Source organism: Phyllobates terribilis, unplaced genomic scaffold (genome assembly GCF_046119375.1).
Source record: "Phyllobates terribilis strain yellow unplaced genomic scaffold, ASM4611937v1 Scaffold_1__5_contigs__length_1240528914, whole genome shotgun sequence".
NCBI classification, from domain to species: domain Eukaryota; kingdom Metazoa; phylum Chordata; class Amphibia; order Anura; family Dendrobatidae; genus Phyllobates; species Phyllobates terribilis.
The window spans coordinates 175,366,499-175,654,856 of NW_027362761.1; the positions used below are offsets into that span (position 1 = coordinate 175,366,499).

Sequence of the window (288,358 nt, forward strand, 5' to 3'; positions counted from 1 at the left end):
GGCAAGTTTTCAGTACCGCGGAAAAAAGTGGAATAAAACGCGATCAAAAAGACGGATGTAAATAAAAATGGTACCACTGAAAACATCATCTTGTCCTGCAAAAATCAAGCCACCATACAGCTTATTTAAAAAGTTAAAGCGCTCAGAATAAAGTGATGCAAAGATAATTATTTTTTCTATAAAAGTTTTATTATGTAAAAGCGCAAAAACATAAAAAAATTACATAAATTTGGTATCGTTGTAAATGTACTGACACACAGAATAAAGCTGCCTTATCAATTTTACCACACAAGTAACAACAACAACAACAAAAAAATCCTGAATTGTTGGTTTTTGTTCACTCTGCCTCCCAAAAATCAGAATAGAAGGCTATCAAAAAACGTAATGTGCCCGAAAATGGTACCAATAAAAACGTCAACTCGTCCCGCAAAAAACAAGCCGTCACATGACTCTGTCGGCCAAAATATGGAAAAATTATAGCTCTCTAAATATGGCAATGCAAACATTAGTTTTTGCAAAAAAAAAGCGTCTTTTAGTGTGTGACAGCTGTCAGTCATAAAAACTCTATATGAATCTGGCATCGCTGTAATCGCACCGACCCGAAGAATAAAGTCGCCTAATCACTTTTATACCGCACGAGGAACGGCGTAAAAAATAAATAAAACCAATTCTCCACCTGCTGCTGATTTGTTTATTCTGCCTCTCAAAGATTGCTCGGCTCACATTTATCCTGCGCTCTGCGCTGAGCGCTTACACTGGGGTTTCCGTGTAAATCTCTGAAATAAGTGATTCAGACGGGAACCCCTTACGGAAGATTCCCTGGAATGAGGCAGATGGAGGCACTGTGGACACCGTCTGACCTATGATTTGGTGGTGTCCATCTTTTTAGGCGTAAATAAAAGCGCGGTCAGCCACAGTTTTGTGCACCTCTGAAAAGGATAACGCTGAACAGAGGCCATACGGAGTCCAGAGTATCTCTGCTGTCTCATCTCATTATAGTGAATAGGTCACTCAGGGGTTTCATTTGAATCACGTCATTCGGAGATTTAGATGGAAACCCCAAAGTAAGTGCTCAGCGTAGAGCGCCAGATAAATGTGATATAAAATTTAATGTAAAATGTTCCCAATAAAAGCTTCACTCACATAAAAGCCCCCACTCAGGTCTGTCATGTGTTAATGGAAATATAGAGGGCTTCCACGTTATGGGTAGTACAAAGGCTCTGGAAAAGCTAAATGGATCCTCGCACCCCCAAAAGAAATTCTGCAAATTCTGCACTCCCAAATCCAAATCCCCCCTCCCTTCTGAGCACCGCAGTGTGTCTAAACCACATTTAGTGTCCACATGTTTGGCAGGGGTATAATTTCCAAAATGGGGTCACTTGAGGGGGGATTCAGGTCTTCTAGCATTTAGGGTATCTGTATATGGAGTCCGCAAACTATTCTAGGAAAATATGCGCTCCAGGAGGCAAATAGCGCTCCGTCCCTCACGAGTGCCGCGGTATGGCTAAGCAGTACTGTACAGCCACATATGAGGTATTGCCACATTCAGAAGAAATTATGGGACAAATTTTGGTGCTATTTTTATCTATTATCGCAGTGTGAAAATGTAAAATCTGGGGCTAAAACAATTTTTTTGTGGGAAAAATGTAATTATTTTTCCTCACTGCCCAATGGTATAAATTTCTGTGACACACCCTTGGTGTCAGTATGATCACTGCACCCATAGATGAATTTATTGAGAGGTGTAGTTCATAAAATGGGTCATTTATGGGAGAATCTGCTGTTCTGGCACCTCAGAGGATCTCCTAGTGGGTCATGGCACCCTCAAACCATAACAGTAAATTCTGTACTATAATATGGTGCTCCTCCCTTTCTGACCTTTGCACTGTGCCTCAAAAGTAGTTGCAATTACATGTAGGGTATTGGCTTACTTAGGAGAAATTGCACAACAAAATGAGATCTCAATTTTCTCCTGTTACCCTTGTGAAAATAAAAAATTTGGGGCTAAAAGAAAATGTTTATGATTTTTGTATTTTCATGGCTCTACGTTATAAACTTCTGTGAATCACCTGGGGGTTCAAAGTGCTCACCACACATCTAGATAAGCTCATTGAGGGGTCTAGTTTCCAAAATGGGGTCACTTGTGGGGGGTTTCCACTGTTTAGGCACATCAGGGCCTCTCCAAATGCGACATGGCGTCCACTCTAAATTCAAGCAAATTTTGAATTCAAAATGTCAAATGGCGCTCCTTCCCTTCCGAGCCCTGCTGTGCGCCAAAACAGTGGTTTTCCGCCACATATAGTTTATCAGCGTGCTCAGGAGAAATTGCACAACAACTTTTGGGGTCCATTTTCTCCTGTTACCCTTGTGAAAATGAAAAAAAATTGGGGCTAAAAGAAAATTTTTGTGATTTTTTTTTTTTCACATCTCTATGTTATAAACTTATGTGAAACACCTGGGGGTTCAAAGTGCACATCACACATCTAGATAAGTTCATTAAGGGGTCTAGTTTCCAAAATGGGGTCACTTGTGGGGGGGTTTCCATTGTTTAGGCACATCAGGGGCTCCCCAAATGCGACATGGCATCCACTAATTATTCCAGCAAATTTTTAATTCAAAAAGTCAAATGGCGCTCCGAGCCCTGCCATGCGCCTAAACAGTGGTTTTCCGCCACATATTGGGTATCAGCGTGCTCAGGAGAAATTGCACAATACATTTTGGAGTCCATTTTTATCTGTTACCCTTGTGAAAATAAAAAAAAAATAGTCTAAATTTAATTTTTTGTGAAAAAAAAAATGTTAATTTTTTTCTTCCTCGTTGCCTCAGTTCCTGTGAAGCACATGAAAGGTTAATAAACTTCTTGAATGTGGTTTTGAGCACCTTGAGGGGTGTTGTTTTTAGAATGGTGTCACTTTTGGGTATTTTCTGTCATATAGACACCTCAAAGTCACTTCAAATGTGATGTGGTCCCTAAAAAAAATGGTTTTGTACATTTTGTTGGAAAAATGAGAAATCGCTGGTCAACTTTTAACCCTTATAGCTCCCTAACAAAAAAAAAATTTTGGTTCCAAAATTGTGTTGATGTAAAGTAGACATGTGGGAAATGTTACTTATTAACTATTTTGTGGGAAATGTTTCTGTTTATTTTACAAGTAAACACAAGTCATATCAAAGAAATGTTACCACTATCATGAAGTACAATATGTCAGGAAAAAACAGTCTCATAATCAGCGGGATCCGTTGAAGCGTTTCAGAGTTATTACCTCATAAAGTGACAATAGTCAGAATTGAAAAAATTGGCCCGATCATGGCTCGGTCCTTAAGGGGTTAAGTCACTGTGCACTAAATTTAGTGTTAGTAGGGTAAAGGAAAAAAATAGATATCTCTTTCTCCTATTATAAATAATCATATAGATCAGAGCTAATTTTTTTCACATTGTATGAGAGATGTGTGGTGAATATTCCTGACCAGATGTGTAGGGGCTTAGAACCCCCTTTCACCTGCACCTCGCCTCCACTACTGTGTGCACGCCTATTCTCCTTAACCTCATTTCTAATCTGGGACAAATCCACTGGGGTTAGATTGAGACACGTTCTCATGGGATCAGGCTATTTTCCTTCCTTTACAGAACTTGGTGGCTCTTGTCCAGGTAGACGTCTATCCTGACTGGCATATTTCCATCTCACGTCATCTATAAATTCTCACATATCTCTGACATGAATTCACACCATTTGAAACCTTAATCACTCAAGTAATTGCTTGTGCTAAACTTCTGTCTTGTATATATTGTACTTTTTCTGCCTGTGTGAGTTGCCCAATCATAACTAGCCAACAGCACAGCAGATAAAGCACACTACTAGTGTTGAGTGAACATGCTCATTTAACCCATTAATTGAACATGCTCGGGTGTTCGCCGAGTATTTTCGGCGTGCTCGGCATCTATGTTTGATCCTTCCGCGGCTGCATGTGTCATGGTTGTTAGACAGCTGCGACACATGCAGGGATTGCCTAACAAACTGGGGATAGTGCCACAGGATTGGAGGATAGCTGATATGGTACCGATATTTAAGAAAGGTAAGACGCTGGATCCAGGTAACTACCGCCTGGTAAGTCTGACATCAGTAGTGTGCAAAGTTTTTGAGGGCATCATAAGAGAAGACCTGCAGAGTTATATCACAGACAATAATATAATAAATGATAATCAGCACGGATTCATGAAAAATAGGTCGTGTCTAACCAACATATTGGGGTTCTATGAAGAGGTAAGTGCAAATCTGGATGTTGGTAATGCGGCTGATGTGATTTATCTGGACTTTGCAAAAGCATTTGATACTGTACCACATAACAGCCTTATACTGAAGCTACAGAAGCAAGGACTTGGGGGTACTATAGGCAGATGGGTAAGGAATTGGTTAAATGATAGGAAGCAAAGAGTCATCATAAATGGTACATTCTCTAAATGGGACATAGTCAGCAGTGGGGTGCCCCATTGATCTGTGGTAGGACCGATTCTTTTTAACCTCTTTATTAATGACGATGGGGATGGGATTGAAAGTAAAGTGTCAGTTTTTGCTGACGATACCAAACTATGTAGGATATTAAAATCTGATCTTGACATTACGATATTGCAGAACGATCTGGATAAGATGTCTGAATGGGCAAACACTTGGCAGATGATGTTTAATGTAGAGTAATGCACATAGGACGGAGTAATCCTATTGCTGCATATACACTGCTCAAAAAAAATAAAGGGAACACTCAAATAACACATCCTAGATCTGAATGAATGAAATATTCTCGTTGAATGTGCTGACAACAAAATCACACAAAAATCATCAATGGAAATCAAATGTATTAACCAATGGAGGCCTGGATTTGGAGTCACCCCCAAAATTAAAGTGGAAAAACACACTAGAGGCTGATTTAACTTTGATGTAATGTCCTTAAAAGAAGTCAAAATGAGGCTCAGTATTGTGTGTGGCCTCCACGTGCCTATAGACCTCCCTACAACACCTGGGCATGCTCCTGATGAGGTTGCGGATGGTCTCCTGTGGGATCTCCTCCCAGACCTGGACTAAAGCATCCGCCAACTCCTGGATAGTCTGTGGTGCAACGTGACATTGGTGGATGGAGCAAGACATGATGTCCCAGATGTGCTCAATCGGATTCAGGTCTGTGGAATGGGCGGGCCAGTCCATAGCATCAATACCTTCATCTTGCAGGAACTGCTGACACACTCCAGCCACATGAGGTCTGGCATTGTCTTGCATTAGGAGGAACCCAGGGCCAACCGCACCAGCATATGGTCTCACAAGGGGTCTGAGGATCTCATCTCGGTACCTAATGGCAGTCAGGCTACCTCTGGTGAGCACATGGAGGGCTGTGCGGCCCTCCAAAGAAATGCCACCCCACACCATTACTGACCCACTGTGAAACCGGTCATGCTGAAGGATGTTGCAGGCAGCAGATTGCTCTACATGGCGTCTCTAGACTCTGTCACGTCACATTTGCTTAGTGTGAACCTGCTTTCATCTGTGAAGAGCACAGGGCGCCAGTGGTGACTTTGCCAATCATGGTGTTCTGTGGCAAATGCCAAGCATCCTGCACGGTGTTTGGCTGTGCGCACAACCCCCATCTGTGGACGTCGGGCCCTCATACCACCCTCATGGAGTAAATTTCTAACTGTTTGTGCAGACACATGCACATTTGTGGCCAGCTGGAGGTCATTTTGCAGGGCTCTGGCAGTGCTCCTCCTGTTCCTCCTTGCACAAAGGCGGAGGTAGCAGTCCTGCTGCTGGGTTGTTGCCCATCTACGGCCCCCTCCACGTCTCCTGGTGTTCTGTCCTGTCTCCTGGTAGCGTCTCCAGCGTCTGGACACTACGCTGACAGACACAGCAAACCTTCTTGCCACAGCTCGCATTGATGTGCCATCCTGGATGAGCTGCACTACCTGAGCAACTTCTGTGGGTTGTAGAGTCCGTCTCATGTTACCATGAGTGTGAAAGCACAAACAACATTCAAAAGTGACCAAAACATCAGCCAGAAAGCATTGGTACTGAGATGTGATCTGTGGTCCCCACCTGCAGAACCACTTTTTTATTGAGGGTGTCACAACTACATGTGAAATTGATTGTCAATCAGTGTTGCTTCCTAAGTGGACAGTTTGATTTCACAGAAGTTTGATTTACTTGGAGTTATATTCTGTTGTTTAAGTGTTCCCTTTATTTTTTTGAGCAGTGTACATTAAATGGGAGTATACTCGGGACTACAGAACAGAAGAAGGACTTGGGTATTCTGCTTACAAGTAAGCTAATCAGCAGTACTCAATGTCAACCAACAGCCACAAAAGCAAATAAGATTTTAGGATGTATAAAAAGATAAATAAAATCTCGTGATCCCAACGTTTTGTTAACCCTTGATAAATCACTGGTAACATTTTAAAAAAGATATTCAGAAGTCCGAGTCAGTTCTAAGGCAGGCAACTAGATTACGTGTGAAAGAAAGGTGATTCCGACACCTAAACAGCAAAGGGTTCTTCAGGTTGTGTGCCCACGATGCGTTTTTAAAGCGTTTCCGCAGCGGCAAAAACGCTGCAGAAACACTTAAAAAACGCATGGTAGAAGGCCTGCCATGGTCCCCAATGATAATCCGCATGTGTTGTGCACATGCTGCAAAAATTTCCGCTGCGGATTATCATTGCGGAAAAAAAATGCAGCACTACCAATTATTTTGCGGAAGTGCTGCTCTCCGCCATTGACTTGCATTGAAACGCATGAATTACGCATCACTGCGTATGTATCTATGTAGATGCGCATTCCACGGGTTTCAATGTGCGGATGGTACCCGGGTGTGGAGGACAGTAGACTCTCCTCCGGACATGGGTACCATAGAAACTGCGCTTGTCCTCCCTTGCCGGCAGATAGCGGTGGACTGAAAGACCTGCGCTGACGTCACAGTCATGTGACGGGTCACGCGACGCTGACGTCAGCCGGTCCTTCAGTGTACCGCGAGCTGCAGACAAGGGAGAACAGAGCGAAGCAAGACTGCGGGGGCCATCGCAAGGTAAGTATAGATTTATTTTTTTATTTTAAACCATTCTTTCGGTCACACTATATAAATCCATGCCGTTTGCATGGATTTATATAGTGTGACCAAGTTGACAAGCACTTTCCAAGTGATGCTAAAATTGCTAGGAAAGCGCTTGTCAACCCGCATGCGGAAATGCATGTGAAGAACGCTTCACATCCGCATATCCCTGGCAGGAAAAAAGCATGTACAATCCGCATGTACAATCCGCATGCGTTTTTTCTGCCAGAGAGATGCAGAAACGCTCAGGAAAAATCTGGAGAATTTCTGCATCGGTGGCACATAGCCTTACAGTCAGAGCAGTCGGACTGTGGAATGCCCTACCACAAGAGGTAGTGATGGCAGACACTATAACAGCTTTCAAAAAAGGGCTGGATGATTTCCTCGATACAGGTAACATTGTGGATTACAGTTAAATTAGACAAAATGTTACACCTATAGCAGTACATTTGATCCAGGGTTCTAGGACTGATCGCCTTTTCTCAGGGCCAAAAAGGAATTTTTCCCTGTGATGCAAATTGGCTGAATGTGTCCTGGGGTTTTTGCCTTCTTCTGGATCAACAGCTTTAGGTATAGGGATTTTATTAATACCATTATTAGAATCATAAGAGTAATACAAAAATTATAACTAATTAAAAAAATGTGTTCATTTGTAATTGTAATAGTGCAGTAATAATGAAAATCGTAATACATTTGTGAGGCCTAGTCCCAGTAAGTTAGTGTAGTGTTAATGTAGGGGGTACAATTGGGGAAGAAATGTTGAACTTGATGGACCTAGGTCTTTATTCAACCTACATTACTATGTTACTATGTATTATAACAAGGGATGGAAGGCCTGTCATATGATGAGAGGCTGAAAAAGTTGGGTTTGATTAGCTTAGAAAAAAGACGCATCAGAGGAGATCTCATTTCCATGTACCAAGTACTGGCACATGACTTATTCCTTCGAAAGACAATAATAAGGACCAGGTGGCACTCATTACGGGTGGAAGAAAGTGATTCCAGCAGCTAAATAGGAACGTTTCTTTACAGTTAGAGCAGTCGGACTGTGGAATGCCCTACCACAAGAGGTAGTGATGGCAGACACTATAACAGCTTTCAGAAAAGGGCTGGATGATTTCCTCGATACACATGACATTGTGGGTTATAGTTAAATTAGTGACAACATGTACAATTGGTGGAGGAAGGTTGAACTTGATTGACCTAGGTCTATTTTCAACCTATGTAACTATGTTGTTCTTTTCTTTGAGGGTTGTTGCCTGTTTATTATTGGTCAGCATCCTACAAGAAGCGCATACCCACAGTGAAAACTGTCTGATAACACCCATTTGGACTTAAAAAAAAAAGTCAACTTATTAGGTGGTAAATACTTTGCATTGCGAAGATATTAGGCAATCAGAGGCGGAATTAACCCCTTCCCAACTGGGCGATTTTCCATTTTTGAGTTTTATTTTTTTCCTACTGCTACTCAAAGAGCCATAATCTTTTTATTTTGCGGTCAACATAGCCTTGTAAGGGCTTGTTTTTTTGCGGGACTAGTTGTTTTTTTGAATGACACCATCCATTTTACCATGTGATGTACTGGAAAAAAATTCTAAGTGCGGCGAAGAAATCGCAATGCTGAAATTCTTTTTTTATTTTTTTTATTTACAGCATTCATTTTTATAGTAAAAATGACCTGGCAATATGCAAACTTTAATCTGGCTTTTTTATGTTTCTTTTGGAATAATGGTTTCTTCCTGGCAGAGTGGCCTTTCAGCCCATGTTGATACAGTACTTGTTTCACTGTGGATATTGACACAATCTTACCACCTTCCGCCATCATCTTCACAAGGTCTTTTGCTTTTGTCCTTGGGTTGATATGCACATGTCGGACCAAAGCACGTGATCTCTGGGACACAGAACCTGTCTCCTTCCTGAGCGGTATGATGGCTGGACATTCCCATCTTGTTTGTACTTGCATATAATTGTTTGTACAGATGAACAAGGCACCTTCAGGTATCTTGAAATTGTACCAAAAGATGAGCCAGACTTGCACAATTCTCTCCCTGATATCTTGGCTGATTTCTTTAGACTTTCCCATGATGCTACACAAAAAAGCAGTGTGTTTCAGGTTTGCATTAAAATACATCCACAGGTGTGTCTCTAATTAACTCATCTGTTGCCAAAAAAGAAGCTTCCAAACACATGACATCATCATATGAGCAATCCAGAATTGTTTAAAGGCATAGTAATCTTAGTGTATGTAAACTTTTGACTTAAAACATTCTCTCTCATTATTCTGGCATTTGGCAAATATTAAATATTATGGTAATCCTAAATTACCTAAAACGGGAAAGGTTTATTCTGATTTCATGTCAGATATTGAGAAAAACATGCATATGTATATTTTTATATAGTGTATGTAAACTTCTATTTTCAACTGTATGTGCATTTTTTAACAATTTTTAATGAGGGAAAAGGGTGTGATTTGAACTTTTTTTTAAAAAAATTTTAAAACATTTTTTTCACTTTCACTGTATTCGTTAATCCCCTTAGGAGATTTGAAGCTACGATCGTCTGATTGCTTCTGCTCTATACAGAATGCAACAGCATTGCTGTATGTAGCAGGAATCAAGATTTGCTATGAACGCCTGCAACGGGCTGGTTTTTAGAGGAGTACCGTCATGACAGGCATAGAGTTCTTCAGCAATACCCTGGCTGTCATTGGAACCCATCAGCACCATGCGATCATGTCACGGGCGCGTCGAACAGAGCGTAGAATGATGCACCTCCCTTCTTCCACGTGTTAAATGCTGCTTTCAGAGATTGACAGTAGCATTTAACATGATAACAGCCACGAGCTCTGCTCCGCTCCACTCGCGGCTGTTAGATGCAGATGATAGCTGAATACTTCAGCCATCATCAGCCGGGAGGGATGCAAGTTTGGTGTGCGAGTGTGTCACCCAGGCCTGGATGCCACAAGTGTAATTAAAGCTGTGTCTGAGAGCAAGGGGGAGGTTCTCTGGTCAGGGGAACATTAGCATGCAATGCCTCCTGTCTCAGGCCAGTAGGGGGAGCAGGCTGCCCCTATAAAAGCTGGTACTGGGGACAGGGTTAGAGAGAACTGGATTGCCTGTCTCAGCTTTGAGACGTATCCCAGAGTGGAGCAGGGACAGACAGTTGATTGCACCTAAGAGGAAGTGTGGCAAGAGGAGAGCCACAAGCCAGAGACAAGAGGCGAAGAGAGCCTGTCTTGGCAGAGAAAGACTTAGCTTTACCAGACTTTGGTGTCTGAGGCTGGAAGGATTCCACATCCTCCAGCAGAGAACCAGTCCGCAAGGGACTGTACATTCCTTGGCCTAAGAAGCCTGGAGGCCCTGCCACAACCGAAGGGACCAGTAAAGCCGTACAAGGCTGGGAGCAGAAAGGAACCCACGTCGCAGGCCATACAGGCGAGAAAACACGGAAAGCTCGGAAACGTGGGCTGTTACCCTATAAGAAGGAGATAGCCAGAAGGAGCGCAGAAAGCACGGTAGGCCTACACCCTCACCCTGACCAGGGCCAATTTCCCCTTTGCTCTCAGACATCCAGGTCCCCTCCTAGCTGGGACTGTTTGTGGGTCAGTTTACCTGTTTAGTAAAGACCCTGGACTGCAACCTGTTGTCTGTGTGCTCCTTGCTCCTCCAGCACTACCATCACTCCCACCATCCACTATACTGCCCTGGGGCCGCACTCTTCCCGTGGGGAGTCACACTACCATAGCTGCACACCTCATCAGCCCCAGCGGTCTGCATGCAGCGGCGGTTCCTAATAACCGCAATCCACGGGTGGCGTAGTCGGACATAATCAATATAACCGACTACCACTGGCCTGACCACCCTGAGCCACGGAACCGGGTTGCCACTACTACTCCCATCGTTTCCCTAATTGCCCGGATCCGAGTGCCCCACGGCCCAGGGGGCGAGTCAGCTTTGGCGTAGTCGGCAGGATTTCGTGCCCGCAACCACCGGGTACTGCGTGCCTGAAAAAGACTTTTGTAACTTACCTGTGGAGTCGTTTCCCGCCATCCGGAGCCGATTCCCGCCATCAGACGCCATCTTGGACCTTTTCCCGCCGTCCTCTGCCGTCTTCCCGCCATCTGCAGTTGTTTCCCGCCATCGGACGCCATCTTCAGGACGCCGCGCGGGAAGAAGAGGGGCGTGGATGTCAAAACCGCGCGAGATCCGAAGCTCCGCCCCACGCACCGACGCTGCGCAAGGTCCTGGAAGGGAGAGAGAGCGACGCTGACGTCATCAGGACGCGACGCCAGGTCCTCGTCCATAGCAGCAGCAGCGGAGCCGCGGCCTACAGAAGAGGATCGTCTGAAGGTAGGCCACGGTCCACTAGGGGGGTAGAAAGATGTCGGACACAGAGGCGCCCACTACCACTAACGCAGCTGCAGCAGCGGTGATGCCCTTTTCCTTGCCCTACATCCCTGGAGCGGCCTGGCTGCCCAAATACTCAGGGGAGCCCCATGCCCTAACTGACTTCAAGGAAAGACTGTATAGTTTGTTCCAAGTTTACCCCCTGACAGAGGAACAGAAGGTCAGCATATTGACAGGGCAGTTAACTGGCGCAGCCCAAAGGGAGGCAAAATCATGGCCCATTGAGGAGAAAGGGACTGTGAAGGGTATTCTGGCCCGGCTGCGGGGTACCTTTGATACACGTACCTCCGCTGAAATTAAAATGAGGTTCTATGGATGTAAGCAGCGGGCACAGGACAGCATCAGAGACTATGCCCTAAATCTGCAGGAAGCCTTGAGGGCTATTCAACAAACTGACCCTGGCAGTGTGCAGGAAACCGATAAGCTGCTAACAGAACAATTCATAGAGGGTCTGCTGTCCAGCGCCCACAGGGCCCAGCTGCGCCTCATGTTCTTCCAGAACCCCGACCTGACCTTTGCCCAATTTAAGGACAGGGCCATAAGGGTGCTCCGTGAATCTGCAACCAGTGGCACTATAAACCCCCGGCGCCCTGCTATCACCTACCACCAGGAGGCGGCGCCCTCCTCTATGGACTCCGTGGAGGCTGATGCACAGGCCCTGAACCAAGCCCCGTCGAAAGGCCTGCACCACCAAGTCCAGGAGCTGACCAGGAGCGTCGCGGCGTTGACCAGGACCGTCCAGGCGTTGCAAGTGGACCCGTCGAGACCCATCAAGCTGGCTTCAAGTCCGGAGGATGTCCCGTGGCGTCGACAGAGGAGGATCCCGTCGTTCCGAGGGAGGCCCACAGACCGCTACGCAGAGGATGGACAGCCCATTTGCCGTCGATGCAACCAGCCCGGACACATTTCCAGGTACTGTAATTTAAACGGGTCCAACCTGGGGCAGAGGGCCGACCCCCAGGCATAAGATCACCAGGCCCTTATAATTGGCGTGATAAGTACGTTGGGGGGCGCCCGGTTTTACCCGTGGTGCTGGACGGTATCCCCATGAGCGCCTTGCTGGATACTGGGTCGCAAGTAACCACAATCCCTTATGTACTTTTTAAGCAGTATTGGACTGATGCTGATATCACACGGTATCCAGACAGTAACTTGAGCATCATCGCCAGTAATGGCTTACCCGTGCCGCAGATGGGGTTCAAGGAGATGACCATTAAAATTGGTAAAGTTGAACTGCCGGCACAGGGAGTGATTATTGTGGACATTGACCGTCATGAAAGTCACCCTAAAATAACTGTGGGTACTAACATCATTGAAAATTGTCTTTCAGAAGTAATTGTAATTCTACAACAGGTGGCGGTGAATGCTAGTTCCAGCCAAAAGAGAGTCCTCAACAAGGAGATAAAAGCCCTTATGAGACGGCAGCAGGTAGAACTGTCTGGTGGTGAGATCGGTAGCGTAAGACTCAGTGATCCATTCCCCATTTCCATGCCTCCCAAAAGTGAAATGATGATCTGGTGTCGGACTGCAATCGGGTTGAGAGGTAGAGACTACCAAGCCATGGTAGAACCCGTGTACTCAGACAGCAGGCCCACCATTTTGACAGCCCGGGGGGTGGTTGATGTCCGTCATGGGAGGGTGCCCGTCCGCATCCTCAACATTGGGGAGAGGGAGGTACACTTACCCAGGTACGCTACACTCGCCAAACTGTTTGTCGTCGAACACAAAGCTATCAGGGCTGTGGAACCCTTGCCTCCATCTCCTCAGGCGGAGGGTAATGGCTCCCAGAAACAAAAGGAGGACTGGTGCCAGAAACTCCACGTGGGTGCTGATTCCACTCCCCTGCACCAAAAACAAGGAGTCTACCGGGTGGTACGGGAGTACGAGAGAGTCTTTAGTAAGCACCCGCTAGACTTCGGCAGAGTAAAAGGGATAGAACACCACATCCCCACAGGGAGCCATCCACCAATAAAAGAGAGGCACAGACCTGTACCCCCTGCACATTATCAGAACGCCAAGGGTATGCTAAGGGAGATGAAAGAAGCTGGGGTCATTAGAGACAGCTGTAGCCCCTGGGCAGCCCCCTTGGTTCTGGTCAAAAAGAAAGACGGCACCATGAGAATGTGCGTGGACTACAGACAAATCAACCGTATCACTCACAAAGACGCATATCCGCTGCCTAGAATAGAAGAGTCTTTAGCCGCACTAAAATCTGCTAACTTCTTTTCTACTTTGGACCTTACTAGCGGGTACTGGCAGGTTCCTGTGGCAGAGGCTGACAAGGAGAGGACCGCCTTCACCACCCCGATGGGACTGAGCGAATTCAACTGTATGCCTTTCGGGCTCTGCAACGCACCAGGGACCTTCCAGCGGCTGATGGAATGCTGTCTAGGGCACCGAAACTTCGAGACGGTCCTCCTTTACCTGGACGACGTGATCGTCTATTCGAAGACCTACGAGGACCATCTCAAGCACCTGGCCGAGGTGTTCGAAGCCCTGGCAGGCTATGGCCTGAAGGTGAAACCATCGAAGTGCCACTTGCTGAAACCAAAGGTCCAGTACCTAGGGCACGTGGTAAGCGCGGAAGGAGTGGCCCCCGACCCTGACAAGGTCACGGCAATCAAGAGCTGGCCAAGCCCCTCGAACATCAAAGAGGTGAGACAGTTTCTCGGGTTGGTAGGCTACTACCGAAGGTTCATCCCCGGGTTCACCAAGATGGCAGCTCCTATGCAGGACCTCCTGATCGGACAGTCCAAGTCCAGAAGTCAAAAGCCACCCTTCAAGTGGGATAAACCGGAAGAGGAGTCCTTCCGCCAGCTAAAGTTGGCCCTCACTGGGGATGAGATCCTGGCCTACCCTGATTACGGCCAGCCTTTCATTCTCCACACAGATGCCAGTAATGTGGGACTGGGAGCCGTACTGTCCCAAAACCAACAGGACAGAGAACGGGTGATCGCATACGCCAGTCGGAAGCTGAGGCCCACCGAGAGGAACCCGGAGAATTACAGCTCCTTCAAGCTAGAATTCTTGGCGGTGGTGTGGGCCGTGACGGAACGCTTCAACCATTACCTGGCCTCCGCAAAGTTCACCGTGTACACGGACAACAACCCGTTGACACACCTGGACAATGCAAGACTGGGTGCCCTGGAACAGCGGTGGATGGCCCGTCTCTCCAACTATGACTTCGTGATCAAGTACCGGGCAGGCAAAACCAACGCCAACGCGGACGCCCTATCAAGGATGCCTCACTTACCTGAAGGTGACGAAGACCCAGAAGAGCTGGAGGAGGTAGAACTCCCTGCGTTTCACCGGTATGGAGCCACTCAACACTCTCACCGCGTGAAGGAGGAGGATCTAACAACTGTGATGATGAATCCCCTACCTCACCACAGCTGGGCCGAGACCCAAGATAGTGACCCTGCAGTCCGCCTGGTGAAAGATCTGCTGACCCAGGAAGACGCCCGCCTAGATCCAGATGCCCCAGAGGAAGCCAAGCAGCTATGGAAGGAGAAGAGCAAGCTGTTCCTCTACGAAGGCAAGTTGTGCAGAAGGATTGTCAACCACCGGACGCACGAGCTGACCTGGCAAGTCGTGGTCCCAAGGCGGGATGCAGCTATGGTCCTGGGGGCTTACCATGACAGAGCGGGACACTTCGGTTGGAAGAAACTGGAGTTCCTACTAAGAGGAAGGTTCTTTTGGGTCGGCATGAGAGGAGCAGTAGAAAAATGGTGCAGAGACTGTGGCCCTTGTCACCTGAGGAGGAAGGACCGTGCCAGCCAGAAGACACCCTTGAGGCCCATCGTCACCACGCAGCCTCTTGAGCTGGTAGCTCTGGACCATGTCAAATTGGCTCCCAGCCGGTCAGGATACATCTATGCCCTGACAATCGTGGACCACTATTCCCGTTTTCTAGTGGTGGTCCCGGTAAAGGACTTGACAGCCCAAACAGCGGCCCGAGCCTTCCAGCAATACTTCTGCCGTCCACACGGGTATCCGGAACAGGTCCTGACAGACCAGGGTCCAGCGTTTGAAGCTGAAATCTTCCAGGAGTTCTGCAACCTCTATGGCTGTAAGAAGATTCGGACAACACCTTACCACCCCCAAACCAACGGGATGTGTGAGAAGATGAACAATATAGTCATTGATCTCCTGAAGACGTTGCCCCTGGAGGAACGCAGCCTGTGGCCAGAAAAACTGCCGGACCTGGTAGACATGTACAACAATATCCCGGTGAACGCTACAAACTGCACCCCGGCTTACCTGATGCGAGCTAGACCAGGTAAGCTGCCCGTAGACCTGGAGATGGGAGTCCTAATACCTGAGGACACCTCCCCGGATGCGGACTGGGATACCGAAAGGCAACTGCAGTACAAGAAGGTACAGGAGAGTGTGGAGAAGAGCCTGGCCCAGGTGAGAGAGAAGCAAGAAAGACTCTTCAATCAACACGCCCCTGCTAGTCCCCTAGAACCTGGTGAGCAAGTCCTAAAGCGAAAAAGAAGGCTACATAAGTTGGACGACCAGTGGGAAAGGGAACCCTACACCGTACTGCAGTCTGACTACGACAACCCAAAGGTGTGCGTAATCACCAAGGACGGAGGAGAAACCACTAGTGTCGTCTCCAGAGACCACCTCAAAAGATGCCCCGAGCAACTCCGTAGTGCAGAAGAGGATCAGAGTGACCTTGAACCCACAGAGGACAAGGAAGAAATGATCAGCACCGTTCTCGGAGAGTTCCCTCAGTCCTGGACTCGCATAAATGATGCCATAGTGGTACCTGTCCTGCAACCGGCACAGCAACAACCAACACCAGAGCCGGAAGGTGAGCAAGCGATTTCAGAGGCAGAAGAGCCTGTACCAGCAGCCCAGGAGAGTCAACCCTCTGCTGACAGTGAGCCTGCCATGCCTGCGGTAAGGCAAAGAACCCGCAGACAGCTGCCTGCCCTACCTGTACACCCAGCTGGTAGCTGTACCCCTAACGCTAGTGGGGAAAGCCAGGTTGGTCCACCACCAGACAGTGGGCTACGTAGGTCAACCAGGAGCACAAAGGGACAGATACCCGCTCGCTGGAGAATATAGGGTGCACTAAATTGTAAATAACCCTATTGCCAAATGTTAAAATGTTTGCCAAAGTTACCTGCATGTTTATTAATAGTGTGTTTCAGTTTCTTGCAGCTACCGTAAGGACTCACAGGTTATGGACTTTTTATAACCGGGACCTTGTATGGACTGCGTTCGGAGCTTAACCCAGGAATGAACTAAGACTGTGAAGGACTTGGGGTAGGACAGACCCCCACCTGGTTAAGGCTCCCCGTTGTTTTGGTGATATGGACACCCGGTCACAGGCCACACTGTGACCTTAAGAACTCAATTTGTGCGTCGTCTGTCTATTAATGTTTTATTGTTGTGCATATTGTCTTTGTTTATTGTTTAGATCCGGAGTACTAAATTTCAGTAGGGGGGAATGTGTCACCCAGGCCTGGATGCCACAAGTGTAATTAAAGCTGTGTCTGAGAGCAAGGGGGAGGTTCTCTGGTCAGGGGAACATTAGCATGCAATGCCTCCTGTCTCAGGCCAGTAGGGGGAGCAGGCTGCCCCTATAAAAGCTGGTACTGGGGACAGGGTTAGAGAGAACTGGATTGCCTGTCTCAGCTTTGAGACGTGTCCCAGAGTGGAGCAGGGACAGACAGTTGATTGCACCTAAGAGGAAGTGTGGCAAGAGGAGAGCCACAAGCCAGAGACAAGAGGCGAAGAGAGCCTGTCTTGGCAGAGAAAGACTTAGCTTTACCAGACTTTGGTGTCTGAGGCTGGAAGGATTCCACATCCCCCAGCAGAGAACCAGTCCGCAAGGGACTGTACATTCCTTGGCCTAAGAAGCCTGGAGGCCCTGCCACAACCGAAGGGACCAGTAAAGCCGTACAAGGCTGGGAGCAGAAAGGAACCCACGTCGCAGGCCATACAGGCGAGAAAACACGGAAAGCTCGGAAACGTGGGCTGTTACCCTATAAGAAGGAGATAGCCAGAAGGAGCGCAGAAAGCACGGTAGGCCTACACCCTCACCCTGACCAGGGCCAATTTCCCCTTTGCTCTCAGACATCCAGGTCCCCTCCTAGCTGGGACTGTTTGTGGGTCAGTTTACCTGTTTAGTAAAGACCCTGGACTGCAACCTGTTGTCTGTGTGCTCCTTGCTCCTCCAGCACTACCATCACTCCCACCATCCACTATACTGCCCTGGGGCCGCACTCTTCCCGTGGGGAGTCACACTACCATAGCTGCACACCTCATCAGCCCCAGCGGTCTGCATGCAGCGGCGGTTCCTAATAACCGCAATCCACGGGTGGCGTAGTCGGACATAATCAATATAACGGACTACCACTGGCCTGACCACCCTGAGCCACGGAACCGGGTTGCCACTACTACTCCCATCGTTTCCCTAATTGCCCGGATCCGAGTGCCCCACGGCCCAGGGGGCGAGTCACGAGCTCTCAGAAAAGTCAGGGAGCTGACATAGGGCATACCAGTATGTCCTATGTCAGAAAGCAGTAAAAAAAATATTTGTCTCTGAAGTCACTGTTGCATTGTGAGTCCATGTCAATATGAAAAAATTAGTGAAGGATCTCCTTTAACCCTTAACATCCTGTGACAATTTTTTTTGTCACAGATCACATATGGGGTGTTGCCAACTGTATTTCACAGTCAGCATGTTCATCTAATAGCAGCAACAAGAGCTACCACCAGTCTCTGTTGTTTAACCATTTCAATGTTGCTGTGCTGGCAATCAGTGATGACTGAAAGCAAGCAGCTGCAGGAAGAATAAAACTTAATTTTCTCCTTGTAGACGTAATATTTCCTATTATATAAGGTTAAAATGAAGAAAGCGCCAGATGATACAGAAAATTCAACGGTTAAAGAAACATAGTAACTACATGTCTAAAACCAAAAATATATACAGTTATATGAAAAAGTTTGGGCACCCCTATTAATCTTAAGCTTAATGTTTTATAAAAATTGGTGTTTTTGCAACAGCTATTTCAGTTTGATATATGTAATAACTGTTGGACACAGTAATGTTTCTGCCTTGAAATGAGGTTTATTGTACTAACAGAAATTTGCAATCTGCATTCAAACAAAATTTGACAGGTGCATAAGTATGGGCACCTCACCAGAAAAGTGACATTAATATTTAGTAGATCCTCCTTTTGCAAAAATAACAGCCTCTAGTCGCTTCCTGTAGCTTTTAATGATTTCCTGGATCCTGGATGAAGGTATTTTTGACCATTCCTCTTTACAAAACAATTCCAGTTCAGTTAAGTTTGATGGTCGCCGAGCATGGACAGCCCTCTTCAAATGATCCCACAGATGTTCAATGATATTCAGGTCTGGGGACTGGGATGGCCATTCCAGAACATTGTAATTGTTCCTCTGCATGAATGCCTGAGTAGATTTGGAGCGGTGTTTTGGATCATTGTCTTGCTGAACGATCCATGCCCTGTGTAACTTCAACTTTATCACTGATTCTTGAACATTATTGTCAAGAATCTGCTGATACTGAGTGGAATCCATGCGTCCCTCAGCTTTAACAAGATTCCCGATGCCGGCATTGGCCACACAGCCCCAAAGCATGATGGAACCTCCACCAAATTTTACTGTGGGTAGCAAGTGTTTTTCTCGGAATGCTGTGTTTTTTTGCCGCCATGCATAACGTCTTTTTGTATGACCAAACAACTCAATCTTGGTTTCATCAGTCCACAGGACCTTCTTCCAAAAAGAAATTGGCTTCTCCAAATGTGCTTTTGCATACCTCAGCCGACTCTGTTTGTGGCGTGCTTGCAGAAACGGCTTCTTTCGCATCACTCTCCCATACAGCTTCTCCTTGTGCAAAGTGCGTTGTATAGTTGACCGATGCACAGTGACACCATCTGCAGCAAGTTGATGCTGCAGCTCTCTGGAGGTGGTCTGAGGATTGTCCTTGACTGATCTCACCATTCTTCTTCTCTGCCTTTCTGATGTTTTTCTTGGCCTGCCACTTCTGGCCTTAACAAGAACTGTCCCTGTGTTCTTCCATTTCCTTACTATGTTCCTCACAGTGGAAACTGACAGGTTAAATCTCTGAGACAGCTTTTTGTATCCTTCCCCTGAACAACTATGTTGAATAATCTTTGTTTTCAGATCATTTGACAGTTGTTTTGAGGAGCCCATGATGCCACTCTTCAGAGAAGATTCAAACAGGAGAACAACTTGCAAGTGGCCACTTTAAGTAGCTTTTCTCATGATTGCATACACCTGGCTATGAAGTTCAAAGCTCAATGAGGTTACAAAACCAAAAAAAGTGCTTTAGTAAGTCAGTAAAAAGTAGGTAGGAGTATTTAAAACAAGAAAATGATAAGGGTGCCCATACTTATGCACCTGTCAAATTTTGTTTGAATGCAGATTGCACATTTTCTGTTAGTACAATAAACCTCATTTCAAGGCAGAAACATTACTGTGTCCAACAGTTATTACATATATCAAACTGAAATAGCTGTTGCAAAAACAACAATTTTAAGAAAACATTAAGCTTAAGATTAATAGGGGTGCCCAAACTTTTTCATATAACTGTATCAAGGCACCTTTGAATAACTTGATCTTGGTGGGGAACCGGACACTCTTTCAGTGCTAGATATACAAATAGGTATTGTACAGAGCTTAATAAATGTGTCTCTCTAAAGTTCAGCAGTTGCAGGTTGTCTCATCTTCCTTTCTATCCACTGTTGAGAGAAACATTCTTCCATTGTCTCATCACAGTACCCCAGCTTCGAACAAATCTTTTAAAAACTTGATTTTGCTGAAGAAATGGACATTCTATTAGAGGTGAATGAATATAGGTACTGTACAGAGCTTTCTAAATATCTCGCACTACAGTCCATATTTTGAGTTCTGCGTCACTATTCTTTTCATCCATTGATCGGTGCATTCTTCCCATATCTCATCAATGGACACCACTTATCTTCTTTCCACCAAAAGGTACTATTCTGACTTACATTGTATGAAATAATTAGAGTGCAACATGAATGCGAATCAAAGAGATTAGCCATCTCACCGATTGTCAATCGTGTAAATATTCTGAACCATCAGGCTGCTTAAAATCAATTTACCAACATGTATGTTAGTCTTCAAGGCATGAACACATGATGTTAAAAAATCCAGCCTCCTCCAACCCCTTCAGCTGGCCATTCCATCTCCAAAATTTGTGCAATTTTTCACACTAATATTTCCTATTATATAAGGTTAAAAAGAAGAAAGCGCCTGATGATAATGAAAATTCAACGATTGAAAAAACATAGTAACTATATGTCTAAAACTAAAAGTAAAGATGAAGGCACCTTTGGAGAACTTGGTCTTGGTGGGCAACCGGACACTCTTTCAGTGCTAGATATACAAATAGGTATTGTGCAGAACTTAATAAATGTGTCTCTCTAATGTCCAACAGTTGCAGATTGTGTCATCTTCCTTTTTATCCACTGGTGAGAGAGACATTCTTCCATAGTTTCATCAAAGTACCCCAGCTTCGAACAAATCTTTTAAAAACTTGATCTTGCTGAAGAAATGGACATTTTATTAGAGGTGAATGGATATAGGTAGTGTATAGAGCTTTCTAAATATCTCGCACTACAGTCCAAATTTTAACCTCTTTGTCACTATTATTTTCATCCATTGATCGGTGCGTTCTTCCCATATCTCAACAATGGACGCCACTTATCTTTTTTCCACCAAAACGTACTATTCTGACTCACATTGTATGAAAGAATTAGGGTACAACATGAAAATGAATCAAAGACATTAGCCATCTCACCGATTGACAGGCATGTAAATATTTTGAACCATCAGGCTGCTTAAAATTAACTTAACAACATGTATGTTTGTCTTCAAGGCATGAACACATGGTGTTAAAAAATCCAGCCTCCTCCAACCCATTCAGATGGCCATTCCATCTCCATATTTTGTGCAATTTTTCACACCAATATTTCCTATTATATAAGGTTAAAAAGAAGAAAGAACCTGATGATACAGAAAATTCAACGGATGAAGAAACATAGTAATTACATGTCTAAAACCAATAATATATATCAAAGCACCTTTGGATAACTTGATCATGGTGGGGAACCGGACACTCTTTCAGTGCTAGATATACAAATATGTATTGTGCAGAACTTAATAAATTTGTCTCTCTAAAGTCCAACAGTTGCAGGTTGTGTCATCTTCCTTTTTACCCACTGGTGAGAGACACATTCTTCCATTGTCTCATCAAAGTACCTCAGCTTCGAACAAATCTTTTAAAAGCTTGATCTTGCTGAAGAAATGGACATTCTGTGAGAGGTGATTGGATATAGGTAGTGTACAGAGCTTTCTAAATATCTCACACTACAGACCCAATTTTGAGTTCTGCATCACTATTCTTTTCATCCATTGATCAGTGTGTTCTTCCCATATCTCATCAAAGGACACCACTTATCTTCTTTCCACCAAAAGGTACTATTCTGACTCACATTGCATGAAAGAATTAGGATACAACATGAATACGAATCAAAGAGATTAGCCATCTCACCGATTGACAAGTGTGTAAATATTCTGAACCATAAGGCTGCTTAAAATTAATTTAACAACATGTATGTTAGTCTTCAAAGCATGAACACATGATGTTAAAAAATCTAGCCTCCTCCAACCCCTTTAGCTGGCCACTCTATCTCCAAAATTTGTGCAATTTTTCACACCAATATTTCCTCTTATATAAGGTTAAAAAAAGGAAAAAACCTGATGATAAAGAAAATTGAACGGTTGAAGATGTAGCGTCGGCGTCCCTGCCTCCTGTTAGGCAGGGACGCTGTTCCCCTCACCTCTCCGCTCCGTGCCCGGCGTCCTCCTCCCGCTCTGCTGGCAGCGCGCGCTGCTTTCCGGCCACTGTGCTTAGGGCACTCGCGCGCGCTCCCCCTCTCTTAAAGGGGCCGCGCGCGCCATCCTAAGGAGTCCCCGGCCAATGGCCGGAGGACCTCACCATATATAAGGCACATCCTCCAAAATGGAGGTGCCCGAGCAATGTTGTTGCAAAGCCTTTCAACTCTGCTTCAGCCCTCAGGTCCCGTTACCAGTTACCTGCCAGTCACCTGCCAGATTCCTGCCTGTTACTTATCTATCTGCGGTCCGACAGTCTGCCTACCAGCCCGGTCAGTCAGTCTATGGATCAGTCTGCCCGCTCACCTGGGAGCGCTCACCTGCTACCTGCCTGTTAGCCTACCTGGAGGCTCCGCCATCACGTGCTGTGACCTCCTGCCTGTCAAGAGACTCTTGCCCGCTCACCTGGGAGCGCTCACCTGCTACCTGCCTGTTAGCCTACCTGGAGGCTCCGCCATCACATGCTGTGACCTCCTGCCTGTCCAGAGACTCTTGCCCGCTCACCTGGGAGCGCTCACCTGCTACCTGCCTGTTAGCCTACCTGGAGGCTCTGCCGTCACCTGCCGTGACGCCTGCCTGTCCAGAGACTCTTGCCCGCTCACCTGGGAGCGCTCACCTGCTACCTGCCTGCTAGCCTACCTGGAGGCTCTGCCGTCACGTGCCGTGACCACCTGCCTGTCCAGAGACTCTTGCCCGCTCACCTGGGAGCGCTCCTCTGCTACCTGCCTGCTAGCCTACCTGGAGCCGTCACTTGCTGTGACCACCGGCCTGTCCAGAGACTCTTGCCCGCTCACCTGGGAGCATCCACCTGTTACCTGCCTGCTAGCCTACCTGGAGGCTCTGCCGTCACTTGCCGTGACCACCCGCCTGTCAAGAGACTGTCCCCGTCACTTGCCGTGACCTCCTGCCCTTCTACCCAGAGACTGTCCCCGTCACTTGCCGTGACCTCCTGCCCTTCTACCCAGAGACTGTCCCCGTCACCTGCCGTGTCCTCCTGCCCTTCTATCCAGAGACTGTCCCCGTCACTAGCCGTGACTACCTGCCCTCCTTCCCTGGGAGCCACCCGCTTCCTTACAAGGACTGCCCCCTTGTATAGTTGCTCAGAGGTTCCACCTCCCAGACCCGTTACAGTTTGCTCGGGCCATGGAACCCGGTGGCACCCAAGCTCCCTCGCTCTCGGACCTATGTCATGAACTGTCCCGTCAGAGGTCCCAACAGGAGTCCATCCTGAGTCATCTGCGGAATGTCAACTCTCGCCTGGACACTCTGACTGCTCCACCAGCAACCACCGCTAGTGTCATGACTCGCAGCCCGGCAGCGCCGCTGCCCACCAATACCATGGCATCCTGCCCCGGACCCCGGCTTTCTGCACCTCCTCGCTTCGGAGGCGACCCCGCTCAAGCTCGGGGCTTCATAAACCAGTGCACCCTGCACTTAGAACTCCTGTCCCACCACTTTATCTCCGACCGGGCCAAAGTAGCCTTCATCATGTCCCATCTCACGGGGAGGCACTGGCTTGGCTAAATCCTCTATGGGAGAGAGGAGACCCCCTGGTGTCCAACCTGCTAGCCTTTCTCATGGCTTTCCGGAAAGTCTTCGACGAACCCGGACGGAAGACCTCATCCGCATCATCTCTGCTACGCCTCCATCAAGGAAATCTCACCGTGGGCCAATATGCCATACGGTTCCGTACCCTTGCTTCGGAGCTGGCCTGGGATAACAACGCCCTGGTGTCTGTCTTTTGGGAGGGTCTGTCCGGCCGTATTAAAGATGAACTCGCCGGTCGGGACATACCTACCACTCTCGACGACTTAATAACTCTTGCCACCCGGATTGACATCCGGTTCCAGGAACGCGCCAAAGAGGTCACCCGTGAGAGGAGGTTTCCACGTCTAGCCCCTACCTTTCAGAAACCTGTCACTTCTCCCGCTAATCCCCAGGCGCACTCACTCGAGCCTATGCAGGTCGACCAGACCAAGATGGTCAAGACCCGTCAAGAGTTACGCCGAGCCGAGGGGAGCTGCTTCTACTGTGGCAGTAAGGAGCACCGGATCCGTTCCTGCCCGGAGAGGTCGGGAAACGCCTGTGTCTAGGATCGCTCAGAGAGGTCGTCCTAGACAAGAGTAAACCCTCTCCATCTCTGTTGCTGTCGGTCTCTATCATCTGCGGGGAGAACCGTTATTTTGAACTAGCCCAACTTGACTCTGGAGCTGCCGGAAATCTCATTTCTCAGTCCCTGGTAGAGAAATACCGCATTCCCACCAAACCTCTGGCTGTACCCTTATCTGTCACTGCTGTGGATGGGGACCTCTTACCACATCCCATCCAACTCATCACCGAATCCATAACCCTGCAGGTGGGAATGCTGCACTCTGAGAGCATCTTCTTTCATGTTCTGCCTGGACTCTCTCACGCCCTCTTGCTAGGCCTACCTTGGCTTCAGAAACATGCACCCGTGCTTGATTGGCAGACCGGAGAAGTCCTCGCTGGGGACAGGACTGCCATAAGACTTGTTTAGTTCCCGTCCATCCTGTCCGTCCTTCTCCTACCCCAGCCAATCTACCTGGTCTTCCGGTTCCCTATTGGTCTTATGCGGACGTCTTTAATAAAAAGGAGGCAGAGACATTACCCCCTCATAGACCATACGACTGCCCAATCGACCTGATGCCCGGCGCTACTCCTCCCCGTGGGCGTATTTACCCTTTGTCCACTGCTGAGACCCGGTCCATGTCTGAATATATTGAGGAGAATCTGGCCCGGGGATTTATCCGGAAATCGACCTCCCCGGCGGGAGCAGGCTTCTTCTTCGTCAAAAAGAAGGACGGCTCACTCCGTCCCTGTATAGACTATAGAGGCCTTAACCAGATCACGGTGAAGAATAAATACCCCCTTCCGCTCATTCCGGAATTATTTGACCGTCTGAGGGGGGCTAGAATCTTCACCAAGCTGGACCTCCGTGGGGCGTATAACCTTGTCCGTATCCGTCAGGGGGATGAATGGAAGACGGCATTCAACACCCGGGACGGCCACTATGAATATCTGGTAATGCCCTTCGGTCTCTGTAACGCTCCCGCCGTCTTTCAAGAGTTGGTCAATGACATCTTCCGGGACCTTCTCTACTCCTGCGTAGTGGTGTACCTGGACGACATCTTGGTCTTCTCTCCGGATCTTCTCACTCACCGGAGGGATGTTCGTCAGGTCCTGCTCAGGCTCAGGCAGAACCACCTCTACGCTAAATATGAGAAATGCCTCTTTGAGCAGACCTCGCTTCCGTTCTTGGGCTACATAATCTCTCAGACCAGCCTACGAATGGATCCTGAGAAACTGTCTGCCATCCAGAAGTGGCCCCAACCAGAGGGGTTGAAGGCTATTCAGCGGTTCCTGGGCTTCGCCAACTACTACCGCCTCTTCATACCGCACTTCTCTTCCCGGACTGCCCCAATCTCTGCGCTCACCCGTAAGGGCACTAATCCCAGAGAATGGCCGCCCGAAGCAGAGGAAGCCTTTCTTTCCTTAAAACAGGCTTTCTCTTCCGGCCCGGTGCTGCATCGTCCGGACGGCAACAAACAATTCTTCCTGGAAGTGGACGCCTCCTCCTCTGGAGCCGGAGCGGTACTTACCCAAAAGTTGTCTTCCGGAAGAATGGTAACTTGCGGCTTCTTCTCCAAACTCTTCTCCCCTTCTGAGCGCAATTATTCTATAGGAGACCGAGAGTTATTGGCCATTAAGCTGGCACTGGAGGAGTGACGTTACCTGCTCGAGGGGGCTCTTCACCCGGTAATTATTTACACGGACCACAAGAACTTGGCTTACCTCCAGAGCGCCCAGAGACTTAACCCGCGCCAAGCCCGGTGGTCCTTGTTTTTTGCCCGCTTTGATTTCGTTCTTCATTTTCGCCCGGCAGACAAAAACATCAAAGCTGACGCCTTGTCCCGATCCTTCCTGGTGTCTGATCTAGAGGAGGAGCCTAAGCACATCATTGATCCCGCCAGAGTAATGCAGGTGGCCCCCGTGAATCTAAATCGTCTCCCTCCCAGTAAGACGTTCGTAACAGTACCTGATCGGAAGAAGATCCTACACTGGGGTCACTCGTCTAAGCTAGCTGGCCACGCCGGTCAGAAAAAGACCCTCCAGCTTATTACTCGGCATTACTGGTGGCCTACCCTGCACAAGGACGTAATAGACTTTGTTTCAGCCTGTGTGCCCTGCGCCCGCAACAAGGTTCCGAGACATCTGCCAGCCGGACGCCTCCTTCCTCTTCCAGTACCTGCTGCCCCGTGGCAGCATATAGCTATGGACTTTATAACGGATCTCCCTGTCTCTGCCGGTTGTACGGTCATTTGGGTGGTCGCTGACCGCTTTTCCAAGATGGCTCACTTCATTCCCCTGCCGGGCCTCCCGTCTGCACCCGAGCTGGCTAAAGACTTTATCCGCCACATCTTCCGTCTCCATGGCCTGCCCCTCCACATCGTGTCGGATCGTGGGGTTCAGTTCACCTCACGCTTCTGGAGAGCCACATGTAAGCTGCTGGACGTCACCCTGGACTTCTCCGCTTACCACCCACAGTCCAATGGTCAAGTGGAGCGGATCAATCAGATCCTGACCAGTTACCTCCGGCACTTCGTTAATGCCCACCATTCGGACTGGGTGGATCTCCTACCATGGGCCGAGTTCTCTTACAATAATCACGAGAGCGAATCTTCCTCCAAATCCCCGTTTTTTGTAGTCTTCGGTCAGCATCCTCGGATCCCATTTCCCGTCTCCACCTCGGTGGACAATCCGGCTGCGGAATCTCTCGTTAGCGAATTCTCCTCCATTTGGGAGAGTACCCGATCCGCACTCCTTCAGTCGTCCGAGTGGATGAAAAAACACGATGACAAAAAACGCCTGGATCCTCCACAATTCCGTCCTGGAGATAAAGTCTGCCTCTCGTCCAAGTATGTCCGGCTCAAGATTCCTTCCTACAAGTTAGGGCCTCGGTTCATCGGCCCACTGGAAGTTATCAAACAAATCAACCCAGTGGCCTATAAATTGAAACTCCCGGCCAACTTGCGGATCCCTAACTCCTTCCATGTATCTCTCCTCAAACCCGTGGTACTTAACTCTTTTTCCAAGTCTACAGGTACGCCTCCTGCTCCGGTTTCCGCTGAAAACGAGTTTGAGGTAGAGAACATTCTGGCCACCAAAAGGGTAAGAGGAAAGACCTTTTTTTTAGTGGATTGGAAGGGGTTTGGTCCTGAGGAGAGAACTTGGGAGCCCCGGGAGAACATCCATGCCCCTCTCATCCTTGATAAATTTCTGTCTGGCCTAAAAAAGCGGGGGCCTAAAGGGGGGGTACTGTAGCGTCGGCGTCCCTGCCTCCTGCTAGGCAGGGACGCTGTTCCCCTCACCTCTCCGCTTCGTGCCCGGCGTCCTCCCGCTCTGCTGGCAGCGCGCGCTGCTTCCCGGCCACTGTGCTTAGGGCGCGCGCGCTCCCCCTCTCTTAAAGGGGCCGCGCGCGCCGTCCTAAGGAGTCCCCGGCCAATGGCCGGAGGACCTCACCATATATAAGGCACCTCCTCCAAAATGGAGGTGCCCGAGCAATGTTGTTGCAAAGCCTTTCAACTCTGCTTCAGCCCTCAGGTCCCGTTACCAGTTACCTGCCAGTTACCTGCCAGTCACCTGCCAGATTCCTGCCTGTTACATATCTATCTGCAGTCCGACAGTCTGCCTACCAGCCCGGTCAGTCTGTCTATGGATCAGTCTGCCCGCTCACCTGGGAGTGCTCACCTGCTACCTGCCTGTTAGCCTACCTGGAGGCTCCGCCGTCACGTGCTGTGACCTCCTGCCTGTCCAGAGACTCTTGCCCGCTCACCTGGGAGCGCTCACCTGCTACCTGCCTGTTAGCCTACCTGGAGGCTCTGCCGTCACCTGCCGTGACCACCTGCCTGTCCAGAGACTCTCGCCCGCTCACCTGGGAGCGCTCACCTGCTACCTGCCTGCTAGCCTACCTGGAGGCTCTGCCGTCATGTGCCGTGACCACCTGCCTGTCCAGAGACTCTTGCCCGCTCACCTGGGAGCGCTCCTCTGCTACCTGCCTGCTAGCCTACCTGGAGCCGTCACTTGCTGTGACCACCGGCCTGTCCAGAGACTCTTGCCCGCTCACCTGGGAGCGTCCACCTGTTACCTGCCTGCAAGCCTACCTGGAGGCTCTGCCATCACTTGCCGTGACCACCCGCCTGTCAAGAGACTGTCCCCGTCACTTGCCGTGACCTCCTGCCCTTCTACCCAGAGACTGTCCCCGTCACTTGCCGTGACCTCCTGCCCTTCTACCCAGAGACTGTCCCCGTCACCTGCCGTGTCCTCCTGCCCTTCTACCCAGAGACTGTCCCCGTCACTAGCCGTGACTACCTGCCCGCCTTCCCTGGGAGCCACCCGCTTCCTTACAAGGACTGCCCCCTTGTATAGTTGCTCAGAGGTTCCACCTCCCAGACCCGTTACAGAAGAAACATAGTAATTACATGTCTAAAACCAATAATATATATCAAGGCACCTTTGGAGAACATGATGTTGGTGGAGAACCTGACACTCTTTCAGTGCTAGTTATATAAATAGGTGTTGTACAGAACTTAATAAATGTGTCTCTCCAAAGTCCAACAGTTGCAGGTTGTGTCATCTTCCTTTTTTATACACTGGTGAGAGAGACATTCTTCCATTGTCTCATCAAATTACCCCAGCTTCGAACAAATCTTTTAAAAACTTGATCTTGCTGAAGAAATGGACATTCTATGAGAGGTGAATGGATATAGGTACTGTACAGAGCTTTCTAAATATTTCACACTACAGACCAAATTTTGAGATCTGCGTCACTATTCTTTTCATCCATTGATCAGTGCGTTCTTCCCATATCTCATCAAAGGACAGCCCTTATCTTCTTTCCCCCAAAAGGTACTATTCTGACTCACATTGTATGAAAGAATTAGGGTACAACATGAATACGAATCAAAGAGATTAGCCATCTCACCGATTGTCAATTGTGTAAATATTCTGAACCATCAGGCTGCTTAAAATTAATTTAACAACATGTATGTTAGTCTACAAGGCATGAACACATGATGTTAAAAAATCCAGCCTCCTCCAACCCCTTCAGCTGGCCATTCCATCTCCAAAATTTGTGCAATTTTTCACTCCGATATTTCGTATTATATAAGGTTAAAAAGTAGAAAGCGCCTGATGATACAGAAAATTCAACGGTTGAAGAAATATAGTAACTACATGTCTAAAACCAATAATATAAATCAAGGCACCTTTGGAGAACTTGATTTTGGTGGAGAACCTGACACTCTTTCAGTGCTAGATATATAAATAGGTTTTTTGTGCAGAACTTAATAAATTTGTCTCTCCAAAGTCCAACAGTTGCAGGTTGTGTCATCTTCCTTTTTATCCACTGGTGAGAGAGACATTCTTCCATTGTCTCATCAAAGTACCCCAGCTTCAAACAGATCTTTTAAAAACTTGATCTTGCTGAAGAAATGGGCATTCTATTAGAGGTGAATGGATATCGATAGTGTACAGAGCTTTCTAAATATCTCGCAATACAGTCCAAATTTTGAGCTCTGCGTCACTATTCTTTTCATCTATTGATCGGTGCGTTCTTCCCATATCTCATCAATGGACACCACTTATCTTCTTTCCACCTAAAGGTACTATTCTGACCTATAGTGTGTGAACGAGTTAGGGTACAACATGTATACGAATCAAAGAGATTAGCCATCTCACCGATTGACAAGTGTGTAAATATTCTGAACCATCAGACTGCTTAAAATTAATTTACCAACATGTATGTTAGTCTTCAAGGTATAAACACATGGTGTTAAAAAGTCCAGCCTCCTCCAACCCCTTCAGCTGATTATTCTGTAGCACCCTGAGGATTCGGCTGCTACAGGGGTATTGCACCTCAAGCCAGAGGTGTGATATTCCACTCCCGGGTAAGGATGGAGTGTGGAACTGAGCTCAGTAGGCTGCATACACTACATACATCCCATTTCCGGGGGACAGATCGACGGTACTCCCACCAGTTTATGTGCAGGTACGATAGTGTCTGTCCCTGGCTGGAGTGGGAGGGGGGTGGAACATCCCAGTAGTGTAGGGGCAGATAGGGGGAGCAGTCTGGGTAATGCTAGGAGCTCATTGGGTGCTGGTCACCTGAGCTCACACATAGAGGGAGTATATAAGGTGGGAACCATCTTAGATCAGGGTCAGACAGGCAGACAGCTACTAGTCAGCCTGTTGTAGAGGGTCAAGCAGTCCTGGAAGAAGAGAGAGAGGAGTCAGAAGGACCCAGAGGGGAAGAAGAGGGAACCCCAAGAACCCAAATACAAGCAACAGGGTGAAGGGTTGGCACAAGGGTACCGGATCCCAAGCTGGTGGAGGGCACTAATCCTCAGCCAGAGACCGGAGGTTGTGGGCAGGATCTGCCACGACCCCCCACTATATCCACCAGGAAGGCAGACCAAGTATAGGGTCAGGGAACCCAGAGGAGGTGTACCCACCAAGAGACTCGAGGGAGCCGGACATAGGTGGATCCCTGGTGGGGAAGGCCAGAGAAAAGGAACGTCAGAGAGGGAGCTCAGGATCACGCTCCAGAATTACCTGGGGGTTGGCCGAGTCCAGGACCTGGTGGACGCAGCACGGCTCGGGCGGTCACTCAAGGCCGGAGTGACCAGAACAACAGCAGTAAGTAAACACCTTGAACTGCACAGCCCGACTCTGAGTCTTAATACCACCCTCACTGCACCACCACAACCACCACCCTCTACAACTGACCCCCTGAGGCTATACCCCTCCCGTTGGGGGTTATACTATCAGAAGCTGCACACACACCATCAGCCTCAGCGGACCCTGCTGCAGCGGCGGCCGTATTGACCGCAAATCAACGGGTGGCGTAGTCGACACTAAAGAACATCCAGCAACATCTGTAGGACTGCCACTCACTGAGCTTGACACCCTGGGCACGGACCGGGTCACCGCCACTCGGAGACTACAACCCCCATCTGATCCGGCTCCGGGTATTCCCCAAACAACACTGGCCCAGGGGGCGCGTCAATTCCATCTCCAAAATTTTTGCAATTTTTCACACCAATATTTCCTATTATATAAGGTTAAAAAGAAGAAAAAGCCAGATGATACAGAAAATTTAACGGATAAAGAAACATAGTAATTACATGAATAAAAGCAATAATATATATCAAGGCACCTTTGGAGAACTTGATCTTGGTGGGGAACCGGACACTCTTTCAGTGCTAGATATACAAATAGGTGTTGTGCAGAACTTAATAAATGTGTCTCTCTAACGTCCAACAGTTGCAGGTTGTGTCATCTTTAATTTTATCCACTGTTGAGAGAAACATTCTTCCATTGTCTCATCAAAGTACCCCAGCTTCGGATAAATCTCTTAAAAACTTTTTCTTGCTGAAGTAATGGACATTCTATTAGAGGTGAATGGATATAGGTAGTGTACAGAACTTTCTAAATATCTCGCAATACAGTCCAAATTTTGATCTCTACGTCACTATTCTTTTCATCCATTAATCGGTGCGTTCTTCCCATATCTCATCAATGGATACCACTTATCTTCATTCCCCCAAAAGGTACTATTCTGACTCACATTGTATGAAATTAGAGTACAACATGAATACGAATCAAAGAGATTAGCCATCTCACTGATTGACAAGCGTGTAAATATTCTGAACCATCAGGCTGCTTAAAATTAATTTAACACCATGTGTGTTAGTATTGAAGGCATGAACACATGGTGTTAAAAAATCCAGCCTCCTCCAAACTCTTTAGCTGGCCATTCCATCTCCAAAATTTGTGCAATTTTTCACACCAATATTTCCTATTATAAGGCTATGTGCCCACGATGCAGATATGCTCCGGATTTTTCCTGAGCGTTTCTGCATCTCCCTGATTAAAAAAACGCATGCGGATTGTACATGCGGATTGTACATGCGGACTGTACATGCGGACTGTACATGCGGATTGTACATGCGGACTGTACATGCGGATTGTACATGCGGATTGTACATGCGGACTGTACATGCGGATTGTACATGCGGATTGTACATGCGTTTTCCTGCCAGGGACTTGCGGATGTGAAGCGTTCTTCACATGCATTTCCGCATGCGGGTTGTCAAGCGCTTTCCAAGCGATTTTAGCATTACTTGGAAAGTGCTTGACAACTTGGTCACACTATATAAATCCATGCAAACGGCATGGATTTATATATTGTGACCAAGTTATAGTAAAAGAATGGACGCCAGTGGTCGTGTGACCCGTCACATGACTAAATGACGTCATGGAAGCTCCTTTTAGACCATCGCGAGCCGCCGGGAAGCCAGGATGCATCGCTATGAAGACCGAGGGCCATCAGAAGGTGAGTATAATGTATTTTTTTTATTTCCAATTCCTTCTTTTTTTACAGGTACTATGGTACCCGGGTCTGGAGGAGAGTCTCCTCTCCTCCAGACCCGGGTACCATCCGCACATTGAAACGCTTAATATCCGCATGTGCACATGTAGTCATGCGAACATTAAGCGATTCAATGAAAATCAATGGCGCAAAAACGCCGCGATTACGCAAAATAATTGGTAGTGCTGCGGATTTTTCTGCAATGATAATCCGCAGCGGAAATTGCCGCAGCATGTGCACAGCACATGTGGATTATCATTGGGGAACATGGCAGGCCTTTTACCAAACATTTTCTAAGCACTTCTGCAGCAGAATTGCCGCTGCGGAAACGCTTAAAAAGCGCATAGTGGGCACACAGCCTATAAGGTTAAAAAAAAGAGCCTGATGATACAGAAAATTCAACAGTTGAAGAAACATAGTAATTACATGTCTAAAACCAAAACTAAATATCAAGGCACCTTTGAGAACTTTATCTTGGTGGGGAACCGGACACTCTTTCAGTTCTAGACATACAAATAGGTATTGTGCAGAACTTAATAAACGTGTCTCTCCAAAGTCCAACAGTTGCAGGTTGTGTCATCTTCCTTTTTATCCATTGGTGAGAGAGACATTCTTCCATTGTCTCATCACAGTACCCCAGCTTCCAGCAAATCTTTTAAAAACTTGATCTTGCTGAAGAAATGGACATTCTTTTAAAGGTGAATGGATATAGGTACTGTACAGAGCTTTCTAAATATCTCGCAATACAGTCCAAATTTTGAGTTCTGCATCACTATCACCAAAAGGTACTATTCTAAACTCACATTGTATGAAATCCTTAGGGTACAACATGAATATGAATCAAAGAGATTAGCCATCTCACCGATTGACAAGCGTGTAAATATTCTGAACCATCAGGCTTTTAAAAAATTTAACATGTATATTAGTCTTCAGTACAGAGGGTTCAGATGGTACAGGAAATCCAGTGGCTCAGAAAACATAAGTACATTTTTCATGTAAAAATTTTTTTGTCATCTACATCTTGTGAAATATGTATTGAACATGTCACTAATATTCTAAGTAAATTTCTAAAGGTGCTATTGACATGAAATTCTCACCAGAAGTCGGGAACAATCCATCCAATCCACACAGGCAAAGAAATCAATGTGTACAGTGACGTCAGTGATGTTTAGGTTCAGGGTTCACGTGACATAACAATCTCACGTGAGCCCCGGAAGCGCGAGTGCCATGATCTCTGGAGCAGTGCCGGCAGGGAGGTAAATATAGGTGTTTTAATGAAGCCAAACATGATGAATGAGAAGGGGTTGTCCAAATTATACCATACATTATTCTTAATACACACCTTTTTGCTGCAGAACCTCATAATACATACCTCAGCTGCTGCAGAACTTCATAAAACACAACTAGGCACAACATATACACATAAATGTATGCATTGATGCTCACAAGTATGCAGTTATATATACACGTATACATACATATGTATACACCTCTATATATATCAAATATACTGTACAAACATACACAAGCATTTGTGTGTATGCATCTACAGTATATTTTCTATATATAGAGAGACATATGTGTGTATATCTATAGATGGATATTTCGGAATGAAAGCATAAATTATACGTACATACACATACATGTACTCACACTAATAAACATCCTTACATACACATATATACCTATATAGATATACTTACAAATATACATACATACACATACATTTATATATTCATGTACTCACACAAATATATATATATATACCCACACAGACACATGGATCTCTATACGCACCTAGAAATAGAGATTTCTAAAACCATCTAAATGTAACTTAATTGTTGCCCAAAGCAACCAATCGCTGCACTGCTGTCATTTTGTATAGAATTAACGTTGTACTTAGTGCTGATTAGTTGCTATGGGCCACAGTTTCCCCATGGTATTATAGTTACATGTCACCTTTACTCATTTGAGTCCTTCCTTCCGAAGTTACATGGTAACTTAAAGCATGGTGTCAGGAAGCTGCTATAATTCACAGTGGCCACAAGATGGAGCCTCTGTATAAATAGACGATCTCTGGACCTCGAATTACTAGGCAGTTTCCCATTACATCTGCTGCTTCTCCAGTCGCTCTGGGTAATGGCTCCTCCTCCCTGGGTCAGGACCTCTCGCTTGCGCCTCCTCCGCGGTGTGGCTGCTAACTTGCCCAGTTTCGGATCATATCGGTAAGGAGTCTGTTGTGACGTCAGCGAGTGGTATTGTGACGTCAGCAGGTGGGAAAGGGACGGGGCTTATGGACGTTCTGCGTGTACTGTGCTAATACTGCTGCTGTGCAGTGGAGGGTTCCAATGTATGGGCTGCAGAAATAATGGGCATAATCCTCTGTAAGCATCAGTCACTGTATATACTGATCATCAGTCACTGTATATAGTGTTCATCAGTCACTGTATAAACTGCTCATCAGTCACTGTATATAGTACTCATCAGTCACTGTATATACTGATCATCAGTCACTGTATATAGTGCTCATCAGTCACTGTATATACTGATCATCAGTCACTGTATATAGTACTCATCAGTCACTGTATAAACTGCTCATCAGTCACTGTATATAGTACTCATCAGTCACTGTATATACTGATCATCAGTCACTGTATATAGTACTCATCAGTCACTGTATATAGTACTCATCAGTCACTGTATATAGTACTCATCAGTCACTGTATATACTGCTCATCAGTCACTGTATAAACTGCTTATCAGTCACTGTATATAGTGTTCATCAGTCACTGTATAAACTGCTCATCAGTCACTGTATATAGTACTCATCAGTCACTGTATATAGTGCTCATCAGTCACTATAAACTGCTCATCAGTCACTGTATATAGTACTCATCAGTCAATGTATATACTGCTCATCAGTCACTGTATATAGTACTCATCAGTCACTATAAACTGCTCATCAGTCACTGTATATAGTGCTCATCAGTCACTATAAACTGCTCATCAGTCACTGTATATAGTGCTCATCAGTCACTGTATATAGTGCTCATCAGTCACTGTATATAGTACTCATCAGTCACTATAAACTGCTCATCAGTCACTGTATATAGTGCTCATCAGTCACTGTATATAGTGCTCATCAGTCACTGTATATAGTGCTCATCCGTCACTGTATATAGTACTCATCAGTCACTGTATAAACTGCTCATCAGTCACTGTATATAGTACTCATCAGTCACTGTATATAGTGCTCATCAGTCACTATAAACTGCTCATCAGTCACTGTATATAGTACTCATCAGTCAATGTATATAGTGCTCATCAGTCACTGTATATAGTACTCATCAGTCACTATAAACTGCTCATCAGTCACTGTATATAGTGCTCATCAGTCACTGTATATAGTGCTCATCAGTCACTGTATATAGTACTCATCAGTCACTATAAACTGCTCATCAGTCACTGTATATAGTGCTCATCAGTCACTGTATATAGTACTCATCAGTCACTATAAACTGCTCATCAGTCACTGTATATAGTGCTCATCAGTCACTGTATATAGTACTCATCAGTCACTGTATATAGTACTCATCAGTCACTATAAACTGCTCATCAGTCACTGTATATAGTGCTCATCAGTCACTGTATATACTGCTCATCAGTCACTATAAACTGCTCATCAGTCACTGTATATAGTGCTCATCAGTCACTGTATATAGTGCTCATCAGTCACTGTATATAGTACTCATCAGTCACTATAAACTGCTCATCAGTCACTGTATATAGTGCTCATCAGTCACTGTATATAGTGCTCATCAGTCACTGTATATAGTGCTCATCCGTCACTGTATATAGTACTCATCAGTCACTGTATAAACTGCTCATCAGTCACTGTATATAGTACTCATCAGTCACTGTATATAGTGCTCATCAGTCACTATAAACTGCTCATCAGTCACTGTATATAGTACTCATCAGTCAATGTATATAGTGCTCATCAGTCACTGTATATAGTACTCATCAGTCACTGTATAAACTGCTCATCAGTCACTGTATATAGTACTCATCAGTCACTGTATATAGTGCTCATCAGTCACTATAAACTGCTCATCAGTCACTGTATATAGTACTCATCAGTCAATGTATATAGTACTCATCAGTCACTATAAACTGCTCATCAGTCACTGTATATAGTGCTCATCAGTCACTGTATATAGTGCTCATCAGTCACTGTATATAGTACTCATCAGTCACTATAAACTGCTCATCAGTCACTGTATATAGTGCTCATCAGTCACTGTATATAGTACTCATCAGTCACTATAAACTGCTCATCAGTCACTGTATATAGTGCTCATCAGTCACTGTATATAGTGCTCATCAGTCACTGTATATAGTACTCATCAGTCACTATAAACTGCTCATCAGTCACTGTATATAGTGTTCATCAGTCACTGTATAAACTGCTCATCAGTCACTGTATATAGTACTCATCAGTCACTGTATATACTGATCATCAGTCACTGTATATAGTACTCATCAGTCACTGTATATAGTACTCATCAGTCACTGTATAAACTGATCATCAGTCACTGTATATAGTACTCATCAGTCACTGTATATAGTGCTCATCAGTCACTGTATAAACTGCTCATCAGTCACTGTATATACTGATCATCAGTCACTGTATATAGTGTTCATCAGTCACTGTATATACTGTTCATCAGTCACTGTATATAGTGCTCATCAGTCACTGTATATACTGCTCATCAGTCACTGTATATAGTGCTCATCAGTCACTGTATATACTGATCATCAGTCACTGTATATAGTACTCATCAGTCACTGTATATAGTGCTCATCAGTCACTGTATAAACTGCTCATCAGTCACTGTATAAACTGCTCATCAGTCACTGTATATACTGCTCATCAGTCACTGTATATAGTACTCATCAGTCACTGTATAAACTGATCATCAGTCACTGTATATAGTACTCATCAGTCACTGTATATAGTGCTCATCAGTCACTGTATAAACTGCTCATCAGTCACTGTATATACTGATCATCAGTCACTGTATATAGTGTTCATCAGTCACTGTATATACTGCTCATCAGTCACTGTATATAGTGCTCATCAGTCACTGTATATACTGCTCATCAGTCACTGTATATAGTGCTCATCAGTCTCTGTATATACTGATCATCAGTCACTGTATATAGTACTCATCAGTCACTGTATATAGTGCTCATCAGTCACTGTATAAACTGCTCATCAGTCACTGTATATACTGCTCATCAGTCACTGTATATACTGCTCATCAGTCACTGTATATAGTACTCATCAGTCACTGTATAAACTGATCATCAGTCACTGTATATAGTACTCATCAGTCACTGTATATAGTGCTCATCAGTCACTGTATAAACTGCTCATCAGTCACTGTATATACTGATCATCAGTCACTGTATATAGTGTTCATCAGTCACTGTATATACTGCTCATCAGTCACTGTATATAGTACTCATCAGTCACTGTATATACTGATCATCAGTCACTGTATATAGTACTCATCAGTCACTGTATATAGTGCTCATCAGTCACTGTATAAACTGCTCATCAGTCACTGTATATACTGCTCATCAGTCACTGTATAAACTGCTCATCAGTCACTGTATATAGTTCTCATCAGTCACTGTATATAGTACTCATCAGTCACTGTATATACTGCTCATCAGTCACTGTATATAGTACTCATCAGTCACTGTATATAGTGCTCATCAGTCACTGTATAAACTGCTCATCAGTCACTGTATATACTGCTCATCAGTCACTGTATACACTGCTCATCAGTCACTGTATATAGTACTCATCAGTCACTGTATAAACTGCTCATCAGTCACTGTATATACTGCTCATCAGTCACTGTATATAGTACTCATCAGTCACTGTATATAGTGCTCATCAGTCACTGTATAAACTGCTCATCAGTCACTGTATATAGTACTCATCAGTCACTGTTTATAGTGTTCATCAGTCACTGTATATAGTGCTCATCCATCACTGTATATACTGATCATCAGTCACTGTATATACTGCTCATCCATCACTGTATATACTGATCATCAGTCACTGTATATACTGCTCATCAGTCACTGTATAAACTGCTCATCAGTCACTGTATAAACTGATCATCAGTCACTGTATATAGTGCTCATCAGTCACTGTATATAATACTCATCAGTCACTGCATATTCTGCTCATCAGTCACTGTATATACTGCTCATCAGTCACTGTATATAGTGCTCATCAGTCACTGTATATACTGCTCATCAGTCACTGTATATAGTACTCATCAGTCACAGTATATAGTGCTCATCAGTCACTGTTTATAGTACTCATCAGTCACTGTATATACTGCTCATCAGTCACAGTATATAGTGCTCATCAGTCACTGTATATAGTACTCATCAGTCACTGTATATACTGCTCATCAGTCACTGTTTATAGTACTCATCAGTCACTGTATATACTGCTCATCAGTCACAGTATATAGTGCTCATCAGTCACTGTATATAGTACTCATCAGTCACTGTATATACTGCTCATCAGTCACTGTATATAGTGCTCATCAGTCACTGTATAAACTGCTCATCAGTCACTGTATATAGTGCTCATCAGTCACTGTATAAACTGTTCATCAGTCACTGTATATACTGATCATCAGTCACTGTATAAACTGCTCATCAGTCACTGTATATACTGCTCCTCAGTCACTGTATATAGTGCTCATCAGTCACTGTATATAGTACTCATCAGTCACTGTATATACTGCTCCTCAGTCACTGTATATTGTGCTCATCAGTCACTGTATATACTGCTCCTCAGTCACTGTATATAGTGCTCATCAGTCACTGTATAAACTGCTCATCAGTCACTGTATATAGTGCTCATCAGTCACTGTATATACTGCTCCTCAGTCACTGTATATACTGCTCATCAGTCACTGTATATAGTGCTCATCAGTCACTGTATAAACTGCTCATCAGTCACTGTATATAGTGCTCATCAGTCACTGTATATAGTGCTCCTCAGTCACTGTATATAGTGCTCATCAGTCACTGTATATAGTGCTCATCAGTCACTGTATATAGTACTCATCCATCACTGTATATAGCGCCCATCAGTCACTGTATATAGTGCTCATCAGTCACTGTATATAGTGCTCATCAGTCACTGTATATAGTGCTCATCAGTCTCTGTATATAGCGCCCATCAGTCACTGTATATAGTGCTCATCAGTCACTGTATATACTGCTCATCAGTCACTGTGTATAGTGCTCATCAGTCACTGTATATAGTGCTCATCCGTCACTGTATATAGTGCTCCTCAGACACTGTATATACTGCTCATCAGTCACTGTATATAGTGCTCATCAGTCACTGTATATAGTACTCATCAGTCACTGTATATAGTGCTCATCAGTCACTGTATATAGTACTCATCCATCACTGTATATAGTGCTCATCAGTCACTGTATATAGTACTCATCAGTCACTGTATATAGTGCTCATCAGTCACTGTATATAGTGCTCATCCGTCACTGTATATAGTGCTCCTCAGTCACTGTATATACTGCTCATCAGTCACTGTGTATAGTGCTCATCAGTCACTGTATATAGTGCTCATCAGTCACTGTATATACTGCTCATCAGTCACAATATACTGATCATCAGTCACTGTATATAGTGCTCATCAGTCACTGTATATAGTGCTCCTCAGTCACTGTATATACTGCTCCTCAGTCACTGTATATAGTGCTCATCAGTCACTGTATATACTTCTCATCAGTCACTGTGTATAGTGCTCATCAGTCACTGTATATAGTGCTCATCAGTCACTGTATATAGCGCTCATCAGTCACTGTATATAGTGCTCCTCAGTCACTGTATATAGTGCTCCTCAGTCACTGTATATAGTGCTCATCAGTCACTGTATATAGTGCTCATCCGTCACTGTATATACTGCTCCTCAGTCACTATATACTGCTCATCAGTCACTGTATATACTGCTCATCAGTCACTGTACATAGTGCTCATCAGTCACTGTATATAGTGCTCATCAGTCACTGTATATACTGATCATCAGTCACTGTATATAGTGCTCATCAGTCACTGTATATAGTGCTCCTCAGTCACTATATACTGCTCATCAGTCACTGTATATAGTGCTCATCAGTCACTGTATATACTGATCATCAGTCACTGTGTATAGTGCTCATCAGTCACTGTATAGTGCTCATCAGTCACTGTATATAGTGCTCATCAGTCACTGTATATACTGCTCATCAGTCACTGTATATACTGATCATCAGTCACTGTATATAGTGCTCATCAGTCACTGTATATACTGATCATCAGTCACTGTATATACTGCTCATCAGTCACTGTATATACTTCTCATCAGTCACTGTATATAGTGCTCATCAGTCACTGTATATAGTGCTCCTCAGTCACTGTATATACTGCTCATCAGTCACTGTATATACTGCTCATCAATCACTGTATATACTGCTCATCAGTCACTGTATATAGTGCTCATCAGTCACTGTATATAGTGCTCATCAGTCAGTGTATATAGTGCTCATTAGTCACTGTATATAGTGCTCCTCAGTCACTGTATATAGTGCTCATCAGTCACTGTATATACTGCTCCTCAGTCACTGTATATAGTGCTCATCAGTCACTGTATATAGTGCTCATCAGTCACTGTATATACTGCTCCTCAGTCACTGTATATTGTGCTCATCAGTCACTGTATATACTGCTCCTCAGTCACTGTATATAGTGCTCATCAGTCACTGTATATACTGCTCATCAGTCACTGTATATAGTGTTTACTTGTGTTATCTTTGTCTAGTATGTGTTATCTTTGTCTAATATTTAAATTTGTGTTGTGATCTGAAATATTTAAGTGTGACAAACATGCAAATGAATAAGAAATCAGGAAGGGGGCAAACACTTTTTCACTGTATATTAACCAACCTGGACCCACCCTGGTATATATGTGTTATGATCTGCAACATGTACTAAGGAAAGATAGGGGAAAGCTGTCCCTACAGTAAGACTAAGTTGAATCCCAACGATGTAGCGGGCAACCTGTTCCTAGTGACCAGACCCGCCTTAGTCCTCGACTAGTCTGAACGAAGACCTATAGAATTAAGGAAAGGGTCCCTAAAACAACTAAGGACTGGAACAAAAATGGGACACCTCCAAAACAGAGAAGTTGTTGCAGAACGCAAAAAGGCAAACTGACAAAAATGTACTAGAGGTCCCAGAGGACCAAGCGAACTTGACAGAGAAAGGCACCGAAGCACCAGCCTAGAGAAACAGTCAAACACTGAAGTCCAGCACAGCCATAAGGGCGGAGCTGGAATATAAAGGCAGATGGTCACGTGACTGCAAAACACCAGATGGAAAAAACAAACAGGAGGGTTCTAACAGTATCCCCTCTTTTATGAGGATCCTCCGGATCCTCCAGGCCCGGGCCTCTCCGGAAACCTCCTGTGAAAAGCTTTAACAAGCCTAGGAGCAGAGACATCATCCGTCCTTACCCAGGAGTTGTCTTCGGGACCGAAACCCTTCCAGGAGACAAGATACTGTAATCTCCCTCTATGCCATCTAGAATTCAAGATACAAGAAATTTCATATTCGCCGTCTTCCACCACAGGAGGAACTGTGACAGTGGCGTCCCTATCAGATACATCAGCCATTTTCAACAAGGAAATATGAAACACAGGATTAATCTTCCAGGAAGTAGGGACATCCAACCTAACAGCAGACGGGTTAACAACCTGAAGCACTTTAAATGGAACCACAAACGTAGGACCCAGTTTTTTAGAGGGAATCCTCAACCGCAGGTTCTTTGAGGACAACCAAACCATGTCACCCACAGTAAACAAAACCTCCTTACGTTTCCTGTCAAAATACTTCTTGGACTTCTTGTTAGCCTTTTGAAGGTTGTAACGTACATTAGTCCAATCTCTCTCCAAATCACCTGAAAAATTCTCCTCCTCCAGCACCGCCGACCCCAATTTGGAGAACGAACCAAAAGACGGATGTCTCCCAGTACAACAAAAAAAAGGAGAACACCCAGCAGAGGATGATGTATGATTGTTAAGAGCAAATTCTGTGAGAGGCAGAAACTCAGACCACACCTCTTGATTGTCCGCCACAAAACAACGTAAAAACTGTTCAACATCCTGGTTCTTTCTTTCAGTCTGTCCATTAGAATCAGGATGATACCGAGACGAAAATGACAAATGGACTCCCAACCTGTCACAAAAAGCACGCCAAAAGCGAGCCACAAACTGAGGTCCTCTGTCAAACAATATTCATGGGAACGCCATGAAGCTTGACAATCTCCTTAACAAACGCCTTATTAAGTGTCTTGGCGCAGGGCACCTTAATGAATGGAACCAAATGACACATCTTACTAAAACGGTCCACGACAACCCAGATGACAGTAAAACCCTCGGACACAGGAAGATCAGTAATAAAATCCATTGTGAGATGCGTCCAAGGCGCACTAGGAACCTTCAGAGGGCAAAGCAACCCCGCAGCAGGAGTATGTGAAGCCTTTGACCTAGCACACACAGTACACTGACGCACCCACTTGATGACTTCCTTCTACCATCCAGGCCACCAAAAACTGCGACTGATAAGTCTCTTAGTCTCCGAAATTCCTGGATGACCTGCCAACCGAGACTCATGACACGCCACAAACAAATCTCTCCTAAAGGCTCTAGGCACGAACAACCTCCCATGGGGAGTGTTAGATGGAGCATCATCTTGAGCTTTCAGAATCCCATTCTCCAAAACGGAGTCCAAAGCCGCCACCACAACTCCTTTCTGTAAAATGCTCTCCTCCTCCTCGGCACCGACCGTAGGAGAGAAGCTGCGAGATAAAGCATCGGCTTTAACATTCTTAGTACCAGGGATATAGGTAACAAAAAAATGAAACCGAGAAAAAAAGTGCCCACCTAGCTTGACGGGCATTCAAGCGCTTGGCAGCATCCAGATAGATCAAATTCTTATGATCTGTGAAAATCTGAATAGGAAATCTAGCGCTTTCCAAAAAATGACGCCAATGTTCAAACGCAAGTTTAATAGCCAGCAACTCCCGATTTCCAACATCATAATTCAGTTTTGTTTCCGAAATTTTTTTCGAAAAGAAGGCACAAGGATGTACTCCACCCTTGTTCTCCTGAGACAATACTGTTCTGACCCCCACAGATGAAGCATCGACCTCGACCAAAAAAGGCTTGGTCTCATCAGGCTGCATAAGGATAGGGGCAGAACTGAACCTCTCTTTGAGATACTCAAACACTTCAATGGCCTCAGTAGTCCACTGGGCCGTATTCGCACCTTTCCTGGTGAGATTGGTTAGAGGTTTAACAATTACAGAAAAATTCTTAATGAATTTCCTGTAATAATTGGCAAAACTCAAAAATCTCTGTATAGATTTCAAACCAATAGGCCTAGGCCATTCCTGCACAGCCTGAACTTTCACAGGGTCCATCTCAAAGCCCTCACTGGAGACAATGTAGCCCAAAAAACAAATTTTCTGCACAGCGAACTCATATTTCTCCAGTTTAGCAAAGAGTGAATTATCACTCAATAACTGCAAAACTTCACGTACACTCTGCCAATGGGACTCCAGATCTGGTGAATAAATCAAAATGTCATCCAAGTACACAACCACATTCTTACCAATCAAAGGTCTCAGGATGTCATTAATAAGGTTCTGAAAAAATGCAGGTGCATTGGTAAGGCCAAAAGACATCACCAGATTCTCAAAATGACCTACCGGAGTGTTAAAAGCAGTTTTCCATTCATCACCCTCCTTCACTCGTAACAAATTGTATGCCCCCCGGAGATCAATTTTGGAGAACCACTTGGCCCCCACTAACTGGTTAAACAAGTCAGGAATTAATGGCAATGGGTAGGAATTGCGTACGGTTATCTTATTAATTTCACGAAAATCCAGACATGGACATAAGCCGCCGTCCTTTTTTTTAACAAAGAAAAATCCAACTGCCACAGGCGACTTAGAAGGTCTAATGTGACCAGCAGCCAGGCTAGTCTGTATGTACTCCTCCAAGGCCTTTCTTTCAGGGATAGTCAGATTAAACAAGCGACTCTTGGTAAGAGTAGCTCCCGGAACAAACTCAATGGCGCAATCATAATCCCTATGAGGAAGTAAAACTTGCGACTCCTCCTCCGAAAAAACCCTCCAAAAATCTTGAATAGGTACAGGTAATTCCCCTTTTTCCACAGCCGCAATGCGACAATTACAACATTTATCATAGCACTTCGAACTCCAAGATGTAATCACATTAGTAGACCAGTCCAATAAAGGATTGTGCAGTTTTAACCAAGGCAATCCTAGAACAACTGGAGAGGATAAATTATCTAAAACAACCAAGTCCAAAATTTCTTGGTGAACTCCATTGATAGTGAGGGGAAATGCAGCAGTCTTGTGAGTAATACATTTCAAAGGAGTGTTATTAATAGTGTTGAGCCACCCCCGTAGTGTTCGAGTTCGGTTCGGTTCGTCGAACACCCGTATGTTCGCCGAACTGTTCGTCGAACTGTTCGTCGAACACCTTCGAACACCGTTAAAACCAATGGCAGGCAAGCAAAAACACATAGAAACACATAGAAAACACATAGAAAACACTTCAAAGGTGTCCAAAAGCTGACAAACTGCTCAGAAGACACAACTAACACATGGAAAAGTGACAAGTACATATAATCATGCGAAAAGAAAAGAGGTGGAGGAGTAAAATGAGTGGGAGACACAGATATATGCATGTAATGCCCTTCTAAAATCAAGAAAGGCTGGAGTAAAAATCTAAAATCAGCCTACCAACACCCAGACGTCATGACAAGAAAATTAAAAAAAGAAATATCTTTAGGTAGAATGGCGGTTCCATTCAGAACATTTTCCTTACTAGACGTAGTGGTATCCCCTTTGTGAGTTGTGCCAAAAACGGAACCCAATACATTCGGACTAATCCACCATTTGTCATATCCAAGGGGCAGGTCAGTAAACGACAACATCGACGCGGAACCAAGTACAGTAGTATATACTGTACATCCTTTGACAAGGCAATCAGGCGGATCAAGAAGTTGGGAAGGGTCACCCTAATGGCCAAAACAGACATTGATGCGGCATTCCGGTTACTTACTACCTGTGCCTCCGAATAGTGTCCACCTATTGGGCTGCTTCTGGGAAGGAGCATACTATATAGATTGCTGTTTGCCCATGGGGTGCTCCAGATCCTGCTCACTATTTGAGGTGTTTAGTTGCTTCCTCGAATGGGTTGTAATAGACGTTTCTAAGGGGGCACATATTATCCATTACCTCGACAACTTCTTATGCCTGGGCCCAAAAGATTCGCCACAGTGTGAATACACGCGGTAGTCCACCTGTGAGAAGGAGAGAGCTGGAGGGAGAGGGGACACCACAGAGCCGAGGGGTTAGATGGAGAACGGAAGAAGGAAAGAGGGCGAGGGAGGTAAGGGAGTACAGTGGAAGGCCGACCTGAGCTCCCCCACGTTCCTGCTGGGCGGGGAACAGCCCTGGGAAGAAAAGCTGCTTGAGCATCCCTTTGAGGTTACGGGCGCGAGCGTGCAGAGGGACTACTCTGGAGTGCGAAGCCGACACAGTCAGTCCGTTCCTGCCCGTGCGACCTCCGTGTCGCCGGGTTTGTGCCAGAGCCGCGGTGGACCCTGACCGCCAGCCCCCCCTCTCCCAATACTGGTGCCTGTCCGCTGGTGGGTCGAGCCCCCCCGCGGTGGGGGGGAGTAACATCTGCAGAAGAAAGACCATCTTCCAGCCAAACTTAGATGTCTACTTCTTTTCATGGACAATGTGATACGATCCCTTTCTTACGGACACGTCCATCGCTACAAATTCCAGATGAGGCACAAAAACAGCAGGTGCTTCAACGGATATCAAGTGCTCCTTCAAGTGGGCTCTCCTCCACCTCAACTTCAACATCACAAATACTTCAGTCCTCAGAGGTGTCACCCCAATCACACTTGCTTCCTCACAGCTCCCAAGTCTCCAGCTGCCCGTCTGAGTATGGGGTAACACAGATGGTTGAGTCTGCACAGCTGTTTACTCATACTATAGCCTGGGAAATGGAGGTCTGCTCCATAGCTTCTGTTAATCCAGAGGAGGAAATGATCTGCACTGATGCCCAGAATCTTTATGAGTCGGATCCAGGACCAGATGAAGAAGGTTCTGAGCATAATGTAGACCCTCGTTCCCAAACTGTAACTCCTGTTGGTGGAGACAATGATGAAGACGATGATGAGACTCAAATACCTGATTGGAGCGACAACTTGACTTTTCGGTCAGGGCAGGAAGAGGTTGGCTCTGAGGACGACGGGTGTGAGAACACACAGGGTGATGATGACGAGGTTGGAGATCCCACTTACTGTAAACCCACAGTCAGCCAGTTGATGAGGTCAGCAGAGGAGGTGGAGGAGGATGTGACTAGCCCAGGGGATGGGGATGACTCGGTACCCAGGCCTTTGCCTGGCCTTTGGGATGTCGCGGTGGTCGGCTCCCGGGCCCGTACCCTGGGGTCACTCTTTAAAAGGGTGGATAATTGCTAATTTTATAAGAGTTTGTGACGCCACCTGTGGTATCTGGTGAGAAGCACCAGCGCTGCAGCAGTCCATTGAGGCCGGTGATAAGGCAGCTCGATGGTATAGCTCCCCACAGGTGGAGCTAGGCCTCAGGGCAGCGTATGCAGGGGGAATGCAGGACAGGCGAGACCCAGCTGGGTCAGAGCAAGAACGGGAACGGACACGATAGTCACTTCAGTACCTTTTACTGGTGGAAATTCAGGCACATCCCGGAGCACTGTAGGGTGAAGGGTGCATATCAGGATCCTCCCCAATGAGCGGGTGTAGGGCCTCCTGTTTCTTGCCTCAGCGTAGTAAGTTTCTGACCTGCCTGGAGCTAGGCCTAACTTTGTCTCTGTCCTGCGCAGGCTGACCTTGTGGTAGGGCCTTGTCTTGGAGTTCACGCTCCCAGTATGCGGGTCCTAAGCGTCTCCTGGCTCTGTTACGTATCAGTACCTTAGCGATCCTGGGACTTGTAGTTCTCCAGGGATTCCGGTTATGCCTTACTGGGTCATAGAGATCCCGGTAAGCTCGGATCCGGTGTCTGGTAAATGCTTCGGGGTGAGCTGGTTAAGCTCCTCTGCCCCCTATGTACTAACTCTCCACTCGCCTTTGGCCTACTTGGGCCCTCACTACGCTATATACACTAACGGCAGCTTGCCGTGCTTCACCGATCTTATGGCACCGGCACACCTTAAGCTCTAACTGGACTCCCTGAATCTAGCTAGCAGGAGCCTCGTGCTCCACTGCTGAACTATTAACTGAGTTCTCTAGACTAGACTGAGCTCCACTGCAGACTGACCTCTCTTAGGCTTCTCTACTGCAGGAACTCTTCAGAGGAACTGAACTGCCTAGCTCCACGTTCCCTATTTATATCCCTAACGGGCTCCCTCTGCTGGTCTGAGGTGGAAGGTGGAGATGTGTGAATGTTTATGAGGGCCTCTTGTGGAGGATTCCATCAATGCACTCTTCTAGGATCTGTGATACCAAGCGCAGCTGGGCGTCACAGATGCTATTGACGACGAGGTTAGGTTGCGCCTTCCTGGACAGAGACGGATACTGGAAGCACGTCAACAACTGCATCCTCAACCACAACTCTGCGTCTGACCACAAGTCGTGGTGGCTCTTCAGGTCGCATGGGCTCTAAGCCTTGCATAGCCTGGGCATTTTTTCAGATCGATAAGGATGACCCAACTCGTGTTATCTGTAATATTTGTCACCAAAAGCTAAGTAGAGGCCAAAAAATCCATAGTTTGAGTACTTCATGCATGAACCGTCACATGGATATGAAGCATAAGTTGCAGTGGGAAGCTCACTGTGCTACAATGCGGCCTAGCGGGCCGGGCCAACCACCGTCTGCCCCATCTTGTGCATCCGTGGCCTCTTCATCCTCTGTGACTGGGGGGACAGCAGTCACACATATTTTTGGACGCAGACCTGCCACCTCTTTACCCGCAACAGCCAGTGTGATTGGCAGGTCATCATTTCATTTGGAAGTGGAAACACCAGCTGGTGTTGAGTTCTCTCCGACATCGAGAGCACCACCTTTGGATCAAGGCAACCTAACTTTTCCGCCTGCATCTTCCTCACAGACCGGCAGTTTGCCGGGGACACCCTACTCAACCCCGTCTAAGCACAACAGCCAGCCCTCGGTCCGTCAGATGTGGACAAGTAAAAGACAATTTCCTCCTAGCCATGACAAAGCTAAGAGGTTGAATTTCACCATCTGCAAGCTGTTGGCTACAGAAATGCTGCCTTTCTGCCTGGTGAACACAGAGGATTTTCGAGACCTTATGTCCGTCGCAGTGCCCCAGTACCAGATGCCCAGTCGGCACTACTTCTCAAAGAAAGGTGTGCCTGCGCTACACCAGCATGTCGCACACAACATCACCGCTTCTTTGAGAAACTCTGTGTGTGACAGGGTGCATTTCACCACAGACACTTGGACGAGTAGGCATGGACAGGGGCGTTACATGTCGCTGACTGGGCACTGGGTAACTATGGTGACAGCAGGACAAGGGGCTGCTGTCCAAGTCTTGTCGTCCCCACGAGTTGTGCGTCAATCCTCTTTATCTAGAAGTTCCTCCACTGCTTCTGCCTCCTCAACCTCCTCTCGGTCCTCCACCTGCACCCAAAGCCTGTCTGGTAATGCCACCCGCTTTCTAACTGCGCAGAAGGAATCCTGCACACCTCCTTTCTATGCTGGCAGCAGGGCTCAACGGCATCAGGCGGTGTTTACTTTGAAATGTCTGGGAAATGTGAGTCACACAGCTGAGGAGTTGTGGTCAGCTCTGGAGACCCAGTTTCATGAATGGTTGTCTCCACTGGACCTGCAACCAGGGAAGGCCATGTGCGACAATGCTGCAAACCTGGGTGCGACCCTTCACCGGGGCAATGTCACACACGTGCCTTGTATGGCTCACGTGTTGAACCTGGTTGTCCAGCAATTTTTAGCCCACTATCCCGGACTAGATTGCCTTCTGGAGAGGGTACTGTTGCTGTGTGCTCACTTCCGCCGTTCGCATCCCACAGCTCAATGACTTACATCTCTACAGAAGTCTTTGGGCCTGCCAGTTCACCGGCTGAAATGCGATGTGCCGACACGGTGGAATTCAACTCTGCACATGTTGCAGCGACTGTGGCTGCACCGACAAGCCCTGGTGCAATACGTTCTGACGTATAGCCTGGGCCAACGAGATCCAGAGGTGGGGCAAATCACTCTGCAGGAGTGGTCTCAGATCAGGGACCTATGAAGTTGACGCGCCTCCTGGGCCGTGGGGTACCCGGAGCCGGGCCGGTAGACGCTGGGGGTTGTAGTCACTGTGGCGGTGACCCGGTCCGTGACCCAGAGCGGTCAATCCAAGGGTAATTTGTATATATGGGTTTTATAATGTCCGACTACGCCACCTGTGGAGTGCGGCCAAAGGGGCCGCCACTGCGGAACAGTCCTCTGAAGCTGGTGGTTTTGCAGCAATGGTATTATTACTCCCCACAGGAAGAGTGTAGCTTCAGGGCAGTGTGGGTGGATGATGGTGGTTGTAGTGCAGGGAGTCAGTAATGAACACAGAGTCCGTGTGATGCAGTCCCAAGATCTTTGCTCACAGATGTTGCAGTCCAGATTACAGGTACCAGAGCAATCTCCCCCGTCGTGCTGTGCGTACTCAGTGAGGGTATCAGTCCACCCCCAGATAGCTCCGGAGTACTTAGCAGGACCCCCTTCTGTGTGTCCTTTCTCTGGCCTTCTCCCTGCACCTCACACCCAGTGACACTTCTGTCCGGTATCCTCGGGCCTTGGCGGGCGACGTGTGTTCCGTCCCCTGGGTCCTATGTGGCTACCTTCTTAGTGAGACTGGTGTGGACTTTGGCCTGCAGTACATGAAATGCTGCAGCCTCTGGTTTCTAGTTGAGCCTTGCTGTTTCTCCGCTAGTTGAGGGACCGGTTCCTCTTATCTGGCCTGACCCCTCTACCTCCTGGTAGCAGCGGGCTTACGGGTGGCCTTCTGCACGGCCCGTACCCCTAGGGTCCCTTCGGTTCCTGGAGCCTTCCTGCTCCCACTCCTCTCTTCTCTCCTTCAGTCCTGGGCCTCCCAGGCTAGGCCCGCCTCCGAAGCAGAGCTCATGCAGAGCCTCTGCTCCTGTCACTTCTCCTCCTCTGACTGGCTTGCTCTTTCTAAGATGGCTTCCTATTTATACTCTCCCTGTCATGTGCTCCCCTAAGCTGCTTTCTCCACCCACACCCACTACATAGGACCCTCCCGCCATCTAGGGACCTGGGACTGTGCTCTCCCTTAGGAGCAATCTCGCCCTACCCCCACTATGGGTATGTGTTGGATGCAGGTGTTAGGGTCCCGAGCCATACTCCATCCTTACCTGAGGGTGAGATACCACACCTCTGGGTGACATGCAGTACCTCTGTGGCGACTGAACCTTCAGGGGCGCCACACACCCTTCTGCACAGTTTTGAAATGGCGACAAAGATGTTTAGTGCTGATGATGCCATTATCAGCATGACTATTCCGGTGATTTACATGCTGGAGCACACGTTAAACAGAATTCAGAGTCAGGTGGTGGGACAAGAGGAGGTGGAGGAAGTAGAGGAGGAGTCGTATGCGGAAGGGATAACATCTCCAAGGTCCAGACGGTCGGCAGCACCAAGGCGGCAGGCATGGGAGGGTGGGGGAGAGGGATTAACCAGGGCGCATGGTAGCAGCCAAACTGTTGAGGAAGGTGCAGGAGCTGAGGAAGAAGTGGAGGACGAACTGGCGATGGGCATGTAAGACTCATCAGATGAGGGAGACCTTGATCACATTTCTGTTGTGTGAGGTTGGGGGAGAGGGCAGAGGAAGGAAGCATGATTCTTACCTCGCTACCAACACAACAAGGACTTGGTCCTCCTGGATGCGCAAGACACATGAGTGCCTTCTTGCTGCACTACCTGCAACATGACCCTTGGATTGTCAGAATTCAAAGTAATCCCGACTACTGGGTTGGCACACTCTTTGATCCCCGGTACAAAAGTAAATTTGCCGAAATAATTCCTGCCATAGAAAGGGATTCACGCATGCAGGAGTATCAGCAGAGGCTGTTGCAGAATCTTAGATGTGCTTTTCCACAAAACACCAGTGGTGCATTTAGTGAATCTCACAGTTCTAACTTGCAAACCGTGGGACTGTCGAGTCTTCATCACTCAAACCGTAACAGTAACACAGTATCTGCTGGTAACAGCAATTTTGTGGAATCGTTTCACCACTTTTTTAGACCATCCTTTGCAAGGCCACAGGAGACAAGAAGTCTGACACATAATCAACGCCTAGAGAGGATGGTATAGGAGTATCTCCAAGTGAACATCGAAGCCATGACTGTGTCACTGGACCCTTGCTCATTTTGGGATTCCAATCTGGAAAAATGTCCTGAGCTCGCCACTCACGCCTTGGAGATCTTGTCATGCCCTGCAGCCAGCGTTCTCTCTGAATGTGTATTCAGCGCTGCTGGTGGTGTGCTGACAGATAAGCGCACGCGGCTGTCCACTGAGAATGTAGACAGACTCACGTTCATAAAGATGAACAAATCATGGATCCGCAAGGACTTTTCTACCCCTGTGTCATCCTGGGGAGACTAAAAGCTTGAGGATTTGGTAAAATCACCTCACCAACCATTTTAAGCAACTCTGGGGCAATTGATCCCACTTAAGTGGTGTCTGTGCCACAATTTTTGGAAAAAATGGAGACTCTTTTTGGAGTCCCCTTGCTGTGTTTTACGTGACGTTGGCATCGTCAATTCCAGGTGGGTTGGGTCGCTTCCCCCCCTTTTAACTGTAAGAAACTACATACACTATGGCTTGGGGTAACACAGATGGTTGAGTCTGAAGAGCTGTTTACTCAGAGGTCTGCTCCAAAGCTTCAGTGTCTGCTAGTCAGCGTAGAATTTTTAACTGCATCTAGCCTAGGCAATACTTTGGGCGTAGTAGCCCAGCTGCAAAGCAAGCTGCACCGCCTGTGTATCTAATATGAATTTTTAAATGCATCTAGCCTAGGCAGACTGTGGGGACCCCCAACCAAACCCAGACGCTCAGCCCCCCTACCGCCCCCCTTTCCTTGACAATACAATAATGTAACTCTTACAACTGGATGGGTGAGGATCGGTCACAGCTTTATTAACTCTTTATACTCATTCCATTAGAAAGGCATTTTATTTCTAAAATAATTCAGCTTGTTGCAGCATGCCCTGGGTCTCCACACCGGCTGTTAGAACTCTCCTGTTAGGTTTTTACTATTTTGCTGGTCACATGACCTTTTTGCCTGTTTAATCCTGCTCCGCCCTTCTGGCCATGCTGGACTTCATTGTAATTTCTACTCTTAAGCTAGCCAGGTGCTTTGTAACCTTTCTCAGTCAGTTTAGCTAGGTCTTTTGACCTTTATGTTCTATGTTGTGTGTTTGTCTTTTTACTGCTACAATTTCTGCTAGAAGGTGTCCATCTTTCTCCCAGTCCCTAGTTCTTGTAGGGATCCCTCCCTCACATCTATAGGTCTTCGTTCAGACTAGCTGAGGACTTTAGCGGGTCTGATCGCAGGATCAGGTTCCCCGTTACATCGTAGGGATCTAGCTTAGTTCTATTGTAGGGACAGATCTCCTGTCTTTCCTTAGTTTTTGTAGCCTATCATAACAGTAAGTCCAGCCCAAAAATATCTCTAAGGAAAGACCTCCAGTTTCCATCATGGTGTCGGTTCAGGATTTGGCTCAACGCCTGCAGGGACTCTCTCTGGAGATGGCCGAGCTCCAACAACATGTGAGTAGCTGTTCTGGAGCGCATTTTGTGGAGCCAAAGGTACGATTGCCTGATTTATTTTTTGGTGAACAACAAGATTTTTTTTCCTTTAAAAATGCTTGTTTATTGTATTTTCGTTTGAGACCCAGATCCTCTGGTGATGAATGTCACTTTTGCGCAAAGAACCTCAGGGATGGGCCTTTTCTCTCCAATCTAGTGATCCGTGCTTTAGATCAGGGGATAGTTTTTTTTCTGCTTTGGGGTTGTTGTATGATGATCCTGATCGTGTCTCATCAGCTGAGACGGAATTGAGACTTTTGAGACAGGGATCAGGTAATGTGGAAAATTATTGTACTCACTTCCGTCAGTGGTCTGCTCAGGTGGGGTGGAACGATTCAGCTCTGAAAAGTTTGTTTCTTGCTGGGCTAGGTGAAAGGGTTAAGGATCTGCTTATTGCTTATCCTACTCCTGGAAACTTGCAGGAGGCAATGCAATTAGCTATACGGGTGGACAGGAGACTGCGTGCAAGGGTTAATGAGAGTAAATCCTTTGCCATGTCAGCTCCTAGTCTTGAGAGGGTCTGTACTGACATTGGAGAGCCGATGGAGATTGGGGCGATGTCACCCCGCTCTCAGGAAAAAGACCGCAGGTTTTCTGAAGGTTTGTGCTTTTATTGCGGAAAATCTGACCATTTCATTAAGAACTGTGTGCTTCGTATGAACAAAGAAAAAAAAAAAGGTCAGTTACGCCCGTATAGCCTGTTTAAACACTAAGGGGGTATTTCTTTCTGCTACTACTGCAGCTCAGGAAGAATTAATTGAATTTCGGGTATTTGTGGATTGTGGTTCTACTCTGAATGTGATTGATGGGGGATTCTTGGAAAAACTTAAATTAAAACCCAAACCTTTGTCATCCCCTATTGCCGTGGTTTCTGTCTATGGCTCTCCCTTGAAATGTGTTACTCACAAGGTTTATGAATTTCCCCTCACTATTAATGGTATTCACCAAGAAAATTTGGATTTGGTAGTATTAAATAATTTGCCTTCTCCAGTAATTTTGGGGTTACCCTGGTTAAAATTGCACAATCCTGTACTGGATTAGTGTACTAATGAAATTAAGTCCTGGAGCCCTAAGTGTTATGACAAGTGTTGTAACGGGCGCATTGCTGCTGTGGATAAAGGGGAATTACCTGTACCTATTCAGGATTTTTGGAAAGTTTTTTCTGAGGAGGAGTCACAAACTTTGCCTCCCCATAGAGACTATGATTGTACCATTGAATTTGTTCCTGCAGCGACTCTTCCTAAAAGTCGTTTATTTAATCTTACTATTCCTGAGAGAAAGGCTTTGGAGGAATACATACAGACGAGCTTGGCCGCCGGTCATATCAGACCCTCTAAGTCACCTGTGGCTGTTGGATTATTTTTTGTTAAAAAAAGGGACGGCGGTTTACGTCCTTGTCTGGACTTTCGCGAGATTAATAAAATTACTGTACGTAATCCCTACCCACTGCCATTGATTCCTGATTTGTTTAACCAGTTAGTGGGGGCCAAGTGGTTCTCTAAAATTGATCTCCGGGGGGCATACAATTTGTTGCGCATGAAGGAGGGTGATGAATGGAAGACTGCTTTTAACACTCCTGTGGGTCATTTTGAGAATCTGGTTATGCCTTTTGGTCTTACCAATGCACCAGCATTTTTTCTGAATCTTATTAATGACATCCTTAGACCTTTGATTGGTAAGAATGTGGTTGTGTATTTGGATGACATTTTGATTTATTCACCAGATCTTGAGTCCCATTGGCAGAGCGTACGTGAGGTATTACAGTTATTAATTAACAATTCGCTTTTTGCTAAGCTAGAGAAATGTGAGTTCGCTGTACAGAGAATTAGTTTTTTGGGCTACATTATCTCCAGCGAGGGCTTTGAGATGGACCCGGTGAAAGTTCAAACTGTGCAGGAATGGCCTAGGCCTATTGGTTTGAAATCGATACAGAGGTTTTTGGGTTTCGCCAATTATTACAGAAAATTCCTTAAAAAATTTTCTATTATTGTTAAACCACTGACCGATCTCACCAGGAAAGGTGCTAATACGGTTCAGTGGACTACTGAGGCCATTGAAGCGTTTGTGTTTCTAAAGGAAAGGTTCAGCTCTGCCCCCATCCTTATGCAGCCTGATGTGACTAAGCCGTTTTTGGTTGAGGTTGATGCTTCTTCTGTGGGGGTCGGTGCGATGTTGTCTCAGGAAAACAAGGATGGAGTACATCCCTGTGCCTTTTATTCCAAAATTTTTTCTGAGACTGAACTTAATTCCGATATTGGTAATCGGGAATTGCTGGCTATTAAACTCGCATTTGAACACTGGCGTCATCTCTTGGAAGGTGCTGAATTTCCCATTCAGGTTTTCACTGATCATAAAAATCTGATCTATCTTGATGCTGCCAAGCGCTTGAATGCCCGTCAGGCTAGGTGGGCTCTTTTTTTTTCGCGGTTTAATTTTTCCGTTACTTACATCCCGGGTACCAAGAATGTTAAAGCTGATGCGTTGTCTCGCAGCTTTTCTCCCATGGTCGGTGCTGAGGAGGAGGAGAGCATTTTACAAGAAGGTGTTGTGATTGCTGCATTGGACTCCGTTTTGGAAGATGAGATTCTTAAAGCACAGGAGAATGCCCCATCTAACACTCCCCATGGGAGGTTGTTTGTGCCTATTGTAGGGACAGATCTCCTGTCTTTCCTTAGTGCTTGTAGCCTATCATAACACCGGCAAGTTGGCCAACAAGTGTAACTCTCCAACATGTCCTTTCTATTTCCAAGCCACGGAGGATCCTGCGTACTCGTATGCAGGACTCTGACCCCCATCCATCACTCTTAACGCTTGTTCCACTCCGTCCTGGAGTCCTGACAGGAATATGTCCAGTCCAATATCCATTAAGTGAACACCGTCGGGCCGTATGAGGCCTGCTTTATCTCCTTCCAGTTGTCGGTGTTGTATCACTACACCGCCTCTGTCTCTTCTAAATTTTGCCATCCGAATATTTATTACCCGCCTTGTCCGTTCGATGGCCGTGATGTCTCGCGCACCTTGCCATACCGCTATCGGCACAATCTCTGACCATACTATAGTTAGTTTTGTGAAAAATTCTCTGAAGCGTTCAGTGTCTAGTTTCATTATTGCCCTTAGTTATGCGCTCTTGTGATGACCTAGGTCGTTTCCCCCGGCCTGTATAACTAAGATGACCGGACCTCTTGCCTCTCTCCCTACCTTGATTACCTCCATTAGTACCTGTGGCCATAGCAGGCCTCTAATACCTCTCCAGTTGAAATATGTGTTATGAAACTCTAATTTCCTCCCACCTGGGCGGACTTTCGCCCTTTTTTCTGCCCAATATATATACGAGTGGCCTATCACCCACACTGTTGGCTTAGCGTCACCTGTAAAAGAAACAAACCACGTTAGGATAACAAGTCCTGTCTTATGTATCTCGCCAAACACGTGGATCGCCATCTCCCTACTGTAGCATCGGTGTCTCTGCCCCTTGCTAGGCAGAGACGCCGTCCCTCTCACCTTCCCGCTCCTGGCGCGGCGTCCTCCAGCGATTCTCTCCCCGCTGCTGCCGGCGCGCGCTCCTTCCCCGGCACTGTGCTTAGGGCGCGTGCGCTCTCCCCCTGTTAAAGGGACCGCACGGCCGTCCTAAGGAGTCCCCGGCCAATTGCCGGAGGACCTCCCATATATAAGGCACCTCCTCCAAAATGGAGGTGCCCGAGCAAAGTTGTTGCACAGTTTCTTATTTCTGCTTCAGCCCTCAGGTCCCGCTGCTAGGCTGACTCCTCGTCCTGGCTGCCAGCCTGTTTTCTGCCCGTTACCTGCCGAGCCTGCCAGCCTACTCTCCTGGAGCGCTCACCTGTTACCTGCCTGTTACCTGCCTTGGCTGTCAGTCCGCTCACCTGGGAGCACCCGCCTGTTACTTGCTGTGTCCATCAGCCCGCTCACCTGGGAGCGCCCACCCTTTACCTGCCTGTTACCTGCCTTGGCTGTCAGTCCGCTCACCTGGGAGCGCCCGCCTGTTACCTGCTGTGTCCGTCAGCCCGCTCACCTGGGAGCACCCACCTGTTACCTGCTTGTTACCTGCCTTGTCTGTCTGCCGCTCACCTGGGAGCACCCGCCTGTTTCCTGCCAGCCTGCCTGGAGACTCTGCCGTCACTTGCTGTGACCACCTGCCTGGTAAACCTAGAGACTACTACTCGCTCTGCTGTCACGTACCGTGACCACCTGTCAGCTAACCAGAGACTTCTGCCTGCTTGCCGTGTCCATCCGTTATACCGGTCAGTTCCAGCTATCTGACCCGTGGGAGCCACCTGCTCTCTTGCAAGGTCGTCCCCAGAGTAGCACCTGGTCCCTCTGCCCGGATCCTCCCTGGTCACGGAGTCATTAGCCGCCGTCCGACCAGGCTCGGTTCGGGTTGATACTTAGTCACGCCCCTCTGGGTCCCTCCTTGCACCTCGGCACAGAGGTTCCAGCACTCGGACCCGTAACAGTTTGCTCGGGCCATGGAACCCGGTGGCACCCAAGCTCCCTCGCTCTCTGACCTATTCCATGAAGTCTCCCATCAGAGATCCCGACAGGAATCCATCCTGAACCACCTGCGTAATGTCAACTCCCGCCTGGACACACTGACTGCTCCACCAGGACCTGCCTCCAGTTGCACGACTCACGCCTCGGCAGCGCCGCTGCCCATCAATACCATGGTACCCGGTCCTGGTCTCCGGCTCTCTGCACCGCCTCGTTTTGGTGAAGACCCCGCCTTGGCTCGAGGTTTCATTAACCAGTGCACCCTGCACTTTGAACTCTTGGCACATCATTTTACCTCCGACCGGGCCAAAGTGGCCTTCATCATGTCCCATCTCACTAGGGAAGCACTGGCTTGGCTTAATCCCCTGTGGGAAAGAGGGGATCCCCTGGTATCCAACTTGTCAGCTTTACTCACTGCTTTCCGGAAAGTCTTCGATGAACCAGGACGAAAGACCTCATCAGCCTCCTCTCTGCTACGTCTCCGCCAAGGGAGTCTCACCATGGGCCAATATGCCATACGGTTCCGTACCCTTGCTTCTGAGCTTGCCTGGGATAACGAGGCTCTGGTGTCCATGTTCTGGGAGGGCCTTTCCGGTCGGATTAAAGACGAACTTGCCGGTCGGGACATTCCAACCACCCTGGATGACTTGGTGACACTAGCTACCCGGATTGACATTCGGTTCCAGGAACGTACCAAAGAGACCACCCGTGAGAGGAGGTTTCCCCGCCTTGCTCCTACTTTCCAGAGACCTGTCTCTTCATCTGTCACTCCCCGGGCGCACTCACCCGAGCCCATGTAGATCGACCAGACTAAGATGGTCAAATCTCGCCAAGAGTCACGCCGAGCCGAGGGGAGCTGTTTCTATTGTGGCAGTAAGGAGCACCTGATTCGTTCCTGTCCGGAGAGACCGGGAAACTCCGGTGTCTAGGACCGCTCGGAGAGGTCGTCCTAGACAAAAGTAAGCCCTCTCCATCCCTGACTCTGTCTGTCTCTATCTCCTGGGGAGAGAACCGTCACTTTGTACTCGCTCAGCTAGATTCTGGAGCTGCTGGAAATCTCATTTCCCAGTCCCTAGTAGAGAAATACCGCATTCCCACCAAACCTCTGGCTGAACCTTTGTCTGTCGCTTCCGTGGATGGAAGACTCCTACTGGTGACCATCCTGCTCGTCACGGAACCCATAACCCTGCAGGTGGGAATGCTGCACTCTGAAAGGATCTTCTTCCATGTGCTACCCGGACTCTCTCACTCCCTACTGCTAGGCCTACCTTGGCTCCAGACGCATGAACCTGTGTTGAACTGGCAATCCGGTGAAGTACTCCTGTGGGGCCCGGAATGCCATAGGACCTGCCTGGTTCCAGTTTGCCCGGTTCGTCCACTACCCACTACAGCTAATTTACCCCATCTTCTGGCTCCTTACTGGCCCTATGCAGACGTCTTCGGTAAAAAGGAGGCAGAGACATTACCACGTCATAGGCCATATGATTGCCCGATCGACTTGGTACCTGGCGCCACTCCACCCCATGGGCGTATTTATCCGTTGTCTGCAGCCGAGACCCGGGCCATGTCAGAGTACATAGAGGAGAATCTGGCTAGAGGGTTCATCCGGAAGTCTACCTCCCCGGCAGGAGCCGGATTCTTCTTTGTCAAAAAAAAGGATGGCTCGCTACGCCCCTGTATTGACTATAGAGGACTCAATCAGATCACCGTAAAAAATAAATCCCCCCTGCCACTCATCTCCGAGTTGTTTGATCACCGTAAAGGCGCCAGGATCTTTTCCAAGCTGGATCTACGTGGAGCGTATAACCTGGTCGGTATCCGTCAAGGAGACGAGTGGAAAATGGCACTTAATACCCGGGACGAACACTATGAGTACCGTGTGATGCCCTTCGGCCTCTGCAATGCTCCCGCCGTCTTCCAAGAACTGGTCAGCGACATCTTCCATGACCTTCTTTACTCCTGCGTGGTGGTATACCTGGACGATATCTTGGTCTTCTCTCCGGATCTTCCCACACACCGGAGGGATGTTCGTCAGGTCCTGCTTAGGCTCAGGCAGAACCTCCTTTACGCAAAATACGAGAAGTGCCTCTTCGAGCAGACCTCTCTTCCATTCCTGGGCTATGTTATCTCCCAGACCGGCCTACGAATGGATCCTGAGAAGCTCTCTGCTGTCCTTAAGTGGCCCCGTCCGGAGGGGTTGAAGGCGATACAGCGATTCCTGGGCTTCGCCAATTACTATCGTCTCTTCATTCCACACTTCTCGTCCCGGACTGCTCCCATATCTGCGCTCACCCGCAAGGGGGCAAATCCCAAGGTATGGTCGCTCGAAGCCGAGGAGGCCTTCCTCTCCTTAAAGCGAGCCTTCTCCTCTGCCCCAGTTCTGCACCGTCCAGACTGCAATAAACAATTCTACCTGGAGGTTGATGCCTCCTCTTCCGAAGCCGGAGCAGTACTTACCCAAAAATCTTCTTCCGGCAGAATGGTAACCTGCGGCTTCTACTCCAAAATCTTCTCCTCTTCTGAGCGCAACTACTCCATAGGAGACCGAGAATTGCTAGCTGTCAAATTGGCGCTGGAGGAGTGGCGCTACCTGCTTGAAGGGGCTCTATACCCGGTGATCATTTACACAGATCACAAAAATCTGGCATATCTCCAAAATGACCAGAGACTTAATCTGCGTCAGGCCCGGTGGGCTTTGTTCTTCGCCCGCTTCGACTTCATCCTGCATTTCCGCCCGGCGGACAAGAATGTCAAAGCTGATGCCTTGTCCCGATCCTTCCTGTCCTCCGATCAAGAGGAGGAGCCTATGTGACGCGCCCCCTGGGCCGCGTGGGGAACCCGGAACCGGGCCTCTGGTGGGATGTAGCCTCCGTGGCGCTGACCCGGTCCGTGCCCAGGGTGGTCAATTCAGTGGCAGTCTTAGTATTATGATAATTGTCCGACTAAGCCACCCGTGGATTGCGGTCAGTGAGGACCGCCGCTGCGCTGCAGACCGCTGAGGCTGATGTTGTTTGCGCAGCCGAGTATGGGATAACTCCCCACGGGAGAAGTATTGCCTGAGGGCAGCTAGTGTGGATGATGGGAGTGATGGTGTGAGCGTCCCAGTACTAATGGTACTGGTGCGGCGATGAAACACAGAGACGTGTGGTGCAGTTTCCAATGCTTTACTCACAGTTCTCATCCAGGTCACTTGTGCACATGAAGGACCGCCTGAGCCGTGCTGCGTTCACCAGGCAAGGGGCTCGACCAACTCCCAGGCAATTCCAGAGCGTGGCACAGGGCTCCCTTCTTTTCCCTTCTCTGGCCGTCCTCTCCAGTGACCCACCTTTGTCCAGCTTCCTCGGGCCTTCTCTTGGCGAAACCTATCTCCGGTTTCCCCGACCCTACATAGTATGCTTTCCTGGTGGATGTAGTGAGGGGTCGCACCAAGATGTGGTCACAACCTCCGGTCCTTGGCTGAGGAATCTGTTGCCTCCACCAATTTGGGTCCCGGTACCCTGCTCTGCCAACCCGTCACCCGCAATCTCCTGGGCCTTTGGGGTTCCTTCTGCCTTCGTGTCTCTGGGCCTTTCTCTGTGTTCCAGTTCCTTGTTTCCTTTCTTACTTCCTTTGCTGTTCCTTCTCCTCTCTCTCTCTCTCAGGCCCCGGCCTCCTGACAAGGCCTGCCCGTGGAGCAGAGCCCATGCAGCAGCTCTGCTCCCTGTCACTTCTCTCAGACTCAACTTCTTCTTCTTTCTCCTGACTGGACTGAACTGAACTGAACTGAACTCTCCACTCTAAGATGGTGCCCACGTTATATACCTCCCTCTAGCACCCAAGCCCAGGTGACTAGCAACCAATGGGCTCCTACCTATGCCCAGAGACCCACCCCTATCTGCTCCTACACCACTGGGTTTTCCTCCCCCTCCCCACTCCAGCCAGGGACAGAAGCTGTCGTGCCTGCACTTCTGTGGGAGCACCGTTGAGCTGTCCCTCGGAAATGGGGTGTGTGTGGTGCATGCAGCCTAACGAGCCCTAGTCCACACGCCATCCTTACCCGGGAGTGGAATATCACACCTTTGGTTTGAGGGGTTTGAGGTGCAATACCCCTGTAGCAGCCGAGCCCTCGGGGTGCTACATATGCACATCATCGACCCCTCCAAGGTGATGAATGTGGCCCCCTTGAATTTGACTCGTCTTCCACCCGGCAAGACGTTTGTAGCGGTTCCTGACCGTGAAAAGGTTCTTCGCTGGGGTCATTCTTCTAAACTAGCTGGCCATGCTGGCCAAAAGAAGACCTTCCTGCTCATTACCCGGCATTACTGGATGTGGTAGACTTCGTCTCTGCCTGTTCATCTTGTGCCCGCAACAAAGTTCCCAGACACTTACCAGCCGGTCATCTCCTGCCGCTTCCCGTACCTGTTGCCCCGTGGCAACACATCGCCATGGACTTCATTACCGATCTCCTGTTTCTGCTGGGTGTACACTCATTTGGGTGGTCGCGGACCGCTTTTCTAAAATGTCCCACTTCATTCCCCTGCCTGGTCTCCCGTCTGCATCTGAGCTGGCTAAAGACTTTATCCGCCATATCTTCCGTCTCCATGGCCTACCCCTCCATATCGTGTCGGATCGAGGGGTTCAGTTTACCTCACGCTTCTGGAGAGCCACATGTAAACTGCTGGATGTCACCCTGGATTTCTCCTCCGCTTACCATCCTCAGTCCAATGGTCAAGTGGAGCGGATCAATCAGATCCTTACCAGTTACCTCCGGCACTTCGTTAATGCCCACCATTCTGATTGGGTGGACCTCCTACCATGGGCCGAATTCTCATATAATAACCACGAGAGCGAATCCTCTTCCAAGTCCCCGTTCTTCATAGTCTATGGCCAACATCCCCGGATTCCGTTTCCCGTCTCCGCTTCTGTGGACAGCCCTGCCGCAGAGTCTCTTGTCAGCAAATTTTCCACCATTTGGGAGAGTACTAAATCCGCACTTCTTCAGTCCTTCGAGTGGATGAAGAGATATGCTGATAAGAGGCGTCTGGATCCGCCTCAATTCCGTCCGGGAGACAAGGTTTGGCTCTCCTCCAAACATGTGCGGCTCAAGATACCCTCCTACAAGTTGGGTCCTCGTTTCATCGGCCCTTTCGAAATCCTCAAGCAAATTAATCCAGTGGCCTACAAGTTAAAACTCCCGGCCACCTTACGGATTCCCAACTCCTTCCACGTATCTCTCCTCAAACCCATTGTCTTTAACTCTTTTTCCAACAATCCAGGTACTCCCCCTGCTCCGGTTTCCGCTGAGGACGTCTTTGAGGTAGAGAGTATTCTGGCCCCCTAGAGGGTAAGAGGAAAGACATTTTTTCTGGTAGATTGGAAGGGGTTTGGTCCTGAGGAGAGAACTTGGGAACCCAGGGAGAACATCAACGCCCCGCTTCTCCTTGAAAAATTTCTTTCAGGCCAAAAACAGAGGGGGCCTAAAGGGGGGGGGGGTACTGTAGCATCGGCGTCTCTGACCCTTGCTAGGCAGAGACGCCGTCCCTCTCACTTTCCCGCTCCTGGAGCGGCGTCCTCCAGCGCTTCTCTCCCCGCTGCTGCCGGCGCGCGCTCCTTCCCCGGCACTGTGCTTAGGGCGCGCGCGCTCTCCCCCTCTCTTAAAGGGACTGCGCGCGCTGTCCTAAGGAGTCCCCGGCCAATTGCCGGAGGACCTCCCATATATAAGGCACCTTCTCCAAAATGGAGGTGCCCGAGCAAAGTTGTTGCACGGTTTCATATCTCTGCTTCAGCCCTCAGGTCCCGCTGCTAGCCTGACTCCTCGTCCTGCCTGCCAGCCTGTTTTCTGCCCGTTACCTGCCAAGCCTGCCAGCCTGCTCTCCTGGAGCGCTCACCTGTTACCTGCCTGTTACCTGCCTTGCTGTCAGTCCGCTCACCTGGGAGCACCCGCCTGTTACTTGCTGTGTCCGTTAGCCCGCTCACCTGGGAGCGCCCACTTGTTACCTGCCTGTTACCTGCCTTGGCTGTCAGTCCGCTCACCTGGGAGCGCCCGCCTGTTACCTGCTGTGTCCGTCAGCCCGCTCACCTTGGAGCGCCCACCTGTTGCCTGCTTGTTACCTGCCTTGTCTGTCTGCCCGCTCACCTGGGAGCACCCGCCTGTGTCCTGCCAGCCTGCCTGGAGACTCTGCCGTCACTTGCTGTGACCACCTGCCTGGTAAACCTAGAGACTACTACTCGCTCTGCTGTCACGTACCATGACCACCTGTCAGCTAACCAGAGACTTCTGCCTGCTTGCCGTGTCCATCCGTTATACCGGTCAGTCCCAGCTATCTGACCCGTGGGAGCCACCTGCTCTCTTACAAGGTCGTCCCCAGAGTAGCACCTGGTCCCTCTGCCCGGATCCTCCCTGGTCACGGAGTCGTTAGCCGCCGTCCGACCAGGGTTGGTTCGGGTTGATACTTAGTCACGCCCCTCTGGGTCCCTCCTTGCACCTCGGCACAGAGGTTCCACCACCCGGACCCGTAACACCTATCCTCTGAACTTCCGTTTCTGACAGTCCTGCTCTTGCTGCTTCCGTGGCCGTGCCTATGCGGAATGAGTGTGTCCCGTAATCTTTGGGGTGGTTCCCTGCCGATGTTATGCATTTATTAAATATAGCTTGGAACTGGTATCTTGATAATGGTATTCCATCAATGTGTGATAGGAGGAAATTACTTTGTGATCTGATGGTTATATATGTTTTTACTATTGTTACCCGACTCAGTGTACCGTTTGTGGGTTGTAGAAGTTTTCGATTGGCGTATGCGTAGACGTATTGCATTATTGGCTATGACTGCGTCCTGGTGTAATAAGCCTCCACTGGTGGTAATTTTGGATTGAGGGACTAATTCGCTTATGCATAGCGCCCCGAAGAAGGCAATCGCAAATGCAGTAGACAGTAGTATTGCTTCAAATTGTGAGTGTCATGTTAATGGTGTTAGGGATATGATGTGAGAAATCAGTTTTAGTGACACGGGATGGGACGTCTACACTCCTGACTTGGCTGACCCCTTTTCCACCCTTTTATGGATTGTCTGATGATGAATCTCTGTCACATCTCCCCAATTCAGTAGTTGGAAGTGACATGCTACTCCGGTCAGACATCGCTGCGCTGACGCCCCTGATATGCCCCTCATCATTAGCTGGTGGAGAAATTCTATGGTGACTTGTAATCTAGCTTGTTCACATTGGTCAACCCGTTTGCCTGCTACTAGTCATGTCCACTCTTCCCATGCCTTACCGTATGCTTGTCACGTCGACGGGCCAACTGACGCTCTGATTAATGGCATCAACTATTCGCCACTAGATCCCATAGGGAGGGTGGGCAACTGTTGCCCGATGGGTGGGCTTTGGGGAGGAGCTCTGTGAAAATCTGCCAATTGAATTGTGATAAAGCGTTAGCAGCAATTTTAGACCCCTCAGCATCGTGGCTAGCGCGGACCCATACATTGTGTTTTAGGCACAGGAATGCTAGCCGGCGTAGTAGGAGAGACATTGATGCCATCTTTGTTTTTTGATATGAAGCGTATATTTTTGTAAGCCAGGCGCGCGCCCCATATTTCTATTGCTACCACTATTGGGAAGAAAAATAATTTTCCGGGCTAGATGCAGCTAAAAATTATTATTAATTTGAAAGCTGGTGGAGCTTGGTATAGATGGCCTAATAGAATGAGTACCACACACTACTACTATGCCCAAAATTATTTTCCAGGCAAGATGCAGCTAAAAATTATTATTAATTTCAAAACTGGTGGAGCTTGGTATAGATGGCCTAATGCAATGAGTACCACACACTGCTACTAAGCCCAAACTTATTTTCCGGGCTAGATGCAGCTAAAAATTATTATTAATTTCAAAGCTGGTGGAGCTTGGTATAGATGGCCTAATACAATGAGTACCACACACTACTACTATGCTCAAAATTATTTTCCAGGCAAGATGCAGCTAAAAATTATTAGTAATTTGAAAGCTGGTGGAGCTTAGTATAGATGGCCTAATAGAATGAGTACCACACACTGCTAATATGCCCAAAATTATTTTACAGGCAAGATGCAGCTAAAAATTATTATTAATTTCAAAGCTGGTGGAGCTTGGTATAGATGGCCTAATACAATGAGTACCACACACTACTACTATGCTCAAAATTATTTTCCAGGCAAGATGCAGCTAAAAATTATTAGTAATTTGAAAGCTGGTGGAGCTTAGTATAGATGGCCTAATAGAATGAGTACCACACACTGCTAATATGCCCAAAATTATTTTCAAGGCAAGATGCAGCTAAAAATTATTAGTAATTTGAAAGCTGGTGGAGCTTGGTATAGATGGCATAATAGAATGAGTACGACACACTGCTAATATGCCCAACATTTTACAGGCAAGATGCAGCTAAAAATTATTATTAATTTCAAAGCTGGTGGAGCTTGGTATAGATGGCCTAATACAATGAGTACCACACACTACTACTATGCCCAAAATTATTTTACAGGCATGATGCAGCTAAAAATTATTATTAATTTCAAAGCTGGTGGAGCTTGGTATAGATGGCCTAATACAATGAGTACCACACACTACTACTATGCTCAAAATTATTTTCCAGGCAAGATGCAGCTAAAAATTATTAGTAATTTGAAAGCTGGTGGAGCTTGGTATAGATGGCCTAATACAATGAGTACCACACACTGCTACTAAGCCCAAAATTATTTTCCGGGCTAGATGCAGCTAAAAATTATTATTAATTTTAAAGCTGGTGGAGCTTGGTATAGATGGCCTAATACAATGAGTACAACACACTACTACTATGCCCAAAATTATTTTCCAGGCAAGATGCAGCTAAAAATGATTAGTAATTTGAATGCTGGTGGAGCTTAGTATAGATGGCCTAATAGAATGAGTACCACATACTGCTAATATGCCCAAAATTATTTTACAGGCAAGATGCAGCTAAAAATTATTATTAATTTCAAAGCTGGTGGAGCTTGGTATAGATGGCCTAATACAATGAGTACCACACACTGCTACTAAGCCCAAAATTATTTTCCGGGCTAGATGCAGCTAAAAATTATTATTAATTTCAAAGCTGGTGGAGCTTGGTATAGATGGCCTAATACAATGAGTACCACACACTACTACTATGCCCAAAATTATTTTCCAGGCAAGATGCAGCTAAAAATTATTATTAATTTCAAAGCTAGTGGAGCTTGGTATAGATGGCCTAATACAATGAGTACCACACACTGCTACTATGCCCAAAATTATTTTCCAGGCAAGATGCAGCTAAAAATTATTAGTAATTTGAAAGCTGGTGGAGCTTAGTATAGATGGCCTAATAGAATGAGTACCACACACTGCTAATATGCCCAAAATTATTTTACAGGCAAGATGCAGCTAAAAATTATTATTAATTTCAAAGCTGGTGGAGCTTGGTATAGGTGGCCTAATACAATGAGTACCACATACTGCTACTAAGCCCAAAATTATTTTCCGGGCTAGATGCAGCTAAAAATTATTATTAATTTCATAGCTGGTGGAGCTTGGTATAGATGGCCTAATACAATGAGTACCACACACTACTACTATGCCCAAAATTATTTTCCAGGCAAGATGCAGCTAAAAATTATTATTAATTTCAAAGCTGGTGGAGCTTGGTATAGATGGCCTAATACAATGAGTACCACACACTGCTACTAAGCCCAAAATTGTTACACAATATAGCGCTAACAGCAGCAGCAGTGCCGTCTAACACTCAGCTGCAGCAGTGAGAAAATGGTGGCGACGGGGAAAATGGCAGGGGCTTATAGGGCAAGGACATGTGACATACACAGCCAATGACACATGCCTTTGCTTGTGTGAAAAAAAGCACTTCGCTCCGTGTGTGCGCTGCTGATAGGCTGACAGACTGCAGCTCCCCACTGTAAATGCGGGAAAGAGAAAAAAAAATGGAGATCTTCATTATTTCTGCAGAGATCCATCCCATGCCCCTCCCCCCGCCCCGCTGTACACTCAAACTGTGTATTAACATTGATTATCAGCATTACTGTGAAAAAATCCAGTTACGATTTGGGTGCACGAACAGTTATCGAACATAACCTCGAACAGCCGGATTTTTTTCAAGTCGTTCGGGTTCGTCAAACGGCTCGAACACCGCCCAAAACAGCTCGAATTTGAGATTGGCGAACAGTTCGATTCGAACACCGCTCATCTCTAGTTATTAATTGCAATCACAGAAATAGGTGATGACAAAGGTTTGGATTTCAATTTAAGGTTTTCCAAAAACCTTTTATCAATCACATTAAGTGTTGAACCACAATCCACAAATACCTAAAATTCAATCAAATGTCCCTGCAAAGTAGTACTCCCAGAAAGAAATACTCCTGCAGCGCGTAAACAAGCTATATGGGTGTAACTGACCTTTTTTTTTTCTTTACTTAAATGACGCTCACAATACTCAATCAAATGGTCAGCTTTACCACAATAAAGACACAATCCCTCGGTAAACCTCCGGTCTCTTTCCTGAGAGCGGAGTGACATCGTCCCAACCTCCATCGTTTCTCCGCCGTCAGAGCAGATTTTCTGGAGACTAGGAACTGACATTACAGGAGTCTTTACCTCATTAAGCTTGCACCTCAGTCTCCTGTCTACACGAACAGCTAACTGCATGGCATCCTGCAGAGTCTCAAGTGCAGGGAATGCAATTAGCAAATCCTTAACCATTTCACTCAGACCAGCAAGAAATAAACATCTCAGTGCAGGATCATTCCATTTAACTTCTGAAGCCCATCTCCTGAAGTGTGTGCAATAATTTTCAACATCATCTGACCCCTGAATCGAACGCCTGAGTTCTGCTTCAGCAGATGAGATTCAATCAGGATCGTCATATAATAGCCCCATAGCAGAAAAAAATTCTTCAACAGACCTTAAACACGGATCATTAAGTTGGAGAGAAAAGGCCCACCTCTGTGGTTCATTGCGCAAAAGTGACATCATAAAAACAATGCTCTGTGATTCATTCCCAGAGGACCTTGGTCTCAAACGAAAATATAACAAACAAGCATTTTTAAAGGAAAAAAAATCTTGCTGTTTACCATAAAAAACATCAGGCAGTCCTACCTTGGGTTCGACAAAATGCGCTCCAGAACAGCTACTCACGTGTTGCTGAAGCTCGACCACCTCCAGAGACAATCCCTGCAGGCGTTGAGCAAAATCCTGGACGGAAACCATACTGATCCCCGAAATTCTTTCCTTTTAGTATTTTGGGCTGGACTTACTGTTATGATCTGCAACATGTACTAAGGAAAGATAGGGGAAAGCTGTCCCTACAGTAAGACTAAGCTGAATCCCTACGATGTAGCGGGCAACCTGTTCCTAGTGAACAGACCCGCCTTAGTCCTCGGCTAGTCTGAACGAAGACCTATAGAATTAAGGAAGGGGTCCCTAAAAGAACTGAGGACTGGGACAAAATGGGACACCTCCTAAACAGAGAGGTTGTTGCAGAACACAAAAAGGCAAACTGACAAAAATGTACTAGAGGTCCAAGGTGACCAAGCGAACTTGACAGAGAAAGGCACCAAAGCACCAGACTAGAGAAATAGTCAAACACTGAAGTCCAGCACAGCCATAAGGGCGGAACTGGAATATAAAGGCAGATGGTCACATGACCGCAAAACACCAGATGGAAAAAACAAACAGGAGGGTTCTAACAATTTGACCCCCATCCTTGGCCCATCCTGGTATATACAGTGATGGAAATAATTATTTCATCCATTTCTGTTTTTTGTAAGTTTGCTCACTGACAAAGACATGAACAGTCTATAATTTTATGGGTAGGTTAATTTTAACATTGATAGATAGAATATCCCCCCCAAAAAATCAAGAAAATCACATTGTATAAATTAGATAATATTTTTGCATTTTGCAGTGAGAAATAAGTATTTGATTCCTCTGGCAAACAACACTTAATATTTGGTGGCAAAACCCTTGTTGGCAAGCACAGCAGTCAGACTTTTTTTGTAGTTGATGATGAGGGTTGCGCACATGTCAGGAGGAATTTTGGTCCACTCCTCTTTGCAGATCATCTCTAAATCATTAAGATTTTGAGGTTGTGGCTTGGCAACTCGGAGCTTCAACTCCCTCCATCAGTTTTCTATGGGATTAAGCTCTGGAGACTGGCTAGGCCACTCCATAACCTTAATGTGCTTCTTTTTGAGCCACTCCTTTGTTGCCTTGGCTGTATGTTTTGGGTCATTGTCTTGTGAGAAGACCCAGCCACGACCAATTTTTAATGTCCTGGCGGAGGGAAGGAGGTTATCACTCAGGATTTTACTGTACATGGCTCCATCCATTCTCCCATTGATGCAGTGAAGTAGTCCTGTACCCTTAGCAGAGAAAAAAAACCAAAACATAATGTTTCCACCTCAATGCTTGACAGTGGGGACGGTGTTCTTTGGGTCATAGGCAGCATTTCTCTTCCTCCAAACACGGCGAGTTGAGTTAATGCCAAAGAGCTCAATTTTTGTCTCATCTGACCACAGCACCTTCTCCCAATAACTCACAGAATCATCCAGGTGTTCATTGGCAAACTTCAGACGGGCCTGCACATGTGCCTTCTTGAGCAGGGGGACCCTTGCGGGCACTTCAGGACTTTAAATCTTTAAGGCTTAATGTGTTACCAATGGTTTTCTTGGTGACTGTGGTCCCAGCTGCCTTGAGATCATTAACAAGTTCCCCCCATGTAGTTTTAGGCTGATCTCTCACCTTCCTCATGATCAAGGATACCCCACAAGATATGTCTTTATGCAGGTCTTGTCCCTGACATCCTTAGAAAGCTCTTTGGTCTTGCCCATGTTGTAGAGGTTAGAGTCTGATTGATTAATTGAGCCTGTGGACAGGAGTCTTTTATACAGATGACTATGTAAGACAGCTGTCTTTAATGCAGGTAACAAGTTGATCAGGAGCGTCTAACTGGTCTTTAGGAGCCTGAACTCATAATGGTTTGTAGGGGATCAAATACTTATTTCTCACTGCAAAATGCAAATAAATTTATCTAATTTATACAATGTGATTTTCTTGATTTTTTTTTTTGCATATTCTATCTCTCAATGTTAAAATTAACCTACCCTTAACCCCTTTATGACGATGTCAGTAATAGTACGTAGCTGTGCCCTGGGCCTTATGGAGCAGCTACGTACTATTACATGCCATCTTTAATGCGGCACCGCGACCGAAGTCGCGGTGATCACATTAAGTTTCCGGCGTCATCTTACCTCCGGGTAGATGGCGCTGTCATCCCGGGGGTGGTGCCGCCCCCCTGCTACCACAATCGCTGTGATTGGCTGTTCAATTCTGAACAGCCAATCACAGCATTTCTCACTGTTTCCGGCAATGAGATTGCCGGAAACAGTGATGTGCAGCCTAGGATAGGTGCTCCTAAGAGCACTGATCATAGGCTGTTGCCTAGGAAACCCAGCCCTGGCCCCAACCTGCTATGATCGGTGCGATCGCCGATCACATCGATCGCACCGATCATTGCGGGACCGCGCGGTGACAGGGTGGTCACGGGGCGGTGGCCGGCTTGTGACCTGCCGGTCACCTTCATGTGACCCCCTGTGATGTGATCAGAGGCCCCAGACAGCTCTGATTGGAGCGATCGACGATGACATTGATCGCTCCAATCAGAGTACCTGAACACAGGTGACAGAGCGGTGTCACCTCCCTGTGACCTCCTGTGATGTTGCCCAGTGGAGACGGAGAGGGCCCCAGTACTTCCGGAACTGAAGGACCTCGAATTGTACCATGCCAGCATTTCCCGGGGGAGGTCCCTCATACAGGAAAAAAAGGTAAGGGGAGCACTTGTTGGGCATTTCCACTGTTTAGGCACATCAGGGGCTCTGAGAACGTGAGATGACGCCCGCAGACCATTCCATCAAAGTCTGCATTCCAAAGCGTGACTCCTTCCCTTCCGAGCCCTGACATGCGCCCAAACAGTAGTTTTCTCCAACACATGGGGTATCAGCGTACTCCGGAGAAATTGGACAACAGATTTGAGGTCCACTTTCTCCTGTTACCCTTATGAAAATATATTTTTTAACATTTTTGTGGAAAAAATGTTTTTTTTTAATTTCACAAGTCAACATTATAATTTTCTGTGAAGCACCTGGGTGTTCAAGGTGCTCACAACACATCTAGATAAATTCAATTGGGGGTCTAGTTTCCAAAAAGAGGGTACTTGTTGGGTATTTCCACTGTTTAGGCACATCAGGGACTTTGCAAACGCGACATGATGCCCACAGACCATTCCATCAAAGTCTGCATTCCAAAGTGTCACTCCTTCCCTTACGAGCCCTGCCGTGTGTCCAAACAATGGCTTTTCCCCACATATGTGGTATCAACGCACTCAGGAGAAATTACACAACAACTTTCGGGGTCCAATTTCTCCTGTTACCCTCGTGAAAATAAAAAAATTGCAGCTAAAAGATCGTTTTTGTGGGAAAAAAAAGATTTTTTTTTTCACGGCTTTACGTTATAAACTTTTGTGAAACACTTGGGGGTTCAAAGTGCTCATCACACATCTAAATAAGTTCCTTAAGGGGTTTCGTTTTCAAAACGGGGTCACTTGTGGGGGGTTTCCACTGTTTAGGCACATCAGGGGCTCTCCAAATGCAACATGGCGTCCGCTGTCAATTCAAGCGAGTTTTGCGTTGAAAACGTTAAAGGGTGCTCTTTCTCTTCCGAACCCTGCCGTGCGCCCAAACAATAGCTTTCCCCCACATATGGGGTATCAGCGTACTCAGGAGAAATTGCACAACAACTTTTGGGGTCCAATTTATCCTGTTACCCTTGTGAAAATAAAAAAATTGGGGTCTAAAGTAAAATTTTAGTGAAAAAAAAGTTAAATGTTCAGTTTTTCCTTTCACGTTCAATTAATTAGTGTGAAGCACGTGAAGGGTTAATAAACTTCTTGATTGTGGTTTTGAGTACCTTGAGGGGTGCAGTTTTTAGAATGGTGTCACTTTTGAGTATTTTTTGTCATATAGACCCCTCAAAGTGACTTCAAATGTGATGTGGTCCCTAAAAAAAATGGTTTTGTAAATTTTGTTGTAAATTGAGAAATCGCTGGTCAACTTTTAACCTTTATAGTTCCCTAATAAAAAAAATTTGGTTCCAAAATTGTGCTGATGTAAAGTAGACATGTGGGAAATGTTATTTATTAACTATTTTGTGTGACATATCTCTCTTATTTAAGGGCATAACAATTAAAATTTTGAAAGTTGCGAAATTTTCAAAATTTTCGCCAAATTTCCATTTTTTTCACAAATAAACACAAGTGATATCGAAGAAATCAAAGAAATGTTACCACTATCATGAAGTACAATATGTCACGAAAAAACAGTCTCAGAATCAGTGGGATCTGATGAAGCATTCCAGAGTAATTACCTCATAAAGGGACAGTGGTCAGAATTGTAAAAATTGGCCGGTCATTAACATGCAAACCACCCACAGGGGTAAAGGGGTTAAAATTATAGACTGTTTATGTCTTTGTCAGTGGGCAAACGTACAAAAACAGCAAGGGATCAAATAATTGTTTCCTTCAATGTATGTCTCCTGTCATGGACACATCCTGGTATATATTTCCCCCATCTTGGGCCCAACCTGGTATATATGTCCCTTATCCTAGACCCATCCTGATTGATATACAGTACAGACCAAAAGTTTGGACACACCTTCTCATTTAAATATTTTTCTGTATTTTCATGACTATGAAAATTGTACATTCACACTGAAGGCATCAAAACTATGAATGGACATATGTGGAATTACATACTTAACAAAAAAGTGTGAAACAACTGAAAATATGTCTTATATTCTAGGTTCTTCAAAGTAGCCACCTTTTGCTTTGATGACTGCTTTGCACACTCTTGGCATTCTCTTGATGAGCTGCAAGAGGTAGTCACTGGAAATGGTCTTCCAACAATCTTGAAAGAGTTCCCAGAGATGCTTAGCACTTGTTGGCCCTTTTGCCTTCACTCTGCGGTCCAGCTTACCTCAAACCATCTCGATTGGGTTCGGGTCTGGTGACTGTGGAGGCCAGGTCATCTGGCGTAGCACCCCATCACTCTCCTTCTTGGTCAAATAGCCCTTACACAGCCTGAAGGTGTGTTTGGGGTCATTGTCCTGTTGAAAATAAATGATGGTCCAACTAAACGCAAACCGGATGGAATAGCATGCCGCTGCAAGATGCTGTGGTCGCCATGCTGGTTCAGTATTCCTTCAATTTTGAATAAATTGCCAACAGTGTCACCAGCAAAGGACCCCCACACCGTCACACCTCCTCCTCCCTGCTTCACGGTGATAACCAGGCATGTAGAGTCCATCCATTCACCTTTTCTGCGTCCCACAAAGACAAGGTGGTTGGAACCAAAGATCTCAAATTTGGAGTCATCAGACCAAAGCACAGATTTCCACTGGTCTAATGTCCATTCCTTGTGTTCTTTAGCCCAAACAAGTCTCTTCTGCTTGTTGCCTGTCCTTAGCAGTGGTTTCCTAGCAGCTATTTTACCATGAAGGCCTGCTGCACAAACTCTCCTCTTAACAGTTGTTGAAGAGATGTGTCTGCTGCTAGAACTCTGTGTGGCATTGACCTGGTCTCTAATCTGAGCTGCTGTTAACCTGCGATTTCTGAGGCTGGTGACTCGGATAAACTTATCCTCAGAAGCAGAGGTGACTCTTGGTCTTCCTTTCCTGGGGCGGTCCTCATGTGAGCCAGTTTCTTTGTAGCGCTTGATGGTTTTTGCTACTGCACTTGGGGACACTTTCAAAGTTTTCCCAATTTTTCGCACTGACTGACCTTCATTTCTTAAAGTAATGATGGCCACTCATTTTTCTTTACTTAGCTGCTTTTTTATTGCCATAATACAAATTCTAACAGTCTATTCAGTAAGACTATCAGTTGTGTATCCACCAGACTTCTGCACAACACAACTGATGGTCCCAACCCCATTTATAAGGCAAGAAATCCCACTTATTAAACCTGACAGGGCACACCTGTGAAGTGAAAACCATTTCCGGTGACTACCACTTGATGGTCATCAAGAGAATGCCAAGAGTGTGCAAAGCAGTCATCAAAGCAAAAGGTGGCTACTTTGAAGAACCTAGAATATAAGACATATTTTCAGTTGTTTCACACTTTTTTTGTTAAGTATATAATTCCACATGTGTTAATTCATAGTTTTGATGCCTTCAATGTGAATGTACAATTTTCATAGTCATGAAAATACAGAAAAATCTTTAAATAAGAAGGTGTGTCCAAACTTTTGGTCTGTACTGTATATATACTGTATATAACCCCCATCCTGGTATGTATGTCCCCAATCCTGGTATATATGTACTTCATCCTGGAATTTACAGTAGCAACCACCTGCCTGTTAGTTTTTAGGCCCATAGTAAAAAAAAATCCTGGATAACCTCTCCAACTACGCAAACACGTTGTATTGAGAAGAGCCGGGTTACCCTCAGAATTGGATCATTCAATGTGACAGGTCACCTTTGGAGTCACTGCTGGCTGGTGTTTTTATGGTGTGAAGGGACCAATATCCATGGACCTTCCAGTCCCGAGTGTATCAGTTTGCTGCTGTCATTTTTACCTTGGTGAGCCATGTAGAATAAGTGGAACCCATGTTATTTTTGTATTCTAACTATTCATATATGTAGAATCGAGCAGTCTGTATCCACTACACTGGGGCCATTTATTTCTATTTCTTTTGAATAAAGCAGTTAATTTTTGCTTTCTGGAGCCCTTGGTTATGTTTTCAAGCTAACACGGGATAAAATGTTAATATGTGAAATAACCTACTTTATTTACTCCTTTTTTATGAGTAAACTGATCTTCTTGGCATGGGAAGATTCTTAGATGGCTTGCAGTCGATCAAGGCACAAACTATCACATTGGGTTGTCTGCTTCTGGGGGTACCCAACTCCTTCCCAGATCACATAGTGCATTAGGCAGTGAATTAGTGAGGGGGTGTCAACAACAAAACAACACTGACTAAACTCTAAACTAAGAATAATTTAAAGGTGTTTGTAAGATAGCTCCATAAGAAAGTGTTACAAAAAATACTTTATTTAAAAAACAAACAAAGAAAACCACTTTTCTACACTTGGTTGAATGTTGTCAAGGAGTTTTTCTTCACCATTGAAAGGATTCTGCGATCATCCACCACTGTTGTTTTCCATGGATGTACAGGCCTTTTTGAATGCCCAAGCTTGCCAGTGGGCTCTTGTTTTGCAGAATGTGCCAAACTGTTGATTTGGCCATTCATAACATTTCTGCTATCTATTTGATGGACTTCTTCTTTTTTTCAGCCCAATGATGGTCTGTTTCTCTTTTATTGAGGGCTCCTTTGACCACATGTTGTGGGTTTACATCAACAGCGTCCAAATGCAAATGACACACCTGGAATCAGCACCAGACCATGCAGCCAATTAAAGAGCTTTTGAGATAATTGTCTAATTACTTTTGGTCCCTTTAAAAAGAGGCAGCTACATGTTAGCCAAATGGTGATATATTAAAATACCTCCCCCCCAGAAGCCAAAAAGTGATCTGAAAAAAACAACTGTATGAAAAAGTGATCCGGAAGCCGATCAACACAAAAATATAGCAAGGAAAAACAACACCTCAGCTTTGGCAAACCATGATATGTTAGTACACCACCTCACAGGAGTGAAAAAGTAAAAAAAAACACCTATGTCAAAAAAGTGATCCGGAAACTGACCCCGACAAAAAATAGCAATAAAGAACACCCCCAAGCTTTCCAAAACATGCTTTGTGAAAAACACCCCACACCTTCTACTGCCACAGAAGCCAAAACGTGATGTGAAAAAAAAAACATCTTTCCCAAAAAATTATCCAGAATCCGACACCTTCCCCAGGTTTGTCAAAACGTGATATCTTAAAACACCCCCAAACAGAAGCCAAAAATGATCCAGGAAAAAAAAATCACATTTGCAAAAAGTGGTCTGTTTACCAACTCTGACAAAAAAAATAGCAGGGAAAAACACCCATTCCTCCTTCAGCTTTGCCAAAACATTATATGTTAAAACACCCCCTTCACCACAAGAGCCAAAAAAGTGATTGGGAAATAAAAACCCTACCTTTGCCAAAAAAGTGATCTGGAATCCGACCTTGACAAAAAATAGCAAGGAAAAACAGTCCCCAAGCTTTGCCAAAATGTTATATACTAAAACAACCCCCCCCACACCCACACACACACACACACACCACCACCCCTACAAGAGCCAAAAATTGATCTTAGAAAAACTCACTGTTTGTCAAAAAGAGATCTGGAAACTGACCCTGACAAAAAATAGCAAGAAAAAACACCCCCAGCTTTGACAAAACGTAATATGTTAAAGCACCCTCCCACAGGAGACAAACAGTAATCCGTAAAGCGACCCTGACAAAAAATAGCAAGGAAACATCCTCTTGGCTTTGCCAAAACATGATATATTGAAACACCCCCCACAGGAGTCAAGAAACGATCTAGGGAAAAAAAACACCTTTGCAAAAAAGTGATCCGTAAACTGATCATGACAAAAGATAGCAAAGAAAAACACACCCACAGCTTTGCTGAAACTTAATATGTTAAAACACCTCACCCTTCACCCCCTACAGGAGCCAAAAAGTGATCCGGAAACCGACCCTGACAAAAAGTAGTAAGGGACCCCCCCGCCCCTGAATTGCCAAGACATGACATGTTAAAGCACCCCCCTGCAGGAGGAGACAAGAAGTGATCCGAGGGATAAAAGAAAACGCCTTTGCTAAATGGTGATTGGGAAACCGATGCTGACAAAAAATAGCGAGGAAACATTCCCCCACAGCTTTGCAAGAACGTATGTTAAAACACCTCCACAAGAGCCAAGAAGTGGTCCAGAAAAAAAAACCTTTGTCAAAAAGGCAAAAAATATTACACAGGATCTAAAAAATCATCTGGAAAAAAAAAACTTACCATTGTCAAAAATTGATCGGAAACTGACCCCAACAACGAAAAAACACCCCCCCCCAGCTTTGTCGAAACGTGATATGTTAAAATGTCCCCACAGAGGAGCCAAAACTGGATTCGGAAACTGACCCCGACAAAGAAATGGCAATGAAAAACACATCTCCCCAGCTTTACCAAAATGTGATATGTTAACCCCACCCCCACACGTGCCAAACAGTGATTCGGACACCGACCTTGACAAAAAAAATAGCAAGGAAAAGCAACCCCCCAGCTTTACCAAAACATGATATGTATTTTTCTTTCCTGTAAAAAATATTGTGCTGCCTTACTGCTAGCTTCTAGTGAATTATGAATGAACTAAGGCTATGTGTGCACGTTCAGGATTTGATTGCAGAAATTTCTGCAGTGCTTCTATATCTATTGGCAGGAAAAACTCTGCTGAAAAAACGCGCGTTTTGCTGTGATTTTAATGCGTTTTTAATGCAGTTTTGTACATCAATGAATGCTTTTTGGAGCTAAATAAAGATATTTTAAAAAAGAAACGTGGGACATCGCTTTAACCCTTGGATTACCATCAGACCTGGGGTGAGTATATTGGTTAATTTAAATGATTAAATAATGTGTCTGTTGTATTTCAAATAGTTGTTTACTCTGTGTGTGTTTATTTAACTCTTTACTTTAGTTTACTTAGGTGTAGTAATGAAAGGGTCTGATTGACAGCTTGTCATCACTAACATCACTAAACAAAAGGGTTAGGTGTCAGCTAATCCAAAAATCCTAATCTCATTAGCATTCCCACTCTAGTCATTTCTGGGGCAGCTGAGAGCTGCTATTTTTAGCCTAGGAAGGTGCCATTAGGCAAACATGTTCCCTGGCTATTAATAACAGCTCACAGCTGTTTGGTTAGCCGCTACATCCCCATGATCAGCAACCAGCAGTGCTTTGGACTCAGCGTATTTTTGCTGCTTCCAAAACGCTGTGTTCTAATGCCACACTTTTGTTGTCAATATATACAGATCCACCGCATATAATGACACTTCAATCGGTCAAAATCTGCAGCGGAGACTAGTGTCTCCGCTACAGAAATTGACATGCTGCGGGTGAGTTTGGGTACATGGCCACAATCAGGAGCTGCTGCAGGTTTGAAGCTGTGTATTTATGCAGTATCAAACCCGCAGTGTCCAGATTTTACAGCAAAGTAGATGGAATTTCTAGAAATCCCATGTCCACTATGCATGCATCCGAGGCTGTGGATCACCCGTGGACACTGACATGCGCATCTTTCAGGACCCAGCATGTCAAATTCTCTTGCAGAGTCGCTAGTCTCTGCAACAGAAATTTGACCACTAGAATGTATTCAATGCGGTAATTAGCATGGTTCAGTGAACACATGTGGATTTACCTGCGTTCAATAGAACGCAGCATTTTGGACACAGAAAAAATATGCTGCGTCCAAAGCGCTGCTACATCTGGATCGTGGGCACATATATTAATAAAAAATGGCGTGGGCTCCCGCGTCATTTTCATAACCAAACGAAAAAAGCAGGAGGGAAAACCCGACCATAAAGCCCCAAACGTCAAATGTAGTGAATTTTTTTTTATTTATTAATTACAGGTGACAGACAAATGGATAGCAAACAATGATAAAAATAAAACATATTTTAAAACCATTTAAAAACAGAGCGCATATCCGGGTAGTATATAGAAAAATTCATAATCGGAGCAGCCAATTAATAAATAGGATTACCAGTCCATGCACATGGTAATAGTGGCATAAGATGCGCCAAATCTGTCTCTTAGCCTCCGCCCTTCCCACTGCCGTGTAGCAGGGTGTCGAGTGGGGTAATATGGTTGGGGCTCATGTCAGCCTTGTATTGGCAGCTGACATGACGCCCAGGTTAGTAATGGAGGGCATCTATAAGACGCCCCCATTACTAACCCCATAGTAAAGGGGTTTGACGCTTTTCAATAAAGACACGGCCAGAATAAAGTCTTTTATTGAAATAAAATTACACACGGTTTTAATAATTTTTTTATTATTCTCCTAATACCCAAATCCCTCATCTCCTGTAAAAAAAACAAAAATAAAAACAGCCATATTCCTCACCTATCTGCCATCATGACTTAATCCGAGTGTCCCACGGCAATCCGGCTCACTTCTACAGCAGTCACATCAATCACTGATGTCACTGCTGTAGAAGACAGCACTATACACTGACAGGAGTGTAATCATTCCTGTCAGTGTACATTTCTATGCTGCAGACTGAGTTCACCTGAGTTCATCAGCTGAAGATCAGTTGATCAGCTCTAGTGACCTCATAAACTGCATCAGTGTTGGTGGAAAAATTCCTGAGAAGATTCCCACGCAACACCGCTGCCGTGAAGTGAGGTCCCGGTGTTATGATAGGCTACAAGCACTAAGGAAAGACAGGAGATCTGTCCCTACAATAGAACTAACCTAGATCCCTACGATGTAACGGGGAACCTGATCCTGCGATCAGACCCGCTAAAGTCCTCAGCTAGACCTATAGATGTGAGGGAGGGATCCCTACAAGAACTAGGGACTGGGAGAAAGATGGACACCTCCTAGCAGAAATTGTAGCTGTAAAAAGAAAAACACACAACATAGAACATAAAGGTCAAAAGACCTAGCTAAACTGACTGAGAAAGGTTACAAAGCACCTGGCTAGCTTAAGAGTAGAAATTACAATGAAGTCCAGCATGGCCAGAAGGGCGGAGCAGGATTAAATAGGCAAAAAGGTCATGTGACCAGCAAAATAGAAAAAACCTAACAGGAGAGTTCTAACACCCGGTGCTCGTCAGCTGATCTCCAGCTGGTGAACTTCGGTGAACTCGGCCAGCAGCACAGTGATGTACACTGCCAGGAGCGAGCGCGCTCCCATCAGTGTATTGCCAGCCGCTGGGTGATCGGGTCGCCGGGGGACACCCGAAGGACGCCGGACAGGTGAGAATAAGGTGTTTTTTTATTTTAATATAGATTTTTACTTTTTTTTCTTTTAACCACCGCGCACAGACGCCGGCTTGGCTTAGGAGACTACTTTTCCCTTCAGCCAAAGCGGGAGCAGCGGTCGGATGATGGGAGAAGTAGTCTTCTTCCTCGGCCCCGATACCATTCTTTGTGCCTTTTTGCGCTGCAGAAATGCTGCAAAGAATGGACATGCTGCGGATTTAAACGCAATGACTGTCCTGAGCGGAAAATTCCGCATCATGTGCACAGCACATCAGGATTGTCATTGCATTAGCTCCCAGATGGATTACCTAGTGTTTTTGGTGCATTTCCGCATGGAGAAAACGCATCAAAAATGCACAGTGTGCATATAGCCCAAAAGACGTGTAATTGTAATGCATTAGGACAGATGCCAGGTACAACATATTAATAATCAATTACACTGAGTCTGCGCTGCTGCTTGTAGCACTTCTACCTCTCTCTCTCCACCAGCAATTGCATTTCTGTATTATTCACAGATTGCTATACTCATTTTCTTCACTGCTGCAGTTGTACAACACATTATTGTCTGGCGTATCTGTCTTATGTTTTAGGGCTTTCTCTTCCTATTTCTGTTGCTGAGCTATGAGTTCTGATGTACTCTAACTATTTTAAATCACCCTACAATGGCTGCTACATTCCCTGCCTAGGCCATTATACAGGCAGTATTAATCCATTTTGACTGGCTTAGCTATACTTTGTGATGAAATAGCTGCAAGGCATTATGGGGAAGCAACCGCAGTCACGGCAGAGGACATGTCAGCCTTTTGTGGCTGATGCAATGTCCTGCAGTGTGCAAAAATACAGCCGACTTTTTTTGGTCATTTGCGCAAATCAAATTACAAATAGTTTGAATTTGGGGGGACCTGCAAATTTCATAAAATTTGATTTGCAGCAAATCAATTCGCTTATCTCTATTGGAAGGCATTTTTCTCCTCGTGTTTTCTGCCTTTTTTTGGAATCCAAAGACAAACTTATCAAGATTGATACTCGCCTTCTAGAGGGGCTGTGGGGAATGGATCTTTGCCTACACCTTCACCATGCAACCTGCACCCTAACCTCTGACTGTGTTGTGCTGGCAAAGACAACTATGCCAACTGGCCTAGTAAGGCATGAAACTTCTTTGGGTAAGTGTTCTCAATAAATAAATAAAAATAAACACACACTCACCTACTTAACATAACCATTCCTGAGTACTGCTGGCCATCTTTCTTGCTGGTCTACCGGCGGAATCGTTATGTGACTGCTTAGGACACTGATTGGCTGCTGCAGTCATTTGCCATCCGAGCTGTAGGAGACAATACCATAGCACTCTCTTCAGGCCATGGGTTTTCATGGCAATTGAGGCAGTGTAACACTTATGCCGGCGCCTTTGCATGGTTTCCCTTCCCACTACATTCAGGGACGCTGACATACTGTGAAGACACGGGGGTTTCCCGTGGGCATAATACTACTCAGACAACACAAGGTGAGAGTAAAACAGTGTGGCAATACTTTATTGAACCACCAAACAGACAATGACATATAGAACAGTCACAGCAAAATACCCAAGATGGAGCAAAATTACAGAGTCTCACTCTTCCGATGACTCGCCGGGATTAGAGCAGCACCGACTCCGAGGGGCTTCCAGGGCCGTCTACCCCAACCAGTGGCACCCCGCTTTTGGCGGGCACCCACAGAGAAGAGGTAACAACAAGCTTAGGAAGCTGACAGTCCGTTGAGGTACGTAGCTAGGAGACCCAAGGGCCCAATCTGGCTTCTCTGAACATATCCTTGGAACCAGGTGACCGGATGTTTCCAACCTGGCTTTCTCCGAGTGTATCCATGGGTTCCAGGTGACCGGAGGGTTCCAACCTGGCTACCACAAATATTTCCATGGGACCAGGTGACCAGAGGGTCCCAACCTGGCTTCCCCAAATGTATCCATGGGTTCTGTGATAGTCAATGGAGCAGATCTGTATTCCTTCAACCAAGGCCGTGGTCTCTTAAGCTGGCATCCTGTAAAAAGGTAGACAAATGTTTATATCGCACAGCCTAAAAAAATCCTGTAAAGAGATGGCTTTTTTTTCTTCACTTAAATTAATGAAATTCCTCCATAAATTATATATACCACAAAGTGGAACCAATAGAAACCACAATTCATCCTGAAAAATATACAAGCCTGCAAATGTCACTGCAGCGCTGATTATGGCTGTAATAGTGCCCACTGTTCCTTTATTGACACCCCACTAAGCACATTCAGTCAAGTAAAGGCTTCCATACATATCAGAGAGCTCTCGGCGAACAACTATCTCCCTCAACCCCCACATATTGCAGCACTCATGTGTTCTCTATGTAAGGCCCCCTTCACACGTCCGTTTTATATGTTTCGTATGCGGCCGCAAATACGGACATACTGTACGCACACCAATTGTATGCAGTGGGTGTGCGCACATGTCATGTTTCACAAGGTCCATTTGAAAAACCCACAGACATGTCAGGTTTTTTTTGTGCAGCACAAAGTGCATGCTGCACACTTGCACACTGATGACACATGGATGACATCCGTGTGTCATCATCGTGACACGTACTAGAGCCTGGGAATCAGCAGTACAGGTCACAGCAGTGCATCATCCCAGCTCGCAGTGAACTGCCCGTGGGAACGCAGCTTCAGTGACCGGCAGTACCCTCTATGACGCCACTGCTAGTCACTGAAGCTGCGCTCGGAGCAGCTCATTGTCGCATGGTTTGCAGCCTGGACGGTAGCATCATGCCACTCTTCAGGTTGTAAACCAATTATCACAGAAATGGATTACGGCGTGTGACAGTATGTCGGACAGGTGAAGGATACGGTTGTTTTTTATTTTTGTATTTTTTTCACAGGGGACAAGGGCTTTGATGGATTAGGTGTAAGCCAGGTGAGTATTTTTGTTGTTTATTATTTTCTGTCTTTTACAGGGGACATGGGCTTCAGAGGAATAGACGTAAGGTGAATATAATTTTTTTTTTTTAAATAAATGTGTAAAACAGGGTGGACTTTAATTTCAAATAAAGGATTTTATTCAGGCTCTGTGTTTATTTCCCAATTTTTACTATGTGGTTAGTAATGGGGGCGTCTTATAGACGCCTCTCCATTACTAACCCTTGGGCTTCATGTCATCTGCCAATGCAAGGCTGACATGAACCCCAACCCTATTACCCCACTTGTCACCACACCAGGGCAATTGTGATGAGCTGAGGCTAAGCGCCAGATTTGGCGCATCTTATTTATGCGCCATTTCTGAGGCCGCTGAGGGCTGATGTTATTAGCCCTGGAGGGGGCCAGTATCCATAGCCCCTTCCCTGGCTATTAATATCAGTTCACAGCTGTCTGTTTAGCCTTTGCTGGTTTGAATTTATAAGGGGACCCTACGTCAATTTTTTTCTGGGATCCCCCTGTAATCTGGCCAGTAAATGCTAATGAAACAGCTGTGAGCTGTTATTAATAGCCAGGGATAATTTTTGGGCCTAATAGCCCCTTCCCTGGCTAGTAATATCAGCTCCAAGCGGGCGGCTTTCCCTCTCCTGTGAATAATCAGCGGGGCTCACACCATTTATTTAATTTCATTCTTCATTTTACACAGCATGCACATAAAGTGCTGAATACAACTCCCAGCATTGTCTCCTGTTCGCGCTGATCTCAGAGGGGGGAACAGGGGACAATGATGAGAGCTGCCTTCAGCATCCGGCGCCTGGGATCAGCACAAACTGTAATGCTTTACTCATGCGCCGGTACATGTCACACGAACGACAAACGGAAGTGTTACACGGACATACGGATACATGGATGTCACACGTATGCCACACAGATCTCGCATACAGATGGCATATGTACACAGACCGTTGATGTCAGGCAAAATGTATTTTTGGCCTAGTTTAAAAATGTTGAAAGGACAGCCAGAGATGTCTTCAATCTCCGCCCCCTGTCCATTTAGAAGGGTCCTACATAGAACTCACTCTTGCTTCCCCCAAACAAGGAATTTTTATTACCGCCATAAACCTCAGCCAAAGAACAAGCATTCTGGTCTAAACTGGAATTCCCTCCAATCCTATTGTGTAACTGTACAAACTTTTAATGTCGAGTTTAATAATGCACATGACTGTCACAAACACGTGGACCACATTTTTGGGATGTTCACCTTTTTCCAATTATGACGGTATATCTTGCATAACTGAGAAACCACCGGAAACACAGGGAATGGGTTCTGAGCTTCTGAACGTCATAGAAATATCATATTTGATATCCATCTTCATGAATACTGGTGACGGCAAACATGATGTATCCATCTTGGATGTGGGACACCCCCTTACCAAGATATGAAATATGAAGGATTTTTATGTCTTGTGCAGCTGGGTGGGTTCACAAAACCGAGCCCCCATGTGAGGTAAACAACATGGGTGTCTCCTAGTGTTTTGGCCCCTTACTAAAAACCAGAACGGCCATTTTAGCTCATTCTTACCCAGGGATGTCAGACGCATGCACTCCTCGCTGCGTGGAGGAATCACACCTAATTTCCGGGGAGCCGTCCCCCCCCACAGAATCTGAGACCATCACCTCGTGGCGCAGGTTTTGCTATTATTTACCCCTTTTATTTTAATAACTGTTTTATGCATATATGTAAATTGTCTCTTTTATAATATCTTGTATATCTTTTGTAAACACTGCCCACTTTCAGGAGTAAATCATTATTATTTACCAGCTTCGTTCTTCTTGTCCTATGTCGAGCAAACACGTTCCTCACCTGCTAATTCACGTTACCTACCGGGTACCCGATCCACCTGTTAAGTGATCGGTGGTGGCAGCATACGGTGTATTTATGTGATATTGTGGTTTGTGGGTGGCTGGACGGAGGTATATATACGTTCCTGGAAGGAACTGGTGGTATATATACGTCCTGTCACATCACGTGCCACAATAGTCGACATAAATGAGAGCAGCTGCGCCCTGTTGTTTATCCTCGGTCAATACCATGTTTGACTGGCAGGATAAGGGGGTGCCAGAGGGCTGCAAGGTGTGACCAAGTGTTTTCGTGACAATTGGTGGCAGCGGTGGGATCATAGGACATTAGTGATCTGGTTTGAGCAATCATTCCTCTCACTAAAAACTTGCACGGTTCTTACCTGGACCCTGCACAAAAGTTTTGAAGATCGAACTCAGTGTTTATTAGATCTGAGACAATACTGTATGTGTAGCAGTTACCCCTACCCTTCTTCATTTTTTCTTTTCTATCTTTATTTTGGTGATCATGGTCGTAGTTGGGGAGCTCTGGTACAGCCAGCAGAAAAAGGACACTCTTATTGAATATGTATAACCAAAGGCATTGACCCCCTCGGCAAAAACAAAGAACAAATGGCTGCTGCACTGGTGCAACTGGAGGCAGAGCAAGCCCTTCTCCAGACCTCAGCAGGGCCAGGGGTCAGCCGAGATATGGACAGTACTGCTGCAGGGGTCCCACCTGTAGACGCACGCCGCGTCAGCGACCAGGGCAGCGTGGACCCCTATCTGCAGATGGCTCTACAGCAACTTCCTGCAGAGGAACATGAAGGACGGCTGAAAGTAATTCAGCAGCACCAGGAGGCTGCCGAGCGGCGAGCGGAGGCCCAAGCCCAGCGAGAGGCCGAGAGAGCCGAGCGAGAGGCCGAGAGAGCCCAGCGAGAGGCTGCTGAGCGGCGAGCAGAGGCCAAAGCTCAGAGGGCCCATGAACTGCAGATGGCCCAACTCGGGATCTCAACATCCACGTCACGGAATGGTGAGACCAACAATGCGACTCTGTTTAAACCCCGTCCAGAGCGTTTTCCTGTGATGGAAAAGGACGGCGACCTCGACACCTTTCTGAGGGGTTTTGAAAAGACGTGCAGACAGTACCAGCTGCCTGAGGGCCAGTGGGCTCGATACTTAACTGCAGGGCTGCGAGGCAAAGCTCTGGATGTGTTTGTGGCTTTTCCTCCGAGCCTCGATGGGAACTATGATGCCATTAAGCAGGCCCTAATCAAGAGGTTCCAACTGACTCCTGAGGTGTACCGTAAAAAGTTCCGGAACCTCCAACGTGGACCGCACGACAGTTACAGCGATGTGGTGCATGGTCTCCGAACCAACTTTGAGCAGTGGATCCAAGGACTGTCAGCGACCACCTTTGAGCAGCTAAAGGATCTGATGGTGAAAGACCAGTTCCTTCATCTGTGTCCGACTGAGGTACGGCAGTTCGTGATGGATCGGGAGCCACCAGATGCCAATAAAGCAGCGCAGATCGCAGACACCTACAAGGCCAACCGGAGACCAGAGTTGCGGAAGCTCGTCGTCGCCATCTGGAAAGGGGGTAAGCCATCAACCACCATCCCTGCCCATGCCAGCCGACCTTCCGGAGGCCTTTTCCCCGTTACCAATGCCCGGCCTGCATCTGATGCCCGCAGGTGTTATTTCTGCAACCAGACTGGTCATCTCAGCGCCACTTGCCCAGAGAAGCAGAGGAAGAACCCCCCATCCAAGGCCCCAGGGCCTAATGCATCAGTTCTTTTGGTGGGTGGGCAAGTTGGGGGGGGGGCTGTGAAAACTTGCAGTCTGTCATGGTGGGGGACACTGTCACTGTAGGCCTCAAGGACACTGGGGCCGAACGAACCCTCATCCGACCCGAACTGGTGTCCATTGAAGAGCTTATTCCGGGAAAGACCCTGACTGTCACCGGGATTGGGGGCGTCCAATGCCCCTTGCCCATGGCCCGGGTTTATATTGATTGGGGTGCGGGGAGTGGGGTGAAGGAAGTGGGAGTATCTGAAAACCTACCTGCAAATGTTTTGTTGGGAACTGATTTGGGGAGGATGTTTGCTTATTATGTCCCTGATCCCCCTCCCCGATCTGATACGGTTGGTAAGGTTAATGCTGATAATGTGAATGTCAATGCTTTACCTGATGATGATGATGTATTGAAAGGTACAGGAGAACTCAGCCATGTCACGCTGCGAGGTGATATTGCTGAGGATCCCCTAGCAGGAGCAAGTGTCAGTGCTAAGGGTAATGGGCAGAGGCACGAGGACCATGAAGCAGATGGTGCTGTGCCAGTGACCAGTGTCACAACAGATGGTGACCTGGCTGATGGTAGCTGCCCCATACGTAGCACTGTGCCTGAGGTAATGGAGGAGGATGGGGAAGTAGTACTCATAACCGCGCAGGCTGATGGGACGGTGTTATTCCCCGGGGAGACGGCCTATATAGCCGCTGTTACCCGCAGTCAGAGTGCCCAGAACGCAAGTAATGCCCTGCCTTCTGGACTCTCCTCGGACAGAGGAATAATGGAATCAGGTATGGACCCAGAGCCGGTCCCAGAGGGTCCCAGTGAGGACGTGGTCTTAACCTCACTTCTGGCTTCCTCCAGCCAGGAGTTTCAAGCAGCTCTGCACTCAGATGCTAGCCTAGAGACGTTAAGGAGCCTCGCTGAGAAACCCACCTCCGAGTCGGATAAGGAGAGGGTATTCTGGGACCAGGGGAGGTTGTACCGGGAGACAGTCCCCTGTACACCCCAACAGGAGTGGCTGAGGGAAAGACAGCTGGTCGTCCCCTACCAATTCAGGGATCCGTTGTTGCGGATTGCCCATGAAATTCCACTCGCTGGACACTTGGGGGTCAGCAAAACCAAGGCCCGGCTGTCTAACCACTTTTATTGGCCCAAAATGGGGACGGATGTGGTGAACTACTGTCGCACCTGTACCACATGTCAAAGAGTGGGAAAGTCAGGGCCGGCTCCCAAAGCCCCCCTGATCTCTTTGCCAGTGATAGAGGAGCCTTTCCAGAGGATTGCTGTGGACATTGTGGGACCACTGGCCATACCCAGCAGCTCTGGAAAATGTTTCATCCTTACCGTGGTAGACTATGCTACCCGGTATCCGGAGGCAGTAGCCCTGTCCTCAATTAGGGCAGATAAGGTGGCGGACGCCCTCTTGGCCATCTTTTCGCGAGTAGGCTTCCCCAGGGAGATGCTTACCGACCAGGGGACCCAGTTCATGTCTCGCTTAATGGAGGCCCTATGTAAGAAAATGCAGGTGCAGCATCTAGTATCGAGCGCGTATCATCCCCAAACCAATGGTTTGTGTAAGCGATTCAACAGTACCCTTAAACAGATGTTAAAAATGCTGGTTGAGACCCAGGGACGCGACTGGGAGCGTTACCTCCCACACCTGCTATTTGCTTACAGAGAGGTTCCACAGGCCTTGACGGGGTTCTCCCCCTTTGAGCTCCTGTATGGCAGGCGTGTCCGAGGACCCCTTGGGTTGATAAGGGAATTCTGGGAAGAAGAGCCGAGCTCCTCAGGAGTGTCCATCGTGGAGTATGTCATGCGCTTCCGTGACAAGATGCAGACCTTGACGCAGTTGGTGCATGACAACATGGCGCAAGCCCAGGCTGCCCAGAAGCATTGGTACAACCAGAACACCCGAGAGCGGACCTATCAGGTGGGTCAGAAGGTGTGGGTACTGGTCCCCGTACCAAAGGACAAGCTTCAGGCGGCCTGGGAAGGCCCGTACGTCATTCACCAACAGCTCAACCCGGTCACCTACGGGATCACTCTTGACCACGCGCGGGGTAGGCGGAAGGCTTTTCACGTTAATATGATGAAGGCACATCAAGAACATGGAGCCTGCGTCCTACCGGTCTGCAGCCTGCCCGAGGATGGGGAGGACGACCCCCACTTGGACATGCTGGCCCAAGCGAAGGCCAGCGGGTCCCTAGAGGATGTAGAGATAAGCGCCTTGCTATCCGCAGACCAGAGGTCTCAGATGCGAGCAGTGCTGAAACCCTTCCAAGCAGTGTTTACCAACCTGCCTGGCAGGACTGAAGTGGCAGTCCATGAAGTGGACACCGGGAATCATGCCCCACTCCGGCGGACAGCCTATCGAATCTCAGACGAGGTGCAGCATGTCATGCGCCAGGAGGTCGAGGAGATGCTGAAGTTGGGGGTGATTCAGCGGCCCAAGAGGGCGTGGGCCTCACCTGTAGTCCTGGTGCCAAAGAAGGACCGGACCACCCGGTCCTGTGTCGACTACCTGGGCTCAACGCTATCACAGCCTCTGATGCACAACCAATGCCACGCATTGAGGAGCTACTGGAGCGGTTAGCCAACGTGAGCTATCTCTCCATTACGGATCTGAGTCGGGGATATTGGCAGATTCCCTTGAGCCCGGGGCCCAGGAGAAGTCCGCCTTTATCACCCCCTTCGGATTGTATGAATCCACGGTCATGCCTTTTGGCATGAAAAATGCCCCTGCCACTTTCCAGCGAATGGTCAACCACCTGCTCCAGGGACTGGAGAGGTACGCAGTGGCGTACCTGGATGACATTGCCGTCTTCAGTCGCACCTGGGAGGATCACCTCGAGCATCTGCAGCAGGTGCTCGGGCGCATTCACCAGGCGGGCTTGACCATCAAGCCAGGAAAGTGCCAGATGGGCATGAACGAGATCCACTACCTGGGACACCGGGTAGGTGGGGGTACTCTGAAGCCAGAGCCTGGGAAGGTGGATGCTATCGTGTCCTGGCCCACCCCCAGGACCAAGAAGCAGGTGCAGTCCTTCTTGGGCACCGCAGGGTACTATAGACGCTTTGTACGAGACTATAGTAGCCTTGCGAAGCCCTTGACCGACCTCACAAAGAGGAGCCTACCCCATCCAGTCAAATGGACAGATGAATGCGAGGCGGCCTTTCGGGCTTTGAAGACTGCCCTGAGCAGCTCTCCTGTGTTAAAGGCGGTCGACGGCACACGGCCATTCTTCGTACAGACCGACGCCAGTGAGTTTGGCCTCGGTGCTGTACTCAGCCAGGTCGACTCGGGGAACCAAGAACACCCCGTGTTGTACCTAAGCCGGAAACTGCTGCCGAGGGAAGTGGCCTATTCCACCATACAAAAGGAGTGCCTGGCCATTGTATGGGCCCTCAACCGTTTACAGCCTTACTTGTACGAGCGGCCCTTCACTGTCGTGACTGACCACAACCCCCTGAGTTGGCTGCACACCATGTCCGGTGCCAACGGAAGGTTGTTACGCTGGAGCCTCACCCTCCAGCAGTACGACTTTATCGTTCAACACCCTAAAGGCAGCGAGCATGGCAATGCCGATGGATTTTCCCGGCGAGGGGAGCCTCCAGAGATACGCCTGGAGGAGTACCAGAAGGTCCTACCTTCAGAGCGCAGTCTAAAAAGGGCAAAATATATTTTTGGCCTAGTTTAAAAATGTTGAAAGGACAGCCAGAGATGTCTTCAATCTCCGCCCCCTGTCCATTTAGAAGGGTCCTAGATAGAACTCACTCTTGCTTCCCCCAAACAAGGAATTTTTATTAGCGCCATAAACCTCAGCCAAAGAACAAGCATTCTGGTCTAAACTGGAATTCCCTCCAATCCTATTGTGTAACTGTACAAACTTTTAATGTCGAGTTTAATAATGCACATGACTGTCACAAACACGTGGACCACATTTTTGGGATGTTCACCTTTTTCCAATTATGACGGTATATCTTGCATAACTGAGAAACCACCGGAAACCCAGGGAATGGGTTCTGAGCTTCTGAACGTCATAGAAATCTCATATTTGATATCCATCTTCATGAATACTGGTGACGGCAAACATGATGTATCCATCTTGGATGTGGGACCCCCCCATACCAAGATATGAAATATGAAGGATTTTTATGTCTTGTGCAGCTGGGTGGGTTCACAAAACCGAGCCCCCGTGTGAGGTAAACAACATGGGGGTCTCCTAGTGTTTTGGCGTCTTACTAAAAACCAGAACGGCCATTTTAGCTCATTCTTACCCAGGGATGTCAGACGCAAGCACTCCTCGCTGCATGGAGGAATCACATCTAATTTCCGGAGAGCAGTCCCCCCCACAGAATCTGAGACCATCACCTCGTGGCGCAGGTTTTGCTATTATTTACCCCTTTTATTTTAATAACTGTTTTATGCATATATGTAAATTGTCTCTTTTATAATATCTTGTATATCTTTTGTAAACACTGCCCACTTTCGGGAGTAAATCATTATTATTTACCAGCTTCGTTCTTCTTGTCCTATGTCGAGCAAACACGTTCCTCACCTTCTAATTCACGTTACCTATTGGGTACCCGATCCACCTGTTAAGCGATCGGTGGTGGCAGCATACGGTGTATTTATGTGATATTGTGGTTTGAGGGTGGCTGGACGGAGGTATATATACTTTCCTGGAAGGAACTGGTGGTATATATAAGTTAGAGTAAGGTAGGGGTTAACAGCTATAGGGGCACTCCCTGTTAGGAGAGGGAGCTAGGCTATATTAGGAAAAAGCATTTCTTTGTGAAGTAGAAGAGTGAGGGTGATCAGAAGGAATAAGGGTGAAGGGCCAGTTTGTGGCCAGTGGGCCAAGGGTCATTCAGGAAACAGAGCAGTCTGATCAAACAATTAACAGCGGCAGAAAGCAGTATGAAGACAGCAGCGACAACATTCAGTGGGACATCCTTAACGTTTGCAGCTTACAACCGGAACAGGGTATGGAGGAGCCTACCTTAATTTTGTATCTAGATCCTTCTCTCCCCTGACATCATCTATAGAGGACCCCATACAAATTAAACTGTCAGCTAATCCTGCTGATATCATCTGTTCCGGCTGACTTTGGTCTAATGTATATGGGGCCCTTAACAGTGGCTTTGATTACAGACCAGACACTGAGTACAGCAGTCACTGAGCAGTGCTGCCCAGATGACTGGAACCAAGCAGCTTACTTCAATGGTAAAAATTCATCTGATTTCCACTGGAACAACTAAAAAAAGTATTAATCCACAGCGTGGGAAAATTCTCCTGCGCTCAGCGCTTCAGCAGGAGAATTCTCTCACGCTCACTGCAAGCGCAGGAGAATTTTCCCATACTGTCAGTGACGTGCATGAGGTGAGCTGAGTTCATTGGACATGACCTCGGCTCATCTGGATGCCGTCACAGCCAGACACTGCAGAGCGCAAGCATGCCTGCGCTTCTCAGTGTCTGCGGCATGGCAAGCTGGATGGCAGCTTTCGGCTGCGACCCAGCCTGTCATGTCAATGTAGCAGAGCTGGAGCCGTCGTGGGAACCATGGAAAGGTAAGGATGAGGTTGCTTTATTATTTTACTTTTATTGCAGAAGACATTGGCTTCAGCTGGAATGGGCGTGATGGTAAGTAGGGTTTAATTTAGAATATTAAAAAATTGTGTGTTTATTTCAATTAAAGGACTTTATTCTGGGTGTTGTGTTTTTTTAAATACTTTATGTTATGCACACGTCCGGGCTGACTGGCGTGTGTGTGATTTAGTGATTCCACTGTGCCATGAACCGGAGAGTACCTGGAGGGGCGTAACTAAGTATCAACCCGATCCGACCAAGGTCGCATGACGGCTACGACGCCGTGCACCAGGGAGGAACCGAGCAGAGGGACCAGGTGCTACTCCAGGCCAAACCCCGGACACGGCTGTTGACCCACACCGGGGAATACAGGAACAGGCAGGTTAGGCTGGCACACAGACAGGTGGGTATTGGCAGGCACGGCTGGCATGCAGACAGGTGGGCACTGGCAGGCACGGCTGGAGTGCAGACAGGAGGATACTGGCAGGCACGGCTGGTATGCAGACAGAAGGGTACTGACAGGCACGGCTGGTATGCAGACAGGAGTGTACTGACAAGTATGGCTGGCGTGCAGACGGGGAGGTACTAGCAGGTTGGAGCACAGGCTGGATAGGGTCCAGTACAGACTGGGATTCAGGAATAGAACTGCAGATGCGGTAGACAAGCAGAGCAGAGAGGTATCGCCGGAGCGGTGAGCAAGGCAGAGCGGGGAGAAACTGCCGGAGCGGTGAGCAAGGCAGAGTGGGGAGAAACCATCGGAGCGGTGAGCAAGGCAGAGCGGGGAGAAACCGCCGGAGCGGTGAGCAAGGCAGAGCAGGCAGGAACCGCCGAAGCGGTGAGCAAGGCAGAGCAGGCAGGAACCACCGGGGCGGTGAGCAAGGCAGAGCAGGCAGGAACCACCGGAGCGGTGAGCAAGGCAGAGCAGGCAGGAACCGCCGGAGCGGTGAGCAAGGCAGCGCAGGCAGGAACCGCCGGAGCAGTGAGCAAGGCAGAGCAGGCAGGAACTGCCGGAGCGGTGAGCAAGGCAGAGCAGAGAGAAACCGCCGGAGCGGTGAGCAAGGCAGAGCAGGCAGAAACCGCTGGAGCGGTGAGCAAGGCAGAGCAGAGAGAAACCACCGGAGCGGTAAGCAAGGCAAAGCGGGCAGAAACCGCCGGAGCGGTGAACAAGGCAGAGCAGGCAGGAACCGCCGGAGCAGTGAGCAAGGCAGAGCAGAGATAAACCGCCGGAGCGGTGAGCAAAGGCAGAGCAGAGGGGACAGGGCTCTGTTCACACGGAACAGACTGGAAGGGAAAGGCAGAACCAGATACACACAAGATACTTGCAATGAAGTAGCGAGTGGACTCTAAACTCACAAACGGAAGTACAGCGACAACGAGTAGGAGTTAGGTGCAGGTTCAGACTCTGCAGAAAAAGGGAAGGTACGGACATAGAGAAAAACAGGTAACAGACTAGGAGAGTGTTCAGACAGGAACTGAGTGTTCAGACAGGAACTGACACTGCAGCAAGATACAGGAGCGGGTCTGGGTATGCGGCCCCCAGAAGGCGGGACGAACAGGCTAGGAGCGTGTTCAGACTGGCCTGGAAATACAGCCTCCAGGAAGGCGGACAGACAACAGGCTAGGAGATAGTTCAGACAGGCCTGGGAATACAGCCCCCAGGTTGGCAGACAGGCAAGAACAGAACAGGACCTGGCACATTCAGAGTAAAGGAGCACACTGAATGATAGAGTTGCTCAGGCATCAGCTCCAAGGTGGAGCTGGTTTAAATATCAAGTGACAGACAGCAATAGGCTGGGGATGCATTAGGGGTGTGCCCACAGCAGCTACAAGAAACAGGAAGTAACCGGGCCGTCGCCCTAAGCAGTCAGAACAGAGACAAACAGACAGCATGAATAGAAGCCAGGCTAGCAGACTGGACTGAAGATCAAGTTTGCGGTCTTGCATAGTGAGAGATGGTGCACCATGCAAGCCCGCCACCAGGTATGTTACACTTTACTAGAAATTCATGGCGGTCATGTCTAATATTGTCTTGACCCCATGAATTTCGGGCTTAGGGCCAGCTGATAATGCCAAGCTGGCCCTAACTCCTTTATTACCCAGTGAGCCACCACACTAGGGCCCTGGATGAGTTGGGTACAGCGCCAGAAGATGGCGCTTCTATGAACGCGCCATTTTCTGGGGTGGCTGCGGACTGCAATTTGCAGCGGGGGGGGGGGGGGCAGAAAGCTTGGGCCTCCCTGCGCTGCGGATTCTAGCCCACAGCTGCCTAATTGTACCTGGCTGGACACAAAAATAGGGCGAAGCCCCACATATTTTTTTTTTAAATTATTTCATGAAATTCATGAAATAATTAAAAAAAAAGGGCTTCCCTATATTGTTGGGTCCGGCCAGGTACAAATAGGCAGCAGGTGGTTGGGGGCAGCCCATTCCTGCCTGCTGTACCTGGCTGGACACAAAAATAGGGCGAAGCCCCACGTATTTTTTTTTTTATTATTTCATGAAATTCATGAAATAATAAAAAAAAAAAGGCTTACCTATATTGTTGTGTCCGGCCAGGTACAAATAGGCATCTGGTGGTTGGGGGCAGCCCGTTCCTGGATGCTGTACCTGGCTGGCATACAATTAAAAATACGTGGGGCTTCGCCCTATTTTTGTGTCCAGCCAGGTACAACTAGGCAGCTGGGGGCTGGAATCCGCAGCGCAGGGAGGCCCAAGCTTTCTGAGCCCCCCCACTGCAAATTGCAGTCCGCAGCCACCCCAGAAAATGGCACGTTCATAGAAGCGCCATCTTCTGGCGCTGTACCCAACTCATCCCGGGCCCTGGTGCGGTGGCTCACTGGATAATAAAGGGGTTAGGGCCAGCTTGGCATTATCAGCTGGCCCTAAGCCCGAAATTGATGGGGTCACGCCAGTATTAGACATGACCGCCATGAATTTTTAGTAAACATAGTAACATAGTTTGTAAAGCCGAATAAAGACTTGCGTCCATCAAGTTCGACCTGTTAGTTCTGTAATTGCTAAAGTTGATCCAGAGGAGGGCAAAAACCCCAAATGATTTGGCCAATCTTCACCTGAGGAAAAATTCCCTCCCGACTCTGAAACCAGCAGTCAGAATAAATCCCTGTATCAACCTACTATTTTATTTTATTTTTAAGTATATGCTGAAATCTGCCTGGTATCTAGAAATGCATCCAGTCCCCGCTTGAACTGGTGTAGTGAATCCGACATTACCGTCTCCTCACTCAGTGAATTCCATATTCTCACTGCTCTTACCGTAAAGAACCCCTTCCTATGCTGGTGCTGAAACCTTTTCTCTTCCAGTCTTAGTGAGTGCCCTCTTGTTACCGTAATATCCCTCCTTTTGAACAAATCCCGGGCAAGATCTCTATACTGTCCCCTAACATATTTGTACACATTTATTATGTCCCCCCTCAACCTTCTCTTTTCCAGGCTGAATAGTCCTAGTTTTGCCAACCTCTCTGGGTATTGCAGTCCCTCCATTCCCTTTATTAATTTTGTTGCCCTCCTTTGTACCTTTTCAAGCTCATTTATATCCTTTCTATATATTGGGGCCCATAACAGAGCACAGTATTCCAAGTGTGGTCTGACCAGTGCTTTGTACAGTGGAAGAACAATGTTCTCATCCTTTGCAGCTATACCTCTTCTGATACATCCCATTACCCTGTTTGCCCTTACAGCAGCGGCCTGACTTTGGGCCCTCCAATTTAGTTTGCTATCAATCAAGATGCCCAAGTCCTTCTCCATCTCTGAATTCCCCAATGATTTCCCATTCAGTGAGTACTGGTGACTTCCATTTTTCCTTCCCATATGTATGACCTTACATTTCTCCTCGTTAAACCTCATTTGCCATTTAATGCTCCACCTACCCAGCTTATCCAAGTCCCTCTGTAGGTCTGCACTGTCCTCTTTTGTATTAATTGTTTTACATAACTTTGTGTCATCTGCAAATATTGATATTTTACTATTTATCCCGTTGACTATGTCGTTAATAAAGATATTAAATAACATTGGGCCTAGTACAGACCCCTGTGGTACCCCACTAGTGACGCTTACCCAATCTGAGTATATTCCATTTATAACCACCCTCTGCCTTCTATCCTTTAGCCAGTTAGCTACCCACTTGCAGACATTTTCCCCCAGCCCCATCATTCTCATTTTGTATACCAACCTATTATGTGGCACGCTATCGAACGCTTTTGAGAAGTCGAGATACACGACATCCACTGGTTCCCCCTGATCTACTCGAGACCTAACCTCCTCGTAGAAGTCAATCAGGCTTGTTTGGCAGGAGCGATTCCTCATGAATCCATGTTGGTTCGGGATTAAAAGATTATTAGCATCAAGATGCTCCGTAATTGCCTCTTTAATGAAGCTTTCAAAAATTTTGCCCACAACGGACGTCAGACTCACCGGCCGATAGTTTCCGGCGTCACTTTTCGCTCCCTTTTTGAATATTGGCACTACATTCGCCTGTCGCCAATCAAGTGGCACAGACCCAGTCTCAACAGAGTCCTTAAATATAAGATATAACGGTCTGTCTATCACATTACTTAGTTCCCTTAGTACCCGTGGGTGTATGCCATCAGGTCCTGGTGATTTGTTTATTTTAATGTTACTGAGGCGTTTCTGTACCCCAGCTTGGGTTAGATTAGTCATACTTAGTGGAGGATTAAGTTTGTCACTTCTCAATTCTCCTGTTATTTCGATTTCCTTTGTGAAAGTTGTCGAAAAAAAATTATTTAATAGATTAGCTTTATCCTCATCTTTCTCTATGATTTTGCCTTCCTCACTTTTTATCGGTCCAATATTATCCGATTTAATCCTTTTACTATTTATATACGTAAAGAACAGTTTGGGATTTGATCTACTTTCCCTAGCAATACGTCTCTCTGTTTCCTCCTTCGCTATTTTTATTTGTTTTTTACAGGTTCTCGTTTTTTCCTTGTAACACATTAGTGCTTCCTTACTGTTTTCCTGTTTTAATCTCTTGAATGCCTCTTTTTTGCTATTTAACGCCCCTTTTACGTTCTTGTTCAACCATATTGGTTTCCTCTTATTTCTGGCCCTTTTATTCCCATACGGTATATATCTCTCGCACTGAGTATTCAGAATTCTTTTGAAGGTTTCCCATTTACTATTCGTATTCCTTTGATTAAGAACTTTGTCCCAGTCAATAAGTTGAAGGCTTTCTTTCAGCTGATCAAACTTCGCCCTCCTAAAGTTTAATGTTTTTGTTGTTCCCTTATTGATAACCCTACTGAAGGGCATTTTGAAGTCGATAATATTATGGTCGCTATTACCTAGGTGCCCCCCTATCTGTACCTCAGTTATTCTATCAGGCCTATTAGTCAATATTAAGTCCAACACGGCCTTCCCTCTCGTTGGTTCCTGCACTAGTTGGGAGAGATAATTATCCTTAATATTTGTCAAGAACCTTTTTCCTTTCTGAGATCTACAGGTTTCTGTTTCCCAGTCAATATCCGGGTAGTTGAAATCCCCCATTACAATCACTTCATTATGTTTTGCTACTTTGTCTATTTGTCCTAATAGCAGATTCTCATTCTCCTCTGTTATATTTGGTGGCTTATAGCAGACCCCCAGTAATATTTTATTATTATTTTTAGTTCCCTCTATCTCTACCCACATGGACTCGACCCCCTCTTCTCCCTCTCCTATATCTTCCCTTAGACTGGGTTTTAGACATGACTTTACATATAAGCAGACTCCTCCGCCTTTCCCCTGTTTCCGGTCCCTTCTAAATAAACTATAATCTAATAAATTTACCGCCCAGTCGTAGCTATCGTCTAGCCAAGTCTCTGTTATACCTACAATGTCATACCTCTCCTCCGATATAAGCGCCTGCAGCTCATCCGCCTTATTGGTCAGGCTTCTTGCGTTGGTCAGCATGCAAGATAAAACTTTGGGGTTATTTAGCATCCTATTCTTCTCTAACGATCTAACTGTACTATCCCCACCCCCCTCTCCACCCTCATTATATTCACTTCTCCCCTTCCCCCTTGCTTGCCTCACATCCCACCTATTTCCTTGGTTTCCCCCCCCGTCTCTAGTTTAAAAACTCCTCCAACCTGTTAGCCATCTTCTTCCCCAGCACCACTGCACCCTCCCCATTGAGGTGCAGCCCGTCCCTACGGTAGAGCCTGTAGCCGACCGCGAAGTCGGCCCAGTTCTCCATGAACCCAAACCCTTCTGCCTTGCACCAACTCTTTAGCCACTTATTCACCTCCCTAACTTCCCGTTGGCGCTCCTGTGTGGCTCGCGGGATTGGTAGTATTTCTGAGAAAACTACCTTGGAGGTCCTTGCCCTAAGCTTCCTACCTAGGTCCCTGAAATCATTTTTAAGGACCCTCCATCTACCACTCACTTTGTCATTGGTGCCGATGTGGACCATGACTGCTGGGTCTTCGCCAGCCCCACCCAGTAACCTGTCAACCCGATCCGCGATGTGCCGGACTCGAGCGCCAGGGAGGCAGCACACCGTTCGGCGATCCCGGTCTTTGTGACAGATTGCCCTGTCTGTCCCCCTAATAATAGAGTCACCCACTACCAGAACCTGTCTTGCCTGCCCTACACTTCCCCCCTCCCCCTCATTACTGGAGCATACACTCCCCCGGCGGTCAGAGGATCTGTCGTGCTCCAATAATGCCGGTTCTGAACCAGCCTTCCTATACTTCTTCCCTCTATCCCTCCTAACTGTTATCCAGCTCCCTGCCTGTTCAGCCTGCACTTCCCCTCTATGCTCCACCCCCAGTATTGACCCATTGAGTGTCTGCTCGGTGAGCAGCAAACTCCGTTCCATGTTGTCGATGCTCCTCAGTATCGCTATCTGAGCACTTAGATCCAGAATTTGGGCTTCCAAGTGCACGATATGCTCACATCTCTCGCAGCAGTATGGATCCTCGAGCGGTTGCTCACGGAATGCATACATTGCGCAAGATGTACACTGCACGGCTCCGGCCAACATGGACGTCATTCTAAATATGGGGATACAGTCAGTATATATATACAAGTACAAAACACAATTATTTATATATAGGTGTATGGACGGGGATCAATTAGGGATGTGCAAGTGTATCAATTAGATATCGGCGGGGGATCAGTTAAGTATCAAGTATGGACGGGGGAATCAGATAAGTAGGTCAGGTGGATTAATTAAGTAAAAAGTAAAGTAAAGAAAGAATGAAATACAGTCAGCAATTCAGTCCTAAGTCCTCCCTTCCAAACTTCCTGAATCCAAAGTCACTGAAAAACAAGTCACACACTTACTTTCGTTCGCACTTACGCTCCGGACACACGCAGCTCGTTCACACTCGCAAACTAAGAGATTTAAAGAGTTTTTGTTTTTTTTTCTTCCTTTTCCAGCAATGTACCCTTCACCTCAATGCACTTCCAAAAAGTATTTAAAAAAACACAACACCCAGAATAAAGTCCTTTAATTGAAATAAACACACAATTTTTTAATGTTCTAAATTAAACCATACCATCACGCCCATTCCAGCTGAAGCCAATGTCTCCTGTAATAAAAGTAAAATAATAAAGCTTCTCAGTGTCTGCGGCATGGCAAGCTGGATGGCAGCTTTTGGCTGCGATCCAGCCTGTCATGTGAATGTAGCAGAGCTGGAGCTGTCGTGGGAACCATGGAAAGGTAAGGATGATGTTGGTTTATTATTTTACTTTTATTGCAGAAGACATTGGCTTCAGCTGGCATGGGTGTGATGGTAAGTATAGTTTAATTTAGAACAATAAAGAATTGTGTGTTTATTTCAATTAAAGGACTTTATTCTGGGTGCTTGTGTTTTTTTTTTAACTTTGACTATGGGGTTATTAATGGGGGTGTCTTATAGACACCTCTCCATTACTAACCTGGGCTTGATGTCAGCTGGCATTATAATCTGACATCAACCCCAGCCCTATTACCCCACTGCCACCGCTACAGGGCAGTGGGAAGAGCGAGGCTAAGTGCCAGAATTGGCGCATCCTATGGATGCGCCATTTCTGGGGCGGCTGACAGCTGGTGTTTCTAGCCTGGGAGGGGGCCAATATTCAGGGCAGCCTTCCTGGGCTATTAATATCAGCCCCCAGCTGTCTGCTTAGCCTTTGCTAGCTATTAAAATAGGGGGGATTTTTTTGGGGGGTCCCCCATTTTAATAGCTAGTAAAGGCTAGGTATTCAGCTGGGGGCTGATATTAGTAGCCTGGGAAGCTCCGTGGGTATTACCCCCTTCCCAGGCTTCAAACATCTGCCCCAGCCGTCTGCTCAACCTCCACTAGAGACTAAAATTACTGGGAACCCCACGCCAATTTTTATTTTAATAAATCCTTTATTTTAACACTAAATGACAAGTACAGTAATCAACACTGTCACTGTACTTATTATATATGTGACTGACATGTTTCTATGTATCTAATCTATGTGTGATGCTCTATTCTTTCTATTCTAAATTGTCGGGTACCGATGCTGAATTGCCGGCCGGCTTTTTTAAAGAGTCGGTGCATGAAAACACTATTATTTTTTTTAAATAAATCCTTTAACACTAAATGACAAGTACAGTAAGCTGAGCGCTGCCATCCAGCTTGTCATCCTTCAGAGACACTGCAGAGCGCAGGCATTATGGGAACTTCCGATTCCGGTATTCGATATTCTAAAAGTAGCGGAACTCAGTATCGGAACTCCGATACTGCGAATATAGGTCGATACCCGATATTTCAGTATCGGAATGCTCAACACTAGTGATAACTGTTAGATAAGTGTGGGTCCCCTAAGAAACCCACTAATCACTAAAACAGGGAATTTGTGTCCCTCATTCTCCTCTGTTCACAGGAGGAGATGAATGGAGTGTCAGGTGACAATTGCCCCCTGCTGCTCTTTTTAAAACCTTTGACACTGAAGTTACAAACAAAGGTAGCAGTATGCTCAGCTAGCTTCATCCATGCAATAGCCTTGAAAGGCGACCTAGCACTCCATTCCCCATGGATGTGTTCTTTTAGCCATGAGTAGAATATGGGTCACAACTCACAAATCCTCTGTTCCGGCATTTTGTGGAGTTCCTTGTGCTGGTACCCACACCAATTTAATAAGACTAAACTTTTTATTTTATTGCCATTTCAAGAGTCATTTGTAGGGATCCCTTAAATCAGTGATGAGCAGTGGTCAAAGAGGTGGGATCCACACAGATCTAACAATTATCACCTATCTAGTGGATAGTTTATAATGTATGTAAACCAAAGCACTCCTATAGGTGATAAATTCATAACACCACCTACTTAATGTGTCCTCATTTTCTTGCAAGTACCAATATTACCAGTAGTATGTATGTTTAGATCTATAATTACTTTCTACTCCACCTAAAACTGAGTCAGGTAGCCAAATGTATCATTATGAGATTAGTAAATGCTGTAACTAGATTGCATCATAAAAGGTTCCATGGTGTAATGGTTAGCTCTGGACTTTGAATCCTGCAATCTGAGTTCAAATCTCAGTGAAACCTAGGATGAAGTTTTTGGCCTTTATGCTAGACAATTTTTTTGCTATTTTTCTATTGTCGCGTTATAGGGTTTCTTTTGTTTTTTATTGGTGACATAGTCATATGAGAACTTTTTTTTTGTTGAGATGAGTTGTATTTCTCAGTGGCATCATTTTGAGGTTCATAGCATTTATTCAGAAATTTGTATTAACTCTTATGGAATATAAACAAAACAACAATTCTGCCACTGTTTTTACGTTATAAACTTTACGCTGTTTGTGTAAAATTAACATCATTTGATAAAATTATTTGTTAATAGTGGAGATAGAGGCAAAACAAGTATGTGGGAAGGTGTATTTAAATGATTGGCCTCACAATGATGTCCCGAGCGGCAGGACTTGGTTAGAACAGTCATTCTGTGCTGATAGGCCCTTTAAACTTGCAGCACGGCAAATCTGGAAGGTATATTTTTCTAGACAATAATTTTAGTGGTATTTTAATTACCTTACACCACATGGCAAAACCTCAGCAAAGACAAAACCGAGTCGTCTTTGGGCCAAAATGGCCACCTTCTGTTCATTTTCTGTTCAGTACGGCAGCCGGGCACCTTTCTAACACTATTAACCTACAGATTAACCCAATATCTGCAGGTTAATAGCGTTTTACGATCTGACAAGTTTAAACAATTATATTGCAATATTGATAAATTTGTCTCTGCACATACATTAGATTACAGGGCTGGCCAAAGTGAAGACAGCACTGTCAATCAAGGACACTTGGAGCTGGATGGCATAACTGAGTTAGAGAAGTTGCACCAGACTGCAAAGTGTACTGAGCACCTAATTTGCATGCATTAAAGTAATTGTACTGGACATACAAAAAATAGACATGGCGATGAAAAGTATTGTTTTTAGGGCAAACTGTCTTAAATCGCAATGTGCTTAGTTTAGGAAGCAATTTTGACGTCACCGACTCCCTTTAAGAAGGCAGCAAGCTTGATGATAGACAGCATTACATGAGACAACAGTTTGACTTAGAGGAATGGAAGAAGATAGTTGAGGCTTGGCACATCTGGTTTGACACTTTGCTGACATTTTCGATAATCCGATAATCTGCTGACATTTGCAAATGTCTATTGGCACACTCCTCGGTCACTTAGCAAGTCTCTGTGTCACTACAACAGCATCACACAGACTCTGTGTAGGTCATAGTCCCTATCAGTCACCTGTCTCTGGCAGCAATCTGCTTCAGTAGCTTGCCTGGCACTTAGCACACACTTTTGACCTACCCTTCTTATTTACTCTTTACAGTACTTCAACCAGAGGCATCAGTCTCCTAACCAGGATCGGGACAAGGAATTTTGGTGCCCTAGGCAGATGAAGCCGATGGCGCCCCCTTACAAACACATGAACCCTCAGACTCCAGACCGCATTATAAAGGGATACGTACGGTGGTTTTTATATCCATCATGCAACAAATACAATTTGCAACAAAACAGATGGTGGTTCTGGGGCTATATTCCTATATGGATAGTGATTCTGGTGATGTATTCATGTACTGTTGATGGTTCTGGTCTCGTATTCCTGTACTGATGGTGGTTGTGGTGACATCTTCATGTAGTGATGGTTGTTCTGTTGCTGTATTCATGTACTGATGATGGCTCTGGTGATGTATTCATGTAGTCATGATGGTTCTGGTGCTGTATTCATCACCAGAACCATCATCAGTACATGAATATAAAACTGTGAGGAGCTGCCCCCTTACTAAAGACGATGATACTTTTCCAGCATGGACCACCATTTTCGTCAATATTATTATTGTGTATTATTAGTGATTTACTTGTTATGTTTTTTATAGTTCTGCTTACTTGTCAGTATGTAAGATTCACTTGTAAAATGTCCAGAATTCCACTAATCTCATCTTTATCCCAGGAGTCCATTGTTTCAACAGCCAATAATCTCATTAGGTGAGTGTAGATTGAGTCACAGTGGAGCCGTCACCACAGGGGGTCTTACAGGAAGTCTCAGGTGAAGGCTTCTAGAATATTCTTCATTGTTTTAGCGAACAGTGAATGTTTAAGGGGGAGGGTGTGATCACTTCTGACCTGGGAGGGGACTGATCCCAGTGGAAGAAAGTGGAGACATGTTTTAGAGAGTTGTGTCGAAGGATTGAAGGAAGACGATGGAGACCGTGGACTTGGAAGGATGAATGGATAAACATGTTACCATTATGGATTATGTCGTTTGGATTTACACTTTCTTAAAAGGACTGCTGCTACTGGATATCTGTGCTTTCATCGTATTATCTGCCATCTAGAGGGTCATGGACTGTGGCTACAGACTATACTGGCTGGAGATACGAAATCTGTGGGCCATCCAAAAGTTGGGAGACAGTGAGTATGGCCTTATACAATGCAAGTGGAACTACTGAACCCAGATTGGGAATTTGAGGACTGAGAGAACTGTATTTTGGCCATTTACCTGGAATGGCTTTATTACCATGCCTGTGATCAATAAAATATTGTTGCATCGTTAACCTGCCTAGGTGATTACTTACAACCCACAACCTCAGATCTTTACAAAAACCAAAATCATCATACATAAATACATCACCAAAGCCATCCAGAGTACATAAAAACGGAACCAGAACCATTGTCACTAAATTAATAGGTCACTAAAACCACCATCAGTACATGAATACATCACCACAACCACCATCAGTAGATAAATGCATCACCAGAACTACTATCATTACATTAATGCATCACCAGAACCTCCATCAGTGCATGAATACATCACCAGAATCACCATCAGTACATGAATACATCACCAAGTTTAGTACAGCAATCAATTGTAATGTCAAATTAGGGACATATACATTTGAATCTCATGAACCTACAACTCCCAGTATGTCCTTAACAATGGTAAGGAGAAGCTGGGAGTTTTTGTCATTATCAGTAATTATCAGACTGTAGACCATACAGAAACCACGGTACTGATGAGACGTAGTCAGTATAATGAAGTAAACATTTACATCCAGGTACCTTATTGGTGACATCTTCTCTGATTGAGTAGTTTCTTTCTTTTCGTCTCCATCTAGACCAGATGCCATGGTGACTTTTCACATCCACAGCTCTTTTCTGCAAACTTCCCTCTTCTCTTGTTTGCTGCAGCACATCCCAACACGGTGCCCTTAAAAATAAGAGTGTTATTAAATTGCCCTTTGCATCAAAATATCTGACCATATTATGGCTTAATATCTGACATTATTAGCTGTAACTGCCCCACTGTCTGCCATTATCAACTATAACTGCCACACCGTCAGCCCAAATGAACCATGGCCTATACCATGGTTGTCCCCTCTCCACTGCTTTCACTTCACTCTCTATACAACTCTATCCAACTTCCCCCCCGCCATGCTAACCTCTCTCCATAATGTGCCCCCATTTCATACTGCCCCCTCTCCATATTTATACTGTGCCCCTTCTTCACACTATGTCCTCATCTTGCCCACCATGTGGTCCTCTCCAAATGGTAGCCCTACCTTACATTGTCCTCCTACACAGTATGATGGTCAACACAGCCGCCCATACAGTATAATATCCACAACAGTCCCCAATATACGCTATGATGTCCATCACAGCCCTCCATGCAGTATGATATCCACCTTTTGGAAGTGCATTGAGGTGAAGGGTACATTGCTGGAAAAGGAAAAAAAAAAAAAAAAAAATTTTAAATCTCTTAGTTTGCGAGTGTAAACGAGCTGCGTGTGTCCGGAGCGTAAGTGCAAACGAAAGTAAGTGTGTGACTTGTTTTTCAGTGAAGAGGTATTGGGAATCCTGCAGAAAATACCTGTGTGAATTGCGGTGAGTGCTGCATTGTGACCTGCTGAGTGCTTTTCTACCTGTTTAGATTTATTGGGCTTTTTAAAACCTATTTTCTCACTACAGTTTTAGTTTCTTAGTTTACTACCTGTGTATTTAAGGGTTAACTACATTGCACTAAAATCCTGAGGTGTAGATTTACTCACAAGGGGTTAATTAAGGGGAACGGGTCATAACCTCTTTAAATCTCTTAGTTTGCGAGTGTGAATGAGCTGCGTGTGTCCGGAGCGTAAGTGCGAACGAAAGTAAGTGTGTGACTTGTTTTTCAGTGACTTTGGATTCAGGGAGTTTGGAAGGGAGGACTTAGGACTGAATTGCTGACTGTATTTCATTCTTTCTTTACTTTACTTTTTACTTAATTAATCCACCTGACCTACTTAGCTGATTCCCCCGTCCATACTTGATACTTAATTGATCCCCCGTCCATACTTAACTGATCCCCCGCCGATATCTAATTGATACACTTGCACATCCCTAATTGATCCCCGTCCATACACCTATATATAAATAATTGTGTTTTGTACTTGTATATATATACTGACTGTATCCCCATATTTAGAATGACGTCCATGTTGGCCGGAGCCGTGCAGTGTACATCTTGCGCAATGTATGCATTCCGTGAGCAACCGCTCGAGGATCCATACTGCTGCGAGAGATGTGAGCATATTGTGCACTTGGAAGCCCAAATTCTGGATCTAAGTGCTCAGATAGCGATACTGAGGAGCATCGACAACATGGAACGGAGTTTGCTGCTCACCGAGCAGACACTCAATGGGTCAATACTGGGGGTGGAGCATAGAGGGGAAGTGCAGGCTGAACAGGCAGGGAGCTGGATAACAGTTAGGAGGGATAGAGGGAAGAAGTATAGGAAGGCTGGTTCAGAACCGGCATTATTGGAGCACGACAGATCTTCTGACCGCCGGGGGAGTGTATGCTCCAGTAATGAGGGGGAGGGGGGAAGTGTAGGGCAGGCAAGACAGGTTCTGGTAGTGGGTGACTCTATTATTAGGGGGACAGACAGGGCAATCTGTCACAAAGACCGGGATCGCCGAACGGTGTGCTGCCTCCCTGGCGCTCGAGTCCGGCACATCGCGGATCGGGTTGACAGGTTACTGGGTGGGGCTGGCGAAGACCCAGCGGTCATGGTCCACATCGGCACCAATGACAAAGTGAGTGGTAGATGGAGGGTCCTTAAAAATGATTTCAGGGACCTAGGTAGGAAGCTTAGGGCAAGGACCTCCAAGGTAGTTTTCTCAGAAATACTACCAATCCCGCGAGCCACACAGGAGAGCCAACGGGAAGTTAGGGAGGTGAATAAGTGGCTAAAGAGTTGGTGCAAGGCAGAAGGGTTTAGGCTCATGGAGAACTGGGCCGACTTCGCGGTCGGCTACAGGCTCTACCGTAGGGACGGGCTGCACCTCAATGGGGAGGGTGCAGCGGTGCTGGGGAAGAAGATGGCTAATAGGTTGGAGGAGTTTTTAAACTAGAGACGGGGGGGGGGAAACCAAGGAAATAGGTGGGATGTGAGGCAAGCAAGGGGGAAGGGGAGAAGTGAATATAATGAGGGTGGAGAGGGGGGTGGGGATAGTACAGTTAGATCGTTAGAGAAGAATAGGATGCTAAATAACCCCAAAGTTTTATCTTGCATGCTGACCAACGCAAGAAGCCTGACCAATAAGGCGGATGAGCTGTGGGCGCTTATATCGGAGGAGAGGTATGACATCGTAGGTATAACAGAGACTTGGCTAGACGATAGCTACGATTGGGCGGTAAATTTATTAGATTATAGTTTATTTAGAAGGGACCGGAAACAGGGGAAAGGCGGAGGAGTCTGCTTATATGTAAAGTCATGTCTAAAACCCAGACTAAGGGAAGATATAGGAGAGGGAGAAGAGGGGGTGGGTAGAGATAGAGGGGGCAAAAAATAATAATAAAATATTACTGGGGGTCTGCTATAAGCCACCAAATATAACAGAGGAGAATGAGAATCTGCTATTAGGACAAATAGGCAAAGTAGCAAAACATAATGAAGTGATTGTAATGGGGGATTTCAACTACCCGGATATTGACTGGGAAACAGAAACCTGTAGATCTCAGAAAGGAAAAAGGTTCTTGACAAATATTAAGGATAATTATCTCTCCCAACTAGTGCAGGAACCAACGAGAGGGAAGGCCGTGTTGGACTTAATATTGACTAATAGGCCTGATAGAATAACTGAGGTACAGATAGGGGGGCACCTAGGTAATAGCGATCATAATATTATCGACTTCAAAATGCCCTTCAGTAGGGTTATCAATAAGGGAACAACAAAAACATTAAACTTTAGGAGGGCGAAGTTTGATCAGCTGATAGAAAACCTTCAACTTATTGACTGGGACAAAGTACTTAATCAATGGAATACAAATAGTAAATGGGAAACCTTCAAAAGAATTCTGAATACTCAGTGCGAGAGGTATATACCGTATGGGAATAAAAGGGCCAGAAATAAGAGGAAACCAATATGGTTGAACAAGAACGTAAAAGGGGCGTTAAATAGCAAAAAAGAGGCATTCAAGAGATTAAAACAGGAAAACAGTAAGGAGGCACTAATGTGTTACAAGGAAAAAACGAGAACCTGTAAAAAACAAATAAAAATAGCGAAGGAGGAAACAGAGAAACGTATTGCTAGGGAAGTAGATCAAATCCCAAACTGTTCTTTACGTATATAAATAGTAAAAGGATTAAATCGGATAATATTGGACCGATAAAAAGTGAGGAAGGCAAAATCATAGAGAAAGATGAGGATAAAGCTAATCTATTAAATAATTTATTTTCGACAACTTTCACAAAGGAAGTAGAACTAACAGGAGAAATGAGAAGTGACAAGCTTAATCCTCCACTAAGTATGACAAATCTAACCCAAGTTGAGGTACAGAAACGCCTCAGTAACATTAAAATAAACAAATCACCAGGACCTGATGGCATACACCCACGGGTACTAAGGGAACTAAGTAATGTGATAGACAGACCGTTATATCTTATATTTAAGGACTCTGTTGAGACTGGGTCTGTGCCACTTGATTGGCGACAGGCGAATGTAGTGCCAATATTCAAAAAGGGAGCGAAAAGTGACGCTGGAAACTATCGGCCGGTGAGTCTGACGTCCGTTGTGGGCAAAATTTTTGAAGGTTTCATTAAAGAGGCAATTACGGAGCATCTTGATGCTAATAATCTTTTAATCCCGAACCAACATGGATTCATGAGGAATCGCTCCTGCCAAACAAACCTGATTGACTTCTACGAGGAGGTTAGCTCTCGAGTAGATCAGGGGGAACCAGTGGATGTCGTGTATCTCGACTTCTCAAAAGCGTTCGATAGCGTGCCACATAATAGGTTGGTATACAAAATGAGAATGATGGGGCTGGGGGAAAATGTCTGCAAGTGGGTAGCTAACTGGCTAAGGGATAGAAGGCAGAGGGTGGTTATAAATGGAATATACTCAGATTGGGTAAGCGTCACTAGTGGGGTACCACAGGGGTCTGTACTAGGCCCAATGTTATTTAATATCTTTATTAACGACATAGTCAACGGGATAAATAGTAAAATATCAATATTTGCAGATGACACAAAGTTATGTAAAACAATTAATACAAAAGAGGACAGTGCAGACCTACAGAGGGATTTGGATAAGCTGGGTAGGTGGAGCATTAAATGGCAAATGAGGTTTAACGAGGAGAAATGTAAGGTCATACATATGGGAAGGAAAAATGGAAGTCACCAGTACTCACTGAATGGGAAATGATTGGGGAATTCAGAGATGGAGAAGGACTTGGGCATCTTGATTGATAGCAAACTAAATTGGAGTGCCCAAAGTCAGGCCGCTGCTGTAAGGGCAAACAGGGTAATGGGATGTATCAGAAGTGGTATAGCTGCAAAGGATGAGAACATTGTTCTTCCACTGTACAAAGCACTGGTCAGACCACACTTGGAATACTGTGCTCAGTTATGGGCCCCAATATATAGAAAGGATATAAATGAGCTTGAAAAGGTGCAAAGGAGGGCAACAAAATTAATAAAGGGAATGGAGGGACTGCAATACCCAGAGAGGTTGGCAAAACTAGGACTATTCAGCCTGGAAAAGAGAAGGTTGAGGGGGGACATAATAAATGTGTACAAATATGTGAGGGGACAGTATAGAGATCTTGCCCGGGATTTGTTCAAAAGGAGGGATATTACGGTAACAAGAGGGCATTCACTAAGACTGGAAGAGAAAAGGTTTCAGCACCAGCATAGGAAGGGGTTCTTTACGGTAAGAGCAGTGAGAATATGGAATTCACTGAGTGAGGAGACGGTAATGTCGGATTCACTACACCAGTTCAAGCGGGGACTGGATGCATTTCTAGATACCAGGCAGATTTTAGCATATACTTAAAAATAAAATAAAATAGTAGGTTGATACAGGGATTTATTCTGACTGCTGGTTTCGGAGTCGGGAGGGAATTTTTCCTCAGGTGAAGATTGGCTAAATCATTTGGGGTTTTTGCCCTCCTCTGGATCAACTTTAGCAATTACAGAACTAACAGGTCGAACTTGATGGACGCAAGTCTTTATTCGGCTTTACAAACTATGTTACTATGTTCCAGCCCACCAATCTACAGTATAATGTTCCCCACAGCCCCAAAACAGTATGGTCATCACTGTCCCCAATATAAGGTCCTCAAGAGCACCCAATTCAGTATGTTCATCTTCCTGTTATGTCCCCACAGCCCCTCTTGTAATGTCCCCAAAGCCAGCTCTTTATGTCCCCATAGTCAGCTCCTTATGTCCCCATAGCCAGCCCCTCTTATGTCCCCATAGCCAGTCACTCTTGGAATGTCCCCACAGGCCCTAGGTATAATAGCCTCCATTCATTAGAAAAATAGAATTAAAATGAAAAAAAAAATTATACTCACCTAATCCAGGCTCCCTGTCCATCACAGCTCGGTCTCCTCTACCATCTGGTGCAGCAGTGGGCATTGGATGGCGCAATAATGTTACTGCATCGTGATGTCCGACGTCCTGTGCATGCAGTGGAGTTCCTGGCAGAGAGCTGATTTCAGCTCCCTTGTTCCAGTGCTAGGTGGCGCCAACATCAATTGTATTTGTGCCTTACAGACGCGAATACGATTGAGTGTGGGGAAGGAGCGTCGGACGCATTAGAGAGAGGGGTGAGCGGTGTCAGTGACTGACACTGCTCCCCTGTGTGCCTGCACCCTGGATGTCACTGTGCTGAATGCCTGCGGCCGGATGAAGTTGACGGGCGGCCATAGGCATTCAGCAATGTCAGGGTTTTTTTTCTCTGAAATGCATTCCCCCCCGGGTAGGCAGGAGGTAGCGCCCAAGGCAGGTGCATACCCTGCCTACCCCTTGTACTGGCCCTGCTCCCAACTATCCTTTTTCCGGATGCGCAAACATTGGGAGCTCCTGCATGTGAGAGTGATCTAGGTAATTTACATGTTCTATATTCTGCATTGCCGGACAAAATTGCCTTGGCCTATGTTGATGATCATATGCTGCCCTGTCACTCCACATATTTACTATAGATAAATGGCAGGATACTTTATTATATCATGTATTGAAGTTCTTATGTGCATAGTTACATACTTATATTGCTCCCAGTTTGTGCGCCCCCTTTGTACAGTTTTCCCCACACATCTGCTCCCCATTTCTCCATCCTGTATTAACAATTGACTAATAAAATTTGCTATTTTTACATATTCTCTGGACTGTCAATCGCCGTTTTTCTGTTTCTCCTAACCATTCTTGTAGCACTCCCCTTTAGCCTGAGGCATCAGTTTCCAGACTATCCTTAGATGTGGATGTACTGAACTGGTCATCTGATTCCTACTGCCCAAAATGTGGGCAGTATACAACAGAGCCTGGCTGCATGTTTTCAGCCAGGTATATAAGTTTCTCCAACATGCTACAGCGTTTCAGAGAGAACAAACATTAAAGATTCAGCTGGAGACCATAGATGAGAGTCAGGTTCACCCCAGCTGGCTTTTCCCAGCACTGCTGCAGGTGATTGACAGGTCTCTCCCTCATATGTACTTAGATGAAAGGCTTCCTTTAAGTCTCCACTATCCCTTCTGTTGTGACCATCCTTACCCTCTACTATTACTCTCTCTTGTGCAGGTGGGCTGGTCTTCTCCTGAGACAGACCTATCATGCTACAGCTCATGCTGGAGCTCCTTCTTCCTCCTCTATCACCTCATCTAAGCCCTAGAGTGGCACCTTAATGGCTAGTGCTTACTCACCCCTGCTACTGACTGGTTAATGGCACTGGAGTTTCTTTGGCCCAGCCTTCAACTGTGCTGGTCTCCTTTGTAATTCTTACATCTTCTGGTTGGAAAGTCCCTTTTTTATGCTCTCTGAGAAGATAGGGGTCATTCCAGAGAAGAGAATCCCACAAGATTTGTGAGTAAAATCTGTATTCCTATAATACTGGAGGGAATAATCTGATTTCTTAATGACATACTGTATAGTATATTTGTGGCAAGTCTTATCATTTTAGCTGTAACTTTAGCAAAATTATTAAATATACTAACACAGGTTTCAACATTTATTGAAGTATATCAAAATTAAATGGTTTGAATCAGCCAGAAAAAAATATTTTGAAAACGGTTTGGAATAATATAAAATAAAAAAAACTCCTTTCAATGCAGTTCCGGCATTTCCTGGGTCCCCCACTGGTCTCTACTTCTTGCTTCAGTGATGACATGCCAACATGGACATGAGACATGTAGTCAATCACAGATCACAGTGGTAACCTACTGCAGCTAATGATATCAGTTGGTATTTTCTCATGTTCTAAGATCCTGGAAGGACATCACTCTTAAAGCAGTTCCCCAAAAATGTGATAAAATGGCTCCGTCACATAATTAAAATGTCAGCCTATCCTAGTTACATGTCAGGAAAGGTTGCAGTATAATCTGTGTCAGAGGAGAAGGATTGTAAAAACACATACCTCAGTAAGCTGCAGGAGTGGGGCTGTGACATGAGATGAAATAAATCTTCTTCTTGCTGACTGAGCACAAAGGATATTTTTCTTCAGCCTCAGTCAGCAAGATTATGGGCTATGACCCGTACAACGTGCTGTCTTTGGTTTGAACAGACGTTTTGTGCTGACAGGCCCTTGTTATTAAAGAAGCAGGTGGAAGTTGTCTATGGCTGCTATACAAATATATATACAACAACTGTCATGGGTTTATCGCGACAAAGAAGAGCTAGAAGACTGCGCCATCTGTTTTCTCCTACTCCTGCACTGACTAGAAGCACTTCTTCATATTAAATGATGCAGGTTTCTTCTAGCAATGCAGGGGTTAATCTGCTCAGTTGTAAGCTCCTGGAAGCTTACCTGCATTAAGGCTCTCAGCTGTTCACTGATGGCCACTCCCCTCTCCTATATATACTGGACTCTGGCAAGCAGGCATTGCCAGAGCTAGCTTCATTGCTGTATGGTTCAGGAGCTGGTGGAGAGTTGTTGTTTGAGAAGAGAGAGTTGTTGTTTGGTGGATTTTTCTAAGACTGTTGTGTGGTTTTGGTTGTGTGCAAATACTCTCCTTCTGCTACTTTGGGTTTTCCCTCATCCTCCACTCTCCGATATTTTCCTCTGTTGTTTGTGAGAGCATATTTGTATGATTGGTATTTTCCTTTATCCCTGTACGTATTACCTTGTTAGTCTGGTTGGTGTATTACCATACACCACTCTTCCCCTCTTGCCTGGGTGGGGGGAGGGAACAGAGTGAGGGTGGTTTCAGGAGCTCAGCAAGGTATGTGGCCCCGTTGTCTTCACCTTTAGAAGTAATCCAGAAACAGGGATAGCTAGGGTGCCTCATAGCTTTAGGGACAAGGAAGGAGCCTCTGCTCCCGGGATACCAGACAACAGAGTCAGTCGTGACAATTACTGTGCAACAGCACTCTGCAAACATAAAATACATGAATTCTCTTATTGCTACATACATTAAAACATTTGAAACTATTTGATCAAATTAAAAAAGGCAACCTCTTCTTCGATGGGAACCTAATACTAAAAGACTCTCCTACACACTATATTCACACATCCGTGTGACACATCTTTGTACTGTCTGATTATTAAACCAACTGCACACTGATCCATAAAGTTCCATTGAGCCACACGCACATCAGATTAAAAACGGATCCAGGTCTCCAATTTATGGTACTCGGCCATTAAAGTCTGTGGGGATTAATTTCTGTTAAAAATGGATGAAAAACAGAAGACATACTTTTTACTTCAGTTTTTTATCCATGTTTAATCTGTTTTATATTAATCCATTAATAACCCCTTATCGACATTCGCCGTAGATGTACGGCGCAAATCATCAGTGGGTGCCCCATACCTGGAAAATTGTGGCTGGACATGCCTATAACAGCTGCGGGTGAAGCAGAGCTCTGCCCTTGATTGTTAATCTGTTAAATGGCACTGTCAAACTGTGACAGTGGCATTAAAAGCGCACCAGCATGGGGGCATGTCATTTCATGTGCCAATCTACGCCCCGTGACGCAATATCGGGGCACCGATGAGTTGCTATGACTGCCGGGGGTCTGCTGAAGACCTTCGTGCCTGTCATCACAGAGCTCCTTTGAAACACAGTCTATCTCTGAGCTTCAAAGGAAACCATGATTTTTGTTATATACAGCAGTATTATTATATACAGCAGTGGTATTGCTGTATATAGTACAAGTGATCAGACGATCGCAGGTTTATGTCCCCTAAGGAGACAAATAAATATGATAAAAAGAAACAAAAATACATATAAAAGTTCAAATCGCTCCCTTATTCCCATAGAAATTAAAGATAATAAAAAAAATGCACATCTGTGGTAACGCCGTGTCCAGAAAAGTCTGATCTTTCAAAATAATAAAAAAATAATCAACCTGATGGGTAAACAGAAAAAGATTGAAAATGCCAAAATTGTGCTTTTTTGATAGCCGCAAAACCGCAAACAAATGCAGTAAAAAGCTAACAATGTCATATCTATCTCAAAATGCTATCAATAAAATTATTGTCTCACCCTGCAAAAAATAACCCCCCCCCCCAGCTCCATTGGCCGAATGAAAACGTTACGGGTCTTGGAAAATGGCGACACAACTCAAAAAAAAAAAAAGTTACAAATTTCCAATTTTTCTTCACCACTAAACAAATAAGAAAACTGGACAATTTTGGCATCGCTGTAATCGTACTGATGGGTAGAATTATATTGCAAGGTCATTTTTACCACATAATGTATGCCATAAAAACAACGTCAGAATTGTGTGTGGGGGGTGGGGGGTTCTCGCAATTTCACTGCACTTGGAATTTTTTTCCCTTTTTCTAGTAAACTATGTGGGTAAGACTAATGGTGTCATTCAAAAGTACAACTCGTCAAGGTAGAAAAACAAGCCCTCTTACATCTATGTGGGCAGGAAAATAAAAGAGCTATGGCTCTTGGAAGAAGGGGGAAAAAAATGAAAACGCAAAAATAGAAAATGGCCACGTCAGGAAGGGATTAAAGAGGTTGTCCAGTACTTTATATTGATGGCAGAGGTGTACCGCCAAAGGCGTCAGACCACGCAGCCACCATGGGGCCCTTTAGTCAAGGGGGCTCGGTGCCAGCATCGAGGACCCCATCATATCGTACTTTCAACTGTTTCTGTGTCCCAAACAAGCTCCATCAAACATCATTCACTCTCTGTGTCAGAGTCTCAGCGCAGAGGGCGTGATGACGTCACTACAGCGCGCCCTCTGTGCTGAGGTGTTTGTTTATTTTTTCTATATGGAGGACTATGTGGGGCTCATTATTCTGTATGGAGGACTATGTGGGGCTCATTATTCTGTATGGAGGACTATGTGGGGCTCATTATTCTGTATGGAGGACTATGTGGGGCTCATTATTCTGTATGGAGGACTATGTGGGGCTCATTATTCTGTCTGGAGGACTATGTGGGGCCCATTATTCTGTATGGAGGACTATGTGGGGCCCATTATTCTGTATAGAGAACTATGTGGGGCCCATTATTCTGTATGGAGGGCTATGTGGGGCCCATTATACTGTATGGAGGACTATGTGGGGCTCATTATTCTGTATGGAGGACTATGTGGGGCTCATTATTCTGTATGGAGGACTATGTGGGGCTCATTATTCTGTATGGAGGACTATGTGGGGCTCATTATTCTGCATGGAGGACTATGTGGGGCTCATTATTCTGTATGGAGGACTATGTGGGGCTCATTATTCTGTCTGGAGGACTATGTGGGGCCCATTATTCTGTATGGAGGGCTATGTGGGGCCCATTATACTGTATGGAGGACTATGTGGGGCCCATTATACTGTATGGAGGACTATGTGGGGCTCATTATTCTGTATGGAGGACTATGTGGGGCTCATTATTCTGTATGGAGGACTATGTGGGGCTCATTATTCTGCATGGAGGACTATGTGGGGCTCATTATTCTGTATGGAGGACTATGTGGGGCTCATTATTCTGTCTGGAGGACTATGTGGGGCCCATTATTCTGTATGGAGGGCTATGTGGGGCCCATTATACTGTATGGAGGACTATGTGGGGCTCATTATTCTGTATGGAGGACTATGTGGGGCCCATTATTCTGTATGGAGGACTATGTGGGGCCCATTATTCTGTATAGAGAACTATGTGGGGCCCATTATTCTGTATGGAGGGCTATGTGGGGCCCATTATACTGTATGGAGGACTATGTGGGGCTCATTATTCTGTATGGAGGACTATGTGGGGCTCATTATTCTGTATGGAGGACTATGTGGGGCCCATTATTCTGTATGGAGGACTATGTGGGGCCATTATTCTGTATGGAGGAATATGGGGGGCCCATTATTCTGTATGGATGACTATGGGGGGCCCATTATTCTGTATGGAGGACTATGTGGGGCTCATTATTCTGTATGGAGGACAATGTGGGGCTCATTCTGTTTGGAGGATTATGTGGGGCCCATTATACTGAATGGAGGAATATATGGGCCCATTATACTGTATGGAGGACTATGTGGGGCCATTATACTGTAGGGAGCACTATGTGGGGCCATTATTCTTTATGGAGGACTATGTGGGGCCATTATACTGTATGGAGGACTATGTGGGGTCATTATTCTGTATGGAGGGCTATGTGGGGCCATTATACTGTATGGAGCACTATGTGGGGCCATTATTCTTTATGGAGGACTATGTGGGGCCATTATACTGTATGGAGGACTATGTGGGGCCCATTATACTGTATGGAGGACTATGTGGGGCCATTATACTGTATGGAGCACTATGTGGGGCCATTATTCTGTATGGAGGACGATGTGGGGCCATTATTCTGTATGGAGGACTACGTGGGGCCATTATACTGTATGGAGCAATATATGGGTCCATTATACTGTATGTAGGAAAATGACCTTGTATGGGCTGCAAAGTTGTGAGATATGTTCTTCTGTGACCCTGACGAATATTAAGGTGTTTTTTGTGTGTGTGTGTGTGGGGGGGGGGGGGGGGTGGGGGGGTGGGGGCAAATAGAACTTCTGCTATGGGGCCCCATGATTTCTATTTACTCCGCTGATTGATGTCCTATCCTTCGGATGACTCATGAATATCAGATTGGGGGGGGGGGGTAACTCTCTGTTCCAGTGCGGCCAGAATTGATCAGTTTCGGAACAGAACAGCACCGTTAACTGTGTAGTGGCCACAGCAGGGTCCTAGTCATTCACACACCCATGATGTAGTTGGAGTGTGAGAGGAAACCAGAGTAATTGGAGGAAACCCAAGCAAACATGGCTCCACCTTTACTACTCATACAAGGTCATTTGCATAATTTACACGCAGCGATTACACTTCTTATATTACATAATGCCACTGCTAATATTGGGACACTTCTGGGAAGCGGAAGAAGCTCCAGGAAAACAAAGTGATGTAAATAATCCAATAAGTCATGTTTATTGTGTTGCTATGTTAAAGTTGTATGTCACAGTTATTTAGACACAGGGTGGCTGTATTAATTAGGGACACATCTGCTGGCAATGTTACCATATAATCACACAGAACATCAGATCTGTCCCTAATTAATACTGCCACCCAGTGGCTAAATATGTCTAAGCCTCAGCTGATATCTCAGTGCTGTATGCTATGCCACTAATGTTTTCCACAGTATTAAAGGAATTACATTGCCACAGAAATACAGCCCAGCTCCATAGTGTCTCTAGTGACTTTCATAAAGGCACGGACGACACTGACCACATCTACTCCGAGGAATGCAGGAATGTAACATGGCGGACTGATCCGATAGCACAGCGGCTCCAGGCGTCGGTGTTACTATGGCAGCGGGAGCACGCTTCTCATAGTTCTCTCAGAGAAAAGAGTTCCAGCGCGGAAGAACACGAGAGAGTAGCTTGTAAGCACAGTGGGACAGACACAAATGGCGATATATGTAATGGACGACTCTATCATCAGCAGGGGCATGGAGAGGAAGGGCTCCTTGTACCTGCGCTCCAATCACATGCACTATGACAAGCCCACCAAGGTGTCTGGCTGGTAAGAGACAGCATGGTGGGATTCATAATGGGGTCTGTATAGGAAGTAAAGTTCTCCAGCTTCTGCTCTGTTATCAATGTCTTCTGCGATACAAGGACTTGTGTGTTGACAAATGCCTAAAAAAAGGTTATGTAGCGTTCCAAAAATACCCTATAAGTAGGAATATATGATAATGTATGTAAAGTGCTGCGGAATAAGTTGGGCGCTATATAAAAATAAAGATTATTATAATTATAATATATTGCCCCACGAGGTACACAATTTTCTTTTTTTTTCTAGATAGGTGGCGCAAGCGAACAGTCTCCATATTCACCCATATACAGTCTATTATCCTATTACAGCAGTTCAGTGCACCCTACAAGTCACTTTAACCCCTTCCCAATGAAGACATTGTTTCTTTTTTCTGCTTCTCTATTTTTTCATCAACATTGCCACATGAGGCGTTTTTTTGTTTTTGTAGCTTTGAATGCCTTAATTAACAAAAAAATGCACAAAAAAACAGAATAAAAAGCGATTTGATTTTTATTGGGACAATGTGTGATCACATGACCGAAAACCAGCAACAATAGCATTTCGATTTTTTTTTTTTTTTAATTAAAAAAAAAAAAAAAATTATGCAGCCTTTGACATTTAATGATAAGTGGCATAATATTTTAATAGCTTAATTTTGTATGGCCGTGACTACGACAAGTATCTTTTTTTATTTTGTACATTTTTTTTTTATTATTATTATTTAATGAATAGGAAAAAGAGGATTTAAATTTGTGAATTTTGTGGTTTCCTTTTACTTTTTTTTCTCATTGTGTATTTGCTTATTTTTAGTTCTACTTAGATGACTTGAACCCACCACCTTACATTGCAGTGTTTCATAATAATACAAAGATAGCAGACTCGGCCCATCAACAAGCAACTATCTACGGGGGTTCTATAGTTCGCTGGCGTTCTCCATGAATAAAAAAAAATAAAGCATATCTAATATATATAATCGTCTTATCCCATCTGTCTGTCTGTCTGTCTGTCCTTCTGTCCAGGAAATCCCGCGTCGCTGATTGGCTGTGGCCGGACCAATCAGCGACGCGGGATTTCAGAAAAAGATGGCGGCCGTTAGCGGCTCATCTGCCGCACAGAGGTCAGCGGCGATGCAGCCGGGAGCTGACCGGCGCTAGGCGGTCATCTCCCGGCTGCTCGCAGCACAAGTACCCCGACCTGCGTCGTCGCTGACCTCCATGTGGCTACCGTCGAGAGATCAGCGGCTAGGGCTGCTGATCTCCCAACGGCAAGTGTGAAGGGAGGACTGGGGAGCGGCGCCGCCAGTCGGGATACTTCTGCTGCGAGCAGCCGGTCATCTCCCGCCTGCTCGCAGCGGAAGTACCCGCACAGGCAGCGCCGCTCCCCGGTCCTCACTAATACGATTCGCTGATTGGTCGCGATATTGGCGCCAAATTTAAACACCGCTTTGCTGATTGGTCGCGGCCGGCCGCATACATATTCTAGAATACCCGATGCGTCTGAATCGGGCCACCATCTGGTGTCATTATAAATACATTTCTAAATACTTTTAACCCCTTTGTTGCTTGGCGATTTATTTATATATTTTTTGCTCTTCAGTTTATTTTTGCATCCTGTTTCACCAACGTGTTGGAATACTGGAAAAGAAATTCATGTGCGGTGAAATTGCAAAGAAACAATTGTGATTCTGCCATTGTTTTGTGGACTTTGATTCTTTCAGTCTTTAATGTTGAGTAAAATTGATAAAACCCAATACGAAAACAAAATGAGCAAATGACCCTGCAGTAAATAAATAGCAATAGTGCTGAAAATAATATTGGGTACATGGTTAACATAATTTTGATCAAAAAAACTTAAAAGCCATCCCACCACGTCACGGTGACCCTATTCGAGACAGACCTCTAGTATTAAAACCTTACCATGTGTATAATCACATAAGGGTTGAGAAGGACTGAAACCCTGGTTAATGGACACCCAGCAGTGGGGAGCTTTTTAAGGCCTGAGTCACATTAGCATATGGCAACCGATGCTAGAGCATCGGATGTGATATGCTAATGACACTCTGCTCCAGCTCTGCTGCGAGCATGAACCAAGTATCAGTGCTCTGTGCTCCAATCCTCTCGCTTAACCTCTAAAACACTCCCCACTCCTGGGTGTCCATTAGTCGGGTCCTTCTCAGCCCTTAGTCACATGTTGTTTGACATATGGTAAGGTTTTAATACTAGAGGTTAGAACCATCCTGAATCGGGTCACTGTGACGTGGTGGAATGGCTTTTTTTAATCAAAATTTTACCCTATATTTGCATACACTTTTGCTATTTATTTATTTACTGCAGGGTATTTGTATTTGCTCATTTTGTTTTTATCTTGGGTTTTGTCTGTTTAGTGGCCAGTGTGAACATGCGCCTACACGTTGCATGCACACCAACTTATATCCCAGTTCATTGCTTTTGGTTTCTGTTGAGTAAAAATGACATCAGGATTCTCCATGTCAGTTTGATTAGAGGTACCAAAAATGTAAATGTTTATTTTGGTGAAAAAAATGGAATATTATTAAACCAAAATATATATATTTTCTGAGACTTGTAATTTAAAAAAAAGTTATCACAATTAGATTTTTTTTTCTCATCACGGTATCTACCATTCAGGTTAATTCATTTTAGCTTTTGATAGATACAGTGGGTACAAAAAGTATTCGGACCACTTTAAATTTTTCACTCTTTGTTTCATTGCAGCCATTTGGTAAATAATAAAAAGTTCTATTTTTTTCTCATTAATGTAAACTCTGCACCCCATCTTGACTGAAAAAAAAACAGAAATGTAGAAATTTTTGCAAATTTATTGAAAAAGAAAAACTGAAATATCACATGGTCATAAGTATTCAGACCCTTTGCTCAGTATTGAGTAGAAGCACCCTTTTGAGCTAGTACAGCCATGAGTCTTCTTGGGAATGATGCAACAAGTTTTTCACACCTGGATTTGGGGATCCTCTGCCATTCTTCCTTGCAGATCCTCTCCAGTTCCGTCAGGTTGGATGGTGAACGTTGGTGGACAGCTATTTTCAGGTCTCTCCAGAGTTGCTCAATTGGGTTTAGGTCAGGGCTCTGGCTGGGCCAGTCAAGAATGGTCACAGAGTTGTTCTGAAGCCACTCCTTTGTTATTTTAGCTGTGTGCTTAGGGTCATTGTCTTGTTGGAAGGTGAACCTTCGGCTAAGTCTGAGGTCCAGAGCACTCTGGAAGAGGTTTTCATCCAGGATATCTCTGTACTTGCATGTTTCCTTCAATTGCAACCAGTAGTCCTGTCCCTGCAGCTGAAAAACACCCACATAACATGATGCTGCCACCACCATGTTTCACTGTTGGGATTGTATTGGGCAGGTGGTGAGCAGTGCCTGGTTTTCTCCACACATACCGTTTAGAATTATCACCAAAAAGTTCTATCTTCGTCTTATAAGACCAGAGAATCTTATTTCTCATAGTCTTGTCCTTCATGTGTTATTGAGCAAACTCTATGCGGGCTTTCATATGTCTTGCACTGAGGAGAGGCTTCCGTCAGGCTACTCTGCCATAAAGGCCCGACTGGTGGAGGGCTGCAGTGATAGTTGACTTTGTGGAACTTTCTCCCATCTCCCTACTGCATCTCTGGAGCTCAGCCACAGTGATCTTGGGGTTCTTCTTTACCTCTCTCACCAAGACTCTTCTCCCACGATTGCTCAGTTTGGCTGGACGGCCAGGTCTAGGAAGACTTCTGGTAATCCAAACTTCTTCCATTTAAGGATTATGGAGGCCACTGTGCTCTTAGGAACCTTGAGTAATGCAGAAATTCTTTTGTAACCTTGTCCAGATCTGTGCCTTGCCACAATTCTGTCTCTGAACTCCTTGGGCAGTTCCTTTGAGCTCATGATTCTCATTTGGTCTGACATGCACTGTGCGCTGTGAGGTCTTATATAGACTGGTGAGTGCCTTTCCAAATCAAGTCCTATCAGTTTAATTAAACACAGCTGGACTCCAATGAAGGAGTAGAACCATCTCAAGGAGGATCCCAAGGAAACGGACAGCATGTGACTTAAATATGAGTGTCTGAGCAAAGCGTCTGAATACTTATGACGATGTAATATTTCAGTTTTTCTTTTTTAATAAATTTACAAAAATTTCTACATTTCTGTTTTTTTTTTCAGTCAAGAGGGGGTGCAGAGTGTACTTTCATGAGAAAAAAAAATGAACTTTTTAGAATTTACAAAATGGCTGCAATGAAATAAAGAGTGAAAAATTTTTAAGGGTCTGAATACTTTCCCTACCCACTGTAGACCTTTACGATTGGCGATACCAAATATTATTAACTTGAGGTGATTTGAAGTTTTTTTTTTCTCTTTTTTTTTTTTATTTATTTTTTCTTGATTTTTAATCCCCATAGGGGACTCAAACCTGTGATTGTTTAATCGCTTAGACTAGAGTTGGGGAACCTTTTTTCTGCCAAGGGCCATTTGGAAATTTCTACCATCTACCGCACAAAATTATCAACTTGAAAATTACCCTAGTAATTTGGTCAAGCAATTAATTAACTCACTGCTAATGTGGTGGCTGGAGCTGCTTCTCTTTGGTGCGGCTTTGATATTGGGTAATGTTGAGCATGCTTCTCACAACTGCTTTTCCAGGTTTGCGGCAGTCTCTTTGTGTTAATAAGTTTTGTAAAGTATATACATCACATAGGAGATTCTGGGACTGCTGTATATACATCACATAGGGGACGGGAGCATAGACACCACTGGAGAGGGCTGGGGGGCATAGACATCACTGGGTGATGCCTGGGGGCATAGACATCACTGGGGAGGGCTGTGTGCATACATTTTACTGGGGAGGCCTTGAAGGCATGTACATCACTGGGGAGGCTGGGGGCATAGTCATCACCGAGGAGGGCTGGGGAGCATAGACATCACTGGGGAGCATAGACATCACTGGGGAGGGCTGGGGGGTATAGACATCACTGGGGAGGGCTGGGGGGTATAGACATCACTGGGGAGGGCTGGGGGGTATAGACATCACTGGGGAGGGCTGGGGGGGCACAGACATCACTGGGGAGCATATACATCACTGGGGAGGGCTGGGGGGGCATGGACATCACTGAGAGGGCTGTAGGGGCATAGACATCAATGAGGAGGGCTAGGGGGCATAGACATCACTGGGAGGGCTGGGGGGCATGAGGTGCTCACCATATTTATATCCAGTGCTTTATTCAGACAAAACTATACTATTTGATATATATGATGTTTTATGGCAGTAACTGGAGATCTTTACAACTGCACAGTATTTTTTAAAGAAATAAGTAATGTTTGTCAATTGTATTTTTTTTTTATTGTTGCTTAGGCATCAGAGTCGTGAAGCTGAACCTAAAGATTATGATGTCAATGAAGCTCCCCTAGGTAAGAAGAATTTGTCTCAATCTACCTATAGACGATTTGGAAACGTCACCAGTGAAGTGAGTATCGTTTATGCTACCAGTAGATTAAGGTTTTTTTCTAGTTTTATGTAAATAAAGCTACATTTGACTCTGCCCAGATGTCAGCATTGCTGCTGATACCAGTAACCTGCCCCTTTTAATGGGGTTTTCACAAATTCTGGATTGAAATTACTAAAGATAAGGATTGTAGCCTGCATTGTCAGTTCTATTAACGAGAGGAATAGTGCTGCACATAGTGCTATTCCTGCCATCAAACAATGTGCACCATGATGGAAGCCCACAATCTTTATTGTAAGCAGTAGCTCACTGCTGAGTCTGGGGGCCCAGTGCCAGCTCCTGTTTTTCCCCCACCCAACTTTCAACAGTATCCTGGGTTCAGATACATTTGAAAGCAATGATGTAAAGGGAGCTGTTAGCTGATGCTCCCTCCTCCCTCATTCACCCTATGCATCTGATGTCACAGCACAGCTGGGGCGATGACGTCATTACATCACAACCGCTGTGCCAAGCAGTGCCGACCGCACGCTGCAGACACAGGAACAACGGGGGAATGGGGAAAGGAGAGTAATTTTTTTAAAATCATGGAGCACTATGTGTGGGCCATCATACTATTTGGGGGGCTACTTGTAGGGCCATAATACTATTTGGAGGCATACTTGGGGGTCCATCATGCTACTTTGGTGTCCATCGTATTGTTTGTGTGTCCACACTATCTGTGGGGCCATCATGCTATTTATGGGGTTGGCATGCCATTTGGAGGGCTACTTTTGGGCCATCATACTATTTGTGTGTCCATCATACTATTTGGAGGGCTATGGGGGGGACCACCATACTATTTGGAAGGCTATGGGGGGTCGCATCATACTATTTGAAGGGCTATGTGGGGGCTATCATACTATTTAGAGGGCTGTGTAGTGGGCCATCATGCTATGAGGGGGGCTTTCATACTATGTGAGGGGCCATTATAGTATTTGGAGAGCTAATTAGGGGACCATTATACCATTTGTTTGTCCATCATACTATTTGGAAGGCTATTTGTGGGACCAGCATACCATTTGGAGGGTTACTTGTGGGCCATCATACCATTTGTGTATCCAGATATACTATTTGGAGGGCTATGTGGGGAGCCATCATTCTGTTTGGGTAACCTCCATACTATTTGGAAAGCTACAGTTGTGGCCAAAAGTATTGGCACCCCTGCAATTCTGTCAGATAATACTCAGTTTCTTCCTGAAAATGATTGCAATCACAAATTCTTTGGTATTATTATCTTCATTTAATTTGTCTTCAATGAAAAAAGCACAAAAAGAATTGTCCTAAAGCCAAATTGGATATAATTCCACACCAAACCAAAAAAAGGGGGTGGACAAAAGTATTGGCACTGTTTGAAAAATCATGTGATGCTTCTCTAATTCGTGTAATTAACAGCACCTGTAACTTACTTGTGGCACCTAGCAGGTGTTGGCAATAACTAAATCACACTTGCAGCCAGTTAACATGGATTAAAGTTGACTCAACCTCTGTCCTGTGTCCTTGTGTGTACCACATTGAGCATGGAGAAAAGAAAGAAGACCAAAGAACTGTCTGAGGACTTGAGAAACCAAATTGTGAGGAAGCATGAGGAATCTCAAGGCTACAAGTCCATCTCCAAAGACCTGAATGTTCCTGTGTCTTCCGTGCGCAGTGTCAGCAAGAAGTTTAAAGCCCATGGCACTGTGGCTAACCTCCCTAGATGTGGACGGAAAAGAAAAATTGACGAGAGATTTCAACGCAAGATTGTGCGGATGGTGGATAAAGAACTTCGACTAACATCCAAACAAGTTCAAGCTGCCCTGCAGTCCGAGGGTACAACAGTGTCAACCCGTACTATCCGTCGGCATCTAAATGAAAAGGGACTGTATGGTAGGATACCCAGGAAGACCCCACTTCTTACCCTGAGACATAAAAAAGCCAGGCTGGAGTTTGCCAAAACTTACCTGAGAAAGCCTAAAACGTTTTGGAAGAATGTTCTCTGGTCAGATGAGACAAAAGTAGAGTTTTTTGGGAAAAAGCATCAACATAGAGTGTACAGGAAAAAAAAGAGGCATTCAAAGAAAAGAACACGGTCCCTACAGTCAAACATGGCGGAGGTTCCCTGATGTTTTGGGGTTGCTTTGCTGCCTCTGGCACTGGACTGCTTGACCGTGTGCATGGCATTATGAAGTCTGAAGACTACCAACAAATTTTGCAGCATAATGTAGGGCCCAGTGTGAGAAAGCTGGGTCTCCCTCAGATGTCATAGGTCTTCCAGCAGGACAATGACCCAAAACACACTTCCAAAAGCACTATAAAATGGTTTGAGAGAAAGCACTGGAGACTTCTAAGGTGGCCATCAATGAGTCCAGACCTGAATCCTATAGAACACCTGTGGAGAGATCTCAAAATGGCAGTTTGGAGAAGGCACCCTTCAAATATCAGGGACCTTGAGCAGTTTGCCAAAGAAGAATGGTCTACAATTCCAGCAGAGCATTGTAAGAAACTCATTGATGGTTACCGGAAGCGGTTGTTCGCAGTTATTTTGGCTAAAGGTTGTGCAACCAAGTATTAGGCTGAGGGTGCCAATACTTTTGTCTGGCCCATTTTTGGAGTTTTGTGTGAATTGATCAATGATTTGATATTTGCTTCATTCTCTTTTGTGTTTTTTTCCTTGCAAGCAAATTAAATGAAGATCATAATACCAAAGAATTTGTGATTGCAATCATTTTCAGGAAGAAACCGAGTATTATCTGTCAGAATTGCAGGGGTGCCAATACTTTTGGCCACCACTGTATGTGGGGGGGGCATCATACTATTTGGAGGGCTAGGTGGGGCCCAATTATACTGTTTGGAGGGCTGTGTGGGGGCCAATTATACTGTATGGTGGGTTGTGTGGGGGCCATTATACTGTCTGCAGGGCTATGGGGGGAGAAGTGTTACTGTTTTGAGGGTTAGTGGGAGCCATTATAATGTATGCAGGTCATCACTGTATGGAAGGGTCTGTGGGGGACATCATATCGTGTAGAGGGTTGTGTCGGAGACCATCATAATCATACTGTGTGTGGGAGACTATAGGGGCCATCATACTGTGTTGGAGTCACTATGGGAATATCATACTTTGCGGGGGTACTGTAGAATCGTCATACTGTGCGTGTGGAGGAATTCACTGAGAGGGTATCTTACTGTGTTTGGGGGGCCCATTGGTATCATACTTTATGAATGCCAAGAAAGGGGCATATTAGTGTGTGGGGACACTAAGGGGCTTCAATAGGGGCAAAATAACTTTGCAGCCCATACAAAGTAATGGGATATGCTCTTCTTTTTTGTGTGTGTGTGTGGGAGAAAGGGGGGAAAATTGATTTAGGACTTCTGCTATAGGGTTACATGATTTCTATGTATGCCCCTGAAAGGAATAGGTCTGTTGGGGGCACTGTTGTGAACACAGCCGACCTTGTCCTGTATACAATACCCATGAACATCATTGTTCTGCTGTTAGACACTTAAAAGGGTATTCCCATCTCCAAGATCCTATCCCAGTATGTAGTAGGTGTAACAATAATAATATTAGCAAATTCCTCCAATTAGAAATGTAGTATATTTTTTCTGATTCGCTATGCCACTTACCTCATGTGCAGGCATCGCAGAACCTTAGGTTTCCATGGTTACCACCACTGATATAATGACAGCTAGTTGCTAGTGGTCCTAACCATGGATACCTAAAGTCCTTGGGATAGGATCTTGGAGATGGGAATACCCCTTTACTGCATTACACGCTGTGGCCATATAGGGGTCTGTTTACGTGGACAGACCAGTAGCACTAAACCACAGCTGATCATATAACATTTACTAATTGGTGGTTGTTTAAAAGCCTGTTTGCACAGGCCGACCGCGGTAAGCAATGCGCAAGGAGCGATCATCAATAGATCGTTCAGTGCATATAGGCTGCCATAGTTCTCGGCAGTTACACAGGATGATACACCACTGAGAACTCTGTTTTTTCGCTGCACAGAAGATCAGTTCACCCAATGAAAGAGCGTTTTGCTGGTTCATCAGGTGATCGGCGATCTGTTTACACTGAAAGGTTATAGTGAAACGAGTCATATTAAGAATGATCATTCACAATAATCTTTCAGGACACTTCACCAAATTTTTCATGTTGAACCAGACACAATGTAATAGTGGCTGCAGAGCGGAATAAAATATTTTTGGGTTTTGTTTTGTTTTTTAAATTTTGCCTCGATGTTCTGGAGATATTAGATATGAAAATATTTGCCACCCAACGAGTTAACTTTTGTGGTTGTCAGATAGCAACTCCTACAGGGAGAAGAAGTGGGAGCCCCCATTGAAAAGTACCTAATAAACTCCAATTGGACTTAACAAAACTTAACTCAGTTGGTGCCAAATACTTAGATGTCTAGTATTTCCCCGCAACAGAGGCGAAATGGGGAAAAAAAAAAAAGTTTTATTCCCCACTATAGCCACTATTACTGTACATTGTGTGTCCAGTTCAACATGAAAAATTTAGAGAAAGGTCCTCATTACTTTTCACTTCAGTGAAATAAAATACAATGGTCTAGAACATACATGTCAAACTCTGGCCCGTGTACCAAATCTGGCCCGCAAGGTAGTTATATTTGGCCCGCGACACCAGAACCGCCACCCCTATGCGGGGCCATTATTCTGTATGGAGGACTATGGGGGGCCCATTATTCTGTATGGAGGACTATGTGGGGCCCATTATTCTGTATGGAGGACTATGTGGGGCTCATTATTCTGTATGGGGAACTATGCTTGGCCATTATTCTGTATGGAGGACTATGGGGGGCCCATTATTCTGTATGGAGGGCTATGTGGGCCCATTATTCGGTATGGAGGACTATGGGGGGCCCATTGTTTTGTATGGAGGACTATGGGGGGCCCACTATTTTGTATAGAGGACTATGGGGGCCCATTATTTTGTATGGAGGACTATGGGGGGCCCATTATTTTGTATGGAGGACTATGGGGGGCCCATTATTTTGTATGGAGGACTATGGGGGGCCCATTATTCTGTATGGAGGACTATGTGGGGCCCATTATTCTGTATGGAGGAATATGTGGGGCTCATTATTCTGTATGGGGAACTATGCTTGGCCATTATTCTGTATGGAGGACTATGGGGGGCCCATTATTCTGTATGGAGGGCTATGTGGGCCCATTATTCGGTATGGAGGACTATGGGGGGCCCATTGTTTTGTATGGAGGACTATGGGGGGCCCACTATTTTGTATAGAGGACTATGGGGGCCCATTATTTTGTATGGAGGACTATGGGGGGCCCATTATTTTGTATGGAGGACTATGGGGGGCCCATTATTTTGTATGGAGGACTATGGGGGGCCCATTATTTTGTATGGAGGACTATGGGGGGCCCATTATTTTGTATGGAGGACTATGGGGGGCCCATTATTTTGTATGGAGGACTATGGGGGGCCCATTATTCTGTATGGAGGACTATGGGTGGCCCATTATTCTGTATGGAGGACTATGTGGGGCTCATTATTCTGTATGGAGGACTATGCTTGGCCATTATTCTGTATGGAGGACTATGGGGGGCCCATTATTCTGTATGGAGGGCTATGTGGGCCCATTATTCGGTATGGAGGACTATGGGGGGCCCATTGTTTTGTATGGAGGACTATGGGGGGCCCACTATTTTGTATAGAGGACTATGGGGGCCCATTATTTTGTATGGAGGACTATGGGGGGCCCATTATTTTGTATGGAGGACTATGGGGGGCCCATTATTTTGTATGGAGGACTATGGGGGAGCCATTATTTTGTATGGAGGACTATGGGGGGCCCATTATTTTGTATGGAGGACTATGGGGGGCCCATTATTTTGTATGGAGGACTATGGGGGGCCCATTATTTTGTATGGAGGACTATGGGGGGCCCATTATTTTGTATGGAGGACTATGGGGGGCCCATTATTTTGTATGGAGGACTATGGGGGGCCCATTATTTTGTATGGAGGACTATGGGGAGCCCATTATTTTGTATGGAGGACTATGGGGGGCCCATTATTCTGTATGGAGGACTATGGGTGGCCCATTATTCGCGAGCTATTTATTTTTTATTTTATTTTTTATTTTATTCTTTTTTTTCACAGGTTCTATGGTACCCGGGTCCGGAGGAGAGTCTCCTCTCCTCTAGACCCAGGTACCATCCGCACATAGAAACGCATATTATCCGTGTGTGCAAATGTAATGCAAGTCAATGGCGGCAATTACGCTGCGTGTCCACAAAATTAATGGACATGCTGCGGATTTTTCCGCAAAGATAACCCGCAGCGGAAATTTCCGCAGCATGTGCACAGCACATGCGGATTATCATTGGGGAACAAGGCAGTCCTTCTACCATGCATTTTTTAAGCGTTTCTGCAGCGTTTTTGCCGCTGCGGAAACGCTTAAAAACGCATCATGGGCACACTGCCTTATAGACAGCGAAAAACCAAGAGGCGGTATAAAGTTAGAAAGATGCACCAAATTTATCATTCTAAACTGTCTAAATTTAGGACATGACAAGAAAATCTGCCCCAATATTTATGGGATTTTATGTTCATCATAGCAAAAAGTCCTGCTTTCACTGGACCAGTATTAGGCAGAGGTTGTTCAGATCAGTCACTTCTGGTCATACTGGTAACAAGTCTAGAGTTCTCATTCCTCGTACACCTTTCTAATACATTTGTCAGAGCTTCCGTTTGTCTACTCTAGTTTTTCTCCTCTCTAACCTTATGACAGTAATAACAACCTGCCATGTAGTTTGTTGCTATTCCCACTTCATTGCTCTGCAAAGGGGCCTCTTCTGTCAGTGTCCACTCTTGGTCGTTGTCATAGATCTCTAGTTCCTGACTGCACAACAAGATGACTTACCTGGTACCTGGTTATCCCCTGCTACTCTGTGTCTTTCATTTATAAAAATGTTCTTTCTAATTAAATGGCCCCCAAACACATTAGATACAAATTGGTCGAACCCGCCGATTTCGGCAGGATCAGCTTACTGCCTATGTTTATGGAGGCCTCTCAATAGATTATTTTGGTGGACAGAATTGTTGAATTTACAACGACTGATCCTTATGTTCAGTGCTGAGAAAAGTCACTGCCTTAGAGAACACAGGAGCTGAGCCAAACGTTCTTGAGTATGGGAAGAGATGGCTGTTAGCCAAATGATCATCAGCTAACAGCTCTTGAATATACATGGAGGCAAATTATCAATTTGTAGTCAAACTTGCCCAAAGTTTAGGATCTAAAGAATTGAAGATGCAATGGGATAATGGAGTAAAGTAGTTAACCATGTGTAATAGGTCTGTTGCAGTAGGCAAAGAGCTAAAGACAACCATTGTACTAATTATTATGCTTATTTATATAGCGCCATCATATTCCACAGCGCTTTGCAGACACCTTCATCACTGTCCCCATTGGGGCTCAAAGGCTAAATTCCCTATCAGTATGTCTTTGGAGTGTGTGAGGAGGCCGGAGTCCCGGAGGAAACAGACGCAAACACGGGGAGAACATACAAATGCCTTGCAAATGTTGTCCTTGGTGGCATTTGAACCCAGGACCCCAGCGCTAAAAGGCTGTAGTGCTAACCACTGAGCCACTGTGCTGCCCACAATTATGGTACTAAGAACATCCGCTGGTCCCGTAAATGTATAATCGTTACACAATATTATTGGCCAAATATTTCTATTATTTACTCTCAAAAGAAATGGAACCAACCCTGGTAATGTTTAATCAGCATCCAATATTCCTAAATATTTTTGGTCTACTTTAATATTTTGGCCAGATAGTGCACAGAAGTTTTCTTATAGCCAGCAGTAATACCTTATTAAGTACCAGCAAGTAAGTTTCAGCATCCAGGAAAACAAGACTCGACAGTTTAATTTCTCGTTCAGTTTTCATTTCCCTTTATGGAACTTGCATTGTCTCTTGCATGTATTAGAGTTAAACCCCCAGGCTGATAACAATCCAAAATACAAAGTGAAAGGTATTGGCACTGAAGAAATGAATTGGTGGATCAGAATGAAACTGTCCATTTGAGCGATCACTTATGGTTCTCATGAAAATTACATCCAAAGCAGATTAATTTGTTTGTTTTTTTGTACTCAAATCAATGGCTTATAAATGGTTTATTACTTGTCAATGGAAATTTATCATATTCATCAATATTGAATTGCACAACCAAAGCCTGGAGCCAGGCGACAAATGCTATTAATATGGATTCTCTGTCCTTTCATATATGCACAAATAACAGTGGAGTCACTATAACTTTATTCTATAGCAGGGCTTTTCAAACTTTTTCTACTGGGTCAGATGACCAAGATGGTTCCTGGGCTTTACCATCTGTGGGGGAAGTCCGTGGCAAAATTAAAAAAATGTTGTTTAATTAATCTTCATTTGAATTTTGTTTAATAGCCTTACCCCTTCTCTTCCTGACATAGAACTTATTGATACGTCCTATGCCGGGTGCAGGTGTATGGAGTAGGCTCAGAGGTTGAACCGACTCTAAGCGGTGGGTGCCAGATTGGATACACAGCCAGCACCTGCTTCTAATAGCAGTGAGCAGAGCTAGCTATGATTGCTGCTGTTTAACCGCTTAACCCCTTCACCACCTTGTGTTTTCGCTTTTTGCTTTCCTTCTTCCCAGAGCCATAACTTTTTCTTATTTTTTTCGTCAATATGGCCATGCGAGGGCTTGTTTTTTGCGGAACGAGTTGTACTTTTGAACGACACCATTGGTTTTACCATATCCTGTACTGGAAAACGGAAAAAATTCCAAGTGCGGTGAAATTGCAAAAAAAATCTGCAATTCCACAATTATTTTCATTTTTTTTTTACCATGTTCACTAAATGCTAAAACTGACCTGCCATTATGATACTCCAGGTCTTTATGAGATCATAGGTTATTTTTTTATTTAAGCGGTGAACAAAATCCAAAGTTTGTAAAAAAAAAAAAAAAAAAAGTGCCATTTTCCGAGACCCGTAGCGTCTCCATTTTTCGGGATCTGGGGCTTAGTGAGGGCCTATTTTTTTGCCCGACGAGCAGACGTTTTTATTGATGCCATTTTAGGATAGCTACAATGTTTTGAGCGCCCTTTATTGCATTTTATTGCAATGTTGCGGCGGCGAAAAATAAATAATTCTGGCGTTTCGATTTTTTTTTTCTCATCACACCAATTACAGATCGAATTAATCCTTTTTATATATTGATAGATGGGGCATTTCTGACTGAGACGATACCAAATATGTGTATTTTTGATTTTTTTTCTAATTGCATTATTTTGAATGGGGCAAAAGGGGGGTGATTTGAACTTTTTATATATTTTTTTTATATTTTTAAAAACTATATTTTCTTTTACTTGCTTCAATTGGCGACCCACGATCATGTGAAGCGGCGCGCCAATGGGCGGGTCTTATGATGCGCTTCCGGCGCAGCTATGTTAAACGCCGCTGTCGGAGTTTGACAGCGGCATTTAACATGTTAACAGCCGCGGATGGATCGCAATTCCACCCGCGGCTTTTAGGAGCACATGACAGCTGATCATATCAGCTGTCATGCGCCGGAGCCCGCATCAAAGGGAGGGAGACTGCCTTGGACGTAACTATACTCCTCCAATCCCAAGAGGCTCAAGCCAGGGTCTACAACCAATCGGTGAGATCGAGAGAGTTTAGCCCGGGGGACCGGGTGTTGGTGTTAATCCCCACAGTGGAAAGTAAATTACTGGTCAAGTGGCATGGGCCATACGAGGTGGTCGAAATGTTAAGTGACGTCAACTACAAGGTCCACCAACCACGGAGAAGAAAACCATACCAGGTGTATCACATTAACCTGCTCACACCATGGCGAGATAGGGAACCGGAGGAAACTACGTGCCTGGGGGCCCATCCTGAAGCCAGGGACAAGGATGTCACAGTAGCAGAGCATTGTCACCGGCCCAGAAGCAACAATGCTGAGAGCTGCTTCAGCGGAACCGGGACCTGTTTTCAGAGTTGCCAGGACGTACACAGGTGGGGGAGCATGAAATCCTGACGGAACCACATGTAAGGGAGAACCAAAAGCCATACCGGATTCCCGAAGCCCGCCGTGAGGTGATTTAGAAGCAGATGCAGAGAATGTTGAGCCTGGGCATCACAGAGGAGTCAAAGAGCAGCTATTCCAGCCCCATTGTCCTTGTGCCGAAGCCGGATAGAGAGTGGCATTTCTGTAATGACTACAGTAAGCTAAATGAGGTGAGGTTTGACACATATCCGATGCCCCGGGTCGATGAACTTATTGAGAGGCTAGGGCCAGCCAGATATATCACCACCCTGGAGCTGACAAAAGGGTACTGGAAAATTCTCCTGTCACCAAATGCCAAGGAGAAGATGGCCTTCTCTACACCTGACAGGTGCTTTCAGTACACCAGGATGCCGTTTCGTCTGCAGGGAGCCCCAGCTACCTTCCAGAGGGCCATGGACTAGCCTCGCACAAGAAATACGCCGCCGCTTAACTGGACAACATTGTGATAGTCAGCCCGGATTAGGGAAGTCACCTGCAGAAGGTCCAGGCGGTACTTAAAGCACTGAGGAAGGCCGGGTTTACAATAAACCCAAAAAAGTGTGTCATGGGGATAGAAGAGGCGAAATACTTGGGCTACATCATCGGAAGAGGCGAAATCAAGCCGCAAGTGAATAAGGTAGAGGCAATCCAAGATAGGCTGCAACCAGCCTCCAAGAAACAGGTTTCGACCTGCTGAAAGAAACGAAGACAGCGATGGCCAAATGGTCTGCTGAAGTGGAGGGAGCGTTCCAGGAATTGAAGCTTGCCCTGTGTAAGCAGGCAGTCTTGATTGCTCCTGACTTCAATAAGGAGTTTGTGTTCCAGACGGATGCCTCGGAGGTTGGGTTGGGAGCCGTGTTGTCCCAAGAAGTGAACGGGAAGGAACATCCCATCCTGTGTCTAAGCAGGAAACTCTCTGCCTGTGAAAAAAACGACGCCATCGTAGAAAAAGAGTACTTGGCTGTCAAGTGGGCAGTTGACACCCTGAGGTATTACTTTTTAGGCCGGAAGTTCAGACTAGTGTCAGATCATACACTCATGAGATGGATGAGGGAAAAAAGGGAAAGAATGCCCTGGTGACTAGATGGTTTCTACCGCTTCAGGACTTTGGTTTTCATGTGGACCACAGGCCCGGGAAACTACATAGTAATGCAGATGCCCTGTCCAGACTTCCTTGTTTAGTGAATGAAGGTGCCAAAACCCCCGGATTTGGACAGAAGGGGGGGAAATGTGACAAAGTCACTGGTAGAGTGCTGGAGGGGAGATAATTTTTCACTGAGGCTATTAGCTTCAGTGTTGTGAAACCTGGAAGTCTTCTCCTGCATGCTATGTGCTGAGAGCGTTAATCAGCCATTTTTAATGGCCCAGTATTTATGTGAACAGCTGTAGAGCGGGTGGGAGGCTATTCACCATATCTCCACCCCAAGGTGTCGCCTGAGCTATAAATAGCCAGCCTTTTGAATCATTCACTGTTCAGTTGTTATGATCTGCAACAAGTACTAAGGAAAGAAAGGGGAAAGCTATCCCTACAGTAAGACTAAGCTGAATCCCTACGATGTAGCGGGCTGCCTGTTCCTTGCAAACAGACCCGCCTTAGTCCTCGGCTAGTCTGAACGAAGACCTATAGCATAAGGGGAGGGGTCCCTAAAAGAACTAAGGACTGGAATAAAAATGGGACACCTCCTAAACAGAGAAGATTGTTGCAGAACACAAAAAGATAAACTGACAAAAAGGTACTAAAGGTCCCAGAAGGACCAAGCAAACTGACAGAGAAAGGCACAGAAGCACCTGGCTAGCAAAACAGTCAAACAACACTGAAGTCCAGCACAGCCAAAAGGGCGGAGCTGGAATATAAACACAGATGGTCACATGACCGCAAAACACAAGATGGAAAAAACAAACAGGAGGGCTATCAGCTGTGTATCCACCTGACTTCTGCACAACACAACTGATGGTCCCAACCCCATTTATAAGGCAAGAAATCCCACTTATTAAACCTGACAGGGCACACCTGTGAAGTGAAAACCATTTCCAGTGACTACCTCTTGAAGCTCATCAAGAGAATGCAAGAGTGTGCAAAGCAGTCATCAAAGCAAAAGGTGGCTACTTTGAAGAACCTAGAATATAAGACATATTTTCAGTTGCTTCACTTTTTTTTGTTAAGTATATAATTCCACATGTGTTAATTCATAGTTTTGATGCCTTCAGTGTGAATGTACAATTTTCATAGTCATGAAAATACAGAAAAAACTTTAAATGAGAAGGTGTGTCCAAACTTTTGGACACAAAAGTGCGAAACAACTGAAAATATGTCTTATATTCTAGGTTCTTCAAAGTAGCCACCTTTTGCTTTGATGACTGCTTTGCACACTCTTGGCATTCTCTTGATGAGCTTCAAGAGGTAGTCACCGGAAATGGTCTTCCAACAATCTTGAAGGAGTTCCCAGAGATGCTTAGCACTTGTTGGCCCTTTTGCCTTCACTCTGCAGTCCAGCTCACCCCAAACCATCTCGATTGGGTTCAGGTCTGGTGACTGTGGAGGCCAGGTCATCTGGCGTAGCACCCCATCACTCTCCTTCTTGGTCAAATAGCCCTTACACAGCCCGGAGGTGTGTTTGGGGTCATTGTCCTGTTGAAAAATAAATGATGGTCCAACTAAACGCAATCCGGATGGAATAGAATGCCGCTGCAAGATGCTGTGGTAGCCATGCTGGTTCAGTATGCCTTCAATTTTGAATAAATCCCCAACAGTGTCACTAGCAAAGCACCCCCACACCATCACACCTCCTCCTCCATGCTTCACCGTGGGAACCAGGCATGTAGAGTCCATCTGTTCACCTTTTCTGTGTCGCACAAAGACACGGTGGTTGCAACCAAAGATCTCAAATTTGGACTCATCAGACCAAAGCACAGATTTCCAGTGGTCTAATGTCCATTCCTTGTGTTCTTTAGCCCAAATAAGTCTTTTCTGCTTGTTGCCTGTCCTTAGTAGTGGTTTCCTAGCAGCTATTTTACCATGAAGGCCTGCTGCACAAAGTCTCCTCTTAACAGTTGTTGAAGAGATGTGTCTGCTGCTAGAACTCTATGTGGCATTGACCTGGTCTCTAATCTGAGCTGCTGTTAACCTGCGATTTCTGAGGCTGTTGTCTCGGATTGACTTATCCTCAGAAGCAGAGGTGACTCTTGGTCTTCCTTTCCTGGGGCGGTCCTCATGTGAGCCAGTTTCTTTGTAGCGCTTGATGGTTTTTGCAACTGCACTTGGGGACACTTTCAAAGTTTTCCCAATTTTTCGCACTAACTGACCTTCATTTCTTAAAGTAATGATGGGCACTCGTTTTTCTTTACTTGGCTGCTTTTTTCTTGCCATAATACAAATTCTAATAGTCTATTCAGTAGGACTATCAGCTGTGTATCCACCTGACTTCTGCACAACACATCTGATGGTTCCAACCTCATTTATAAGGCAAGAAATCCCACTTATTAAACCTGACAGGGCACACCTGTGAAGTGAAAACCATTTCCGGTGACTACCTCTTGAAGCTCATCAAGAGAATGCCAAGAGTGTGTAAAGCAGTCATCAAAGCAAAAGGTGGCTACTTTGAAGAACCTAGAATATAAGACATATTTTCAGTTGTTTCACACTTTTTTGTTAAGTATATAATTCCACATGTGTTAATTCATAGTTTTGATGCCTTCAGTGTGAATGTGCAACTTTCATATTCATGAAAATACAAAAAAATCTTTAAATGAGGTGTGTCCAAACTTTTGGTCAGTACTGTGTGTATATATATATATATATATATATATATATATATATATATACAGTTATATGAAAAAGTTTGGGCACTCCTATTAATCTTAAGCTTATTGTTTTATAAAAATTGGTGTTTTTGCAACAGCTATTTCAGTTTGATATATGTAATAACTGTTGGACACAGTAATGTTTCTGCCTTGAAATGAGGTTTATTGTACTAACAGAAAATGTGCAATCTGCATTCAAACAAAATTTGACAGGTGCATAAGTATGGGCACCTCACCAGAAAAGTGACATTAATATTTAGTAGATCCTCCTTTTGCAAAAATAACAGCCTCTAGTCGCTTCCTGTAGCTTTTAATGATTTCCTGGATCCTGGATGAAGGTATTTTTGACCATTCCTCTTTACAAAACAATTCCAGTTCAGTTAAGTTTGATGGTCGCCGAGCATGGACAGCCCTCTTCAACTGATCCCACAGATGTTCAATGATATTCAGGTCTGGGGACTGGGATGGCCATTCCAGAACATTGTAATTGCTCCTCTGCATGAATGCCTGAGTAGATTTGGAGCGGTGTTTTGGATCATTGTCTTGCTGAAAGATCCATCCCCTGCGTAACTTCAACTTTATCACTGATTCTTGAACATTATTGTCAAGAATCTGCTGATACTGAGTGGAATCCATGCGTCCCTCAGCTTTAACAAGATTCCCGGTGCCGGCATTGGCCACACAGCCCCAAAGCATGATGGAACCTCCACCAAATTTTACTGTGGGTAGCAAGTGTTTTTCTTGGAATGCTGTGTTTTTTTGCCGCCATGCATAACGCCTTTTTGTATGACCAAACAACTCAATCTTGGTTTCATCAGTCCACAGGACCTTCTTCCAAAAAGAAATTGGCTTCTCCAAATGTGCTTTTGCATACCTCAGCCGACTCTGTTTGTGGCGTGCTTGCAGAAATGGCTTCTTTCGCATCACTCTTCCATACAGCTTCTCCTTGTGCAAAGTGCGTTGTATAGTTGACCGATGCACAGTGACACCATCTGCAGCAAGTTGATGCAGCAGCTCTCTGGAGGTGGTCTGAGGATTGTCCTTGACTGATCTCTCCATTCTTCTTCTCTGCCTTTCTGATGTTTTTCTTGGCCTGCCACTTCTGGCCTTAACAAGAACTGTCCCTGTGTTCTTCCATTTCCTTACTATGTTCCTCACAGTGGAAACTGACAGGTTAAATCTCTGAGACAGCTTTTTGTATCCTTCCCCTGAACAACTATGTTGAATAATCTTTGTTTTAAGATCATTTGACAGTTGTTTTGAGGAGCCCATGATGCCACTCTTCAGAGGAGATTCAAACAGGAGAACAACTTGCAAGTGGCCACTTTAAGTAGCCTTTCTCATGATTGCATACACCTGGCTATGAAGTTCAAAGCTCAATGAGGTTACAAAACCAAAAAAAGTGCTTTAGTAAGTCAGTAAAAAGTAGGTAGGAGTATTTAAAACAAGAAAATGATAAGGGTGCCCATACTTATGCACCTGTCAAATTTTGTTTGAATGCAGATTGCACATTTTCTGTTAGTACAATAAACCTCATTTCAAGGCAGAAACATTACTGTGTCCAACAGTTATTACATATATCAAACTGAAATAGCTGTTGCAAAAACACCAATTTTTATAAAACATTAAGCTTAAGATTAATAGGGGTGCCCAAACTTTTTCATATAACTGTGTGTATGTATATATATATATATATATATATATATAATATATATATTTGACAAAGTTGCTTATTTTAATGTGGACTATAGTTATGAAGAAACAATTAAAATGATGGTTACACGTTAAACAACAAGGCACTTTTTATAGCTAAGAAATGCTAGGTGTGAGGGAAAAAATACGTGACTCAGATGCTGCAATTTCTAGCATACATTACTATGTCATGTTTGCCATTGTTTGCATACCTTTTTATCCTTTTATCTATAGGACAAACATTTGTTTACTTGCAGTTGTCACATTATGCTGTTGTCTTTTTTTTTTTTATGGTCTAGTAATGATTTTTTACGTCGCCATCCTACTACATAACCTAATTACACATCAACATCAGCTCGAGCACACTTTACTGCCTCAGAATTGATGCAATGTACAAGGAATCCCGCCTGTTAAGTATTCTCAAACCTCCATAATAGCCATAATATATGTAGCATTTATGTCTGAACAGCTCCTACTAACTCTACCCTTATCACTAGGCAGTGTCACGCTAATGCTGAAGATGCTCTTGGGCGACAGTAGCGTGTTTCAGCTTAAAGGGGTTTTCCCACAAACAAAAGTTGATTTTAATCAATTTATCTTGGAATAATAATAAGTTCCTTAATTGGATGTGTTTAAATAAAATGTTTCTGTGCTGAGATAATCTTATAAATGTGCCCCTGCTCTGTACTGTGTAATGGTTGTGTCTGACTGTGTACGCAACACGGTCTGATCATACCACATCTCCTGGGTAGGAAGGAAAAGAACATACAGACATTACAGCAGGGGATCACAGCTGATTATTTTTGTGAAGTAAAGCATTTGTCTGCCTGTTTTTAAACAATGTTTTACTTCAAAGAAAAAATCAGCAATCCCCTACTGTAATATCTGTATACTCTTCTGTGTCTGTCTACCCCTGGCCAGGAGCTGTGGTATGATCAGACCATGTCCCTGCACGGTCAGACACAGCCATTACACAGTACACAGCAGGGGCACATTTATAAGATTATCTCAGCACAGGAACATTTTATTTAAATACATTCTATTATGGAACTTATTATTATTCCAAGATCTATTGATTAAAATGAACTTTTTTTCTTGGAAAAACCTCTTTAAGCTTAAGATCCCAAGGACTTGTTTTCATTCCTCCATTTCCTGTGTTTTGCAAAAGAGGGCTGATTATCATTCTAAATTTTATTGGGATCTATTGTCGGGGCTCCTTCCTGTTTAAACCCCTAGCATTCAGTCTCTGGCTGCCAGTTGTAGGTCCTACTTACCCTGGTTCATTCCTGCTTCTCTGCTCTGATTCTGCCTGTTTATTCCCATCTTTGACCTCAACTTGTGTTATGACGACCCAACTACCTCTTGATTTTGTTTCTGACTTTGATTTTCTGGATCTGGCTCGACATTTTGACTAATTTCTACCAGCCCACCCTGAGCAGCCAGGAAGCTTTATATAGGTCCAGATCTCTGTATAATGGTTAAAAGGTGAAGGCCAAGGTTCCCCTGGGACCTACTAGGTGAAGTGACTTGCACAAAGCCTGTCTATTGAAGACCTTTTAAGAACTGACAGCCCTTTACTGACAGTTCTCCATTATACTATAGTTCTGACACCTCCTACATGACTCATTGCAGACAGAAGACTGCGTACAGCCTGTCGCATTTGCCGTTGCGTCTTAGATCTTTATATAGGCCTTGCCTTTTCTAATTATTCATTGTAACTTAATTTATGAGAGATGCATTAAACCAGTAAATGCACTTTGGACTAACTTTATGAAGGGGGAACTTACTGGGCTTGATGCATACTGGATTGATACAGTAAATAATTAATCTCTATATGCATGTGCTTTCTCTGATTCTGTATGGACATTCCACACCATATAATGACCTAACGTTTTATTGAGAAGTTTTTATCTTCTGTTAATATTGTGTTAAGACTATTATACTATTATGTCTCAAAGAAGTACTTTTTTGCCGCTATGTAATGCAGTCATGTGACCGTGATTATACATGATCATATTTTGATAATTCCAAGCACCAAAAATATAAAATATTCTTCACATGACCCAGTCCCATGAATGAAACATCACGTCATGTAACATTTCCTATGCATCAATTGCTCCGTCACAGGGAGAGTGACCATTATACAAAAAATGAAGATAATGTAAGGCAGCGAGGGGGAACCTTTTTTCTGCCAAGGGCCATTTGGATATTTTTAACATCTTCAGGGCCGTACAAATCGCGCGCAAACTCCGCCCACAAAGTACATTCTGCACTGGTGTAAGATCGTAATCTTACATTGCACGCAACTCAGCGCTCAGTAGTGAACACTGCATACGCATGATCACAGAGCAAGAAGAAATTAATGGGCCAGTGGCCGTCAAAATACAGCTGCCGGCCCAAGCACTGCTGTCTCTAGGAATCTGCCCAGGGGCCGGATTAAAGGTCATTGAGGGCTGTAAACGGCCCATGGGCCTGAGGTTCCCCGTCCCTGATGTAAAGGGTATAGTTGCAGAGATCTGTCAGATGAGGGATGGTCTGTACACTGTAATTGAGAGGAAAAGAAGAATCATGGAAAGTGTAGTTTGGATTGGCAAGTCTGAGTGGAAAATAAGCCTACAAACTGTTAAACAAGCTGATTTTTGGTTGTTTACTGCAGTGTTTAAACAGGCCAATGGAACAGTGATGTGAATAGGATGATTACTAATATGATTGTTCAAGTCCCTTACAGTATCATGTTATGTACAGCACTTCACCAGTTTACAGTGGGCGGTGTGCTGCCAATAACAATGAATTTTATACATGTATAAAAATGATTGCACCTGATAAATGAACATTTTGCTCATTGGTTGGATTATTTCTGGCATATTTGCATGGGCCAAAATTGGTAATAAGTGTTCCTACTAATAGTTTGGCTTGTTTAAACCATAAAATCCTTTATTAATGGTGTTTTCCAAGAATGTAATAAAATGGCCTCCGTCATGCATTTCAAACTGCAGCCCTTTCTAGTCACTTGTCAGGACAGGCTGCCGTCAGAAGACCATTATTGTAAGCACACATATCTCAGTGAGATGAGGAGAAGGGCTTGGATGGGAGAAGAAATAAATCTTCTCACATGACTGAGCAGGAAAGATTTATTTATTCTCCTGTCACAGACGTTCTCCTCGGCTCACTGAGGTATGTGTGCTTACGCTACTGGTTTTCTGACTGTAGCACGCCCTGACATGTGACTAGGACGTATGAATTTCATTCTTGGAGAACCCCTCTCGAGTGACAGAGGAACTGCCTTCTTGTCATTATCAGCACTAAAAACATATTTGACTTGAGTCATGACTTTCTAAACTAAATGAAGTTGGATAAATCTTTTAAAAATGTTCAGTATTATAAGTTACAATTCGGTGAGTTTGAACATAGACAAAATACAAGCTGAAAAAACAAGTCTTTTATTAAAATCTACAAAATGTGACTAAGTGTCATAATTTCTATTATTTTATTCAGGACTGGCATACCACAACGGAACATCAGCTGTCTCAAGTTCATCTTAAAGGTGACTATGAAGGCCGAGATGTTGGCAAACAAATGGTCAATGAGGACAACCTTGATACTCTCAATCTTAAAAGGTAAGTTTACAGGTAAATTGAGATGTACAACCCCAAGGTTTTAGAAATTGTGTTAGCTTGCCTGCAATTTATTATACTGTGTAATAAATACCTAAAAACATTAAAGAGGTTGTTCACTGCATTCAAATATTTGACTCCTAATATAGATTGTTAAAATAAACTCTTTTGCAAATACAATTCATTACCTTTTATAAATACAAATTGTTCCTGCTCCGTCCCTTCTTATCACATAACTCCCTCTTTCGTATTTTCTTGTCTCCAGTCTGAAGCTTTCTCCTTACGGCTCCCCCGCCTTCTCACTAACAGAAGTGAAAGGCTATCCTCATAGGGCAGTTGAGAGCACATTAGGAATATAGTAGGTAGTTTAATAGAGGAACATTAAATGTAGTGGACATCCCCTTTAAATGCACGTCTTTGTGTTCTTTTACTTTTTTATTGTCTACTGTCTCAGGCTTTAGAAGGGGTTAAGTCTATTTCTTCATCTTTTTCTAAGACTGTTTTCATCTACATTAAAGCCCTTGTTGTAGATTCCATCATATTTGGAAGAAAAAAAAATATACAGCCAAATGGATTATATTATAAGATAGTGGGGTTCTTAAGGTGTTAGTGAGGTCTGTTGGGTGAGGAATCTGACACTGGAGATTGGTTTTTGTTCATAACAGAAACAACAACACAGATGTGAAAACCTAAAGGCCCCTATAGATCGAGGCCCTTAAACATCTTCCAATTGGTTATATACAGTAGCTTGTAAAAGTATTCACCCCCTTGGCTTTTTACCTATTTTGTTACATTACAACCTGTGTTTAAATATTTTTGTAATCCAATTTGTGTGCGATGCATCAGCACTAAATAGTCTAAGTTGGTGAAGTGAAGTGAGAAAAATATATAGGCATAAATTTAAATTTATGCGATCAAATAACTAAAAATTGGCATGCGCATATGTACTTGCCCCTAAAATTTTCTGCTGCAAGCAATTACCTTCATAATTTGCATGCTTAGTGAAAGGACGTCCACCTGTGTGCAATCTAAGTGTCACATGGTCTGTCAGTATATACACACCTTTTCTGAAAGGCCACAGCGGCTGCAACACCATTAAGCAAGAGGCACCACTAACCAAACAACACCATGAAGACCAAGGAGATCTCCAAACAAGTCAGGGTCAAAGTTGTTGAGAAGTACAAGTCAGGGTTGGGTTATTAGAAAAAAGAAATATCCCAATATCTGATGACCCCCCCCCATCCCCCGAGCACCATTAAATCCATTATCAAATGGAAAAAACATGGTACCACAACAAACCTGCTAAAAGAGGGCCGACCACCAAAACTCTCAGCCCAGGCAAGTAGGGCATTAATGAGAGAGGCAGCACAGAGACCAAAGGTAACCCTGAAGGAGCTGCAGAGTTCCCAAGTAGAGACTGGAGTATCTGTCCATACAACCACAATAAGCCGTACACTCCATAGAGGTGGCCTTCATGGAAGAGTGGACAGAAAAAAGGCTTTACTTACACAAAATTTGTAAGGCTCATTTTGAGTTTGCCAAAAGACATGTGGGACACTCCCCAAATGTATGGAGGAAGGTGCTGTGGTAAGGTGAGACCAAAATTGAACTTTTTGGCCCCCAAAGTAAACGCTATGTCTGGCTCCAAACACTATCCCCAAAGTGAAACATAGTGGTGGCAGCATCATGTTGTGGAGATGTTTTATGTGAGCAGGAAACTTGGAAATGTTTTGCAATTTGAAGCATCTGGAGCAGTTTTGCCTTGAGAAATGGGCAAAAATCCCAGTGGCAAGATGAGGAAAGCTCAGAGACTTATCCAAAGCAACTTCCAGCTGTAATTGCCGCAAAAGGAGGTTCTACAAAGTTTTCAGTTATTTTGTCCTATATGTTGTTTGCTTCACAATAAAAAGAAAAACAAATGTTCACAGTTATAGGCATGTTCTTTATATGAACTGATGCAAACCCTCAAAAAAAAACTGTGAAATTCCAGGTTGTGAGGTAGCAAAACACGAAAAATGCCAAGTGGGTGAATACTTTTGCCAGCGATTGTTTACTGGCCTGATTAGATAGGCCAACGAGCATTCTGTGCTTATAAAATGTCATGTTATCGGTAGCACATGTTCCGTTTACATGATGGCACTGTGATGCTGATATATAATGATTTTTAAGCCAGCTTAAAAATAATTGCACCCGATGAACGAGCATTTTACTTTTTTTGTCGGGTTATTGATGGCCTGTTTAGATGGGCTGATAGTCTGGAACAAGTGTTTCTAACAACTCTGGAGGCCTGATTATTAGCTTGTCTAAATGCACCATTAGATTGAGACCTCCCTGGGGATCAGCGAATCATCAGCTCTGTGCTCATATGTCCTGCATTTAAATAAGGAGCAAGCATGTAATGAATCTGCTGGAGTGGGGGCTGATTTCTCTCTGTCTTATTTCAAGGGCATAAGGACATACAATGTGGTGAATTTCCAGGGAATAATCAGACATAAACTGTTTCTGGCTGTGGTTCATTTATATTTTGTATAGATTGTGTTTGTAGTGGGAAGTATTTTAAATCATCATTAAGTAATAAAATAAGTTGTCCCCCGGTTACACAACATATTCATGCACGATGTCCTCCTTTATATCGTAGCACACCCCATAAAGGTTGTTCAGAAGAAATTAAGTTTGACTTTTATATTTATTTTCTGAATTAACTGCTGTGCATCTCAGCCAAAACTTTCCTTAGCTGTCAGGTTCCTTCAGATGAATACTTCCTCCTTCCCTTGGTGGAATTTCATTATTTTGTTTTTTTTTCTGTTTTCTGCTTGACCCATCTGCTGATTTAAATTACCCTCTACACTTGTGGGTAGAGTTGAAGGAAAATCTGTATATGTACCAAGTGAAGCGACCAGTGTGCACCAACTTTAGGAAGATGACCTGGGATCAGATGTCGGTCAAGACATGTTTGAATCTGATCTAGAGCATGCCCAGAAGGATTCAGGCAGTGTTGAAAGCCAAAGTTGGATTTGCAAAATACCAACAAAATAATAAAAATTAAAATTTTGATTTCTAGGAGCAAAACAGTAACAATGCAGTAACATGAGAAGAACCTGCATAACTAATCATATGCTAAATAGTTGCAAGTCAACAGCACTGCCACTGCCCTCACTCTCCTCAGGCCGCACGTCATCTCTCTCATCAATAGCACCGCGGCCACTCTCCTTTGCACGCGCTCCGTCCCATCAGGTTGTGCGCCATCCCATCTGGCCATGCGCTCTCCCATCAGTCTGCGCATACTGAGGAGGGGAGGGTGAGAGTGGCGACGCTAGTGATGAAGCCGCTGGTGCGCAGGCTGAGGAGAGTTGCGGTGGCATTGCTGAGGAGATGGTGCACGTGCCCACATGTAGGACTGTGATATATGAAGAGACCAGATTAACGTTGGAACTGGCAGAGATGAGTACTTTTTTTAAATTTTTTTTTTATGTTGGACCATTCTACAGTATGGAGCATCATATGGGGCCATTATACTTTATGGAGCACTATGTTGGGCCCATTATACTGTATGGAGCACGATGTGGGGCCCATTATTCTGTATGAAAAGCTATGTGGGGCCATTATACAGTATGGAGCACTATGTGGGGCCCATTATACAGTATGGAGCACTATGTGGGGCCCATTATACAGTATGGAGCACTATGTGGGGCCCATTCTACAGTATGGAGCACTATGTGGGGCCCATTCTACAGTATGGAGCACTATGTGGGGCCCATTATACAGTATGGAGCACTATGTGGGGCCCATTATACAGTATGGAGCACTATGTGGGGCCATTACTCTGTATTATTTCCAGCCAGAATCAGACTAGAGGAACACAGCCTCGCTCACTGTAAGTATATTGAGTAAGGCTACACCCATATAGTCGGATTCTGGCCGGGAGTCTGCATTTCACATCCTTGAAGCCACATTACCGCCGTTCCCGGCTCGGATACTGGTGAATCCTCACAGCGCACAGTGCGTACGATATGATGATTCACAAGTCTGTAGTCAGTGACACAGAGGGTCTGCAGGCTTGTGGATTTAGACTGGACAACCCCTTTTTAAGTCTCATTCAGCCATTGGTGAATATCGGTCTGTGCTCGGACCACAGTGCATGGACTGGCCCTGGCCGTGGGTCTCCTTACCTAAACTCAGCAGCCTCACAACATGTATGAGGATGCTGGTCAGGAGATCGACGCCCAGTCCATGCACTGCAGTGTGAGCGCAGACCAATTTCCCCCTTCCAATAATTATACTGCCATACAATAATAATAAAGATGTTTCCGAATCATATATACCCACTTGCATCAATCATTCCCTCCCCCTTCCAGAAGGGGAGGGAATGATTGTATCATACAATTACGTACTGAGATGGTACATGGACTTGTTAGCTACTCACACAGCCAGTGGCACCGCCGCCGCCCAGTCAAGAAGAATCTAATGGCCGTCTCAGCCTGCCCACCACCTCACCTGCGATCATCGAATTAATAAATGTAAACAGTATATAATATTGCATATACAGTACAGACCAAAAGTTTGGACACACCTTCTCATTTAAAGATTTTTCTGTATTTTCATGACTACGAGAATTGTACATTCACACTGAAGGCATCAAAACTATGAATTAACAGATGTGGAATTATGTACTTAACAAAAAAGTGTGAAACAACTGAAAATATGTCTTACATTCTAGGTTCTTCAAAGTAGCCACCTTTTGCTTTAATGACTGCTTTGCACACTCTTGGCATTCTCTTGATGAGCTTCAAGAAGTAGTCACCGGAAATGGTTTTCACTTCACAGGTGTGCCCTGTCAGGTTTAATAAGTGGGATTTCTTGCCTTATAAATGGGGTTGGGACCATCAGTTGTGTTGTGCAGAAGTCTGGTGGATACACAGCTGATAGTCCTACTGAATAGACTGTTAGAATTTGTATTATGGCAAGAAAAAAGCAGCTAAGTAAAGAAAAACAAGTGGCCATCATTACTTTAAGAAATGAAGGTCAGTCAGTGCGAAAAATTGGGAAAACTTTGAAAGAGTCCCCAAGTGCAGTTGCAAAAACCATCAAGCGCTACAAAGAAACTGGCTCACATGAGGACCGCCCCAGGAAAGGAAGACCAAGAGTCACCTCTGCTTCTGAGGATAAGTCTATCCTAGTCACCAGCCTCAGAAATCGCAGTTTAACAGCAGCTCAGATTAGAGACCAGGTCAATGCCACACAGAGTTCTAGCAGCAGACACATCTCTTCAAAAACTATTAAGAGGAGACTTTGTGCAGCAGGCCTTCATGGTCCACTGCTAAGGATAGGCAACAAGCAGAAGAGACTTGATTGGGCTAAAGAACACAAGGAATGGACATTAGACCAGTGGAAATCTGTGCTTTGGTCTGATGAGTCCAAATTTGAGATCTTTGGTTCCAACCACCGTGTCTTTGTGCGACGCAGAGAAGGTGAACGGATGGACTCTACATGCCTGGTTCCCACGGTGAAGCATGTAGGAGGAGGTGTGATGGTGTGGGGGTGCTTTGCTAGTGACACTGTTGGGGATTTATTCAAAATTGAAGGCATACTGAACCAGCATGGCTAGCACAGCATCTTGCAGCGGCATGCTATTCCATCCGGTTTGCGTTTAGTTGGACCATCATTTATTTTTCAACAGGACAATGACCCCAAACACACCTCCAGGCTGTGTAAGGGCTATTTGACCAAGGGGGAGAGTTATGGGGTGGTACGCCAGATGACCTGGCCTCCACAGTCACCAGACCTGAACCCAATCGAGATGGTTTGGGGTGAGCTGGACTGCAGAGTGAAGGCAAAAGGGCCAACAAGTGCTAAGCATCTCTGGGAACTCCTTCAAGATTGTTGGAAGACCATTTCCGGTGACTACCTCTTGAAGCTCATCAAGAGAATGTCAAGAGTGTGCAAAGCAGTCATCAAAGCAAAAGGTGGCTACTTTGAAGAACCTAGAATATAAGACATATTTTCAGTTTTCACACTTTTTTTGTTAAGTATATAATTGCACATGTGTTAATTCATAGTTTTGATGCCTTCAGTGTGAATGTACAATTTTCATAGTCAAGAAAATACAGAAAAATCTTTAAATGAGAAGGTGTGTCCAAACTTTTGGTCTGTACTGTAAACACACCTCAAAACTTAACTCAAAAAGTGATCATATAAAAAAAATATATATATCAAGTAGTCAAGAGTAAAAGGAAAGGGGAAATCACCCTATTTGTCAACTACTCTTGTTCTTCATACCTGTCCGCGGAGGTTGGCACCCTCTTGAAACGCAATTGGCGCCCCTGCTCCTCGTCTACTAGCCCTGGTCGTTCTCGCCGCGTCCTCAGCCTCACCCTGCCTGATGCAACCTCTTCTCAGCAGCCTCACCCTGACGGACGCAGCCTCCCCTCAGCACTAGGCCCCCCCCCTCACCACCAAGCCCACCTCACCACCAGCTCCTCCTCAGCACCAGGCCCCCCTCAGCACCAGCCTACCCTCACAACAAGGTCCGCCTCAGCATTAGCTCCCCCTCACCATCAGCCTTTTCTCACCACCAGCCTCCCCTCAGCACCAGACTCCGCAACCTCCTCCTCATACACTGCCCACTGCTGCCTCTGAGGCACGCTGCTCTGCTCAGGAATCAAGATGAAATCGCAGCGTGTCACGTGACCGGAGTCAGGACCATGATGCACCCGGAGGTACGGCTCCCATTTCCGTCCACCAGGTGCGTAATGCATCTGGCGTGCGGCAGCGGCGCTGCTGAACTGTTGCCCCTGAGGCCCGGTGAGCAAAAACAAAGATAGGTGGCGGTGGCAGACAGCAAGTTTCAGACTTTGTGACTCCCTGCGGCGCCCCCATTGATGCATGTCCTGCGGCGCCCTGTGCGACCGCTCCAGTCGCACATAGCTAAAGGCGGGCATATGGGTAATTCTAAGTCGTTTGCATTGTACTGTATTTTGTGCATGCTCTAAAATAACTAAACGGTTTGCTCTTCTCTGGATGAGCCATAAATACCTAGTAGGTAAGAGGTCTCTCCTCTGAGACCCCCACCACTTGAGAGCCCTGAAACTTTCACATATCTGATACAGGAATAACGTGGTGTTGTTGTTTTTTTTTTTTAGCAAAATCAATGTTCAGCCTTGGGGACGTCAGTGCTATAATAATAGGAAGACAGAATAACACGTTTTTGTGCCATTTTCTCCCCCAAAGGCTACAGTCAGATGGCCGTAGATTCTTTCATCCAAGAGAATCGGCCCGATTATGCAAAGGACACTTTGATGAAACTCTGATCAGAGTTTGATCTGAGTGTCAGCATACCCAGATGAGAGAATCGGAGCACACTGTGAGGAGAAGATGGAGAACAAAAATGTTTCTATCTTTTTCATTGTGTGAGTCCGTGGAAATCAGACTGCACTCGGATGTCATCCTAGTGCAGTTAGATGAGTTCCATACACCCATAGATTTGAATGGGTAAGTGGCAATCGATTTCAAAGTGAAATCGCAGCATGCTGCAACTATATTTCTCAGATTGTCAGTGAAAAAAATCATGCATCAGTACTGCCCCATTGCATAACATTGGTCTGAGTGCTATCCAATAAAAAATCTGATGGCACTCATCCAATGTATACGCTGGTGTGAGCGAGCCAAATACTGACAATTTTATATTGAGAGGTGTTTAGGCAATTACAATATGAAGCTTATCCACAACTCCTATCATAGCAATGTTATTACCCTCATTTCCGTGCTTTGGAATGGGGTATAAATATACTGTACGTTCACTGGGAAGCACACAATAACCTGCCTAGTAGTGAAAGCAGCCGTGGCCTAGTCCATCAATCATCAGTCAATTGTGTGATTGTCCTGACGATTGGAGGCAGTGGAGTGCTGGTTCCTGACAAATTGGTGGCAAACAGTTGGATTTAGAGCGTTAGTGACCTGGTTTGAGCTATCATTCCCATCACTAAAAACTACCTCGGTTCTTTTGAGGATTTTGTGCACAGTTTTGAGGATCAGACTCAGTGTTTAATTTAATGTACTTGTAGCAGTTACACCCCTCCCCACTCTCGTTTTTCTGTTTTATCTTTTATTTGGCAACCAGACTAGACACATTAGTACCGCCTGTCTGGAGAGGCAGAACAGAAACCCCACATCCATCCAAGGCCTAGGAGCCTAATGCAGCTGTTCTTATTGTGGGTGGGGCTGTTGGAAGAGCCTGTGTCAACTTGCAACCGTTTACTGTGAGAGATACAGTCAATGTAAGGCTCAAGGACACTGGTACTTAACAAACCCTCATCCCCCCTGAATTGGGGTGCCCTGAAGACCTTATCCCTGGGAACACCCTGACTGTCATCGGAATTGGGGGTGTTCTCCCACCTTTGCCGATGGCCCGAATTTTCCCAGGCAGGGGTACCGGGAGGGGTTTGAGGAAAGTGGGGGTGTCCAAGAACCTCCCCACAAATGTTTTATTGGGGGCTGATCTGGGACTGTTGGTCACTCAATACGTTCCTGACAACCCACCCAGATCTGGTACTTCATGTAATCCAAATATTGATAATATGGATGTCAATGTTTTGCAGGATGATGATGTCTTTTATTGTACAGGAGAACTCAGCCATGTCCTGCTGCCAGGTGATGTTGCTGAGGATCCCCTAAAAGTGAGAATCAGTGCAAAGGGTGATGGAGACAGGCACGAAGACCATGAGGAAGGTTGTCACATGCAGCTGGCAAGTGTCATGATGGACTGTGCAAATTGTCTCTTCAGAGAGGAAGAGGACTAGAACTCTAGTGCCACCTACAGGAAGTAGCAATCCTAAAAGTCAATAGTGACCCTTTAACGAGCCTTATCACATAGGATAAAAGCCAAGACCAGAAACTCAATTTACAGACACTGTGTTTCGGGGTACTGCCTCTCGTCAGTGCAAAGTGTGAGTTCTGGTTTGGCTGGATGAGAGGCGTCAGACCGATATCTAGGAGTAATATTTCCCATCTCCGAGTTCGACAAGGAGAGAGTGTTCTAGGACCAGGGGATGTTGTATCAGGAGAATGTTTCCCTTTAACCCTCAACAGGAATGGCTGAGAGAAAGACAGCTGGTCGTGCCGTATTGATTTAAGGAGGAGTTGCTGCGGATTGCCAATCAGACCCTGCTGGCTGGACACTTGGGGGTCAGCAAAACCAAGGCCCAGCTGTCCCACCACTTCTGTTGGCCAAAAATGTGGACAGATGTTGCCAACAACTGCCACTCCTTTATCTCTTGTAAAAGGGTGAGGAATTCGGGGTCTGTCCCCAAGGCTCCCTTGATCCCTTTGCCGTTGATAGAGGAGCCTTTCCAGAAGATTATTGTAGACATCGTTGGGCCACTGGCCATCCCCAGCAGCTCTGGAAAATGTTTTATATTTACTGTTGTTGACTATGCTACCCGGTACCCAGAGGCAATGGCTCTGTCCTCAATTAGGGTCGATAAGGTGGCAGATGCCCTTTTGGCCATATTTTCTTCAGCAGCATTTCCCAGGGAGATGCTTACAGATTAGGGGACTCAGTTCATGTCTCTTTAAATGCAGGCCCTCTGTAAGAAAATGCAGGTGCAGCAACTGATATCAATTTAATATCACCCACAGACTAATGGTTTGTGTGAACGATTCAGTGGTACCCTTAAGCAGATACTTCTGATGCTGGTGGAGTCCCATGGGTGCCACTGGGAGCGTTCCCTCCCACACCTCCTGTTTGCTTACAGAGAGGTGTCACAGGCATCAACAGGGTTCTCCCCCTTCGAGCTCCTTGGGGGACTTGTCTCCTTGTACGTCAGACAAGTTCGAGGAGGCCCCTTGGTCTGGTAAGGGAATCCTGGGAAGTTGAACTAATCACCCCCGAAGTGTCCGTCATCGAGTATGTCGTGCGGATGCGAAAAAAAGACATCAAAAGGGAGATAGACGAAATGCTATGCCCGGGGATTATCCAGAAGTCCAAAAGTGCATGGGCCTTGCCTGTAGTCCTGGTCCCGAAAAAGGACAGGACAACCCGGTTCTGCGTGGACTACAGGAGGCTAAATGCCATCACAGCCCCACATGCGTACCCAGTGCCACGCATCGATGAGCTGCTGCCCGTTATTTGATCATCATGGACTTGAGTCGGGTGTACTGGCAGATTCCCATGTACATGGAGGCACAGGAAAGGTCTGTCTTCATCACCCCATCCGGTCTGAATCCCTCGTCATGCCCTTTTGACATGAGAAATGCTCCTGCCACCTTCCAGTGACTGGTCAATCAGCTGCTCGACGGACTAGATGGGTTTACTGTCGCTTACTTGGATGACATTAACAACTTCAGTTCAACCTGGGAGAAACACCCGGGGCATCTGGGACCGGTGCTCATGCGGGTCCAGAGTGCTGGTTTGACTATAAAGCGAATTCACATGCACAGTGTCTTCAATAAAATAGTGCGGTATGCGCTGACTGACGCCACACTGCGCAGGCACCACCCATCCAGGATTCGGACAGAAGGATGCGACCAGCATTGTATAAGAAGCTACTGAACCCGTTCTACGCCCGGGTGGCGAACATTTCTATGTTAAAGAGGTTGTCCACTACAATGTGAAGTGGGCAGATCGATTTAAACCTTGCGAATATGCAAGTACCTTGCGTTTCCAAATGTGCCTGTGAGCGGTGCTATCGCTGTCCGCTCATCCCCATCACGTGACCCCGGCTGCAGCTGCCTCTGATGACCAGTGATGTCACGTCACAGCCCAGGATCTCGCGGACTTGCATCTCTCTGTTAATGAAAGCAGTGCAGGAGAGATCTCACGCGATGCTGGACTGTGACGTCCGGTGAAACTCTGCCACAGCCCAGTTACTCAGGGACACTGGGTCCCGCCTCGGTGATGCCAGGTCAGCTTCCAATTCCGGAACTTGACGTGAAATCACCGAACATCAGAGACAGCTGCAGCCGGGCGTCATGTCATGGAGATGAGCGGACAGCGATGGCGCCGCTCACAGGCACATTTGGAAATGCAAGGTATATGAAGAAGGCCTTATTTCCAAGGTTTAAATATACTGTATATATAGATTCCATGCATTGGAATCTGGTGTATATATACTGTACGTTCACGGGGAAGCTGACAATAACCTGCCTGGTAGCGAAAGCAGCCGTGGCCTCATCCATCAAACGTCAATCAATTATGTGATTGTCCTGATGACTGGAGGGAGAGGAGTGCTGGTACCTGACAAACGTTCATCCAGAAAGTGACACTAAGTAAAATGTGTAATGTTTTCTGTGTATTTCCTTGTAGGCAGACTGGACTTCCTGACAGTGGATTTGGAGCTGTTTTGCCACATCATAATAAACCTCACAACAAAATGTAAGTGATAAAATGTAAGATAAATAAGGGGTTTTCCATCTATACCTTTTTTTTTAATTGCATTGGCTTGCTGTTGATAAAAATAATGAAATCAGCTATACTCACCAGCCCCTGTTCCGGTGCCAGCTCTCCGCTGCTGCTCTATGCTTTCTTGACAGGCTGCAGCGGTAACATCACAACTACAGCACACTTGACAGCTGCAGCCAATCATTAAACTCAAAGGTTTGTGCCGTTTATTTCAGGTGAGTCCAGTGATTGGCTGTAGAGATCACGTGTACTGTAGTTGTGACATCACCGCTGCAGCCTAAAAACAAAGATCGGCAGAGATATGGCACTGAAAAAGGGGTGGGTGAGTATAGCTGATTTTGTTACTTTTATAATTGTAAATGGAAAAATAAGTGACGCTTAAAAAAAAAAAAAGTAGGACAAACTAAAGCACAAAAACAAAAAAATGGCCGCAGTGGGAAGGGGTTAAAGGTCTACATGTGTTTCTACCTTTATATTAGTAAAAGTAATCAAGCTATGTGTATGATCATAACCTCAATGACACATTCACTGGGTTAATATCTGCTAAATTAGCGGAAATATAGGTTTCATGCTAAGGCAGGTAAATGGTCTGTAGGAATAACGTGATTAGTTGCTTAGAAAAGCTACAGAAGAAGTTGTTTTGATTGTTAACCCCTTAACACAATATCAAGTACATGTGCGTGATTGCGTGAGGAGAGGGCTCATGAGCTGAACTCTTTCCACATGAGGCAGATTCCAGCTATATTAAACAGGTGGTCCACTACTTTTTCATTGATGACCTAGCATTAGGATATAGGTCATCAATGTCTGATCGGTTTGGGTCCGACACCCGGCACCCCTGGTGATCAGCTGTTCCCGGTATCGGTGGCCGCCGGCTGGTACTGCTCAATTGCGGAGCTGCTCCACCTTCTGATAGTGGCCGCGGCAGGATACTACACATCCGCCTCCTATTGATTTGAATAGGAGGCGGATGTGCAGTACCTTGCCATAGCCACTGTCAGAAGGCGGAGCAGCTCCACAATTGAGCAGTTGCGGCCACTTAGAACAGCTGATCTGCGGGGGTGCCGGGTGTCGCACCCTAACCGAGCAGACATTGATGACCTATGCTAAGGATAGGTCATCAATGAAAAAGTAGTGGACAACCTCCTTTAAATATCCGGAATCTGCCTCTAACAGCCACGACCGGAGCACGGCTGTCAATCTCTGTCAATCGCTGTTGCTCGCACTTATTGGCTTTCATTGGCACTTGTAATGATATTGAGAGGCATCAATGGGCTACTGTGGCAGCAGGGGGCCTGCTGAATGCTGAAGACCGAGATTTACACTACACTGCATACTACAATACTGTGCTATTGCAGTCTGTAGTATAACTGATCGGACAATCACAGTTTAAAGTCCCCTAAGGAGACTAAAAAATAAAGTATAAAATAAAAAAAATATAAAGGTTCAAATCACCCCCTTTTTTCCCCACTGAAAATAAAAAGATAAGAAATAATAAACATATTTGGTAACGCCACATTCAGAAAAGTCCAATCTATCAAAATATAAAATTAAGTAACCCAATCAGTAAAAGCCGTAACCAGAAAGAAAATTAAAACCCCAGAAATGTGGGGGGGTTTTGGCCACTACTCCTCCCAAAAAAACGAAGTAAAAATAAATGAAAACGTTGTATATAGTCAAAAATGGTGTCAATAAAATACCCCGTCATGCCGAAAACAGACATACCCTCACCCAGCTCAATCAATAGAAAAAGAAAAATTTTACTTGTCTCGAAATGTGGCAATACAAACCACAAATGTACTTTTTAGAAATTTCAAGGTTTTTTTTTTTCGCCACATAAATTAAAAAAAAATCTATACTAGTTTCATATCGCTGGAATTGTACTGAAAATAATTTTTCTGAGTCATTTTTACCACATAATGTATGACATAAAAACAAAACACAAAAAAACATGTCAGAATTGCATTTTTATTCCCAATTTCATCACCCTTGAAATTTCCCCCTGTTTTTCAGTACATTGAATGCTAAAATGAATGGTGTTATTCAAAACTACAGCTCATCCTGCAAAAAACAAGCCCTCATATGGCTATGTGGACGGAAAAATAGAAAAAGTTATGGCTCCTGGAAGAAGGGGAGGAAAAAAAGCATAAAAATGAAAATTGACTGTGAAGGGGTTAATGTATTTAATCTGATTATTTTGTATTGTATAGGTTTGTGCTATCAAAATATTTTATTACCTTAATATTTTGGCATAAAACAACAGCATGGAACCCTCCTGAAGTAATTATTTAAATAAACATAGTTATGGTGAATCATGTATATCCAATTATTGCTGATTATTAAAAAAAAAACTCATTATACATATCAAAATTAATTAGTGCCGGATCTCCTATAATAAAAGTTACCTGCAAGACAGATTAATTGAAGACAATATAAATGTACAATTTTCATCATCCGTTACAAGTCATACAGATAGTTTTAATATCTGCAAATAAAATATATTTATAGATGTGTAGATCATATGTGACTGAGGATTAGTATCAAAGGGCAATAGTTATGTTTTTAACATTTCTTACAACACAGCAGCATATCAAAATAATAAAACCTATATCGATTGACGAATCATTATGTTCTAAATTATGGAAATTGACAATCTTTATTAAACAAGTCAATCCCATGCATGTGAGCAGAATATAAAAATGAAGGGAAAATGTACTGTTCACAGAAGAACAAATTAAAAGTGCAAAAGCCTTTATTAGTTTTGTCCCATCAAATCCTGAGGATACTCCCTAATTCGCTTTAATATGTAGACCAGAAAAGGAATATACATTAGATCCTTATACCTCCCGAAATAATAAAAATATGGTTTAAAGCAGACCTGGGCAAACTGTGGCCCACAGGCCACATCCGGCCCTCTGGCTGTTCCATCCGGCACGTGGACCAAGACAGCCGAAAGGCTGAAACAGTGTCCCACAGGCCGCACCATGCTCTCTTCCGCCACTGTAACCACTATCTGCATACTCAGGATGCAGACACTGGTGAATACATTGGTGGAGGACGGGGCTGCCGGGTCCATCTTTCACCAATCAGCGTGTGAGACAGCAGATGCGATGACGTCATTTCATCGCGCTGCTGCTGAAATTCAGTGCACAGGAGATATGAGCAGAGCGCCAGGGGAGCTAGGTATGTGTTTGTTTTTTTCATGTGTATGGGATATTTGTATGTGTATAGGAAGCTATGTGGGGCTCACACTCTATATGTGGAGGTTATATGGATGTCACACTATATATGGAGGCCATGTGGGACTCGCACTGTATATATGGAGGCTGTGTGGAACTCACACTGTCTATAGGAGGCTATGTGGGGGCTCATACTGCATATAGGAGGCTATGTGGGGCTCACACTGTGTATGCATGGTGGCTATGTGGGGCTCACACTATATATGGTGGCTATATGGGGCTCACACTGTATATATGGAAGCTATGTATGGGCTTACACTATATATAGGAGGCTATGTGGGAAGCTAAGACTGTATATATGGAGGCTATGTGGGGCTCACACTGTATATATGGAGGCTATGGGAGGCTCACACTGTATATATGGAGTCTATGGGGGGCTCACACTGTATGTATGGAGACTATGTGGGAGCTCATACTGTATATGGGGTCTATGTTGGGGCTTATATTGTATGTAGGAGGCTATGTGGGGGCTCATACTGTACAGTATATGGAGGGCTGTGTGTGGGCTCTTATGGTATGTAGGGGGGCTGTCTGCAGGGATCATACAGTGTATAGGGGGGCTTTGTGCGGGCTTATATGGTATATAGGGGGATGTCAGCATACTCAGTTCTGCTCCATATTAAGTGATACAATTAATATTAATATAAATAATTATAATTAATATTTTAATATTAAGCAGAATTAATTTCAGCCTATTTGTTCAGCCCTTCACAACAGTCACGGTCTCTCATGTGGCCCCTCAGGAAAATTAATTGCCCACCTCTGGTCTCGAAAACCTGCCACTTGCATTTAGACCTCTAAACTCCTAGCATGTCTTGCAGCTGGTTTCGTGTTCCAGACATGCCCATGTCAAAACCAATAAAAAAGCTTTTGTAGGGAGTAAAAGAGCTTGTACACGCTACCCAAGATGAGTCCACGACCATCCTTTATCCTTCAGAGAAATGGAGCTTTACATGTCATAATCTGCTCATTTAAATGTGGATGCCTATGGAGGAGTTGGGCAAACTATGTAATATGTAAGAAGTTTCTTATTGCGTTATTGTATGCACACTACTGTATGCATCCATTGCTTGTGTATAGCAACTATGCTGTATCATATCTATAGAGCCACTTATTCCAACTTTATTACAGCTGTTTCTGACTTTTTAGCTATCATCAGTGCAATGTATTGAAACCATAATACTGTAGTTCGATTTTGATAAAAGCAAGTTGGAAAAAGGTCTACATAACTTGTAATTGAAGATGATCCATATTTATAATCCACTCTTAAGAACTACACTTTGGACAAAAGTTTGTGACTTATATTGCCAGAAATGGTGTTAAACAGTTCGATAAATTGCCCCTTCCCCCATTATATATATTTTTTTACTGGGTTACCTCACTTATCGCCATCTCTTTTAGGCATCTGATAACAACTTATGGAATTGACTATATGGTCCCTTTTCGGTATACAACATTTCCCGTAAGTACCATTTGTTTTTTTTTATTAATCTCAAAATATTTATATTCAGAGATGATGTCCCTAGAAACACATCCTATTGCAGAGAGCAATCTGACTTGTACAATATCTATGCCATGAACCAATCTCCGCTGTACGTATTAAAAGGACTTCAGGCCTAATTAAGAGAAAGAGACAGAACCGTTTCATCATTATTGAATACCATGTCACACGCTTTCCTCCTCATTACATGGGTTTTCTGCATGTACCCACAACTACAGTATACAAGTTCCTTCTCTAAGGTACAAAATGCCCATCACCAGCAGCCTTAGAAATTACTGTATATACTGGAGGTCTGCTATCTGGACTTCCATCATGTCCTTTCACAGTGGTGATTTTATTTATTATTATGTAGGTCACCAGTATTTAGGTGACCTACACCCCATTGTAAATACCGTATATTCCGGCGTATAAGACGACTTTTGAAGACTGAAAAATCTTCTGTCTAGTCTGGGGTCGTCTTATACGCCGGTAATGCTTTTGAACTTTCAGAAATTGACATGCGGGGATACTCTGGGGGTGTTAATAAGCTGCCGTGGCCGTATCCCTGCCATGTCGGAGTTAATATAAGGTGGAGGGAGTTAAAATACGGCGGCGGTAGGTCCAGACAGTCAGCGCTTCTGTGCTGAAACTGACACATCGCTGCGTATTCCCAGCTCCGGACACAGCGCAGGGCTTCTGTGCCGACAGCTTTCACTTGTCACAGAAGCGGTGCGCTGTGTCCGGAGCAGGGAAGTTCGCATCGCTTCTGTGACAATATATGAAAAGCCGGCAATTCAGCAGCGGCATAAGCCGGCACCCGACAATTTAGAATAGAAAGAATAGAGCTTCACACATAGATTAGATAGATAGAAACATGTCAGTCACATATATATGAAGTACAGTGACAGTGTTGATTACTGCACTTGTCATTTAGTGTAAAGGATTTATTAAAACAAATAATAGTGTTTTCATGCACCGTCTCTTTAAAAAAGCCGGCCGGCAATTCAGCATCTGTACCCGACAATTTATAACAGACAGAATAGAGCTTCACACATAGATTAGATAGATAGAAACATGTCAGTCACATATATATGAAGTACAGTGATAGTGTTGGTTACTGTACTTGTCATTTATTGTTAAAATAAAGGATTTATTTAAAAAAAAATTGGCGTGGGGTTCCCCTTAATTTTAGGCTCTAGCGGAGGTTAAGCAGACAGCTGGGGCAGATGTTTGAAGCCTGGGAAGGGGGTAATACCCACGGAGCTTCCCAGGCTACTAATATCAGCCCCCAGCTGAATACCTAGCCTTTACTAGCTATTAAAATGGGGGACCCCCCAAAAAAAATGACGTGGGGTCCCCCCTAATTTAATAGCTAGCAAAGGCTAGGCAGACAGCTGGGGGCTGATATTAATAGCCCAGGAAGGGAGCCATGAATATTGGCCCCCTCCCAGGCTAGAAACACCAGCCGTCAGCCGCCCCAGAAATGGCGCATCCATAGGATGCGCCAATTCTGGCACTTAGCCTCGCTCTTCCACGCTGCCCTGGTGCGGTGGCAGGGGGTAATAGGGTTGGGGTTGATGTCAGCTTATAATGCCAGCTGACATCAAGCCCAGGTTAGTAATGGAGAGGCGTCTATAAGACACCCCCATTACTAACCCCATAGTCAAAGTTAAAAAAAACACAAACACCCAGAATAAAGTCCTTTAATTGAAATAAAGACACAATTCTTTATTGTTCTAAATTAAACCATACTTACCATCACGCCCATTCCAGCTGAAGCCAACGATCTCCTGCAATAAAAGAAAAATAATAAAGCAACCTCATCCTTACCTTTCCATGGCTCCCACAACAGCTTCAGCTCTGCTACATCGAGATGACAGGCTGGACCGCAGCAGAACGCTGCCATCCAGCCTGTCATCCCGCAGACACTGAGAAGCGCAGGCATGCTTGCGCTCCTCAGTGTCTCGCTGTGACGGCATCCAGATGAGCCGACAATGAACTCAGCTCACCTCCTGGACGTCCGTCACTGACAGCGTGGGAAACTTCTACTGCGCATGCGGGGAGCAGGAGAATTTTCCCACGCTGTCAGTGACGTGCATGAGGTGAGCCGAGTTCATTGGACATTAACTCGGCTCATCTGGATGCCGTCACAGTCAGACACTGAGGAGCACAAGCATGCCTGCGCTTCTCAGTGTCTGCCGCATGGCAAGCTGAACGGCAGCGTTCTGCTGCGGTGCAGCCTGTCATGTGAATGTAGCAGAGCTGGACCGGTCCTGGGAACCATGGAGAGGTAAGGATGAGGTTGCTTTATTATTTTACTTTTATTGCAGGAGATCGTTGGCTTCAGCTGGAATGGGCGTGATGGTAAGTATGGTTTAATTTAGAACATTAAAAAATTGTGTCTTTATTTCAATTAAAGGACTTTTTTCTGGGTGTTGTGTTTTTTTTAATTACTTTACTAGAAATTCATGGCGGTCATGTCTAATATTGGCGTGACCCCATGAATTTCGGGCTTAGGGCCAGCTGATAATGCCAAGCTGGCCCTAACCCCTTTATTACCCAGTGAGCCACCGCACCAGGGCCCTGGATGAGTTGGGTACAGCGCCAGAAGATGGCGCTTCTATGAACGCGCCATTTTCCGGGGTGGCTGCGGACTGCAATTTGCAGCGGGGGGGGCCCAGAAAGCTTGGGTCTCCCTGCGCTGCAGATTCCAGCCCCCAGCTGCCTAGTTGTACCTGGCTGGACACAAAAATAGGGCGAAGCCCCACGTTTTTTTTTTTTGATTATTTCATGAAATAATTAAAAAAAAAAGGGCTTCCCTATATTGTTGTGTCCGGCCAGGTACAAATAGGCAGCTGGTGGTTGGGGGCAGCCCGTTCCTGCCTGCTGTACCTGGCTGGACACAAAAATATGGCGAAGCACACGTCAACATTTTTGGGAAAAATTAATTACAAAATTAATAATAATTTAGGGACTGCATCTTTATTAACCCCTCAATTGTCATTTAGTGTTAAAATAAAGGATTTTTTAAAAAGAAAATTGGCGTGTGATCCACCATCATTATAGTCTCTAGCGGAGGTTAAGCAGACGGCTGGGGCAGATGTTTGAAGTCTGGGAAGGGGGTAATACCCACGGAGCTTCCCAGGCTACTAATATCAGCCCCCAGCTGAATACCTAGCCTTTACTAGCTATTAGAATGGGGGACCCCCCCAAAAAATGACGTGGGGTCCCCCCTATTTTAATATGTTTATGAGTGACAGTTTTCCTGCTATATACCTGCATGTCATAAGAATTTAAATTAAAAAAGGACCATGTTAAATTCAAATCTGTTTTTTTTTAATTTCTACCGGTGTTTGGTATGCGTTGGAAAAGGGGTAGTCTTATACGGTGAATATATCCTAAACTCTATATTTTAACAGGAAAGTAGGGGGGTCGTCTTATACACCAGGTCGTCTTATACGCCGGAATATACGGTAATAAAAATTTCTGAAGAAATTCATAGTTTATATATCTTGTGCCCTCCTTTTTGGCATGGTTCATCTAATTCTCAGTTCCCTCTAAATTTCCGTTAATCAGATAACAGCTTCCAACACTACTCTATGTGCTTTGATACTGTAAGATACTTCTCCTTGCTTGTACCCAGTCCAACCAAGAGAGGGGGCTAAGTTCATCCTACTAAAACTCAGCGTAGTAGTGTAGTCAAGGATGCTGCCGGCTGCCCTTGGATAGGGCCAACCAAGAATCAGGAGTACACAGCGTGCACAGAGTAGTTTTTAGAGGCTGATAGCCATTTTACAGAAATGAAGAGGGAACTGGGGAGCTGAGGGACCTCACCAAAAAGATTAAAAAGGGCATCAGAGATTTTTGTCTAAATTCATTTTAAATAGAACTTAATTAAAAAAAAAAATGTAAAGACATTTAAACAATACAAATACAATTCATATACAGTGAGTTATTGGCCATTTTAGATTAGAAGTCCTAAAGAACATTTAGGGGTAGGCCCAAGTTAATAAGATGAGATGTAGTGTTGCATAGAGCATCTTTGGATAAAGATACATATCAAGGCAACATCTGCAAACAAGACATACAAATAACAGTAACTGTCACTCATAACGGGGAGAGTAGGGGAGTGAATGGGAGGTAAAAATGGCAGGGTGAGTGAAGATATAGCAGGATTTGTGTATGTTTGTCCGGACTGTACTACAAGGGATTGAAAAGTAGACTACCCTTGGTAAGGAATCATAATTGAGATAAAGGCCAGTATGTATATCTTAGAGCAGGGGTGCACAGTAAGTGGCCTGGAGCCACATGTGGCCCTCAATTCCATTCTGTTCTGTCTATATGGATAGAAAAATGCTTGACTGACAGGTTACCTATATGTGAGTAACCACACATGGAAGAATGGTAGCAAGCAGCTGAGGAGAGGGACTGGAAAGTACTAATGGTGCACGGTGTAGAAATCATTGCATGCCTCATACATCAGGAGAATGGCGTCTCCAGACCAGTTTGGCTCCAGAGAGCAGTATGTGAATTAGACAGGTGGTCATTCATGTCTGTGGCTCCACTGTAGTTTATGGAAGTTCTGACACTTTAAGCAAGGAGCAAAAAACCCATGAACTATTGTAGAGATCCATGTGCATGCATGACCGCTTCCTCTTTAGGGCCTCTTCACATATTTTTTGTACGAGGATTTGGAAGCGGATTTTACTGCAAATCCCCAAAAAAAGAAAAATGCTTCAAATACTCTGTGAATAAGCTTCGTATTAGTTTTACTGGGAACTGTTCAAAATATCGTGAATAAACAGCGCTGTGTGCACTAAAGGAGCTTTTCCCATTTAAATCAGTCAGAAACTTATTGAAAGAGTATTTGGAGCAGTAGTTTTTGATGTAGATATAGGCAGAATCTATTTATAATTCCTCATCAAAAAACTCAGTGTGAACGTACCATAAGGCTAAGTTCCCACAATGAGTACTTGGAGAGTTTTTGATGTTGCAGATTTTCTACACCTATTAGATAAATTAGGTTACTTGTATTTCTTCCTTGTGTTTTTTACATACGTTTTTTTACATGCATTTTTGACGCTGTTGTGTTTTGTGTCTCTTTTTGGTATGTCATGCTTTAAATGAAGGTGCTTTCTTTTTGATATTTCCTGGTATTTGTCTTTGACAAAAAATTACTGATACAGTCATATGCAGGTTTTCTTCATCTAATTCAATTGCATGGGAAAAATCTGCACATAAGGCTGTGTGCCCACAATGCGTTTTTTAAGCTTTTCCGCAGCGTCAAAAACGCTGCAGAAACGCTTAAAAAACGCATGGTAGAAGGCCTGCTATGTTCCCCAATGATAATCCGCATGTGCTGTGCACATGCTGCGGAAATTTCCGCTGCGGATTATCATTGCGGAAAAAAACGCAGCACTACCAATTATTTTGCAGAAGCGCTGCGTTTTCGCCGCCATTGACTTGCATTGGAACGCTTGGATTCCGCATCACTGGATCTGTACATGCGGAATCCATGCGCTTCAATGTGCGGATGGTACCCGGGTGTGGAGAAGAGGAGACTCTCCTCCGGACCCGGGTACCATAGTACCTGTAAAAAAGAAAGAATTTAAAATAAAAAAACACATTATAATCACCTTCTGATGTCCACTGGTCTTCTATCCATTACGTCTTGGCTCACGATGGAGTAAAGGGACCTTCCATGACATTCAGTCGTGTGACAGGTCATGCGACCGCTGACGTCAGCGGTCGCGTGACCTGTCACATGACTAAATGACGTCATGGAAGGTCCTTTTACACCACCGTGAGACACCGGGAAGACCGGACGGATCGCTATGAAGATCGGGGAGCATCGGAAGGTGAGTATAATGTTTTATTTTTATTTTTTACCATTTTTATTCTTTTTTTTAACTAACTTGGTCACACTTTATAAAATCCATGCCGGTTGCATGGATTTATATAGTGTGACCAGGTTGTCAAGCACTTTTCCAAGTGATGCTAAAATCGCTTGGAAAGCGCTTGACAACCCGCATGCGAAATCGCATGTGCAAAACGCGTGAAAAACGCTTGTCCCTGGCTGAAAAAATGCATGTAAAATCCGCATGCGTTTTTTCTGCCAGGGAGATGCAAAAACGGTCAGGAAAAATCCAGAGCATTTCTGCATCGTGGGCACATAGCCTAAGGCTGCTTTCTAATGATTCACATTTTCAACTTAAGCTGAGTCAAAGAATACATTCTGTTCACTTCAAAAGGGGTACCAGGTGTTTTGGCACTGTTGCTTTGCATCACTTCTGTCTTGGGTTCAAATCACACCAAGGACAACATCGGCAAGGCGTTTGTATGTTCTCCCCGTGTTTGCGTGGGTTTCCTCCGGGTTCTCTTGTTTCCTCCCACACTACAAAGACATCCTGATGGAGAATCTAGATTGTGAGCCCCTAATGGGAACACCTATACTGATGTCTGTAAAGACTGTGGAATTAATGGTGCTATATAAGTGCGTAAAGTAAAAAAATAATAACAAAGGTGTATGGGAGCGCCAGGCAACTGATCATAAGAGTAGATGTTGATCAGGCATGTCCAAAATTTGAACTGCCAATCTCTTTGTTCTCCTAGAGATAACCCGCCGCCAGAGATATGTCGGTGGCTTTCTCATATAGAACACAGAAGCACTTGGCTGCGTGAGCGCTCATATCTATGGGAGAGACTGCTATTGGCCGAATGAACCAATGGTCATTGTATGAGCCGGCAAAGGATAGGCGTACTCACATGACCCAGTTGAGGACCAGAGCAATGCTGAAAACCAGGAACTATTCGGATCAGTAACTTTTTTAATACAACTACGCTAGATGTCATATATCTTTACAAAGGTTTAAGGGATAACATTTTTGTCAGGAATGCTTCTTTAATTATGCATAAAGCATTAATTATGATTTTTATTTATTTTTTATTGTTACTTTAAATCTGCATTTGTAAGCTAAAACTAGGAAGGCTATGTGCCCACGTTGCGGAACTGAAGCATATTTTTTACGCTTCTCCCTGGCGGGAAAATCACATGCGGATTTTACATGCGGTTTTCCCGCCAGGTAGAAGCGTTTGTGAGGCGTCTTTGCAGCGTCTTTGCATGCATTTCCGCATGCGGGTTATCAAGCACTTGGAAAAGTGCTTGACAACTTGTTCACACTATATAAATCCATGCAACCGGGATGGACTTATATAGTGTGACCAAGTAATAGTTAAAAAAAAAGAATCAGAATGGTAAAAAATAAAAAAATAAAGTTTATACTCACCTTCTGATGCATTCTCTGCCCCGTCTGGAGTCTTGAGCGGCTCACGCTGTTGTGTGCAGGACCTGCGGTGAAGTCATTGAGTCATGTGATGGGTCACATGACTCAATGACGTGGCAGGTCCTTCACACAACAGCGCGACGGAGGGAAAACATCAGAAGATAAGTATAAACTTTATTTTATTCTTTTTTTTACAGGTTCTTTGGTACCCAGGTCTGGATGAGAGTCTCCTCTCATCCAGACTTGGGTACCATCCGCACATTGATTCCGCTGTGCTTCCGCAAAATTAATGAATTAATGAACATGCTGCGGATTTTTGACTGCAGCATATACGCTGTGGAAAAATCCGCAGCATGGGCATTGTCATTGCGGAATGCCATTGGGGACCATGGGGTGCGGATATACATGCGTTTTACAAGCGTTTACGCTGCGGAAATTCCGCAGCATATACGCTTGTAATACGCAACGTGGGCACGCAGCCGAATGGAGCCTGCACAGAGAAAGAAATAATGGGAAGATTTATATATCTGCCATCTTTGAGACCTACTCCTTGCTTTTGCTTACTAATACTGATTCAAAATAGTGACTAAAATATTGCTGTGTAAAAGTGACCTTATATATTGACAGATGTTGCAATAGTACCCATAGCTTACGGTACACTTAAGCATTCCAAATAGTAGCATGCTGGAAAAATAAATGATTATTTGCAACACAACTGAAAGTTTGTGTGTTCAGTCAAAATATTACAAGGAGCTATATAGCTATTTATCTTACTTCTGAGCAACTTCCAGACAATTATCTTCTTATTCGGAAAACTTCACAATTTGTATCTACGTGATGTTTGCACACAAGGACTGATTGTGCACATTCTCTGGACCACACAGACTGCTGGATCAGATTTCATATTTTTGCTCATTAGACAAGGCTCTATAAATAATCTCTAATGAAATATTCTTCAGTGCAGTCCATGCTCTCAGGATAAGTATTCTGTTTTTTAAAGCGCCATTCCAATGTTTTATTTTTTTTATTTTACCGCTGGACTGGTGCCACTAATATATGTTCCTTGCCCCCCAGTAATATACACTAAACAAAAATATAAATGCAACACTTTAGTTTTTGCTCCCATTTTTCATGAGCTGCTTTCAAAGATCTAACACTTTTTCTATGTACACAAAAGGGTTTTCTCTCTCAAATATTGTTCACAAATTTGTCTAAATCTATGTTAGTGAGCCAACATAATCCATCCACCTCACAAGTGTGACATATCCAGATGCTGATTAAACAGCATGATTATTGCACTGGTGTGCCTTAGGCTGACCACAATTAAAGGCCACTCTAAAATTTGCAGTTTTGCAGTATTGGTAGGGTGCGGGAGGGGGGGGTCATAAAACTAGTCAGTATCTGGTATGACCACCATTTGCCTCACACAGTGCTACACAGCTCCTTCGCATAAAGTTGATCAGGTTGTTGAGGTCTGTGTGATGTTGGTCCACTCCTCTTCAATGGCTGTGCGAAGTTGCTGGATATTGGCAGGAACTTGAACACACTGTGGTAAACGCTGATCCAGAGAATCCCAAATATGCTCAATGGGTGCCATGTTCGGTGAGTATGCTGCCATGCAAGAACTGAGATGTTTTCAGCTTCCAGGAATTGTGTACAAATCCTTGCAACATGGGGCCATGCTTTTTCATGCTGCAACATGAGGTGGTCGTCATGGATGAATCCCACAACAATGGGCCTCAGGATCTCGTCACATTATCTCCGTGCATTCAAAATGACATCAATAAAACGCAACTGTGTTCATTGTCCAAAACATGTGCCTGTCCATACCATAACCCCACTGCGACCATGGGCCACTCTATTCATAACGTTGATATCACCAATCTGCTCAACCCACACGACGCCATACACTCAGTCTGCCACCTGCCCTATACAGTGAAAACCGGGATTCATCCATGAAGAGAACACGTCTCCAACATGCTAGACGCCATCGAATGTGAGCATTTGCACTCAACTCGGTTACAACGACAAAGTGCAGTCAGGTGGAGACCCCGATTAGAACAACAAACATGTATATGAGATTCCCTGAGATGGTTTCTGACAGTTTGTGCAGAAATTCTTCGGTTATGCAAACCGATTGTTCCTGCAGCTGTCCGGTTGGCTGATCTCAGCCGATCTTGGAGGTGAATATGCTGGATGTTGAGCTCCTGAGCTGGTGTGGTTACACGTGGTTTGCGGTTATGAGGCCGGTCGGATCTCCTGCCAAATTCTCTGTAACGCCTTTGGAGAAGGCTTACGGTAGAGAAATTAACATTCAATTCACAGGCAACAGATCTGGTGGTCATACCTGTAGTCAGCATGTCAATTGCACGTTTCCTCAAAACTTGCAACATCTTTGGCATTGTGCTGTGTGATAAAACTGCACATTTTAGAGGTATTGTGACCACCCTAATGCATACCTGTGCGATAATCATGCTGTCTAATCAGCATCTGGATATGCCACACATGTGAGGTGGATGGATTATCTCGGCAAAAGAAAAGTGCTCACTAACACAGATTTAGACAAATTTGTGAACAATATTTGAGAGAGAGAAAGGCTTTTTGTGGACATATAAAAAGTCTTAGATCTTTAACCCCTTAGTGACTGAGCCAATTATGTCCTTAATGATCAAGCCAATTTTTTCAATTTTGACCATTGTCAATTTATGAGGTAATAACTGTGGAATGCTTCAACGGATCCCACTGATTCTGAGATTGTTTGTTTTTTTGTGATATATTATACTTCATGATAGTGGTAAAATTTCTTCGATATGACTTATGTTTATTTGTGACAAAAATGGAAATTTGGCAGAAATTTAGCAATTTTCAAACTTTGAATTCTTATGCCCTTAAATCAGAGCGATATGTCACACAAAATAGTTAATAAATAACATTTCCCACATGTCTACTTTAGATCAGCACAATTTTTGAAACAACATTTTTTTTTTTGCTAGGAAGTTATAAGGGTTAAAAATTGACCAGCGATTTCTCATTTTTACAAAAAAATTGACAGGAACTGAAGCAACGTTGAAGAAAAAAATAAACATTTAACTTTTTTTCACAAAATGTTTACTTCAGACCCAAATCTTTTTATTTTCACAAGGGTAATGAGAGAAAATGGGCCACAAAATTAGTTGTGCAATTTTTCCTGAGTACGCTGATACCCCATATATGGGGTAAAACTACTGTTTGGACACACGGCAGGGCTCAGTGGGGAAGGAGCACCGTTTGAGTTTTTGAATGCAAAAATGGCTGGAATCGAAAGTGAATGCCATGTTGCGTTTGTAGAGCCCCTAATGTGCCTATACAGTAGAAACCCCCCACAAGTGACCAAATTTTGGAAACAAAACCCCTCAAGGAATGTATCTATATATCTGGTGAGCACCTTGAATCCCCAGGTGCTTCACAGAAGTTTATAAAGTAGAACCTTGAAAATTACATTTTTCCCACACAAAAGTACTTTTAGCCCTAATTTTTTTATATTCAGAAGGGTAACAGGAGAAAATGGACCTTGAAATTTGTTGTGCAATTGCTCCTGAGTATGGAGATACCCCATATATAGGGGAAAACTACTTTTTGGGCACACGGCATGGCTTGGAAAGGAAGGAGTGACATTTGGAACGCAGACTTTCATGGAATAGTCTGCGGGCGTCATGTCGCGTTTGGAGAGCCCCTGATATGCCTAAACAGTGGAAACCCCCACAAGTTACCCCATTTTGGAAACTACACCCCTCAAGGATTTTATCCAGGGTTATAGTGAGCATTTTGAACCCACAGGCACTACACAGAATTTGATAACATTAGGTCGTCATTGAAAATTTTCATTTTTTTCACGAAAATGTAGTTTAGCCCCAAATTTGTAATTTTTGCAATGGATAATAGGAGAAAACGGACCCCATAATTTGTTATTCAATTTCTCCCGAACGCGATGATGCCCCATATGTCATCAGAAATTACTGTTAGGCCACACATCAGGGCTGAGAATGAAGGAGCACTATTTGGCTTTTGGAGCATAGATTTTGGTAGAATAATTTGTGGGCGACATTTGCGGAGATGTTAGAACAGCAGAAAAACCCCAAAAGTGACCCCATTATAGAAATTATACATCTCAATGAATTCATCTACGGCTGCAGTGACTATTATGTAACATCCACGCCAGGCTTTATTCTGGAGAATTGCAAATATGCCAGTTTAATGCCCATACATTGTGCCCCCATAAAGTGTAGTGCCCACATATATTGTAGAGCCCTCATACATTTCTCCTGATAACACACACCCTGTAAATTGTTAAGTGTGTTCTCCCCGCTACATTAATGCCAAACATGTGGCCGCTTACTGTGGTTTAGGCACAGAGGGGCTCAGAAGGAGGGGGGCATTTGGATTTGGAAGCGCATAATTCACTGGATTTTATTTGAGAGGGTGGGAGCTGACACATTTTCAGAGTCTTTGTTCTACCCGTAACATGGAACCCCCTATAGTTTGGTTTTCTGTGGGATAAAATAGGGATTTTATTTGTAATATTTTGGGGTACATAATTTTCGATTGCTTCCAGAATAAGACTGGATTGCCAGTCTACACTGAGCACTTACGTCTGGGTTTCTGTGTAAATCCCACAAAAATGTGATTCAGGGGAAACCCCTGACGGAATTACCCACCATAATGAAGCAGATGGAGACACTTTGTACATTGTTTGGCATCTGCTCCGGTGGTATCCATCTTTTTAGTCGTGCACAGATTTGTGGTCGCCCACACTTGTTCGCTAAAAAAAAAGCCTAAAATGATGGGACACCGCCGGAACAGAGACCAGTCCAAAATTACTCCATCTGCCTCATAAGTGAGTGGTTCCGTTTGGGGTTTTGTCTGAATCACGGTTTTGGAGAATTTACTCGGAAACCCTGACGTAAGCGCTCAGCGGAGAGTGCAGGATAAATGTGAGCCGAGCCTTATTCCGATTTTTTTGGAGGCAGAATGAACAGATAGACAGCAGTACAATCATAGTTATTTTTATTTTTGCGCCATTCACTGTGCGGTATAAGTGATAAGTAGTGTTGAGCCACCCCCGTAGTGTTCGGGTTCGGTTCAGTTCGTCGAACACCGGGATGTTCGAGGAACTGTTCGTCGAACTGTTCGTCGAACACCTTAGAACACCGTCGAACACCGTTAAAACCAATGGCAGGCAAACAAAAACACATAGAAACACATAGAAAACACCTGCAAAGGTGTCCAAAAGCTGACAAACTGCTCAGAAGACACTCTCTTTAAAAAAGCCGGCCGGCAATTCAGCAGCGGCATACACCGGTACCCGACAATTTAGACAAGAAGGAATAGAGCATCACACATAGATTAGATAGATAGAAACATGTCAGTCACACATATAAGAAGCACAGTGACAGTGTTGGTTACTGCACTTGTCATTTAGTGTAAAGGATTTATTAAAAAAAATATTAGTGTTTTCATGCACCGTCTCTTTAAAAAAGCCGGCCGGCAATTCAGCATCGGTACCCGACAATTTAGAACAGAAAGAATAGAGCTTCACACATAGATTAGATAGATAGAAACATGTCAGTCACATATATAAGAAGTACAGTGACAGTGTTGATTACTGTACTTGTCATTTAGTGTTAAAATAAAGGATTTATTAAAATAAAAATTGGCGTGGGATCCCCCATAATTTTAGGCTCTAGCGGAGGTTAAGCAGACGGCTGGGGCAGATGTTTGAAGTCTGGGAAGGGGGTAATACCCACGGAGCTTCCCAGGCTACTAATATCAGCCCCCAGCTGAATACCTAGCCTTTACTAGCTATTAAAATGGGGGACCCCCCCCAAAAAATGACGTGGGGTCCCCCCTATTTTAATAGCTAGCAAAGGCTAGGCAGACAGCTGGGGGCTGATATTAATAGCTCAGGAAGGGTGCCATGAATATTGGCCCCCTCCCAGGCTAGAAACACCAGCCGTCAGCCGCCCCAGAAATGGCGCATCCATAGGATGCGCCAATTCTGGCACTTAGCCTCGCTCTTCCCACTGCCCTGTAGCGGTGGCAGTGGGGTAATAGGGCTGGGGTTGATGTCAGCTTATAATGCCAGCTGACATCAAGCCCAGGTTAGTAATGGAGAGGCGTCTATAAGACACCCCCATTACTAACCCCATAGTCAAAGTTAAAAAAAACACAAACACCCAGAATAAAGTCCTTTAATTGAAATAAAGACACAATTCTTTATTGTTGTAAATTAAACTATACTTACCATCACGCCCATTCCAGCTGAAGCCAACGATCTCCTGTAATAAAAATAAAATAATAAACCAACATCATCCTTACCTTTCCATGGTTCCCAGGACAGCTCCAGCTCTGCTACATCGAGATGACTGGCTGGACCGCAGCAGAACGCTGCCATCCAGCCTGTCATCCCGCAGACACTGAGAAGCGCAGGCATGCTTGCGCTCCTCAGTGTCTCGCTGTGACGGCATCCAGATGAGCCGAGGTCATGTCCAATGAACTCGGCTCACCTCATGCACGTCACTTACAGCGTGGGAGAATTCTCACGCTGAAGCGCTGAGTGCAGGAGAATTTTCCCACGCTGTCAGTGAGGTGCATGAGGTGAGCTGAGTTCATTGGACATGAGCTCACCTCATGCACGTCACTGACAGCGTGGGAGAATTCTCCTGCACTCAGCACGTCAGCGTGAGAATTTTCCCACGCTGTCAGTGACGTGCATGAGGTGAGCCGAGTTCATTGGACATGAACTCGGCTCATCTGGATGCCGTCACAGCGAGACACTGAGGAGCGCAAGCATTCCTGCTCTTCTCAGTGTCTGCGGCATGACAGGCTGGATGGCAGCTTTCTGCTGCGGTCCAGCCTGTCATCTCGATATAGCAGAGCTGAAACTGTCGTGGGAACCATGGAAAGGTAAGGATGAGGTTGGTTTATTATTTTTCTTTTATTGCAGGAGATCGTTGGCTTCAGCTGGAATGGGCGTGATGGTAAGTATGGTTTAATTTAGAACAATAAAGAATTGTGTGTTTATTTCAATTAAAGGACTTTATTCTGGGTGTTTGTGTTTTTTTTAAATACTTTACTAGAAATTCATGGCGGTCATGTCTAATACTGGCGTGACCCCATGAATTTTGGGCTTGGGGCCAGCTGATAATACCAAGCTGGCCCTAACCCCTTTATTACCCAGTGAGCCACCGCACCAGGGCCCTGGATGAGTTGGGTACAGCGCCAGAAGATGGCGCTTCTATGAACGCGCCATTTTCCGGGGTGGCTGCGGACTGCAATTTGCAGCGGGGGGGCCCAGAAAGCTTGGGCCTCCCTGCGCTGCAGATTCTAGCCCCCAGCTGCCTAGTTGTACCTGGCTGGACACAAAAATAGGGCGAAGCCCCACGTATTTTTTTTTTAATTATTTCATGAAATTCATGAAATAATTAAGAAAAAAAGGGCTTCCCTATATTGTTGTGTCCGGCCAGGTACAAATAGTCAGCTGGTGGTTGGGGGCAGCCCGTTCCTGCCTGCTGTACCTGGCTGGACACAAATATAGTGCGAAGCCCCACTTCAATTTTTTTTAATTATTTCATGAAATTCATGAAATAATTAAGAAAAAAAGGCCTTTCCTATATTGTGTCCGGCCAGGTACAAATAGGCAGCTGGTGGTTGGGGGCAGCCCGTTCCTGCCTGCTGTACCTGGCTGGACACAAATATAGTGCGAAGCCCCACTTCAATTTTTTTAAATTATTTCATGAAATTCATGAAATAATTAAGAAAAAAAGGCCTTCCCTATATTGTTGTGTCCGGCCAGGTACAAATAGTCAGCTGGTGGTTGGGGGCAGCCCGTTCCTGCCTGCTGTACCTGGCTGGACACAAATATAGTGCGAAGCCCCACTTCAATTTTTTAAATTATTTCAGGAAATTCATGAAATAATTTAAAAAAAATTGACGTGGGGCTTCGCACTATATTTGTGTCCAGTCAGGTGCAGCAGGCAGGAACGGGCTGCCCCCAACCACCAGCTGCCTATTTGTACCTGGCCGGACACAACAATATAGGGAAGCCCTTTTTTTCTTAATTATTTCATGAAATAATTTAAAGAAAATTGACGTGGGGCTTCGCCCTGTTTTTGTGTCCAGCCAGGTACAACTAGGCAGCTGGGGGCTGGAATCCGCAGCGCAGGGAGGCCCAAGCTTTCTGGGCCACCCCCGCTGCAAATTGCAGTCCGCAGCCACCCCGGAAAATGGCGCGTTCATAGAAGCGCCATCTTCTGGCGCTGTACCCAACTCATCCAGGGCCCTGATGCGGTGGCTCACTGGGTAATAAAGGGGTTAGGGCCAGCTTGGCATTATCAGCTGGCCCTAAGCCCGAAATTCATGGGGTCAGGCCAATATTAGACATGACCACCATGAATTTCTAGTAAAGTATTTAAAAAAAACACAACACCCAGAAAAAAGTCCTTTAATTGAAATAAACACACAATTCTTTATTGTTCTAAATTAAACCATACTTACCGTCACGCCCATTCCAGCTGAAGCCAACGATCTCCTGAAATAAAAGAAAAATAATAAAGCAACATCATCCTTACCTTTCCATGGTTCCCATGACAGCTTCAGCTCTGCTACATCGAGATGACAGGCTGGACCGCAGCAGAACGCTGCCATCCAGCCTGTCATCCCGCAGACACTGAGAAGCGCAGGCTTGCTTGCGCTCCACAGTGTCTCTCTGTGAGGGCATCCAGATGAGCCGAGTTAATGTCCAATGAACTCGGCTCACCTCATGCACGTCACTGACAGCGTGGGAAAATTCTCCTGCACTCAGCGCTTCAGCGTGGGAGAATTCTCACACTGAAGCGCTGAGTGCAGGAGAATTCTCCCACGCTGTCAGTGACGTGCAGGAGGTGAGCTGAGTTCATTGGACATGAGCTCACCTTATGCACGTCACTGACAGCGTGGGAAAATTCTGCACTCAGGCTTCAGCGTGGGAGAATTCTCACGCTGAAGCGCTGAGTGCAGGAGAATTCTCCCACGCTGTCAGTGACGTGCAGGAGGTGAGCTGAGTTCATTGGACATGAGCTCACCTTATGCACGTCACTGACAGCGTGGGAGAATTCTCCTGCACTCAGCGCTTCAGCGTGAGAATTTTCCCACGCTGTCAGTGACGTGCATGAGGTGAGCCGAGTTCATTGGACATGAACTCGGCTCATCTGGATGCCGTCACAGAGAGACGCTGAGGAGCGCAAGCAAGCCTGCGCTTCTCAGTGTCTGCGGGATGACAGGCTGGATGGCAGCTTACTGCTGCGGTCCAGCCTGTCATCTCGATGTAGCAGAGCTGAAGCTGTCGTGGGAACCATGGGAAGGTAAGGATTATGTTGCTTTATTATTTTTCTTTTATTGCAGGGGATCGTTGGCTTCAGCTGGAATGGGCGTAATCGTAAGTATGGTTTAATTTAGAACAATAAAGAATTGTGTCTTTATTTCAATTAAATGACTTTATTCTGGGTGTTTGTGTTTTTTTTTAACTTTGACTATAGGGTTAGTAATGGGGGTGTCTTATAGACGCCTCTCCATTACTAACCTGGGCTTGATGTCAGCTGGCATTATAAGCTGACATCAACCCCAGCCCTATTACCCCACTGCCACCGCTACAGGGCAGTGGGAAGAGCGAGGCTAAGTGCCAGAATTGGCGCATCCTATGGATGTGCCATTTCTGGGGTGGCTGACGGCTGGTGTTTCTAGCCTGGGAGGGGGCCAATATTCATGGCACCCTTCCTGGGCTATTAATATCAGCCCCCAGCTGTCTGCCTAGCCTTTGCTAGCTATTAAAATAGGGGGGACCCCACGTCATTTTTTTGGGGGGTCCCCCATTTTAATTGCTAGTAAAGGCTAGGCATTCAGCTGGGGGCTGATATTAGTAGCCTGGGAAGCTCCGTGGGTATTACCCCTTCCCAGGCTTCAAACATCTGCCCCAGCCGTCTGCTTAACCTCCGCTAGAGACTAAAATTATGGGGGACCCCACGCCAATTTTTTTTTAAATAAATCCTTTATTTTAACACTAAATGACAAGTACAGTAATCAACACTGTCACTGTACTTCTTATTTATGTGACTGACATGTTTCTATCTATCTAATCTATGTGTGATGCTCTATTCTTTCTATTCTAAATTGTCGGGTACCGCTGCTGAATTGCCGGCCGGCTTTTTTAAAGAGACGGTGCATGAAAACACTAATATTTTTTTTATAAATCCTTTACACTAAATGACAAGTACAGTAATCAACACTGTCACTGTACTTCTTATATATGTGACTGACATGTTTCTATCTATCTAATCTATGTGTGAAGCTCTATTCTTTCGGTTCTAAATTGTCGGGTACCGGTGTACGCCGCTGCTGAATTGCCGCTTTTCATGTTTCACTGTGAGCACAGTTCCCATCGATTTGGGCAATCACTCTAATGCCACAACCACCATGGCTGTGGCATTACAGTGAGTGGCAGACAATCCCTGCATGATTGGTGCTCTAAATAGCGCCAGACATGCAGGACACGCTTTTGGTGCACGAACAGTTATCGAACATAACCTCGAACAGCCGAATTTTTTGCAAATCGTTCGGGTTCGTCGAACAACTCGAACACCGCCCAAAACAGCTCGAATTTGAGATTGGCGAACAGTTCTAGTCGAACACCGCTCATCTCTAGTGATAAGGCGAATTTGTTCTTCAGGTCAGTGCGAATATAGCGATACCATATTTACATGCTTTTTTTGTTTTGCTGCTTTCACACAGTAAAAATCCTTTTTTATAACAAGTATTTTTTTTTCGTCACCATATTCTGAGAGCTGTAACTTTTTTATTTTTTGGCGAACAGAACTGCATGAGGGCTTATTTTTTGCGGGTCAAGTTGCAGATTTTTTTGGTACCATTTTGGGGCACCTAATATTTTTTGATCACTTTTCATTCACATTTTAAGACACCGAATGAATTATTTTTTGCGCCGTTCACTGTGCGTTAAAGGTGATTTGTCCATCGGGTCGGTAGAATTACAGCGATACCAGATATATAGATTTTTTTTATGCTTTACTATTTTTATAGACTAAAACAACATTTTACAAAAATGAATTTGTTTTTGCATCATCATATGCTCAGAGCTGTAACTTTTTAATTTTCTTGCCGAATGAGCTATATTAGGGCTTGTTTTTTGCAGGATGGTTTGGCGTTTTTATTTCTATATTTTGTTTTACATATGACTTTTTGATTGATTTTTATTCACTTTTTTGTGAGTCACTATGATGAAAAAGCGACATTTTTGGCGTGTTCTTATATTTTTTTTACAGCGGTCGCCAAACGGAATAAATAACGTGACAGTTTTATAGAGCGGGTCGTTCCTGACGCGTCAATACCAATTATGTGTACGTTTTTTAGTTTATTTTTGTTTTATCTCAAACGCTGCGTTTTGAGTGGCAAAACGGATTTTAGTGATTTCACATGATCTCAGGGTACCATGGTAACCATCGGGACTCGCAACGACCCCCTTGTAGCCACTTAAATAGCGCTGTCATGATTGACAGCGGTATTTAAGGGGCTAATCGGCCCCAATCGGCATCGAAACCGGCCATGGCCGATACTGCAGGGTGTCAGCTGTCACAGACAGCTGACACACGCGGGAATTGCCGCCGGGCGGCACTATACCATTATTCCTCAGCGCCGTGATAGAGCGGCGCTGAGGAATAAGTACCCTTAACGTCCGCTATGAAAAAGGCATATCAGCGGTCGTTAACAGGTTAAGTTAATGAAAAATGGGAGCAAAAACAAAAGTGTTGCATTTATATTTTTTGTGCAATGTACTTACTTGTCACCATCTTCTCCTGCTATCAGTGCCGTTCCAGTGTCTTCTGCAATTTATGACCTGCCACATCACTTCAGTGTTTGCTGGGTGAGCAGGAGGTCACTTTTCACTGTAAGGCTATGTGCCCACGATGCAGAAATGCTCAGGATTTTTTCCTGAGCGTTTCTGCATCTTCCTGGCAGAAAAAAACGCATGCAGATAGTACATGCGGATTGTACATGCGGATTGTACATGCGTTTTCCTGCCAGGGACATGCGGAAATGGAGCGTTATTCACTGACATTTCCGCATGCAGATTGACAAGTTCTTTCCAGGCGATAGCATCACTTGGAAAGTGCTTGTGACAACTAGGTCACACTATATAAATCCATGCAAACGGCATGGATTTATATAGTGTGACCGAGAGAGTGGTTAAAAATAAAAAAATAAATATATACTTACCCTCCGATGGCCCGCGCTGGCTTGTTTCGCTCGGTCCCGGCTGCCGGCAGCGTTGGATTGAAAGACCTGCCGACGTCAGCGTCGCGTGACCCGTCACATGACTCTGATGTCAGCGCAGGTCCTTCAATCCACTGTGAAGTGTCGGGAAGCAAGGAGGAGCGCACCGCGGGCCGCCGGAAGGTAAATATACATTTATTTTTTATTTTATTCTTTTTTTACCGATTTTTTTAATGGTACCTGGGTGTGGATGAGACTCTCCTCTACACCCGGGTACCATCCGCACATTAGAACGCGCCAATTACACAAGTACAGATGCAGTCTTGCGGTATTGGCGCGTTCTAATGCAAGTCAATGGCGGCGAAAACGCAGCATAATTGGTAGTGCTGCGTTTTTTTCCACAATGATAACCCGCAGCGGAAATTTCCGCAGCGTGTGCACAGCACATGCAGATTATCATTGGGGAACATGGCAGGCCTTCTACTATGCGTTTTTAATGCGTTTCCACAGCGTTTCCGCTGCTGCAAAAACGCTGCAGAAACGCATTAAAAACGCATCGTGGGCACACAGCCTATGGCTATGAGAACTGAAAATTAACTAATAAAAATCAGAGATTGCTTTTGAATTGTTGTTCAACAGAAAAATGTAAAAAAACAACAAGCTAATGAAAATGGCCTGAACAAAATTATGGTACCCCTATAAAAGATTGAAAATACTTTGACTATTTGGACATCTTAAAGGAAGGTGCATCCTGTAATTAACATCACACGTGTCTTCAGACTTGTAATCAGTCAGTCTGCTTATTTAATAGGTGAAAAGTAGCCACTGTTCTATTTGGCATCATGGCTACACTGAACATGGACCGAAGACAGAGGAGAGAGTTGTCTCAGGAGATTAGAAAGAAAATTATAGACAAAAGGTAAAGGCTATGAGACCATCTCCAAACAGCCTGATGTTCCTATTACTGCAGTTGCACATATTATTCAGAAATTGACGGTCTATGGGACTGTAATCAAATTGAAGAGACAGATCATAACAGTGATAACCAGGGAGCCCAGAACAATTTACAAAGAGATTAGAAGTGAACTCCAAGGTCAAGGTACATCAGTGTCAAATCGCATTATCCATCACTGTCGTGGCAAAAGTGGACTTCATGGAAAATGACTGAGGAGGAAACCACTTTTGAAAGCAAATCATAAAAAAGCAAGACTGGAATTTGGTAAAATGCATATAAGTCACAAAGCTTCTGGGAGTATGTCTTTTGGACATCTAACACAAGACTGGAGCTTTTTGGCAAGTTACATCAGCTCTAAATTCACAGATGCAAAAATGAAGAAAGAACATAGTGTCTACTGTGAAAAATGTGATTATGTTTTGGGGCTGCCTTGCTGCATCTGACACACAGTGTCTTGAATCTGTGCAGGGTTCAAGACTATCAAGGCATTCTGAAGTACAATGTGCAACACAGTGTCAAAAAGTTTTAGTTAGAGTAGCAGTTCTTGGGGTTAGCCTTTCATCATCCAAGAATTGCTAAGAGGAAAGCATTGGTGTCATGGGTTTACCGCGACAGAGAGGAGCCAGAAGACGGAGATTAGAATCATTACACCATAATGTTAAACAGTGCAGGGGTTAATCTTTTCAGTTAAGAGCTTCTGGAGCTTTCTTACTTTGATGCTCTCAGCTGTTCAGTATTGGTCACTCCCCTCTGCTATATATACTTGCCTCTGGCAATCAGGGATTGCCAGTGTTAGTTTCATACTGCCTAGTTCTGGAGTTGGAGGTGTTGGTTGTTTGAGAAGGTGCTTGGAATGTTGTTCTAAAGGCTATTGCTTCGAGAATTGTCTGTGTGCATATCCTCATCCTCTCCTATTTGGGTTTTCCTTCCTTTACTTCCCGGTGTTCCACTCTGTTGTTTGTGAGTGCATATTCGTATGATTGGTATTTTTATTTATCCCTGTACATCTTCTCTTCTTAGTCTGGTTTGTGTATTCTTATACACTATTACTCCCCACTTCCCTGGGTGACGGAGAGGACAGATAAGGGCTGATTTAGGAGCTCAGCAAGGAACGTGGCACCAGCGTCTTCACCATTAAAAGTAATCCGGGGAGCAGGTATAGCTAGGGCGCCCCTCGCTTTAGAGATAGGGAAGGAGCCCCTAGCCCCGAAATATCCGAAAACAGTGCCATGACAATTGGACTATTGTCAGGTGGCCTTCTAGGAGCCCTGATCTAAATCATATTGAGCATCTCTGGAAGGAGCTGAAATGCTGTCTGGAGAAGGTACCTTTCAAACCTGAGACTGCTGGAGCAGTTTACTCGCAATGAGTGGGACAAAATTCCCATGGACAGGTCCAGAAGTCTCACTGAGAGTTACAGAAATCGTTTGTTTGCACTGATTGCCTCAAAGGGTTGTGCAACAAAATATTAAAGGGGTTGTCCAGTCTTAAGCTACAAGTCTGCAGACACTCTGTGACTGCAGACTTCTGAATCCTCACAATGCGTGCACTGCATGCAATGAGGATTTGCCAGCGCCAGTAGCGGGCAGTCATATGACCTCAAGTATGTGATATGCATACTCCCAGCCACATTCTGTCTAGATGGGTGTGGCCTCGCTCAATGCAAGTATATTGAGCGAGGCCAGAAAGTCTAGTCGAAATGTGGCCAGGAGAATGCATACCGCATACTTGCAGTCACATGACTGCCCGGCGCCGACACCAGAGAATCATCAAAGCTTGCAGTGTGTGCGTCATGAGTATTCACAAGTCTGCAGTCACCTAGAGTGACTGCAGATTTGTAGCTTAAGACCGGCAACCCCTTTAAATTGAAGACACTATGATTTTTGTCCAGACCATTTTCATTAATTAGTTTGTGTTGTTTTTTTTATGTTGAGCCACAATTCAAAAGTAATTGCTGATTTTCATTAGTTTATATTCAGTAAGTTTAAATTGAAAATTACTTTTGTCAGCTTCAAGCTATTTCCGTTACCATTGTGGGTTTTTCTTACTTTACCAGAAGGGTACCAACAGTTTTGTCCACATATGTACACACATAAACACACACACACACATATGTATAAAGTATATTTATAGTACTATGCAAACATTTTAGACAGGTGTGGAAAAATGCTGTAAAAGTATAAATTCTTTCGAAAGTAGAAGTGTTTAATAGTATATTTTTATCAAGTAACAAAATGGAAAGTTAATGAGCTAAAGAAATACCTAAATCAAATCAATATTTGGTGTGATCACACTTTTCCTTTAAAACAGCATCAAAGCATCAATTTTCCTTGTTACAGTTTTTGGTGGAACTTGGCAGGGAGGTTGTTCCAAACATCTCGGAGGACCAACCACAGATCTTTTTGGATGTAGACTTGCACAAATCCTTCAGTCTCTTCCAGAATCTTAACCACACTCAAAGATGTTGAGATAACTGCTTTATGCAGATCTGCTTAAAACTCTTGCACAGCACTGTATACAGTGGGGGAAATAAGTATTTGATACCCTGCCGATTTTGCAAGTTTTCCCACCTACAAAAAATGGAGAGGTCTGTAATATTCATCGTAGATACTCTTCAAGAACTGTGAGAGACAGAATCTAAAAAAAAACCCAGAAAATCAGTGTATGATTTTTAAATAATTAAATTGAATTTTATTGCATGAAATAAGTATTTGATCACCTACCAACTAGCAAGAATTCGGTCTCTCACAGACCTGTTAGTTTTTCTTTAAGAAACCCTCCTACTCTGCACTCATTACCTGTATTACTGCACTTGTTTGAATTCATTACACAATCAATTACACTCCAACCTCTCCACAATGGCGAAGACCAAAGAGCTGTCTAAGGACACCAGGGCCAAAATAGTAGACCTGCACAAGGCTGGGATGGGCTACTGGACAATAGGCAAGCAGCTTGTTGAGAAGGCAACAACTGTTGGCGCAATCATTAAAAAATGGAAGAATCACAAGATGACTGTCAGTCTTCCTTGGTCTGGGGCTCCATGAAAGATCTCGCCTCGTGGGGTAAGGATGATTCTGAGAAAGGTCAGGAATCAGCCCAGAATAACACAGGAGGATCTTGTCAATGACCTGAAGAGAGCTGAGACCTCAGTCTGAAACATTACTGTTACTAACACACTACGCCGTCATGGATTAAAAATCCTGCAGGGCACCCAAGGTCCCCCTGTTCACGCCAGCTCATGTCTAGGCCCGTTTGAAGTTCACCAATGATTACCTGGATGATCCAGAGGAGGCATGGGAGAAGGTCATGTGGTCAGATGAGTCCAAAACAGAACTTTTTGGTGTCAACTGCACTCTCTCTGTTTGGAGGAAGAAGAAGGATGAGTACAACCCCAAGAACAACCTCCCAACTGAGAAGCATGGTGGGGGAAACCTCATATTTTGGGGTTGCTTTTCTGCAAAGGGGACAGGACGCCTGCACAGTACTGAAGGGAGGATGGATGGGGTCATGTATCGCAAGATTTTTGCAACCTCCTTCCCTCAGTAAGAGCATTGAAGATGGGTCGTGGCTGGGTCTTCCAGCATGGCAATGAACCGAAACACACAGCCAGGGCAACTAAGGAGTGGCCCAGTGACAGCCTCGAAACCTGAAAGATCTGGAGAAGATCTGTATGTAGGAGTGGCCAAAATCTCTGCTGCAGTGTGTGCAAACGTGGTCAAGAACTACAGGAAACGTCTGACCTCTGTAATTGCAAATATTAAGTTCTGTTTTTCTATTGTATCAAATACTTATTTCATGCAATAAAATGCAAATTAATTATGTAAAAATCATACAGTGTGATTTTTGGGGGATTTTCTTCTAGATTCTGTCTCTCACAGTTGAAGTGTACTTACGATAAAAATTACAGACCTCTACATGCTTTGTAGATGGGAAAACTTGCAAAATCGGCAGTGTATCAAATACTTATTTTCCCCACTGTGTGTGTATGTATTGTGACAAAGTCACTGGTAGTGTGTCAGAAGGGAAGTATGTGTCGCTGAGACTCTTAAGCTCAGTGATATGAAAACATGCAAGTTCTCCTGCACAAGTAGGTGCAGAGAGAGTTAATAGAACCACATTTACAAGGGAATGTTTTTAGTGGATAACAAAAGTGCAGGGTGGGACATTATCCACCATCCCTCCCAATCAGGGGAGTGTCCGGGCTTTAAATAGCCAGCCCTGACACTCAGGTGTGTTCAGTACCTGGGGAAACTTTGTTTCAGGAAGGAGCTAGCACGTGCTGTGCTGAACCTGTGCGTGGCTAACTGTGTGTGGCCAGACCTTGGCCGAGATACGGACTGTGCTGCAAGTTTTGTATTTTATTTTGTCTCTTTAGCCGAATGGGCTGTGTTTTCTTTTTGGACTACAGGGTAGTTTATGACTGCGAAATAAACTAACCCGAAAATTTAAAAAGACAGTATCCCGTGTTTTACCTCCGCATACAGCCGAACTTGTCGCTATATCATGGTGTTAAAATTGCAGGCAACACTCCCAGCGAACACGTGTGACTGTCACAGGAAGACCTGCATGTCCTGGGTGAAGTCGGCTGTGAGCCAGCAAGTGACACCGGACAAGATGGCGAACCTCCTTAAACAATTGTTGCAGGCACAGCACGCGCAGAATGCGCAGCACCAACAGCAAGAAACACAGCACCAGCAGATGCAACAGCAGCAGCAGATGGCGCAACAGGAGACCACCAAACTGCTTATGCAGCAGCTCCAGCTCCAGCAGCAGGCCCTCCAGGACCAGTGCCGACAACAGCAGCAGCAGTTCGATTTGCTTGCAGAGGCGATCCGTGGCTCGGCAACAGCTCCAACGATAAGGTCAGTGGACGACTTTTCTGTCAGAACGGCAGTAAGGGGAGCGCTGCAGAAAATGACTCCTGGTGATGACGTAGAAGCTTTTCTGATGGTGTTCAAGAGGGTCGCCGAGAGGGAGAAGCTGCCTCCAGAGCATGGGGCAGAGGTGTTGGCGCCATACCTGATGAGGGAACCCCAGAAAGCATATTATGACTTAGCCTTGCAGGATGCCCGAGAATATGCAAAATTAAAAGCTGGAATTTTGTCATGTCCGGTGACTGTTAATGGGGTACTGGTGGCAGGACTCCTGTACTCAGAGAGCTCCCACACCAGTTGATCCCCGGGAAAAACGTGGGTGTGCGGTGCATCCACGGGGACGCAAAGGATTACCCTATTGCCAGAGTGACAATACATACTGACTGGAGCTGAGTCCCATGAGGTGGGCGTGGTTAGGAATCTGCTCCACCCGGTGATAAAAGGGCGGGACTTCAGTCTGTTTTGGGACTTGTGGCGGAAAGCGGGGGTGCCAAGTGTCTCAACTGAGAGCCGGTCACCCCATGATGCATCACCGTCGCAGTCAGAGGCAGATGACTTTCCCCTGTGTGTCTTTGCGGGGGATGAAGACGAGGTGGTTACCCCGGAAGAGGAGATTCCAGACTTGGGGGTGTCTAGGGGAACTTTGGGACTGTGCAGATGCAGGATCTCACCTTGAAATTTGCATTTGACAATATGTCTGTGATCAATGAGGTTGCCCAGGAGCTGGGGGCTGACACCAGGTTCCCATGTTTTGCACTCAATGAGGAGCTTCTTTATAGGGTCACTAACCCAAAAGGGGAGGTAATAGAGCAGTTGGTAGTGCTGGGACCCTATAGGCGTAGAGTCTTAGGCCTAGCCCATTCTCACATCTTGGTGGGCATCTAGGGGTAGATGAGACTCGAGATCGGGTCCAACAAAGGTTCTGCTGGCCTGGATGTCATTGGGAGATTGTGAACTACTGCCGGTCATGTCCCACCTGTCAGCGAACGGCTCCCGTGTCCCATTTCCGGAGCCCCCTAGTGCAGTTACCTCTCATAGAGGTCCCATTTGACCGGATCGCCATGGACCTTGTCGAACCCCTGGTGAAGTCTGCCCGGGGACACCAATACATTCTGGTTATATTGGACTATGCTATGCGATATCCGGAGGCAGTACCATTAAGAAATTCCTCCACCAGAAGTATCGCCAGAGAGCTGGTTCACATTTTCTCCCGGACAGGTCTGTCAAAGGAGATCCTGATGGACCAGGGAACTCCGTTCATGTCAAAGGTGATGAGAGAATTGTGTAAGGCCCTCCAAATTACACAACTCCGAATGTCGGTATACCACCCGCAAACGGACGAACTGGTAGAAAGGTTCAACAAGACCTTAAAGTCGATGTTAAGGAAAGTTGTGGAGAAGGATGGATGAGACTGGGATTGCCTGCTGCTGTACCTGCTGTTCTCCATTAGGGAAGTTCCCCAGAGCTCTACAGGATTCTTGCCGTTTGAACTGCTATACGGACGACACCCTCGCGGACTTCTGGACATAGACTTCTGGGAAGCAGAGGTTACACCCCACCGGAGTGTCATCGAGCATGTGGCCCAAATGCAGGACCGGATCGAAAGGGTTATGACAGTGAAGGAGAGCTTTCTACAGGCACAAGAAGCTCTACAATTGGGTCGCAAGGCTGAGACAATTCAACCCGGGAGATCGGGTGTTGGTGTTGGACCGTAAGAAGTAGTTCAGAAGCTGAGTGAAGTCAACTACAAGGTCCACCAGCCAGAGAGAAGGAAGCCATATCAGATCTACCACATCAACTTACTGAAGCTGTGGCGAGACAGGGAACTGGTGGAAGCTCCATCCCTAGGGGCAAATACTGAAGCCAGGGTCGAGGATGTTACAGTGGCAGAGACACTGTCACCGGCCCAGAAACAACAGTGCCGAGAACTCTTGCAGAGAAACCGAGACCTGTTCTCAGAATTACCCGGATGTACACAAGTTGTGGAGCATGAAATCCTGACGGAACCGCATGTACGGGTGAACCAAAGGCCGTATCGAATTCCCGCCGTGAGGTGATCTCCAAGGAGGTGAGGAGAATGTTGAGCCTGGGCGTTATCGAGGAATCTAAGAGCAGCTGGTCCAGCCCGATTGTCCTTGTGCCTAAGCCGGACAGAGAATGGCGGTTCTGTAATGATTACAGGAATGACATGTCCAAGTTCGACGCCTACCCGATGCCCTGGGTCGATGAGCTTATTGAGAGGCTAGGGCCTGCTAGGTACATCGCTACCCTGGACCTAACAAAAGGATACAGGCAGATTCGCCTGGCCCCAGGAGCCAAGGAGAAAACGGCTTTCTCCACACCCGACGGATGTTTTTAATTTACTAGAATGCCGTTCGGGCTACAGGGGGCCCCAGCTACCTTTCAGAGGGCCATGGACCGGATTCTGGGCTCACATGAAAATTACGCTGCCGCTTACTTGGACGACATCGTGATTTTCAGCCCAGATTGGAGAAGGTCCAGGCAGTACTGGATGCATTGAGAAAGGTTTACCATAAACTCAAGAAAATGCACCATAGAAAAGGAAGAGGCGAAATACTTGGTTACGTGGTTGGAAGGGGCGAAAGAAAACCGCAAATGAACAAGGTGGAGGCCATCCAGAATTGCCCGCAACCGGCCTCCAAGAAACAGGTACGGGCCTTTCTGGGTATCGTGGGGTATTATCGGCGCTTTATCCCGAATTTCAACACAATAGCGGGACCCCTAACCGACTTACTTAGAGGTACGAAGACTGCGATGGCTATGTGGTCTTCTGAAGCAGATATAGTGTTCCAGGAGCTGAAACACGCCCTTTGCAACCAGCCAGTCTTGATCGCACCTGACTTCCGGAAAGAGTTTGTGCTCCAGACAGACGCCTCAGACGTCGGCATAGGAGCCGTCTTATCTCAGGAAGTAAATGGGGAGGAACACCCCATTCTGTACTTGAGCAGAAAACTCTTGGCCTGCGAAAAGAATTATGCAATCGTGGAAAAGGACTGCCTGGCCGTCAAGTGGGCGGTTGATACTCTTAGGTACTACCTGTTAGGCCACAAATTCAGACTGGTCTTAGACCATGCCCCTCTGGGATGGATGAGGGAAAGGATGGGAAAAAATGCCCTGGTGACCAGGTGGTTCCTGGCCCTCCAGAACTTTAGTTTTTTGGTAGAGCACAGGCCAGGGAAACTGCATGCTAATGCCGATGCCCTGTCCAGACTTCCCTGTCTAGTGAGTGAAGGTGCCAAAACCCCCGACTTTTGGCAGAGGGGGGGAATATGTGACAAAGTCACTGGTTGTGTGTCAGAAGGGAGGTATGTGTCGCTGAGACTCTTAAGCTCAGTGATGTGAAAACATGCAAGTTCTCCTGCACAAGTAGGTGCAGAGAGAGTTAATAGAACCACATTTACAAGGGAATGTTTTTAGTGGATAACAAAAGTGCAAGGTGGGACATTATCCACCATCCCTCCCAATCAGGGGAGTGTTTGGGCTTTAAATAGCCAGCCCTGTGTGTATTTATATGTATATATAATAAATATTGTGAGTGTCCTCTTCTGCATGACCCATCTTACTGCCTTCCAGACGTTGGTGTCTTCACCTAGACTTGGGGGATGGGCGCTTCCTCTGCTGTGGACATCCCCTGCCAGGAATTCCATCTGTTGCGTCAGGAGTTTGTCTCCTGCTGGGCATGCTGCTGCTGCTCTCAGTGCTGCTGTAGCTACTGCTGATGTTGCTGCTGTTGGCTTAGGATCAGGTGCTTTATCAGCTCCTCCATTTTGTTTACCCACTGTTCCATTCCTATAGCCGTCTTTACCTAGGACATAGCAGCTACACGTTTTCCTGGAACGTTGCCCACATTTCAAACAGAGAGATCGGCTCTGTGGTAGACGCTGGTTCACACACAGGATTCAGTTCATTGTTTCAAAACAAACAGGCGGCTTATTAAAAATTCATAAACCGTCAGGGTTAACAAAATCAAATAGGTGCGAAAAGGTATAACAACACAAAAATGGAACTAAACAACCAGTCCATATAACGCACGGGCTCAGCCGTTTACATGTCAGTCTTTTTCTGTCAGACTCTAGTAGGTCTGAGCAGCACATGCAAGGCCTCCTCACCTTGCAAAGACACAGACACAGTGAGACAACACCAGCTGCCTTAAATCCGACATTCCAAGACCTGAACTGGAGGTAAGTCAGCAGCTGATCCCACCCAGCTCTTTCAGCTACTCTGAAATCCTGGACCCATAATCCAGGCCCATTAAACACCTCTCAACAATGTGTGCTGGAGCCTGCTTCTCTGGGTCCTACATCACCGAGGCTTGGCACCTTGGGGACTCATACCTCCTGTCCACAACATGTCCAGCTGCCACCTTACATACCCCCCCTCAGCCCAAAGCCAGGGGGCTTGGCACTTTCCACCATTAGACAGTTTACCCTTGACAGAGTGTTAGCATTGCCATGCAGTTTTACCAGGCCTATGCTCTACGTGGAAGCTAAAATCCTGAAATTCTAGAAACCACCTGGTCACTGGGGCATTGTTCCCCTTCTTCTCCCTCATCCACATCAGCTTACCATGGTCTGACTCTAGCCTGAATTTCCTGCCTAGGAGGTAGTACCTTAGAGTGTCCAATTCCCATTTGATGGCCAAACATTCCTTCTCCACTATGGAGTAATTCTTCTCGCAGGATGACAGTTTCAAACTTGGATACATTATGGGCTGCTCTTCTGGTGCCACCAACACTAGCTGTTTACAAAGGGCTAGCTTCAGTTCCTGGAAGAGCGTCTCCGCTTCTGGAGACCATTTAGCCATAGCCGACTTTGTCCCTTTAAGGAGGTCTGTCAGAGGGGCGGCTATCATGACGAAGTTAGGGATGAACCGGCAGTAGTAACCCTCGATGTCCCAGAACGCCCTGACCTGCTTCTTTGAGAGAGGTTGTGGCCAACTCTGGACCACCTCATCTTTATTTATTTGGGGCTTTATTTCACCTCTGCCTATGACATAGCCCAAGTATTTGGCTTCCTCCATGGCACATTTTTTTTTGTTTTATGGAAAACCCCGCCTTCCGTAGAGCATCAAGTATCGCCTGGACTTTGCTCAGAAAACTTCCCCAATCGTGGCTGTAGATCACGAAGTCATTATTATTATTATTTATTGTTTTATAGCGCCATTTATTCCATGGCGCTTTACATGTGAAAAAGAGGTATACATACAAAAACAATTACAATAATCTTGAACAAAATGTGACTGCGACTGGTACAGGAGGAATGAGAACCCTGCCCGCAAGGGCTCACAGTCTACAAGGGGGTAGAGCTGGTCGTGCAGTGGTATGGTGGGGCGAGGGTTACTGCAGGTTGTAGGCTTGTCTGAAGAGGTTGGTCTCCAGGTTCCTTTTGAAGGTTTCCACGGTAGGCGAGTCTGATATGTTGGGGTAGAGAGTTCGAGAGTAGGGGGGATTCACGGGAGAAATCTTGTATGCGATTGTGGGAAGAGGAGATAAGAGGGGAGTAGAGCAGGAGATCTTGTAAGGATCGGAGGTTGCGTGTAGGTATGTATGCCGTGGTTTGGGTTTTGAACTGGAGTCTATGGGCAATGGGGAGCCAGTGAAGAGATTGACAGAGAGGAGCGGCGGGGGAATAGCGGGGGGACAGGTGGATTAGTCGGGCGGCAGAGCTTCGGATAGATTGGAGGGGTGTGAGAGTGTTGGAAGGGAGGCCACAGAGCAGGAGGTTGCAGTAGTCGAGGTGGGAGATGATGAGGGTGTGCACTAGTGTTTTTGCAGATTCGTGGTTGAGGAATGTGCAGATCTGGGAGATATTTTTGAGTTGGCAGGAAGTGGAAAGGGCTTGGATATGTGGTTTGAAGGAGAGATCAGAGTCCAGGGTTACCCCAAGGCAGCAAGCTTGCGGGACTGGGGAGAGTGAACAGCCATTGACGTTGATAGATATGTCAGGTGGGGGGGGGTGAATGAGATGGTGGAAAGATGATGAATTCAGTTTTATCCATGTTAAGTTTTAGAAATCTAGCAGAGAAGAAGGATGAAATAGAGGACAGACATTGTGGGATTTTGGTTAGTAGGGTCCGGAGAGGTAGATCTGTGTGTCATCAGCATAGGGGTGATACTGAAGGCAGTGAAACTCTATGAGCTGTCCCAGGCCAAAGGAGTAGATGGAGAAGAGCAGAGGTCCTATAACTGAACCTTGGGGGACACCAACAGATAGGGGGCGAGATGAGGAGGTGGTGTGTGAGTGGGAGACACTGAATGTCCTGTCTGATACGACACCCTTGTCTCTGTACTTCTGTTTGTGAGTTTTGTGTCCACTCGCTACTTCATTGTAAGTACCTTGTGTGTATCTGGTTCTGCTTGTCCCCTTTCCCTTCCTCCGTATCTACCTCCTGTGTTCTAACCATCTTCCTGTATTTTCCAGTTTGTTCCATGTGAACAGAGCCCTGTCCTGTCTGTCTGCATCTTCTGCTCTGTTCTGCTCTGCTTGTTCACCGCTCCGGCGGTTCCGCTCTGCTCTGCTTGTTTACCGCACCTGCGGTTCCGCTCTGCTCTGTTTGTTCACCGCTCCGGCGGTTCCGCTCTGCTGGTTCACCGCCCCGGCGGTTCTGCTCTGTTCCGCTTGTTCACCACACCTGCGGTTTTGCTCCGCTCTGCTTGTTCACCGCACCTGCGGTTTTGCTCCGCTCTGCTTGTTCACCGCACCTGCAGTTATGCTCCGCTCTGCTTGTTCACCGCACCTGCGGTTTTGCTCCGCTCTGCTTGTTCACCATACCTGCGGTTTTGCTCTGCTAGTCCACCGCACCTGCGGCTCTGTTCCTGTATCCCAGTCTGTACTGGTCCCTATCCAGCCTGCGTTCATACCTGCCAGTATCTGCCTGTCTGCATTCCAGCCGTGCCTGCCAGTACCCACCTGCCTTCATACCAGCCGTGCCTGCTAGTACCTACCTGCCGTCATACCAGCCGTGCCTGCCAGTACCCACCTGTCTGCATACCAGCTAACCTGCCTGTTCCTACATTCCCCGGTGTGGGTCAACAGCTGTGACCGGGGTCTGACCTGGAGTAGCACCTGGTCCCTCTGCTCGGTTCCTCCCTGGTTTGCGGAGTCGATTGAGCCGCCGTGCGACCTTGGTCGGACCGGGTTGATACTTAGTTACGCCCCTCCAGGCACTCCTCATGGTCCAGTGGGATCACTAATCACGCTCACGCCAGTCAGTCTGGGCGCGAGCACAACAGAGAGAAGATGTGGAGCAGCTCCCGAGAAAGTTGCACCCAGCGCTGTTGTAAGCAGCACTTCACCATCCAGAGGACTGATGAACGTCTTGTTTTGACCGAAACGTCTCTTATTATTTTCTGGATTTTCCACAATAAATTAATTCATTCTGAATACATTTCATGAGTGCCAAGTGTCTCTTGCAACTCAAACTACCGATTAGGATCCTACTTGGATCCAGAAGTGCCGTGCTTTTTCTCAAACATTAGTCCTTTTCTGACAGACCTCAGCAGGTCTGAGTAGCACATGCAAGGCCTCCTCACCTTGCAAATACACAGTGAGACAGCACCAGCTTCCTTAAATCAAGCATTCCAAGACTTGAACTGGAGGTAAGTGAGCAGCTGATCCCACCCTGCTCTTTTAGGTGCTCGGAAAACCCGGACCCATAATCCGGAACCATTAAACACCTCTCAGCATTGTGTGTGCTGGAGCCTGCTTCTCCGGGTCCTACATCACCGAAGCTTGGCCCTTCGGAGACACATACCTCCCGTCCACGACCTGTCCAGCTGCCACCTCACAATATATATATATAATATATATACACACACACACACAATGTTCAGTATAAATCAGTACACTCCCTTTGAAAAGTAAGATTTCAATGAAAATCTCACTGAATGCATAGATCCTTTTCAAAATTTTGAGAGCACGGAGTTTCATAGAACATTTTTTTAACCCATACCACAAAAGTAAGGTTAATAGTATATAACTTTCATAATTTTTCTCAATTAACTTTTCTAAATGCATGGTGTCTACAATGAAACGTGGTGGCAGTTTCCTTATGTGGGGCTTCGAGATTGCTGCTGGTGTCAGGGAGCTACATTTCATTCATGGTATCATGAATTCACAGATGTACTGCTCTATATTGAAAGAGAAGATGCTACCATCACTTCCTTGATAGACGTGCCCTTTTCCAACATGACAATGATCCAAAACACACATCTGATGCATGTTTGAAGAAGAACAGCGTGAAAGTGATTCAGTAGCCATGTATGTCTGCTGATCTGAACCCAATCGAACAACTACGGGAAATTCTGTGGAGGAAAGTGGACCATAACTCTCCATCCGACACCCAGGCTCTAAACAGAGGTTATTAGAGATTGTTATTGAAAAATAGAAAAAGATGTTGCAATATGTCGCCAACTTGTTCATTCCAGGCCTAAAAGACTTGGTGCTGTCCTTAAAAGTCATGGAGGTCAGACAAAAATGCTAGATGTAGCAGTTTTTGATGTGGGGTATATTAATTTTTACATCAACTTAGATTATTAACCTTACTTTCGTGTTATGAGTTGAAAAAATGTTCTATGAAACTCAGTATTGTCAAAATTTTGGAAATTGTTCTTGTATTCAGTGAGATATTGATTAAAATCTTACCTTTCAAAGGGGGTGTACTCATGTATGCCCAGCACTGTGTGTGTGTGTGTGTGTGTGTGTGTGTGTGTGTGTGTGTGTGTGTGTGTGTGTTATACATACATTGTAGGGGTTTGTACTCACTGAGCCGTGTTGGAGGTAGGCACAGGTTCACAAAGTGATGCAGTCCGTAGGTTCAAACAAACTGGCAAACTGGCGGTTTATTTAGTGTCCATACACCAGTGAGGAAACAAAAGTAACAGCCTTTTCCTGGCACAAAAAAGGAATAACAGAACAAAGCTCAAAATAACAAGTCCATGCAGCACGGCCTCAGCCGTTTAAACAAAGTGCTTTTCTCTGCCTCCTGCCGAGTCTAAGAAACACATGCAAGGTCTGCTCACCTTGCCCAACACACACAGGAAGACTGAGACAGGCGCAGCTGTCTTAAATCAGCCTTCCAAGACCTGGACTGGAGGTAAGTGAGCAGCTGTTCCCCCCCAGCTCATTCAGCTGCTCGTAAAACCTGGCCCTGTAATCCGAGCCCATTAAATTCCTCTCAGCACTATGTGTGCTGGAGCCTGCTTCTCCGGGTCCTACATCACCGAAGCTTGGCACTTCGGGGACACATACCTGCCGTCCATGACCTGTCCGGCAGCCACCTTACATACCCCCCCTCTGCCCAAAGCCAGGGGGCTTGGCACCTTCTGTCACCATACAATAAACCCTTGACAAGGCATCAGCATTCCCATGTTGTTTCCCAGGCCTATGCTCTACCCAGAAACTAAAATCTTGTAGAGCCAGGAACCACCTAGTCACTCTGGCATTGTTATCCTTCTTTTCTCGCATCCACCTCAGTGGGGCATGGTCTGTCACTAACCTGAACCTTCTACCTAACAGGTAATACCTCAGAGTGTCTAACGCCCACTTAGTGGCCAAACATTCTTTTTCTACAATGGAGTAGTTCTTCTCACAAGTGGAGAGCTTCCGACTGAAGTATAATCTCCCGGGACAAGACTGCTCGCAGCCCGACATCTGATGCATCCGTCTGGACCACAAACTCCTTGGAGAAGTTGGACGCCACCAAGACTGGCTGTTTACAGAGGACCTGTTTCAATTCTTGGAAGGCCGCTTCTTCTTCCGGGGACTACTTGGCCATAGCTGACTTCATCCCTTTGAGAAGATCCGTCAGCGGGGCTGCTATCAGGGCAAAGTTAGGGACAAATCTTCGATAGTAGCCCACAATGCCTAGAAACGCCCTGACCTGCTTCTTCGAGAGGGGCTATGGCCAGTTCAACATCGCCTCAACCTTATTTATTTGTGGTTTTATTTCCCCTCTACCAACCACGTACCCTAGGTACTTGGCTTCCTCCATGCCCATGGCACATTTCTTCGGGTTGATAGTAAAGCCCGCCTTCCTTAGGGCATCAAGTATGACTTGAACTTTGTCCAGATGACTTTCCCAGTCCTGGCTGAATATGACGATGTCATCTAGGTAGGCCGCTGCATACTTTTTGTGGGGTGCTAAGATCCGGTCCATGGCTCTCTGGAAGGTGGCCGGAGCTCCCTGCAACCCAAACGGCATCCTGACGTATTGATAACATCCGTCTGGCATCGAGAAGGCTGTCTTCTCCTTGGCCTCTTTGGACAGGGGAATTTGCCAATATCCTTTGGTGAGGTCCAGAGTGGTGATGTACCGAGCGGGTCCTAGCCTTTCGATAAGCTCATCTACCCTAGGCATTGGGTAGGCGTTGAACTTCGAGACCTCGTTCAGCTTCCTATAGTTGTTGCAAAACCGGCATTCCCCCTTCTGGTTTTGGCACTAAGACTATAGGACTGGACCATCCACTTTTGGACTCTTCAATGACTCCCAGGTTAAGCATCCGCCTCACTTCTTTTGAGATCACCTCTCTGCGGGCCTCGGGGATCCGGTATGGTTTTAGATTGATGCGAACATGAGGCTCTGTGAGAACCTCATGCTCTATGACCGGAGTCCTGGCAACTCCGAAAACAGGTCTTTATTTCGCTGTAGCAACTCTTTGCACTGTTGCTTTTGGGCACGTGACAGTGACTCTGCCACCTTGACCTCTTTCACATCGGCCTCAGCCTCAGCCACTAAACAGGGAGCTTCCACGGGCTCTCAATCTTGCCATGGCTTAATCAAGTTAACATGGTAAATTTGGTAGGGCTTCCTCTTCCCCAGTTGGTGGATTTTATAGTTGACTTCCCCCACTTTCTCTACCACCTCATAGGGGCCCTGCCACTTGGCCATGAACTTGCTCTCCACTGTGGGCACTAGCACAAGCACTCGATCTCCTGGGTTGAACGATCTCACCCTGGCCGACCTATTATACACCCTGGACTGTGCCTCTTGTGCCTTGAGGAGGTGCTCCATCACAATGGGCATCACGTGGGCAATCCTCTCTTGCATCTGGGCAACGTGCTCCACCACGCTCCCATAGGGAGTGGTCTCAGCTTCCCAGGACTCTTTCGCCACATCCAGGAGTCCTCGAGGGTGTCGTCCATAGGGTGTTAGAACCCTCCTGTTTGTTTTTTCCATCTTGTGCTTTGCGGTCACGTGACCATCTGCCTATATATTCCAGCTCCGCCCGTTTGGTTGTGTTGGATTTCAGTGTTGACTGTTTTGCTAGCCAGGTGCTTCTGTGCCTTTCTCTGTCAGTTTTCTTGGTCCTTCTGGGACCTTTAGTACCTTTTTGTCAATTTATCTTTTTGTGTTCTGCAACAATCTTCTCTGTTTAGGAGGTGTCCCATTTTTGTTCCAGTCCTTAGTTCTTTTAGGGACCCCTTCCCTTTATGCATTAGGTCTTCGTTCAGACTAGCCGAGGACTAAGGCGGGTCTGTTCGCAAGAAACAGGCAGTCCGCTACATCGTAGGGATTCAGCTTAGTCTTACTGTAGGGATAGCTTTCCCCTTTCTTTCCTTAGCACTTGTTGCGGATCATAACATAGAGTAGTTCAAATGGGGAGAGACCTGTGGAAGCTTGTGGAACTTCCCTGATGGCGAACAACAGATAGGGAAGCAGACAGTCACAGTCTCGGCCATCCTTTTCCACTGCTTTCCTCAACATTGCTTTCAAGGTTTTGTTAAACCTCTCGACCAGTTCGTCCGTCTGGGGATGGTACACGGAGGTTCTCAGTTGTGCAATCTGCAATGTCTTGCACAATTCCCTCATGACCTTCGACATAAATGGAGTTCCTTGGTCTGTTAGGATCTCCTTAGGCAACCCCGTTCTTGAAAACATGTGGACTAACTTCCGGGCTATACACCTGGCGGAGGAGTTTCGAAGTGGTACAGCCGCCGGATACCGTGTAGCATAATCTAATACCACCAGAATATACTGATGCCTTCGGGCGGACTTGACCAGAGGCCCCACTAGATCCATTTCTATGCGTTTGAATGGAACCTCGATGACGGGTAGGGGCACTAGGGGACTGCGGAAGTGGGCCACTGGGGAGGTTATCTAGCATGTGGGGCAGGAACGACAATAACTCTTTATTTCTCTATAGCAACCTTACCAGTAGAATCTCTGGAGGATCCGTTCCTGAGTTTTGTCTGCACCCAGGTGACCACCCAACACATGAGAATGAGCCATGTCTAACACCCTGCATCTATAGGGTCCTGGAACCAGCAACTGTTCTATTACTTCACCCCTTGGCTTGGTTACTCTGTACAGCAAATCCCCATTAACAGCAAAATGAGGGAACCGAGTATCAGCCCCCGATTCCTGAGGCACCCCATTTAACACAGTAACATTTTCAAAGGCCCCTTTCAGAGTTAAATCCCTGAGTTGGGCAGTTCCAAAGTTTCCCTTGGACACCTCCAGCTCAGGGATATTGGCCTCAGGGGATGTTGCCTCATCCTCACCGCCCACAAACACACACATGGGAAACTCATCTACCATGTTCTGCGGGTAAGTTTCCTTAGGGGCGATCTGGCTGTCGTCCGAGCAACCAGGTGTCCCCGCTTTCTTCCACATTTCCCAGAATAATGCAAAGTCACGTCCAATTATTATGGGATGAAATAGGTCCTTAATGACCGCCACTTCATGAGATGTGGTGTCATAGTCCGTGTTTACATCCACCTGGGACACAGGATAGTTCTTAGCATCCCCATGGATACACCGGACACCCACCACCTTCCCAGGAACCAGTCGATGAGGGAGTGTGGCCCTTATCAGGGTCACCAAACTTCCTGAGTCCAATGGTCCAGAGACTTGTACCCCGTTTACTGACACTGAGCATGCCTGATTGCCCTCGCCATGTTGAGGAACCGTGCTGCAGGCGGGATAGGCAAAATAGGAGCAACGCCTGCCCATGTTGCAATCCATTGGCTCAGAGTTTATGGGACACCGGGCGGCAATATGGCCAGGGGTATGACATCTCCAACACACTATATTATGGGGTGGGACCTTGGGCAGCAACTCAGACCCCTCCTGAACTCTAGCACGCCCCCCAGGTGTGGCTCTAGCTCCCTTCTTTTGGGTGTCTGCCGCCTTTTGGGAACCCCAGTATTGAGAGGCTACGACCCCTTATTTTCCCAAAGGACTCTCAACCGCCTGGGGTTTTTTCACCAACCCCACCAAGTCATCGGAATTATGGGGATCTCCCTGGGCAACCCAGGATTTCACCGACTTCGGGAGAGAGTGTATAAACCTGTCTATAACGACCTTCTCCACCATCTGTGCTGGGGAGGAAGATTCAGGTTGCAACCACTTTTGGACCAGGTGTAGGAGGTTGAATATCTGAGACCGGGGAGGTTTGTCACTGCAATAGACCCAGTGGTGCACCCGTTGCGCCCTGACAGTCAGTCACTCCCAAGCGTGCCAAAATCTCAGTTTTCAACTTTGCGTACTCTTTCGCGTCCTGCAAGGCCAAGTCATAATAGGCCTTCTGCGGCTCGCCTGTCAAATATGGCGCCAGTACCTCCGCCCACTGCTCTGAAGGCAATTTCTCCCGCTTTGCCACCCTCTCAAAGACCGTCAGGAACGCCTCAACGTCATCACCCGGGGTCATCTTTTGTTATGCTCTTCTTACCGTCTTCCTGACGTGTGAGTCATCACCTGAATCTGAGGATGTGGTGGTCGTCCTGCCACGGATCTGCTCTGTCAAGATTTCCATTTGTCTTTGCTGCTGTTGGATCTGCTGCATCAGAAGTTTATTTGTTTCCTGCTGCTGCTGCATGATCTGCTGGCTCTGCTGGTACTGCTGCTGGTGCTGCGCTTGTTGCGCATGCTGTGCCTGCAACAGATGTTTAAGCAGGTCCTCCATTTTGTCCGGCGACACTTGCTGGCTTATGGCTGACTTCACCCAGGACATATACGTCTTCTTGTAGCAGTCACACTGCCGCTTGGGATCTGTGCCCGTGCTTCTAGCACCAATTGTAGGGGTTTTTACTCACTGAGCCGCGTTGGAGGTAGGCACAGGTTCACACAGTGATGCAGTCCGCAGGTTCAAACAAACTGGTGGTTTATTTAGTGTCCATACATCAGTGAGGAAACAAAAGTAACAGCCTTTTCCTGGCACAAAAAAAGGAATAACAGAACAAAGCTCAAAATAACAAAAACAAAGCAAAATAAGTCCATTCAGCACGGCCTCAGCCGTTTAAACAAAGTGCTTTTCTCTGTCTCCTGCAGAGTCTAAGAAACACATGCAAGGTCTGCTCACCTTGCCCAACACACACAGACAGACTGAGACAGACGCAGCTGTCTTAAATCAGCCTTCCAAGACCTGGACTGGAGGTAAGTGAGCATGTTATGCTCGCGCCCGGACTGACTGGCGTGACCGTGATTAGTGATCCCACAGTACCATGAACCGAGGAGTGCCTGGAGGGGCGTAACTAAGTATCAACCCGATCCGACTAAGGTCGCACGGCAGCTCAGTCGACTCCGTAAACCAAGGAGAGAGACCAGGTGCTACTCCAGGTCAGACCCCGGTCACAGCTGTTGACCCACACCGGGGAATGCAGGAACATGCAGGTTAGACTGGCATACAGGCAGGTGGGTATTGGCAGGCACGGCTGGTATGCAGACAGGTGGGTACTGGCAAGCACGGCTGGTATGTAGACAGGTGGGCACTGGCAGAGCAGAGTGAAACCGCAGGTGCGGTGGACAAGGCAGAGCAGAGCGGAACCGCCGGAGCGGTGGGCAAGGCAGAGCAGAGGGAAACCGCTGGCGCAGTGAGCAAGCAGAGCCGAACAGGGCTGAAGGTGCAGGCAGAGAGGACAGGACTCTGTTCACATGGAACAGACTGGAAAATACAGGAAGATGGCTAGAACACAGGAGGTAGATACGGAGGAAGGGAAAAGGGACAAGCAGAACCAGATACATACAAGGTACTTACTATGAAGTAGCGAGTGGACACAAAACTCACAAACAGAAGTACAGAGACAACGAGTTGGAGTTAGGTGCAGGTTCAGACACTGCAAGAAAAGGGAAGGTACTGTAATGCAGCGACTTGCTGGCATTACGGTAATGGTCCAGGATGTGTTTTACCTGACCATGTACCTTCCCCCTCAGGTGACTGGTCACATGACTGTGACATAGCACAGGTCCTGCGCACACAGAATGTCTGTCTGATCACATGACTGTGACATCAGCAAGGTCCTGTCAGTGTGTGTGTGTGTGCACGGGATGGATATATAAACCCTGCTTGATGGGAGACAGGTGTGTTCTGTGAGAGAGGCGTAAGGCCTGTTCCCGTGTGTGTGGGACACCGACCGTGTGAGAAGCACGAGGCTGTTCCCTGTGTCTGGGGGGGGGGACACCGCTCGTGTGAGGCCTGGTGGACTCCTGGGAGGTGAAGCCTGGATCCCTGTGTGAGAGTATGGGGGATGCCAGTAAGCCTCGGAGTGCCACACAAGCGTCCTGAAGGGTGAAGCCTGGGTATGATATGTGTAATATGCCAGTAAGCCTTAAAGGGAGTGACGGCTGGAGACCACGTGTGGTAAGCCGTAGAGCCACAGTGGTGGCGTATGAAAAGGACTATCACAGCTGAAGTCGGCAAAGGTAATACTCGTGTGTTATGGACATTTAAGTGGACATTGTTTTAGTATTTCCTTGCGGAAGGCTGTAATTAGAGCCAAGTGGGCCGGTCTGCCACTTGGGCTCGTGGATTTTATCAGTGTGTTGGCGGGCCACGGAGTTGGACCCGGAAATAAGCTGTTTATGAAGTGTAATAAACTGCTGAGCATTGTTTAAAAACAGAAAGCTTATCATATGTGAGTTGATTTACGCAGCGAAGCGAGTATCCCCAAGGATAATGAAAAGCGCTGCCTTACAGTACGAACATAGAGACAAACAGGTAACAGGCTAGGAGACAGTTCAGACAGGAACTGATACTGCAACTAAATACAAGAACGAGCCTGGGTATACAGCCCCCAGAGTGGCAGAAACAGACTAGAAGTCACAGGTAACAGGCCTGGGTATACAGCCCCCAGAGTGGCGGAAACAGACTAGAAGTCAGAGGTAACAGGTCTGGGTATGCAGCCCCCAGAGTGGCGGAAACAGACTAGAAGTCAGAGGTAACAGGTCTGGGTATGCAGCCCCCAGGGTGGCAGAAACAAACTAGAAGTCACAGGTAACAGGTCTCGGTATGTAGCCCCCAGAGTGGCGGAAACAGACTAGATACAGGACAGGACCTGGCAATTCAGTTGCAAAGACAAACTGAGTGAAGGTGTTGCTCAGGCACCTCCTTCTGGGTGGAGGGGGTTTAAATATCCAGTGACTCACAGCAATTGGCTGGGGACGCATTAGGAGCGCGCTCACAGCAGCTATAAGAATCAGGAAGTAACCGGGCCGCCGCCCTAAGCAATCAGACAAGAGACATGCACGGAGCAAGGTTTGTAGGCTGGACTGATGGGTAAGATTGCGGTCTTGCATAGTGGGAGGTGGTGCACTATGAAAGCACACCGCCAGGGATGTTACAGAGCAGCTGTTCCCCCCCCAGCTCATTCAGCTGCTCGTAAAACCCGGTCCTGTAATCCGGGCCCATTAAATTCCTCTCAGCACTATGTGTGCTGGAGCCTGCTTCTCCGGGTCCTACATCCCCGAAGCTTGGCACTTCGGGGACACATACCTCCCGTCCACAACCTGTCCGGCAGCCACCTTACAACTGTTATATATTTAAAGAGGTATACATAGACTTCTCAACATTGAGAAGGAAAAATCTTGCAATTATAGAAGTCACAGAATTGATACACATGTTATAAAAGATGCAAATCATGAAAAATGGAAACGCAATTTTCAAAACATCTCAGTTTGTACAAAAACCTTTCAATTGTACTCTAATAGTTATTTGACTGGAAAATTACAATGACTGCAATTCATATAGGTAATTTGGGAAAATCGGAGAAAATATTATTTGCATAATAATTTGGAACACAGTGTATATACAGTACAGACCAAAAGTTTGGACACACCTTCTCATTTAAAGATTTTTCTGTATTTTCATGACTGAAAATTGTACATTCACACTGAAGGCATCAAAACTATGAATTAACACATGTGGAATTATATACTTAACAAAAAAGTGTGAAACAACTGAAAATATGTCTTATATTCTAGGTTCTTCAAAGTAGTCACCTTTTGCTTTGATGACTGCTTTGCACACTCTTGGCATTCTCTTGATGAGCTTCAAGAGGTAGTCACTGGAAATGGTCTTTCAACAATCTTGAAGGAGTTCCCAGAGATGCTTAGCACTTGTTGGTCCTTTTGCATTCACTCTGCGGTCCAGCTCACCCCAAACCATCTCGATTGGGTTCAGGTCTGGTGACTGTGGAGGCCAGGTCATCTGGCGTAGCACCCCATCACTCTCCTTCTTAGTCAAATAGCCCTTACACAGCCTGGAGGTGTGTTTGGGGTCATTGTCCTGTTGAAAAATAAATGATGGTCCAACTAAACGCAAACCGGATGGAATAGCATGCCGGTGCAAGATGCTGTGGTAGCCATGCTAGTTCAGTATGCCTTAAATTTTGAATAAATCCCCAACAGTGTCACCAGCAAAGCACCCCCACACCATCACACCTCCTCCTCCATGCTTCACGGTGGGAACCAGGCTTGTAGAGTCCATCCGTTCACCTTTTCTGCGTCGCAGAAAGACACGGTGGTTGGAACCAAAGATCTCAAATTTGGAATCATCAGACCAAAGCACAGATTTCCACTGGTCTAATGTTCATTCCTTGTGTTCTTTAGCCCAAACAAGTCTCTTATCCTTGTTGCCTGTCCTTAGCAGTGGTTTCCTAGCAGCTATTTTACCATGAAGGCCTGCTGCACAAAGTCTCCTCTTAACATTTGTTGTAGAGATGTGTCTGCTGTTAGAACTCTGTGTGGCATTGACCTGGTCTCTAATCTGAGCTGCTGTTAACCTGCGATTTCTGAGGTTGGTGACTCAGATAAACTTATCCTCAGAAGCAGAGGTGACTCTTGGTCTTCCTTTCCTGGGGCGGTCCTCATGTGAGCCAGTTTCTTTGTTGTGCTTGATGGTTTTTCAACTGCACTTGGGGACACATTCAAAATTTGCCCAATTTTTTGGACTGACTGACCTTCATTTCTTAAAGTAATGATGGCCACTCGTTTTTCTTTACTTAGAATTTGTATTATGGCAAGAAAAAAGCAGCTAACAGTCTATTCAGTAGGACTATCAGCTGTGTATCCACCTGACTTCTGCACAACACAACTGATGGTCCCAACCCCATTTATAAGGCAAGAAATCCCACTTATTAAACCTGACAGGGCACACCTGTGAAGTGAAAACCAGTACCGGTGACTACCTCTTGAAGCTCATCAAGAGAATGCCAAGAGTGTGCAAAGAAGTCATCAAAGCAAAAGATGGCTACTTTGAAGAACCTAGAATATAAGACATATTTTCAGTTGTTCCACACTTTTTGTTAAGTATATAATTCCACATGTGTTAATTCATAGTTTTGATGCCTTCAGTGTGAATGTACAATTTTCATAGTCATGAAAATACAGAAAAATCTTTAAATGAGAAGGTGTGTCCAAAGTTTTGGTCTGTACTGTATATACACTGTGTTCCAAATTATTATGCAAATAATATTTTCTCCGATTTTCCCAAATTACCTATATGAATTGCAGTCATTGTAATTTTCCAGTCAAATAACTATTAGAGTACAATTGAAAGGTTTTTGTACAAACTGCACTCAAAATGCATGTTCCAAATTATTATGCACAGCAGAGTTTTCAACCTTTTCATTTTAATAAAGAACAAAAAAATGGTCATTTTTGAAATTATAAGCATTAGCAGGTTGTTACAAACTGAAATCAAACAGTTTTCAACTCAAAACTTTATTCTAGGTGATGTTACATTTGCACATAGGACCGCTTGTTCGAAAGGAGCTTCTGAACTCTCTCGTCCATTGAATTTGTCAGGTTTTGGATGGTTTCTGCTTCAATTGTTTTGCATGAGGACAGAATACCCTCCCAGAGCTGTTGCTTAGATGTGAATTGCCTCCCGCCATCATAGACACTCCTTTTGATGATACTCCAGAGGTTCTCAATGGGGTTGAGGTCAGGGGAGCATGGGTGCCACACCTTAAGTTTGTCCCCTTTAATTCCCATAGCAGCCAGAGATGCAGATGTGTTATGTGCAGCATGAGACGGGGCATTATCATGCATGAAAATGATCTTGCTGCGGAATGCACGGTTCTTCTTCTTGAACCATGGAAGGAAGTGCTGTTTGAGAAACTCAACATACATTATGGAGTTCATCTTTACCCCTTCAGGTATCCTTAAAGGGCCGACAATCTCTCTCCCCATGATTCCAGCCCAAAACATTACTCCACCTCCTCCTTGTTAGCGCCGTAGCCGTGTTTGCATGGGGTGTCCATCAACCAGCCATCCTCCACTCCATCCATCTGGACCATCGAGGTTGAAAACTCTGCTGTGCATAATAATTTGGAACATGCATTTTGAGTGCAGTTTGAGTTTTTTATTTTTTAAAAAATATACTGTTATCATAGGCAGTTTGTACAAAAACCTTTCAATTGTACTCTAATAGTTATTTGACTGGAAAATTACAATGACTGCAATTCATATAGGTAATTTGGGAAAATCTGAGAAAATATTATTTGCATAATAATTTGGAACACAGAGTATATATCACGTCTGTTAGAAGATGGTGAAAAAAGGGTTTAGAACAGATCGATTTCAGTAAATTCATGAGCCATATTCAATTGACTATAAAATACACCACGTGCAGAATTATTAGGCAAATGCGTATTTTGATCACTTTGATACTTTTTATACATGTTGTCCTACTCCAAACTGCATAGGCTTGAGAGCCAACTACCAATTAAGTAAATCTGGCGATGTTCATCTCTGTAATGAGGAGGGGTGTTGACTAATGACATCAACACCCTATATAAGGTGTGCTTAATTATTAGGCAACTTCCTTTCCTTTGGCAAAATGGGTCAGAAGAGAGATTTGACGGGCTCTGAAAAGTCCAAAATTGTGAGATGTCTTGCAGAGGGATGCAGCAGTCTTGAAATTTCCAAACTTTTGAAGCGTGATCACCGAATAATCAAGCGTTTCATGGCAAATAGCCAACAGGGTCACAAGAAGCGTGTTGGCCAAAAAAGGCACAAAATAATTGCCCATGAATTGAGGAAAATCAAGCATGAAGCTGCCAAGATGCCATTTGCCACCAGTTTTGCCATATTTCAGAGCTGCAACGTTACTGGAGTATCAAAAAGCAAAAGGTGTGCGATACTCAGGGACATGGCCAAGGTAAGGAAGGCTGAGAAACGACCACCTTTGAACAAGAAACATAAGATAAAATGTCAAGAATGGGTCAAGAAATATCTTAAGACTGATTTTTCAAAGGTTTTATGGACTGATGAAATGAGCGTGACTCTTGATGGGCCAGATGGATGGGCTAGAGGCTGAATCAATAAAGGGCAGAGAGCTCCACTCCGACTCAGACGCCAGCAAGGTGGAGGTGAGGAACTGGTATGGGCTGGTATCATCAAAGATGAACTCGTGGGACCTTTTCGGGTTGAGGATTGAGTGAAGCTCAACTCCCAGACCTACTGACAGTTTCTGGAAGACAACTTCTTCAAGTAGTGGTACTGGAAGAAGTTGGTATCGTTCAAGAAAAACATGATTTTCATGCAGGACAATGCTTCATCACATGCATCCAACTACTCCACAGTGTGGCTGGCCAGTAAAGGTCTAAAAGAAGAAAAAATAATGACATGGCGCCCTTGTTCACCTGATCTGAACCCCATAGAGAACCTGTGGTCCATCATAAAATGTGAGATCTACAGGGAGGGAAAACAGTACACCTCTCGGAACAGTGTCTGGGAGGCTGTGGTGGCTGCTGCACGCAATGTTGATCGAAAACAGATTAAGCAACTGGCAGAATCTATGGATGGAAGGCTGTTGAGTGTCATCATAAAGAAAGGTGGCTATATTGATCACTCATTTTTTTGTTTTTGTTTTTGCATGTCAGAAATGTTTATTTCTAAATTTTGTGCACTGATATTGGTTTACCTGGTGAAAATAAACAAGTGAGATGGGATTATATTTGTTTTTTATTAACTTGCCTAATAATTCTGCACAGTAATAGTTACCTGCACAAACAGATATCCTCCTAAGATAGCCAAATCTAAAAAAAAAACACTCTGACTTCCAAAAATATTAAGCTTGGATATTTATGAGTCTTTTGGGTTGATTGAGAACATAGTTGTTGATCAATAATAAAAATAATCCTCTAAAATACAACTTGCCTAATAATTCTGCACACAGTGTATATACAATTCCCCAAAACTGTGGGAATAAATCTGTGGTCACATTTTGAAATATTATTACTCTTTACCACTTAGGAATAACTTTTTCTATCACTGAGGTCTTGTTTATGGTATGAATAGTATTTTTCAATGGCAGAAATTTGGAATAATAGTGTAGATGCGTAGAATTCAGCAACCGCAAGAAAATATTTATAAAAATATACTGTATTTCTGGGATTATAAGACGCACTTTTATTCCCCAAAATTCTTGGGGAAAATGGTAGTGTGTCTTATAATCCGAATGTAGCTTACTGGGGGAGCGGGTGCAATGGAGCGGGGTTCCAAGAGGCAAGGTCGCTGCTGCAGAAAGCTGGTGGTGGCAGGAGCGGGGCGATGCTGCGGGCCCGGGGCTTGCAGGGGGGGTGTTCTTTGGTGTGAGGCGGCTGCGGCGGGCTCCAGGCTTTCAGAAAATGTCAGCGGAAAATGGACTTCGGGAAAATGGCCACCGGAGGTAGCGCATGTGCAGATTGAGATCTCGGCTCCTGAATAAGCTACCTTAAAAGCAGATTATAGGACGCACCACCATTTTATTAAAAAAAATGTTTTCCTATTTTCCTCCCCAAAATGTGGGGTGCATCGTATACGGTAATTTATTAATTTGCTTTTAAAAATACAAGATAAAGGAGCTGTATGTGTAACATAGTAACTAAGTAGTACACCTCAATACATAACTGGATAGTAGAGGAATAATGTTAGTGGAGAGTCTGGGTCCGACAAATTTCAGTCTTAGGCTATGTGCCCACGATGCAGAAATGCTCCGGATTTTTCCTGAGCGTTTCTGCATCTCCCTGGCAGAAAAAACGCATGTGGATTGTGCATGCGGATTGTACATGCGGATTGTACATGCAGATTGTACATGCATTTTCCTGCCAGGGACATGCGGATGTGAAGCGTTCTTCACATGCATTTCCGCATGCGGGTTAACAAGCGCTTTCCAAGCGATTTTAGCATTACTTGGAAAGTGCTTGTCAACTTGGTCACACTATATAAATCCATGCAAACAGCATGGATTTATATAGTGTGACCCCAAAGAATGGTTAAAAATAAAAAAATAAATCTATACTTACCTTCCGATGGCCCCCGCAGTCTTGCTTCGCTCCGTCCTGGCTGCCGGCAGATCGCGGTACACTGAAGGACCTGCCGACGTCAGCATCGCGTGACCCGTCACATGACTGTGACGTCAGCGCAGGTCCTTCAGTCCACCGTGATCTGCCGGCATGGGAGGACGAGCGTAGCGGGGGCCGCCAGAAGGTAAATATAACATTTATTTTTTATTTTATTCTTTTTTTCACAGGTTCTATGGTACCCGGGTCCAGAGACAGTCTACTGTCCTCCACACCCGGGTACCATCCGCACATTGGAATGCGCATCTACATATGCAGTGATGCGTAATCCATGCGTTCCAATGCAAGTCAATGGCGGTGAAAACGCAGCGCTTCCGCAAAATAATTGGTAGTGCTGCTTTTTTTTCCGCAATGATAATCCGCAGCGGAAATTTCCGCAGCATCTGCACAGCACATGCGGATTATCATTGGGGAACGTGGCAGCGTTTTTGTCGCTGTGGAAACGCTTAAAAAACGCATCGTGGGCACACAGCCTTTCAGTCAGCAACCTTCTGTAATCTTTTCTTCTGCGTGTTAAAAGAATACATTTACAGATCATTTATTGTACAGCATCATGTGTAATTAAAATCATGTTTGTCTATATTGTTTTGAAATTCAGAAAGTTCCAGAAGTTCCAAACTATTCTGCCTTCAAAAAGTGCCATTCCCAATTTACAGACACAGCGGACTACAGAAGGCATGGGAGAAACACTTGGCAAGATGAAAGTGGCATATATACCAATAGAGAAGTGAGACAGAAGGTGTTTAAACCAACCTGCCCCATCACACCACATCTGTGAAGATAAAACATATTCATATATCGCTATGGAAATTCTACAGAAATTAGGAAAATTGTCAGATGAAAAAATGAGCAAATTCATTGAATGGGAAGCTTCAAAGTCTTTGGAAATCATTAAAAATGCTTCTATTTTGCTTCAACTCTGGGCTGTTTTCTGTTCTTGTCCTCTTTTTTTCAGACAAATGCTGACCTTTGCAGACCAGTCATATCACCAAATTATACACGTGACTGGCTCAGTGTCCAGCTCTGTTGCTAGTCTGCATAGTGGATGGTGCAGAAGCCTGCTATTTACATACATTAAAAAACAAAGAAGAAAATACCAAACACATGGTTCAACGAAATGTAAAACATGAGTTTGGAAGAATAAAGTACCTTTATTAGACAAATGGTGGTATATGGTGGCCCTACAAGCAAAAGAGTGCCCTCGCTTATATACAAGGAAATACAAAACAGTTTCTAAAAGAAAAAGTATGAAACTTGAGGACCATATACGAGGCAGTTTATGTATGTGACAATTGTTATGGTAAGCTGGGGACAACACAGCTTCACTGCGCATGCGCAGCTCCCAGTGCTACAAGGCCATGACATACTGCGCAAGCTCCCCATACTTACATCAGCGCAAGCCGGGAACAGAATTAAAATGCATGGGCGGCACCAACCCTGACTAAATGCAAAGAATCACATCCATATGACTAAATGAGCAGGTATGATATAAACATATAAAGTGGATTTTACACATTATATTAGCTCCGATTTTAATGAAAAAAGCGTGTTAGTGATGCACATTGCATCACTAATAACCCAATGGGGGCAGTTTACATAGTACACAGGACATGACAGGTTCCCTTTAAGTGATTTTTCAGCCGTTATCCCAGCTTCTCGGTGGAGAAGTCACATCAGGAGAGCTATGTTAATCATATGGTGTGCTTTAAACAAGACTAAATCTGAACATATTATTGCTGAGTTTAATAAACAAAAGGATGTAATAATGGAAATTTTAAGTCAGTCATGTGCTAATATTGAAATAAGAAAAAGAAATCTTCCTCTCTCAGTAAACAGTATTTATCTTAAGAGACAGATCCAGAGGTCATCTTGTGTAATACAAACCACTGCTAATAATGGCTACAAAAGTACGTACTGCATGTAAAAGCGTGCTCAGATCTTATCGGAACAGAAATAATCCAACCTGTCAGATCTTTGTTTCAACCACCCTTTGGATGCTCTTCTGGACTTGACCCCTGGATCATCTGTTTACTCTTTTTGCAAAATGTCTCTGCCTACCCCGCCCTGGACTTCTACCCATCTATTCCTCCGACTATGCTTTTGGATAGGATTTTGTGATTGTCCCCTCTTCTCTTGTTCTGACCGGGCTTCTTGACACTTTTTCCTTCTACTCACACCACCGGCCAGCCGTTTCTCCTTGGACAAAACTTAAGAGCCTTTGCTGCAAAGTCTAAATTCCTGTATAGCAGTAAAAACAGCAGGGATCTTTTCAGACCTGCTAAGTGGAGTTGTTAGTGCCAAGTTATCAATGGTGACCCTTTTGATCTGACAGATGCATAACAAGAATCAAATGAATATCCAACCATTTAAAGGGATTTACTTAGTTTATAGCAGTCAGAAGCAGAGAATTCCTTGTATAATGTTGAGAAGCTTTTATAAAGCATTTGGACAGGGGTTGCCTTGATGACACAAAGTCTTTAATCCCTTAATAACCAAGCCAATTTGGCCTTAAACACTAAAATACTTTTTTATTTTTAAGGCTACATTGCAGTTTAAGGCCTTTTTACTAGACCAGTCAAGACATCATTTTGGCTACAGTAACTAAGTACGTGGTACCATTTAATTTACATGAATTATATAAATGAGGTTTGCCCTAACAGACACTCTGAGAAGGCTGTTAGGCCTAGGGCTGACTGATTTAACCAATTTACTCATGTGATTGCGTTGCTGGGGCTAAGAGTGAATTGACAGACTACGATCTGCATTAAAAGTGGTGTCGGTTGAAAAGTCGAGATCAAATTATTTTTCCAATCCAAGACATTACTTTTGAAGGGTGGTTGTCATTTACAATAAATCACAAACTGTGACTCAAGCAGTCACCATCACATACAGTATTGTGCAGACGTTTTAGTCAGGTGTGGAAAAAAGGCTGCAGAGTAAGAATGCTTCAAAAATCAATATTTGGTGTCACTACCCTTTGTCTTCAAAACTGCATAAATTATTCTAGGTATACTTGCACCTTGTACATAGTTTCTAAAGAAATTCTGCAGGGAGGTTGTTCCAAACATCTTGGAGAACTAACCACAGATCTTCTATGGACATAGGCTTGCACAGATCCTTCTGTCTCTTCATGTAATCCCAGACAGATTTGATGTTTAGATCAGGGCTCTATGGGCAGAGTGGTCACACTAAATAGTGTTTGGATTTATATTTCTCTTTTGTTCTTTCACTTTGAATATTTTTACTTCATAAAAATAAACTATTAACACTTTTCTATTTTTTTCCAAAAATTCTTACTATTGGAGGCGGGCATTAAGACATAGTTTGCTACGCTTGCTATCCGTCTCTGATAGACGTATATAGCCACAAATGATGCATGACAGAGTGACTCCATATGCATCATTATAATCAATGGCCCTGTCGGCCATCCCGTTTTGTGGGGGTGGGGTTGGGCGTAAGCGCAGACAGAAGCAGTGAACGTAAGAGAAAACTGTGTGAATAAAGCCTTAGACTGCTATCCTCTTGGACATTGCTAGATGAGGGTAGAACTTAATTTTCCATTACACAAATAAGTGTAGACCTTTTCCAAATTTTCACAGGTATAGAATACAGCAAAGTGAATACAGCAAATAGAATAATTAACCCCTTTGTGAATATTCTTGCTCGAGCATACCAACTGCTTGTTTGTAGGATTTTTTTTCGGGGGGAGAATATCCCAAATAGAAGCTTTGGATAGAAATAAGAAGAATTAAGTCAGATATTATATCTTCATCATGGCACCTATGGAGAAAAAGAGAGAAAATGAACCCACTACATTTCAATGTGTCAGTTGTAAAACCCCCTGAATTCAGGACTGTGTTGTGAAAGAAGTCTCAGGAGCAGACAGCTTTGAATAATACCCACAGGAATTCCAGTGCTGAGCAGAGCTTGCCACGAGCCATTCCGCCAGTGCAGATGTTCATACTGGCATGAAGAGAAGAAAAATGATTGCCGGCAAAACAGGAAAACCAGACAAAGTCATGATAAAGAGCTTCTGTGAGAGGGCAGCTGAGGAGAAGACTGTGGAAAAAGGAATGGCTGCATATACATGGAGAAACGTAATAAAGATGGAAAACACTTTGAGAATGCTGTGTCTGACCTTCTGTTGATAATGTAAGCTGAGCATGTCCTGATTTCCTCCCACTGTCTCGCACTACTTTGGCACTGCATATAGGCCATAAATTTACCCTTCATGGGCTGATAAGTCGTCTGACACAGCACTCACTCAAAGTGCAGCCGCATTATTCAGATACTGTAGGCTCCAGTGGGGGGAAAATATTACTTTACTCTGGCTGTAGTGATTTTGTTCTTACAATCAAGATCTAGTTTGCAGAAAGTTTGAAGATTTTAATACCGTACGATGGTACTATCCATTCCCTTACATATTGTCGTCATAATTGCCCCATTTACAAGTGAAAGAATTTAACAATAACCCCGTGTAGCTGCAGTGACGCTCTCTGCACATCACATTAGAGTCTTGTATACATTGGGAAGGGTTCAGGAAAGCTCGCATACACCTTTCCAAACCAGCTGTGTATTTAAATCAGGGGTGCAAAACCTGCGTCCCCAGGGCCACATACAGCCGCAATGTCATTCTGTGAGGTCCCCAACCATATGGATAGAAAAATGCTTGACTAACAGGTTAACTATATGTGGGCAGCCACACACAGAAGAGTAGTGGCTGAGCAGCACTGGATGCCTCATATATCAGGAGAATAGGGTCTCCAGACCAATTTGGCTCCACAAAGTAGTATGTGAATTAGACTGGTGGCAAAAAAAACCATGATCTATTGTAGAGAGACATGTGCATGCATGACCGCTTCCTCTTTAGGCCCTCTTTATTCACACAGTTTTCTTTATGAGGATTTGGAAGTGGATTTTACAACAAATACACATTAAAAATGCTTCAAATACTCTGTGAATAAGCTTCCTAATAGTTTTACTGTGAAATGTTCAAAGTAACATGAAAAAAACAGCACTGTGTGCACTAATGGAGCTTTTCCCATTAAAATCAGTCGGAAACTTATTCAGAGAGTATTTGACGCAGTTTTGATTGCGGATTTAAGAACATAATCTACTTCTAAATCCTCGTAAAAAAACTCAGTGTGAACGTACCATTAGAGTGCTGATTTTTGGGGGTAAGAATTCTGTAAATAGACATTCTTGGTATATACTTTCGATATGCCACAAATGTCAAAGAAGTTAATACCCCTTTAATTTTTAGTGTGGCCCCCAGATTGGTTCAGTATGACAATATGGCCCTTGGGCCAAAAAAGGTTGTGAACTGATTTAAATAGAGGGAGAGAAAAAGCTTCTGTCTGACAGCCCTTTTAGCAGCCTACCTCCTGTGAGAACAAAGGATCAGACATAATGAAATCCAGTAGGACTGATCCTTGTTTCCCCCAACATCCATGGGAAGACTGGTTGGCCCAACATATTAGGTTGTTGGACAATCACTCCAAAATTGCCATCTTAACATACACATATCTCAGATGTCTGTCTATCTTTGCGTAGAAGTTTTATACCCACAACTGGACAGCTACTTTAAAACTAATACTACACATATTCTGAAATAGTTTTAATATTTTAATATATGGACAAATCAAAATCTTTAGGAGCTTACTGTTATTATCAGCACCTAAATATACAAGATGTGCAGTGCAGAGTTATCTATTATTTTACAAATATTAATTTGCAGATATCCAGTAAAACTCTCAGTCACGTTTGGTAATCTGAATAATCCAGAACAGCTTGTCGGATGTCGCAGTAGCAGTCCTGTTATTTTTTTTCATTGTGGAATGCTTTTTACAAAGCAGCGTAGCATGAACCTATTTAATTTGGCTTCTGCTTTGGTTTCCATCATGTATTCAGCATAAACTGCTCCTCAGAGTTGAACAACTGCTCCGAACAGCTGCCGCCGCCCCCGGATGTCCATTTGTGAGCTATTATTTTCCAGCAGTAGCATTCAGATCTGTTGATATTTGTTTGCCAGATTCCTTGGTTGGTTACTTCGCCTGTTTATCTTTTGTTTTGTCTTGCTGCTGTCCTGATTGGCGCTGGCGCAATGTCTCCCTGCCAATCCACTGTCTTACAATTCTAAACATTTACTTTCGAAGTAAAATATTACAGATGTCACAATTCCAATATAATTCAGACCAGCCTCACATACAATAGGGGCTACTGTACACTGAAAATGCTCAAATCTGGGATCGGCAACCCGTGACTATACAACCATAAGTAACTATACGTAAAAAGTAATGTTACCGATAAGCTGCTGATCCTGATTCCCTCTAATCTTAGAGTCCTAGCAACTGAAAAAAAGGCCTGTTGATACTATGATGTATTTTCCATCATATTTTTTTACATGGGTTCTCTCATGAAGACAACCCCATTTTTGAATGGAGTCAGCACAGTGATCAGCTCGTATTCTCTGGCAAAGCCACGTCTGCTCCCGAAGACAGAATGTTGGGACAAGCAATGTGGTGCATGGAGTGCTCAACAACAAATTTGCTAAGCAGGGCAATATATCTGTTGTACGCTATTATTGGACCTGATGAGACTGAGTGTGTAGCGCCGACGTCCTTGCTTGCCTCCACTCCATCCCCCTAGCAAGGACGCTGACTCACTCACCGCCGGTCCGTGTCTACTGCCTTCGTCTCCTGCTACCGAGGGTCTGCCCAAGTCTGGCAGATCTACTGGCCGCATGCTTAGGGCATGCGTGCTCCCTGTCTCTTAAAGAGACCACGCACACTCTCCTAATGTGTCCCCAGCCAATAGCTTAGAGACACTACTTAAGGCACCTCCACCTGTTGGGAGGTGCCTGAGCAACGTTTGTCAAAGTTAGTTCATACTTGCCTGCCTGCTGTTAGGTCCCCTTGTCTGCTTTGCCTGATCTTGACCCTGCTTTGTCTCACCTGTATCCCGCTTGCATTCCTGACCTGTCTGCTAACCTAAAGCCAAACAGTCTGTACCAGTTCCAGTGGCCGTCCTGACATCTATCCTGAAGCTGCGCAGTTTGAACCTGTACCAGTGGCCATCTGTCTGCTATCCTGAAGCTGCACAGTCTGAACCAGTTCCAGTGGCTGCTCTGTCTACTATCCTGAAGACGCACAGTCTGTACTTGTACCAGTGGCCGTCCTGTCTTCTATCCAGAAGCAGCAGTCTGAACCCATGCTAGTGGCTGTCCTATCTGCTAACCAGGAACCCCACAGTCTGAACCCGTACCAGAGGTCAACATGTCCTGCTTGGGACACACAATCCTAACCAGCGTCTCTGACTCTCTCTGCCAGGTACCACTCTCCTGAAGTGGTACCTGGCAGCTACCTGCCGCACAAGCCTAACCTCCCTATCAGAGGTTCCAGTGAACACCAGGTAGCTGCTTAGTTACACCTTTCCAGGGTAAGCCCGGCCGTAGCACAGTGGGTCCACGATCCACAGGCGTTACAGTGTGTATAATGCCTAGAATCTTGCCCTATAACATGTGCCAGGTGAAAATGTCCCTGAGCCAGCCAAAGATACCCAGTTACAGCTTGTGCCAGCCACAGGTGTGATTCATAACATTCACAGCAAGAGATGTCCCTTATCACAGTGACAAGCACAGACGCCTCATATACCAGTGATAGGCCACCATCTATTTTACCCCTGCTGCTATAACAACCTGTTCCTCCCTTGTAAGTGGTAAGGTAGAACAAGCCTTGAAATATAGGATAAAATGCAGATACAAAAAAATGTAATGTGCTAGTGGCTTTGATAGCTTGGTAGGGGGCCCTTTCTGTAGTGGGCCTAATGATTAAACGTTTATGGGGTTAGAAATAGGATCTGTTTCATTTCAAAAGCAGCACCTCTCTCGTGTCCACCTCTGAAGTTTCGCCCTATTCACTTAAAGGGAATGAGCTGTAATACCAGACCCAACCCATGGATGAGGGTTGTGCTGTTTCTAGAATAAAAGCTGACCCTTTTTTACTTCTAATCTCAGAAAACTCCTTTAAGTACCACTTGAAGACAAGTTCTATACACGAAGAGTAGCTGAAAAAAAAAACGAAAAGAAGGCTTTAGAAAAACTCATTAAAGTTCCAAAACATTTAGATATTGTAAGGATTTTTATTTTTATTTTAAAGGATTACATGCATTTAGAAAAACAAAAAAATGTAGATTTTGGATAACTCCTTTAGAGAACCCACACAACTTAGATGCTGGCCAAACAGTGGCTAGGCTATGTACCCAACAGCCCCAACCATGGTTGGCTCATGCATGTGTTCTCAATAGAGGAAAGGGAATACGTCGATGCCAGCCATTTCTGGTGGTGGCTTATCTTACTGGAGACAAAAAGGATCGTGAATGTTGACTCCAAAGCCCCTGCTTCTGCCGATGTCCAGCAGATGTTGGGGAAAGTCTGGTGACCTCGATGCACATTAGATGGGTGACCAGTCTCTGCTGAAATTGACAGTTTTGGCCAAAATATACCAGGTGTATATGGCTACCCTAAGTAAGATTTCTTAATTAGTATGTTTGCCCAGATGTGATGCCACACACTTCTCGTATCGCCACCTAGCAGCCCAGCTACCTACAGACATTATTGGAATGGGACCAGCTAAGTTTAGGATCGTTTGCTGTATGTTTTGTAAGAGATGTTTTCTGATTTCTTTCCATGTATTTTAAAGAATAATACAGATTAATGCACTTACATTTCCTGAAACAGAAATGACTAATGTGTCAGTTTATGTGAATCAAATCATTCAAAATGTAATACACTCTGTCAGCATTATGGAACCGCAGTTATAATGAGCAAAACTAATTGGATTTTTGAAATGTAAAATCAAGTTCAAACAAACGACATTACAAATTGTTGTGGTGAGAATTGTGCTGCAGTTACAGACCGATTCCAGTGTATATCACTCAGAAACACATTGTAAGTTCAGGGTCTTAAAGGGAATCTGTCAGTAGGTTTTCACTATTTAATCTGAAAGATGCAAAATGTAGGGGCAGAGAGCCTGTTTCCACGGATGTGTCACTTGCTCAGCAGCTTGCTTTAATTTCAATACAATCAGTGTTTTATCAGCAAGAAATTATCACTGCTACACTAGATGTCCCTTGCAAGCCAGACCGCCATGTAACCCCTTGCTGACAATGTAGACTGTGCACAGGAAGCTACCAATCAAGGGTGTGGTGTGGACAGCTCAGCATTCTGACCACTTCTGCAGCAAGAAAAATAGGGATTCTATCAAAACTACACAAAGCAGTCCAATAAGTGATGCAATCACTGGAATCAGTCTCTCTGCCCCTACATCATGCAGCTCTCAGATCATAGAAAAATCTGCTGACAGATTCCCTTTAAATCGCAAGATCTTAAAAAAGAGAAATTTATTATCCGTTTTTTTGACGCAAAGGTGAAGAATTTGTCCATGATTGAAGTGTTGTAAGTTTTGGGTTTTTTTTCTTTACCAAGATGTATCTATTTCTGACTTTTGTAGAATCCCACAATATTTAAAAATTGGGTTGGTAAGTGTTTGGGAGGACAAATATAAGGCAAAGTGAACAAAATTATGATTGAAAAAAAATGTAGTGGAAAATCCCTTTACACTGTGTTCCAAATTATTATGCAAATAATATGTTCTCAGATTTTCCCAAATTACCTATATGAATTGCAGTCATTTTAATTTTCCAGTCAAATAACTATTAGAGTACAATTGAAAGGTTTTTGTACAAACTGCCTATGATAACAGTATATTTTTAAAAAATTAAAAACTCAAACTGCACTCAAAATGCATGTTCCAAATTATTATGCACAGCAGAGTTTTCAACCTTTTCATTTTAATAAAGAACAAAAAAATGGTCATTTTTGAAATTATAAGCATTAGCAGGTTATTACAAACTGAAATCAGTTTTCAACTCAAAACTTTATTCTAGGTGATGTTACATTTGCACATAGGACTCCTTGTTCGAAAGGAGCTTCTGAACTCTCTCGTCCATTGAATTTGTCAGGTTTTGGATGGTTTCTGCTTCAATTGTTTTGCATGAGGACAGAATACCCTCCCAGAGCTGTTGCTTAGATGTGAACTGCCTCCCGCCATCATAGACACTCCTTTTGATGACTGCAATTCATATAGGTAATTTGGGAAAATCTGAGAAAATATTATTTGCATAATAATTTGGAACACAGTGTAGAGGGTTTGTACAGGATTAGGAATCTATGGCTTCTTTCTTCTAGGTAGTGGGTAGTGTTGATGGGGCTGAGATGCAATATCAAATGCAAATTTTAAAAAGGTGCTTCACTGTTTTTGAAGGAAAGCAGCAATGTTTTTCAAAGCCAGGAAATCCCTAGAACGTATGACCATAAAAATCTACACTTTCACATACCTGGGGCCTTTTAGGCCCCTGTGCAAATAATAAATAAATGACCAACTGGAAATGACAAACAACTATATACCTGAGGAATATCTAGAGTTTCAAAATTCTAACTAAAGAAATCTTGCAGAAAATAGAAAACAATTAACAGGGCGGGCCTGCGAGGCCCCAGGTATGCGTTCTAGGGTTACGGGGAGAGTCACACATCCGTATAACTCAGTCCGAGCATTGCGTTGCGATCCTCGTCCAAGTTATATCACCGTGTGACTCCCCCCTAAAGGTGTAGACCACAACATTTTTACTTTTCATAATAAATGTCCATAATGTCTTTGTTTTATAGAGTTGCGCAGTTTGGTGGTTATATAAAATGGGGCACTTTTAACTTAGTAGTGGTCAGTCCTTTGAAAGATTCTTAACTTTATGGTATGGCTGCAGACTTCAATTGAATTTGAGATGAGAAACTCTGAAATATAAGTCATACATTCTAAGGCCTCATTCAGACATCAGTGATTTTTAACGTCCATAAAAACACAGATCGTTGTTCATCAGTGTTTTAAATCCAAGTGTGACATGCCGAAGTAGTGCTGTTGCTTTAAAAGCATTCAGCAACTATTAGAAGTAACACAAGCACAGGAGACAGAAGTGTTGTGCTCCAGAAGCATCCAGCAACTAGAGGAGTTAATACAGTCACTGGAGTGTTTTAGCGGAGCCCCTGGGGATTGTGGGGAAGTTGTTTTCTGTCTGGCCAGAGCGGAAGAGAAAGGCGGCTTATGATCTGTATCTCACAGAAGGCAAGGGAACAGAATTCAGGTCAGGAGGGAAGATAAACAAAGGAGAGTTAGACTCCCTGAGCTAACAGTGTGGAGTATTGTCGGCCAGGAAGATAAGAACTGAAAGGAATCCTGTCATAGGGATCATCTCCCTCATCACACCCTTCCTCCCTCCATCTCCATGCAGGATAAAGAAGGCTGTGTACTAATGAGTCCTTGTGAAGGAAAAGCCTGTGGTTGTGTATGCATTAAAACTGTTCTGTACTGTGCTACAGGATAATAGACTGTGTACTGCTGTGCTGCAAAGGAGATTGTACTGTTATTACTGGAGCCTGTTGCTCAAAGAGACATTTGCATTGCACTGGCCATGCCTCATTAAATGTTACTCTTCTACCGTTTATGAAGACTCTTGTCAGATGTGTCTGGTCAGCAACTGAATCTATTGTGTGCCTGAGCGAAGCTGCAGCCTATGGTCGCCCTGAGTAACGGTTCCCCCAGGATTCCAAAGAATTCATGTAACTGGTCTCGCCCCTATCTGAACTTAGGTGGCGTGCGTGTAACACAAGTTTCATCAGTGTTTGGTCAGATTTTACCATCAGTGTTTCATCAGTGGTTTTCATGTATGAAAAAAATCAACCAAAGCTTCTATTATACATTCCAGTTTTTGTCATGGACAGCACAAGGATTGTACACTGATGCCATCCCTGTGCTGTCTGTGATTTTCACTGACTCAGACTTGTATGGTTGGTTTTTATCCATGACTTTGATCAAAAATGGACATGTCTTCATGATTCTTTGCGGACACACGGTCTGAAAAAAAACATGGACATGTGAATGACACCATAAACTTTAATGGGTAAATGTTCTATCCGTAAAAAAACACTGATAGAACATGTACATGAAAAATGGACGTCTAAAAGAGGCCCAAGTATACTTCTCTCCCAACATCACTGCTCCAGTGAACTGAAGAACAAATGTTTTCCAGTGAAGACATGCAGTACAGACCAAAAGTTTGGACACACTTTCTCATTTAAAGATTTTTCTGTATTTTCATGACCATGAAAATTGTACATTCACACTGAAGGCATCAAAACTATGAATTAACACATGTGGAATTATATACTTAACAAAAAAGTGTGAAACAACAACTGAAAATATGTCTTATATTCTAGGTTCTTCAAAGTAGCCACCTTTTGCTTTGATGACTGCTTTGCACACTCTTGGCATTCTCTTGATGAGCTTCAAGAGGTAGTCACCGGAAATGGTTTTCACTTCACAGGTGTGCCCTGTCAGGTTTACTAAGTGGGATTTCTTGCCTTATAAATGGGGTTGGGACCATCAGTTCTGTTGTGCAGAAGTCAAGTGGATACACAGCTGATAGTCCTACTGAATAGACTGTTAGAATTTGTATTATGGCAAGAAAAAAGCAGCTAAGTAAAGAAAAACGAATGGCCATCATTACTTTAAGAAATGAAGGTCAGTCATTCCGAAAAATTAGGAAAACTTTGAAAGTGTCCCCAAGTGCAGTTGCAAAAACCATCAAGCGCTACAAAGAAACTGGCTCACATGAGGACCGCCCCAGGAAAGGAAGACCAAGAGTCACCTCTGCTTCTGAGGATAAGTTTATCCAAGTCACCAGCCTCAGAAATCGCAGGTTAGCAGCAGCTCAGATTAGAGACCAGATCAATGCCACACAGAGTTCTAGCAGCAGACACATCTCTTCAACAACTGTTAAGAGGAGACTTTGTGCAGCAGGCCTTCATGGTAAAATAGCTGCTAGGAAACCACTGCTAAGGACAGGCAACAAGCAGAAGAGACTTGTTTGGACTAAAGAACACAAGGAATGGACATTAGACTAGTGGAAATCTGTGCTTTGGTCTGATGAGTCCAAATTTGAGATCTTTCGTTCCAACCACCATGTCTTTGTGCGACGCAGAAAAGGTGAACGGATGGACTCTACAGTCATGGCCAAAAGTTTTGAGAATGACACCAAAATTATATTTTCACATGATCTGCTGGCCTCTGGTTTTTATTAGTGTTTGTCTGATGTTTATATCACATACAGAAATATAATTGCAATCATATTATGAGTACCAATAGGTTATATTGACAGTTAGAATGAGTTAATGCAGCAAGTCAATATTTGCAGTGTTGCCCCTTCTTCTTCAAGACCTCTGTAATTCTCCCTGGCATGCTCTCAATCAACTTTTGGACCAAATCCTGACTGATAGCAGTCCATTCTTGCATAATCAATGCTTGCATTTTGCCAGAATTTGTTGGTTTTTGTTTGTCCACCCGTCTCTTGATGATTGACCACAAGTTCTCAATGGGATTAAGATCTGGGGAGTTTCCAGGCCATGGACCCAAAATCTCTATGTTTTGTTCCATGAGCCATTTTGTTATCACCTTTGCTTTATGGCAAGGTGCTCCATCATGCTGGAAAAGGCATTTTTGGGCGCCAAACTGCTCTTGGACGGATGGGAGAAGTTGCTCTTGGAGGACATTCTGGTACCATTCTTTATTCATGGCTGTGTTTTTAGGCAAGACTGTGAGTGAGCCGATTCCCTTGGCTGAGAAGCAACCCCACACATGAATGGTTTCAGGATGCTTTACAGTTGGCATGAGACAAGACTGGTGGTAGCGCTCACCTCTTCTTCTCCGAATAAGCAGTTTTCCAGATGTCCCAAACAATTGAAAAGGGGATTCATCAGAGAAAATGACTTTGCCCCAGTCCTCAGCAGTCCACTCCCTGTACCTTTTGCAGAATATCAGTCGGTCCCTGATGTTTTTTCTGGAGAGAAGTGGCTTCTTTGCTGCCCTCCTTGAAACCAGCCCTTGCTCAAAGAGTCTCCGCCTCACAGTGCGTGCAGAAGCACTCACACCAGCCTGCTGCCATTCCTGAGCAAGCTCGGCACTGCTGGTAGTCCGATCCCGCAGCTGAAACAGTTTTAAGATACGGTCCTGGCGCTTGCTGGTTTTTCTTGGGCGCCCTGGAGCCTTTTTGACAACAATGGAAGCTCTCTCCTTGAAGTTCTTGATGATGCGATAGATTGTTGACTGAGGTGCTATCTTTGTAGCTGCGATACTCTTCCCTGTTAGGCCATTTTTCTGCAGTGCAATGATGGCTGCACGTGTTTCTTTAGAGATAACCATGGTTAACTGAAGAGAAACAATGATACCAAGATCCAGCCTACTTTTAAAGTGTCCAGTGATGTCATTCTTACTTAATCATGACTGTTTGATCGCCAGCCCTGTCCTCATCAACACCCACACCTGTGTTAATGGATCAATCACTAAAACGATGTTAGCGGCTCCTTTTAAGGCAGGACTGCAATGATGTTGAAATGTGTTTTGGGGGTTAAAGTTAATTTTCTGGGCAAATATTGACTTTGCAAGTACAGTAATTGCTGTTAAGCTGATCACTCTTTGACATTCAGGAGTATATGCAAATTGCCATTAAAAAAAATGAAGCAGTAAACTTTGGAAAAATTACTATTTGTCTCATTCTCAATACTTTTGGCCATGACTGTACATGCCTGGTTCCAACCGTGAAGCATGGAGGAGGAGGTGTGATGGTGTGGGGGTGCTTTGCTGGTGACACTGTTGGGGATTTATTCAAAATTGAAGGCATACTGAACCAGCATGGCTACCACAGCATCTTGCAGCGGCATGCTATTCCATCCGCTTTGCGTTTAGTTGGACCATCATTTATTTTTCAACAGGACAATGACCCCAAACACACCTCCAGGCTGTGTAAGGGCTATTTGACCAAGAAGGAGAGTGATGGGGTGCTACGGCAGATGACCTGGCCTCCACAGTCACCAGACCTGAACCCAATCGAGATGGTTTGGGGTGAGCTGGACCGCAGAGTGAAGGCAAAAGGGCCAACAAGTGCTAACCATCTCTGGGAACTCCTTCAAGATTGTTGGAAGACCATTTCCGGTGACTACCTCTTAAAGCTCATCAAGAGAATGCCAAGAGTGTGCAAAGCAGTCATCAAAGCAAAAGGTGGCTACTTTGAAGAACCTAGAATATAAGACATATTTTCAGTTGTTTCACACTTTTTTTTGTTAAGTATATAATTCCACATGTGTTAATTCATAGTTTTGATGCCTTCAGTGTGAATGTACAATTTTCATAGTCATGAAAATACAGAAAAATCTTTCACTCCTTAACCCCCGAGGGTGGTTTGCACGTTAATGACCAGGCCAATTTTTACAATTCTGACCACTGTCATTTTATGAGGTAATTACTCTGGAACGCTTCAACGGATCCCCCTGATTCTGAGATTGTTTTTTCGTGACATATTGTACTTCATGATTGTGGTAAAATTTCTTTGATATCACTTGCGTTTATTTGTGAAAAAAACGGAAATTTGGCGAAAATTTTGCAATTTTCAAACTTTGAATTTTTATGCCCTTAAATCAGAGAGATACAGTACAGACCAAAAGTTTGGGCACACCTTCTCATTTAATGATTTTTCTGTATTTTCATGACTATGAAAATTGTACATTCACACTGAAGGCATCAAAACTATGAATTAACACATGTGGAATTATATACTTAACAAAAAAGTGTGAAACAACTGAAAATATGTCTTATATTCTAGGTTCTTCAAAGTAGCCACCTTTTGCTTTGATGACTGCTTTGCACAATCTTGGCATTCTCTTGATGAGCTTCAAGAGGTAGTCACCGGAAATGGTCTTCCAACAATCTTGAAGGAGTTCCCAGAGATGCTTAGCACTTGTTGGCCCTTTTGCCTTCACTCTGCGGTCCAGCTCACCCCAAATCATCTCGATTGGGTTCAGGTCTGGTGACTGTGGAGGCCAGGTCATCTGGCGTAGCACCCCATCCCTCTCCTTCTTGGTCAAATAGCCCTTACACAGCCTGGAGGTGTGTTTGGGGTCATTGTCCTGTTGAAAAATAAAGGATGGTCCAACTAAACGCAAACCGGATGGAATAGCATGCCGCTGCAAGATGATGTGGTAGCCATGCTGGTACAGTATGCCTTCAATTTTGAATAAATCCCCAACAGTGTCACTAGCAAAGCACCCCCACACCATCACACCTCCTCCTCCATGCTTCACGGTGGGAACCAGGCATGTAGAGTCCATCCGTTCACCTTTTCTGCGTCGCACAAAGACACGGTGGTTGGAACCAAAGATCTCAAATTTGGACTCATCAGACCAAAGCACAGATTTCCACTGGTCTAATGTCAATTTCTTGTGTTCTTTAGCCCAAACAAGTCTCTTCTGCTTGTTGCCTGTCCTTAGCAGTGGTTTCCTAGCAGCTATTTTACCATGAAGGCCTGCTGCACAAAGTCTCCTCTTAACAGTTGTTGTAGAGATGTGTCTGCTGCTAGAACTCTGTGTGGCATTGACCTGGTCTCTAATCTGAGCTGCTGTTAACCTGCTATTTCTGAGGCTGGTGACTCGGATAAACTTATCCTCAGAAGCAGAGGTGACTCTTGGTCTTCCTTTACTGGGGCGGTCCTCATGTGAGCCAGTTTCTTTGTAGCGCTTGATGGTTTTTGCAACTGCGCTTGGGGACACTTTCAAAGTTTGCCCAATTTTTCGGACTGACTGACCTTCATTTCTTAAAGTAATGATGGCCACTCTTTTTTCTTTACTTAGCTGCTTTTTTCTTGCCATAATACAAATTCTAACAGTCTATTCAGTAGGACTATCAGCTGTGTATCCACCTGACTTCTGCACAACACAACTGATGGTCCCAACCCCATTTGTAAGGCAAGAAATCCCACTTATTAAACCTGACAGGGCACACCTGTGAAGTGAAAACCATTTCTGGTGACTACCTCTTGAAGCTCATCAAGAGAATGCCAATAGTGTGAAAAGCAGTCATCAAAGCAAAAGGTGGCTACTTTGAAGAACCTAGAATATAAGACATATTTCAGTTGTTTCACACTTTTTTGTTAAGTATATAATTCCCCATGTGTTAATTCATAGTTTTGATGCCTTCGGTGTGAATGTGCAATTTTCATAGTCATGAAAATACAGAAAAATCTTTAAATGAGAAGGTGTGTCCAAACTTTTAGTCTGTACTGTATGTCACACAAAATAGTTAATAAATAACATTTCCCACATGTCTACTTTACATCAGCACAATTTTGGAACCAAATTTTTTTTTTGTTAGGGAGCTAAAAGGGTTAAAAGTTGACCAGCGATTTCTCATTTTTCCAACAAAATTTACAAAAACATTTTTTTGGGGACCACATCACATTTGAAGTCACTTTGAGAGGTTTTTATGACAGAAAATACCCAAAAGTGACACCATTCTAAAAACTGCACCCCTCAAGGTGCTCAAAACCACATTCAAGAACTTTATTAACCCTTAAGGTGCTTCACAGGAATTTTTGGAATGTGGAAGAAAAAAATGAACATTTAACTTTTTTCACAAAAATGTTACTTTAGACCCAATTTTTTTTATTTTAACAGGGGTAACAAGAAAAAATGGACCCCAAAATTTGTTGTGCAATTTCCCCTGCGCACGTAGATACCCCATATGTGGGGAAAAAACACTGTTTGGGCGCACGGCAGGGCTCAGAAGGGAAGGAGCGCCATTTGACTTTTTGATTGTAAAATTTGCTTGAATAATTAGCGGACGCCATGTTGCGTTTGGAGAGCCCCTGATGTGCCTAAACATTGGAGCTCCCCCACAAGTGATCCCATTTTGGAAACTAGACCCCCCAAGGCACCTATCTAGATGCATAGTGAGCACTTGGAACCCCCAGGTGCTTTACAAATTGATTCGTAAAAATGAAAAAGTGTTTTTTTTTTCACTTTTTCATTTTTACGAATCAATTTGTGAAGCACCTAGGGGTTCCAAGTGCTCACTATGCATCTAGATTGGTGCCTTGGGGGGTCTAGTTTCCAAAACGGGGTCACTTGTGGGGGAGCTCCAATGTTTGGGCACACAGGGACTCTCCAAATGCAACATGGTGTCCGCTAACAAATTGAATGGAAAATCGGCTCAAATTGTTAGCGGACACCATGTTGCGTTTGGAGAGCCCCTGTGTGCCCAAACATTGGAGTTCTCCCACAAGTGACCCCATTTTGGAAACTAGACCCCCCAAGGCACCTATCTAGATGCATAGTGAGCAGTTGGAACCCCCAGGTGCTTCACAAATTGATTCGTAAAAATGAAAAAGTGGAAAAAAAAATACTTTTCCATTTTTACGAATCAATTTGTGAAGCACCTAGGGGTTCCAAGTGCTCACTATGCATCTAGATAGGTGCCTTGGGGGGTCTAGTTTCCAAAATGGGGTCACTTGTGGGGGAGCTCCAATGTTTGGGCACACAGGGACTCTCCAAATGCAACATGGTGTCCGCTAACAAATTGAATGGAAAATCGGCTCAAATTGTTAGCGGACACCATGTTGCGTTTGGAGAGCCCCTGTGTGTCTAAACATTGGAGCTCCCCCACAAGTGACCCCATTTTGGAAACTAGACCCCCCAAGGCACCTATCTAGATGCATAGTGAGCACTTGGAACCCCCAGGTGCTTCACAAATTGATTCATAAAAATGAAAAAGTGTTTTTTTTTCACTTTTTCATTTTTATGAATCAATTTGTGAAGCACCTGGGGGTTCCAAGTGCTCACTATGCATCTAGATAAGTGCCTTGGAGGGTCTAGTTTCCAAAATGGGGTCACTTGTGGGGGAGCTCCAATGTTTGGGCACACAGGGCCTCTCCAAATGCAACATGGTGTCCGCTAACAATTTGAGCCGACAATTTGTAAGCGGACACCATGTTGCATTTGAAGAGTCCCTGTGTGCCCAAACATTGGAGCTCCCCCACAAGTGACCCCATTTTGGAAACTAGACCCCCCAAGGCACCTATCTAGATGCATAGTGAGCACTTGGAACCCCCAGGTGCTTCACAAATTGATTCGTAAAAATGAAAAAGTGAAAAAAAAAAACACTTTTTCATTTTTATGGATCAATTTGTGAAGCACCTGGCGGTTCCAAGTGCTCACTATGCATCTAGATAGGTGCCTTGGGAGGTCTAGTTTCCAAAATGGGGTCACTTGTGGGGGAGTTCCAATGTTTGGGCACACAGGGGCTCTCCAAACGCAGCATGGTGTCCCCTAACAAATTGGAACCATGTCGCGTTTGGAGAGCCCGTGTGTCTAAACATTGGAGCTCCCCCACAAGTGACCTCATTTTGGAAACTAGACCCCCCAGGGAACTTGTATAGATGTGTGATGAGCCCATTGAACCCCCAGGTGCTTCACAGAAAATCATGTTGACTTGTGAAAATGAAAAAAAAACATTTTTTCCACAAAAATGCAAAAAAAAATATTTTCACAAGGGTACCAGGAGAATTTGCACCCCATAAGTAGTTGTGCAATTTCTCCTGAGTACGCATATACCCCATGTGTTGGAAAAAACTACTGTTTGGGCGCATGTAAGGGCTCGGAAGGGAAGGAGTGACGCTTTTGAACGCAGACTTTGATGGAATGGTCTGCGGGCGTCATGTCATGTTCTCAGAGCCCCTGATGTGCCTAAACAGTGAAATGCCCAACAAGTGCCCCCTTTTTGGTTGTGGTAGTTGATTTTGGAATTTTGTAATGTAGTGTTATACATCAGTTGTGTAGGACAACCTGACGAACACTACACAACTGACGTATGACAACCTGACGAACACTACGTCAGCTGTGTAGTGTTCGTCAGGTTGTCACACGTCAGAAATTAATTTAATAGTCCATCGAAGTATGGTACCTTTTGAAGCAGTCTTTCATACACATAAATGGTGTCCTTGCGTATTCCACTTTTATAACACACTCGGCACCTCTTTTGTGACTTTCCTTTTTTTCCGCTGTGAGGGATCTGCCCTGGGAAATGCTGGCCTGGTACAATTCTCAGTCCTTTAATTCCAGAAGTACTGGGGCCCGCTCTGTCACCGCTGCCAAATATCAGGGCCTTGATAACTGTTTCCTGAAACTGAAGATACGACGCAGATGTCTGGCCTGCACATTGTGACAGAAGGAAAGCGTTGTGCATTGCCATCTGTACAATGTGCATGGCCAGCTTCTTGTACCACACTCTGGCCTTTCTCAAAGCACTGTACGGCTGGAGGACTTGATCAGAGAGATCAACTCCCCCCATGTACTTGTTGTACCCCACTGCACAGTCTGGTTTGACGACCTGTGTAGTGGAACCTCGTACAGTGCTGAGTGTGCTGCCATCACCATATATGGTGGTCAAGAAAAGGACATCCCTTTTGTCCTTGTTCTTGACCATCAACAGGTGGTCGCTACATTGGGCTCTGCTCTCACCCCTTCTGAGTAGCTGCCCAATTAGCGTCTTTGGGAGGCCTTTCTTATTTTTGCGGACAGTACCGCAGGCTGCGGTACGTCGCGCAGAGAGGGACTTGAAGAGCGGGATACTTGTATAAAAGTTGTCCACGTAGAGGTGATAACCTTTATCAAGCAGTGGGTGCACCAAGTCCCACACAATTTTCCCACTCACTCCCAGAACAGGGGGGCATTCAGGGGGTTCAATCCGGGAGTCCTTCCCTTCATAAACTCTAAACTTGTGAGTGTATCCTGAGGTACTCTCACAAAGTTTATACAGCTTAATCCCGTACCTTGCCCTCTTACTGGGCAGGTACTGCCGGAATCCAAGCCGCCCCTTAAAAGAAATTAAGGACTCATCCACACAGATGTCCCTTTGGGGCACGTACACTTCACCAAACTTGTTGTTGAAGTGTTCGATGACCGGCCGAACTTTGAAAAGACGATCAAAGTTCGGGTCATCGCGTGCAGGACACCTTGCATTATCTTGGTAATGCAAGAACTTGTAGATGGCCTGAAAGCGTGTCCGGGGCATGACCATTCGGAACACTGGAGTGTTATACAAAACGTCAACACTCCAGTATTGCCGAAGCTCGGGCTTCTTCAAGATCCCCATAAGAAGGACCAGGCCCCAAAACTTCATGATTTCTACTGCGTCTACAGGAGACCAGTTAGAAAATGATGAAGAGGGGTTTTGTTCTAAAAATTGATGAGCGTATAAATTAGTTTGGCCCACCATGAGGTTTATAAAATCCTCAGAGAAAAAGACTTTGAAAAAGTCTATTTCTGTGAGGCCGGTGGTGTCAAACTTGATTCTTGATTCCGCCACGAAATCAGGAATCAGCGGCTCATAATTTTCGGGGGGCGAAGTCCATATAGGCTCAGTAGTGGGGGGCGCTGGAACATCTCTCCTGCGATGACGGCGGGGCGGGCCAGCAGAACCTGAAGAAGAGGAGGAAGAAGAGAAGGAGGAAGACGATGAGGAGTCGGAAAAACCAAGAAATGTGGGATCCTCACCCTCGCTGTCAGTGTCGGAGGCAAGAATAGCGTATGCCTCCTCCGCTGAATACTGAGTTTGGGATGAGCAGGACATTGTTTGTTATGTATGTGGTGCGTTTGTGTCAATACTTTATTGAGAGTGTGTGTGTGTGTCAGTACTTTATTTAGAGTGTGTGGACAAAGGAAATACTGTATGTGGTGCAAACAGCGAGCACGAGTGTGGATTGGTGAACTATGTCACCGATCAATACTCGGCGGCTGCTGGATGTGCGCACAGATGTGTTGGGAGTGGGAAGAGGGGAATTGGGTTGGATGAGGGGAGATCAGAGATTACTTACCAAAGTCCTCTCTGTTCTTCTTTCAGGACCGGGAGCCCGGAGCAGGAGCCCGGCGCTGGTGACCGGGAACCCGGCGCAGGAGACCGGGAGCCCGGAGCAGGAGCCCGGAGCAGGAGATCGGGAGCCCGGAGCAGGAGACCAGGAGCCCACAGCAGGAGACCAGGAGCCCGCAGCAGGAGACCAGGAGCCCGGCGCAGGAGCCCGGGAGCCCGGAGCAGGAGACCGGGAGCCCGGAGCAGGAGACCGGGAGCCCGGAGCAGGAGACCAGGAGCCCGGAGCAGGAGCCCGGAGCAGGAGACCAGGAGCCCGGAGCAGGAGACCGGGAGCCCGGAGCAGGAGACCAGGAGCCCGGAGCAGGAGACCGGTACTGGAGCTGGAGATCAGAACCAAAAGAATTAACAGGGACACTGGGGTGAGGCGGATTGGGGTGGGAAGGGGGGTAAAAAGACAGGGGAGTGGGAAGAGGGGTAAAAAGACAGGGGAGTGGGAAGAGGGGTAAAAAGACATGGGAGTGGGAAGAGGGGGATTGGGGTGGATGAGGGGAGATCAGAGATGGACTTACCAAAGGGTCAGCAGGACTGGAACAGAAGACCCAGAGCAGGAGACCGGAGCAGGAGACCGGGAGCCCGGAGCAGGAGACTGGGAGCCCGGCGCTGGTGACCGGGAGCGGAGCTGGAGACTCGGACCAGAGCTGGAGACCACTGCAGGACGCAGAAAAAAAGGTAAGTGGGGGTAAAAAGAGGGGGGAGGGGGGATTGGGGTGTATGAGGGGAGAACAGACTTACCAAAGTCTTCTCTGCAGGATCAGCAGCAGGATCAGCAGCAGGCTCTGGAGCAGGAACCACAGCAGGTCAGGAGCAGAAGATCCAGGACGCTGGAGCAGAAGATCCAGGAGCAGCGGCAGCAGCAGCAGCGACTGGAATGGGTGAGAAGATGGTCTTGTGGTGTCACAGAATATTCTGTGGCACTACAAGGCCCAGCACAGACACATCAGATGTGACCACTCTGTAGAAATCCTCACCAAGTGTGAGGGTTTGCAGGGCGGTCACAGGGTGATGATGGGGTGGTGACAGGTGGAGGTAATCTGATTGGAGCAATCATTGATGACATTGATTGCTCCAATCAGAGTACCTGAATACAGGTGACCAGGCGGTCACAGTGAGGTGTCACCTCTCTGTGACCCCCTGTGGTGCATGCTGTGCCCCAGCCATCTGATTGGTGACACTGATTGCACCTTAGACATAGCTGGAGCAGAGCACGCACCACAGGGGGTCACAGAGAGGTGACACTTCCCTGTGACCGCCGGTCACCTGTATTCAGGTACTCTGATTGGAGCGATCGATTTCATCATCGATCGCTCCAATCACAGCAGTCTGAGGGCTTGAATCACATTACAGGGGGTCATGGGGCGGTGACAGGCTGGTCACAAGCCGGTCACCGCCCCATGACCGACCTGTCACCGCGCGGCCGCGCTACGATCGGTGCGATCGATGTGATCGGCGATCGCACCGATCACAGCAGTCTGGGGCCAGGGCTGGGGTGTCCTAGCAACAGCCTAGGATCGGTGCTCTTAGGAGCACCGATCCTAGGCTGCAGATCACTGTTTCCGGCAATCACATTGCCGGAAACAGTGAGAAATGCTGTGATTGGCTGTTCAGATTTGAGCAGCCAATCACAGCGATCGCTGGTGCGGGGGGGGGCGGCGACACCCCCTGGGATGATGACGCCATCTACCCAGAGGTAAGATGGCACCATAACTTCAATGCTGTCACCGCGACTTAAGTCGCGGTGCCGCATTAAAGATATGACGTACTAATACGAGTCTGGCTCTTAAGTCCCAGAGCACAGACGCGTATTAGTACGTCTAATGTTGTTAAGGGGTTAAATGAGAAGGTGTGTCCAAACTTTTGGTCTGTACTGTATGACTGAATAAGCAATATATCACTAAAATTACTTTATTTTCAACATAATTGGAATAAAAAATCTAAAATTTTGGCAGTTATATTGCTATCAAAGTCTTTAAGAGAGACATTCACTAAATGGTTACTTTATTAGACCTCCTTTGGCTTTTTAGAGCCGTAACAATTCATCATGGCATATATTCCATTAGATTTTAATCTGGTTCTGCAGAAATTTTTGGCATACAGACAGGCTAGCTTCTCGCAGTTTCTGGAAGTTAGATGGAGCTACTACCATTATCTAAACAGCCCATGCTAACTTTATCCCAGAGGTGCCCTAACGGATTAAGATCTTCGACTTTGAAGGTCAGGGAAGCAAGAAAAACTTGCTGTTATGTTTCTGGAACCAATCCATTTTTACATGACCATTGTGGCATGGTGCATTGTCCTTGCTAAAAATGTCCTTCTACCATACAGTTTATTTATTTTTTTAGTCACTTATATAGCACAATTCATTCTACAGCACTTTACAGACATCATCATCAGTGCAACCATTAGGGCTCACAATCTAAATTCCCTATCAATATGTATTTGGAATGTTGGAGGAAACCAACACAAACACGAGGAGAACATACAAACTTGCAGAGGTTGTCCTTGATGGGATTTGAACCCATGACCCCAGCACTGCAAAGCAACAGCACTAAAAAGCCACCATGCTGTCCATAGAGTAAACATTAAGGGATGAAGTTGTGAGGTCCAATGCTTAGGTAAAACCTTCTGTCCAAACATCCATCTACAGGTATTAGAGGACTCAGGTCCCCCTACCCTCCCCAAAATAAGTGTCAACATTTTCCTAAAATCATTTTTGAAACCTTTTTATGTGATTTTGATGCAGTAGTGGCACAGTTTACCCTGGCCCAACTATGCCTTTATGAGTTCTTCAAGTACAAACACAGTGTTTGATGATAAAAGCCCCTTGTCATTAATATGTACATTCTGCACAACACTGGCAAACACCTTTCTGCTCTTTGGATCAGTTGGTCGTGGATTTCACTTTCTTGGCAGAAGTGGAGGCAATTTTATGATACTACTGCCAGGCGCCAGGAAGTTGTATAATATGACTGGAGCAAATGACAAGAAAATAACCTGCTAGGACGTTTAAATTCCTCGGTACTTTCTAAGAAAAAGTAAGGCTAAATATAAACTAGATGTGTTTCTTTGGAAAACTCTCATTGGGGTATATTGCAGTATTGCTGCCACATTATGCTTAAAGTGGAGGTTGTGATATTTTGTTTCAAACTGTAATATGCTTTAAAATAAATGTACAAGCTTCATTGTGTTTTCTATGCAGAAACAGCTAACTGAAACTTAAAATGACAAAACTAATTTTATTTTATTTTGTAATATACATGTATTAAATGGGATGTCCACTACTCGGACAACCCTTTCTCAATCATTATGTCCAATCCTTATAAAATAATAACACCTATACTCCCCTCCAGTGCCAGCACCACTCCAGTGGTGTCAGCACTGGCTATCCCGGGGCTCGTGTGACATTATGTGACGTGATCCCAGTGGCCATCGGTGGCCGCTTCACTCTCCCCTCCTTCAGACGTAACTGAATTCCAGGGTGTGTGAGAGCTGTGGCTGCTCTCTCACTTCCTACAGATGTCTGATTTTATATTTTTTTATAAGGGGGTAACATAGGGATTGAGAAGGAGTTGTCCAATACCAGCCCTTGCAGCACCAGAGGTTAATGAAATCCATCACCTCATCAGGGTATAAAATGTAGAGTTACAGGGGGAGGTACATCCTCTTCACCATGCTGCGGTTGATGTAGACCCAGTCCTTGGTTCCCTCTTCCTCCAAGAACCCAAACACTCGTTCGATATTGAACTCAAGGACACACCCCTCTGTCTGTGTGTTCTCCGCTACAAAATGATGGGCAGTATTAGATCCTTCCAGCCATCCCCTCAAGTAAATATTGGCCCAACTCCTCTCCTCAACAATGTCTTCTGTCTCAGCTGCTTGTCCACTCCATAGGCTTCTTGGCGAAGTCCTAGGGGGACCTTCAACCAATGCCGAATCAAACCACATTCTCAACCAGTTTATTTCTATTTCTGGGGTTATTGCCCCTTCCGCAGACAATCCAGCTTCCCCCCCTTTAAAGCCTACTCCTTCCTCAGGGACCGCAACATCCTTAACTGTGGATTTTCCTGCCGTAGTCGGTGTGGCATCTCCGAGGGGTGGCACTGGTGGCTCGGCTGCCCCGAGGGGTGTCTCCTCAGGCTTCCTTGTGGACTGCTGCCCGGCTGCCATTTGCATCTCTGCTTCACCGGTGGACGCCTCTTCTCCCCGTATCCGGCTCCAGCACCACACACGTAATTTGTGGACGAGCAGGCCTACCTCTGGCTGTGAAGTGGTAGACCTCTGCATCATAAGCTGTATCGGGGGAGGCCGTTATTGTGCAGTCCCCTCTGGGTGACGGCATCCTGCCTCAGCTCCCGGCATCTCGATCTGCGGCATCTCCACCACCTCCCCTTAATCCTCACTAATGTCCATTTGACAGGCAGGCTGCGCACTTGTCTCATGGTCACTGTAGGCCATCACAACAGGCATCTTCCCGAGCTCCTCCCTCTGCAAGCTGCAGAGAAAATGTCACTGGCCTCTAACTCACCACGCACTTCCTGTCTGTTCGGCTCCACCTCTTCCGGGGTCGGTCTTCTGACGCGCCCACCGCATCACGCGTCAGTCTCAGCAACTCCGCCTTTATCCACGCCCCCTGTACTCACCGTTTCTCACCCGATGGGCCCACTTCATTTTGCACTGCTCCATCCTCCGGTACGCACCTCTCATCCTAGGCCGGGTCCTGGCTGCATAGCATGCCCTCTTCCAAGCCGACACTCCAGTGGTCTGGACACATTTTTATGCTCTTCGGCGCCATCCACTCCCATGATGGGTGGTCCTTCTTCTCTTCAGCTCACCAGCCATCGCCATCTTTAGACACCTAATTATGGCTGCCATCTTGGGCCATTTAACTTCAGGTGCCCTCTCATCTGTGCCACGGGTCTTCTCCTCACAAAAATAATCCTGCCGACTTTGCCAAATGTAACATGGTGCGGAGCAATAGCCGTGGGCAAGGTTCTCGTCTTCCATGTCTTGGCACGCTACAGAAAAAAGGGGTCCTGACTCGGTGTGTGTGTGCAGTCGTATTTCCGTTGCAGACACTTCCCAGTTCAGCTTTGCCACACTTTGAGCGGTGCCGGGCCCTTTTGAATCTACGATAAAGAAAAAACCACACCAGCTCGTAAAAAAAAGTCATCTTTACTGTCCACCAAACTTATATACAGAGAGTAACAGGAGGTGAGCTCGCCATGTTCTTCTGTACAATACAGAGGCACATTCCTGATGGTTGTGGACAGCGTCACAGTTGGTGAAATGGAGATTACTGTAGAATTGAAGGTTAAGTGGAAGACCTCCATCCTTTCCCAGTATAGCACCACCTAAAGCAGTGCTTTTTGTTGTGACCTCTATAATTCAGCTACACTTTTTGAGAATCACGTAAGGACACATCTCTGGTTGTTACCTTACTAAATATGCCCCAGCCTTGCTGACTCTGTCTCTCTGACCGCAACTTCCAAGGTCTGGCCAATAATAAGATGTTCACAATGGTCCCTTAGAGACCTTCCTAGAAGTTTCTTGCTGTAGGTCCCGCAACTTGCCTGCTTAAAGAAGTATACTGCAACCAGGGACGGACTGAGACTGAAATTCAGTCCTGGCATTTCAAATCACACAGGCCCATGCTGTCCCCATCCCCAAGCACCAGATGGGGATAAATTACTAATATTACCCTGCCTGGAGGAAATCAAGATTTACTACAAGACCAATATTTCTAATACTGCCATTAATATTGCTATGTAAGATTAAATAATTATAATATCAAAATAATAACATTGCAATATTACAGGCAAATACCAACAAACCATAACCAAATATTGGCAGCATATACAGTATTGATAATGCCACCATGCTGATTGTTAAATGGGTTGAGGTGAAAGTCAATGTAACTTCAGACTATTGAATCCTCATAGCGCACACTTTGAGGATTCTCTGGTGCCGGCACTGGGAGCGGCCATCATGTGACTGCAAGTATGCGATTTTCACACCTCCGGCCACATTCCGACTAATTGTACTCGGCTTTGCAAATTTCACTTGTATTGAGTGAGGCCGTGCACGTCTAGCTAGCACGTGACCGCATATATGCAAATCGCATACTTGCGGTCACATGATCATGGGTGTAACTACAGTAGGTGTGAGGGTTGCAATCACACCTAGGCCCTGGAGCCTAGGAGGCCCCAAAGTCCCCTTGGCGTATATGAAAAGACCAATGCTACTAAAGACTTGCAATAAAACTCCCAGGGCTAGAACCGGAGAATCCTCACAGCATGCGAGTTCTGTGAGGATTCAGAAGTCCGCAGTCATATAGAGTCACTGCAGACTTTAACTTCAAGCTTCGACAACTACTTTAACCAAAAACACTGTATTAAGACTGATATTACCACCATACAGTGACTATTTAATGGTAATATCAGTTTTACACTAGTGCTCTGCAGTGGTATATTATGCAGGTTCTTAGCAGTGACGTTCTCGCTGATTGTTGTAATTTATTTTCCCTTTTCCATTGCATTCAGTCCAGACCACCCTGACCTCTACTTCCATCCATGACTCCTCCCTACAAAATGTAACATACAAACATCTTCACTTTACTAATTTTCCAGGATCCTCCTCACATTCTACCACATCTACAAAAACCACAACTTGTAACACCTTATAAGAATTCCCCTGTGCCTCCTTTAATAATGCTCCCCCTTGACTTCATATAATAATGACCCTGTACCTCCGTATAATAATAAAAATTTCCCTTGTGCTTTCTTATATTAATAATAATGACTCCTAGCTTCCCCTAAAATGATAACAATGCCCCCACCCCCCATTGTGCCTCCTTATAATAATGACCCTCAGTGCCACTTTTTTGTAATAATGCTCCTGAGCAGAGGCGTACATAGAAATAACAGGCGCCCCATAGAAAAAGTCCAATCACGTCACAGTCAAAGAAGAGCATATCTCCCAACATTTTAAGAAACGGAGAAGGAAATGTATTGCAGAACTTAGACAGTTATTTTGGCCTTACTGGAGCCCCTAAGTGGTCTCACTCACTATGAGACCCCTTTCATGACCCCCGTAGAGTATTATGCCCCCACACAGCATGATTGCCCCACAAACCTTACACAAAGTATGATGTTCCACAGCACACTGCACAGTAAGATTGTCACCACAGCCTTCCATACAGTATGGCATCCACCACAGCCCCCAATATACAATATGAGAGGCACTACAGACCCCTATACAGTATGAAGTCCACCACAGGCCCCTATATAAAGTGTGATGTCCACCAAAGCCCCCCATACAGTATGAAGACCCCACAGCCCCCATATTTTGATGTCCCCCATAACATACATACAGTATGATGGTCAGCACAGCCGCCAACATAGTATAATGTACCTCGTAGACTTCCACACAGTATAATGTCCACCACAGACATCCCACACAGTATGATGTCCACCACAACCACCGTACATAATCATAAAAATGTTCAAAATACCTATATTGTCCAATCTGGCTGGAGTCATGATAAAGTCAGTCTCCCCATAAATTAGTCAGCAGTGGGTTACTATATGTATATACCTGCATCTGGGTACAAAGTATCCAGAAAAAAACACTGACAGAAGGCTATAATACTAAAAAATAATCAATTTTATTCATATTCAATTAAAACCATGAAGTGCCACACATACACAAAGGCACACAGACAGAGTTTTGTGCAAAGAGGATTATCCAAATAATTAAAGGCAGTGGTAGAAAAACAATCAGTATACATTCATTGCATCAAAATATTTAAAGTCATGTTCATATTGGGTAATGGCTGCCAGCACTGCTGCTTGTAGTGAGCCCGTATCAATTTAGACCATGTATTTGAGCATGATTATTATCTCAGTCTGTCTATGGGCTTCGCCCGCCTGCTTACCTGGGAGCACCTGCCTGTTACCTGTCAGCCTACCTGGAGGCTCCCGCCTGTCACTTGCCGTGACCACCTGTCTGCCTACTCGGAGGCTCCTGCCCGACACTTGCTGTGATCACCTGACAGCCTACCTAGAGGCTCCCGCCTGTCACTTGCCGTGACCACCTGTCTGCCTAACCGGAGGCTCCTGCCCGTCACTTGCCGTGACCACCTGACAGCCTACCTAGAGACTTCCGCCTGTCGCCTGCTGTCTCTACCAGTTCATCTACCCGGACCTCTCGTCAGCCTGCCTGCTGTGCCCATCTGCAGTACCAGTCAGTCTCTGCCATCTGACCCCTGGAAGTCACCTGCTCTCTTACAAGGTCGTCCCCAGAGTAGCACCTGGTCCCTCTGCTCGGTCCCTCCCTGGTCACGGAGTCGTTAGCCGCCGTACGACCAGGGTCAGTCCGAGTTGATACTTAGTTACGCCCCTCTGGGTCCCTCCTTGCACCGCAGCACAGAGTTTCCACCACCCGGATCTGTAACAGTTTGCTCGGGCCATGGAACCCGGTGGCCCCCAAGCCCCCTCGCTCTCTGACCTGTACCAGGTGGTTTCTGGTCAGAGATCCCAACAGGAAACCATCCTGAACTTCCTGCGGAGTGTCAATTCCCGCCTGGACACACTGCCTGTTCCACCTGTGTCCGCCTCGAGTCGTGCGACTCCCGCTCCGGCAGCGCCGCTGCCCACCAATACCACGGCATCCAACCCAGGTCCCCGGCTTTCTGCACCTCCTCGTTTTGGAGGCGACCCCGCTCTTGCTCGGGGTTTCATAAACAAGTGCACCCTGCACTTTGAACTTTTGGCACATCAGTTTCCCTCCGACCGGGCCAAGGTGGCGTTCATCATGTCTCACCTCACTGGGGAAGCACTGGCATGGCTTAATCCCCTGTGGGAGAGAGGGGATCCCCTGGTGTCTGATCTATCGTCTTTCCTCGCTGCTTTCCGGAAAGTCTTCAATGAACCAGGACGAAAATCCTCTACTGCCTCCTCTTTGCTCCGTCTCCGCCAAGGGAGTCTCACCGTGGGCCAGTATGCCATACAGTTCCATACCCTCACTTCTGAACTTGCCTGGGACAACGAGGCCCTGGTGTCCATCTTCTGGGAGGGCCTTTCCGGCCGGATTAAGGATGAGTTGGCCGGCCGGGACATTCCTACCATCCTGGATAACATCCGTTTCCTGGAACGTGCTATAGAGACTACCCGGGAGCGAAGATTTCCTCGCCTTGCTCCGACTTTCCAGAGACCTGTCTCTCAATTAGCTACTCCCCGGGCACGCTCGCCCGAACCTATGCAAGTCGACCAGACCAAGATGGTCAAATCTCGCCAAGAGTCACGCCGAGCCGAGGGGAGCTGTTTCTATTGTGGCAGTAAGGAGCACTTCGTCCGTTCCTGCCCGGTGAAGCCGGGAAACGCCAGTACCTAGGACCGCTCAGAGAGGTCGTCCTAGGCAAAAGTAAGCCCTCTCCTTCCCTGACTTTGTCTGTCTCCATCTCCTGGGGAGAGAACCGCTACTTTGAAATTGCACACCTAGATTCCGGAGCTGCTGGGAACCTCATTTCCCAGTCCCTGGTAGAGAAATATCACATTCCCACCAAGCCTCTGGCTGAACCATTGGCAGTCGCCTCTGTGGATGGAAGACTCCTTTCGGTGACCATCCTGCTCATCACAGAACCTATAACCCTGCAGGTGGGAATGCTGCACTCCTCTGAAAGGATCTCCTTCCATGTGCTTTCCAGTCTCTCTCACTCCCTATTGCTATGTCTACCCTGGCTTCAGAGACATGAACCCGTGCTGAACTGACAATCCGGTGAAGTTCTCCGTTGGGGGCAGGATTGCCATGAGACCTGCCTGGTCCCGGTCCGCCCGGTTCGTCCGCCCCTCACCCCGGCTAATCTGCCCGGTTTACCGGCACCTTACTGGTCTTATGCAGATATCTTCGACAAAAAGGAAGCAGAGACACTGCCACCTCATAGGCCATATGATTGCCCGATCGACCTAGTACCCGGTGCCACTCCACCCCGTGGGAGTATTTACCCATTGTCATCGGCCGAAACCCGGGCCATGTCGGAATACATTAAGGAGAATCTGGCTAGGGGATTCATCCGGAAATCTACCTCCCCGGCTGGAGCCGGATTCTTCTTCGTCAAGAAGAAGGATGGCTCACTACGCCCCTGTATAGACTATCAAGGTCTTAACCAAATCACCGTAAAAAACAAATACCCCCTGCCACTCATCTCCGAGTTGTTTGACCGCCTTAAGGGCGCTAGGATCTTTTCCAAGCTGGATCTACGTGGGGCGTATAACCTGGTCCGGATCCGTCAAGGAGACGAGTGGAAGACGGCATTCAATACCCGGGACAGTCACTATGAATACCGTGTTATGCCCTTCGGTCTCTGCAATGCCCCCGCCGTATTCCAAGAATTAGTCAATGACATCTTCCGTGATCTTCTATATTCCTGCGTGGTGGTGTACCTGGAAGACATCTTGGTCTTCTCTCCGGACCTTCCCACACACCGGAGGGATGTTCGTCAGGTCCTGCTTAGGCTCAGGCAGAATCACTTCTATGCCAAATTTGAGAAGTGTCTCTTCGAGCAGACCTCCCTTCTGTTCCTGGGTTATATTATCTCCCAGACAGGTCTACGAATGGACCCCGAGAAGCTCTCTGTCGTCTTAAAATTGCCCCGTCCGGAGGGGTTGAAGGCGATTCAGCGATTCCTGGGCTTCGCCAACTACTACCGTCTCTTCATCCCGCACTTCTCTTCTCGGACTGCTCCCATCTCTGCGCTCACCCGTAAGGGAGAAAATTCCCAGGTATGGCCGCCGAAAGCTGAGGAGGCCTTCCTTTCCTTAAAGCAAGCCTTCTCCTCTGCCCCAGTGCTGCACCATCTGGACTGCAACAAACAGTTCTTCCTGGAGGTTGATGCTTCCTCCTCCAGAGCCGGAGCGGTGCTCACCCAAAAATCTTCATCCGGGAGAATGGTAACCTGCGGCTTCTTCTCCAAACTCTTCTCCTCATCTGAGCGCAACTACTCCATAGGAGACCGAGAACTGCTAGCCATCAAATTGGCGCTGGAGGAGTGGCGTTATCTGCTTGAAGGAGCTCTATACCCAGTGATCATCTATACTGATCACAAAAATCTTGCATATCTCCAGAATGCCCAAAGACTCAATCCGCGTCAGGCCCGGTGGTCTTTGTTCGCTTCGACTTTATCCTACATTTCCGCCCGGCGGACAAGAATGTTAAAGCTTATGCCTTGTCCCGATCCTTCCTGTCCTCCTATCTAGAGGAGGAGCCTACGCACATCATCGACCCCTCCAAAGTAATGAGTATGGCCCCCTTAAATCTGACTCGTTTCCCACCCGGTAAGACATTTGTAGCAGTTCCAGATCGGGAGAAGATTCTCACTGGGGTCATTCATCTAAACTAGCTGGCCGTGCCGGTCAGAAGAAGACTTTCCTGCTCATTACCCGGCATTACTGGTGGCCCACCCTGCGCAAGGATGTAGTAGACTTCGTCTCGGCCTGTTCGTCTTGTGCCCGCAACAAAGTTCCCAGACATGTTCCACCCGGTCACCTCCTGCCTCTTCCTGTACCTGCTGCCCCTTGGCAACACATTGGTATGGACTTTATTACAGATCTCCCTGTTTCTGCCGGCTGTACAGTCATTTGGGTGGTCGCCGACCGCTTTTCTAAAATGGCCCACTCCATCCCTCTGCCTGGTCTCCCGTCTGCATCTGAGCTGGCTAAGGACTTCTTCTTCACATTTTCCGTCTCCATGGCCTACCCCTCCACATTGTGTCGGATTGAGGAGTTCAATTCACCTCACGCTTCTGGAGAGCTACGTGTAAGCTGCTGGATGTCACCCTGGATTTCTCCTCCGCTTACCATCCACAGTCCAATGGCCAAGTGGAGCGTATCAACCAGATCCTTACCAGCTACCTCCGGCACTTTGTTAATGCTCACCATACCGATTGGGGGACCTACTACCATGGGCCGAATTCTCCTACAACAACCATGAGAGCGAATCGACTTCCAAGTCCCCGTTCTTTGTAGTCTATGGTCAACATCCCCGGATTCCGTTTCCCGTCTCCGCTTCTGTGGACAAACCTGCCGCGGAGTCTCTGGTCAGCAAATTTTCCACCATTTGGGAGAATACTAGGTCCGCACTTCTTCAGTCCTCTGGTCGGACGAGGAGATATGCTGACAAGAGACGTCTGGATCCGCCTCAATTCCGTCCGGGCGACAAGGTTTGGCTCTCCTCCAAACATGTTCGGCTCAAAATACCCTCCTATGGGGAGCATGCGTGGACCTCGGAGTGAGAGGACATGTCTGCCTGAGCTCCTGTCCTGGCATCGCTGAACACAGCACTTTACAGGGTCTCAGCAGGTATTTAAGTTACCAAAGCCCTGAAAGATAACAGCAAAGTGTGGGGAGGGCAGAATGCCTAAGAAAGGAGTCAGCACACCAGCAAGGTCCTGTTCTATCACTGATCTCTTATCAGCACAGCAGGGGGGCGGGAAACCAACAATGGCCCTGGAGTCCTCAGCCTCTCAGCAGGACTTTGACACCCTTCCCCCCCAACACGTCCCAGCAGGCTCAGTGATATCAACTGCTCGTATTTACTGAAGCAGCTGCAAGAGACCTTCAGAACTGAATTAAAAACTGCTGTAGATAACTTTTCTGCTCAATTACAAGAGATAGAGCAGAGGACCTGTGATTTTGAAAAAAAAAATGGATTATACAGCTGGGGCTCTAGAGGAAGACCAGGCTCACATTAAAAGCCATGCAGATCACTTTGCTTTATTAGATCTTAAATATGAGGATCTGGAGAATAGGTCCAGGAGAGGAAACATAAGAATAAAAGGATTGCCAGAAAGATTTACTTCCTTGAAAGAAACTGTTATGGACCTATTTACTGCACTCCTGCCTGACACAGACCCAGCTCTGCTACGTATAACAAGGATACACAGAGCCCTAGGGAAACCAAGGTCAGAAGATATCCCAAGAGACGTAGTTCTCAAATTACATCATGAGGATATAAGAGATCTCATCTTGACTGCAGCACGAGAATACCCGGATCTCCCAGGAGTCCCATATAGCGTCCACCTTTTTGCTGACATCTCCCCAGCCACACTTTTCAGGAGAAGGTCTGTCCGACCCATCACCTTGTCCCTACAGGATTCAAATATAAAATACAGATGGGATACAGATGGGGCTTTCCATTTGCGCTATCATTTTTCTATAAAGGTGAATCTTATGTTATACGGTCCCTGGAAGAGGGGAGAGCCGCTCTCAGAAAAGCAGGTATCCAGCTCCCAGATGACTCAGTTCCAAACCAACGTTCATCCCATCCAGTGAAAAAATGGACCGAAGCCAACATAAGAAGGAGACAACAGACCAGAGTATCAACGACCTGAACTTAAATTACAGAGACCTTCTATGGTTTCTTATGCCCTCGATTCTGAGATGGGTTTTGGAACTTGAGAAGTTACATAGGTCTCTTTTTAAGATGTTTGCCTATGCTCTTTTTGTTTACTGAGATTAAACGGTAACGTGTACCTACAACCCAGAAATGGGACAGTTTTACTCTTATGATATCCCTCTGACCCTAGTAATTATACCACATAAGCCTTTATTAATAAAAATTGTTAGAAAAAAAAAAAAAAAAGGTACATATGTGGTATATACATGTGAAAACACATGTATTTGATATGGGAAGACGGATACATCATAAGGCGCATATTAGATTGTTTCTTTTTTTTTTTTCACCTGTTTACAGTGAATTTCCATATATTTAGCTGTGTTAGGCGACCCGGGATACTGTATGTTGCCCACCATGGTAATGAGGAGGAATTCCAAGTGTGTTAGGAACCTCTATGTTACCAACCTGTTTGGGTTAATCTCCCAACTTGTACTTATGTTATTTTTTGTCTTATTCACCCTATATATGTATTTTTATTCCTATGATCCAGATTCTCTGACCATGTCCACAGCTCCTTTCCTGATATACCATGCCAATTTGGAACCACCGACACGAACATTGAATATAAGGTGATATGTAATAGGTAACCCACTCTACACCCCCACACACCATAACCATGTGTAGGGTCTTATCGCATAATGTCCGGGGATTTAATTCCCCGTCAAAACGAAGAAAGCCATTCATTGACTATGCTAAGCATAATCCTGATATTATCTGCCTTCAAGAAACCCATTTCTCTAACACGTCATTCCCTTCATATTTTTATTCTGCATACAATAGGGTTTATTTGGCAACTAATGACAAAAAAAATAGAGGAGTGGCAATATTCCTTAAAAATAGCTTACCTTTCCAACTGAGCGATACCCTAGTTGACCAAGAGGGCCGTTTTGTTATCCTAGTGGGAACATTGCAGGGCTTAGACCTATGTCTAATTAATAGCTACACCCCAGCTGGTCAACAGCTTTCACTATTCCGAATAATTCTTACTAAGCTCAATAACGTCACCTTCAAACATTTAATATGGTGCGGGGATTTTAATCTGACCTTAAACCCTAGCCTGGACAGCTCCGCCATTGGCAGAGCGGATTTATCCAAAATAGAACGTAAAAGGATCAATTACCTTATTAAATCCAACAAACTAACTGATACCTGGAGAGACTCCAATAGCTCTATCAGAGGGTATACGTTCTTCTCCCCAGTGCATAAAACCTACTCTAGGATTGACCTGATCCTAACAAACTCATGTACGTTACCAATAATGTTATACTCTAGACATATCCCTTCCTCCTGGTCAGATCATGATGCGGTTTTAACGGTTTTCAAACTTAATACTCCAACAACACGGCTTTTCTCTTGGAGACTAAATGAGGCTATCCTTACAGACCCAACAATAGCAGCTCAAATTAAGGAAGAACTGGATATTTATTTTTCCACAAATTGTACGGAAGACATTAGCCCTGGAACCATTTGGCTGGCTCACAAAAAATACATAACAGGAACACTAATTAAATTGGCGGCACATAGAAAAAAAGAAAGATCCCAAATACAAAGGAATCTAGAAACCCAACTAGCTAGATATGAAGTAGCGAACCAATCGCAAACATCGAAATATCTAATAAAACGCATCCTAGACACAAAACTACAATTAAATGCCCTTTTAACTACAAAAACGGAGAAGGCTATGAAATGGACATAAACATACTTCTATAAACAAGCGAACAAACCCAGTAAGCTATTAGCTAGACAACTCTGTAAAAAAGAACTACTAAACACAGTATTCTCCATAAAATATACCTCAGGTAGCGTAACATCACACCCTGACAAAATTTATGCCACATTTCATTCTTTCTATCAACAACTACAGTACAAACTAAAAGTTTGGACATACCTTCTCATTTAAAGATTTTTCTGTATTTTCATGACCATGAAAATTGTACATTCACACTGAAGGCATCAAAACTATGAATTAACACATGTGGAATTATATACTTAACAAAAAAGTGTGAAACAACTGGAAATATCTCTTATATTCTAGGTTCTTCAAAGTAGCCACCTTTTGCTTTGATGACTGCTTTGCACACTCTTGGCATTCTCTTGATGAGCTTCAAGAGGTAGTCACCGGAAATGGTTCTCACTTCACAGGTGTGCCCTGTCAGGTTTAATAAGTGGGATTTCTTGCCTTATAAATGGGGTTGGGACCATCAGTTGTGTTGTGCAGAAGTCTGGTGGATACACAGCTGATAGTCCTACTGAATAGACTGTTAGAATTTGTATTATGGCAAGAAAAAAGCAGCTAAGTAAGGAAAAACGAGTGGCCATCATTACTTTAAGAAATGAAGGTCAGTCAGTGCGAAAAATTGGGAAAACTTTGAAAGTGTCCCCAAGTGCAGTTGCAAAAACCATCAAGCGCTACAAAGAAACTGACTCACATGAGGACCGCCCCAGGAAAGGAAGACCAAGAGTCACCTCTGCTTCTGAGGATAAGTTTATCCGAGTCACCAGCCTCAGAAATCGCAGGTTAACAGCAGCTCAGATTAGAGACCAGGTCAATGCCACACAGAGTTCTAGCAGCAGACACATCTCTTCAACAACTGTTAAGAGGAGACTTTGTGCAGCAGGCCTTCATGGTAAAATAGCTGCTAGGAAACCACTGCTAAGGACAGGCAACAAGCAGAAGAGACTTGTTTGGGCTAAAGAACACAAGGAATGGACATTAGACCAGTGGAAATCTGTGCTTTGGTCTGATGAGTCCAAATTTGAGTTCTTTGGTTCCAACCACCGTGTCTTTGTGTGACGCAGAAAAAGTGAACAGATGGACTCTACATGCCTGGTTCCCACCGTGAAGCATGGAAGAGGAGGTGTGATGGTGTGGGGGTGCTTTGCTCATAACACTGTTGGGGATTTATTCAAAATTGAAGGCATACTGAACCAGCATGGCTACCACAGCATCTTGCAGCGGCATGCTATTCCATCCGGTTTGCATTTAGTTGGACCATCATTTATTTTTCAACAGGACAATGACCCCAAACACACCTCCAGGCTGTGTAAGGGCTATTTGACCAAGAAGGAGAGTGATGCGGTGCTACGCCAGATGACCTGGCCTCCACAGTCACCAGACCTGAACCCAATCGAGATGGTTTGGGGTGAGCTGGACCGCAGAGTGAAGGCAAAAGGTCCCACAAGTGCTAAAGATCTCTGGGAACTCCTTCAAGATTGTTGGAAGACCATTTCCGGTGACTACCTCTTGAAGCTCATCAAGAGAATGCCAAGAGTGTGCAAAGCAGTCATCAGAGCAAAAGATGGCTACTTTGAAGAACCTAGAATATAAAACATATTTTCAGTTGTTTCGCACTTTTTTGTTAAGTATATAATTCCACATGTGTTAATTCATAGTTTTGATGCCTTCAGTGTGAATGTACAATTTTCAAAGTCATAAAAAAATACAGAAAAATCTTTAAATGAGAATGTGTGTCCAAACTTTTGGTCTGTATTGTATATTCAAAGCCCCAACCCTTGCCTCAAAACCAGATAGAGTCCTTCCTACAAACGATACACCTCCCCAAAATTGACAATAATACAAGTAAAGTTTTGCAATCTGAGATAACGGAAGAGGAAATCACTATGGTGATAAAACAGCTTAAGAAAGGGAAGGCTCCAGGACCCGATGGGCTGACAGCCATGTACTATATAAAATATATTGACACCTTTCTCCCACACATCAAAATATACTCTAATGCCTTACTTTTAGGTGAACAAATGCCGACAGAATTTTATACTGCTCAAGTTACGGTAATACCCAAACCCAAATGAGACCCCCTCATGATCAAAAATTATAGACCAATATCCCTACTTAACATTGACCTTAAGATTTACACATCTATCATCACCAGACGATTAAACAAACTTTTGCCATCTCTAATCCATAGAGATCAGGTAGGTTTTATCCCCACTAGGCAAGCGCCAGACAATATTAGGCGTAACCTAAATATTATACATGCCGCAACAACGAAAAAGACACCACTAATGATGCTCACTTTAGATATTAAAAAAGCGTTTGATTCGATATCCTGGCCCTATCTTTTCAACATTTTGAGTAAGTATGGATTCCCCCGCTCGTTCATCGACTCCATTGCATTGCTTTATGATAAACCCTCCGCTTATCTTAAACTCCCAACAACCAAACCGACCCCTATAAATATATGCAGAGGTACACGCCAAGGCTGTCCACTTTCTCCTGCGCTATTTGCACTGGCGATGGAACCCCTGGCTGAAGCAATCCGAGGCCACCCTGACATAAGTGGTTTTAAGCTCTCCTACGATGAATACAAGGTGAGTCTATTTGCAGATGATCTTCTCCTATCCATTACCCAGCCCTTAATATCCCTGCCCAATTTATTTTCCCTCCTCAAATCGTTTGAAAAAATCTCAGGACTCAAAATCAATATATAGAAATCCGAAGCACTATTCATCAATATGACCCAAACACAGCAAGAACAAATTACATCAAACTTTGGCTTTACTAAATAAGAACACTACATTACATACTTGGGAATTAACCTCACGAAAGAAAAGGGTACACTATAAATGGAACTACGCCACTCTTATACAAAGTTTTAAAGCTGACCTAAATAGATGGTCCACCCCGTCGCTTTCTTGGTTAGGTAGAGTACACGCAATCAAAATGGTCACACTCCCGAAATTTCTTTACCTCTTTAGAACCATCCCTATAAATATACCTCATAGGACCTTTTCCATGATACATTCGCTGATAGATAAATTCATATGGAACAACAAGCGGTCCAGAATCGCTCAAAAAACTATGTTTTTACACAGGAGCCTGGGAGGAGTGTCGTTGCCAAACTTTTCCTTATACTACAAAACAGCTCAAGTGGCTCAGCTGTCAAATGTGTCTGCTCAATCTGATGGGCCCAGATGGGTAGGAATTGAGTCTTCACTATTGGAGCCATACTCACTCCCAGGGCTCCTGTGGTCAGTGGGCAAATTACCTAAAAATGTGACTATATTTTCCCCATTTTCATTCCAGTCTCTGAGCATCTGGAAGAAAGTAAGATTTAAGTTCCATCTACAATCTCAACCCTCCCCGTTGCTGAGGATACTTAATAATCCGATGTTCCCCCCTGGATTAGAACCACAAGCGTTCCAATGGTGGAAGCTAAAGAGGCTTATAAGTTTGAAGGAATTTTGCCCGTCCTATAAACTGATCACTAGACAGGAATTCATAGACACACACACCCCTCCATATAGAGAAGCAATGCACACCAACCAGGTACTACATTTTGTAGGAAGACAAGTCCCAAAGAAAATTCTCTCACATCCAACGAGTTTTCAACAAAAATGTATCTACGACCCGTTCGGTAGGGGAATCATCTCACACTTATATTCTATATTTAACACCCCAACACATAATAGAAAACAAAAATTCATGCTAAACTGGGAAACAGACCTCAATGTAACAATGACCCCCCAAAGATGGCAATGCTGTTGTGACACAATTTCAAAGGGTAGCAATCAAACTTCATTGACAGAAAGCTCAATAAAACTACTACACAGAACATACTATGTCCCAACTAGACTGCACAGAATGTACCCGGGGGTCTCGGAAAAATGCTTCAGAGGATGTGATGCCCAGGGAGACATTAAACATATCTGGTGGACGTGTTCCAAGGTGCAAGCCTTGTGGAAAGATATTGGAGATTTGATCATGAGACTACTTGGGACATCTGTCCAGATATCTTCAACAGTTTTGCTACTAAGAGATAAACTTTCTGAAATCTCTAACACTTTTTTTAAACTCCTTAATTATATCACCATGGCGACGAGGATCCATATAGCATCCAAATGGAAAACAACAACATTATCCCTTATGGAAGTAAAAAACAGAATTAATACAATAATGTTACACGAAAGAATAGAAGCCACAAGAACTGACAGTCTGATAACATACTTTGACACCTGGACCCCCTGGATAGATTTTCACACGGACACACAGCTAGCTGCAGCCCTACGTATTTCCCCTTGATATGGAGTTTGTATATAAAAATGGGCATGATTGGTAGGCTTAATTAAAGGACATCATATTATGTGTCATTAGGGTTACTTTGAGCTTGCCTATCCATCTGTAACAAATTAAAGGTGGACAATGAGATTTAGGAAATGTGATTGACATGGTAACCTCTGGATATCCATTCCCTCCCCTTCCCCCCTTCCCATGTGGAGTCTTATTTGTATTTGTTTGATGTGTTACTGTAAAAATATAAAAAGCGAAGGGACAAATGGACATGAATAGTATTATACTCCCCCTGCGTGGGGTAATTGTCACCAAATTTATTGTTCCTTTTCAAATAAAAGAATATGAAACTAAAATACCCTCCTACAAGTTGGGTCCTCGGTTCATCGGTCCATTTGAAGTCCTCAAACGAATCAACCCAGTGACCTACAAGTTAAAACTCCCGACCACCTTACGGATTCCCAACTCCTTCCACGTATCTCTCCTCAAACCAGTTGTGTTTAATTCTTTTTCCAACAATCCAGGTACTCCCCCTGCTCCGGTTTCCGCTGAGGACGTTTTTGAGGGAGAGAACATTCTGGTCACCAAGAGGGTAAGAGGAAAAACCGTTTTTCTGGTGGATTGGAAGGGGTTTGGCCCAGAGGAGAGAACTTGGGAACCCAGGGAGAACATTCATGCCCCGTTTCTTATTTAAAAATTTCTTTATGGCCTAAAATAGAGGGGGTGTAAGGGGGGGGTACTGTAGCATCGGCGTCTCTGCCCTCTGCCAGGCAGAGATGCCGTCCCTCTCACCGCCGCGCTCCACACCTGGCGTCCGCCAGCGCTCCTCTTCCTGCTTCTGCTGCCGGCGCGCACAGCTTCCCGGGTACTGTGCTTAGGGCGCGCGCCCCCTTCCTCTTAAAGGGGCCGCGCACCGCCCTAAGGAGTCTCCGGCCAATTGCCGGAGGTCCTCCCATATATTAGGCACCTCCTCCAAAATGGAGGTGCCCGAGCAATAGTTGATGCACAGTGTACTTACCTCTGCTTCAGCCCTCAGGTCCCGCTGCTAGCCTGACTACTAGTCCTGCCCGCCAGCCTGACTATCAGTCCAGTCCGCCAGCCTGACTACTCTCCAGCCTGACAGTCTGTCTTCCGTTCAGTCCGCCAGTCTGTCTATAGGCTTCGCCCGCCAACTTACCGGGGAGCACCTGCCTGTTACCTGTCAGCCTACCTGGAGGCTCCCACCTGTCACTTGCCGTGACCAACTGTCTGCCTACCCGGAGGCTCCTGCCCGACACTTGCCGTGACCACCTGACAGCCTACCTAGAGGCTCCCGCCTGTCACTTGCCGTGACCACATGTCTGCCTACCCAGAGGCTCCTGCCCGTCACTTGCCGTGACCACCTGACAGCCTACCTAGAGACTTCCGCCTGTCGTCTGCTGTCTCTGCCAGTTCATCTACCCAGACCTCTCGTCAGCCTGCCTGCTGTGCCCATCTGCAGTACCGGTCAGTCTCTGCCATCTGACCCGTGGGAGTCACCTGCTCTCTTACAAGGTCGTCTCCAGAGTAGCACATGGTCCCTCTGCTCGGTCCCTCCCTGGTCACGGAGTCGTTAGCCGCCGTACGACCAGGGTCGGTCCGAGTTGATACTTAGTTACGCCCCTCTGGGTCCCTCCTTGCACCGCAGCACAGAGTTTCCACCACTTGGATCCGTAACACACATCACAGCCCACCATATAGTATGATAGTCCCTCCAACAGCCCCCTATATAGTATGACCATCCCCTCAACACCCCCTATATAGTATGACGGCACACCTCACAGCTCCTTATATATTTTGATGGTACACATCACAGCCCCTATATATGACGCGCCCCTGGGCCTGTGCTGAGTAGCGTTGCGCACGCGGGAGCCTACCCGGAGCCGGATCAGATAGGGGTAGTAGTCTCGTGGCGGTGACCCGGTCCGTGCCCAGGGAGTCAAGCTGAGTGGCAGTCTTTAGCAGTAGATGTTAGAATGTTCGACTACGCCACCCGTTGAATGCGGTCATGAGACCGCCGCTGCAGGGCAGACCGCTGAGGCCGGTGATACGGTTGTGCAGCGGGGATGGTATAACCCCCAACGGGAGGGGTATGGCCTCAGGGCAGCGGACGTGGATGATGAAACACTCAGAGACGGTGCGGTGTAGTTCAGGGTCTTTACTGGTGGCAAAGGTAGACCCTCCCGGAGTACTGGCTAGCGATCGGGGCCTGGTCAGTCCGTGAGCAGATGGAATCTCCCCTGGCCAGGCGGAGTTGTAGGCCTCCCCAACTAATCGTACTCTTCTGGCTACCTTGCTAGAGGCTGGTAAAAGTAGCCCACGTCCCTGAGTGTACCGTGTGGTGCTCACCCGTATGGCCGGTGACTCGGGGCCTTTTGGTAGCTTCCGCTCCACGTCGCGGTGCTGGTCCCTTGCGTGTGACCGTGCCTTCGGGTTTCTTGGCCAGAGGACCTGAAATCCCCTGCCGGGCGGTTTCTGCTGCGGGGTAAGGATTAGTCCCCACAGCCTCGGACTCCGGGTCCGGTAAGAATTCTTCAATCAGGGCGAGCTCTACAGCTTCCAGCCCTGACCTCTTTTAGCACAGCTCCCACTGAGCTCCTGATCTTTCTTTCCTATAGCTGCTCCACTACAGACCAGACTGTGTCTCTGTCTGTGTTCTCTGCTCTTTCTCTACTCACTAACCCTGCCTCAGCCCCAGCTTTATATAGGGGAAGTTCTTCCCCTCCCAGGACTGGGCAGGAGGTGTGGCATGCATAGGATGTCTGACCAGGAAACCTCCCACCTGCTCACAGACGTAATATTGCTATCACTGTGGGAACCAGACCCCTGGGGTGCCACATTCCCCCCTAGTGAAATTTAGTACTCCGGGACTAAACATATTTTTGTAAAACATAACAAGTAAAAACAGAAACAGTACAATAAAGAAAAACACATTAGGATGGTCACGGCATGTCCGCAACCGGGTGCAGTCTTTGAAGAAAACAAAGGTGTCCATTTCACCAAGAGACCGGGAGCCGTAACCAGGTAGGGGTCTGCCCTACCCCGAGTCTTTAACAGTCTTAGTCCTTTCCTGGGTTACGCTCCAACATATGTACAAAGGATTCCGGATAATCCCTAAACGACACCTATAAAATAACTAAAAATACACAATTATTTACAAGTAACAGAAAACAGGTAAATACAAATAAACAGTCTAAACACTTAGATCCTCCAACGTACGGGCAACTGGCCTCTAGTGGCTCTAGTGGACCTATGGAGCTGACTGACTGGTCCTGAGCTACGGGGTGTAGGAGCTGTCAAAGATAAACTGGGCAGCTGTCTACGGGCTCTTTGGCTCACTAGGGGTACGGCAGGCTCACTATAAGCAGAGGGTTGATCCTCCTGGTCTGCTTGTGTGGGGTCTTCTGCCTCCTGGACCGGCTGCTCTTCCAGCTCTACTTGTTTCTCCGTAGGTACTTGAGATGCTGGTTGGAGGAAGGTGAGGACGGGTACCACAACAGCGCCGTTGACTTGAGTCCAAGACCGAGGGAAGTCTCCGAGTACAGTACTAACCATATCTTCCCTTTCCTCTGCGGGTCGAGGGTCTTCTTGTTCTTCTTCAGGGCTTCGTAGCTGTTCGGGACACTTCTTCAGGTGATCTCGGGATACAATGGCTGTGGTTTCTCCTCCATCCTTACTGATTATGCAGACTTTCGGGTTCTCATGGCTTGAGGGCAGTATGGTGTACGGGTCCTTCTCCCACTGGTCGTCCAACTTGTGGAGGCATCTCTTCCTCTTCAAGACCTGCTCTCCAGGTTCCAGGGGAACAGCGGGAGCATACTGGTTGTAAGTCTTCTCCTGTCTTTCTCTAGCTTGACAGAGACTTCGCTCCACGCTCTCCTGTACTTTCCGGTACTGCTGCTGCCTTTCTGTGTCCCAGTCTGCTTCTGGTGAAGTGTTCTCGGGTGTCAGGACTCCCATCTCCAGATCAACAGGGAGCTTACCAGGTCTTGCTCTCATTAGGTAAGCCGGGGTACAGTTGGTAGAACCTACCGGGATGTGGTTGTATAGGTCCACCAGATCAGGCAGTTTCTCAGGCCACAGACTGCGTTCCTCCAGGGGCAATGTTTTCAGAAGATCTATCACCACCTGGTTCATTTTCTCGCAGAGCCCATTGGTTTGCGGATGATAGGGTGTTGTTCTTATCTTCCGGCAGCCATACAGATTACAGAACTCCTGGAAGACTTCCGCTTCAAAGGCAGGTCCCTGGTCCGTCAGCACCTGCTCCGGGTATCCGTGTGGACGGCAGAAGTGCTGCTGGAAGGCTCTAGCTGCTGTTTGAGCCGTTAAGTCCTTGACCGGGACCACCACAAGGAACCGGGAGTAATGATCTACAATTGTGAGGGCGTAGACATACCCAGATCTGCTTGGAGCCAGTTTCACATGGTCCAGGGCTACCAGTTCCAGTGGCTGTCGGGTGATGATGGGCTGCAAGGGAGTCTTCTGGCTGGCACGGTCCTTCCTTCTTAGGTGGCACGGTCCACAGTCTCTGCACCACCTCTCGATGGTTCCCCTCATGCCTACCCAGTGGAACCGCCCGCGCAGCAGGAACTCCAGCTTCTTCCACCCGAAGTGCCCAGCTCCGTCGTGGTATGCCTCCAGTACCATAGCCGCGTCTCTTCTTGGCACCACTACTTGCCAGATCAGTTCATGCGTCCGGGAGTTAACCATTCTGCGGCACAACTTCCCCTTGTAAAGGAACAGTCGACTCTTCTCAGCCCACAGTTGCTTGGTCTCTTCCGGAGCGTCTGGGTCAAGGCGGGCATCTGGCTGAGTCAGCATCTCCTTCACCAGTCGGACGGCGGGGTCACTGTCTTGCGTTTCCGCCCAGTTGTAATGAGGTAAGGGGTTGAACGTAGCGGATTGCTTACCCCTTACACGGTGGGAATACTGGATAGTCCCATGACGGTGGAACGCGGGGAGTTCAACTTCTTCCAATTCCTCTGGATCTTCCCCTACGTCCGGTAGGTTTGGCATTCTGGACAGGGCATCCGCGTTGGTATTGGAGCGTCCTGCCCGGTATTTGATCGTGAACTCATAGTTGGACAGGCGGGCCATCCATCTCTGCTCCAGGGCACCGAGTCTTGCTGTGTCCAGGTGTGTCAACGGGTTGTTATCCGTGTACACGGTGAACCGGGAAGAGGCGAGGTAGTGCTTAAAGCGTTCGGTGACTGCCCACACCACTGCCAGGAACTCTAGCTTGAATGAGCTGTAATTCTCAGGGTTTCTTTCGGTGGGTCGCAGTTTTCGGCTGGCGTAAGCAATTACTCGTTCTTTCCCCTGCTGGATCTGGGACAGTACGGCTCCTAGCCCGATGTTACTTGCGTCGGTGTAGAGGATAAAGGGCTGGCTGTAATCAGGGTACGCCAGGATTTCATCCCCCGTGAGGGCCATCTTCAGCTGGCGGAAGGACTCTTCTTCCAGCTTCTCCCATCTGAAGGGTGGCTTCTGGTTCTTGGCCTTCCTGGACTGGCCTATCAGGAGGTCCTGCATAGGAGCTGCCTTTTTGGTGAAACCGGGAATGAATCTTCGGTAGTAGCCTACCAACCCGAGGAACTGCCGCACTTCCTTTACGCTGGAGGGGCTTGGCCATTCCTTAATTGCGGTGATCTTATCAGGGTCGGGAGCCACTCCGTCAGCACTCACCACGTGTCCCAGGTACTGCACCTTTGGTTTCAGGAGGTGACACTTGGAGGGTTTCACCTTTAGGCCGTAGTTTGCCAGGGCTTCGAACACTTCTGCCAGGTGTTTCAGGTGGTCCTCGTAGGTCTTGGAGTAGACGATGACATCGTCCAGGTATAACAGGACCGTCTCGAAGTTTCGGTGTCCCAGACAGCATTCCATCAACCGTTGGAAGGTTCCGGGTGCGTTGCAGAGTCCGAACGGCATGCAGGTAAACTCGCTAAGTCCCATCGGGGTGGTGAATGCGGTCTTCTCCCGGTCCGCCTCTGCTACAGGAACCTGCCAGTACCCGCTAGTGAGATCCAAAGTAGAGAAGAAGTTAGCAGATTTTAAAGCAGCCAAAGACTCCTCTATCCTTGGTAAGGGGTACGCATCTTTGTGTGTGATACGGTTGATTTTCCGGTAATCTACACACATTCTCATGGTGTTGTCTTTCTTTTTAACCAAGACTAGTGGAGCTGCCCAGGGGCTACAGCTATCCCTGATTACCCCAGCCTCCTTCATGTCTCTAAGCATCCCCTTGGCGTGTTGGTAGTGTGCAGGAGGTACGGGTCGGTATCTCTCCTTTATGGGAGGATGGTCTCCCGTGGGGATGTGGTGTTCTACCCCCTTTACTCGCCCGAAGTCTAACGGGTGTTTACTAAACACTCTCTCGTACTCTTGAACCACCCGATAGACTCCCTGTTTCTGGTGTGAGGGAGTGGAGTCAGTACCCAAATGTAGTTGCTGACACCAGTCCTCTATTGTTTTCTTAGAGCCGTTACCTTCCTCTGGTTGAGATGGAGGCAAGGGTTCCACGGCCTGTACAGAATTCTGGTTTATGGTGAACAATTTAGCTAGCGTGGCATACCGGGGCAGGTGTACTTCTCTCTTCCCGATGTTTATTATGCGAACGGGCACCCTCCCATGGCGTACATCAACCACCCCCCGTGCTGTCAAAATGGTGGGCCTACTGTCTGAGTAGACGGGTTCTACCATTGCTTGGTAGTCTCTACCTCTTAGACCAATAGCTGCCCGGCACCAAATCATCATTTCACTTTTTGGGGGCATGGCAATAGGGAAAGGGTCACACATTCTCACGCTTCCAATCTCACCACCGGAGAGTTCCACCTGTTGCCGTCGCATCAGTGCCCGGATCTCTTTTTGGAGCACTCGCTGCTGGCCGGAGCTGGCGTTCTTGGCAACCTGCTGTAAAATGAAAATCACCTCTGCAAGACAATTTTCAATCACATTAGTTCCTAACGTTATCTTTGGGTGACTCTCGCGCTTGTCAATGTCTACAATGATCAGTCCCTGTGCTGCCAGTTCGACTCTACAGATTTTAATGGTCATCTCTTTGAATCCGATCTGTGGCACGGGTTGACCATTGCTGGCGATGATACTCAAGTCGTCGTCAGGGTAGCGGGTTATATCCGAGTCATTCCAGTACTGCTTAAAGAGCACGTACGGGATGGTGGTGACCTGTGACCCGGTGTCAAGTAGGGCACTCATAGGAATGCCATCCAGTACTACAGGCAAGACTGGACGTCCTCCCACGTATTTGTCACGCCAGTTCGATGGGCCTGGTGATCTTATTCCTAGGGGTCGGCCCTCTACCCCAGGTTGTGCCAGTTTAAAGGACAGTACCTTGCCATATGTCCGGGTTGATTGCAGCGGCGGCAGATGGGTTGTCCGTCCTCGTTGTATCGGTCGCTGGGTCTTCCTCTGGCCGGTGGGGTCCTCCTTGGTCGACGCCACGGGATGTCCTCCGGTCCGGATGCCAGCTGGATCTTCCCTGGAGCAGAAACCTGTAACGACTGCACAGTTCGGGTTAGCGCAGCAACGCTTTTAGCTAGCTCTTGGACCTGATGGTGCAGGTCTGGAGCCGGGTCATTGTTCAAAGCCTGCGCATCAGCCCCCACAGGCCCTGCCGACAAGGGCGCCGCCTCCTGGTGGTAAGCGGTAGTAGGGCGCCTGTGGGTCACAACGCCACCCGGTGCCGGTTCTCGGAGCACCCGGATGGCTCTGTCCTTGAACTGTGCAAAGTCCAGATGAGGATCCTGTAAGGCCATTGCCCGCAACTGGGTTCGGTGGGCATTGCAATATAGTCCCTCTATAAATTGTTCGGTCAACAGCCTGTCCTCGTTTCCCACGCCGTCAGGGTCGGTCTGCTTAATGGCTCTCAGGGCCTCTTGTAGGTTTAGTGCATAGTCCCTTATATTCTCATGTGCTCGCTGTTTGCACCCGTAGAATCTAAGCTTAATCTCAGCTGAGGTGCGGGTATCAAAGGTGTCCTTCAGCCGGGTTAATATCCCTGCGACAGTCCTCCTCCCAGGTGGCCAGGACTTTACCTCCCTTTGGGCTGCCCCGGTTAGTTGGGCCACCAGGATGCTCACTTTTTGCTCTTCTGTGAGGGGGTACACCTGGAAGAGGCTATCCAGCTTTTCTCTAAAGTCATTCAGGGTATGTGACTACCCTGAGTACTGGGGTAGCCAGGCTGCCCCCGGGATATAGGGCATAGTGAAAGGCATGACCGCAGCAGCGGTGGCGCTGGCGGTGGCTGCGGCAGTGAAGCTCTCCTCCGTATCCGACATCTTCCTCCCCCCTAGTGGACCGTGGCCTACCTTGCGATGATCCTCTTCCGTAGGCCGCGGCTCCGCAGTGGATCGTCAGGGTCGAGGACCTTCCGTCGCGCTCCTATGACGTCGGCGTCTGCTGGGCTCCTTCCAGGACCTTACGCAACGTCCGGACGTGAGGCGGGGCTTCAGTTCTCGGGGGCTTTTCGGAGTCCACGCCCCTCTTCTTCCCGCGTGGCGTCTTCAAGATGGCGTCCAACGGCGGGAAAACTCCACGGATGGCGGGAAGAAGGTAGAAGATGGCGTCGGATGGCGGGAATCTTCACCACAGGTAAGTTGAAAAGTCTCTTTTTCAGGCACGCAGTACCCGGTGGTTGCGGGCACGAAATCCTGCCGACTACGCCAAAAGTTGACGCTCCCCTGGACCTGTGCTGAGTAGCGTTGCGCACGCGGGAGCCTACCCGGAGCCGGATCAGATAGGGGTAGTAGTCTCGTGGCGGTGACCCGGTCCGTGCCCAGGGAGTCAAGCTGAGTGGCAGTCTTTAGCAGTAGATGTTAGAATGTTCGACTACGCCACCCGTTGAATGCGGTCATGAGACCGCCGCTGCAGGGCAGACCGCTGAGGCCGGTGATACGGTTGTGCAGCGGGGATGGTATAACCCCCAACGGGAGGGGTATGGCCTCAGGGCAGCGGACGTGGATGATGAAACACTCAGAGACGGTGCGGTGTAGTTCAGGGTCTTTACTGGTGGCAAAGGTAGACCCTCCCGGAGTACTGGCTAGCGATCGGGGCCTGGTCAGTCCGTGAGCAGATGGAATCTCCCCTGGCCAGGCGGAGTTGTAGGCCTCCCCAACTAATCGTACTCTTCTGGCTACCTTGCTAGAGGCTGGTAAAAGTAGCCCACGTCCCTGAGTGTACCGTGTGGTGCTCACCCGTATGGCCGGTGACTCGGGGCCTTTTGGTAGCTTCCGCTCCACGTTGCGGTGCTGGTCCCTTGCGTGTGACCGTGCCTTCGGGTTTCTTGGCCAGAGGACCTGAAATCCCCTGCCGGGCGGTTTCTGCTGCGGGGTAAGGATTAGTCCCCACAGCCTCGGACTCCGGGTCCGGTAAGAATTCTTCAATCAGGGCGAGCTCTACAGCTTCCAGCCCTGACCTCTTTTAGCACAGCTCCCACTGAGCTCCTGATCTTTCTTTCCGATAGCTGCTCCACTACAGACCAGACTGTGTCTCTGTCTGTGTTCTCTGCTCTTTCTCTACTCACTAACCCTGCCTCAGCCCCAGCTTTATATAGGGGAAGTTCTTCCCCTCCCAGGACTGGGCAGGAGGTGTGGCATGCATAGGCTGTCTGACCAGGAAACCTCCCACCTGCTCACAGACGTAATATTGCTATCACTGTGGGAACCAGACCCCTGGGGTGCCACATATACACTGCTCAAAAAAATAAAAGGAACACTTAAACAACAGAATATAACTCCAAGTAACTCAAATTTCTGTGAAATCAAACTGTCCACTTAGGAAGCAACACTGATTGACAATCAATTTCACATGCTGTTGTGCAAATGGAATAGACAATAGATGGAAATTATTGGCAATTATCAAGACACCCTCAATAAAGGAGTGTTTCTGCAGGTGGGGGACCACAGACCACATCTCAGTACCAATGCTATCTGGCTGATGTTTTAGTCACTTTTGAATGTTGGTTGTCCTTTCACACTCAAGGTAGCATGAGACGAACTCTACAACCCACAGAAGTTGCTCAGATAGTGCAGCACATCCAGGATGGCACATCAATGCGAGCTGTGGCAAGAAGGTTTGCTGTGTCTGTCAGCGTAGTGTCCAGAGGCTGGAGGCGCTACCAGGAGACAGGCCAGTACACCAGGAGACGTGGAGGGGCCGTAGGAGGGCAACAACCCAGCTGCAGGACCGCTACCTCCGCCTTTGTGCAAGGAGGAACAGGAGGAGCACTGCCAGAGCCCTGCAAAATGACCTCCAGCAGGCCACAAATGTGCATGTGTCTGCACAAACGGTTAGAAACCGACTCCATGAGGGTGGTATGAGGGCCCGACGTCCACAGATGGCGGTTGTGCTCACAGCCCAACACCGTGCAGGACGCTTAGCATTTGCCACAGAACACCAGGATTGGCAAAGTCGCCACTGGTGCCCTGTGCTCTTCACAGATGAAAGCAGTTTCACATTGAGTACATGTGACAGACGTGACAGAGTCTCGAGGCGCCGTGGAGAGTGATCTGCTGCCTGCAACATCCTTCAGCATGATCGGTTTAGCAGTGGGTCAGTAATGGTGTGGGGTGGCATTTCTTTGGAGAGCCGCACAGCCCTCCATGTGCTTGCCAGAGGTAGCCTGACTGCCATTAGGTACCGAGATGAGATCCTCAGACCCCTTGTGAGACCATATGCTGGTGCGGTTGGCCCTGGGTTCCTCCTAATACAGGACAATGCCAGACCTCATGTGGCTGGAGTGTGTCAGCAGTTCCTGCAAGATGAAGGCATTGAAGCTATGGACTGGCCCACCCGTTCCCCAGACCTGAATCCGATTGAGCACATCTGGGACATCATGTCTCGCTCCATCCACCTACGTCACGTTGCACCACAGACTGTCCAGGAGTTGGCAGATGCTTTAGTCCAGGTCTGGAAGGAGATCCCACAGGAGACCATCCGCAACCTCATCAGGAGCATGCCCAGGCGTTGTAGGGAGGTCATACAGGCACGTGGAGGCCACACACAATACTGAGCCTCATTTTGACTTGTTTTAAGGACATTACATCAAAGTTGGATCAGCCTGTAGTGTGTTTTTCCACTTTCATTTTGGGGGTGACTCCACATCCAGGCCTCCATTGGTTAATAAATTTGATTTCCATTGATGATTTTTATGTGATTTTGTTGTCATCACATTCAACTTTGTACAGAACAAAGTATTCAATGAGAATATTTCATTCATTCAGATCTAGGATGTGTTATTTGAGTTTTCCCGTTATTTTTTTGAGCAGTGTAGTATGATGGAACCCACAACAGCCTCCCATATATTATTATGTTTCACCTTATTGCCTATATAGTATGATGGTTCACATCACAGCCCCCTCTATAGCATGATGGTCCACCCAACACCAGCTCCATATCGTATGATGGTAAACCCCACAGCTCCTTGTATATTATCATGGTACCCCACACAGCCCCTATATATTATGATGGTACCCCCAACAGCCACCCTATGTAGTATGATGGTCCCCCGAACAGTACACTATATAGTATGGTGGTCCACCTCACAGACCCTTATATACTATGATGGTCCAACTCACAGCACCAAATATAGTGGGATGGTCCCCCACAGTCCCCCAAAAATAAATATATACTCACCTAATCCAGACACTTCATCCTCCGCAGTGTCTGTCTCCTCTTCAATCCATTCTCGCAGTGGATGCGATGCAGTGACGTCATTGCACCGCCGACGTCCCCTGCTTGGTGCTGGCCTACGGCAGGTCGCAGACAGAAGGGCGGCCTGCTGGGGTAAGTCACGGAACCAGCAACTCTGTGCTCCTTTACAACTGTTAACAGCATGGGCGTCTTGAGGATGCAGATTCTGTATGTAGCATACAAGGTGGCCCACGACCAGACAGGCCCTTCTGGCATTTGCCAGAATTGCCAGATGGCCAGTCCGGCCCTGACTGCAACCAATGGAATTCTCTTTCTCTGTCTCCCCCTTCCTGATCTCTTCATACACACACACCTGGTGATGATCACCTTTCTCTCAGGGTGTCTTTTCTTGACTCTCTGCAACCCACTGCTAACTACAAAAACAGGAACTAACACACAGATCCCCATTACTCCTCTCCAACTATGAGCCAGCCCTATAGTTAACCCTGTTACGTCTGACTTACAGGAACTGCAGCCTCCAGGAGGATAATACATATAATATAATAAATTTTCTCACATTTAAAATAACAGGGGATTCCAGAGAGATGCAACGTCATCCTCTCCACCCCTACACAGTGAACAACTGTTTAAAAGCTGTTTTAGACATGTGCAACAAAATGCTTAAGATTATCTACGTATTGTATATTAGAAGATAACATACTGAGCCTTTGACTGAAAAGGGAGCTTTGACCAAATTTTTCATGTTGAACTGAACTCACAATGTAATAGTAGCTGCAGAGCAGAATAAAACTTTATTGGATTTTTTTTATTTCACCTCTCTTTTAAAAATGTTAACTCATTAGGTGCCAAAAATGTCTTTGATTGCTAATATCTCTGCAAAGGAGGTGCGAAATAAAAAAAAAAAAAAAAACACATTTTATTCCACTCTGCAGCCACTATTACATTGTGTGTCAAGCTCAACATGAAAAATTTGGTGAAAGGTCCTCTTTAAAAGAAGATATTTGCAATCTAGCGCTCATCTCTTTTGCTAATAAAGCTGGCACATCCAGTCAGTATTTCTAAATAATCTTGCTTCCTGTTGCAATTTCTTTATGTCCCCTAACGCATATTATTTGGATTTACTTTACTTGATCTGCTCGATATTACATAGGCTCTATGTGGTCCCTTTACAGCAGTCTCAACCAATGACATATTCTGAAAAGTAAACTTGATATGGTCAGGAACAGGAGGTGGATACTTTCCTGGCTTTTGGGGAATGCCAAACTGGGTAGGGAAGGTGTCCCTGACTGTAGAAGACGCCTTACTTAAGTATATTAAAGGGATCATTTTCCTGGCATCATCATTCATGAGTAATGGTCAAGTTGCATCTGCTTCCCAATGGAATTACTTATTTCATAGGGGAGTCTGTTATTCCTTTATATTCTGCATATATGGTGCAACTCTATATTTGTAAGCCATGTCTCCTCTCCTATTAGTGATATACTTGATACCTCCTAAAGTAATATATGATTTTGGTACCTGTATGCCCCAAGTATTTCACTTGACTGCCTCATCAGGAGTCTCACTTCTTCTTTGTGTTTCTTGATACTATATGTACAATTATATTGAGGTGTTTTAGACTGTTCTGTTTTATTTTAGTGATCTTTATCTTCATAGTTTTGTCATAATATGTCACAGTTGGCGATTTATACTTATTTTAGAGACAAAGAGGTGGAGCTGAAGATGGACTTGCCCACAGGGAGTATAGTGGTGGCATACTGCTTTGGACTCCTTGATATAGTATGTTGATATTCATAACTGTTAATAGTTAAAATATGATTAAGAAAAGCGACCTTCATCCAACAAAAGAACTGAGTGTTGTCTGCATCAGCAATCTGCATGAGGGGTAGCTTAAGGGCCTTAGGAGATATCTGGTTTTGTGGTTTTTGTAGTCTATGACTGTTGGTTGAGTAACCAGAAATCTAAATGAGTGCTGTACCTTTCATGTGGTGCCCATAAGTTTTTCTTTACACAGTACTGGAAAATCCCATTTTTAGACTAAATAAGCATTTTTAGAACTGATTAGTCATGTATCTTTCTGTAATTGCAGTCTACTCCTGTTTGTTTCTTTTTTCTTTCCTCTCATGCACTCTCTTTTCTACCTGGACTTTATCTTTGGGATTTGGATTCTGAGAATACTATTTTAAAAAAGATTCAATATGCCTAAATCACATAAATGTTCCTGTCTGTGCCATTAAAAGCTAGATGAGAAAATAAAAAAGGATAGTTTAAAAAATATATATATGTAGATGGACGTAGATGACATATGCGTGAAACTTCAGATACCCATAGTTTAACATATGGTACAAGCTTGTATACACCATACATCTGCAGACTTAGAAATGTGAACCATTGTGAATTATCATAGTTTAACAGACAGAACCTAGGATAAAAACGATGAGCAAATACCCTGCAGTAAGTAAATGAATTAATAGTAATTCATGTAAATAACATAGGGTACTTACTTAGCTGCCACTATTTTGATCAGCCAAGTACCTAAGTATTATTGAGGATCCCATAGCGTTTGTTACCCATGCAATATACTAAGAGCAATATCATCTCCATTTTATATTATAAGGTAGCTCACAGACGCATAGTTGATGAGAGGTATGTATCACAGAGATGGCTGTCATCTGTAATGTAATCCTGGAATGTTGCTCTAGTGCCCATATGGACTAAGAGGATTGTTTGGAGCATCTGGGCCAGGTTTTACGAGCAGCCGGAGAGACTGGCAGCTACCCACATGCAGGGGTGGATTAAGAGTAACAAGGGCCCCGGGCAGTTTAGAAGGCACGGCCCCCCCCACACACACACCTGATGTATCACGTGACATGTCACATGATCCCCTGTGATAGATCATGTGATAGTTCACGTGAAATTAATTTGGCACAATATTAATTATAATAATTTTTTTAGGCTATGTGCCCACTATGCGTTTTTTAAGCGTTTCCGCAGCGGCAATTCTGCTGCAGAAATGCTTAAAAAACGCTTGGTAGAAGGCCTGCCATGTTCCCCAATGATAATCCGCATGTGCTGTGCACATGCTGCGGAAATTTCCGCTGCGGATTATCATTGCGGAAAAATCCGCAGCATTACCAATTATTTTGCGGAAGTGCGGCGTTTTCGCCGCCATTGACTTGCATTGGAACACATGGAATCCCCATCACTGCATCTGTAGATGCACATTCCATGCGTTCCAATGTGCAGATGGTGCCCAGGTTTGGAGAAGAGGAGACTCTCCTCTGGACCCGGGTACCATAGAACCTGTAAAAAAAGAATAAAATAAAAAATAAATATCATACTTACCTTCTGATGGCCCCCGGTGTCATTATCTGATGCGTCCTGGCTTGCCGGCAGCTCGCGATGGTCTGAAAAGGACCTGCCGTGACGTCATTTAGTCATGTGACGGGTAACGCGACCGCTGACGTCGGCAGGACATCAGAAGGTAATTATCTATTTATTTTTTATTTTTTACCATTCTTTTACGGTCACACTATATAAATCCATGCTGGTTGCATGGATTTATATAGTGTGGCCAAGTTGTCAAGCACTTTCCAAGTGATGCTAAAATCGCTTGGAAAGCGCTTGTCAACCCGCATGCAGAAATGCATGTGAAGAACGCTTCACTTCCGCTTGTCTCTGGCAGGAAAAACGCATGTACAATCCGCATGTACAATCCGCATGCGTTTTTTCTGCCAGGGAGATGCAGAAACACTCAAAAAAAATCCGGAGCATTTCTGCATCGTGGGCACATAGCCTGACTCAATATTGAGCACACGTAGCCATCTATACACAGCAGGAGGCTGCACTGAGCCATCTATACACAGCAGGAGGCCACACGGAGCCATCTATACACAGCAGGAGGCCGCACGGTGCCATCTATGCACAGCAGGGGGCCGCACTGCGCCATCTATACACAGCAGGAGGCCGCACGTAGCCATCTATACACAGCAAGAGGCCGCACGGCGCCATCTATACACAGCGGGAGGCCGCACGTAGCCATCTATACACAGCGGGAGGCCGCACGTAGCCATCTATACACAGCGGGAGGCCGCACGTACCCATCTATACACAGCAGGAGGCCGCACGTAGCCATCTATACACAGCAGGAGGCTGCACGGCGCCATCTATACACAGCAGGGGGCAGCACGGTGCCATCTATACACAGCAGGAGGCCACACGTAGCCATCTATACACAGCGGAAGACCGCACAGTGCCATCTATACACAGCAGGAGGCCGCACGGTGCCATCTATACACAGCAGGAGGCCGCACGGCGCCATCTATACACAGCAGGGGGCCGCACGGTGGCATCTATACACAGCAGGAGGCCGCACGGCGCCATCTATACACAGCAGGAGGCCGCACGGCGCCATCTATACACAGCGGGAGGCCGCACGGCGCCGTCTATACACAGCGGGAGGCCGCACGGTGCCCCCCCCAGAGACAGCTGGAGGCCGCACGGCGCCATCTATGCTCAGCAGGAGGCCGCAAGCAGTCACGCACACACACAAACATATACAGACATATACATGCACGCATAAACACATTTGAAACACAAAAATACATATAAACAGACATCACACAATGATATCTGCCTGAACACACACACACATACACACACTCACACTCTCACACACACACACAGGCACACACAGACTCACCATCCCCCAGCTCGGCTCCAGTCCTCCTGCTCTTCTCCGGTGCAGCACTGCAGGCCGGGTGCGCACTGCGTAACGTCACAGCTAGGAGACACGGACGCGCAAAGGGCCATGTCTCCTAGTAGTGACGCGGCCGGGCTATCACAGGGAAGTTAACAACTGCAGTGCTGGCCCTGCCGAAGAAGCAGCAGTCGTGCGCCGCTGCTGGGGGAGCGGTCCGGGGGCCCCCCCGCCACTGTCTGTCTGTATGTGCCGCTGCACGGCACATATAATGAGGGCAATCTGGCCATAGACACCCCGAAGCCCCGGGCCCCCTGGAGGCTCGGAGCCCCGGGCGGTAGCCCAGATTGCCCTCATTATAATCCGCCTATGCCCACATACCTCTCCTCTGGGTGTGGTTAACAACTTAAAATGGAGGCCATTGTTTGGCACATGGTTTGTGTATGGAGGAAGAAGTCCTCCTGTTTGTTGTTATCTCCAGACTGAGCCAGTGTCACCACAGACTTTGCCTAAAGGACTGTTTTCTTTGTTTTGCCTGCACTGAAGGCTGCTTATTTTCCTTTTGCTGTGGACGATTTATGAGGCAAAAAATCAACATGGACATTTAAATAGAAACGCTTCCTGTTTTGCCTCCCGCCGCACCCAAGTGGGTAGAAACCCCACAATATATATATACATACAGTTGAAACCAGAAATTGATATACACTATATAAAAAAGACACATATGCATGTTTTTCTCAATATCTGACATGAAATCAGAATAAACCTTTCCCATTTTAGGTCAATTAGGATTACCATAATTTTTAATATTTGCCAAATGCCAAAATAATGAGAGACAGAATGTTTAAGGCATTTTTATTACTTACTGCAAAGTCAAAAGATTGGTAAGGCTGTGCCAATAACCACAGTGAAACGAGTACTGTATCAACATGGGCTGAAAGGCCACTCTGACAGGAAGAAGCCATTACTCCAAAAGAAACATAAAAAAGCCTGATTAATGTTTGCAAATGCACACAGGAACAAAGACCTTAATTTTTTGAGACATGTGGACTGATGAAACTAAAATTGAAATTTTTGGGCATAATGACCATCATTACGTTTGGAGGAAAAAGGGAGGCGCTTGGAAACCTAAGAGCACCATCCCAACTGTGAAACAAGGGGTGGCAGCATCATGTTGTGGGGTTGTTTTGCTGCAGGAGGGACTGGTGCACTTCACAAAATAGATGGCATCATGAGAAAAGATTATGTGACAATACTGAAGCAACATCTCAAAACATCAGCCAGGAATTTAAAGCTTGGGCGGAAATGGGTCTTCCAAATGGACAATGACACGAAGCATATCGGCCAAAATGGTAACAAAGTGGCTTAAGGATAACAAAGTCAATGGTTTGGGGTGGCCATCACAAATCCCTGATCTCAATTTTATTGAAAATTTATGGGCAAAGCTGAAAAGGCAGGTGCGAGTAAGGCGACCTACAAACCTTGATCAGTTACACCAGTTTTGTCAGGAGGAATGGGTCCAATTTCCGACCAACTATTGTGAGAAGCTTGTGGAAGGATATCCCAAACGTTTGATCCAAGTCATTCAGTATAAGGGCAATGGTAAAAAATACTAATGAAATGTATTTAAACTTTTGACTTTTGTAGTAAGTAATAAAACGCCTTAAAACATTCTCTCTGACTCATTATTCTGGCATTTGGCAAATACACTACCGTTCAAAAGTTTGGGGTCACCCAGACAATTTTGTGTTTTCCATGAAAACTCATACTCTTATTCATCAAATGAGTTGCAAAATGAATAGAAAATATAGTCCAGACATTGACAAGGTTAAAAATAATGATTTTTATTTGAAAGAATAATTTTCTCCTTCAAACTTTGCTTTCGTCAAAGAATGCTCCCTTTGCAGCAATTACAGCATTGCAGACCTTTGGCATTCTAGCTGTTAATTTGCTGAAGTAATCTTGAGAAATTTCACCCCATGCTTCCTGAAGCCCCTCCCACAAGTTGGATTGGCTTGATGGCACTTTTTGCATACCATATGGTCAAGCTGCTCCCACAACAGCTCAATGGGATTGAGATCTAGTGACTGCGCTGGCCACTCCATTACAGATAGAATACCAGCTGCCTGCTTCTTCCCTAAATAGTTCATGCATAATTTGGAGGTGTGCTTTGGGTCATTGTCCTGTTGTAGGATGAAATTGGCTCCAATCAAGCGCTGTCCACAGGGTATGGCATGGCGTTGCAAAATGGAGGGATAGCCTTCCTTAGTCAAAATCCCATTTACCTTGTACAAATCTCCCACTATACCAGCACCAAAGCAACCCCAGACCATCACATTACCTCCACCATGCTTGACAGATGGCATCAGGCATTCTGCCAGCATCTTTTCAGTTGTTCTGCGTCCACAAATGTTCTTCTGTGTGATCCAAACACCTCAAACTTTGATTTGTCTGTCCATAAAACTTTTTTCCAATCTTCCACATGTCTGTGTTCTTTTGCCCATATTAATCTTTTCCTTTTATTAGCCAGTCTCAGATATGGCTTTTTCTTTGCCACTTTGCCCTGTACGCCAGCATCCCGGAGTCGCCTCTTCACTGTAGACGTTGACACTGGCGTTTTGCATGTACTATTAAATGAAGCTACCAGTTGAGGAGCTGTGAGGCATCGATTTCTCACACTAGAGACTCTAATGTACTTGTCTTGTTGCTCAGTTGTGCAGCGGGGCCTCCCACTTCTCTTTCTACTCTGGTAAGAGCCTGTTTGTGCTCTCCTCTGAAGGGAGTAGTACACACCGTTGTAAGAAATCTTCAGTTTCTTAGCAACTTCTCGCATGGAATAGCCTTCATTTCTATGAACAAGAATAGACTGTCGAGTTTCACATGAAAATTCTCTGAGAGTTTCATAGAACAAACAAATGTAATGCTCCAGATTCTCAACTAGCTCAAAGGAAGGTCAATTTTATAGCTTCTCAAATCAGCCAAACCGTTTTCAGCTAGGCTAGCATACTTGTTCAAGGGTTTTCTAGGGTGCTCTAAACATCCATTAGCCTTCTTACACAGTTAGCAAACACAATGTACCATTAAAATACTGGAGTGGTGGTTGTTGGAAATGGGCCTCTATACACCTATGTAGATATTGCAATAAAAACAAGACGTTTGCAGCTAGAATAGTCAGTTACCACATTAACAATGTATAGAGTGTATTTCTGATTCATTTAATGTTAGCTTCATTAAAAAAAATTTACTTTTCTTTCAAAAATAATGACATTTCTAAATGACCCCAAACTTTTGAATTAAAAATTATGGTAATCCTAATTGACCTAAAATGAGAAAAGTTTATTCTGATTTCATGTCGGATATTCAGACAAACATGTGAATGTGTCTACTTATACAGTGGGTAAGGAAAGTATTCAGACCCCTTTAAATTTTTCATTCTTTGTTTCATTGTAGCCATTTGGTAAATTCTAAAAAGTTCATTTTTTTTTCTCATTAAAGTACACTCTGCACCCCATCTTGACTGAAAAAAAACCCAGAAATGTAGAGATTTTTGCAAATTTATTAAAAAAGAAAAAATGAAATATCACATGGTCATAAGTATTCAGACCCTTTGCTCAGACACTCATATTTAAGTCACATGCTGTCCATTTCCTTGTGATCCTCCTTGAGATGGTTCTACTCCTTCATTGGAGACCAGCTGTGTTTAATTAAACTGTTAGGACTTGATTTGGAAAGGCACACACCTGTCTATATAAGACCTCACAGTGCATGTCAGACCAAATGGGAATCATGAGCTCAAAGGAACTGCCCAAAGAGCTCAGAGACAGAATTGTGGCAAATGTTAAAATGGAATTTTAACATTTTACTACCTTATCTGGCCATGTGGTGTGTGAGACATCATCAGACACTTCCTGTTTGATTTATGAAAAAGGGACTCTAAAAGTCAGAAACACTATTTTTATAGGGCCATCAGGCGGCCCTTACTATTCTTAAAGGGCCAGCAGTTGGCTATGCTTTGTTGTTCCCATTATTAAAGAGTGGGTCTCCTATACTGTTATTGCGTATGCAGTGACTGCAAGGGCTGCCAATAATTTGGACGCACCCCAATACCCCTTTGAAGAGACATAGAGGAGGGCCTCAGTAAAAAGAAAATGTTCCCATTATAAAGGAGTGGGTCTCTTATAGCAGGAATGCCCATGCAGTGACTACAAGGGCTGCCAAAATTTGGGAAAAACCCCAATACCAATTTAAAGACACATAGAGCTGGGCCACTGTAACGACATGTTCCCATTAGAAAGGAGTGGGTCTCCCATACTGTTTGCCTATGCAGTGAATGCAACAGCTGCCAAAAATTTGGAGGAACTCCAATGTCCCTTGCAAGAGAGACGTAGAGGTCGGAGGGCCTTCTGAAAACAATGTTTCCATTTTCAGGAAGTGGGTCTCCCATACTGTTTGCCTATGCAGTAAATGCAATGGCTGCCAAAAGTTTGGAGGAACTCCAATATCCCTTGCAAGAGACGTAGAGGTTGGAGGGCCTCCTGAAAACAATGTTCCCATTTTAGGAAGTGGGTCTTCCATACTGTTTGCCTATGCAGTGAATGCAACGGCTGCCAAAAATTTGGAGGACTTCCAATGTCCCTTGCAAGAGATGTAGAGGTCGGAGGGCCTCCTGAAAACAATGCTCCCATTTTTAGGAAGTGGGTCTCCCATATTGTTTGCCCATGCAGTGAATGCAACGGCTGCCAAAAATTTGGAGGAACTCCAATGGCCCTTGCAAGAGACATAGATATGATGATATGGTAGATATTGTGGTGACATGGTGGTGGAGGATGAGAAGAAGGAGGAGGACAAGAGCAAATAGACAAAATCAGGAAGCATATACCCATGTCTGGGTGTGAAGACAGAGGTGCATTGCGAATAGAGATAGACCTCCCAAAAAAAGACACTGTACTTGAGTTTATGCTACGCTGTTATCATTCGGTGGTGTTGAGAAGTCTGGCCCAATCCAGCCCTTATTCATTTTTATAAGAGTCAGCCTGTCAGCATTTTTGGTTGACAGGCGGATGCACCTATCGATTATAATTTCACAAGCGGCACTAAAAACCCGCTCTGACAAAACACTAGCGGCAGGGCAAGCCAGGACCTCCAAGGCGTAGAGAGTCATGCCACATGTCCAGCTTGGATACCCAATAATGATAAGGCACAGCGGAATCATGGAGGATGTTGGTACAGTCGGCAAGGTACTCCCTCAGGATTTTCCAAAACTTTTCCCTCCTTGGGAGAGTACCCCGCGCCTCAGAGCCTGTGCGATGGGAGAGTCTGAGAAAACTGTCCCAGAACTTTGACAGTTTTCCCCTGCCTCTGCTGGATTGCATTTGTGTTACTCTCGCCTGTACTCCTTGGTTGTCCAACAAACTGTGACCTCTGCCGCCAGCGTTTTCAGATAGGAGTTTTTTTAATAATTCCGCAACAAGGGCATTCTGGTACTGCCCCATTTTATTAGGCCTGTCCAGCAAAGGAATAAGGGACAGAAAATTCTCCTTGGAGCGTGAGTCTAGAAGTGTCACCAACCAGTAATGACTGTCACCCAAAATTTGGACAACGCGAGGGTCACGGGAAAGGCAGCGTAACATAAGCTCAGCCATGTGTGCCAGACTGCAAAGAGGCAAGACTTCCGTGTCCTCACCAAGAGGAGGACTGACCATGCTCTCCTCCTCATCCCCCTCCTTTTCCTCTTCCTCCTTTTCCTCCTCCTCCCTGTCCTCAGGTCATCCACGCTGAACAGATGGCATGACAGTTTTGCAGGTAGTACAGTCTATAGTGCAAGAAACTAGCTCCTGTTCTTCCTCCTTCTCCTCTTCCTCATTGTCACTCAATCCACATTGGGATGAGATGAGGCTGGGCTGTGTGTAATCACCCTGTATGGTTCCTTGCTCCATCTCATCGTGCTCTGCCTGCAATGCATCCGCTTTAATTGTGAGCAGAGAGCGTTTCAGAAGACAGAGAAGCGGGATGGTGACGCTAATTATGGCGTCATCACTGCTCACCATCTTGGTGGACCCCTCAAAGTTTCGGAGTATGGTACAGATGTCTGACATCCATGTCCACTCCTGAAGTCTTATGTGTGGAGTCTGACCTGAATACCGACGGCCGTGTTGATGCTGGTAGTCAACAACTGCCCTCTTCTGCTCACAAATCCTTCCCAACATAAGCAATGTAGAGTTCCAATATGTGGGGACATCGCACACCAGTCGGTGAGCTGGAAGCTGCAAACGCTGCTGAAGCACGGCAAGGGCGGCGGAAGCTGTAGCTGACTTTCCTAAATGGGCACACATGCGGCATACTTTGACAAGCAGATGCGACAGTTCCGGGTAGGTTTTGAGAAACCGCTGAACCACGAGGTTAAGCTTCTGGGCCAGCCATGGTACATGTGTGAGCTCGCCTTGCTTCAGAGCTGCCACCAGGTTCCGGCCATTGTCACACATGACCGTCCTGACTGTGGCTTCAGCAGTGTCAGCCACAGATCTGCCTACTCTTTCAGAGCTTTCCACAACTCTTCAGCATTGTGTGGTTTGTCGCCTAAGCATATTAGCTTCAGCACAGCCTGTTGCCTCTTGGCCGAGGCAGTGCTGAAGTGCTTCCAGCTTCTGACTGATGTGCTCATTTCAGAGATGGAGGCTGAAGAGGAAGAGGAGGAGGTGCAGGAGCTGTGGGGGCAACCCTGGTTGACCCAGCGCCCGCAATCCTCGTCGTCGGGAGTACGTGTTCCGTCCCAAGGTCTGACTTGTTCCCGGCCTCCACTATATTAACCCAGTGTGCCATTAGCAAGATGTACCATCCTTGCCCACAAGCACTTGTCCACGTGTCCGTGGTTAGGTGGACTTTCCCTGTAACTGCGTTATTGAGGGCACGGCTAATGTTGTGGGACACGTGCTGGTTTTGTTAGAACTCTCCTGTTAGGTTTTTTTTAGTTTGCTGGTCACATGACCATTTTTGCCTATTTAATCCGGCTCCGCCCTCCTGGTCTTGCTGGACTTCATTGTATTTACTACTCTTGAGCTAGCTTGGTGCTCTGTTGCCATTCTCTGTTAGTTTTGCTAGGTCTTCTGACCTCTATGCTTTTTGTTGTGTGTTTGTCTTTGACTGCTACTATTTCTGCTAGGAGGTGTCCAACTTATCCCAGTCCCTAGTTCTTGTAGGGATCCCTCCCTCACATCTATAGGTCTTCGTTCAGACTTGCCGAGGACTTTAGCGGGTCTGATCGCAGGATCAGGTTCCCCGTTACATCGTAGGGATCTAGTTTAGTTCTATTGTAGGGACAGTTCTCCTGTCTTTCCTTAGTCCCTGTAGCAGATCATAACAGTAAGTCCAGCCCTAAAAGAAAAAAGAAAAAAAAATTTTCTCTAAGGAAAGACCTCCAGTTTTCCATCATGGTCTCGGTTCAAGATTTGGCTCAACGCTTGCAGGGACTCTCTCTGGAGGTGGCCAAGCTCCAACAACACGTGAGTAGCTGTTCTGGAGCACATTTTGTGGAACCTAAGGTACGTCTGCCTGATTTATTTTTTGGCGAACAACAAGATTTTTTTTCTTTTAAAAATGCTTGTTTATTGTATTTTCGTTTGAGACCCAGATCCTCTGGTGATGAATCACAGCGCATAGGGTTCATAATGTCACTTTTGCGCAAAGATCCTCAGGGATGGGCCTTCTCTCTCCAACCTAGTGATCCGTGCTTTAGATCAGTGGATAGTTTTTTTTTCTGCTTTGGGTTTGTTGTATGATGATCCTGATCGTGTCTCATCTGCTGAGTCTGAATTGAGACGTTTGAGGCAGGGATCAGGTAATGTGGAAAAATATTGTTCTCACTTCCGTCGGTGGTCTGCCCAGGTGGGGTGGAACGATTCAGCTTTGAAAAGCTTGTTTCTTGCAGGGCTAGGTGAAAGGGTTAAAGATTTACTGATTGCTTATCCCACACCTGGAAACTTGCAGGAGGCAATGCAATTAGCTATACGGGTGGACAGGAGACTGCGTGCAAGGGTTAATGAGAGCAAATCCTCTGCTATGTCAGCTCCGAGTCTTGAGAGGGTCTGTGCTGACAATGGAGAGCCGATGGAGATTGGGGCGATGGCACCCCGCTCTCAGGAAAAAGATCGCAGGCTTTCTGAAGGCTTGTGCTTCTATTGCGGAAATTCTGGTCATTTTATTAAAAACTGTGTGCTTCGTATGAAGAAAGAAAAAAAAATGGTCAGTTATGCCCGTATTGCCTGTTTAAATTCTAAGGGAGTATTCCTATCTGCCACTACTGCTGCTCAGGATGAATTAATTGAATTTCAGGTATTTGTGGATTGTGGTTCTACTCTGAATGTGATTGATGGGGGATTCTTGGAAAAACTTAGATTAGAACCTAAAACTTTGTCATCCCCTATTGCTGTGGTTTCTGTTGATGGCTCTCCCTTGAAGAGTGTTACTCATAAGGTCTGTGAATTTCCCCTCACTATTAATGGTATTCACCAAGAAAATTTGGATTTGGTGGTATTGGATAATTTGCCTTCTCCAGTAATATTGGGGTTACCCTGGTTAAAATTGCACAATCCTGTACTGGATTGGTCTACCAATGAAATTAAGTCCTGGAGCCCTAAGTGTTATGACAAGTGTTGTAACGGACGTATTGCTGCTGTGGATAAAGGGGAATTGCCTGTACCTATTCAGGATTTTTGGAGAGTTTTTTCTGAGGAGGAGTCACAAATTTTGCCTCCCCATAGAGACTATGACTGTACCATTGAATTTGTCCCTGGAGCGACTCTTCCTAAAAGTCGTTTATTTAATCTTACTATTCCTGAGAGAAAGGCTTTGGAGGAATACATACAGACAAGCTTGGCCGCCGGTCACATTAGGCCTTCCAAGTCTCCTGTGGCTGTTGGATTTTTTTTTGTAAAAAAAAAAGATGGCGGTTTACGTCCTTGTCTGGACTTTCGTGAGATTAATAAAATTACTGTACGCAATCCTTACCCACTGCCATTGATTCCTGATTTATTTAACCAGTTAGTGGGGGCCAAGTGGTTCTCTAAAATTGATCTCAGGGGGGCATACAATTTGTTGCGCATGAAGGAGGGTGATGAATGGAAGACTGCTTTTAACACTCCTGTGGGTCATTTTGAGAATCTGGTTATGCCTTTTGGTCTTACCAATGCTCCAGCATTTTTTCAGAATCTTATTAATGACATCCTTAGACCTTTAATCGGCAAAAATGTGGTTGTGTATTTGGATGACATTCTGATTTATTCGGCTGATCTGGAGTCTCATTGGCGGAGCGTACGTGAGGTATTACAGTTATTAATGGACAATTCGCTTTTTGCTAAGCTGGAGAAATGTGAGTTCGCTGTACAGAGAATTAGTTTTTTGGGCTACATTATCTCCAGTGAAGGTTTTGAGATGGACCCGGTTAAAGTTCAAGCTGTGCAGGAATGGCCTAGGCCTATTGGTTTGAAATCGATACAGAGGTTTTTGGGTTTCGCCAATTATTACAGAAAATTCATAAAAAAAATTTCTATTATTGTCAAACCGCTGACCGATCTCACCAGGAAAGGTGCTAATGCGGTTCAGTGGACTTCTGAGGCCATTGAAGCTTTTGTGTTTCTAAAGGAGAGGTTCACCTCTGTTCCCATCCTTATGCAGCCTGACGTGACTAAGCCGTTTTTGGTTGAGGTTGATGCTTCTTCGGTGGGGGTCGGTGCGGTGTTGTCTCAGGAAAACAAGGATGGAGTACATCCCTGTGCCTTTTTTTCAAAAAAATTTTCTGAGACTGAACTTAATTACGATATTGGTAATCGGGAATTGCTGGCGATTAAACTTGCATTTGAACACTGGCGTCACCTCTTGGAAGGTGCTGAATTTCCCATTCAGGTTTTCACTGATCATAAAAATCTGATCTATCTTGATGCTGCCAAGCGCTTGAATGCCCGTCAGGCTAGGTGGGCACTTTTTTTCTCGCGGTTTAATTTTTCCGTTACTTACATCCCGGGTACCAAGAATGTTAAAGCGGATGCTTTGTCTCGCAGCTTTTCTCCCATGGTCAGTGTTGAGGAGGAAGAGGAGAGCATTTTACAAGAAGGTGTTGTGATTGCTGCTTTGGACTCCGTTTTGGAGGATGAGATTCTTAAAGCACAGGAGAATGCCCCATCTAACACTCCCCATGGGAGGTTGTTTGTGCCTAGGACCTTTAGGAGAGATTTGTTTGTTGAGTGTCATGAGTCTCGGTTGGCAGGTCATCCAGGAATTTCTGAGACCAAGAGACTTGTGGGTCGCAGTTTTTGGTGGCCTGGATGGCAGAAGGAAGTCATTAAGTGGGTGCGCCAATGTACTGTGTGTGCTAGATGACGCGCCCCCTGGGCCATATTCTTTAGGGGAATACCCGGAGCCGGATCAGATGGGGGTTGTAGTCTCCGAGTGGCTGTGACCCGGTCCGTGCCCAGGGTGTCAAGCTCAGAGTATGTGGCAGTCCTACAGATGTTACAAAGTTCGTTATGTCGACTACGCCACCCGTTGGATTGCGGTCACTACGGCCGCCGCTGCAGCAGGGTCCGCTGAGGCTGATGGTGTTGGTGCAGCTTTAGATAGTATAACCCCCAACGGGAGGGGTATGGCCTCAGGGGGTCAGGTGCAGAGGATGGGGGTTGTGGTGGTGCAGCGTAGATGATAATTAAAGACAGAGTCGGGTTGTGCAGTTCAGGGTGTTTACTTACTGCAGATATTCCGGTCACTCCGGCCTTAAGTGACCACCCGAGCCGTGCTGCGTCCACCAGGTCCTGGATTCAGCCAACCCCCAAGCAAGTCCGGAGCGTGTCCCTGAGCCCTCCTTCTTGTCCTTTCTTCTGGCCGTCCCCACCAGGGATCCACCTAGGTCCAGCTCCCTCGGGCCTTCTGTTGGGAGACCCTTGGCCTTGGGTTCCCTGACCCTACATGTGGTTTGCCTTCAGGGTAGATGTGGTGGGTGGCCGTGGCAGATCCTGCCCACGGCCTCCGGTCTCTGGCTGAGGTGTGCTTTAGCCCCCACCAGTTTGGGATCCGGTACCCTATTGCCAACTCTTCACCCTAGGTTTGTATGTGGGTTCTCAGAGTTCCTTCTTGTTTCCCCCTCTGGGTCTTTCTTGCTCCACTCTCACTCTCTCTGGGGCTTCTCTGCTTTCTGCTCTCTTCCTCTGACTCTGCAAAAAACTGACAGACTGACCCTGATCTTAGATGGTGCCCACCTTAAATACTCCCTCTATGTGTGAGCTCAGGTGACCAGCACCCAATGAGCTCCTATCTTTACCCAGGCTGCTCCCCCTATCTGCCCCTACACTACTGGGATGTACCACCCCCCTCCCGCTCCAGCCAGGAACAGACTCGGTCGTACCTGCACATTTCTAAGTGGGAGTACCGTTGGTCTGCTCCTCGGAAATGGGATGTGTGTAGTGCATGCAGCTTTCTGAGCTCAGTTCCACACTCCATCCTTACCCGGGAGTGGAATATCACACCTCTGGTTGAGGTGCAATACCCCTGTAGCAGCCGAATCCTCAGGGTGCTACACTAGATCCAAGTCTTCGCATGCTCCTGCTGCGGGGTTGCTTTGCCCTCTGGAGGTTCCTAGTGCACCTTGGACACATCTGGCTATGGACTTTATTACTGACCTTCCTCCCTCTGAAGGTTTCACGGTCATCTGGGTGGTCGTGGACCGTTTTAGCAAGATGTGTCACTTGGTTCCCTTCATCAAACTGCCTTGCGCTAAGACACTCGCTAAGGCCTTTGTCAAGGAAATTGTCAGACTACATGGTGTTCCTACTGACATTGTTTCTGATAGGGGACCTCAGTTCGTGGCTCGTTTTTGGCGTGCCTTTTGTGACAGGTTGGGAGTTCATTTGTCGTTTTCATCTGGATATCATCCTGAGTCTAATGGCCAGACAGAAAGGAAGAACCAGGATGTTGAGCAGTTCTTGCGTTGTTTTGTGGCAGACAATCAAGAGGGGTGGTCTGAGTTTCTGCCACTTGCTGAATTTGCTCTTAACAACCATACATCCTCTTCTGCTGGGTGTTCGCCTTTTTTTTGTTGTTCTGGGAGACATCCGTCTTTTGGGTCATTCTCCAAATTGGTTTCGGCTGTTCCTGAGGAGGAGAGTTTTTCCGGTGATTTGGAGAGAGTTTGGACGGATGTGCGTGGTAATCTTCAGGAGGTTAACAAAAAATCTATGAGGTACTTTGATAGGAAACGGCAAGAGGTTTTGTTTGCTGTTGGTGACATGGTTTGGTTGTCCTCTAAGAATCTGCGATTGAGGATTCCTTCTAAAAAATTGGGTCCCAAGTTTGTAGGGCCCTTTAAGGTGCTTCAGATAGTTAACCAATCTGCTGTTAGGTTGGAGGTTCCTACGTCCTGGAAGATTAACCCGGTGTTTCATGTTTCTCTGTTGAAAAAAGCTGATGTGTCTGATTGTGACGCCTCTGCCACTGTTCCTCCGGTGGTGGAGGACGGGGAAATTGAAATTTCCCGCATCCTAAATTCTAGACGGTATAGAGGGAGTTTGCAGTATCTCGTCGCTTGGAAGGGTTTCGGACCTGAGGATAACTCATGGGTGAGGGCGGATGATGTTTCTGCTTCCAGACTTGTCAAAGCATTTCACAGGAGGTTTCCTGGTAAGCCTGGGCCTAGGGGATCCGGAGGATCCTCTTAGAAGAGGGGGTACTGTTAGAACTCTCCTGTTAGTTTTTTTTTAGTTTGCTGGTCACATGACCATTTTTGCCTATTTAATCCAGCTCCGCCCTCCTGGTCTTGCTGGACTTCATTGTATTTACTACTCTTGAGCTAGCTTGGTGCTCTGTTGCCGTTCTCTGTTAGTTTTGCTAGGTCTTCTGACCTCTATGCTTTTTGTTGTGTGTTTGTCATTGACTGCTACTATTTCTGCTAGGAGGTGTCCAACTTATCCCAGTCCCTAGTTCTTGTAGGGATCCCTCCCTCACATCTATAGGTCTTCGTTCAAACTAGCCGAGGACTTTAGCGGGTCTGATCGCAGGATCAGGTTCCCCGTTACATCTTAGGGATCTAGTTTAGTTCTATTGTAGGGACAGTTCTCCTGTCTTTCCTTAGTCCCTGTAGCAGATCATAACAGGTTTAATGCTGGTATGGCATACCGGGAGAAATAGTGGCGGCTGGGGACCGAGTACCGAGGTTGCTCAGGTTGCGGAAAGCTTTCGTCTCCACGAGCCTAAAGGGCTACATTTAGAGCGCAAGCAGTTTCGAAATGTGTGAATTTAGTAGTGTGGCCTGTGGGACGTTGGCTGCGCATTTCCAATGACTGGGGTAGAGAAAACTGAACGCTGAGCTGGGACAAGGAAGTGGACGTGCTTGCTGATGGTGCTAGTTGAGAGTGTGCACCAACACGTGCAGGGCAGGAGGCATCTTCGCATGCACCATGGACATGGGATTGGCGTGCACGCACAACAGCGGGAGAAGCAGTGGTGTCACCCGCAAACACTGTTACTGGACCCTGGGGTTTGGCCCACTTAGTCGGGTGATTTGCTGCCATGTGCCTGATCATGCTGGTGGTGGTCAGGCTGCTAGTTTTGCTGATGCTGGCCAGGCAGGTGGTGGTCTTTTTGGGGTTATCTGCAGAGTCTTTAAAAAACAACCAGACTCAGGAAGACCTAACAGTTGTACTGGCAACGTTCGTCGTTTTGGTGTTGCGGAGAATGCTTTCCCGCCTTGTGTCTGCAGCCACCACACCGCTTCTTCCTTCCTGTTGTGGTGCTATGCCTCCCTCCCCCTGTGTGCTGCTGTCCTCGCTCTGCATGTCCCCCTTCCAGGTTAGCTCAGTTACTATATCATCCACCACCTCGTCTTCCACTTCTGCTCCCTGGTGCTCCTCCTGACTTTTTGGCAATTGTGTCTCATCATCATCATCATCCACCTCTTGCGACAGTAATTGCACTTTCCCACTGTTTCCTTCATGTGACTGTGGCAGCTCAAATATTCGTGCATCGCTACACGCGTTCTCCTCTTGACTCGCTTGAAGCTGGCCGGGCGAGAGGCCTGGATCTACAAATGGAAAAGTGAACAGCTCTTCTGAGTGTCCAAGTGTGGGATCAGTTGTCTCCGGGCACTCGGCATGGTGGGAGGAAGGAGGATCAGGAATGAGGAATATGCTGTCCAGACTCACGGCTACTGAGACTTGACCGTGTGGAAGACAGCGTGGTAGTGGTGGTGACAAAGTGACTGGAAGCATTATCTGCTATCCAACCAACAACCTTTTGACATTGCTCTGGGTTCAATAGTGGTGTGCTGCGGTCCCCTAGCAATTGGGACAGGAAGGTCGGGCGACAAGGTGTGGGTGTTTGTTGTGGCACAATTTCAGCTTGCCCACGGCCTCGGCCTCTGCATGCACCATCACCATCACGTCCACTTCTGTGTCCATTGGCACGCCTCTTTCCCATTTTAAATGGAGGACAACGTTTTCCATGTTCACTAGAAATGGCTGATTTTGGAACCCAGTTATATGTGATATGTCTGACAGAGAACCACAGTTTTAAATAGCAGGCCTGTAATTTACTAATATTATTTTTCACAGAGACCTAGTGTGAGTTGCTTGACCGACACACTGCAACGAAATGGAAGGCAGAAATGGCTGATTTTGGCACACTGTTATATGTGATATGTCTGACAGAGAACCACGGTTTTAACTAGCAGACCTGTAATGTACTAATATTATTCTTCACAAAGACCTAGTGTGAATAGCTTGACCGACACACTGCAATGAAATGGAAGGCAGAAATGGCTGATTTTGGAACACTGTTATATGTGATATGTCTGACAGAGAACCACGGTTTTAAGTAGCAGTCCTATAATTTACTAATATTATTCTACACAGAGACCTAGTGTGAATAGCTTGACCAACACACTGCAACAGAATGGAAAAGGAGGCCAATATTTTCCAGGTTCAGTTCAAATTTCTGGATTTTTATCTCTGAAATGTGGAACAGATCTGACTGTATTCTGCAGTGGTAACAAGCAAATGGAGCAGTAAAATGGTTTACTCTGGATTGCTTTTTAAGCAAATAACCAGAATTAAGATAACTGGCCCTGATAACTGGGGCTATGTCTACAAATATCTGTAAGAACAGCAGCGGCAGGAATGTGCTATGGACCCTCTTGCACTATATGCACTGCAGTCTGCCACATACACTGCTAGCCTGCCTAACTCCTGCTATCACCTGCACCACTGAAAATATGCACTTGGATTAGTCCTCAGAAGGACTGTTAGTTAAGATGGATATATAGATATATGTTGTGGAATACCTATACTAAGGCTAAGTGCCCACGATGCAGAAATGCTGCATATTTTTTCCGTATCTCCCTGGCAGGAAAAACACATGTGGATTTTACATGCATTTTTTCTGCCAGGTAGAAGCGTTTGTCAAGCGTTTTTGCATGCATTTCTGCATGCGGGTTATCAAGCGCTTTTCCAAGCGATTTTAGCATCACTTGGAAAAGTGCTTGACAACTTGGTCACACTATATAAATCCATGCAACCGGCATGGATTTATATAGTGTGACCAAGTTAATAGTTGAAAAAAAGAATAAAAATGTTAAAAAATAAAAAAAAAACCCACTATACTCACCTTCTGATGGCCCCCGGTCTTTTCTCCTCTGTGACCGGTTTCTTGTACGGGTCGCGGTGGTGTGAAAGGACCTTTCATGACGTCATTTAGTCATGTGACAGGGCACGCAGCCTAACTCTCAACAAGGAAATCTCTCCCTGACTCAGCAGCAGTTCTCCCTACTCTGCCTGATACCTGGTACACTGGGACGAACATAGCGGCGCCAGGTGTTATAGAGACCTGATGAGGCTGTGCAGCCAGCCAATCACTGTAATGCCCACAACCAACATAGCTACGGCATTACCGTGCGTGGCAAGCAATCCCTGCATGTTGATTGGCTCTCTAAAGAGTGCCAAACATGCAGGGCAGGGACCCGCGTTCCCGCCCGAGCAACCCGGAAATACTCGCCGAGCTTGTTGAGCACCGTGATGCTTGGGCGAGTACCCAGCAGTGGTGATCACGTTCGCTCATCACTAATAATGTCCCCTTCCTTGTATAATGTGCCTCATCCTAGTTTCCTTCCAGGTATAATGATCCCCATTCTGGTCCCCTTCCTGGTATAATGAACCCCATCCTGATATAATGTGCCCTATCCTGGCCCCCTTCCTGGTATAATGTCCCCCAACCTAGTATATTGTCCCTCATCCTGGTATAATGTCCCCCAACCTAGTATATTGTCCCCTATCCTGGTATGTGTCCCATCCTGTTCCCCTTCCTGGGATAATGTTCCCCATCCTGGTCCCCTTCCTTTGATAATGTGCCCCATCCTGTGATAATGTACCCCATCCTGGGATAATGTGCCCCATCCTTGTCCCGTTCCTTGTATAATGTATCCCATCCTGGTCCATTTCTTGGTATAATGTGCCCCATTCTGATCCATTTCCTGGTATAATGTACCCCAGCCTGGTCCATTTCTTAGTATAATGTGCCCGATTCTGGTATAAAGTGCCCCATCCTGATCCATTTCCAGGTATACTGTGCCCTATCCTGGTATAATGTTTTACATGTTTAATGTAATCCTGGTGCTTTTCCTGTTATAATGTGCCGATCGTGGTAAAATGTGCCCCATCCTGGTCCATTTTCTGATAAACTATGACCCATCCGGTTAATGTGCTGTCACGAGTGTGTGAGATGTAACAGACAGTCGCTCTGGATCTGGCTGCAGAAGGTCACTGCGTTTTGCATTGCAGATGCCGTCTTAATTCTTCCTACTTTTGGACCCAGTGGCAACCTCCCTCCTGCTCTGATTGACTCACCAAAGCTCTGATTGAGATTGCACATGGTGTAAAACTGAGGGTGGGGTCGGTTCATTGTGAGATAATTCCTTGCTATGTCCTGGATGGTCTTCCCACCCCAATTGTTTTAGGTCTACCCTGGTTGGTGAAACATAATCCGTTAGCGGATTGGCAATCCAGGTAGATCATTGAGTGGGGAGATTACTGCCATGAGAACTGTTTAAATAATTCCCTTTCTACAGTCTCTACAGAGACCTTACCTGCATTTTTGTCTGGTTTTGAGGACGTTTTTTCTGAGAGGGGGTGTCAGGATTTGCCTCCTCATCGTACATATGACTGTCCTATTAACCTGATACCCGGAGCTAAACTACCAAAGTCCAGACTGTATAATTTTTCTGGCCCTGAGAGACAAGCCATGAAGGATTTCATTGCAGAAAGTCTGGAGAAGGGACATATCAGAACCTCATCTTCGCACATGGCGGCAGGGTTCTTCTTTGTGAAGAAAAAAGATGGCGGTCTACGTCCATGTTTAGATTTAGAATTAACTCAAATTACCATGTGGGATTCATACCCTTTTCCTCTGATTCCAGATTTGTTCAGCCAGGTTGTGGGAGCTAAGGTGTTCTCTAAGTTGGATTTAAGGGGAGCCTACAATCTGGTAGAATCAGAGAGGGAGATGAATGGAAAACAGCGTTCAATACCCCTGAAGGGCATTTTGAGAGTCTGGTTATGCCTTTCAGTCTGACCAATGCACCTGCGGTGTTCCAGCATTTCATTAATGATATTTTCCATCATTTGGTGGGCAGGTTTGTGGTGGTCCAAGAGGTGCAGTTTTTGGTGTACCTGTTGTTATCTTCGGGTTTTCGGATGGATCTGGAGGAGATCCGTGCTGTCCTTAATTGGGACCGTCCCGAGAACTTGAAGGCTCTACAACATTTTCTGGGCTGTACTAATTTTTGTACCGGGAATTCATCCAAAATTATTCCGTAATTGTGAAACCCCTCACTGACATGACAGGGAAGGGGTCTGATTTTTCCAAATGGTCGGATGCCGACCTGCAAGCTTTTTCCTCCCTCCTGTTTTGCCACTGCACCTATACTCAGTCAACTTGATGTTTCCCAATCCTTTATTGTGGAAGTTGATATTGTCGGAGGTGGAGGTTTGGGCTGGGTTGTCACAGTGTCTGTCCCCTGGTAAATGGCGTTGATGCGCTTTCTTTTCTAAGAAATTATCTTCGGCTGAGAGAAATTATGACGTGGGTGATAGGGAGCTTTTGGCGATTAAATTGGCATTCGAAGAATGGTGACATTGGTTGGAGGGGGCTGTCCATCCTATTAGTGTTATCACTGATCATAAGAACCTGTCATATCTTCAATCGGCTAAACGTCTCAACCCTAGTTAAGCCAGATGGTCCGTGTTTTTTACTAGGTTCAATTTTGTTGTCACTTTCCGTCCAGGGGTTAAAAATGTCAAGGATGATGGTTTGTCCCGGATCTTCCCTGGTGGTGGTGACTATGAGAACCCTGCCCTGATTTTACAGAAGCGGGTAGTCATTTCGGCATTGTACCCTGAACTGGAGGGTGAGGTGTTGGAGGCTCAGGGGGACGCCCCTGCCTCCTGCACTTCAGGAAGGTTATTTGTACCATCTAATCTGTGCCGCAAAGTGATTAAGGAACATCACAGCTCTGTGCTTGCTGGTCATCCAGGTGGTAAGACAACTGCGGACCTCCTTTCTCATAGTTTTTGGAGGCCGGGGTTGCATTGGGATGTGGTTGAACACGTATCTGCTTGTAGTATTTGCGCGCGTTCTAAAGTATCGCATACCCATCCGTCTAGTAATCTTCTTCCGCTACCTATTCCTAGCTGGCCATAGACACACTTGTCCATGGATTTTATTACTGACCTACCGGTATCTTCAGGCAAAACTGTGGTTTTGGTGGTTGTAGATAGGTTCAGTAAAATGGTTCACTTCGTCACATTACCGGCACTTCCGAATGCCAAGACTCTTGCTTAGATATTTAAAAATTATATCATGAAGCTTCACAAGGTTCCCTCTGATGGGGAGTCAGATCGGGGGACTTTTGTTTCGAAGTTCTGGAAAGCGTTCTGTTCTCGACTGGGGGTGCAGCTGTCCTTTTCATCTGCCTTCCATCCTAAGTCGAATGGACAGACCGAGCGCATTAATCAGAATTTGGAGACGTACCTCAGGTGTTTTGTCTCCGAAAACCAGGAGGATTGGGCATCCAACTTACCGCTGACAGAATTTGCTATTAATAATCATCGTCAAGAATCTACCGGTAGGTCACCGTTCTTTGGTGCATACATTTACCATCCACAGTTTGTTACTTTTAGTGGGGGAGGGGCTTCGGGAGTTCCTGAGGAGGAACGTTTTGCGCTGTCGCTCTCCCCGGTGTGGCAGGGGGTTCTGAGTAATTTGAAGATCATGGGAGACAGGTACAAACGTATGGCTGCGAGGAAACGCTTGCCAGGTCCGGACCTGATTGTGAATGACTTTGTGTGGTTGTCTACCAGGAATATCAAGGTGAAGGTTCCTTCTTGGAAGCTGGGACCTAGATTTATTGGTCCCTATAAAATAACCGCCATCATAAGACCAGCAGCGTTTCATCTTGAGCTACCTCAGGCCCTTAAGATCAACAATGTCTTTCACAGGTCTCTGCTCGAAAAATATGTGAAACCGCTTGAGTCCTCACCCCTAACCGCCGCCCCTAATAATGGTTGATAGTAATCTGGAGTTTCAGATTTCGAAGATTATAGATTCTCGTCTCCGTCGTTCCCTACAATACTTGGTGCACTGTAAGGGTTATGGTCCACAGGAAAGGATGTGGGTTTCAGCATCAGAAGTGAATGCCCCCAGGCTGGTTCGTTCATTCCACACCTCTTATACTGAGAAACCTGGTCCTGATTGTCCGGAGTCCACTCGTAGAAGGGGGGTACTGTCACAGGTGTGTTAGATGTAACAGACAGTCGCTCTGGATCTGGCTGCAGAAGGTCACTGCATTAGACACCTTCTTACTTTTGGACCCAGTGGCAACCTCCCTCCTGCTCTGATTGACACATCCTGGTCTGGGTGTTTAAAAACTCTCAGTCTGCTTCAGAGAGTCACCGGTGATATTCTCATTTTCCCTTGTGAAGGCTTGGAGCAATAACGGTCGGCTAGCTTCCTCTCTCGTGCCCTTGGAGGGCGTTTGGTGTTATCTCTCTGGTGTCTGCTCAAGCTAAGTTTTCCCCCCTTTGTTTGTCTCCCTTGTTGTCTTTAGTTTATAGTGGGGACTGACCAGTGCTCACCCCCCTCCCTATCTAGGGGCTAGCTCTAGGGATATACAGGTATTAGATTTCCTGTTCGGCGATAGATGCGGAGCCTATATAGGGACGGTAAGACAGGTAGGGTAATATTATATCTGCCTAGGTGTCACGGACGTGGTTTGTGGAACCACTGTGCCACGGACCACGGAGAGCCTGGAGGGGCGTGACTAAGCGAGCACCAGACTGTTCACTAGAGGTTAGACTTGGTTCCCAATGAATGCCAGGTGCCACTCCAGGACAGACCAACGGCCGCGCAGCAGCTGGACCCAGTAGGACAGACTGGATGGAGCAACAGGCTTAGTTTGCATCAGAGTGCAGCAGGCAGGATCTGCACCAAAGGGCAGCAAGGACTGGTACGCAACCATAACAACTTAGACTGCAGAACAGGAAGGTTGCTCAGGCACCTCCCCAGTGGAAAGGAAGCAATATATACATAATGCCCCACAGTCATTGGCTGGGGAGGAAATAGCAAGTGCACGTGCTGGCCCTTTAAGAGGGTGGGAGCACGTGCGAGCCTGCCCTAAGGATATGGCTGGAAGCCCTGCTACAAGCAAGCAGAGCATAGGGAAAGGAAGCACCGACCACAGCGCTGGTGAGTGAGGTGACTCGCCGGAGACCCAGCCTGTCAGAGCAGGGATCCGGCGTGGTGCTCACAGTACCCCCCCTTTATGCCCCCTCCTCTTCAGGCCACCGAGGAAGTTCCGGAGGAGAATCGGAGCGTGAGTGTTCTCCTTGGGCTCCCAGGATCTCTCTGGACCAAATCCCCTCCAATCGACAAGGAAGAAGGTCTTGCCTCTCACTTTCTTCATGGCCAAGATGTTCTCCACCTCAAAAACATCATCCAAGGTGATTGGCGCGGGCGTGGTGCTGGGATCCTTGAAGAAGGGGCTCAGGAGGATAGGCTTCAGCAGAGAACATGAAAAGAATTCGGAATCCGTAATGAAGAAGGCAACTTCAGTTTATAGGAGACCTCGTTGATCCGCTTGAGCACTTCGAAAGGCCCGATAAAACGAGGACCCAACTTGTAAGAGGGAACCTTCAGCCGGATGTACCTGGACGAGAGCCATACCTTGTCGCCAGGACGGAAGCACGGAATGTGCAGGCGCCTTTTGTCTGCATGTCTCTTCATACGGGCGGAGGATGCTTGTAGAGTGGCTTTGATGTCCTCCCACAACTTTACAAAATGCTTGGAGAGGACATCTGCCGCAGGAACATCAGAAGGAACTGTCACCGGGAGGGGAACCTCGGGTTGCCGACCGTACACCATGTAGAAAGGAGACTCTCCCGAGCCTTCACCAACGTGATTGTTGTATGAGAACTTAGCCCAGGGAAGTAATTTTACCCAATCATTGTGGTGGGCATTGACAAAGTGTCACAGGTAGTTGCCCATGACCTGTTTGACACGCTCCACTTGCCCATTGGACTGAGGGTGGTAGGCCGAGGAGAAGTCCAAGACGATATCCAGATGTTTACAGAGAGCTTGCCAGAATCTGGAAGTGAACTGCAAACCTCGATCGGACACAATGTGATGAGGAAATCCGTGCAGGCGGAAGATATGTTTGATGAAGCTGTCAGCCAGTTCAGGAGCAGACGGAAGAGCAGACAACGGAGTAAAATGTGCCACGACTGCCCAGATGACGGTGCAACCCACGGATACTGGCAAATCTGTTATGAAGTCCATTGCTATGTGCTGCCATGGACCAGATGGTACGCGTAATGGCAGGAGAGAACTGGTAGGAAGTCATCTGGGGACTTTATTGCTGGCACAAATCAGACAGGCAGCCACATAAGCATAGTCTTCCTCATCATGGATGGCCACCAGTAGTGGCGAGAAATCAATTGTAGCGTCTTCCTTTGTCCCGCTTGACCAGCCACCTTGGACGAGTGGCCCCATGACAAAACTCGCTCCTTCTCGGATTCAGCCACAAGGGTTTTTCCTGGGGGAATTTGCGACAGGCTGACAGGAGCGACAGTAACCATCTTGGACAGTTCTATGATAAATTGAGGATCCTCCTCTTTGTCCCCGGACAGAAATGAGCGAGAGAGAGAGCATCAGCTCTGACATTCTTGTCACCGGACCTGAAATGTAATAAAAAGTTAAAGCTGGCAAAAAAAAAGACCACCTGGCCTGGCGTGGATTAAATCTCTGGGTGGACTGGAGATACACCAGGTTCTTATGGTCCATGTAGATGACCACTGGATAGAC

The 288,358-nt window shown here is 45.7% G+C and overlaps 1 protein-coding gene and 1 long non-coding RNA gene across 3 annotated transcripts; one reads left to right on the forward strand and one right to left on the reverse strand.

Moving 5' to 3' along the window:
- Nucleotides 1–83,009: 83,009 nt before the first annotated feature.
- On the reverse strand, nt 83,010–112,005 carry LOC141166184 (uncharacterized). Its single transcript, XR_012251254.1, has 3 exons — nt 111,854–112,005; nt 106,082–106,229; nt 83,010–83,414 (listed from the first exon to the last, which is right to left on the reverse strand). It is a non-coding gene; the product is annotated as an uncharacterized lncRNA (long non-coding RNA).
- Nucleotides 112,006–119,109: 7,104 nt separating this feature from the next.
- CFAP95 (cilia and flagella associated protein 95) lies at nt 119,110–209,134 on the forward strand. 2 transcript variants are annotated; one of them, XM_073652645.1, is made up of 7 exons: nt 119,110–119,486; nt 124,860–124,971; nt 144,036–144,157; nt 155,454–155,522; nt 160,190–160,250; nt 185,325–185,665; nt 208,859–209,130. In XM_073652645.1, the coding sequence occupies exons 1-7, from the start codon at nt 119,371–119,373 to the stop codon at nt 208,989–208,991; spliced, it is 954 nt and encodes a 317-aa protein (XP_073508746.1). In that variant the 5' UTR covers nt 119,110–119,370; the 3' UTR covers nt 208,992–209,130. The 2 variants fall into 2 exon arrangements, with proteins under 2 accessions (XP_073508746.1, XP_073508754.1); XM_073652653.1 differs by lacking the exon at nt 185,325–185,665 and having other exon boundaries at nt 119,139–119,486; nt 208,859–209,134.
- The last annotated feature ends 79,224 nt before the right edge of the window (nt 209,135–288,358 follow it).

Bases quoted from the DNA above. Each gene is read 5' to 3' on its own strand.
- CFAP95 (XM_073652645.1), top strand. From the start codon at position 119,371: ATGGCGATATATGTAATGGACGACTCTATCATCAGCAGGGGCATGGAG. The intron at 144,158-155,453 runs GTAAGTTTACAG...ATTTCCTTGTAG, and splicing joins GATACTCTCAATCTTAAAAG to GCAGACTGGACTTCCTGACA. The intron at 160,251-185,324 runs GTAAGTACCATT...TTAAAATTGCAG, and splicing joins TTCGGTATACAACATTTCCC to GCAACACTCCCAGCGAACAC.